This window comes from Cricetulus griseus, chromosome 6 (assembly GCF_003668045.3).
Source record: "Cricetulus griseus strain 17A/GY chromosome 6, alternate assembly CriGri-PICRH-1.0, whole genome shotgun sequence".
NCBI lineage: Eukaryota > Metazoa > Chordata > Mammalia > Rodentia > Cricetidae > Cricetulus > Cricetulus griseus.
In genome coordinates, this window is record NC_048599.1 from 51,999,754 (window position 1) to 52,267,570 (window position 267,817).

The window sequence follows — 267,817 nt, forward strand, 5'->3', positions numbered from 1 at the left end:
GAGTTAAATTTTCCTTTATCATTAGAGGTTCCCTAAGTTTTTAAACTTTTATTAATTTGAATTTTTTTTTTTTTTGGTCCTTCAGTAGCAGGCTTGTTGAGAAACTGGAAATCTCGAACCTACAGTCTCCTTTCCTTCTAGGACTGTAGAATTGATGACATCAGGGGGTCAGGAACACAGGTTCAGTGGGTCTCACTCTAAGTGGCTTGGGCAGGCTCCCAAGGTCTCAAATCCAGGTTTCTCCATGCATCTTACCAAACAGTCTGGCTGCCACTGACCTTGTTTTCTTCCTTCAAGAAAACATAAACATGCCCTCAACTCTATATTAGGACAAGACTGGGCCCTTTGGGCCCTTTCCATTGCCTGGTGCATGGATCTTTCCACTTGACTTGAGTGAAAGTCACCGGAGTTCCATCATACCAGAATCTGTCTGTGGGCATCCACATTTAAACAATTTAAAATAAAGAGTGCACGATTTAATGCATCATGTGGAAACAGGGGGCACAACTCCCCTCTCCTTATTTTTAGAAGTTGCGTTTTCAAGGAGCTATGAGCATGCTCCACAATTCCTTGTCCTTGAGGATTATAAGGATTGCCTATTTTGTGATCAATTTTCCATTGAGCACAAATTTGCTGAAATGCTTTACTAGTGTATCCAGATCCATTGTCTGTTTTTATCACTTTTGGAACTCCCATGTACACAAAATATTTTAAACAGTGAGTTATCATATGCTAAGTGGTTTGTGTAGTGGCCATTAAGAAGCCTGAATACATATCAATTGTCATGTGAACATATTTTAATTTCCCAAATTCTGCACTTTGAGTAATATCCACTTGCCATAAATGATTAGGAAGCAGTCCTCAAGGATTTACTCCTAAATTAGTCATAGGTAAATATTGTGGGCAAACATTGTTTGACAATTTGATGAGGAGTCTCTCTATTTCTTAGACTTTCATTATTTTAATGATGAAAGTTATGTTACTGCTGAGCTAGTTCTACCTGAGATAAAGCCATCTTTGTTAATCTTTGTTAATCTATCCGCTGACTTATTCCCTTCAGCCAGTGGGCTGGGAAGGTTTGAATGAGCTCTTGTATGACCCACAAAGCATGGTTACTTTCTTTGATGAATGACACTCTGAATTTGCTCAAACAATTATTTGAACTAATTCCAATGAATGGAACTGTCTCTATCACTTTAAGAGTTTTAAAAACATAATGACTATCAGTATACAAACTAAATGAATCATTCACTAGAAGCTGAAAAACTATTGCAACAGCTCATAACTCAAGTATCTGAGCTGAAGCTGGAGCTGTTTGTTCTACATATTCTTTGCCATCAATAACATAGGCTGCTCTTCTATTAGAAGAACCATCAGTAACAACTAAAATAGCATTTCTTTTACAGGATTACTCCTTAAAATTTTAGGGAATATAAACAGATGCATTAGTGCAAATTGTAATAGTCTATGAGCTAGAAGCTGATTATCAATTGTTCCCAAAAACTGAGCAAAAGCAATTGCCCACGAATCATTGTTTTGAAACAACCAATCAACTTTGTTGTTTGGTATAGGGAACATGTATTACACTTGGTTCCCTGCCAAAATATCTCCCAGATTCCATATGGCATCTCTGTACCATGCAAGCTACTGCTTCAAAATAAGGATTTAACACTTTGACTTGGAAAACAGGTAAGTGCAACCATAATAATGGTCCCCCTTGCCACAAGACAGAAGTTGGACTATGCTGTGTGGGAAGCACATAAGCCTCCCATGGTTTTGCATAGTCACTATAGCATATCTGCTGATGCTGGATTGCATTCTCCAGCTAGCTGTAGGAGAACTTGTCTTCCCTCTTTAGTTAGCTGACTTCACAAATTGGGTTCACTATCTCCTTCTAGGGTATCGCTTAAAGGTTTCAAATCACCAGTAGGTGCTTTTAAAAAAGGACATAACCATTGACTATTTTCCAATAACTTCTGAAAATCATTCAAAGATTGCAAGCTATCTTTTCTAATTTCTAATTTTTGAGACTTAATTTCTTTAGGATATAACATATGTCCCAATAACTTTTGAAAATTATTTAGAGTTTGCAAGTAGTCTTTTCTTATGCAACCTGTAAAGCTTTCATTAACTGACACGGTCTCATTTGCATCATCACAGACACCTTTCTAGGCAGGGCCTAACAAGGCCACAATTCTCTGAGGCTTTTCCTCCATAACTTCTCTCAAATCATGCATTTACTTCCATTCTATATATTTTATTTTTAAACCATATGTAGGGAGACACTGTAGCCACGCCTCATATGAGCTAGCTACAGGTGTGCTTGACTACGCCTGTCAGGGCATGGTCAGGGGAGGTTTAGGATAACACGTAGGGAGCCCTCTCTCTGGCCTCCCTAGCCTGCTGCCTCTGGGCATGCTCTGGCTTGTGCTTGGCTGGTATTACTTGAATAAAGATATCCTAACCTGTAACTTCTCATTATAACCCTACATAAAGATAAGAGAATTTCTGTATCCTCTCCTGTGCTAAACTCTATCCATACAGATTCCTTGGCTCTCAGGCCTTGCCGGCTTTTGCCATTTTCCCACCTAGCAGCTCTGAGGGCCAGCTGTGGGAGGCACAGATTGCCAACCCTTTTCTGTTTAAGACACTGACTTGATGCCCCCTTTAACTATATCCATAGCAATTCAAGTATGTCCTTTTGTTAGGATTCCCGAATTCACAATCACATTTCACACACGCATGTGGCTACACCACACAGCATATGCATACATCTTTCAGTCCTCCTTTTCCCTAGATTATGATTAGTTTGTTGAAATGAAACTTCTTTAACTGAAATCTCTTGTAGAACAGCAGCTATAACTAACCCTTGAGTTTATGAGCATCCAAAATCTGACCAAGTTTAAACTCATCGATGTCATCTTTTCTTTTCTATAAGATCCTAAAACAGTTTCTGACTTGCTGCATTAATTAGCATTTTCCATACACTTGGTTGCACATCGGCCACGGCAGCAGCTCTCAATGCTGTGGGCTTCTAGGCATGGGCTTCCTGTCAGGGACTAGGCAGGCACTCTGGAGGCCTACTCTGGCCTTTGCCTTCTGGGCCTGGACTGGCCTGCTGCAGGTCATCTGTGGCTGGAGCTGCTTGAAAAGTCAAAGGCCACCATTGTAGTAACTCTGAGTTCTTGGCACCTGAAGGTCCTGCTGACCTAGCACATATGTGGGGCTGAACCTTTGCTTCCCCAAGGCCCGGAGCAGCTCTGAGACATCTGTGGTGGTGACTTCTGCGAGGGGGAAGGATCCTTACAAAACTTTCAAATTCTAAAAATTCCTATATTTGCTTCAGCTCTCCTGGCTTTACTCCAGCTCTCCTGGCTATTAAAATATACCCAAGTAAATATACAATCATCTGACAATAATTTTCTGTCTCATATCTCCAATTTTATACATTTTTACTCTCAAGGTTAACTCACTCACTTCTTCATCATCTGGCTAATATTTCTCTGTTTCCCATCTGCAATTACACACATTTTCACTTTAAGGTTAACTCACCACACTTCACTTCTTTGTCATCTGACTAATATTTTCCTGTTTCATATCTGCAATTATATACATTTTTACTCCTGACTCACTGCACTTCACTTCTTCTTTTCCAAGCTCTCTCTTCACACTTGTACGCCTTTGGTGTCTGTTCCTTTTTGGTGTCCATCACTTCAGTATGCACCCCCCTCCCCAGTTCTCAGCCCCGTGTTGGTTACCCTATGTTGTGGACTGGTGTTTGTGGGGCTGTAGTTGGGACCAGTTGATCAGCCCGGAGTCTGCTCCTGAGTGGGGGAGTATGGATGAGGGAAAGGCTAGCTATAGACATTAAAGGAAAGACAGAAACATAGGATAGTGTCAGGAGGGCAGATTCAGTCCATACTGAATGCCTTTACTTTATTCATTCACCAGTCTTATGTATTCAACCAAAGGTGGGGATGATGACAGAAGCCTTCTATTATGTATAAGGGGCAAATAACAATTACTTCCCTTAATCCTGAAGGTACTCTAGCTGCACATATTACTTGGCCTTCAGGCACTTCATAGCTGCATGTATGACCTAGCCTTCAGGGTGAGAGTAAACCTGCCTGGGCACAAGTCTATTGTTATTTGGATAGCAGCCCTTCACCACCGAGGAATGGACCTCTATATATAGTCCCGGACAGCTCAGCCTTGTTTAGGGCTGCCTTATGCACAGTAGCTAGAGAAAGGAAACAATCTGTATGCCCCCCAGCACGTGACTGGACAGTGAAAATGTGGTTTACACACACACACACACACACACACACACACACACACACACACACACACACCGGAATCCTATTCAGTTCTAAAGAAAAATGAAATCATGAAATTTTCAGGTAGATGGAAAGACCTAGAAAAGATGGTATTGACCCAGAATGACAAACAGCACTTGTCCCCTCTCATCTGTGGTTCCTCGATCGAAATCCTCAGATATGAATACAACATGGATTAATCACAGAAACCAGGAATGTACAAAGGGAGCATGTGTAATAGCAGAATACAGGTCATATGAAGGAGGAAATGGCAAAACGGGAAGCAGGCACCAATTCGGGGTGGGAGGGAGGTCTCTATAGAAGGAGAAGGGAAGAGAGGCAAATTTTACACCAAGGCTGTTTGATAAAGCCTCAAGGCTTTATCATATATATCATATATATATATATATATATATATATATATGATATATATGATATATATATATATATGATATATATATATGTGAAGTTATGCTACTAGGGCTGACAATGTACACTGCAAGAACTATAGACTAAGAAAACCCCCAGTACCTTCTTTAAGTGGTGGTCAGTAGCACAAATGACTCCCCAAACAATTAGATGATTAGTGAGGCCTCCCAGGGGTTGAGAGCTGGTCCCTAATGCTGAAGCCAGTACACACTTAGGACACATATGATTTGATCTGGATCTGTGGCCTAGTTTCCATAGTACTGGAAAGTACTGTACAAGCTGCCAAGGGAAGGGGACAATAGGTAGTCCTATCATTACTCAGCTGTGATGACATCTATGAACAATGACAATAACCAGCATGACAAGATACGCACAAAGGTGCAATAAGTGGCACTCAAATGTTGGTGGCAACCAGTAGCCGTCTAATTGGACTTTAAACCCATTCAACAGGAGGGAACTCATGCCTGGTACTGGAAACCTAGCCAGCTTCCGGGGGCAAATGAGGTCATGGATCTTAAAAGAGAATCTAGTGCCACCAGTTTACTAGGCCAGCATAATTCCTAACTATGTTCTAAATCTTTCCCTTATACCACATATAAGTGTAGCTACCATCTACCACCAAATGCAGACACCACAGAAAACCACAACTGGACACAAGACAGGTATAATGGTTTGTGGGAACCCAGCACCAGTGGAAACAACATCTCCTGCCCCTATGGTTCCTGGAACTCGGAGGAAGAGGCAGTGGAAAGAGGGTAAGAGCCAAAATACCAGGAAGCCTGCTGTGAGACGCTCTCTCTTAGAAATGGCTGCATAAATAAGAGCAGACATTGGTTATATCAGTGGGCATGCAATGTGGAAGGGAGAAAAGCTCACAGGGTTCCACCCCTAGGCAAAGAACTACAGACAATAATTGCTAAGAGAAGGAGAATTAGCTTCTCCCTGGGGTGAGCCCCACAGGGGGTTACCAAATACAAGATGGTCAGTCCTGAAAGCATATCCACACAAGCAACAAACTCGGACTTACTTACACATTTTTGAATATGTATTTGTATATGCAAAATATATACATGCATATGTATATATAACCATAGTACTCAAAAAGAGGCTGTCCATTTGAGAGCGAGGGAAAGGGCACAGAAAGGGTTGAAAAGAGGGGGCATGGGAGGTACTGGAGGGAGTCAAGGGAAGGGGGAAGTGGTGCAATTCTATTTGATTAAAACATGCTACTGTTACTATATGTTAAAGTAATTCTATCTTTTGCCTGTCTTTGTACACTATGCACCCTTTTCCTGAAAATCACCAATCCCATTAGTTTCTATTTAAACTTCTTGTACTTTCTTTTGCAAAAATAAGTACTTAAGCACATTTTATTATTTTTCTCACTTTCATTTTGTTGTGCAAAAAATATTTTGCTTCTGGCCGGGCGTTGGTGGCGCACGCCTTTAATCCCAGCACTCGGGAGGCAGAGGCAGGCGGATCTCTGTGAGTTCAAGACCAGTCTGGTCTCCAGAGCGAGTGCCAGGATAGGCTCCAAAGCTACACAGAGAAACCCTGTCTCGAAAAAAAAAAAATTGCTTCTGAATTTCTCTTACATGTGTTTCTGTTTGTTTGTTTGTTTGTTTTCCCCCAGGATAGAGTTTCTCTGTGTAGCCCTGGCTGTCCTGGAACTCACCCTGTAGACCAGGCTGCCCTCGAATTCATAGATCCACCTGCTTCTGCCCCTGTCTCCCGACTGCTGGGATTCAAGGTGTGCGCTACCATGGCCTGGTCTCATTTGTGTTTCTAACAACCAGTTTTTGGCTATAGAAAAATTTTGTTTGTTAGTTTTTTTGGTGAAGGAACAGGGTTCCAAATTTCAAAGAAACCTCCAATGACTAATAAAATATTTTCTTTTTTCTTTCTTTTTTTTTTTTTTCGAGACAGGGTTTCTCTGTGTAGCTTTGGAACCTACCCTGGCACTCGCTCTGGAGACCAGGCTGGCCTCGAACTCACTGAGATCCGCCTGCCTCTGCCTCCCGAGTGCTGGGATTAAAGGCGTGTGCACCAACCCCCGGCACTATTTCCCATTTTTGTTTTACATGTGTTAGAGCAAAAAGGAGAAAAAAAGAATAAAAGAGAAAAAAAGGTAGCAATGATGCAGGTAGAGAGGGTGGAAAACATTAACCTTTAGCTGCATTTATTTTTATTTTCCACTAGATGGCAGTAACACTCTGGGGATACCGTGGTCTACTTGAAAATATGAACTATGTAGCATTCTTGGGACAGTGTTCCTCCCAGGCAGAAATCTTGCAAAAACACATACTTTTCAAGTAGTAAAGATTTAACTGTAAATTCTTTTAATTCTTCAGTAAAATTATCGTGAAAAAAGACTGCTTGTGAACCAATTTATTATTGATTTATGACTTGATAGCCTCTCACATCAGGTAAGGCGCCACCAACAGCAAAAGTTACTGAATTAGATTCGTCAAGACTTTTTTTTAAATATTAAGATCTCAGTTAAAGTATTTTATCTTATTTTTACTTCATCTCTGATCCTTATATTAAAAACTAGGAAAAAAATAAGACCCCCTCCCCCAATTAAACAAGTTCGTTCCGGCTGAAATTACAATCTTGCCACCCTTTCAGGAGTGATAGAAGAAACATCACACTTCTGACTGACTATGTAGGTCTCCCTCTTGTTACTGTCCTTTGTGAGCAGCTGGCTGCAGGCGCCAAGGGCTTTTCATGTGCACGCCAACCTCAGCATCAAGCAGGACCCAGAATTCACTCTGTCTCACCCACAGCCTTTCTGAGGGTCTGGAGAGCAGCCTACCGCGTACAAACTGCATGACAACCTCAGGTCCCTTGCTCTTCATCCTGCTCTTTTGTGCTCTGCCTTGTGTCTCCGGCCATTCCTGAGTTCCCTGGGGTAGGATGGGGCATTTCAGCCTGAAGATATGTCACCACAGTTTCAAGAAATGGCTTAAGACAAGGCACACTATTTATTAGCATGATGTAACATGGAACCAACTCTTTCCACAGGTGTGGAGGTGGAGCAGTCTGATGCTATGAGAGCCGTCAAAGAAGGCTGCTAGGAATGAGCTGGTTTTGAAAGTGTTACTGACAGGAGTAGCAGGTGAGGCTGTGGTTGGAAAAGGCAGACACTGTGAATAGGAAGAAAGACGTAAAACAACTCATGTAACTGCAAGTCATATTATCATTTACAAGTAAGCTATACTCCCCCATAAACTAAAAAAAGTAAGACTCAGTTATGAATGCAAAAGCCTATCTCACTCATTGAGTTATTCAAGGGCATCCACATCTCTCCTCTTCTATATCAGCCTAGAGCATTTCTATTCCTTGAAATGAATTAAAATGTCACGCTGATGTTCCTGGCTATTCATTCCTTCTCTGATCTGACAGCCACATTGTTTCTAGGACTGCCTTCTCTTAATGAGAAGGCTGGTCTTGATAAGGCCTTCCATTGTGGCATTTCATGGTTTTTATACGTCCATGTATTCCTAAGAAAGTGTGTGTAATCCCATTTACATCTATGTAAATTTTGTTCTCCTTTTTCAGATATGCAAGGTGGTCCACAATGTCCATCTGCTTTTGTCAGGGTTTCCACCTACTTAAGTCAAATGGACAGAGACTACTTATAGCACTATGGTTAAATCTGCTGTTCCATGGATCAGGAGTGCAGAATGTTCCCCTCCCCATTTCTGTTCACTCAGGGAACCCTGGGGTGTGCATAGGATGTCCTTTTGTCTTTGCGGTAGCTGTTTTCTTTTTGTTTTAATCATTTTTTTTATTTGAATTACAAACAAGATTGAATTACATGACAATCCCAGTTCCCTTCTCTCTCCCTTCCTCCCCTACCACCCCCCAACTAAAACCCTACCTATCACATATCCTTTCTTCTAATCTACACCTGACTCAACCTTTCTGCTCCCTCATGACCTCTGCATCCTTCCTCTTCTTTCCTTCTCATTCTCGTAGCTCCCTCCCCCCTCTTTCCACGCTCTCTATTTGCTCAGGGGATCATGACCCTTTCCCCTTTTCCAGGGGACAATGTTTGTCTCTTTTAAGGTCTTCCTTGTTTACTAGTTTCTCTGGCAGTGTGGACTGTAGGCTGCTAATCCTTTACTCTGTCTAAAAACCACATATGAGTGAGTACATATCATGTTTATTTTTTTGTGTATGGTAGCTGTTTTCAAGGATGACCTCTGGGAATCTCTGATGCTTCGGACCCACACCATGTGACATTCCCACACTGAATCAGAGCTGACATTGACACCAGAACTGCTATGGTGGGGGCAAAGATGTGTCCCAGCTGGGGATCGCTCACTTTGGGAGGAGCCAGTGTCTAAAGCAGCCTTATGGAGGGGCTCACTTAGAGAAAATCTGAGGTTCCCATTCAACAGTCAGCAACACTTTGCCAAGCATAGGGATGATCACTCAAGAGGTGAACCTTCACATTTAGGGCCAAGTATCTGTCACTCTCTGCATATTGTCCAGTTGTGTGTCTCTATGTTGATTACCATCTACTTTGAGAAGCTTCTCTGATGAGGGTTGAACAAGGCATGAACCTATGGGTATAGCAACATGTCATTTGGAGTAATTTTATTTCTATGTTCCTTTAGCAGTAAAATAATAGTACTAGGCTTTCCCCTGGCCCGTGACCTATCTAGTCTCAGGTTCTTGGTTGCTTTAGCAGTGTCAGGCGTGGGTTTCAGCTCATGGAGTGGACCTTTGCTGAGTGGAAACTTGCTAGTTGTCATTGCTATTGCTCTAGTTACCCACCTGGATCTGCCCAGTATCCACCAGCCTCAGTGTGTTTGTCTGCTTGCTCATTGACTCCCATTGTACTGCATTCAAACTCCCCACGTGACATAAGAGGAAAAAAACCTTACTTGAATTTTCTTAGTCACCCATGTCTCATTTTCCTTTGAGGCTTTTAAAATTTGAACTTTATATGTGTAGGTGTCTTGTCTGTGTGTCTGTCTGTGCACCACATGCATGCCTAACGCCTGCAGAGGCCAGAAGAGGGTATTGAATATCCTGGGACTGGAGTTACAGGTGTTGTAAGCTGCCATGTGAGTACTGGGAGTTGAACTCAGGTCTTCTGGAAGAGCATGTCTTGTTCTTAACTGCTGAGCCATCTCTTCAACTGCCCCCTTGAGGGTTTTATTAAATGATCTGGAGCAATTGTCTCCAGTGCCAATTTTTTCTCTCTCTCTCATTTTTTTTTTTTTTTGAGAAAGGTTCCTTGTAGCCCAGACTTTACTTGAACTTACTGCCTGGTGAGGGTAGCTTCGAATTTCTGCTCCTCCTGCCTTTACCTCCTATGTGCTAGCTTTCAAGGATGTACTCCATGCCTGGTTTCTCTCTTATCTTCGTAGTGCTCTCCTCATTCCCTTCCTTCCAAATTTCCTATCAGTACTCACTGAAGCTTCTTCCCTGTCCCCTCCCCTCCCATTCTTCTGGTTGTTTTTCTTGTCATTCTTTACAAAGGACCTGCTTGGCTCTCACTTTCTGCTGTCCTCATTTGATTTACCACAGCTCAGTGAGGAATTACTTCCAACTGCCAATTGTCCAATTCAAAGACCACCTGGACATTTCAATTTAAATATTTTTACTAATAATTTTAGTATCAATCTGCTGTTGATAGAAATGAAACACAACAGATCCCTAATAAACAATTTGGAAAGCATTAATAGACAGCAAAACCCACTAACATCAGAGCTAGGTGGTACATGAAAGAGCCTCAAAAGTAAAACAAAACACAGCAAAACTGGTGGTTTGAAAAAAAAAATAGCTCCCATAAGGAGTGGCACTCTTAGGAGATGTGGCCTCGTTGGAGGAATTATGTCATTGTGGGGGTGGACTTTGAGGTCTCATATGTCCAAGCTGCATCCAGTGTCACAGACTCCTTCTGTTGCCTTCAGATCAAGATGTAGAACTCTGAGCTTCTTCTCCAACACCACATCTGCCAGCACTATGATGAAAATGGACTGATCCTCTGAAACTTGAAGCCAGCCCCAATGAAATGTTTTCCTTTATAAGCGTTGCCATGGACATGGTGTCTCTTTACAGCAATAGAAACCCTAATTCAGAAGTTGGTATCAGGGACTGGAGTATTTCTGTGATTGCTGGATCATGCTTTTGTTTGGAGGAATGTAAATTTTGAAACTTTGGATTAGAAAAGCAGTTGAATCGACCTGACAATCCAGGCAATGGTGGAGAGGATAACCTAAGAGCCCTTCCCTTAAAATGAGATTGATGACTACTCTTTTTGCCATCCTAGAGCCCTCATCCAGTGGCTGATGGAAGCAGAGACAGACATCCACAGATATACACTGAGCTGAAATCTGGAATTTACTTGAAGAGAGGGAGGAATGAAGATTGAAGGGGTCTGCACCAGGTTGGAGAAACCCACAGAAACAGTTGGCCTGAACAAGGGAGAGTGCATCGACCCCAGATGCTGTCTGGGAGGCCAGTACAAGACTGATCCAGACCCCTGAACATGGATGTCAATAAGGAGGCCCCTGCACTCCAGGGAGCCTCTGGTGGTGGATTAGTATTTATCCCTGGTGTAAGAAGGGCCCAACCCACGTGAAGGGATACACTTTGGCCCTGGACACATGGGGAAGGATACAGGCCCAGCACTAGAAGATTTGGTGGACTTTGCAGAGCCCCCGTTTAGGGCCCTACCTTGCCTGGGGAGTGGTGGGTGGATGGGGTGGGGGGTAGGTTGGGGTGGGGGAGGAGGATGGAGTGAGGGGAGGGAGAGGGAGAAGGGATTGACATGTGAAACAAGCTTGTTCCCTAACTTGAACTAATAAAAAAAAAAAAAAAGAAAAGCAGTTGAATGCTTTAAGTGGGGCTTAATGGGCCATAAGCATGGAAGCATGGAAGACAGTGGTGTTCAGGGTGACTTGAACTGTGGGAGACTGATTCAAAAGGTTTCAGAGGATAAGAATTTGCCTAAAGATTGTTCTTGTGATATTTTGATGAAAAATGTGGCTGCTTTTTGTTCTTTTCCTAGACAAGTGAAAAGCTTTGGATTAATTCTATTGGCAGAGGAAATCTCAAAACAGCCTAGTATAGACTCTGTCATATGGTTATTAGTGGTCATACTTATACAGATATATAATGACAAGGAGCAAGCTAATAAAGGAAAAAATACAAAATGTACAATTTGAGGAGGAAAAGGGTACCAGGAAGCAGAATAGAGCTAAATCCTAAGTTCAAGGAGATAAGCTAATGGAATAAAGGGAGTGGTGACCTCAGGGCAAAACCCCATCCAGTTAAGATTCCATCTTGTGAAAGGGAATTAAAGAATATCCTAGGTTCAGGCATGGTTACACACACCTTTAATCCAGCACTCAGGGGGCAGAGGCAGGCAGATCTCTGGATTTGAGGCCAGCCAGGTCTACAGAGCGAGTTTCAGGACAGCCAAGCTTAGGCAGAAAAAGAAACCATCAACAACAGAAAGTTGAGAAGATTGAAAAAGGGGGGGCATATTCCAGCCCCAGTAAGCAGCAGAACTTGGCAGCTTTGGTCACATGGTTCTGGAGTTAAGCATAGAGGAATGAAGCTATGGAATTTGCCTCCATGACTAAGGAAAACTGCTGAGGTCAGGCATGTATCAGGGGTGTCCCGGAATGGAAGCCTAGAGAGTCCATTGGATGAAAATGTGAAGTAGAAGCCTAGATTGCCTTGGAGATGCCAAAATATTGAAGATGCCAGTGCCATAGGATGCCTTCCAAGAAAAACTGCTTACAGGGAGTGAAACCAGTTCAACAGAGAGAAGTGTGTTGCAGTCAAGAAAGCTGAAAAAAGTTGGAGATCAAAGAGCGTTTTGACATCAGACATGGAGATACAGAGTTTGGAGTTTGCCTAGCTGGTTTTTGGTCTTGCTTTGGTCTAGTATTTCGTCGCTATACTCCCATCCCTATGTTTTTGAATGATAATGTATATCCTGTGCCATTCATTATATGTTGGAAGTATGTGATCTGCTTTTTTATTTTATAGGGGATTACAATTAAAAGTTTTGTTCAGTCCGTAAAATGTTCTTTGCTTAAATAAGCTCCAATGAATTCAGTTTGTCTACATGACAAAAAAAAAAAAAAAAAAAAAAAAAAAAAAGTTGCTGTGGTCATGGTGCATCTTCACAGCAACAGAAACACTAAGACAAAAGCAAAAATCAACCTCAAGCACAAAATAAGGTGAATGGTAAAAGAAAGACAGCTCATGGGGGGAAAGAAAAGGCCACAATCTCACAACAGTGGTTGGACAACCCAGTCCCTGTCAGGTGGAAGCAGGAAGATTACTGGGAATTTCAGGCCAGAAACAAAACAAAAACAAAAAATCAAAACTAAACAAACAAAACCCATAACATGGGTGTGGTAGTATGCCTCTGTAATCTCAGTGTCCCAGAGATCAAGGCAGGGAGGGATTAGGAGTTCCAGGTCATCCTCAGCCACCCTGAGTTGAAGGCCAGTTTGGGCTACATGAAACCTCACAGACAAAGGATAAAAGAAAACTCCTGCTCAGCAGACAGATTATGGAGTCAGACCTGTGTAGATTTAGAGACCTTCTGTTATTAGGTAATTGTCTGCTATGCCATTTCTGCCTTAGTCCAGGTAGAGACTAGAGTCTCCACAAGGCTCCAGGAGCAGTGGGGAGCCGGATAGTGGCAGGAGGGCAGGGACTCGGGGAGGCTCCATCTGATTTTGGGCTCAGGCAGAGTAACAGCAGCTATGCTTTCTGAGTGGTGAAAACTCCTGGGAGTTAGTGGGAAGTGCCCGCCTCTCCAATCTTACTTCTGGGGGTGGCAGAACTGATATTGATAGGGCTCGGGGTTGAGTGGGGTCAAGTAGGGCTGGGGGTTACTTGGACAAGCTTCTGATCCTGCTTGTGCCTGTGCCTGAGGCACCAAGTCTCTGCTTGCTTCTCCTTCAGGCTGAGTCTTGTATGACTCTGGGTTGGCAGAGGGCATCTTGAGACATTTGTCTAATTCTGGGTGCTGCTTCCAGCTGGGCTCGTGGTCAGGGAGACCCAGGATTCAGGAGTCTGAGTTTGATCCCTGGGACCCCGTGATAGGAGAAAACCCACTCCTGCAAATTGTCTTCCAGTGTCCACAAACACTCTGAAATGGGTGTTTTTATATTCTTCAAATCACACCTTTTGCCTTCCCAAGGAATTTCCTCTTTCTAAGTAGCGAAACCAAGTCGACACTTTCTAAGCTAAATTCTTCCTGCGCATTTCATTCACTTTGTGAGAAACTTCTTGGTCTGCCTTCTTGGCAGGCGACGCTCTGGCATCAAAGCACAGACTTTGATCTTAGACACTGGTTCAAATCACAGTGCAAACTCCTCTCAAGGCGTGTTACATCCAGTAAGCTATTTAACTTTGATTTTTTTTCTCATCATTAGAGGAGGCTTTACAGGGTTAGTGAACATCTTGGGTCTTTGGCATGAAGAATCCAGTACAGTTTGGATGTAGTACTGACGAAGCCTGGCTCTACAAGGGTACTGTTACTGCTGTGGCTGTGTCAGGCTCAGCTGAAGTGGTGTACCAAGGAAGTAAGCAAGCTCTCTGCACAGATCCAGTATAAGATAGATCATATCCACAAAAAAAGTGACCCAGAATAGGGGGCATCTCTGAGTATTCTGATCAATTGCCATTTATCTGCATCACTGGAGTCCTGTCTCCTAAAAAGGAACTTGAGATTTTTGATTGGTTCCTAGGAGCTCACTGTCTGAGGGAGGTTGATGGATTCTTTCAGCTCATGGGGTTTACATCATAAGATTTTTATGTCACATACAGAGGTAAGCAATAAATTGCCTATTTTAAGGGGGCTATGACACCCAAGATAATTTGGGTCTGGATTGGTAACATTTCAACTCTCTAGGATTGCTGAAGTATGTTTAATAAATCTTGAATATTTAATACAGGAATGGCTCCCCCTCCCCCGACCCCTCCCGCACTGGAGATCTTTACAGTTCTCTCTGTTGACTAAATATTACATTTTGTGCATGTCGCAAATTTTGTCTCATGTCCTCTGGCATTAGGAAGGTTATTCCTAGTTACAGGTGAGGCTGAGTATCTAGGAAATCAGTATTCACAAGAGAGAAATGGTTGGTAAAACCACTGAGGAAAAAAATCCCTGGATCATGTAAAATCTGTTTGTCACCATGATCCAGATCTGAGTTTGTTTTTGTTCTCTGCATTTGACATAATATTTACATATGACATAATAGGAGTGTCATACCTGGAGTTGAAATAATCAAGAAACAGTATGGATGAAGCCTGCTTGATCATGGTGGACGATCTTTTTGATGTGTGTAAGATTAATGTCTCTTTATTCCAGAATACACCAAGTTAAAACACAGGCCAGAGCTAGGTTATAGAACCCAGCCAGCGCGGCCAGAACAAAGGGGAGAGCCAGGGTCCCCACGTGCAGCCCCTTAAGAAGCTCCCTTACGTCACCCCGGCTTTCCTTCACCACGCCCTTCTGGGCGAGTCCCCGGATCCACCTGGTACCTGCCCCAGGACTATTGGGCGGGGCTAGGGTGACTCCTACAGATGTGTTCTTGGATTTGGTTTGCCAGTATTTTATTGACTATTTTTGCATCAATATTCATAAGAGAATTTGGGTCTGTAATTCTCTTTCTTTGCTGAGCCTTTACATGGTTTGGGTATCAGAGTAACTGTAGCCTCATGAAATGAGTTGGACAATGTCCCTTCTGTTTCCATTTAGTAGAATAACTTAAGGCATGTTGATGTGAACTCTTCTTTGAAAGTCTGGTAGAATTCTTCTCTAAAACTAACTGGCTCTGGGCTTTTTTTTTTTTTTTTGGTTGGGAGACTTTTAATAACTGCTTATATTTCATTAGAGGGTTATAGGTCTATTTGAATAATTTATCTAATATTGATTTAACTTTGGTCAGTGTCATCTATCAAGGAAATTATCCATTTCTTTTAAATTTTCCAATTTGAGTGGAGAACTGCTTTTTAAATTATGTCCTTATGATTCCCTGGATTTCCTCAGTGTCTGTTGTTATGATCCACTTTTCATTTCTGATTTTGCTAATTTGGATAATTTTTTTAGTTAGTTTTGAGTTTTTTAGTAGTTTGGATAAGGTTTGTCTATCTTGTTGATTTTCTCAATGAACCAACTCTTTGTTTGATTGATTCTTTGTATTGTTCTCTTTGTTTCTATTTTATTGATTTCAGCTCTCACTTTATTTCTGACCATCTACTCCTCTTGGACATGTTAGCTTCTTTTTGTTCTAGTGCTTTTAGGTGTGACTGTTAGTATGAGATTGGCTTATTATTATTATTATTATTATTATTATTATTATTATTTTAATGTAGGCACCTAGTGCTATAAACTCCCTCTTATCACTGCTTTCATCGTGTCCCATAAGTTTGGATTTGCTGTGCATTCATTTTCATTGAATTCTAGAAAGTCTTTAATTTCTTTCTTTATTTCCATTTTTAAAATTCAGTGTAGAGTTGTCAACCGTTGTTACTGTTGTTGATGTAAGCTGTACCATATCAGACCACATAATCCATGGTGGTCTGATAGGTTACAGGGAGTTATTCCAATTTTGTAGTATCTGCTGAGACTTGCTGTGCCCAAGCATGTGATAAATCTTGGAGAAAGATCCACCAGGTCCTGAGAAGAAGATATATTTTTTGGTGTTTGGGTGAAATGTTCTGTGAATATCTGTTAGTTCCATTTGGTTTATAATGTCTGTTAGCTTCAGTATTTCTCTGTTTAGTTTTTGTCTGGATGACCTGTCTATTATTGAGAGTGGCTTATTGAAGTCTCCCACTATCCATATGTGAGGGTCAATATGTTGTTTAAGCTGTTGTAGTATTTCTTTTACAAAAGTAGTGACCTTGTGTTTGGGGCATAGATGTTAAAAATTGAAACATCATCTTCATGGATTTTTCCTTTGATGAGTATGTAGTGTCTTTTCCCATCTCTTTTGATTAGTTTCAGTTTGAAGTCTGTTTTGTTAGATATTAAAATGGCTATACAAGATTTCATCTTAGGTTCACTTGCTTGGAATACCTTTTCCCAATTTTTGCCCCAAGGTAATATTTATCTTTGATGCTGAGGTGTGTTTCTTGGATGCAGCAGAAGGATTAATTCTGTTTTCAAATCCACACTGTGTCTTTTGATTGGGGAATTGAAACCATTGATACTGAAAAATATCAATGACCAGTGATTGTTGATTCCTGTTATTTCCTTCTAGTACCTTATGTAGGGCTGGATTTGTAGATAGATTTTTGTTTGAATTTGACTTTGTCATGGAATATTTTGTTTTCTCCATCTATAGTGATTGAAAGTTTTGCTGGACACAGTATTGTGGAAGGAAATTTCTGTCCTGCCTGGTGCCACAGCTGTTTAGTCCCAAATAAACATGCAAAGGCTAATATTAATCATAAATTATAACTATAAAGCTCAGGCTTCTTATTGCCTAGCTATAGCTATCTCTTAATTATTAACTCATTTCTATTAATCTATATATCTCCACGTGGTCCTGGCTTACCAGAGAATGCCCAGGTGTCTTATCTTCCTGGTAGCTACATGTCTTCATCACAACTCCCTCTCTGAGTTCCTCTTGCCGGAATTCTCCTAGTCTGGTAGCCCCACCTATACTTCCTGAAGGGCTACATCCTGTCCATTGGCTGAAACAGCTTTACTCATCAACCGATAAGAGAAACATATATTCACAGCATACAGGACTGTTGGGAGCCAAATCTCAGGACTTGACATGAGATCCTAGGCCATACTTGGCAGGCCACATAGTTAGCCTTTACATAGCAGCTCCTTAGAACCTCAGATCAAGAAAAGAAACAACTTGATCCAGTCCTCCACCCACAGGCTCAGTCACCTAGGCAACCCCTTCCTGGACCTCTTACTCATGAACTCTTTACCCTGTCAAACATCCTCTTTGTGGCTTCCTAATATCCTGCCTATACTAACACCTGGTGCAAAAACAACCCATTCTGGCCCTCCCCATATCCTGATTATATAAGCTAGCCTGAGAAAAGTAAAGTTTGCCACTTGATCAGAATCCTGTCTTGTCCTTCTTTCTTCGTCTTTTGTCCCCATTCCCTATCCCTGAATTTCTTGCCCCAGGTTGATGTCCTGCGGGTCAGGACACAGGACAGCAACATCACAGTAGTCTGGGCTGACATCTGTGGTCTCTTAGGGTCTGTAGTACACCTGTCCAGGACCTTCTGGCTTTTAAAGTCTCCATTGAGAAGTCAGGTGTAATTCTAATATGTCTGCCTTTATATGTTCTCTTGCGGCTTTTAATATTCTTTATTTGTTTTGTATGTTTAGTGTTTTGATTATTATGTCATGAGAAGACTTTCTTTTCTTTAATCTATTTGGAGTTCTATAAGCTTCTTGTACCTTTATAGGCATCTCCTCCTTTAGGTTAGGAAAATTTTCTTCTATGATTTTGTTGAATATGTTTTCTGAGCCTTTGAAGTGGGATTCTTCTCCTCCTTCTATTCTTATTATTCTTAGGTTTGGTCTTTTCATAGTTTCCAAGAGTTCCTGGATGTTTTGTGTCAGTAAATTTTAGATTTTAATCATTTTAATTTTTTAGATTTAACATGTTCTTTGACTGACATATCTGTTTCTTCTATCATATCTTCAATGCCCGAGAGTGTCTCCTCCATCTCCTGTATTCTGTTGGTGAAGCTTGCCTCTGTAGTTCCTGTTATAATTCCTAAATTTTCCATTTCCAGAACTCCCTCACTTTGTGTTTTCTTTATTTTTTTATTTTTTATTTTTTTTATTAGTTCTACTTAGGGAACAAGCTTATTTCAAGTCCCTTCCCCTTCTCCCTCTCCTCACCCCCCCCTCCTCCCCCACCCCCAGTCTACCCCCCACCCCATCCACCCACCACTCCCCAGGCAGGGTAGGGCCCTCAACAGGGGCTCTGCAAAGTCCACCAAGTCTTCCTATGCTGGTCCTGGGCCCTTCCCCATGTATCCAGGGCCAGAGTGTAACCCTTCATATGGGATGGGCTCTCAAAGTCCCTTCTTGCACCAGGGGAAAATACTAATCGACCACCAGAGGCTCCCTGGAGTGCAGAGGCCTCCTTATTGACATCCATGTTCAGGGGTCTGGATCAGTCTTGTACTGGCCTCCCGGACAGCGTGTGTTTTCTTTATTGCTTCTATTTTTATTTTTCAAATCTTAACAGTTTTGTTTGTTTCCTCTGTTTTTTCTTGGCTTTATTTAAGGGACTTATTCATTTTTCTCCAATTATTTGTTTGTGCTTTCCTGGATTTCTTTAAGGGATTTTTTCGTTTCCTCTTTAAGGACTATCATCTTCATATAGTTGGTTTTAAGGTCTTTTTCTTGTGCTTCAGCTATGTTGAAATATTCAGGACCTGCTGAGGTAGGGTAGCTGGGCTCCAGTGGAGACGTATTGTCCTGGCTGCTATTGATTGTGATTTTATACTGGCATCTAGGCCTCTGGGTTGAGAAGATTATAAGTCTAGGTTCTGACTTCTGGGTTTTTCTTTACTGGGTAGGTATTTTATTCCTTGGATTCTGTTTCCAGAGAGTTTAATTGCTGTGTGTTGCCTGTTTTACTGATCTGCCGGGCTGGTATGTTCCTAGGGAGTGTCTGTTGGTGTTGGAGTCTGGATGCAGGGATGGGTGGGGGGTTGTCAGGAGGGGATATTTGACAGAATCCACAGGAGAAATGGATGGGGGGGAGGGAGGGAGGGAGACTGTACGTGGTGTTCTGTTGTAGCACTAGGAAGGAGTCCGAGGTATTAATTCTGGGGGAATAGAGAGAGTGGGGGAAGGTCTGTGAGCAGCCTATCTGGTATTCTGGCAGGAGTGGCCTGTGGTTGAACAGGGGGTGTACACCAGAGGCAGGGGCAGTTATACAGCAATGAGTTAGCAGGGGAGGGAGGCCAGGAGGAGATGATCTATGTGATCCACAGGAGATAGGGGTAGGAAGGCTGCAGCTTGGGTTCCATTGTACTGCTAGAGAGGAGCATGAGTGATTGGGTCTTCAGGAATACAGAGAGTTTAAACGTTTTAAATTAAGTCAAAGAGGGCTCAATGCTAATGTGAAAGAACTGTGTGACAAATACTGAAACTGGATGCATCTGTTTCCGACATGAATCAGTATCTCATAGAGTCATTCTGATACACCAGCTGTGCATCTGTGACTCAGGGAACACTGAGGAAATGGGGGCAGAAAGTATGTAGGAGCCAGAAGACAAGGAAGTCTGCTGTGAAACAGTTTCTCCTAGAAATGGCTGCATAAACGAGACCAGAACAATTGTAATATCAGTGGGCATGCAATGTGGAAGGGGTAAAATTTCATGGGGTAGAGAACACTGGCAATTATTGACAGCTGGGAAAAGCACAATTTGCCTTTCCCAAGGGTGAGCCTTCTTATTGATTGCCCAATGCAGAGTAGTCAGCCTTGAAGCCATATACATATAAACAATGAAAATGGACTCAGCAGGATGTGTGTGTGTGTGTGTGTATTTGTGCACACACACACACACATATAAATGACAGAAAGAGTGAATAAGGAAGTGTTTGTGGGATGACTGATGCTAAACCACTACTATAGGATGTAAGCTCAACAGTCGACAAATGAGATTTCATGACAACACTTTCTGCACAGCAAAGGAAACTGTCCATAGAGTGAATTTTTGACAGCTGTACATCTGACAGAGGTTCAGTGTCTAGACTATACAAAGAACTAAAACAAAACCTAAACACCAAGAAAACAAACCAATTAAAAAAAAAAAAAAACGGGCAATGGACTAAACCAGAAGTTCCCAAAAGAAGACAAATGCCCAGTAAACACTTTAAAGCATTCAACATTCTTAGGTATTGGGGAAATACAGATTAAAATTACCCTAAGAACCAATCTTATCCCTGTCAGGATGGTTATCATCAAGAATATTAATAATGGAGTTCAGGAGAGATGGCTTAGTGGCTAATAGCACTGGTTGTTCTTCCAGAGGACCCAGGTTCAACTCCCAGCAACACATGGTGGCTTACAGACCCCTGTAAATTCAGTTCCAGGGTATCTGATACCCTCTTCTGACCTACTTGGGTGTGAGCATGTGGTACACAATACACATATGCAGGAGGAACATCCGTACACATGAAATAAAATAAGATAGACTAGAAAACCAATAGCAACAAAGGCTGGCACAGATGTGGGGAAAGGTGAACCTTGTTCTGTTGGTGGGAGCATAAATTGGTACAACCACTTTGGAAATAAATATAGAGGCTTCTCAAAAAACTAAAAATTAAACTACCATATGACTTAGCTATATCACTCCTGGGCACATACCCAAAGGATTCTATGCTCCATGACAGGGATACCTGCACTTTCATGTTTATTGCTGACCTATTCAGGATAGCTAGGGAATAGAGGCAGTCTAGATACCCAACAACTGATGAATAATGATAAAGATTTTATATTTATATGTGTGTATACCCCCCACACAATATGCCTAATGGAATACTACTCAGCTGTAAAGAAATATGAAATTTTCAGGGAAATGGATGGATGGAATTGGAAAAAATGTTCTAAGTGAAGAAACTCAGGTCCAAAAGGATAAACAACACTGTTCTCTCTCTCATACATGGATTCTGCGGTGTCCTCTGTACATATCATAAAAGATGAGACATCTGGTCATTTTAAGAAATGAGAGGCAGGCTTAGTGCCTCATGACTTTAATCTATGCACCTGGGAGGCAGAGGCAGGCAGATCTCTGTGAGTTGGAGGCCAGCCTGGTCTATAGAGCGAGTTCCAGGACAGCCAGGACTGTGTAGAGAGATCCTATTTTAAAAAGACAGAAACAAAATAAACAAACACGGAGAGAAGAGAGGAGATGAATTCATTTCGACTTACCAGTGAATTAAGCACCACTCACTAATAAAGGGAGCATTAAGGGTACAGTATCTTTGTTTTAGAAAAATCCAAGCTATATGTAAGGTACATTTGTTCTGGTTAGGTTTTGTTCCTCTCTGACCCACCTTTTCATCCTTCTCCTTGGCATTTAAAGGCACATAGAAAGCTTGTGGCCAGTGCTCAGAATGTGAGGTTTCTGTAGCTCGTTCCTACCTTTAGTCCTCACTGTGATAGCAAGTTCATGGAGAGCCAGGAGCTTTGAAAGCTTTGAAAGATCCAAAAATTACATGACAGTACTGTGCATGTGTCTTAATTACCATTCTATTGCTATGAAGAGACAATGTGGCCAAAGAAATTATTATAAAAGAAGGCATTGGTTTAGGATCTTCCTTACAGAGTTAGAGGGTTAGCTCATTATCATCCTGGCAGGGAGCATGGTAGCAAGCAGGCAGGCATGGTGCTGGGGAAGTAGCTGAGGGTTCACTCACATCTGACCCAAAAATTACAGGTGGAGAGGGAGCCTGGCTGGGTGTGGCATGGCTTTTAAAACCATAAAGCCCACCCCAGTGACACACCTACTCCAGTAAGGCCACACCTCCTAATCATTTCCAAACAGGTCCACTAACTGGGGTCCAAGCATCAAACATATGAGCCTCTGGGGGTCATTCTCCTTCAGACCACCACAGTATGTGAAGCATGGGAATGAATCAAATCCTGAGGTAAGAGCAGGGAGGGTGGTCCTGTTTACCTGCATTCCAGGATGGAGCAGGCATTACCCGACTCGTCAATGGGATCGGGGTCCAACAGCTGCTACTCCTCTGCACTGAAATGCCATACTTGCATCAATAATTAGGAAGAAGAAACTCCACATTCAAGGCTGGATTAAATAAAAATGGCTCCACCTTGTACTGAAAACGAAGTCTGAGGATGACGGAGTTTAATTTTAGAGCGATATGGCTTTATTAGTGAGAGTTTAGCGCTCCATTAGAGGCTCTTTGAAGCTATATCGGCATTCCTTTAACGGTCAGAAAGCTTACTGATCAGAGAGGGGGATGCCTTTCTTTCTGGGGCTCTGCCCCAAGGGCACTGGGATTTAGTAACAGTTTTATGTATGTCAGGTTTCAATTATGGAACCTAAGCAAATATGTCCAGGAGGCTGTAGACTTCAGTTTCTCGCTTAGTGGAAACCATCTGTTCATCGTGCTTCCCGGTAAAGCGCCTGCTAGAATTCTTACACTTGGATTTCCGGTTTGCCCCCTTCCTGCTTTGAATCTCAAAGGATGTCTAGTTGCCTAATGTGCCTGTGAAAGGTCAGTTGCAGCAGGATTTCCCAAAATTTTCCCCCTCAGATCCCTTTACATCTGAGAAATTTTACAGATCTTTGGGCTTGCTGGCATATACACAAATCAAACATTCACTGATGCAAGGTTTAATTTAAAACCATTCTTTCATATATATATATATAATTTTACCACTTATTAAATATGAAAGAAAGCTTAATACTGTATGAATTATTTTATATTGCCATGATAAAACACCATGACCAAGGCAACTAGAGAAGAGTTTGAGTTTGCAGTTTCAGAGGGCTGGAGTCCGGAATAGTAGAGTGAAGACATAACTCACCTTCAGTGACACACTTCCTCCAACAGAGCCACACCTCCCAAACACCCCAAACAACACCATCAATTGGGGACCAAATATTCACATGCTCTAGAGTAGGGGGGCGTTTCTCTTACATACACATTGACATTTACTTTTATACAAAAAATTAAGGCTTGCTGGATTCATGGCTGGTCGAGTGTTAAGAACAAGGGACTGTTGAGTTCTTACCATCAAACAGCATCTTCACATCCTCTCCTTTGGGGCTCACGGAAAAGAGAGTGGAGTGAATGCAAGAGCCAGATGACAGGGAGGAGGACAGCTTCACACCCACACTCCCACCTGGTTAAACCCAGTATTGGATTCTGATCACAACCCAAATCAGAACAAGGCATGAAAGTGGCATGGCATCCCAGTAGGGAGAAGGGTAAGCTGGAGGCAGTGGGAGGAGGGTTAGAGAGGGTGAGGGATGACTGTGACTAGAATGTATTATATCCATGTATGAAATTGTCTGAGTAAATTAATAACAAAAGACTAAAACTTGGCTTGCATTCTTGATTTGTAGAACAATTTAGATATTTTAGGAGCTGATTAATATTTTTAGTTTTATAATTTTTTTTTGCTGGAAATACTGTCTCAAATAAATATGTAATACAAAATGACAAAATTATCTTTATGGCCACATTAGAAATTGTTGGGCATTTTGCCCTCATCCTAAGTAAAAATTCATTGATTTTTTTATGAATCTCAACAGAATTTGTTAAGCACTTACTATTTATTGTATGTGTATGTTATATATGAATGAGTGCTCCAACGCCTTGGCACACATGTGGAGGTCAGGTATGTATGTGTGGATGAGTGCTTCAATGCCATGACACACAGGTGAGGTCAGAGATCAGCTTGCAGGAATTTATTTCTCTCCTTTCACCATGCAGGATTTAGGGATTGGGCTCAGATTGCCAGGCATGGCAGCCAGCCCCATTTCAGAGGGGTAATCATAAATCATGGTGTTTAGTCACTACGTCATGCTGCAGACATAGTACAGGAACAGGAAGCTGAGACGTGACACATCCATTCACACCCAGGAAACAGAGGGAGCAAACTGGAACTAGGGTGAGACTATCAATTCTCAACAGCTGTCCTGTGACATAATTCCTCCTTCTAAATGCTTCACACCTTCTCCAAACAGGCCACCACACAGGGACTAAGAGGAGCCCACAGTGGACTTTCTCATTCAAACCACCCAATCCTCCTTGATCAACTTACGTGATGAAAACTTGTCAATAAATATTTAAAGTAGATGAACTTGAGAATGTTTAGAAATGAATGGCATGTTCTGCCTACACTCCAAAAGGTGAGTACAGGTTTCAAATCTCAGCCAACAAAGGATTAAAATATTGGTGCTATGATGTTTTTAAATCTGGTGCCTTCTAGAAGCTTGGCAACAGACATAGATCCTGTCTCCTCCAGAGCCTCTAAAGGAATTAGCTTGATGGATACCTGGATTTGGGCTTCCATCTTCAAAACTGTGAAAGAATAAATCCCTGTTATTTAAAATCACCTAGTTTACACCTGTGTGGGCTGACAAATACCTGTATCTCAGTGTTCAGAAAGCAAAGGCGGGAGGATTTTAAGTTTGAGGCCAGCCTGGCTATAAAGTGAGAGACTGTCTCAAAACCCACCTTGTTTGTGATACTTTGCTAAGGCATTTCTATGACATATGTTGGAATGAATTTGACTCTTCAAGGTATTGGCAACAACAACAAAAAGAGACGGTGTCTTAGGGTTTCTATTACAGTGAGGAAACACTATGATCAAAAAGCAAGTTGGAGAGGAAAGCGTTTATTTGGCTTACACTTCCACATTGTAGTCTATCATTGGAGGAAGTTAGAACAGGAACTCAAGTAGGGCAGGAACCTGGAGGCAGGAGCTAATGCAGAGGCCATGGAGGGGTGCTGTTTACTGGCTTGCTTCACATGGCTTGCTCAGCCTGTGTCTTATTGAACCCAGGACCACCAGCCCAGGGATGGTACCACCCACTATGGGCTGGGCCCTCCTGCATTGATCACTAATTGAAAAAAATGCCTTCCAGCTGGATCTCATGGAGGCATTTCCTCAACTGAGGCTCCTTCCTCTCTGATGACTCTAGCTTGTGTCAAGTTGACACACATAGCAGTATAGACAGCTTTCAGTGGTGGAGGTGGGTATAACCAGGGGTATACTTTATTTGTGTTGTTGCTTGTATGCCCTTAAAAATGTAATGGCTTACCTCTGCACCAGATTGGTTTTTTTCTGGCTAGCCTGTATATCCTGAAGGGTGATTAGGCAAAGAAGGAATCCATGGCTAACTCTAAATAGCCGGTTTCCTCATCATGGTCTTCTAGCCCATATAGGGTCCTCTGACCATTAATCTTTCCCAGGCACTGGGTGAGCTTTCCCCTTGTGCTCTTCTCCAGGAAGGCACTCTATAGGACTTGTATGGCTCTAACAGTGGCGGAGGGGCAGCAGGAGCCTGAGATCCTAGGGTTTCTTTTCCACAGGAACTCTAATTCACCTTGATCTGGGGGTGGGCCTCACTGTCATCAATTCATGCCACCATCATCAGCTGCCACCCTCCTGTCACGTGCTCCTAGCCCAGCTGCCTTCGAGACTGAGGGACAAGGAAACCCTCTAGAGCTGAAAGAGGTCACTGGCCCCAAATTTCCCAGGTGCCTCCACATGTTTCTAGATATTTCTTTAGTGTCCCTTAGCTTAAAAGTTAGGAAAAAGCAGGACAGTGGTGTCTGTCTCTATGGTTCCCCTCTCTCTGGCACCTGGTGTGACTTCATTTTCTTCTCTTTATTTCTAGGGTGCTAGTCATGCCCCTTCTCCATAACAGATTTGGATCCAATGAGAAACATTAGCTTATCACTATGTGAAGATATGAAGTAGCACCTTCCTTATGCAAATACACACTTAGAGGAATGCTCTGCAGAGTAACTTCATCGTCCACACAGCCATCAAGTCCGGGTTTTGAGAGGGGAGGATACTCTACTCAGTGGTAGCTCAGCATCAGTGGGGCTGGGTGCAGAACCAGAACAATGGTTTGTCCTTGTTTGTCTGGAAATGTATTTTCAAACCCAGTCTTCCTGGAGTCTGCTCCTCTCTGTTCCAAGTGGGTACCTCCAAGGGCAGGATGATGCAGGAACTGACTTCAACAGCCCCATTTTCCCACTGCCATTCTATGCTTTGGCCTCTCGCTTCAGTGCAATCTTTTATTGTTGAGGGATTGCTTTCCTTATAAACAAAGATCAAGTACAAGCCATTGCAAGTTACCCAGGAAAGAAAGTAACTGGAATGTTCTATGAACAAGGCAATACTTTTGGTCTGTGAGACACCGTTGCTCCTGGATCCCTGCCTGGTCTCTGATCCAAAGTACCTAGTTATCACCTTCACTGAAATGCTGTTGAACAGACATACACATGTCGGACATCCACAGTCATGAGTGGGGCAGGGTGCACATTTGCAACTCACTCTAGCCATTTGGAATGGAAGGCCAGGAGGCAGCTGAGGACCACTGTTTTCTGAGATACATGGTGTGTAGCAGAGAGGAGTAAATAAGAACTCTCCATGGTCATTTCTTTTTCTTGGACTGTTACTTGTGAAACTAACAGGATCCTTCTTGTCATAGTTTGAATTTAAAGTGGCCACCAAAGCCTGTCATTGGGGGCTATATCACATTTTAGACCATTTCCCGTTTCTCTGCTTTCTGGATACCAGGCTATTAAGTTTTTTTCTAGTTCGTGGTCCAACTAACGTGATATTTTGTTTTACCATAGGCCCAGAAAGCAGTGCTAGCCACCTGGAGACCTCAGAAACAGCGAGCTAAAAGAAATCTTCCTTCTTGTAAGTTGTCCTGTCAGGTATTTTAAAACAGTAACTCCAACATACTCTTTGGTTGCCGACTCACCTTTCAGAATTCGGTTTCAAATGTTCTGCTGAGGTTTTCCCTGATGGCTCTCCACACCTACATAGAAAGATATTCTTTCTTATCTGACACCTTTGAAGTCTGTGCTGCTATTAAGTTTTTACCACATGGTGACACGGAGTGTAGATAACTCACTTGTCTTCTACTCGGAAGGACACAGACCAGTATTGTTACTGTTGGCTCTTCCATGCCGTGCAGAGTTGTTGATATATTCTAGAATTTTTGTGCCTTCCCAGTGAGAAATCATTCCTTATGCTTAGAGATCAATGACGGAAAAAGCTCTTTAATATAGCACATGTCTGGCTCTGGTTAATGCCCAAAGAAGAGCTGTTACTGTATCTTATTGGATCACCATGGTTTAAAGTTTGAATTCAACAACACTAATTGCAGAAAGCCCATAAACTCATAGAAATTGAACAATACCCAACTGAATCGCCGCTGGGTCAAGGAAGAAATAAAGACAGAAATTAAAGACTTTCTAAAATTCAATGAAAATGACTGCACAACATACCCAAACTTATGGGACACAAAGAAAGCAGTGCAAATTAACAAAATCAGAAATGAAAAGGGGGACATAACAACACAGAGGAAATCCAGAGAACCATCAGGTCATACTTCTAAAACTTGTACTCCACAAAATTGGAAAATTTAAAAGAAATGGACAATTTCTGGATAACTACCACATACCAAAATTAAATCAAGACTAGATAACAAATTAAATAGACCTATAACCCCTATGGTAATAGAAACAGTCATCAAAAGTCTCCCAACCAAAAAGAGCCCAGGGCCAGATGGTTTCAGTGCAGAATTCTACCAGAACTTCAAAGAAGAGCTAATACCAATTCTCTTCAAATTGTTCCACACAATAGAAACAGAAGGAACATTTCCAAACTCTTTTTATGAGGTCACAATTACCCTGATACCCAAACCACGCAAAAACACAACTAAGATAGAGAATTACAGACCAATCTTTCATGAACATTGATGCAAAAATACTCAATAAAATACTGGCAAATCAAATCCAAGAACACATCAGAAAAATTGTCCACTATGACCAAGCAGGCTTCATCCTAAAGGTGTAGGGATGGTTTAACATACGAAAATCAATCAATGTAATCTACCATATAAACAAGAAAAAACCCCACATGATCATCTCATTAGATGCTGAAAAAGCCTTTGACAAAATCCAACACCCATTATTTATAAAGGTCTTAGAGAGAGCAGTGATACAAGGAAAATACCTAAACATAATAAAGGCAGTATACAGCAAGCCAATAGCCAACATCAAAGTAAATGGAGAAAAACTCAAAGCAATCTCACTGAAATCAGGAACAAGACAAGGCTGTCCACTCTCTCCATATCTATTTAATATAGTACTCCATATCTATTTAATATAGAGCAATAAGACAACAAAGGAGATTAAGGGGACACAAATTGGAAAAGAAGAAGTCAAACTCACTATTTGCTGATGATTTATATAATAGTATACATAAATAACCCCAAAATTCTACCAGTGAACTCCTACAATTGGTAAGCACCTTCAGCAATGTAGCAGGATACAAGATTAACTAAAAAAATCAGCAGTCCTCCTATATATAGATGATAAACAGGCTGAGAAAGAAACCAGAGAAATAACACCCTTTACAATAGCCACAAATAATATAAAATGTCTTGTGGGTAACTCAAACCAAACCAATGAAAGACATGTAAGACAAGAACTTTGTGTCTTTGAAGAAAGAGTTTGAAGAAGACATCAGAAAATGGAAAGATCTCCCATGCTCTAGGTAGGATTAACATAGTAAAAATGGCAATCTTACAAAAAGCAATCAACAGATTCAAAGCAATACTGATCAAAATCCCAGCAAAATTCTTCACAGACCTTGAAAGGACAATACTCAACTTCATATGGAAAAAGAGAAAACCCAGGATAGCCAAAAACAATCCTGTACAATAAAGGAATTTCTGGAGGCATTACCATACCTGACTTCAAACTCTACTATAGAACTGCATTAATTAAGACATCTATCTTGGTATTGGCATAACAATAGACAGATGGACCAATGGATTCAAATTGAAGACCTTTATATTAACCCTCACACCTATGAAAACTTGATTTTTTAAATGGGTTTGAAAGTATAAATCAACAAACTATGAATAAATATGCTAGATTCTGTATTTGGTTAGCAGCAGTTTGCACATTATTAAGTGTGAAATGATTATGACCTGGTAAAGTTTTAATAAATCATAACTTGTCTGAATAAGACATCCTATTTCAGCACAAGATTCCACATATTCTTGTGAACACCCAATTTTTGACAAAGAAGCTAAAATTACAAAATGGGAAAAAAGAAAGCAACTTCAACAAATGGTGCTGGCATAACTGGATGTCGACATGTAGGTGAATGCAAATAGATCCGTATCTATCTTCATGCACAAACTCAAGTCCAAATGGATCAAGGACCTCAACATAAATACATCCACATTGAACTGCATAGAAGAGAAAGTGGGAAATGCTCTTGAACTCATTGGTACAGGTGACCACTTCTTAAATATAACACCAATAACAAAGGCACTGAGAGCAACGATTAATAAATGGGACCTCCTGAAACTGAGAAGCTTCTGTAAAGCAAAGGACATGGTCAACAAGGACAGAGACAAACCAGCTCCCTACAGGATGGGTAAAGATCTTCAGTAACCCCACATCTGACAGAGGGCTAACTTCCAAAATATACAAAGAACCCAAGAAATTAGGTACAAAACTACCAAATAATTCAATTAAAAATTGGATACAGATCTAAACAGAAAGTTTGCAAACAGAAGAATCTCAAATGGCTGAAAGACACTTAAGGAAATGCTCAACATCCTTAGTCAGCAGGGAAATGCAAATCAAAACAATTCTGAGATACCGTCTTATACTGATCAGAATGACTAAGATCAAAAACACTGATGACAGCTTGTACTGGAGAGGAGATGGAGTAAGAGGACACTCCTCCATTGCTGGTGTGAATGCAAACTTGTACAGCTACTGTGGAAATCAGTATGGTGGTTTCTCAGAAAATTAGGAATCAGTCTATCTCAAGACCCTGCAATAGTACTTTTGGGCATATACCCAAAGGATGCACACTCACACCATAAGGACATTTGATCAACTATGTTAATAGTAGCATTATTTATCATAGCTAGAACTTGAAAACAACCTAGACGTCCCTCAGCCAAAGAATGGATAAAGAAAATGTGGTATGTTTACACAATCGAGTACTACTCATGGGTAAGAATCAATGACATCTTTAAATTTTCAGGCAAACAGATGGAACAAGGGGGGAAAAAAACATCCTTAGTGAGGTAACACAGATCCAGAAAAGACAAACATAATATGTACTCACTCATAAGTGAATTTAGACATAAAGCAAAGGACAACCAGACTACAGGCCACAACCCCAGAGAACCTAGGTAACAAAGAGGACCCAGAGAGAGACATACATGGATGCGCCTAGGAAGGGAAAAAAGACAAATCTGCTAAGTAAATTGGGAGTGTGGGGGACACGGGGGAGAGTGGAAGGGCAGAAGGGAAGAGGGAAGGGGAGTGGGGGGGGGAAATGTATAGCTCAATAAAAAATGCTAAAAACATTTTATGTTTTTTGGTATTAAAAACCATATGGTTATTTGTGACTTCAAAGATTTGATGGCCCTATTTCTGAATGAGATGGTGAGTTGATTTCAGTTCAAGGAAGTAGATATGGTAGGACAGGAAAATGAGTGGTGAGGGGATGGAGATGGGATGGGGTGGAGGTGGGTGGAGAAGAGCGGGTGGGGTCTGTGAGCAGCGTCTCCTGGAGTGCAGGAAGAAAATAACGAAACATCTGTTTATTCCATTAATCCCACTTTTCCTTCCTTCCTTCCCTCCCTCCCTTCCTCTCTCCCTTCCTCTTCCTTTCCCTCCCTCCTTTTCTTTCTCCCTCTCCCATCTCTCCCCTTCTGCTCCCTCTTTCTTTCAATCTTTCCCCTCTAAGGTCTTGTTATGAGAGCCCTGCTGGCCCTGAGCTCACAGGCCTTTCTTTTCAGTCTCCTGAGTGCTGGGTGGGGTTACAGGCGTATACTTTCACTCCTGGCTGATCCCATCCTGTTGTTGGTACATATGGAGAAGATGAAAAAGGGCAGCCATGGGGATTTCGGTCTGAGAGGGCAGGGAAGGCAGGCGGTGGGATCAGGGTGTAAAAACACTGGCGCTGTGGAATAGATTATGGCACAGACACCTTCCTTCTCTTCTGATAAAGCTGATGTAGCAGCCACTGAGAAGGTTCTGGGGACTGTAGACACTGAGTTGTATTAGTAACAAGCGCGAGAGAGGTGCTGGATAATGTATGACATTTTCTTATTCAGTTCACTGCACATGAAATTTTCATAACTCATTGTTTAATTCATTTTTTACTATTTTAAGGTGCATTTAATATCAGTTTAATAGTAAACTGCTTGAAAAAAGTCCCATTGTTCTCAGTTTAACCACTAAGGCGATGAGGCTTAAGAGGGTCATATAGTTTGTATGGCAGCATTGTTTACACCTCATTTACTCTCCTCCTTTTGTGCCCAGGCCTGCTGCTGATTTCCTTGTCTCTTCTGGTAACTGTAATTACTGAATTTACACTACTGGGCCAGCATAGTGGGTTTATAAATGATACAGAGGCTTTGCTCAATCTTCTTTTCATTGTAAAGAGATTGCTTCTTTCCTTGAGTTGTTCCTGCCCCTCTGTGGCATGGAAGGGACAACCACGGGTCTTATTTCCAGGAGTCTATAGTTTTGGGATGTGTAGGAGGGAGGGACCATAAGTTTTGTCTCTCTGGCTTGCTGTGGAAACTGGGGAGCCTGGGTTGATGGTATTACAGGACAGTGGAGTTGAAGCACAAAGGATCGCTGGTTATGGAGACATGATTAAGTATACTTGGTTCCTGTGTTTAACTGGCAAATCTAATGCAACTTGTGGGAAACTTGAATGTTTTAAGGTATGTTGAAAAGGAGCTATGGCCTCCCCCTTTAAAAATATTCAGAGCAATAAGGTCTGAAGACATCACATATTTCACACATAGAAATTGGAGGAATCAAGATGGGGCTGACTTGGTAGCCTCCTCCCTGAGGACTGGCTCTCATAGTTGACAAAGATGCTGTGCAAGATGCCAAAGGAGAAAAGCAATAAATAGTCCTACCTAACTGTAAAGCCTAGGAACTATAAGAATGGACCAGCATGACAGTATACTCAATGGTACAGCAGGGGCACTTGTGTATTGGACACAGACAACAGCTATCTAATTGACTTAAGGACCACTCAGCAGGAGGGAGTTCATACCTGGTACTGTAAATCTGGCTAACTACCCATGATTGGTGAGATCATGACCCTCCAGGAGAACCTACTGATACCACATTCCAAAACCAGCATCATTCTCTACTGCATTCTAAAAATGTATCCTTATATCCACAACAAGTGTAGCTCTTGTCAAAAAACACTTTCTTCTTTTTTTTCAGATGAGCACCACCACAGAAATCCACAACTGGTCAAAATGCAGAGAACTGAATGTGGGGTGCCCAACCCCAATTGAGACATCTACAATGTAATCATTACACCTAAAGTCAAGGGGACACTGCAGAAGAAGGGGTAGAAGGGGTAAGAGCCAGAGGACTAGGACATCTACAGCAAGACTGTCTTCTACTCATGACAGGGAACCTGCAGCCTTGAAATTTCAACAGTATGGCTGCCTAAACCAGACCTGCACAATGACAGCAATAGTTGGCATGCCAGTCTGGATGGGAAAAATCTCACAGTACCCCACCCCTAGATAAAGAGCTACCAACAATTAATGGCTGATGAGAGACGAAGATTCTGTCTTCTCCAGGGACAAGTTCCCTGATAGGTTATCTAGTCCCAAGTGGTCAGTCCTAAATACAAACACACATGAGCAATACTAAATACACACACACACACACACACACACACACACACACACACACACACACGTAACAATAATAATCAATAATAATTAAGGAAGACGAGATCGTGAACTTGAGAAAGAGTTGGGAGAGGGAGGGGTGAAAATGATGCAATACAGTACTCATGATGCAATTTACAAAATTATGTAAAAAAAAAAGATAGTCACAAGCTATCCATTATGGTGGCGCACACTTTTAATCCCAGCACTCAGGAAGTAGAGGTAGGTGGATCTCTGTGAGCTGGAGGGCTATATGGTGGGAAAAGAAACCCTGAAATATTGTTTTCATTTAATTCTACTTAATAAACCAGAATCCCTCAAAAATGATTCCAAACTGAAAAACTAAGGTCTCATTCTATGAAACAGACGAAAAGGTTAATGCTGGCATCTTGTCCTCTGCCCTGAAATTCAGGATGTTGGGAAAGAAGCGTTGCCCTGTGCCTCAGATGTTGCTGGTGCACGCTTTGCTTTCATCCCTGAGAGAGTCAACTCCCTTTGTGACAAGTTAACCCCGCTGCTGGTTCTTGAATCTCTGGGAAACAGGTGGGAACTCAGGGGTGCTTGCTTATCTTCCTGAGACAAGCAAGCAGATAGGTAGCTAGCTGGCATGTATGGATCACACCCACCTTGAGGCACTGATTGCCACAGAGGAAGCCATCCTCCAGTTGCTGCCTCTTGGGAGTCCCCTTTTGTTTTAACCAGTTCTGCCTGGCTGTGGTAGGCAGGAGATGCTGCAGGAGGAGATGCTCCTCAGAGCTCATACTCTTTCTCGTACTTGCCTCCCCCCCTTCCCCAGCAGTGGGGATGCTGCTCTCTTGAAGTGACAAAGTGACAACATCCTTTCTTGAAGACTGTTGATTTGGTTGCTACCCAGAAGCTTCCGGTTGTGGTATTGGTAAGCGGTCAAAAAAATTTTTTTTTTCTTTCTGTGAGTTGAGCTTTTCTAGGATGCCCCCAGAGAGTCAGTTTGTTTTCTCTAAGTACTGGAGCTTTCAGTCTATCCCTGCTTTTGCATTGGTGTGCTCACCTAGTGGGTACCTAGTTGATCTATCTGCATGGCTGGGAAAACCCTTCCTTAGGGGAGAAGGTTAGTCCCAGCTTGAGGTGAGTAGGTGGGGATCTCTTCGTGATTAAGATCAAGTGGAGTTTTGCTCTGGGCTACTTGAGACTTTCTTTCAGATTCCTGTTTTGCTGTTTTTGTCGGTGTGCTTGAGGTTTAAGAACATATTGTGTTATTTGTCTTGTCCTAAAAACAATTTTGGGGGCAATTAGTTGTGGATAGAAGATAGGACATTCTCTTTTCTTTGTGACTGAAATTTCGGATTTTTATTCTGTGAGGATCACATCTAGTGTCGGACAGGAGCAGCATAAAGAACTTCTTGGCTTTGGAGTGTTCGCTAGCAGGTTTCTTCTGCACAGCTTGAGGTCCCATTTACTCTATGATTAATTCGTGCTTCAGAAGTATGTTCGCACTGGCCTGTGTTTCTGAGGATCGAGGGACAGATTAACAGCACTAGAATCTGTCTGAGGAGAAAAATGGATCCTTTAGCTGTTTTGTTCACAGACACGAGAGCATTTCAGGTCTCAGGTTAGCAGCGAGCTGTTTGAAGAAGAAAGAAGCTGGCGAGAAAAGTTGACTGGGGATTGAAATATTTTAAGCACAGGATGAGGAAATAGGAGGGTTCATGTGGGGTACAAACGCCTGTGCCGGTGAGCCCGCCTTTCTGTCAGACGCGGTTGCATGCCAGTCTCCACTGGAGATGAGAACTCAGAGAGATTTTGAGCGGCCTTATTTACTAATGTGTTTCATATTGTTTGATATTGTATGAATAAATCTTTAAAAATGGAACACGTAATATTTTGTGCCTTGAGAGACTGCGTGTGTGTGTGCTTGAGCACACAAGTGTTTTTGTTCATGAACAGTCACACAAGTTTTCATTAGTAGATAATTGATATTTGAAGTAAAACATTTCTCCTTTTCCCTCCCTCCCTCCCTCCCTGGCACTGGGGGTCCTTGAGCTGACAGCCAAGGTTGACTATAGCTTGATGGCCAGGTCTCCTTTCTATGGGCGAGAGGATCTATGAGACTTTTGCTTCTAAGCCCTGGGAGCCTTGGGCCTGAGGGAGACAAGAGACAGCGAGTAAGGATGATGGGAGGCAGTGAGAAGAAAGGGCTTGTCTTTCACCCATCCTCCTAGTTTTCCAGCTTCAGGCCTTCTGCAGGCAGATTTTCAAGTTTCACCTAAGCACACAGCTGGGATGCACACCACCTAAGGAGCAATAGGAAGAAATCCTAGGGAGACAAGTAGAGGAAACTGAGAGATTTGAAAGAAGAGGGGCTGGGGTGGGGTGGGGAATGGGGAGGAAAGGAGTGGGCTGGAGAGGAGTAAGTGGGAGGGGAGCAATTTGGGGCAGGAACTTCCGGTTAACAATACACTAGCTGGAGAAGGAGGCCTTTATGGTATCCAAGTTCCCAGACTCAGAGGTTAAATCTTAGGAATTCAGCGGCCTAAAGTGACTCGTTCCATTTCTCTAGGTTGGTCAGACCAAGTCTTACAGAGACTCACCCTGGCTCTGTAGTCACATAATAGGAAAAGCAAGAGTTTCAGACATCAGAGGACAGGCTTCTAAACGCCTGTCTCCTGGCCCCAAACAGCCTGGCAGCCTACAGCCGGAAAAGACCTTTGTCTTGTGGGCTTTGGACAGCACTTTAATAGGACACCAGAAGCAGACCAACAGTTCAGGACTTGCAAGATACACAGAGCCGGGCGTTGGTGGTGCACGCCTTTAATCCCAGCACTTGGGAGGCAGAAGCAAGTGGATCTTTGTGAGTTCGAGGCCAGCCTGGTCTACAGAGTGAGTTCCAGGACAGCCTCCAAAACAATACAGAGAAACCCTGTCTCGGGGAAAAAAAGGATACACAGCAAGAATGGCAATTTATTAGTTTAAAACGTGTAATACAATCATCGGGAGGAGCAGATGTTCACTTTAGCATGACTGGTGTGTTCTTTCCCTGTAGGCAGGCTTCTGTGGGAAAGCAATTTATTACCAGCAGGTTGCTTGGTGAGTGTGGAATTGGAGCAGGGGGAATTGTCTGTAATAACCTAATTGCTGAATGGACGCCCATCATTAGGAGGAATTTCCAGTTTAATCCTTAGCTTAAAGCATGGATTTACACCTGTACTCCGGTGTGCCCATTTTTACCTTGAGGGGAGACCTCCTTTTTCCAACAGCAATATGGACAAGGAACCCTCCTTCCATACGGATGCCTTCCTGGGTGTCTTGTTTAGTCATCATTTTAGTTAAGAAGTTCTTACCTCGGTATCAGTTGGCCATCTCCCTTTGATTTCTTTATTTGTGACCAAGATTCAAAACTGGAACTTGAAATAGAAAGAAAAGGATTAGAGGTACAGCTCAGGGCTAAAAAAAAAGCATGTATGTCAAAGAAAGAAAATATTCTTGGAAGTGAAACTTGGAGTTTTTTTTTTTTAAATATGCTTACTTAATTTTTAAATGAATATACATATACATGTTACCTTTCTTCTCTATTTTCTTTCTTCTCTTTCACTCACATATATACATATACATATAAATATATGTATATATTTACCTACTGATATCAATCTTCCATCTACTATCTCTCTATCTCCTATTATCTGTTTGAGTTAGCTGTCTCAATTCATCTTCTATCTACCTACCTATCTCTATCAATCATCTATTTATCAACCATCTACTTATCTACTGATATCTATTGGGGTATTTATACTAATCTTCTATCTATCTATTGTCTATTCCTCTATAAATCATTTCTATGGTTCTAGGACTTCTGCAGGAGGGAACCTTTGTATGAGATGAAGCCAAGGGTAAGATATGCTCTATCCCACAGTAAAATACATGTTATTTCTATGATTTACGGTAGTTTTAAAGAGGGGAACATATTTACGTGACTCTCATTTACTCCAGTGGTTTATAAGTAGCTGGATTTCAGAATTTCAAGTTCCTACTTCTAGGACTAGAGTTTACTTCTGACAAACTTCTGTCACCTGGTTGTGTTTACTGTATTCCCTCAAACCTCCAGTGATCCCAAGTTCAACAGAAGATGACGTTTCTTTACTCTGACACCCTCTGAGTTGGAACAAGTGCTGTATAGGGCATTTTGGAGGGTTGATGACTGTACAAGAATAAAAAACAAAAAAAGCCTAGGGCTGGCTTGGCAGTTCAGTGTATAAAGCGCTTGCTGTGTAAACAAGTCCTCAGAACTCACAGAAAGCCTGGGGTGGTGGCATGTACATGTCGTTCCAGTGTTCCTATGGGAAGACAGGGCATGAAGGCAGAAGACTCTGTGACACTGCAGGCAGCTAGCATGGTTGATGCAGTGGTGGGTAAGAGTCCCTGCACCAGTCAAGATGGAAGGCCAGGACCAGCATCCAGACGATGTCCTTTGATGTCCACAGGTGCACCATGCTACATTCACAGTCATGTGCATAAACACACACACACACACACACACACACACACACACACACACACACCTCAAACATATACATACTACAAAAAGAGAATGAAGGTATTTCATCTCTCTTGCTGGCCTCCATCCTTCTATACCCCGCTATCTCCTGAACACCTTTAACCCAGACAAGGAAGAGCATTTACGGATGAGCATATTTTGGTGAGGAATAGGAAGAGTGTTATAGGCATTTTAATACAGTATTGAGGGAAATCTTATTTCTTTCAAGTTTGACAGAAATCTGCTGAAGTGGACTCAATCTTCCATAAAATATGCCTGCATGACCATTGATTGTTACAAGGAAAAAACTGGATTGATGGAGATGGGGGCTTTAAAGTGAATTCTTTCTTTTCTCATTATATTGTTTTGGAGATTAGAAAGCCTTTGAGTAAGACTGCTATTGAGAAAAAAGTTTCTAGCAATCATACAGCAATGATGATGTTATACTCTGAGTTACAGAGTGGAGAGTATTTCTATAAAAGTAAGAATGTTTAAAGTTAAAATGGATTCATTCAATATCTTCAAAATAAATGGCTCCAAAGACACTTTAGGAGGTGGTAGTGATAAGTTGAAAGTGAAAACATAAGAGTGGTATGAAATAAAGGAATTCTAGGAGTGACAGGGCATTCTTTCAAACCTTATCCTCTGGGAGCTTTTGGAAATGAGAAGAATTTGCAGAAAGATCTGTAATAAGAGAAGAGAAAAGTTACATGGCTATTTTACCATAGTTTCTTTTATAGTGCACAAATGCATTTAGCTTCATCTTTAACACTGGTTATCAGTTAGTGCCATTCTCTCAGCCCTGTCTAACAAACCAATAAGGGATTCGTCCTGTGAAAACAGAACATGCTGATTTATTCCCCAGAGAGAATTTTCATGTCTTAACAAGTTGGCTTAGACTTGTTGATTAGCCTCTCTCTTCTGGCCAGATGGGGCCACCAGAATTACCAGATGCCATCCTGATAGGCTTCATGTGTTCTCCCTGATAACACCATTTAATCTCTGCTCTGATCCCTTTTGGGTGACTCTCTTGCGAAACAAAGAAGTGACAATGAAAAGGTTGTATATGGTAGAAATACCTGTAATCCCAGCAACCAGAAAGCTGAGGCAGGTGGACTGCTGTGAGTTTGAAGCTAGCCTGAGATATATAGCAAGTGACAGGTCTTCAGTCTCTGTATCAAAATAGATCAATAGATAAATAAATAAGTAAATTAGGAAGCAAGAAGGGAGTCCTTCCTGTGTGAGGACTGCTTTCGTCTTATTTTTCCACAGGGAAGGCTTACATAAAAAATATCCTTTGTGTCCTATTGGAAACGGTGGAGACAGTCATTGCCTTCAGTTGTGTACCAACAATGGGACCACCAGGCTGTAACAGTGCCAAACATGTGACTACACAGATGCCCCTGGTTAAAATCAGAGAGTCACAAAACAAAAAAGAGGCACGGCTATGAGAAAGAGGGGAGGAGGGGAGGAGGGAAAGGGGCAGGAAGGGAGGATGGCAGGGATGAGAAGGAGATAAGGGAAATTTGCGGGTGAGAGTCAACCAAATGTTCTACACACATTTATGCTGTTGTCAAAGAACAAATTTAGCCAATAAGAATATTCGTCCCATGAATCATCTTTTAGCTTCAGTGCCCCATTTCATCCTCCAACATCTGGCCACTTCTCACGTCTTTCTCCTGCTCTTCAGTTTGCCTTAACACCAAATGCTTGTTCTTAAGTGTTCTTCCTTAACTGCATTAAGGGTGTTTAGGAGATGGTGGTGTATAGAAGGACAGGGACCAGAGAGAGAGCTAAAATACCCCTAAAACTTCAGGAACCCCCAAACAGGCATGGCAGATTGAAGCTGTTCTGGCACTTGAGTCTTAGAAAGGATAACCACTAAAAGAGGAGGGTCTTCTAGCACCTGTGTGTCCAGGCTTCCTTTCCTAGGGAAACAGAAGTCATCATTCACTCATAGTCAATAAACACATGGAGGAGCACTGTGAGCCAGGCATGTGTCAGATGCCAGGGACACAACCATGGACCAGATGAGGAGGTTCCTGTCCTACTCGAGTTTGTAAAGTAATGAGAAGACTGATAAGGTAGACAAATACAGTCTAGAGTGCCATCTGAGATGAACAGTACCAGGTTTTGTGGAACGCGTAGGAAGTGGCCTCATCTCTGATTTCAGAGGGTCACTGAAGGAAGTGTCATATGAGTTGATATGACTTGAAGAGGGTGGGGCTGTGGTTACATGGCTTTAAATACAGGTAAGAGGATTGGTAAAGGTCTCAAAATGGAAAAAAGGCTAAACTGAGTATTTCTGAAGTTCAGACACAAGGAGTGAAAAGAGGTGTGGGTGCAGTTAAGGAGGGAAAGAGAAACCAGGTAAGAAACATGGGTAGAGACCAGGTCTCCACTGTCATGTTAAATTTTCTTCCCTAAGGCTAAAGTGAGGTGTTCTGGGTTTCTTAGCAGGGTCATGACATGACATGACATGATACCATTCCCCCTTTGATGAAGTTGTCTGTAGTTTTGATGTGAACTCCAGCCTATATAGCTTCCCAAGTCTGGACCAAGGCAGACCTTTGAGGATAAGCACAGATGAAGAACTGTCTGTGGTCAGCCAAAATGTCCTAGGTGTCCCCCACTGCCTAGACAGGGATGTGGGTAGGGAGTGGGCAGTCTTGTAGCTGGTGGCATGGAAGGTGTACGGGAGGGAATGGGGGAGTTTCTGATGGGTTATATTTGAGAATTACTCCTGCTTCTGGTAGCACAAGGCAGCAATTACCAGCCTTCCCTCTTAGACTCATCAGTTTTATAGTCTGGGCATCAGGAAGTCTAGATTCCTACTGTCAGTGCCTCTTTTTGTCAGGCACGCCCAAGGTTGGTAACAGGAAGACAAATTGATGGTTTCCGGTGTTTTGGACACTGAGGGATCCATATTATCACAGTGGGTGTTGGTGAACTTCCTTCTAAATGTCTTTTCTTGTAACTGCTAAGCCAAATGCACTGTCCTTCCCCTTATTTGGTGTCTGGGTGGCTGACCACACAAAACTTCTTTAAGTATACTTAGAACCCCTGCACTTACCTTCCCTAGGCAGACACGTCATCTTTCTTTATAACCAAAAGAATGCCACGAATTTCATAAGTCTGCTTGCTCTGCCATGTGCTTGCAAACCTGCCTGTGCTCATTTCCATAGGTTATGATGGTTGTGTGTAATCTGTTTGTGCATTTTCTGTGGTAAAAGGATAATAATGGTATTATTTTAGTGTTTTGGGTAACAACCAGGAGAAGGTCATATGTATGAATAAGTGAGTGGAAAATTTTGGATTGTGTTTAGTTGCAGCCTGGTCAATGATTCCCTGTTATATGTAGCTCCCTCATTCAGGAGCACGTACCTGCTCAGGCTGTGTGGAGGGATTATCAAGCACATTCCAGGGAAAGGCAGATTCTTGCACAGCCCCAGGAGATTCCAATTGCTAATGTTTGGGATGAATTAGAAGAGTTGATTCTAATTTAACATCAAATCCGGCGCATATATATGCTTTCCCGGGGTAGCCATAAAGTCTTTATTGGGAAGTTCAAAGTTTCATTATGATATATTATATTCGAGTCTGAGAAAAACCGACACTAAGGCAAATTAACGGGAATGAGGAAATGCCATGGACTTTGGTGGTGTCACAGATGACACTGGAGCCTTCAGGATTAAGACCCAAGGAAAGATCCAGGGTGAACCATCCATTTTCATGGGCAACTTCAGTGAAGCAGAGAGGGTCATGCAGCTCTGTGATTGGACAGAAAAGGTCTGAGCCACTGAAAGATGATGCAGTGGAGGATGCTGTGTGTTCAGATTCTTCTTAGCTTTTATTTGTGATATTTCTTCCTTTAGGCTGTGGGAGTAGACCCTTTAGGGAATAGGGCAGTGGGGGGTCTTATGATCTTTAGTTAAAAATATGTCAGAGGATTTCTTCACAGACAGTTCTATATAGAAATGTGATTATAGGTGTTTAGTAACAGTATGACTGAGTTTGAGGGGAAGTGGCTAGATTTGAGGGGAAGTGGCTCTGGGTGCTGTGACCTGCTCTAGGGAGGAGGAATCCTAACATCTGATTCTTTTGGGGATGTGTGAGAGAGAACATGGGGGATGAGAGCAGAGAGGGCAGAAGGAGGGCACAGAGAAGCACTGCTCTCAAAGCCTTCACTTTGAAATATGGTTTTCTGGACCACAATATACTTATAATACAAGCATACTTTTTATGGCAAAGAATTATGATTATCTGGTTAGATGTAGACATGTTAAACTAAACTTATTGTTCTTTATTATACCAGCAGCCTGCCATTTAAATTTGTGTAGGAAGACAGTTGAAGAGAGTGAATGTAAAGATATTGAGCATCTTTCAAATACTAAGGTGTGTTTTTCTTTCTCTCTCTCCCTCCCCCCACCCTGTCTCTCTTAAAATGTAGGTCAGCATTCGTGCAGTGGTGAAAACCCAGGGGGATGATGCTCTTCAATAAGAAGAAGCTGCCTGGTAAGCTTTGAGTTTTCAGATAACAAAACAATAGGAACTGTAGTCTTATTTTACATTGGAGGCTTGGTTTATTCAGAACACACACACATCAGTTTTAAGTTCAAAAAACGTCAACAGTTGTGTATATCCATGTAACTCCTGAGGGCACATGAAACAAAATACAGAAGTTTCTATTATATCATCAAGTCCCTTGTGTTGCTGTTGTCACCCTTTTGGACTCCCCAGCAGCCTTTGGATCTCTGTCAGTTTACTATTCCCTATTTTAAGGTAAATAGAAACACAATCACCCAGCACATATTCTTATATCATGAGTCTTTTGCTTAGTGTGAAAGTTTCACTGTATATCTGTGTGGTTGTTTCTATTTGTGGTTTGTCATTTTTCATTTCAAAGCAGTGTTTTATTGCAAGAATACACAAATACTTAAAACTGAGTCCGTACAAGACAAATGAGCTTGGCCAAGGTATCAGGAAACACACTTTTTTGGTATGTATTTTTATTTTCATAATCAGTCTCCTGAAAATAGGCTGAGAATAGTTTTTCTACACTCAATATTTAGTATCAGAAGTACTTTTGGGGTTTAGACTTGGTCCTGTTTTTTAGTTTTTTAGATTTTGAAATATTTGCATAGACCTTTTCCAGTTGAGTACTCCTATTCTGGAAATGCAAAATCTGAGATTCTCCAAAAATCTGAAACTTTTAAATATCATGTTAGTGCTCAAACAGTTTGAGGTTTTAGAGCCTTTTTGTGCTTTAGAATTTCAGGCTGGGATGCTCAACTTGCAACAGTAATGGCATTCCAGGTTCAGAGAGAGTCCTGGTCAGGGTTCTGTGGTTGTGAAGAGACACTATGACCACAGTGACTTTTTAAAAAAATATTAATTAACTAATTATGTATAAAGTGTTCTGCCCAGGTCAGAAGAGGGCACCAGATCTCATTACAGATGGTTGTGAGCCACCATGTGGTTACTGGAAATTGAACTCAGAACCTCTGGAAGAGCAGCCAGTGCTCTTAACTGCTGAGCCATCTCTCTAGCCCCCCACAGAGGCTTTTATAAAGGAAAGTATTTAAGTGGGGCTGGCCTCAGAGGTTGAGTCCAGGGAGCATGGTGGCACACAGGCAGACATGGGAAGCGATGAAGGAGATGAGAGTTCCGCATCCAGATCCTCAGGCAGCAGGGAAGAGAGAGCCACTGGGTCTGCCTTGGGCTTTTGAAGCCTCAAAGCCTACTCTCCGAGAAACACTTCCTCCAACAAGGCCACACCTCCTGACCCTTCTCAAGTAGTGCCATTTCCTGATTACTAAGCATTCATATACACGAGTCTGTGGGGGCCATTCTTACTGAAAGCACCACAGAGAGTATTAATTTTTCATTTCATCTCTAGTCAGTCATTAACTACTATGTAGTTTTTATTTCAGTGGACATTCTACATCTTATTACTAAGATTTTCTTTATTTTTGACCCTAGTTTTTAAAGATAAAAGGTTGAATTTGAGTTTATTCAATGCTCTCTCTTTCTTTTTGACAACAGCTCTGGCAGGTGCTTGGATTCGGCATCTGTAATTATCTCATGATGCATCAGTTCCCTTGTAGGACACATTGCAATGTTCAGCCTCACAATGTGCTGAATTCTGTCTCAGTGTAGTGTCTCTCTGAAGGCTTTATTCATGCCCTCTGTAGGGGGATTTGTTGATATTCCCATTGCCAATACAAGACTCTAGAATTCTTCCCATCTCTTTTCATTGTCATATGAAAGTCTTTATTACAAATTGTTGGTACAAACTTTATAGTAAAAACATAAGGTCAACTAGCTGGAATGTGGCTGCTTCCAACAAGACCTGGTGTTGCAAGTCTTTGTTATGTTAAGACTATATTCCAAGATCCGGGCCTAATTCTATTAATAGTTGAAGCAATTTCTATGTACACATGAATGTAGACATGAAAAAGTGGGCAAAATTTTATAAATTAAAGTGAGGAGGAAGAAGAAAAAAAAGAGTGCAATGGAGGGGGGAAATGCATCCCGATCAGGGGTTTCCTGTTGAGATGCAGTTGAATTTGATGAAAGAGGCCTATACCTGCTCTTTCTGTTCTTGAACCCGGCATAAATCAGCTTGTAGTTTCCTAGCATCTTTGCAAAGTACCAGTCGCCATCTCCTTATTCTCAGACTCACTGCCAAACCCTTGGCATTAGTTAGGCATCATCTTCCTCTGGCTTTGCTTCCTTATTTGTAAAATGGGGCCTGGAATAGCATGTACTTTTGTGGATTATAGCATATTTTCTTGAGAATTCCTGAAATAATATCTGTGAAATATTTTAGGTTGTATCTAGCTTATGACAAATCCTCAATAAACATCAACTTTTGTCATTACTGTTATAGTAGACCTTAAGTATCCAGCAATGAATCTATTCAAATAGAAAATAAAATGTCAGGGGCTTATCTAAAATTTTTATTTGTAATTTATAATAATCAGTCCAGGAATACCAGAGGGATAAATTTGCTGTGATGCTATAGTAGCCATAGAGGAAATAAAGCTTCCAATAAGTTGAATTTTCCAACTTTCTGGACCTGGTGAACATATTTATATTGTCTTATCAATGAGGAAAACAAACCCCAAACCCTTTAGCATTTGTTTGAATTCTTGAACTTCATTTCCAAGCTCTTTTGTGAGGACACACGCATGAACGCACACACAATATTGTGGGAAGATTTTTCTCTCTTTACTTTTCTGTTTAAATATCAATAAACCCCAGAAGCTGCAGATGAACAGGAGGCAGGGTGCATTTCTCAGTTGGATCAGGCTGTGTTCTTGGAGTCAGATCAGAAAGTCTGGAGCTGGGCTCATTGCTTTAAAGCTCTCCCATTCATTGTCCTCCTCCATCTTCAGTGATTGCTCTGGCTTCCAACTGGCCAGATTTTGGTGAATGAAAGAAAGAAAATTAAGGAAGGGAAAGGCTTAAGCTATTGATTTAGTTCAAGGGTGTATTCTGAAACATTTGACCCCTCAGCAGAAAAATTAATAACAAACTTACACCCTAAGTGATACTTCATGTTTGGAGACATTCTTTCACATTTGGAGGTATTCCAAACTTACTTAAGATTATCAGCCTCAGCCATCAAGGTTTCACACACGGACCCCAAGTTGTTTGTGGTGTGTCATTGTCTAATGACTTTGGGACCATACAGCTAAGTGTCTGAATGCTGTCTTCAAAACCACATTGAACAAAGGAAAAATTGCAGTATAGGCAATTGAAGGACAATTGTGTTTATCAATTCTGTGCAAACTCATGGGTCCTAGGGTCACCTTCTACTTCTCCCTTTTGCTATCGGCTTGGATACAGAGTTTCTGCTTTCATTAAGTAGTGAACAACACTTAAGTGGTTAAGATCCGCTCACAGACAAACTGACTAAACAAAGAGGCATACGTGACTTGTTCTCTTTTCCTGACTGAAGTGAGAGATATCGAATTTGTAATTTATTGTGTACCATGATGGAAAAGATCCCAGACTAGGAAGAAGTAAGCATTGCCTTCAAGAACCTGGAGCAGAGTTGATGATCATTCACTAATTTTCACTGGAAATATCCAGAAAACTACTTCAAGACTCTCTTGGGGAAGTAATACAAACATTTGGATGTTTAGTTTTTTTTTTTTTAAAGATTTTTTGCATGCATTTTATATTGTTTGAGAATTTCATACATGCATATAAATCTCATAATTTTTCTCTGTTTAAAAAGTGCTTCCAACACATTTTCTCATTAAATGATTACCATGCAAAGTGGTGATACTTTCCTGAGAAGTCACTGTTGAGGAGAGGCTTTCAGCTGAAGTGCTTCTGTGGCAGCTGTGGGAATTAGCCCTTGCCTCAGCATCCCTCCCCTTCACATCTGAAGGCTTTTCTAACTTTCATTTTACAAGACCTGAAATCTTGTGTACAGGAAATAGCATCTTAAGTGTAGTATTGCGGTTAAATATTCTTAGCAAATAATGTTTTAGAAGTCCCTTTCCCCTTCTTTACGTTTGTGTCTTAAGTGATTGGACAATGCTTTTGGATATATTGAATGTGTATTGTCCCACTGCCACTTCCAAACATAGTGAAATAGTTTCTGTTTTTCTTCTTGGCTTTTTGAGACAGGGCTTCTTTGTGTAGCCCCGGCTGTCCTGAAACTCACTCTGTAGATCAGGCTGGCCTTCGACTCACAAAGATCCTCTTGCCTCTGCCTCCCAAGTGCTGGAAATAAATGCATGTGCCATCACTGCCCAACAGTTTTTTTTTTTTTTAACTAAAAGTGGACTTAGTAAATCAATAGCCCCACCAGATAACTACTTTTTGGGGAGTGGGGTATGATTGTCGACTATAAGCTGGTCATCCCTAGACAAGGTTAAATGCACTATTATTGTCATTGTTCGAAGGGACCATTTCCTATCCTTATTGGTCACCGTGGAGAATGTGGCAAGCACAGGGCACAGACACAGGTGTTCTTTCAGCACGTCATTACTAATCTACTTGTTTGAAGGAATCATTAAATATTGTTGACCTTGCAAACAGGGGAGTGAAGGCTACTTTTCTTTCTTTTTTTTGTTTTTAAAGATTTATTTTTATTATACACATACTCCACAAATACAATAATAAATAAAAACTTAAAAAACAATAGACATTCAGTTTCTTTATAGAACCCAGGGCTCACCTTGAGCAGGTGTGTAGGTCATGTCTTTGGTTGGTTATCCCCCCTGCTTCTGTATCTTCTATATTCCATATCGCTGTTGAATTTTAAGTAGTTATTATTATTTTTGCTGTAAAATATTAAGTGATAGGCATGGAGATGAACTTTTATGGATACATGCAAGTCCATTTTACTGAATTCTGATTGGAATCTGGTGGAACTTTTTCTTTTAAGACTGACATCTTTTTTTTTTTTTTTTTTTTGTTCTCGAGAGAGGGTTTCTCTGTATAGCAGCCCTGGCTGCTCTGGAACTCACTTTTTAGACCAGGCTAGCCTTGAACTCACAGAGATCTGACTGCCTCTGCCTCCTGAGTGTTGGGTTTAAAGGTGTGTGCTACCACTGAAAAGACTGGAATCTTCCTCTGGAGTAGAGAGACTCCTTCTATGCGTTTGATCATTTCCTTCTGTTTACTGTCTATATTCCCTTCTTGGTTTTCATTTTTATAATTTTTTTTTACCTGAGAATTTTGATATACATTTAAATCAAGGTTTTTCAAATTTATCTGTTCTGGTTCATCTATTTAGTGTATATTCCAGGGGGCTGGAGAGATGGCTCAACATTAAGAGCCCCAACTGCTCTTTCAGGACCTGGGTTTGATTCCCCACACCCACCTGGTGGCTCACAACTGTAACTCCAGTTCTAGAGGACCTGATGACCAATTCTGGCCCCTACAAGCTTCCATTCAGGCAGCACATAAACTCACACATCCATGAGTGTGCACATGCGCATGAACACACACACACACACACACACACACACACACACACACACACACACCAATGTTTTATTTTTTTCCAGAAACTTTCTCATTTTCATTGTTATATAACTTGCTCTTGTTTCACTGATATCATGTATTCCTGCAGATATTTAAGGCACTAATTAGAATTAATAAGAAGAACCAGCCCATTCACCCACCTGTCTTAGCATTGTCTCTTGCCCTTGGATCATGCTTTTGAAGTGGTAATATAATTTATCATTTAAACCTAGTTCCTTTTCCAGCTCCAAGACACCTTTGAGAATGAAAAAGGACCTTGACAACTACTTTGTAAAAATAATGTGTGTGAGATGGCTCTATCACTCTGTATATAAGACACTTTCACTCTCTATAAATAATGTATGTGAGATGGCTCCATCACTCTGTCTATAAGAGACACTATTATTCTTTGACTTCTGACCCTGAGACTTTGCCCTGGGCCTCCACGGGATGACTACTATTCTAACTTGATTGATTAGAGTTTCTCCTATCTTCTCTTTCTAGCCATACTGACTCCTTTTTCCTTCTAGTTTCTTCTCTAAGCGTCCTTCAAATCAGCGGCCTTCCCACAGCCATATTTTTCTTCTTCTGCACATGTTTTCTGTAACTCCAGTAAGGCATAAGAAGCCAGCCCAGCAGAAGGCATCTGTTTGCCATCTTAAGCTGGAAGTTCCTTTATATCTTTCTTAACATGTGCTGACTTACTCTCCTTGGAGCCAGAAAAACTCAGCAATTAATTATAGAGGTGTAGGGTGCTTCTGTAGATCATATACCCTATGGTGACCTATTGCTGGAGTTTCTTGTCCTGCCTTGCCCACTTTAGAGCCAAATAAACACCTGGATACTATATTAGTTACAAAACTGTTGGTTGATGTCTGGGACTTCTTATTGGATAGCTCTGTCTTTTTTTTGTTGTTTTTTTGTTTTTTTTGAGACAGGGTTTCTCTGTGTAGCTTTGGAGCCTATCCTGGCACTCTCTCTAGAGACCAGGCTGGCCTCGAACTCACAGAGATCCGCCTGCCTCTGTCTCCCGAGTGCTGGGATTAAAGGCGTGTGCCACCAATGCCGGCTTGCTAGCTCTGTCTTAATTATTAACCCATTTCTATAAATCTATGTATTTCCACATGGTCTTGGCTTACTGGAGAATTCCCGGACCTGTAACTCCTTTGCCAGCTTCATGATGTCCCCCTGCCACGACTCTCTCTACCTTCCTTTTCCAGGATTCTCCTTATCTGCTAGTCCTGCCTATCTTCCTGCCTCTATTATTCATCAACCAATAAGAGAAACATATATACAGAAGGACATCCCCCATCAGTGACCACACCCTTTCATTACTGAAATCATCCCTGGAAAGAGCTCAGGAAACAGGAAACAGGCTTAAATCATTGCATCTTGGAGAAGACTTTCTCAATGGGAATTCTTAGAGGGAATTTGTGTCTGTCCTCTTCTAGGATGTGACTCTCCCACTGTACACTGTAGCAACAGATGGAAGGAAGCTAAGTTTTGCAAAGATAATTCAGGCCTAGTGTAGCCAAACTAAGAGCAGAGAATTGTAAAGATTTAGAGTCAAAACCAGTGTGTTTTAGAGTTTTATAAAAAGATAACAAAATCATCTACTAGAATTAACAAAAAGTTGGTTAATAAAGACAATAATCACTAAAAATGAAGACATGAAGATTAGGACTTAATCTTAAGAATTTAGAAGCAAAAGAGGGTGTCCTAGATCTAATCAGGTGCTATGGGGGCAAGAGCAACATTTGATCATTTAGGGAGAGCTGGTGGTGATCTATTAGAATATAGTTATGGAGGTCATCAATATGGCTCAGCCAATAATAAAGATGCTAGTCACACAAACCTGGTAGCCTGAGTTTGATCCCTGAGTCCATGTAAAGGTAGGAGGGGAGGGGAGATTAGACTGCCCAAAGCTGCCTTCCAACCTTCACACTTGTGCTATGGCAATGCAGCTGTCTCCCACACCATGCATCCTCACACAGAATGATAATAAGATTTCAAACAATTTAGAATGTGGCTATCTGTAGTTCTAGGTGGATGATTCCTTCTTGGTTTGTAGGGTAAAGGTTCTGGTGTTGGAATAAGTACAATTTGTGCACAACCACAAATTTATGCCCGTGGAATGCTCTACACAAATGTGTAATTCGAAAATGACAGTTCTCTGAATGTGCAAAATCTAAGTCCAGGATGATTAACATTTAAATTAGTGTATCTTATTTTTTATTTGGAGCTAAAATTAGTTGATAAGTCTATTGCAGCTTGTTGATGAGCCAGGTTAACTCTTGCCATTTGGAAAACGTCCTTTGACTACCCTCACAGTAATACCCACTACTCTTTTTGACAGAAGTTTTTTTTTTTTTTTTTTTTTTTTATTAGTTTTGGTTAAGGTAGTGATACACAAGTCACCTTGCTATTTTAAGCCTCACTGTCCAAGAAACATTTTGAGTTTTGACTTTTTTTTGTTGTGGGACACTCAAGAAAAAGAAATGGTTAGGCTTTTAGAGCTAGGAATGAAGAGTTTCTTTCAGGTGATTGGTTGGTTGGAAGGCTGCTTTCTGATGGTATCCATGGTGGGAAGGCACACTCCGTGGTTGTGAGCTTATCCCACTAGTCCAGCTTGTTCTTATCAGCAGCTAGATGACTCATGCTGGACTGCAGGAAAAAAAAATCATAGGAAATCAGCTTTCCAGGCAAGAAGTGAGCCATGGAGGTGGATGTCAGACAAATGATTCACCCTACAAGTGGTAGGAATGAAAATGCAACCCAAAACAATTAGCAGCAATCTTCAGGGTGACCTTCAGACTGAGGAGCAGTGTCTTGGTGCTTTTGTCAGTGTCCTATTGCTGTGAAGAGACATAATGACCTTCTCAACTCTTATGAAAGAAAGCCTTTGATTAAGGCTTAGAGTTTCAGAGGTTTAGTCCATTAGCATCATGGTGGGGAGCATGGTGGGGCAGGCAGACATGGCGCTGGAGAGTAGTGGAGAGTTCTACATCCAGATCTGAATGAAGGCAGAGAGAGACACTGGGCCTGACTTGAGCATTTGAAACCCAAAGTCCATCCTCAGTGATACACTTCCTCCAACAAGGCCACACCTCCTAATCCCTGTCAAGTAGAGCCACCCCCTGATGCTTCAGCATTCAAACATATGAGCCTATGGGGGCCATTCTTATTCAAACTACCACAAGTTGGGTGAGCTTTAGCAGAACTTTGGGGAAAAAGTTTTTACAACTTTTACATGTGATGCCTGACATTTTCTTCCTCTCCGGCACTCTCAACTTGTTTCGTTTCTCGAAAGCACTCTTCTTCTCTGTCCTCTTCCTTAAGAACATGTCTGTCACTGCTTGCCTACTCTCATTTTTCAACTCTGTCCTTCTTTTGGAGAACTGTGAGTCAGTTCTTGAGAAATCAAGGGGCCCTCAAGCCAGACGGATAAGTCGTTTACCACGCAAGTCCACTATTGACCTTTGGCAACTACTCAGCTGACTGTCCCCACAGCTTTCAGTATTTGATCTCAAGCCCTTAATATTATTGCAGCAGCTTCCCAGTAAACACGAGACAGGGGCATGTCACCATACTACAGAAGATGCATGACCAGTTTTCCTGGGCACCATCTTTTCTTTGACAATTTTAATTTCTGCATTGCCACAAAATTTGGCCTCAGAAGAGATTAACTCACTGGCTATGTCTATTGAGGGCTTTTAATCATGTGATGTGCCTTTTAGAAATGCCACCTTTTGGTCTGTGGCTGTAAAGCATAAGGTCAGTGACTTAAATGACCAATTCTATATGCTTTTTATTTGCCTGTGTTGTATTTTGTGCTTTTTTATGTGAAAAAAATCATTTTCAAGATAAGTTTGGCTTTTAGTGGGTCTTTCTCTTTTGGAAATGGCATGAAGTTAAAGAGTAAGGGTGGAGCTGAATGATGTACAAACTAGAGAAATACAATGTTTTATTTTAAGGATTTCATAAAAAAGATAATAAAAATACATAGCTTTTCATTTTGAGACTTTCTTTTAACTTTTTAAGATGTGTGTGTGTGGTGTGTACAAGCACATGAATTCTTGTGAGTGTGTGCATTCTTGTGTAGGCACTAAATGCCACAGTACCGATGAAGAGGTCAAAGAACAATTAGACGTTGGTCTTCTTTTTCACCCTGTTCGAGGCAGGATCTCTGCTGACTTTTGTCTGTGTAAACCAGGCGAGCCAGCCTAAGAGCGTCCAGGGATTCTGTGTCTCCATCTCTATACCAGTAGGAGTTTAGGGATTATAGATGCCTATGCTGTGTGTCTACCTTTCATATGTGTTTGGGAATTCAAATTCAGGCCCTGCTGATTTTGAAGGTCCTTTTACCTGATAAATTGTTTCCACAGTCCCACTTGGAACTTTCCAACTGGTGTTCCAATGTTCAGGTTGGACAGAAACTAACACCCTTCAATTTCAAAGAAAAGAACTCAAAATCAAAGTAACCTCAGTGTCGTTACTTTAACAAGTTATGTTCCTGTGGGTTTGACGTTGAATTCCATATCTTGTTTTTCTTTCTTTTAGAAGTAGAGCGGGTGGTGAAAGCCAATGACCGAGACTACAATGAGAAATTCCAGTATGCGGTGAGTGACCACATGCTACAGTGTGTTGCGGGAGGGACTTCACTCAGGGCTAGCAGAGGGATTCACTCTTTTGTAGAACCTCATGATGATGAAAATCTTTCCTTGTTGGCTCATCTTAAAAGCATGGTACCATGTGCTCTCACACACTTTTCTCTTCTGCTCTAACAGCTTGGTGGGCGTGGGAAGATGGCAAAATCTATTCTTCCTCAAGAATTCATGCTTAGTTCACTTTGGTGTCCTTTTAGGTAGTGTAATCTGCTGGAAAATATGAAAATGGGCTAGTAAAGTATCAATTGATGTGAAAGTGAGGGTAGCGGCTGATGATGAGGGTAGGTAGTGATTGATGGGATGAACTGGGGTTTTTCTCTAAGAATTTTTTTTGGGGGGGGAAATGTTGGAAAGCATATGCTGGATGAGGTTCCTAAGTGCTGAATGACTCTGTTCACAAAGTGAATAGTGACAACCATTACTTTAAATGTCCACACAGGCATTGCCTAGTGAGGGAGAGTTTTGGTCAATGAACACTTCAGTATTTTATTCCTATTGGTGGGTCATTGGCAGAGTATATAGATGCATGCATCAACTCTGCAACTCCATGCTACTGAACACTTAGCAGGGGCACCCGGCAGCTCTTCTTTTATTCTGTATGTTAGTCACATAGACTTGTAATCATAATAGTGACTTTTTGTGTATGTTTCCACACAAGGAGTCTGGATTTTGTTTCTGTGCCTCGTTTCTCATTGTGAAACAATGTATTGAAACTCTTACTTTAGTTATGAATCTTGTAATCGTGATTTAGGCAACTTTGTCTTTGAAAGAAGGGATTGTTCTTTCAAGATGATGGGCATAGTTCTTAGAATGGAAGAGAAGGGTTACCTCAGGTAATGAATGCCACTCTATGGAGTGTCAGTTTTGGGGGTTCCTATGAGGTATGGATGGGGTATGCTTATTGGCCACAGTGGTGGTAAGAAGATTCAGAGAAACTCGTTAGTCTTGTAAACCACTTACAGAAGATAGCATGTTCAATAATGAACAATGTGAGACACTGAGCGTATAGAAGTTTCTGATAAACTGCAGGTGATGCAATTGTGGGGAAGGGAGGGTGTCACATGACAAGAGCACATCGGCTGTGGGAGTGGAGCTTCCCTCCAAGGTGAGCCAATCTGAAAGAACACCAACTCCTTGAGGTACTTCTCAGCTTCCTGTTCCATGCAAGGCACCAGCAAGGGCAGGACATTTTCCTTCAGCCTCCCTGAGGATTGTGGTAGACACACAGTTAACAGGGGGAGCAATAAAGGCAACAATGGTAACAATGACAGTTTAAACTCGTGGTGCTTACCAAATGCAAGTTATTGTTGTAGGCATAATACTAAACTATCATACTGACATATGTGATCTTCCGACACTAAGTACTTTCATTACCCTGTTTTATGTAAGAAGACATTGAGGCATGGGATAGTTCATCTAAGTGACTTTCACAGACTTACACAGTTAGATAAGACCCGTCAATCCTGTTGCATGTTAGGCCATTGGCAGGTACTTCAGTCTCCCAGAACACCCATCCAGATGAAAGAAATGGGGCTATGCCTAGTAACCCATCACAATTGAACAATTCAAGGGCAGGAAGGCTGAGATTCTACACATTGGCTCATTTCCACAGTCTCTCAGATTTTATGATAACTTGTCATTCTTTTGAACGCTCTCAGAAAACAAACAAAAATAAATACAACAAAACAAAACAAAATCAACCCTTCTCCCCAACTAAACAGGCCCCCATCTCCTCCTCTCCCTTTGAGTCCCCTGGCACACTGGTAAGATGTTTTATTTTGTTGAAAAGTAGAGTTAACTGTTTTCTTTTCTTTTCTTTTTTTTTTTTTTGAGACAGGGTCTCATAATGTTAACACTGGCAAGTTAAAATATTTGTTTTGGGGAGGCTCTGGGAATTGAAATTGGGTCCATGATTGCACTCAGTATGGCCACAACCCGATGTGCGAGATTTTTATACTCTAAAGACAAAGGAAGATAGAAAACAAGGCTTGTTGACATTTTAGATCTGTACACGTGATTGGGGTAGAAAAATCATCTACAGCTCAGATAAATGGTGCAAAGCCACAGGCGTTAAGTCTGCCTTGGCAAGCTTTTCTCATCAAAGGTTGAAGGACAATATAGCAATATAGCAAGAACTTTTGTTCACTAACAAACTGTAAACTATAAAGCACATAGGAATACTTAACCCAGAAATTGAAAGTAACTATAAGCACCTTTGAGTTAGGGGGTTTAGAATATAAACAAAATGATTAATAATTCTAACTTTGATTAATCAGTAAATTAGATATGATATTGTGAGAACAGAAATGTGGGGAATGTAAGAATCATGTGAGGAGTTTCAGATTGCCAAGAAACACAGGGTTAGAGAGTGAGTGGATAAAGCAGGCAAAGGCACTTGCTGCCAGGCCTGACAGCCTGAATTGCTCCCCCGGGATTCACGTGGTGGAAGAGAGAATTGATTTCTGTAAATTATCTTCTGACTTCCACATGTGCATATGCCCCTCTCTCCACAAATAAATAAGTAAAATAAAAATTTAAATATGGCAATGTTAAAAATGTTCAAATGTGTAAGTTAATCTAAACAGCCCAAAACTTAAAGTGGATGGTAGAAATAATGAAAGCACTTGTAGTTGTATTAAACTGTGATGTTGGGGGCTGGAGAGATAGATGACTCTGTGGTTAAGAGCATTTGCTACTATTCCAGAGGACACGAGTTTAGGCCCCAGCACCCATACACAGCTCACCAGAGCCTGTAAATCCTGCTCTAGGATAAGTGCCACCAGAAGCTTCTACATATGAGGTGCGCGCATGCACACACACACAAACACACAATGAATAATAAAAAATAAAGTGTTGTGGTATTTAATGTACTTTTTAAAATGTTATTTTTATTAAAACATAACTTGTGTGCAATATGGTGTTCTCATTATGTAAATAGTACATCATGATCTAATCAGTATAATTAACATACCTACCATCTTAAATTTTCTCATTTCTTTACTGGACCACTGTCATCCTCTGTGTGTGACTTAGTCGGTGCACCTCTCCAAGTCCACATGCTGTGCCTGTGTTTCTCTGGGACCAATTGTGAATAGATAAATGATTCACTGTACTTTTTTTAATAGAGATAAAAATGATTTTCTAGGTTCAGTATTCCTAGTGTGCCTGCTCTCTATCTAGCAATGCGTATGTTGTTTTGCTTTAGATACCTTTCAAAGAATATTTGAGACAGTGTCCAAATGGAATGCAAAGCTCAAAGGCATTAAGAACATGTGAGGAAACTAGTATTGGTGGGGTGTTTTTAAACACGTGGAAGGGACTGTCTGCTTACACAAGCAGTGTGTTCCGGGCCACTGGGATAAAGATCCTGTTTCTCATTGTCAAGGAGCACATGCAATCTATGCAGGAAGAGAAGACCAGCATACTAGAATAAACCCAATAGTGAGAACGAAAAGGAGATGCTAAATTACAGTTGTGTTACATGGCTTATAATGTCAGGGAGGGGAGAACTCAATGTTAGTGAAGAGTTTGGAGGAAGTTTTGATAGAGGCAATGGGAAATGGTCCCAGACTTGTGTGCTTATTTTGACTGACAGTGTTGGGAAGGATGGTGCTGAGCAAGGGTCAAGTGTGCCAAGTGAAATCCCTGTGGTTCAGGTAGGTGAGATGTAGTTGCTTGAAGCAGAGTGTGATGCTGGGCATGGGATGCATTCCTATCATCCGAGCCTTCTAGGGCTGAGGCAGAATTGCTGCAAATGCAAGGGTAGCCCCTGTGGTTTGCATGTGAGGTGACAGGCTCATAGGAACTGGGGAGACACAAAATAAAATGGGACTGTGTTTGGCCTACATATTAAATGTACTGAATGACGACCCAAATGGAAGTGCCAGGTTAGTACTGAACAGAAACTGGGTGTGGCAAGAATTGTAGATTTAGTGATGTTAACATGGGAGGAGATGTGTGAATTGAAGGCAAGTGGAAGCAGTTGGGATTGATGGCTGGCCGCGGTGAGGGGCAGACACTTGTAGCTGATGAGACCGCAGAGAGGACAGAGAGGGGAAGGGGAGCAATGGGGAGAACAGAGCAGAGTAAGATACAAGTTGGGGGAAGGGAGCGTCTCCGGGAATGGGTGGCTAATCCATTCTAATAGTGGATGCAAGGGGACTGAGAGCCATGGAGAACACTGTTGATCCTAAGTATCTTTTAGACCTTGAGAAAGTGATTTTAAAATTTCCCCCTTTTTACAATCCATTAGGCTATGCATAACACGTAAAATGTTATTTCCAAATTATAATGCCTTACTTTCAAACTCATCAATGATGTTAGTTAGCCCATACTTTATATTGCCCAGACATAGATTATCACCCTCTAAGTATAGCAACTTCACCTACATGATAGGAATGTAGGGAACTTTGTATGAATAATTGGCCAGAAATTAAACATTGAGGTGCAACTTTACAGGATTGAATGCTCCGATTACTATATAACCCAGCATGTGTAGTGTTAACAAATGTTAGCAACATTACAATGAATACAAAGTCTTACCTAGTTCCATATGCACAGGAAAGTCACAGGTCTGAAGCATGATGTGATAAGATCCAAGAAATCCTGCTGGTCAACACAACACGGCAAGCCTGTAGTTTCAGTACTAAACACAAACTTGGTTGCATTGGTAAAGATCTTGAAGGCATACATGCAAAATTCACATTCTTCCAATTAATTGGCAAATCTCTCAAAGCACACACAATCATGTAGACCAGTGGTTCCCAACCTTCCTAATTGCTGTGACCCTCATGCTGTGGTGACCCCCAACTGTTGCTACTTCATAACTGTAATTTTGCTGTTGTTATGAAACATAATGTAAATACCCGTGTTTTGCGATAGTCTTTGGTAACTCCTATGTAAATGTCATTCAATTCTTCAGAGGGGTCTCTACCCATAGGTTGCCACTGACATAGAGGCTTATGGTCTAACTGAACCTTGTGACCTGCATCAAGACTGGCTGATAGAACCTGACCAGCATAGTTTGGTCACATCTACTCTTTTTTTTTTTTGAGAGTTTAAAAACACTTTATTTATTAAAGTTAAACATACAAAACTGAAATTAGCACACACCCAAAAAGTGTCTTCTTCCAATAATAGGAAGACCCTTTTTCTATCCATGTTTTTGGCTTAAACTCAACTTGGAATAGCTGTGGTGCTCACTTAGGCCAACAAATGCTGGCAACTTGATCTAGTTAATAAAAATTACAAACTCAGCTACATGAACATAATATACAGGGAAATTATGGGCAGATTAATGCACAAGAAATACAGAAAAAATTTAATTGTGAAACATTTAGTACTCTTGGTCACATCTACTCTTATGATTAGCAATTATATTTGGATTCTACTTGCTCAAGACTGTCTCAGCCCCTGTAATGTGTCATGTGTAAAGAGAATGTCTGACTCCTCCCACTACTGATAGCCGTTGGGCAATTGTGCTGAGGCACTGTAATGAATTGAGATGCTGTAGTGGGACCTGCTCTCCCTGGATCTGTGTTGTGTGGGGAGGCAGACGTCAGGCTGTGTTAACCATGCATCACCTTTTTTGTAAGGTAATATATTTTTTTCTTTTTTGATTATCTTTTTTTTTTTTTACTTTAGAGGCACTCATATTTACATTTTTTACTTAAGTTACTTTCTTTTTCTGTATAAGTGACAATATAGAATGGCTAGTGGCACCACTGTGGTTAAATAAATTTAAATAATTTAAATAAATTTCTGTCTCCTAAAAGATAACAGGAGACAGAAAAGCTTTATTCTGGCTCATGGTTTTAGAAATCTCAAATGTGAAATAATATACAATTGGCATTAGGAGAATTAAGACAGGAGATCCTGATGGAGCTCTGTTATAATTTGGCTATTTCAGGGTGTATTTCTGTAAGACTTAACCAATGAACAGATGTAAGAGGAAGAAAAGGAACTGCCCCAGTGAAGAGAACCACAATCCAGTTTCCTTTGTAGTCAGTATCTTATGAAATAGGCCCATAAATCATCTTGTGGACCAAGCAGGGCAACATTAGTAAAAATGTCGAAGCTAACGGAAAACCACTGTCTCCAACTGTCACCCAGTGCCTTTTTTAATCACATTTTTTTAGTTTTATTTATCAGCCCAAACAATATGGTTCTATAATCAGATTGCTAAAATCACAGTAACTGTCATATCTTACGTTTTGTAGGTTGAAGATTGATCAATTTTTTCATGCCAAAATATGGTATCTAATTCATGTCCAGTTATGAAACCAATGCTCAGATTTTTGTTGTATTTTTCATGTGGCTATATTTGTTCTTTTTTGAAAGATAAAAGTTGTAGACATTTATGTTAAATATTTTGAAATATGTTTAAATTGTGGAATGGTTAAATCAAGTTAATTAACATATACCTTGCTTAATATACTTACCATTTTGTGGTGAGAACACTAAAAATATACTTTAAGAAGTTGCTATTGGCCAGGTGGTGGAGGCACACTCCTTTAATCCCAGCACTGGGGAGGCAGAGGCAGGTGGATCTCTGTGAGTTCGAGGTCAGCCTGGTCTACAAAGCTACACAGAGAAACCCTGTCTTGAGAAATAAAAAAAGTTGTTATTGTTTTTGTTTTGTGAGACAATGCCTTACTGTATAGCTCAGGTTGGCCTGAAACTCACAGCAATCCTCTTGCCTCAGCTTTCTAGTACTGAGATTATAGATGTGAGTCTTCCCTCCCCAAGTATAATCTGCTTTCATAGATAAAATAAGCTACTTAGGAATTAAAGTTAAATTTCAATTCTTTACAAATGGGCTGGTATGCAGCTATTTGTACGTTTCTGTGTCTTTGTGTGGCAATGACACAGTAGTTGGAAGGGTATGTGTGGAGCATCCTAAGAATGTTCTGGCTTGATTAATGGGAAGTTCTTTGAGGAAATAAGTTTGTACAGAAATAATTGACATGTCTGGGCTGGTGATTTGAATCTCTAGCGGCTGATACCCTAGACCAGATGTCTCCAGGGCCCTGACTGCTCTGGTTTCATGTATGCCTTCCTGGTTGTGAATTAGTTGTGAGTCCAGCTGTATCTGTCTAGGTGCTATGTAGAAGGGGTGACATCATTCCATGCCAATTATCTCAAAGCACTTGGAAGTGAGACATTTTTTGGTTTTTAGTTATGTGTATTTGTGTGTGTGCGTAGGTACACATGGATGCAAGTGCCTGCAGAGGCTAGAAGACGTTATTGGATCACCAGGGGCTGGAGTTATAGGTGTTGTGAGCTGCCCTGCACAGGTCCTGGGAACCAAGCTCAGGTCCTCTGTAAGAACAGTACACTATCATAATTGCTGAGCCATCTCTCCAGCCCCAGAAGGTTGTTTTGTATGAAAGGAAAAACCTAACTGGATTCTCTAGTACTGTCGGGTGAACTTATGTTCATTGTAAAAGCTTAGTGTGGAATTGTTTTTAAAACCTTCCAGCTAACTCTCCCTACAGAATTCTAATTATATGTCCAATTGTGTTTCTAACCTTCGGAGAAGAGGAAGTCACTGCCCCCAAAACACTTTGCTGCCTTTGGATAATGTATTTAATTTCTGTACACATTTACTGAGCTCACTGCCAGGCTTTATAGTAACAAGTACATCGCAGATGTTGACTGTGTTTCCTGCCACGCTTCCTACTTCTCCATCTCTCACAACCTTTCATGTTAGTTGCCTTCCTTCTCTGAATAGTGTCACTTCTACTTTTATGACATATATGTGGATGATTTTATATGTCTATATAAAATGTTGGATGCACAAATGATAGAGAATATAACACATAATGTTTGTTTGAGTCTGTCTTAATTCATATAATAATTCATGTAATAACTTCCAGTTACATTCATTTTCTTGGAAACAACTTAAGTTCTTTTGAGACAAGGTCTCACTAGGTAGCTTTGGCTGGCCTAGAACTCATTATGTAGATTAGGCTGGTCTAGCACTCACTATGTAGACCAGACTAACCTAGAACTCACTATGTAGATTAGCTTGACCTAGAAGTTATTATGGACCAGGTAAGCTTAGAATTCACTATGTAGATTAGGCTGGTCTTGAACTTGTAGCCGTCCTCCTGTCTCTGATTACAGGTGTGTGTCACCACACCTAGCAGGATAGATTCATTACTTTCTATTAACCGAGACAAATTGATATTCATTTGCTTTATTATTATCTCTTCTCTATTTTCAGATACCAATTTTGCTTTTTGTTTAACAGAGCAAATATTTCTCCTATTTCACATGGCACCCCTTCTGATACTTGTGAATGAATGCTCAGACCTGAGCTCTAGAATAATGACCTGGAATTCTATTTCCTCTTAAAGTTTCTGCTTTTCTGTAACTGCTTCTGGTGGGATGTTTCAGAGTCAAACCACAGTATTTTAGACACAATTTGATTAGCTTGATGTAGAAGAGAAAGCATCATTGCAATGAAAGTATTCATGAACGAGAGAGAGAGAGAGAGAGAGAGAGAGAGAGAGAGAGAGAGAGAGAGAGAAGAGAGAGAGAGGGACTGTCGACAGTGACCCCAACTTCTATTGCTAGTGACAAGAATTGACTGTGTCATTAATTTCCTTTGCTATTGTGTCATATACAGATTTACTGAGCATACATTCTGTGTCTCTATCAATATCTAAACTAATGGACCAATTGAATCAGCAACTCTGTAGGTGGACTAGGTGTTTTAATAAGCTCCCCAGGATTCTAATTGTCAATCAGGGTGAGAGATCACTAGTTTAGGACTCAGGAGATGGATTAATGGGTAAGGTGCTTACCACACACACACGAGGAATGGAGTTCAGATCAAAGTACTCATATAAATGATGGGCACACATAATGGCTTGCCCGTAATCCCATTGTTTGGGAGTTAGGGACAGGATATCCATGGAGCATTCTGGCTAGCTAGACTAGCCAAATTGGTGATCTCTGGGTTCAAGTGAGAGATCTTAACTCACTATGTAAGAGCTGGGGAGCAATGGAGGAAGATACCAAACGTCAACCTCCAGCCTCTGCATCACAGACATATTTGTACGCATGTTTGTTCACACACATGCACCAACACATATATGAACAGCTATACATATATGCATGCTTATCATGCATATATACACAAACAGATATTACTGATCTAAGTTAGGATTAACAACATGGAGCCCAACAGTGTTAAGACAGCTATGTGCTTCTGACCAGTAGATATCGCCTTTCAGAATGCTCATGGCCCATTATTCAGTTCATCTTGTTTACAAATTTTAATTTCTAAGTTTACTGACTATGTCAACATCCTGGTATTTGTGTAATTAGATTGTATTATTTTTCTTGTTGTAGTAAGAAGAAAAGTTTTTAGAAAATAAACATTATTAAGGTGGTTCTGATGTGTGGGTTTATAATCCCAGCCACTCAGGAGGGTGAGACAGAGGGTTCCAAGTAGAAGTCAAGACTGAGATTTCCCTCAGAAGCATGGTGCTTGCACTGGCCACCACTCCATACTGACAAGTTTTTTAAAAAGCAGAGCTGAGTTCAGAGACCTCTATTTTTCACCTCTCCACCCCCTTCAATGCATTGTCTAATGGCAGTGTCTTTGGTGATCCTTAGTGTGAATGACACAGAGTGTAATCTATTGTGCCCACAAAATGTCTCCAGGGTCTATTCTCCTAAACACAGCAACCTCTCTGGATTCTTCCTCTTGAAAACCAATATACTTACATGTGCATGTGTGTGAGTGAGTGTGTGTGTGTGTGTGTGTGTGTGTGTGTGTGTGTGTGTGTGTGTGTGTGTGAACTTCACTTTCTAAATCTTACCACAGTTAGAGAAAGTTGGGTGAAAGACAGAGAAGGGGATACAAAGGAAGCAAGATGAGGTGGGAAAGGTCTGACAATGGCGGCTGATAGCCCCTTGTTTGTTCATTCATTCAGAAGGCAGTAGCACAGATTTAGTTGGTTTTGTCCTGAAGTAGTTTTGTGCACTGGTTGTTGTTCTTAGCTGGCCTCCCAGTGATACTTGGCTTGATGGTCAGCTTTTAATTTTTGAGACAGTTTCTCTGTGCAGCCCTGGTCTATTGCTCTGTAGATCAAGCTGGCCTTGAACTCACAGAAATATGCCTGTCGCTGCTTGCCTAGTACTGGGATTAAAAGCAGGTGCCACCATGCCCAGCTTGGATAGTAAGCTATTAAATAAACCAACTCCCATGGTTCCTTGCTCTGGAGCCTGGCATGTGGACTTGCTCCTGTGGCAGCTGCCGTCCTGCAAATTGGCAGTGTCTTACAGTATTTTATTACACTGATGATTCCACAGGAGCTGGAGGAACGCTGCTGGTCTGCTCAGCACTCACTCACCCCAGGTTCCTACTGCATCTCTCACTGAATCTCTCTGTCAGCTCCCGCTGAAGATGGTGTGCTGTTTCCATCATGTCCTTAAGGAGTCTCACTGTCTGTCCTGAAGCAAGATTAGGGCAGTGTTTATTTAACGAAGCCCATCTTGTCTAACCTCAAAATGTGGTGAAAATTCATTTAACCTTCTGTGCATTTTGTGGTCACAAAGTATTGAAGAATGACTTTTTATTTATAAATTGTTATTATTTTAATGATACGAAGATACCTTACAGTCTTCTGACCCCTACCCATCACCAACGTAGAGACTTTTCTGTTCTCGCTGCTGAGCCAGCCCTCTGTTCCTCCCCTCTCAGAACCTCATTCCCAGACAAAACCCATCCAACAAAGCTACAAAGGCAGGTGTTGTGATTTTGTGTGGATTTGGATTTATTGTTCAATCCTGCCTGTGAAGGGGCTGTAGACTGGAAAGACTGGGACTGTTGCAGGAGCCAAGAGCTGGAGAGGAGCTGCAGTGGAGCAGGGACTTCCTTCTGCTCCCCAGCTGCAACCTTTGGGGGTACAGGCTGCATTATTTACCCTGATGTAAGAAGAGTCCTAGGAAGGGCTTTACTCAGAAAATTCTTTATGTGTGCCCTTCTGTGTTAGCCAGACTCTTCTACCATGTCTTTGTTATTGTCATAAACTCCGAGGTCCTGAAGTTTGGCTCATGCCCCAGACTGCACAGTAGTGTGAGCATGATCTGTTTAGTTCTGCTAAACAAGGAACTTCTATGAAGGCTCTAAAACCTCCCCGTAGTTAGGGAAGTGAGCCTGATCCAATAGCTTTAACATCAGCTCAAAGTCATGCCTACTTTGCTCCTAGAGGGCTCTGATGCTCTGAGATGGGTTGTGGGACTAGAAGAGGCTGGATGTGTACTATAAGAAGGAGGCACAGACACACTGTGGCAAAGCAGAAGCGAGAGCTGCACAGAGCCCTGGTGGTGCTCCCAGAGAGCACTGTCCAAGTACAGTCTCTTTATATTCTCAAACCTCACCCCTTTATAACTTGGCAGAAATGTTAAGTCTCTTTTCAAGTGTCACAAAAGAGAAGTTAACATTACATTTAGAATGCTCTAAAATGTCCAAGTACCTAAACATCCTAAACAAACAAATAAAAAAGTAGTGTGATTAAATTAACCTCGGAGGAGAATTTAATTTGTTCCCCTGGTAATTGTTCAAATCAGTCCTTTGTAGATTCATCATTATTTGTAGGATTTTGCTAGTTCTAGAACAGTCTTTCAGGTGTTGAAACAATAAACTGAGGCCCGAAGGTGGAGAAGAGAAGACAGCTCTGATGGCTGCCTGGAAGATTTGCTTCAGAAGAGACCAAGGCTCAGGTTCTTTTCTCGGCCCTGCCTCTGAGGTTAGATGGGAAATGAGCTCCAAGAGCAGCTTGGTGACACACTCTGAGTCAGGCTGAAAGTGACTGCTCAGGCTGATTGAATTAACGTGAACCTTTCGCTGTACCATAAGGATCAGAGGCTCCTTTCCCAAGAGGGAACCTGGGGATTCTCCATTTGTGATGCACCTGCACCAACAGCATTTTTAACTCCGGACTCTATGAAACATGACTTTTGGCGGCAGTCCTCAAAATTGCCCTCAGCCTCCAGTGTCCTCATTTATAAGATGGTGTGGAGACATATATGGCTCCTGGAGGTTCTGAGGACTGTGGACTGTGCTTGGCATGTGGAAGGTGACAACACCTGTTGGCTTCGGGGGGAACTGTCACCCCGAGAGCCACATGTCTCCCACCCCGGCCATGCTCATTTCCTTTGTTTATAACAGTGTTTGTTCAGTCATTCTCAAAGTGAACACAGCCCTACTTGTGAAAGGAAAGAGAAGATGTGAGTAAATTCATACACATACATATGTGTGTTTTCACTGTAGATATAGTATGTGTGAATGCATACACACACACACACATGTATACATGTGTATACATCTATAAATACTTATATACATATTGTCCTTACCATAGAGACAAATCTGCAGTGAATGTAAACATTTGTCTACAGTAAAAAAGTCTATATTAAGCATTAGTTATTTCAATTAAGTTTTTAGTTAAACTATACCTAAAAGATTGATTTTTACTTTTAGCTAACACAGGGATTCTTTCTGAAACCTATGGGGGTGGGGATGGGCACCCTGGCATCAGGTGCTCTGTAGTCTCATCGGGGTAGTTTTTCAAATTACACACAGGTTTTTTATTAATTCTTTGAGAATTCCATACATTTTTTTTTCCCGATTGTATTCACCTCCCACTCCTAGCTCCTCCTGGCTTTGGCCCTACCACCCCACCCTTCCCAACTTCATGTCCTCTTTCTTTCCCCATCAGGGTCATCTAGAGGTTGTGTTAACTAGGAAAGTCATGTCACAAGGCTTCCTAGGGGGAAGCCTGGTGCTTCTGCTCTGTCACCTACCATTTGCTTTGCCACTTACTGCTTGCCACTTTCTTAAATAATGTCACCATTTACAAGTTTGTTTTCTGTTTATTCCTGCCTTGCTCCTCCACAGCTAAAATGTGTGTATAGACTTTTGTCTGTCCATATGTACAGTCCTGGCTCAATGGCATGGCGCCTGACAGATAGGGAGCCCTTTGCACACTGGAGCTGAATGAATGTGACTGTTTGGGGTAGTATGCCCTCTGACCTTTTGCACATAGCTGGGATCCCGGCTGGGGAGAATGCTGAGATATTGCTGGTAGCCACCATCAGTAGCCTCCTCTCCATACAGCCTGCTCTGCAGCGTCCACTGGTGTGTGCTCATCTCCATTTCTCCCAATTCAGAGCCCCATGGAATTCCTCCAGGCAACATTTGGCTCATATGGAGGAGCCTGGTATCATAGAGGCAGGTACCAGACATGACTTGCTGCCCATGCACCCCACACATACATTTTTGGGGGAAGCTTTGCATAAACGTGGGTGTTTCACACATTTCCTGAATGGTGCAAATGCCTTCCGGCCACTTCCTCTTTTACGCAAGCAGTCTGTGGGCACAGCTTCTCTTTGGTTTTAATTAGATGGTTTGGAGATGCCCTTTCCCTTAGCAGGATTGTTTGTCTCCCTGGAATCTAGATGGTATTGTAACAGCGCTACACACGAGTATTCCTGTAGCAAGAAAAGGCAGACGTTTATACGGTTGTCATGACACAAAAGTCTCCTCACATGACTGAAGAAGCCTCGACAGTGGAAACCGTGGAACGCTTGCAAAAGTTTTTGGGGTTTGACTTGTGGGATTCACACAAGCAAGAAGTGCCCCCAGACAGCTCTAAGCTCATGGAAGGTTTACCTTCTGTGACGTAGTGTGGTATGCAAGAGTAGAGAAAAAGTCATGCTAGTTCGTGGAACAAGAATGGGCCTCCAATGTGTTATTAATGCTGTGCCTGGTGTTTGTTTGGGAGTAAAAACAGAAAAAAACCTCAAAATGACTCAGGAACAGATAGATGTGAACAGAACATATAGTTAAAAAGCAAGTAAGAGATTGTGGGGTCTCAGGAAATGCCTGTTCTAATTTACCTCTCCTTTTTTCCCATTCTTTTATTTAGCTCATAAATAAAGTCATGTACAATTACGATACATAATACAGTGTGTTCACAATGGCATGGCTAAATTAAACCAATTAAAATGTTATATCACATATATTCATCATTTTTGTTTTGAGAATACTTAAAGTATATTATCTCACTTTTAAAATATAGCATATTGCTGTCAACCATATTTATCATGCTCTCAGTAAACCTCAAGACGTCACAGAGTCCATGCCTCTTGTCCCATTGCAGTTTTATATCCTTAAACCAATCATTTCCCCATTGTTAAAAGACACACATTGAAGCCTAATAGCCACAATTCTGTTCTCTGTTCCCATAAGTTCATCATTTTTAGGTTACACATAAAATTGAAATTGTGTGACATTTGTCTTCCAGTGTGTCACTTATTTTTTTTTTTTTTGGCAAGCATGTACTTTACTACTTACTAAAGATGAAATCAAATTTGAATGCACAGGCGAGCACTCACTGAAACACCTTGGATTCATCACATATTTGAGTTTCAATTAGCTTAAATATTTATATTTATATTTATATTTATATTTATATTTATATTAAAAGACCAATAATGGCAATATGTTATGCATCAATAGCAGCAACAGCTTTTTCAGGTTCTGCAATCATTTGAACAAAATGGTAGAGATATCCAGGACACTCCATTTAAAAAAAAATGAAAAACAAAAACAAAACAAAAAACAAACAACAAGAACAACAACAAAAAAGTAAAAAAAACAAAATCCCAGAAAACAGCACAGTTCTGTTACTCTTGTGGTACTTGGAACCATTTTTTTTTAAATTAGCTTCTCAATCATCATCTGGGAGGAAACCATTCTGAGCAACATCATTAAAAACAACTCTGATAAAGCATGGTCACTACTATGTATCATAAAGCAGGTCCACATATGAGTGAGTACATATCATGTTTGTCTTTTTGTGATTGGGTTACCTCGCTCAGAATGGTTTCTTCTAGTTCCATCCATTTTCCTGCAAATTTCAAGATTCCATTGTTTTTTTCTGCTGAGTAGTACTCCATTGTGTAAATGTACCACAATTTCTCTATTGTTGAGGGGCATCTTGGCTGCTTCCAGTTTCTGGCTATTAAAATAATGCTGCTATGAACATGGTTGAACATATGTCCTTGTTATATGGATGTGCTTCTTTTGGGTATATGCCTTGGAGTGGAATTGCTGGATCTTGTGGTAGACTCATTCCCATTTTCTTGAGTAGTTACCATACTGATTTCCACAGTGGTTGCACGAGTTGGCATTCCCACCAGCAGCGGAGGAGTGTTTCTCTTTCTCCGCATCCTCTCCAGCATAAATTGTCCTTAGTATTTTTGATTTTAGCCATTCTGACAGGAGTAAGATGGTATCTCAGAGTTGTTTTGATTTGCATTTCCCTGATGACTAAGGATGTTGAACACTTTCTCATGTGTCTTTCAGCCATTTTAGATTCCTCTATTGAGAATTGTCTATTTAGTTCTGTACCCCACTTTTTAATTGGATTGTTTGGTGTTTTCGAGAATAGCTTCCTGAGTTCTTAGTATATTTTGGAGATCAGCCCTATGTCAGATGTGGGGTTGGTGAATATCTTTTCCCAGTCTGTGGGCTGTCATTTTGTCTTGCTGACTATGTCCTTTGCCTTACAGAAGCTACTCAGTTTCAGGAGGTCCCATTTATTAATTGTTGATCTCAGTGTCAGTGTTACTGGTGTTATGTTGAGGAAGCAGTCCTGTACCAATTAATTCAAGGGTATTTCCCACTTTATCTTCTAGTGGGTTCAGTGTGGCTGGGTTTATGTTGAGGTCTTTGATCCATTTTGACTTAAGTTTTGTGCAGGGCGAAAGGCTTGGGTCTATCTGTAGTCTTCTACATGTTTGCATCCAGTTATGCCAGCACCATTTGTTGAAGATGTTCTTTGTTCCAGCATATAAATTTGGATTGTTTGTCAGAAATCAGGTGTTCATAGGTGTGTGGGTTAATATCAGGGTTTTCAATTCTATTCCATTGGTCTACTTGTCTATTTTTGTGCCAATACCAAGCTGTTTTCAGGACTATAGCTCTGTAATACAGCTTAAAGTTAGGGATGGTGATGCCTCCAGAAGTTCCTCTATTGTACAGGGTTGTTTTGGCTATCCTGGGTCTTTTGTTTCTCCATATAAAGTTGAGAATTGTTTTTTCAAGGTCAGTGAAGAATTGTGTTGGGATTTTGATGGGGATTGCATTGAATCTGTAGATTGCTTTTGGTAAGATTGCCATTTTTACTATGTTGATCGTGCCTATCCATGAGCATGGAAGATCTTTCCATTTTTGGGTATCTTCTTTAATTTTTTCTTTAGAGGCTCAAAATTCTTACGGTATAGGTCTTTCACTTTTTTGGTTAGTGTTACTCCAAGGTATTTTATGTTGTTTGTGGCAATTGCAAAGGGTGATGCTTCTCTGATTTCTTTCTCCACCAATGTGTCATCTGTATATAGTAGGGTACAGATTTTTTTGAGTTAATCTTGTATCCTGCCACTTTGCTGAAGGTGTTTATCAGCTGTAGGAGTTCCCTTGTTGAGTTTTTCGGGTCACTTATGTAGACTATCATATCATCTGCAAATAGTGAGAGTTTGACTTCTTTCTTTCCAAATTGTATTCCCTTAATCTCCTTTTGTTGTCTTATTGCTCTAGCTAGAACTTTCAGGACAATATTGAAGAGGTATGGAGAGAGTGGACAGCCTTGCCTTGTTCCTGATTTTAGAGGAATTGCATTGAGTTTCTCACCATTTAATTTGATGTTGGCTGTTGGCTTGCTCTATATTGCTTTTATTATGTTGAGGTATGTTTCTGTTATCCCTGATTTCTCCAAGACCTTTATCATGAAGGGGTGTTGGATTTTGTCAAAGGCTTTTTCAGCATCTAGTGAGATGATCATGTGATTTTTTCCTCAGTCTGTTTATATGGTGGATTACATTGATGGATTTTCGTATGTTTAACCATCCTTGCATCCCTGGGATGAAGCCTACTTGATCCGGATGGATGATTTCTCTGATGTGTTCTTGGATTCGATTTGCCAATGTTTTATTGAGAATTTTTGCATCATTGTTCATGAGGCATATTGGTCTGTAGTTCTCTTTCTTAGTTGTGTCTTTGTGTGGCTTGGGTATCAAGGTTATTGTGGCCTCATAAAAAGAGTTTGGTAATGACCCTTCTGCTTCTATTTTGTGGAATACTTTGAGGAGAATTGGTATTAGCTTAACTTTGAATTTCTTGTAGAATTCTGCACTGAAGCCATCTGGCCCTGGGCTTTTTTTGGTTGGGAGACTTCTAATGACTGCTTCAATTTCATTAGAGATTATAGGTCTATTTAAATCGCTTATCTGTTCTTGATTTAATTTTGGTAAGTGAAATCTGTCCAGAAAATTGTCCATTTCCTTTAGATTTTCAAATTTTGAGGAATATAGGTTTTCATAGTATGACCTGATGATTCTCTGGATTTCCTCTGTGTCTGTTGTTATATGCCCTTTTCATTCCTGATTTTATTAATTTGCATGTTTACTCTTTGTTGTTTGGTAAGTTTGGATAAAGGTTTGTCTATCTTGTTGATTTTCTCGAAGAACCAACTTTTTGTTATATTGATTCTTTGAATTGTTCTCCTAGTTTCCATTTTATTGATTTCAGCCCTCAATTTGATTATTTCCTGGAGTCTGCTCCTCCGGGGTATATTGGCTTATTTGTTTTCTAAAGCTTTCAGTTGTGCTGTTAATTCTCTAGTGTGATTATTCTCCTGTTTCTTCATATGGGCATTTAGCGCTATGAACTTTCCTCTTAGCACTGCTTTCAGAGTATCCCATAGGTTTGGGTATATTGTGTCTTCATTCTCATTGAATTCTAGGAAATCTTTAATTTCTTTTTTTATTTCTTCCTGGACCCATGAATTGTGCAATTGGGTGTTATTTAATTTCCATGAGTTTGTAGGTTTTCTGTAGTTTGTGTTGTTGTTGAATTCTAATTTTAAAGCATGGTGGTCTGATAAGACACAGGGGGTTATTTCAAGTTTTTTGTATCTGTTGAGGTTTGCTATGTTGCCAAGTATGTGGTCGATTTTAGAGAAGGTTCCATGTGGTGCTGAGAAGAAGGTAAATTGTTTTGTGTTTGGGTAGTATATTCTATAGATATCTGTTAAGTCCAATTGCGCCATAACTTCTATTAGATCTTTTGTTTCTTTATTAAGTTTCTGTCTGGTGTTTCTGTCCAGTGGTGAGAGTGGGGTGTTGATATCTCCCACTATAAGTGTGTGTGGTTTTATGTGTGATTTGAGTTTTAGTAATGTTTTTTTACAAATGTGGATGCCTTTGTATTTGGGTGTAAATGTTCAGAATTGAGACTTCATCCTGATGGATTTCTCCTGTGATGAGTAGGAAATGACCTTCTTCATCTCTTTTGACTGATTTTAGTTTAAAGTCCAATTTATTGGATATTAGGATTGCTACCCCCGCTTGTTTCTTGGGTCCATTTGATTGGAAGATCTTTCCCCAACCTTTAATTCTTAGGTACCGTCTGTCTTTGAGGTTGAGGTGAGTTTCTTGTATGCAGCAGATGGAAAGATTCTGTCTTCTTATCCATTCTGCTAATCTGTGTCTTTTTATAGGGGAGTTGAGACCATTAATGTTGATGGAGATTAATGACCATTGATTATTGTTCATTCATGTTTGTTTTTGATTTGTTGATGGTGGTGAGATTATGTGTGTGATTCTGTCCCTTTTTCCTTTTGGCTGTTGGTAAGTTGGGATTATCTATTGCCTATGTTTTTCTGGTTGTAGTTAACTTACCTGGGTTGGAGTTTTCCTTCCAATACTTTCTGTAGGGCTGGATTGGTGGATATGTATTGTTTGAATCTGGTTTTGTCATGGAATATCTTGTTTTCTCCATCTATAATGATTGAAAGCTTTGCTGGGTATAGTAGGCTGGCATCCATGGTCTCTTAGTGTAGGTAGAATATCTATCCAGGATCTTCTGGCTTTCAGAGTTTCTCAGGAAAATCAGGTGTGATACTGATAGGTTTGCCTTTATATGTTACTTGACCTTTTTCCTTTGCTGCTCTTAATATTTTCTCTTTGTTGTGTATGTTTGGTGTTTTGATTATTATGTGGTGAGGTGACCTTTTTTTTTGGTTCAGTCTATTTGGTGTTCTGTAGGCTTCTTGTATTTTCATTTGTATGTCTTTCTTTAGGTTGGGAAAGTTTTCTTCTATGATTTTGTTGAATATGTTTTCTGTACCTTTGAGTTGGATTTCTTCACCTTCTTCTATACCTATTATTCTTAGGTTTGGTCTTTTCATGGTATCCCATAGTTCCTGGATATATTGTGATAGGGATTTGTTGGACTTAAGACTTTCTTTGGTTGATGAGTCTATTTCTGCTAGTGCGTCTTCAACCCCTGAGATTCTCTCTTCCATCTCTTGTATTCTGTTGGTTATGCTTACATCTGTAGTTCCTGATCTTTTCTATTTCCAGCATTCCCTCAGATTGTGCTTTCTTCATTGTCTCTATTTCAGTTTTTAGTTCTTGAACTGTTTCCTTGAGAGATTGATATTGATTGACTTGAAAATTGATATCTTGTATTTTTTGGTTAGTTTTTTCTTCCATTTCTTTAAGGGATTTTCTCATGTCCTCTTTGAGATCCTCTATCATTTTCCTGAAGATGTTTTTAAGGTCATTCTCTTCTGGTTCATCTGCATTGTGATGTTCAGATCTTACTGGTGTATGGTTCCTAGTCTCCGGTGGTGTCATATTGGGTTTTCTGTTGTTGGATGTGTTTTTACCTTGTCCTCTTCTCATCCTTTCTTCTGGTGGGTGTAGCAAGAGTTTCTTGTTCTCCTGGTGGGTGTGGGACCAAGGTTCTCTTCTGATAGATGCAAACAGATCCAATACTCTGATGTCGGTCCTCTTCTCGTGAATGGAGGTGTCACTGTTCCCCGGGTGTCAGCAGTGTTCCGGCGTGCAGGGTCCTAGTCCGGCAGATGGAGGCCGAGCTACCGCTGGGTGTTCGGAGTTCGGAACCGCCGCCGAACTGGTCTGGCACGCAGGTCGCTTTCGTCAGGTGACTCTCCTCTCTCCTTCTTTTTAGATTTTATTCATATACTTTTTTTTTTCTGTGAGGTTCCATAATAGGCTTCAAATTCAGGATGTACCTCAGGTTGACCTGGAACCTCCCACCTTTCTGCTTCCATCCCCTGAGTACTGAGATTGTAGCGTGTGTCGTCACACTCACTGCTGAGAAGGTAGCGTGTGTCGTCACACTCACTGTGAGAATGTAGCGTGTGTTGTCACACTCACTGTGAGAATGTAGTGTGTGTTATCACTCACATCGCTTTTTTAATTTTATACACCCTAGCCTTCTGTCTTAAGTGTATATTTTATTCATGGCAGGCTCAGGATTCAAACAGTGGATCTCAGGGTTACTTTCTTCTAGGTTGGACTGCAATAGGTAAGAAAAAGTCTCTTCATATTTCGGATTTGACATAGGTCATGTGCCATTTTCTCATCTCAGAATTGTGATTAGGAAGACAGGCTGTGCGATTGGTTTAAGTGAATCTGAGCTTGATCCTGGAGTTGTAGGATGGGAATTGAACCCATTGTGATGGAGCACTGTTAGTAGAGGTGGTTGAGATAATAGTCGAATTCTGCTGTTTGCAGGGTTGGATTTGGAACATAGAAATCAGATATATGTGTGTGTTTGTATATATATATGTATATATATGTGTGTGTATACTTGCATGTATATATAAACAACATTGTACAATATTATACAATATATATACACAACATATATTATACTACATATTATATATTCATATATATATATATATACATATATATATATATATATATATACATATATAGAGGTGAGACATCACATATTAGTTTTTATTTCTGCCTGAGGTGGTCCTTCAGGTGTCTGTTAGCAATGTGCTGTGGGCATTTGGGTTGAAGCCTTATGTATGGGTGTGGCCACCGAGGGACTTCTCTTCCCCTTTGGTACTGCATTGGAAGTGTCTGAGATAGCCCTGGTCCATCATAAGCAATGAAGAGCAGCAGACTCAGGTTAGATGAGTAGCAGGAACAGGAAATAAACTATTGGTGAGTGAAGTCACAGACAGTGGAGTTGTCATAGTGACAGATTGTCCTGCCTCGTAGTCACGAATCCCCTTGCAATTATTTCAGGATTTGCTCATGGAATCTCATAATTATATAAATCTTTTGAATTAGGAAAATAATTTTAATTTGAGGCCTCATCTCCATATTAATCCTGTCTGAGAAATCTTTCCAGGGAAATCCAGAGGAAAGTCCCCAAACACTCTGGTGTCACTTTAACAGTGCTTGCTGTTTTTTGTTGGCTTTGTGTGTGTTCAGCAACACAGTTCTGAAGCACGTGAGAACCTCATTGTCAAAGTTTACTGGCATTTTATTTGGTGGCCTGTCTCTGAAGACCTTTCCACTTCGGCTTTGTATCTCTTCTAGAACAGTCAGTACTGAACATATGAAGGCTTTTGGCCACTGCCGCTCCTGTCTGGAAAGCTGAAATCAGGATCTAGTTATCCACTCTGTTGGTCTTCATTGCTGGTTGTCAGGGGCTAGTGGAATTGCTCTCAAAGGGAATTGTAAGGGAATACAAGGAAGTTGTAATTGCACACCACGCCAGCAATAATCAGGACTGTAACTAAGGCACAGATGAGGAGGAAAGAGGTAGACATACTGTTTCCTTTGGTAAGAAGGTAGCAGAGGGCTGGGGATGAGGAGTGGAGGCAAATGAAGGCTGCAGGACAAGGGCCAACTGCTTGCACTGGACTGTAACAGCAGCACAATGATGACAGGGTGGGCTCCAGGTGTTGAGTCCCTATCTGGCATTGCCACCCGTGAGCTATGGAACCTTGTATAAATTACTCTAAAAGTACTCATTTCACAAGAATGTTCTGAGGATAAATCAAGTTACAAAATGTCAAGTTCTTAGAACAGTATTCACAGTAAGGGCTTGGTAAATATTAGCCATACTGCTGCCGCTACCACCACCACCATTATTCATTGTTATTTTCTCTACCACCGACTTGGTCAAACCTCTCATCATCTCTTAGTTGCATAACTCAAAGTCCTCAGCAAGAACTCCTTTCAGAGGTATTTTTGTGTCACCTTCAATTTCTTCCCCTTCCAGTGATCTTTTAAAATCTTGTCAAATTACCTTTTCCACTTAAAATCTTTTGGTAATTTCTCCTTTGTTCTCCTCACTGTTGCCTTCCAAGTGGAAGGCTCCCTATTGGTATACCATTTACCTGTCCAACTCCTTACTCTCTGCCAAATGAGAAATGGAGTCATTTACCTAAGCTTGGAAGGATAACTGGCTTCAGTACCCTGCCCCTCCCACCTCCCTTTAGAGCAAGTTTCCTATAGAGAGATAGTTTTTGCTCATTCATGGGCAGGCTCTGTCCTATTGTGTGGAAGGCCTAGCATGGCTCAGCTTCACCTGTGATGGTGTGTTTCGTCATTAGAGCTAATTAACTAGCTGACTAATGTAGCAGGCTTTCTTTCTTTTTTTTTAAATGCCAAGATAAGAAACAATTTATTATAGAGAAAAGAACAATTTCTCATCCAAAATACAGAAATCTGTACAACTTTGCCACAACCAATATACATGAACTATACAAACTTACACCAGTTCATAATTTACCAAATAAAAGATGACTAACAAAGTTCACAAAATAGATGCTATTTTGTGGAAATGACTTTTCCCCAATTAAATACAAGGAAAATTATAAACCAGACCTCCACTTTCTAAAAATAAGAAGTTTAGTCAGTCTTAGAAAACTACAAGCTAGCAAATGTACAGAGAGTTGGTTGGTGCTAACAACCACAGTTGAGACAGTATCTTTTTTAAGGGTCTTTTAAAAGCCTGTGGCCATGGCAGGGTTTGGTCACTTGCTACTTTCAAAGCCAAAAACACAATACAAGGTCTGACCATTTTCATGTGTACTAGTTTGTCTTTATGTACATTTATACATGTAAGTGCTAGGTAAAATTTCCAGTACTACCATGCTTAAAACATTGAGCTTCCCTATTGAGCTGCCAAAAAAGTTACTGATAACTTTCAAGTGTAATAGTGCAAATTCCCCTTCGAGATGGATTGCAGAGGAGGGTTCTTCGAAATACAGGTTTTTCCTTAAATCGGCTGATGTGACAAATTGGGTATAAGGTCTGGGAGAAACTGAAACCACTCTGTGACTTCACTCCCTAGCAAATAAAATGACCCTTTACTTGGACTCACAGGCTATTTAAATCACTGAAAGGTACTGTCCAAACTATGGCACTGTTACTTAAAAAAAATTATTACCACTGTCTTGTGCCAGGTCTTCATAGCTGTAACATGGTTTAAATTCCATAATCCATCCCCAAGAGGAGCCCACCCAAAGCAAAAGATCAAATTTATCCATCCATTATAAGATGATCCATCCATAGACTATATCTCAACTTGATACAGTCATCATATTGTATTTTTTGGAAGGGCTTGTTCTGCTCAAGAGAAGTTCCTCCTTACAATTGATTCTTCTGTCTACCATTTGCATGTCGGTGCTGTTGTTTGGAGTGTTTCTTTTGGGCCACCAACCAGATCCCAAAAGCATGATATTGAGACTTATTATTAGTTATGAATGCTCAGCCTTATTTTGTGCTTGTTTCTTGCTAGCTCTTATAACTTAACCAGTTTCTCTTCATCTATGTTTTGCCTCAGGATTTTAAACCTTTCTTTATGTATATTTTAATCTGTATCTGGCTGGCGGCTGCCTGACTGGCTGGCCTGAGTGTCTTTCTTTCTCCCTCATTCTTACCTCTTTTGTTCTCTCTCAAGCCTAGATTCTTCCTCCTACTTATTCTTTCTGCTTGTCAGCCCCGCCTTCCCTCTACTGTCCAACTATTGGAAGTTAAGTTTCTTATTAGACCAATCAGATGCCTTAGGCAGGCAAAGCAACACATCTTTATATAATTATACAAATGCAGCATAAACAAATGTAACATATCTTTGCCTAGTTAAAGTAATATTCCACAACAGACTAATGAGCTAAAGCCATGGCCTACAGCTTTGCTGTTACTAGCGTCAAAGAGGTCATGTTGATTCCCCAGGTAGCCTTTTCCTCTTCCTTTCTGATGGAATGTTTCTAGTGGTCCATGGTAGAAAAGTAGCTGTAGGAGGACAATGGTGAAGACTTTTCAGTGCTGTGTTAGGAAGTGAGCTGCACCAGAATTTGTGCCCAGTAGGATGACTCAATAATATGACTACATAAATATGTCTGATTGAAGGTCTGAATATCCTTTTGGTTAGGACAATAGGAATGGAAGCATGTTTCCTCTTGGACTGAAAAACAAAAGTAAAGATGTGTTCAGAGTGTATCCACGAAGGGTGGCCTCCTTTGCCCCCGTCTAAGCCGTGCAGATTTCACCATCTGTGATTATGTTATAGCTGTGCCCATGGAATGATACAACCATTACTGTATGTAAAGCTGAACACAGCGGAGAAAATGGCCACAGGTTCTGGTTGGCATCATCACCTTATCCCACAGAACTGGCTCTTCACTTGTGCAGAATCCAGGCTTGGAGAGTTTCTTGAAAACTTTTGCTACTCTTTGACTGTCTTTTCAGCATCATGCAAACCTAACCTCTGCATTAGTAACTTAGATGAAAAATACAAAACAATCAAGGATGAGACTTTCTTTCTTGTAGTGCTGGGGTTTGATCCTGGGGTCTTACATACATAAGAAAAGCACTCTGCCCCTGAGATACATTCCCAGCCCTGGGAGATGTTTGACTAATTGATCTTTTCTCCTTGACTTTCCTCTCCCCTATTATTTTCTCCACATTTCCTGTTCAGGAAAACATCATGATTGACAATTGCAAGGCCTCCCTGCTCAGCCCGACTACTGCAAAAGCCAGTCACTTCATTGTACAGTGCTCTGTGGTTCAGCAGATGGGGTAACATGGCATCTCTCTTGTAAGCTCTCAAAAAGCTCACCCCTGTAGCATGGAGCTGACACCTTAATTCCTGGTAAAGTTTGATGATTGAATTTTCTTGAGATGGAACCACACACACAGAGAGACACACAGACAAACACAGACACACACAGACACAGACAGACAGACAGACAGACAGACAGATACACACACACACACACACACACACACACACACACACACACACACACACACACACACACACTCTTATCCTGGCTGATGAGATGCTCATATCTGACAATCTGAGTTTTATCCCTGGGGTCCATGTGGTGGAAGGAGAGAACCGGTTCCTCTAAGTTGTTCTCTGACCTCCACATGCTGACTTTGGTGTGCACGCCCCCACAGAGTAGTAAAAAGTAAAACGCTTTAACAAATTATTAATTTTAAACATTTGACTAAAATATAATTACATCATTTCCTCCCTTCTCTTCCCTCCAACTTCTTCTATATCCTGCCATCCTACTCTCTTTTGAACTCATGGCCTCTTATTCTTGAATTAGTATTGTTGCATGTATATTTAATATTTAATTTATATTTAATTATATTAATATTTATATTTAATTATATTATAGTATATTTAATAACTATATAATGCAACCTGCTGAGTCTGCCTACTGTTTCTTAGATATTTTTTAAAGGGCTGACTACTTGAATAACCATGTAGGTCATCTTTGAGGAAGACTAATTCTCCCTCTCTTGGCAGTTTTTAATTGCCTTTGGTCTTCATCTAGGGTTGGGTCCCTGTGTGATTTCTGTCATCCACATTGTCATTGTTCAGGTCATTTCAAAGCAGCCACAGTGTTGAGATTTCGTGGGTGCAGCTTCCCTGTGGTATTTAGAAGACACAATCTCACAGAATACTTGCTGTTCCTCTGGTTTTTACAATGTTTCCTTGATGCTCTCTGAGCTTTAGGTGCAGGCATTGTGTATTGTTGATATACCCACGGGGACTGGCACAACACAGTTAGTTGTTCTCCCCATTTTGAGCAGTCATGCTTTTCTGTAATGGTCTCTATCTGCTATGAAAAAAAGTCTCTTTGATGAGAGGTGAGAGCTACACTTATCTGTGGATGTAAGGGTAAGTATTTAGAATGCAGTTAGAAATTGTTTAAACTGGTTTAGGAAAGTGACTCTGGTGTCTATGCTCTTACTAGCCAGCGGTGGATGTCTAGGTTTACATTACCAGGCATGATTTCCCTCTTGTTCAGTGAGCCTTAAGACCAAGTAAACAGCTCTCGATTACAGCTAAGGTATCAGTCACAGTTGCACTTTTAGAGATCCCTTACCATATTATCATTATTGTGATTCATAGGCATAATAGCTTATTCAGGACTATTGAATGCTTTCCCTACTTGGCAGCTTGCATGACACCTTCCAGTACCGTGAAAGCTAATCTTCAGGGAGAAGACTTTCTGATGAGATCAAATTTGAGTCCTCCAAGTTTTGTGTCCAAAGTGCATGATGTCTTCAGCGTTAGGGACTTACCTTCAACTTCTGGGAGGCAACCAAGGCAGCAGCAATAACCTCTATTGTTTTAGAAATCTCTTGGACTCCACTGACTGACAACTTGAAAGGAGATTTCTCAGTCTGTTGCTGGGGATTTGGTTAGATAATCTATGGATCTTGGGGGAGGCATTATCAATACCAACTGGTATAACTTCATTTAAACTATATACATATACATACATATATATATATGTTTGTATGTATTATATGTAATTAGGTATATATAAAATAATGATTCCTTATGGCCTTTTCAAACATCTTTAGTGTTATTTATATACAGACACAATGAATGCTATCCAGCTGTAAAGAAAAATTAAATCACAATTTTTTTCTGGTAAATTGATGGAAATTGGAAATATTATATTGAGTGAGGTAACCCAGATCCAGAAAGAGAAGTGCCGCATCATGTCTCCTCTGCATTTCCTGGCTCCACAGTAGGCACTGTGTCTTAACAGATGTAGAGAAGTTGGGATGGATTCTGAAGAGGGTGGCCAGCTATAAAATGTCATGCAGTAGCTGTGGGATTTGGGATTGTGGATCAGAGACAGGTGTGGTGTGTTCCATGAGAAGCATTCAAGTATTGGAATGCTCTCACCAGGAAAAACCTTGGACTTGGTGTTAGTGACAGAGGGCCACACCTTGGCATAGAGCAAGAGATCACCGTGAGAAAAAATTACATTTTTTATAATAAAGATTGTTTCCAGCCATTCCATTCTGAACTAAGAACAGGGTACTCTTAAGCAATCCCAGAATATTTCCAGACATAGAAATCCTTTGTCCTCCCCCCCGGCCCCCCCCACTCCCCTGCTGCCTGTGGCAGGTCAGAGAGCCGACCCCTCCTTCTTACCAGCTTCAGCATCCCAGAAGGCTGGCCCTGCACCTCGCTTAGGCAGCACAGTAGAGCTGACGTTGTTGACAGGGGCATGAGTGAGTTGACCCGGAGAACATGAGTATAAGAGATCCGACCCAATCCCCCACTGCCTGTGACGGTCGAGAGAGCTGGCCCTGAGGTCATAAGAGTGGGAGAGTTGTCTCTGACCCTCACCAGATGCAGCACTAGGAGAGTGGCCCCTGCACTTCGCCTATTCAATTGAGTAGAGCTGGCCCTGGTGGAGTAGGTGTGGGTGAACCAGTCTAGAGGGCATGAAAGCAAGAGAGCCAGTTGCCTCTTGCTCATTACTATGTAGCATGAACTAGTAGGAACAATGCTGGAGAGCTCCCTCTGGTGGTGAGGATTGGGGAGAGTTGGTGGGCTGATCAACCCTGCAGCTACCCAAGCCCAGAAACAAGGAATCCATCCCATCTATGTATCATCTACTGGAACACGGGAAGGGGCAGGTCCTGCAGATGCAAAGCTGCAGGATCTCCACGACACAGGACAACAATAGGATATCCAAGAGGAGTCCTAGTGAGGTCCAGTATGGATGATGCGACAGAAACCAGAGGCCTCAAAGCAGACCAATGAACACTTGCAAGTAAAAATGTGTGGATTAACGGGTCTACTGTGTGACTCACTGTGTCACACTACAGCTTTCATGATTAGATTTTTCTTTTTTCTGTTAATTTTTACTTTATTTTATTTTGGGTGGGAGCAGGTTACAAGGGCAGAGGGTTGATACAAAGGGACGGGAGATAAACGACTTGGAGATCTGAGGTGTGTACAATACAAAGAATAAGTTAAAAAAGGAGTCCCTTGACAATTTCCTAAAGGGGTCATACTTTGGGGAGGTAGACCAGATTGATCATTATTCAAATACCTTCAATTTGAGCTCAGGGATATGCAAGCAAGACAGTGGGTACTCTTGCAATATCTACCTAAGAGTGCATGGCAGGAGAAAAATCTCAGAATCCAACCTGAGTGTGATAAGCCATGACCACATGGGTGATATGGCACTGAGGCATTTTGCCTAGAATTTGGATAATGTTGTCTTGGCAGACGTGAAGGTCTTGGCTACACGGAGCTTAGGACTTCCTAGATAACTTAACTGCTCTATCTTGCTGTGGCATAACCTGTGCTAGGCTTTGTATGTGTAAGAGTTGTAATGGGCAATGAATGCCTTGATACAAACTAACATGACACTCTCTCTTTTTCAGGACAATCGTATCTATACGTCTAAGTACAATATTCTCACATTCTTGCCAATTAACTTATTTGAGCAGTTCCAAAGAGTGGCGAATGCCTATTTCCTTTTCCTCCTGATACTGCAGGTAATGTTTAAGCTGTATTTCTTCATTGTCTATTTTATTTATACAATTCTAAAACATAAGTTACTTAGTAAACATTTGTGATTGCAGAGGACCACTCATTAGATTGTAAATGTTATTACTGCTTTTTGTCTTAAAAATAAAGGAGGACTAAGAACAGGTAAAACAAAAATAGTGCATTTATTTTAGCTTAAACGCCTAGGTCATTTTAATATGCACCTTTATTTGAACGATATGAGAGTCTCAACTTTATTTGAATCATAGAGCCATCTAATAATCGCTACTCATAGCCTTCTTGTGTTCCTTATCATTCTCTTACATTGACAGCATGGGCCTTCTATCTATGATTAAAAAGTTGTGGAACTTAACCTGGCAAATTTCCCTTTAGTCCAAGAACAGTCGCATATTGTGTGCATTCTTAAAATAAATGATGTATAATATATGTTATTTCACCGTGACTATTTTTTACAGTTTGAGAGGTAAATTCATTGTTAATAGTCTTCCCCCATTTAACTAAAATTGGGCCTAAATGAAATGTCAACTTTCATTGCTATTTTGGGAAAGAAAAAAGGTATGTATCAATAGTTCATATCAGCCAGTGACTTATTTAGCTTTTTTTGGATGATTTAATTAGATCAGATTGGTAGATCTAGGTGAGGCTGTGTGCTATTTGTAAAAGCTACAAAGATGGCTCATCTATGAGAGATCTAGATGAACAGTGTCGAGTGTGATATTGAGTTGAATAACTTTGTGTGTTAGTCTTTTGAGTATAAGTGCCAGAGATCTATTAGCTTCAGCAGATGATAAATATATTCCAAGATATATCTTCTTTCATGTGTGACTGGATTCACAGACAGTAGCCCCTGGGGTGGACATGGCTTCTCTGTCTCTGTTTTCTTCCATATTGTCAGGTCCTACCTGTCTGGTATTCCTGCCAGCATCACAGCTTGCCAGCTTCAAGCTTTCCAATTCCTGTGAAGGAAGGAGAGAGAGGGAGAGAGGGAGAGAAAGAGGGAAGAAGGGGAGAGAGAGAAAGAGAGAGAGAGAATATCACTTTTCTGTTGGTATTAGTTCCCCCAAGCAGTCCTTGTTGCTCAAGATGTGGTGCAGTTATTGTTGTGAGGATGTGGAAAAACCTGTGTCAGAATGGAGTCAGTTCACTACAAGTAAAAGAACTGAAATTAGACGGTCACAAAGCTCCCTAAGGGAAAAAAAAATATAGTTGTAAATAACTGGATCCTTACTGTGCAAAAAAACCAAACCAAACCAAACCAAACCAAACCAAACCAAACAAAAACACAAAAAGAAAACAAACAAAAGCTCCAAACAAAACCAAAACCAACCGCTTCAAACCAAACCTGACCAAACCAGATCAGATAACACCAACCAACCAAAAGGACCCGATGAACGAACACACTGCTATTCACGAAGGGACTGAGACCTCCCCTCCCCATGGTCATTTGCTTTTGGATTCTTGATGTGACCCTTCACACCATTCTAGAATTTTGAATTTATTTCTCTAATGGCACTCTTACTTACAGTCTTAGGCTTTTGTTCATGCAATTTTATATTTGGGACATTTCGGATGGCTTGACTCAGTTTATTTATTGGTAAACATCTGGGAGCCAAGGAAGTGAGATGATGTATAAAGCCACAGATTAACAAGAGTGGAGAAATAGTAGGGTTTTCTGCTACCTACCCAATGTCTCTGTTGCATCTCTAAGGACCTTTTGACTGTTGGCTTTCTTATTGTGTCTCTTAGTTTTATTTTATTTGAATTAACATAATAATATACAAATCTGGGCTGGATAGATGGCTCAGAGGTTAAGAGCACTGACTGCTCTTCCAGAGGTCCTGAGTTCAATTCCCAGCAACCACATGGTGGCTCACAACCATCCATTATGAGATCTGGTGCCCTTTTCTGGTGTGCAGATATACATGGAAGCAGAATGTTGTATGCATAATAAATAAAATCTTAAAAATAATATACAAATCTATGTGATATAGGGTGAGAATTCAGATTATGCACACAATGTACAACCATCAAGTTAGGGTAGTTAGCTTTCTGTATCCTTAGGCATTGGTCAGTTATTCTCTCTCTTTAATATTTATTTATTTATTTATTTATTTAATGTGCATTGGTGTTTTGACTGCATGTATGTTTGTTGGGTCCTCTGAAACTGGAGTTGTAGGAGGTTGTGAACTGCCATGTGGGTGCTGGAAATTCAACCTAGGTTCTCTGGAAGAGCAGCCAGTGCTATTAACTGATACGTCTCCCCTCTAGTCCCTTAAACTCCTGTCTTTTGGTTGCTTATTGGTCCTACAGTCACCTTGTGTGTTGTAGGACACTGGAGCTTGTGTCTATTACTTAACCCTCAGGGAGTTTTTTGAAGTTTAAAAATTGCAGAGTCTATTATGTAAAATTGATTTCGTTTTGAATTATTTATGGGACTTGATTCCTCCCTACCTCAGTCTCCACTAGACCCTACCCTGCCTGACAGTCCTGGAGCAGATCCCAAGTGAATGTGATTGGATTTGAAAAAACAGAAAAAACCCCACTTGTCTAAGAGGGTCACACTACATTTGTCTTAGGCAGTAGCAGCAGAGACAAGGGCGCAAAGGAACACTGTGGGAGTCAAGGGACCTAGGACCATATTTCAGCAGTGCGTGTTCTTGCTAGGGGTTTCAGTGCCCCAGGCACTTCAGCTGTAGAATTGGGATAGGAAAATAAAGACATGATAATAGCTCTTCAGATTTTTCCTGACACCGGGTCACCATTCATAATGTATTCTGGTGTGCACGGTAGAGGGCGTTGTTATTTATGTGGATATGGAATCCGTGGGTTTGTACAAAATGTTCTAGCATAGAAACTAATTTTCGGAGCATTCAATTATTATGATGGAAATAACTGGTTAGCTTTCGAAAGACTGGGGATCAAAGGCTGTTTGGCAAGTGCTGTTAAGAGGAGTTGGTAACTTATTAAAAACATAGATGAGAAGCTGAGATATTGGTGATGCATGACAACCCAGAGAAAGATGTTTGTCTGTGAAGGAGCTCAATGAGCCCGCTTCTCAGTTAGCTTTAAGTTTTTATTTCATTTTTTGTCAGGCAGTCTGAAATCAGCAGGAAGGTATGTCTCTGTATGTTTTGTGGTCGAATGCATATAATTGGATCATTTTACCAAGTTTACTTTTGTACAAATAGCTGCACATAAACTAATTTATTTCTACAAGTGTTTTGCAATTAATAGGCAAAGGTTGGGGCATGTCTTTCTTAATTTAAAATGTCTTAAGCTGCGGAAAATGCTTGTTTCAGCTCATTCCAGAAATCTCTTCCCTGACATGGTTCACCACCATCGTGCCTCTGGTCCTGGTGATCTCCATGACAGCTGTCAAGGATGCTACTGATGACTATGTGGGTATTCACATCTACGAATGCTCGTCTCAAACAGGAAGTGGGAACCTAGTCAGTGCTGCTGAAGGGTGGTCAAGCATGAAGCAGAGGGGAAGATTTATAATTACCAAGTCGAGTTATGTGATGTTTCTTCAAAGTTGTTGCGTGTAGAACTTTAAATAAGTTCACAATTTGGTATGAGTCACTTAAAATTGCACACATACATATGGATAATGCACTTCGCTTAAGGTGGTATGTTTCTGTCTCCTAATAAAGTGCCTGGCATATTTCAATGTGTACAACGATACTATAGTATCTGAGGTTGAAAAAGAGAAGACCCAACAGCAGTATAATGTGGTGTATGTGTGGATGTGTGTATGTACACACACATCATTTTGAAATACAAAAGGAAAAGCTCTCACTCTTATAATTTATGAGATTAAAGTTTCATGTCCCTGAAAGCACCCCTATTCATCTGTGGGTGTGCACTAATATGCTGAGATGACTTTGTGTGCACGTGAGAGAAATAGGAACTGGTTCCCGGTTGAAGTTTTCAAAACCTGTGCATGGTTGTCTCTGGACTATGAGGTAGACATGCTGCCTTCCTAGAAGCAATTAGAAATGTGTAAGGACTAATATTTGTGGGTCTAGCATGAAGTATGTGTGCACGCATGCACGCACGCGCGCGCACACACACACACACACACACACACACACGCACACACACGCACACGCACACACACTCACACATGCACACATGATTTCCATGGTGATGTGTGTGCCAGGGTGAGATGCAGGGAGATGAGTGTTGATTAGTTGTGCATAGACTCTGCTCAAAGTAAGTATGAGCTGTGTTCATATTGGATAGACAGCCACATTGTCCAAACAGATGAACTCAGAATATGTCCAGTGTTGCGGTTAGGATTGACAAAGTATGACTTAAGATGCTCTTTCCTAAATTTTGACTTTTCAGTTTCGCCACAAGAGTGACAATCAAGTGAACAACCGGCAGTCTGAAGTGCTCATTAACAGCAAGTAAGAAACTCATTCTTTGGGCTTTTATTAGACTTTCCGGGGGCTTCAAGCAGGTTTTAATAATTGGTGGCTTCTTATTTTAATTAAGGGTGTATTTCTGCCCTTCTTTAATTTATTGGAAATTAATTCTTCGGGAGTTTATTCTGTAGAGCACAGACATACATATCTTTGATATTGTAGTAACAAGTAAGTAGAGCTGATAGGATTTTATACACCTCACACAGAGGAATTTAGAACAAAATATCTATTTTCTTTATTTAATTCTGTGTATTAATAAATACCATCTGTAGAAATAGTAGTAGCATCAGTAGTGATTTCAAACATGAATATTTCTACCCAAACAACTGTGAAAACACTAGAAAATTGAGAGGGAAATCTTCAAGCTCCCTTCTAATGTTTCTTTTTATTTTACTTGTCTTTGTGTGGGCCACTTTTCATATCTTTTAAATTCCACCTTTCATTTCTTTTAAATTTTTAATGAATTTCCTGAATTAGCTTACACAGTAGTAGATTTCTTTTTTCCCAGACGTGTAGCCTTTGCTTGATTCTCCATCTTCCCTTCCCTCCTTTTCCTGCTGTACACATTCACTCCCAGCTTTTTCCTATTCCAGTTGCTTCATTGTCTTCTCCGACTCCCTCCTTTAAAACTCCTCTATTTTTCAGTCTCATGAGTTCCTTTCTAGTTTTGTGGACTCTACCAGAATTTATTCCCATTTGGATACATGTGTTTAACATTTAGAGGCTAGGATCCACAGATGAGAGCGAATATACAGATTTGTCTTAACCATTGAGCCTGGGTTACTTTGCTTAATGGAATATCTCACTGAGAAGTGGCTCAGTGGGTAAGAACATTTGCAGTTCTTCCAGAAGACAAGAGTTAGATTCCCAGAATTCACAACTGGCAATTCACAATTGCCTGCAATTTTATCTCTAAGGGGATCAAATACATCTGACCTCTGACATTTGAGGACACATGCACTCATATGCATATATAGGTATATTTAAGAATAATAAAATGACTATGAAAAAAAGGTATTTTCAGGGCTGGAGAAATGGCTCAGTGTTTAAGAGCACTTGTTGCAGAGGACCTAGGTTCAATTTCCGGCACCTATATGGTGTCTCACAACTGTCTGTAACTCCCATTCCAAGGGATCCAATATCCTCTGCCTGTATCAGGTACATACATATATGTACAGACATATATGTGAGCAAAACACTCTCACACACAGAATAAAATAAATATAAAAAAACAAAGAAAATGCTTTCCATTCTCAATCATCTTTCTGCAAATTACACAATTCTATTTTTTTCTTCTGGGCTAAATGTAACTTCATTGTGTATACTTACACACTGTATTGGTTCATTGATCTTCTGGTGGACATCTAGGCTGATTCCATTTCTTAGTTATTGTGAGGATAGCATTAATAAACATAGATGTACCTATCTCTGTGGAAGCACATAGAGACCTTGGGTGTATGCCTGAATGACAACTGCATTCTATTGGAGCTCTATTGTCAGACTTTTCCAAAGCCACCATATGATTTCCACAGTGACTGCACTAATTTGCACCCCTACCAACAGTGAGCAAGGATTCTCTAAGCCTATGTCCTCACCAGCATGTTGTCATTTATCTTCTCGATGATGGCCATTCTGACTGGGGTGAGATGTAATCTCAAAGTAGTTTTAATTTGCTTTATTCTGATGGCTAGAGTGTTTCCTAGTCATTTCAATTATTCTTTTATAAGTATTTCCTCAGATTGTTGGCCCATTGATTCATTGTCAGGGTGTTTTTGGCATTTAATTTATTCAATCATTTATATATTTTCAATATTAACCATATGCAGCCTTCATTATATTGAGCTTTCTTCTGCCTACTCCTGGTTTCATCAGAACTTTTTTCCCTTCGGTATTTTGAGACAGGGTTTCTCTGTGTAACAGCTCTGGCTGTCCTGGAACTCACTCTATTGACCAGGCTGGCCTCAAACTCACAGAGCTCTGCCTGTCTCTGCCTCCTGAGTTCTGGGATTAAAATGTCTACTAATGTGGTATATGTTTATTGATTTTCTATATTGAACCCATCTTGTATCCTTGGGGTAAAATCATCTTGCTTGTGATAAACAATCTTCTTAATGTGACTTTGAATTCAGTTGGAAAGCATTTGATTGAGGATTATGTCCATAGGGAGATTGGTTAAAATTTTTTTCTTTGTCTGGTTTTGGCATCAGAGTTATAATGGCATCATAGGATGAGTTTGGTAGTGTCACCTCACCAAGTAATAATGGTGTGATAGGATGAGTTTGGTAGTGTTCCTTCCCTATTTTATAGAAAAGTTTGAGAAATGTTAGTATTAAATCTTCCTTGAAAAAATTGTAGAATTCATCAGTAAAACCATCCACCCTTATCTATGGTGACAATTTTGTGCAAGTCTTGTGCAGATAAAAACATGAGTGCAATGGTTGTGTCCCCTTCAGAAGACATCTTTTTACTACACATCTTCCTATTTCCCAGCTCTGATATTCTTTCTCCTCTCTATAACAAGAAGTCTTTACACCAGCTGTCCAAGTACTGCCCAAGTTCTGCCTGCTGTGACAGGGCCCCAAATAATACACAGGGACTTATATTAGGTACAATGCTGCTGGCCAAAGATTAGGATTTCTTATATGCTTGCTCTGTCTTAAGTATCAATCATAGCCATAATCTATATATTTATAAAGAGTTATCTGATCGAGGATGCTGGCAGCATGCATCCTCTCTTGTGGAGCTCACATGGCGGCTCCAGAGAAGAGAGAAAGAGGAAGAGGAAGAGAATGATTTCCTGCTTGTCCCTGCTTATATTGAGTCTGTCTGCTATGCCACTTCCTGCCTGGATCACAAGACTTTACTACATTTCCCAGAATCCTCCTTGACTCCTAGTCCCACCTAACTTGCTGCCTGGGCTGAACAGTGCTTTATTCAACAACCAATAAGATAAACATACACAGAATGACTTGCCCGATCACCTCTCCCCTTCTATAATGTTTTCTGATAGGCTCTTACATTTTCTGGTTGAGGACCTGCAACAACAACAAACCCAAACATCATTAGATTTAGCCTGTCTGAAGCTGATACACATTATGTCTGTGTCTATCGTCTAAGTGGAAGAATGGGACTCTTGATCCCATGGGAGAATTGATGCACCCTACACTGAGTTACACAGTCATCTTTCTTTGATTGGAATGGAGACTTTCAGTTTACACAAGGGAGAAGACAATCTAAGTACTTTTACCTCCAGCCACCTAGATTACATGTATGTTATGGTCACACCACTGGGGTCATGAATGATTGCACTATGGTCATACCATTGTGATCACATATAATTACACTGTGTTCATACCATTGTGATCACATATGATTACATTATGGTTACAATGTAAAAAGATCTTGCAAATTTGAAAGGAAAACTTGAGAAGAATCATATTTTACAAAAGCAACATCAACGAGACATACTTTCATGGACTTAATGAATTCAAATAATGAATTGCATTTTTAAAAAGTCCTGACTTGGTCATTTCTTGGGCAGTTTCTGTTTTTCAGTTTTGCAGGATCTGCTTGTCAAAGGGCTGACTTCTGTCTGCAAGCTGTAAAGTTGTTATAGTTATTAGAATAATTTTCCATCATATCCAATGACTATGCTGCATAGATAGGATTTTTAAGGGTTGAATTTGTAAAGGGCAACTATTTTCTCAGATGAGGTGTATCTTGATATAATAGAGAGTTGAAACACTTTCCAATCTCTACACATGGAGTTTTCAGTAACAGCCCTATTTTCTTTTAAGGGTTATGTAACACAGAGACCTGCTAAAGCTCCTTCAAAGAGCTACTCACACAGTTGCCTGAGAGAGTGCGGTAGAGACCCCAGCTTTTGTATAGGGGGCCCACATCACACACCCCTCAGCAAACAATATGAGATCCCAGCTTTTTCTCCCTCAAAATGTCCTCTGGTCTTTTACTTTCCTGCCCCTTTCCTGTTGGAGTTCAGTCTGGCTGGCCCATTGTCTTTTCTCAGCATATGGTGATCATGTGTGCCCCCCCTTTGTCACTCAGTATGGCTTGAGTCTTTCTTGGCTCCAATTGGATCCCATTGCTGGTGTAACCAGTGCTCTTATTAGGGTGACATGGGAGTTAAACTTACAACAGTCCTATGTAATCCTTAAAATTTGGTACATTTCCTCTTTATAAAAAATGATAGACTGAGGTTCAGAATTCCCTTTGAAAACCCAAATCTGAACTCCAAAGACCTTGGGGATATAAGAATATTAACTTTAGAGATGTGCTTTGCTTTCAATCTGTGCTCAAAGACTGTCTATACCAAAGCAATGTTCTGGCAGTTTTTGACTGACAGCTCACCCCCATCAGGGTTTCTTCACTAAAGTGTTCTACTATTGGCTCATTCAGTTCCCTGAAATACTCTTAATGGGTTCTTTTCCTCTATGAACTTTAAATTAGCACGTGGCCCGTCTATTATACATAGAAACTTTAGAAAATTAAAAGTATAAATAAAATATAGAAGCTCTTCTTGATCTTGCTTCCTAGGTTCATGGGAACTACATACAGTTCATTCATATTTTATGCATCTGTTGCCCTTTCTGTTGCCTTTGTTTTTGCTGTTTCTGTTCTATTCCACTGTGCAATGTTCTTTTCAGATGCAGTTGCAATTATACTATATTCTACTGTCCTGGCAGCCGATCTACCTCCCACCAGCAGAGCCCACCGGTTTGGTATTATTTGGAATAAATTCTTTTTTTTTGCAGATATAATTAAGATGCCGAGATAAGGAGATCCTGGATCAGGGTGTGTCCTGGACTGAATCACAAGTGTCTTGGGATAGAGAAAAGAGCTCAATGTGCAGCTGGAGGCCCCACAGGAAGGAACTCATGGGCTAGTTAGAAGGAACACCAGAAGCTAGCAGGGAAAGCAGACAGAGTCCCCCCCCCCCCATTCTCCTGAGGGATTCCATTCTTGCTGACACCTTGCTTTTGGATTTCAAGTTTCTGGAATAGAGAGAATAATAGTCTTCTCCTGTAAGCTGTATATTCAGGGTGATTTGTTACCACAGTCCAGAGGATGCCTAAGGCAGGCTAGTGACTTCTAAATTACACCTAAAGACAAAAGAAGCTTGGATACACCCTGGCTGAGAAAATGACTGGTGGGTGCAACTGACCAGTTACCGCAATAAGGGAGCACGAGGAGGACAGAGGAAAAGTGAGCCGAACGCTGTTGGAGGAATGAAACTAACTCTAAACAATGGAGGAAAAAAGGCGCATCATGGCAGACGCACAAAACCGCCGGGCAGGGCTGGCTCTAGTCGCTGCTATGGAGGGCGGAGATGGTCCTCAGTGCCCAGTACAGACCTTGCCCTCCTAGCGAGACTTTCTGAATTGTCTGTCTGGCTGACAGTTTGTAGTCATCCTAGGCCCCATCTTGTGTCCTTGTCCCTCCCAGGAGTGTGTGTGTTGAGATTGGCTTTCCCTTCACACTGCTAAATTTAAGGCTTCATTTCAAATCAAACGCTCTTCTGGCTGGCTGCCTGAGGAGTCGCATGTGGAACGTTGAGACCGGCAGGGGAATAAGGCCCTTGCTTCTGGAGAGGGCGTCTGGAAACCATATGAACTGTAAATAGTTTTAGAATATAAAAAAATATTGCTTTCTGCCAAAAGAACTGATTTTCCCCCTTTCTAGACTTAGTTATTAAGTGTCTGTTGGAAATTACTGGCCCCAATCGATAGCACAATCTGTTTACTGTCTCTCTCAGCATCAGTTGAGGGGTATGGGCTCTGCAACACTTGAGCTAGGGTCTGGGATCTCGGAGCCAGGACAAATTTCTAGGTGCGTGATTTCAGAAGGAAACTTGTTTTCTTCCACAAAACATTTCCTGATGAAATTTTAATAAAACAAATAGTATAATATGTGTCTAAACATAGAAGAATAAGCCGGACATGCTCCCTCCGTATGCCACAGATACCCAGGGTCTGCTCTGCTTCTGGCCCCTAGGGATAGCTCAGCACACATCCTATTTTCTTGGGTGGCCTTTCTGCTTTTACACCTGACCCTCATTACCGATGGAGATTTCAAAACAAAACAAAACAAAACAAAACAAAACAAAAACTTATCTTTCCTTGTGCATTAATTCGTGTGGCTAAGGGACCACCACTCTTTCTGCACCCAGACTGGCAGGGACCCCTTTCCTACTGTTTTGAGGGTTAACTACTGATCCTCCATTATTCTCTTTCTTCTTCCTCCTTCTCTGTACTTGCAGTGTATCTCCTTTTGTGTCCCCCGCTGTTGATGGCGTTCATTTCCAGGAAGTTTATGTCAATTCATTCTCCTGGCTGGACTATAATGAATGTAGCTTTCTGACAGCATCATCATGACTTTTGAGTGCTAGCTTTTAAAATCTGGGTCAATCTGTTAAGAATGGAGATCTGTCTTGCGAACGTGATTTCTAGTGATGATGTTTTTCAACATATTTATTATCTATTATTTATTTATTTTTCTGTGACTTGCCTATCTATACTCATTATTTAATATTGGCCTGCATTTCTCTGTGCTCTGTTAGGGGATATATTTTAAATATTCTCTTCTAAAAACATTCCTCCAGTAGGAAACAGTATTGTATCCTAGGGCATTAGCTAAGGGTTCCTGTAGGCTTGAGCGTTGCGAGCGTCGCTTCTCCAAGCCGGATGAGGCACTGCTGACTTCCACATTCCTCCTTATTTTTTTCTCACAAAATAGCGCGGATCAAGTACATTCCTATTTTAAAACTGTCCCACCCACTCCTTCCAGAGTGGCCTCTGGCTAGTCTAGTTTTCCTAGCCACCCCTCCAGCCACACCAGAACATTGGCCTTTTCAAAACTCCTGTGCATTCTTTCCTTCTAGCTCTTCCCATCTACTTTTGTGCTTCCATGGCAACTGCAAATGCTGCCATAGCACACAGCACATCATTCTAGAAGTCAGGCCTCTCCAGCACTCTTTCTTGTCAGCTTCTTCAGAACTGACTGACACCATGCTGGGTTTCTCCCTTGCTTAGTTCAGGCTTGGCTGATAGTAGGTGTTCTGTATTTGTGGAATTCAGTAGAACACACTCACTTTTTCAGCTAGCAAGGTGCATTCAAGACAAAGATCATTCTGGAGACTGAAGACTGAAGGGCATGAGCTATAGGAGACGCAGCTGGACTCTTTGAGCATGTGAAATGTAAATCTGAAGTATGTTCTTTATAGAAAAAAGAACAATGCTTTTATTTTCCAATCTGGTGTATTTTATGTTGTTATCATCCACGGTGTCCCTCACTTCTTGCTATTCTTTGTGCTATCTCTCTTACACTGTCTTAGGGTCTTGCCAGTAAGAATAGTCATATGAAACTGTTTCTTACCTTTATTCCAGAGCTAACTGGCTAAATAAGTACACAGTATGAGTGATTACATGCACAGCTACTCCACAGGAATTTCTATTTAGCAAATATCTCCCAAACTCACCGCATGCCAGGTGCACTTCTACATGTCAAGGATACTGAAACAAACAAGCATCCAGACACAGCCTTAGCCTTCTTTCCAATGGAAAAGACAGTCATTTAAATAAACAATGATTTCAGTTTCCCAATGTTTCAGTGGATGGTTCCACACCCACGCACACGTAGTCAGCACCAACTGGACTCAAGGGATTAGTTACTGGGGTTGGATGTCCTGGGTGGGGGATGGAGGCAGGTAGTTAGTGAGGGCAGATATGGTAACCACTTGACTGAAGTAAGATTTTGTTCCAAAGGGAGACAGTTATGGGAAGATCATAGATAAATCATCACAAGCATAAAAACCCAAGACTGGAAATGGTCTGGGTGATGATAAGGTCCATCAATGCTGGGCTACTGTGATGAAGTGGAGTTTCGAGGGGCTAACAAAAGCCAGCTACTATTTTTATATTTTAGACAGGGTCTCATTCTTTAGGCCAGGCTGTTATTAAGCTCACTGTGTAGCCTAGGCTGGACTCCAACTTGTGGTTAGCCTCCTGCTTCAGTATTCTAAGTGGTTGGATTACAGACACAGGCAACAGTGCTTAGCTGAGAGCCAATTCTTAAAGAAATTCTAACTTCAGTTTCATGTTACATATCATGAAAGGCCATGGAGGCTTTTAACAGGAAAATTGTAGTAATAACATGGAAATTTTTCTGGTTACTGCATAGATACTGGACAGTAAAGGAAGACAAGTTATGTCCATATGAGATGGCAATGTCATAAACTTTGGTTGCATCAGGGAAGGCCATAGCATAACTAGGATTGTTATCTATCTATCTATCTATCTATCTATCTATCTATCTATCTATCTCCTATTGATATATCTTAAAAATCTACCAATCATCTATTTATGTATATATAATTTACATACCAATCAATCAGTTTATCAATTATCTATCATCTATCTTTCTATCTATCATCTATCTGTCATCACATATTTTTTGTTGGATTTTCAAACACATAGGCACACAAATAAAACAGTAAAATGAATCTGTATCTGTATATTACCTCCTGATTGCTGTCAACAACTTCTTGGTATTTTTTTGTGTTCATCCTCACATTTTGGGTTTTTTTCATGATTTAATTATGTATGCATGCATGTGTATGTATGAGTATATGTGTGTGTGTGTGTGTGTGTGTGTGTGTGTGTGTGTGTGTGTGTGTGTGTGCATATGGGAGCCAGAAGAGGTTGTTGGATCCCTCGGTGCTGTAGTTACAGACATTTACCGGACACACACCTTTTTATGTATGCATTGGGAGTAAAACTCAGGCCTAATGATTTTGTGGCAAGTGCTCTTAACTGGAGTCACCTTTGCAGTCCCTCTTCTAGAGTGACAAAAGACATGAGGAAATATAGATAAAAGGCAGAAGGGTTTATTTTAGCTCATAGTCAGTTGACTCCATTGATTTTGGATCTGTAGTCAGGCTTAGAAAACTAAGATGGGGTATATGCAGGAAGAGATTGCTCCCTTCATCTTTGTCAGGAAGCAAAATGGAGGTAATGGTTTTGGGTCTGGATCCTAATGGCCTCCTCAAGATTCTCCACCAGGGACCTAACTTATTCTTATTAGACTCCATGCATTAGAAGTTTCCTTGCTTCTCAGCAGCACCACAGGCTGTGACCAACTCTAACAAATGGGTCTTTGGTGGGTATTTCTAAACTATGGTAGATTGGCTAGCAAGTAAAACAAAGTCACTTGAACCTATTGATCTGGATATAAAGCAGAGAGAGTAAAAAAGAAGGGAAATCAACTGGAATGAATAAAATAAACTATGAGGACTGGCCATAGACTCAAAACTATCACTAGAAAGCTGTGATTGGACTGGTGGAGACAAATCCCTAATGGGAGAAAATAAAGTCAGCTAGCTAGCATGTACAGTGAGCTCAGATGGCTCCTTTCAGTGACTTTACATAAAAATCAATTTGCTACCTTTATGATGAAGTGCCTAAAATAATAAAAATAGCCACGGCACTTCAGATGCATGCGTTACTTTACGGTTTGAAAATACTTTTATGAATTTGCCTCATTTGAGGGTTACAAATGTCACTGTAGATGAGTGCTTAAGTGTGTGCTGGGTTTATGCAACTTTGAAAACCTCAATCTAACAGACACTGTGAAAGGCGGATAGGAGCCAATTCACACAGTCATGGATGCAAATTCCAGGTTTAGTAAAATTCTTGAGCAAAGTCACATGGTTGATTGTTGGAAAAGTGTATGCTTTGTGAGCCTACAACATGCACCCTTTTTAGTATTTTACATGGTTTCTATCATAAGCAGGATCCAGTATTTTATCCTTGGAGTACAAAAATAAATAATAATAAAAACAAACAACTCTAGCTTCTAATCCCTTTCGGACAGAATTTTGTATTTTTTAAGTATCAAGGTTGCTATCTTCAGCAGAAAGAGCCCTTTAGTAAAAATTTCTAGTTTTTGTTTAAATGATCCACTATGACTTTTTTGCCTATACATTGGAAACATGAGCTTCAAGACTCTGTGTCTCCTCATAACAGAGGTGCCGGGGATATAAAACGGATGTTCTGATGGACGGATGTATTATCTAGTGATCATGAACAGTGTGATTTATCCTGGTGCCGAGAGAAATGTGAATGATGTAACGGTTGAAGCCTCAGGGAGAGGGATATTTCACTTACGACCATAAGTAAATCCTGATTGAAGTCACGGTTCTGAGAAGACAAGTCTAGAGGGATCAGCATAATAAAGTCCAGGCATATAGTTTTCTGATGAGCTCACTGAACATGAGGGAAAGCTTGGAATATCTTGAGGACTGAAAGTTAATATATCCTTTATTAGACAATCCCTCAGCTCTATCAATTTTCTCGCTGGACTACTGATGACAAATGCATGGCTAACACTCTAATAGTGAAGTCATTTTTCTGAAGTGCAGGTGCTCATCATTGGGGATTGGAAGAATATTCATGCATTCCAAGTATTAGAGGGCAAAGGTGGTTTACATGCGTCCATTTAAGAACCAAATTTATATTTTCCACTATTTTCTAGATTATTTGATGAATATAGTTTGTATCTAATGCTCCTTGTAGCCCTGACACTCAGCATAGTGTCTAGCTTACAGTGATGACTCTGGCCATATTAGGGTAGTCTTGAACTCATTAGTGGAGGATGACATCACATGTCAGTGGGTGGTCAACTACTCAAGAATTTTACCCATATATTATCCTGTTTCTGAGGAACTCAAGATGATAAACACCACAATTTATTTTAAAGTGAGTTAAAACTTTTCCCCTAGAAACTGTTTAGAACCAAAAATGCCTGCAGATCTAATAAGCAACAAGACTGATAATCTCTTGGGGTTACTTTCAGTTAGACTTTGTATTAAGAAATTAGGGGTGCTGTTTCTAGAAACATTAGGTTCTCAGAGTAGAGCAAATCATGTCAAACCATGGAAAGGTGCTTTTTATCATCTCTGCTGGCATGTCCCATTCCTTCACTTAATTTAATTAAGGTTACATATAATCTGCTTCAGTAGACATCTGCTTGTGTGAAAGCTTTCAAAAAATTATGAGGAAATGTAACACACTTCCTTTATCCTGGAATTACAACATTTGGAGTTCTTTCCTGAGAGATGTGTCAATCAAATCTTGCCTACCGATCTCTGTGGATGTGCTGTCACAGGATTCTGACTGAATATCTCTGCTTTCTCTGTGGTCAGTCTAGAGCATTTCCCTCGCTGCTAATACATGCAAGCAGATGCAATAATCTTCCTTTGAAATGATTTTGAATCCCTTATGGCCTCATTCTGGATTAACTGTCTATTACCTGATCCTCCTAAGAATTTATGGAAGTTAGAGGGGCTCTGAAAAGATTGATTCAGAGAAGGTCCTTTCATATAACATTCGGCAGGTTTATTGTTCAGGCAAAAACTAGTAAGTGAAGGGATCTCATTGTTTCCAAAAGGGAAAGCTCAATACTGTCTGAATGTTTCTGCCTCTGAATAGTACACTACAGGGCTCACATGAATCAGGCAGGGCTGGTCAGTCACTCTTCTTAGCAAATTGTTAGACTGTCTGTGCTATAGCACCACAGAGTTTATAATATCTGCTTCTCCTTCCCTCTCTCCTTGGTAAAACCAGCAAGAAAACTCCTTCAGTTGCCAACCACAGCCCTCCCTGTGCAATTACTGCCACTGCTTGGGCATTTTTGCTAAGAAGAAGGGACAAAAAGGAGGGAGACATCTAAATTCTTCAAAAAAAGTAGATTGCAAAGATATCAGCATTTTGTTCATTCTCAGAGTAATGAGATCCTGCTCATTAGTATATTTATTAGTCCTGTGTGTGAGGGGGCAAACAGTCCTCTTCACTCTAGAGTGTCTTTGACAGTGCTGGGGTAGAAAAGAACCAGAACCTTCTGCTGTCTACTGAGCATCTATCTTAGGACCAGGACTGCATGCTAACTTTGGATCAGCTGCTGTTGAATACCAGGGTTGTGCACCATCACCCTGCTCAAATTGATTCAGCTCCTTAGGACTCATTCTCTTTTTAAGCAGGTAGGATGTACTTACTACAGAAAGTAAAGTAAGATGAGCAAAAAAATGCAGTTTTATTAATGGTATGAGTTTCATAGCCAGACAAAGTTGGGTTCTGGTTGAAGCTTTAACACCTGCATGTAACCTAGAGAAAGCTTTCATGGGGCTGGAGAGATGGTCCAGGGGTTAAGAACATTGACTGCTCTTCTAGAGGACCTGGGTTCAATGTCCTGCACATTTATGGTGGCTCACAACTGTAACTCCAGTTCTAGGGGATCCAATCCATTTCTCTGGCCTCCTTGGGCATTGTATACATGTGGTTCGAAGATACACATGCATCCTGAACACCTATGCGCATAAACAAAGAGGAAGGTTTCATTATTTTTTTTTGTACCAAATTGACCTGTAAATGTTAATTTATGTAATTCTGGCAACTGAGTACACATGGAAATGAAACCTTCCACTCCTTCTGGTTTCCTAAGTTTCTTTTCACCAGTGGTGACTACTCAAGCATTTCTGGAATTCTTTCTGGAGGCTTTCAAGAAATGGGTGTGGGCTAGTTTTCATTAACTTGATACAAACTAGTGTCACCTGAGAAGAGGGAACTGCAGTTGAAGAATTGCCTTCATCAGACTGGCATGTGGGCAAGTCTGCGGGGTCCTTTTCTTGATTAATGATTGATGAGGGAGGGCCCATCCCATTGTGGGTGGTGACACTTCTAGACAGGGGGTCTTGGGTTATATAAGAAAGCAGGCTGAGCAAGCCATTGGGGGCTAGCCAGTAGCAGCACTCCTCCATAGTCTGTACTTTTGGTTGCTGCCTTGACTTCTCTTAGCGATGGGCTGTGACTTTCCTTCCCAAGTTGTTTTTGGTCATGGTGTTTATCACAGCAATAGAATCAAACAAGAACAGCATGTTAAAATATATATGTAAACAACGATCACCATGGCAGATAACCCTAAGGGTGCAAGAGTGGACACATACTTTGGCAGTAGCTAACATCTCTCTAGTTGGACATAAGGCCCATTCAATAAGAGGGAAGTCATACCTGCGACTGGAAACCTAGCCAACTACCCAGTGCTAGTGAAGTCATGAATCTTACAGGAGAACCTACAGCCACCACTTTGTTAAACTATCACAACCTCTAACTACACTCTAAATATTTGTCATTCTATTCAAAGGTAAGTGCGGTCTTTGTCCCTCATCAACTTTGCAACAAATGGAGACCATTACAGAAAACCACAACAAGTCAAAATACACAGTTTGTGGAGCCTAGTGCCAATGGAACATCTACAATACCACTCACACACCCAAGGATTAGGGAACCCCAAAGAAGGGGGTGGGTGGGTGGGAAGATTGTAAGAGCCAGAAGATCAGGGAGTTTGCTGGGAGATTGTGTCTACTATAGAATGTCAGAAGCTACACCCATAAGGTCTCACCAACACGACTCCCTAAATAGGAGCTCAATAAAGATAGCATCAATAGACATGCTACTAATGACAGGGGAATGTTCACAAGGCTTCAACCCTACATGAAGAACTATAGGCTACTAAGGAATGCTGAGACTAGGAGAAATAGTCTTCTCTAGGGAAGAGTACATTAATTGGTTATCCAAAATCAAGTGGTCAGTTCTGAAAACACAATACAAGTAACATAAGACTGAGCAGAGTGTATTTAGGAATCTATCTATCTATCTATCTATCTATCTATCTATATCTATATATATATATGTATGTATGTAACAACAATTAATGAAAACAGATCAAAAGAAGGAAGAGGAGATGGTGTAATTATATTACAATCTCAAAAAATAAAAGAAAATGTAAAAAAAAAACAAAAACTTGTGTGAGAATACTCTTGTCTCAACATGTGGACCTTACCGTGCACACACAGGCTTCTGACATACTCTTCTTTTAACTAACAATGCAACTTAGACCCATTTTGTCATCACATTTACACCTATCATCTTCTTTTGGTTACACCATTCTTTGGAATCTGCCTGTAACAATACTTAATTCTGCTGAACACGTGTGATGTATGATTAAGTAATTAAACCACAGCACGTTAGTAGTTTCCAACTGAGTTCTGTAAATAATGCTGTACCGGATCATCTTTGTATACTCATGTTTAAGCTCTCATATAATCAGCTCTTTAAAGTGGGATGCCTATATCAAAGTACGTGGGCATCTGAATTTTAAACAGATACTTCAAATAGAGTAAATATCCCAACTTTTCTGAATCCCAGGGTCTCATAAATCCAAGTTGAAGCAGGACCTAACTCATGGGTTGTCATGAGGATTAATGAAGACAAGATAACTGTTAATAGTGCTGCTACATGAAACAAGGCTAAATGTAAAATGATTAACATTCCAATTCCAGACTAATAGAAATAACATTTAGCGTCCAACATCCCAAGTATCACAGAGTGTGCTTATGTGTAAAATAATTTGTTGTATCTGAAACTCAAGTGAGGGTAGAACGTGGAAGTAGGAGGTGTAGAATTTAAAAACGAAATTTAGCACAATCCTAGCTTCTCCTCAAAACAGACACTTTCAATAGAGACTGCAGAACATGGCAGTAGTGGTGCAGTTTCCATAAGCTACACAAGATGTCCTTCTCTACGCCATCACTTCATATCTCCAGTAGACAGTCCCCGGAGGAATGTCACTGATGCTGCAAGGAAGGAGTCCCCAGGAGAAATAAACAGCAATACTCTGTACTTAAAGAGGTTTATAAGGCTTCCTCCATTCTCCTAGTGTCACTGGGCCAAAGAGTACAGCAAAGCATGGCACTGAAAAAAATGATCAAATTTTGGCTAGAGACAAAAATGCTACAGCTGAGAAACTTCCAGAACAACATGTACTTGGACCCGAATTAAAGAACAATCCTTTGAACTCTTGAGCCAAATGACCCATCAGGGTTGATAGTGTGAGGCGAATTTCACAGTGGTGTAAATATTTACATCTATTTCCAGCCTAGAAAGCAAGGAGTTGGGCTAGTTTTGAAAATCTGCATAATGGGGTTCACCTGATGTACTGGGGACTCCTGCCTTGCAGGGTCCCACCCTGTTCCAACAGTCTTTGCTTCTAAGAAGCAGGCTGAGAAAGAGCAGTTTGGAAAGCAAAGCTGCTTTACATTTCAAGGAGTTTGTTTTGGAAGGAAGGCGGGGTCAGTGTCTCAGTATCTAGCTGCAGGTGGCCTGTTTCTTCAAGGCCTGTCTAGCTTTGGACAACCCTGACTTGCTTGTCACCCAAGGCTAGATCCAATGAACACAACTGCTTTTCCTTACAAGCCCTTTGTGAACTTGGTGAAGAGTGGGCATGGGACTTCATTACATACATAGGCTTCAAGGAAAGCTAGCAGCTAATTCATCTCTGTTCTGAGCTGCCTCTAGTCCTAGGCTGATAGAATGCCACCAAAGCCACCTCTCTACAGCAGCACTGTGGCTACTGTGTAGGCATCTTCATTTGGTCTTTCAGGCATTCTTTTATCACCCATCTTTCTTGTCCTTTCTAAAACTGTAACTTTCCCTTTTATTTGCATTTTACCCATTACCCTGGACTATTCCCCTTTGCTGCTATCTTCTCATTTCCTTTTTGTCTCTCGTTAAATGGCTTCTGAGACAATGGGAGTGCTGTTCCTGTACTCACTAGTTGAGAGCTAGAGATGAATATACATAGATGGATTTTCTGCGAGATCATGGAGGTTGCATAAAAGTGGCATCCAGCTGGCATCATGGCATGGTCTCACAGACCCTTAGCCAAGAATTTTGAGCTTTGTCTTGGTTACTCACTGGTATAGCTACAGACTAATTATTTTACCTCTCTGACACCCACATTGCTCATTGATTATGAATGAGTCCTTTGAATTTCCCATTTTAGCAATGTCTGGTCTGGTTCTTGTATGATACTATGTGCATATGGCTACAACCTTTGACTATACTTTTCATTTTTCCCCATTGTTGAACGAAATATTCTGTTCTTTCCTCAGACTGCAGAATGAAAAATGGATGAATGTTAAAGTTGGAGACATCATTAAGTTAGAAAATAACCAATTTGTTGCTGTGAGTATTCACTATTGTATGACTCAGATTAGAATAACACACATTGAAGTACTTACTTGTGCAAATTTAGTAAATCTGCAATAATTTAGAGTCCCCAAGGAAGGATTGCCATTATACATTAGTGCAAATTCTCAAATATAAATAATTTAAAAAAATCATTTTCAATGACATTGTGACTTGCTTAATGCCGAGGGGCTCTCTCCCTATTTATTTGTTCCCTTAAGGAAACTTACACAAATGCAGAACTATTTCAATCAATATGTGAATTATTTATGTAAATAAGAGTTTAAAAATGCTCCCGAGTACCCTAAAATAGTGTGCTTTCTACACTTTGAATGCTATTTCTTAATATTGCAATTGCTGTTCTTAAGCTGCAACAAAGTAAACACGCTAAAGAAAATTCATGTTATAATTCTACATTGATAAAAGGTGAGTTAGTGAAGATTTTGAACATCAAATGTATCATAACTTTTATTTGCAGGAAACCAGTGTTTAATTTCCTAAGTAAAAGTCAGTTACCTCACTAAAGGTAGACAACTGCAGTTAAAGTCAAATTTAAGGTGAGAAAAATGGTACAGATCAGAAACTAATAATTCAAATTATTATAGAGATTGTATCAAATATGTATTAGACCACTTATGAAAATATGAAAATTTTTGTGTTGTATGCAAATTTCTGAGTCAAACTGTATTCTTTATTAAAGTTGTGATTTTTTTGTTTGTTTTGTTTTTCGAAGCAGGGTTTCTCTGTGTAGTTTTGAAACCTGTCCTGGAACTCACTCTGCAGACCAGGCTGGCCCAGAACTCACAGAGATCCGCCTGCCTCTGCCTCCTGAGTGCTGGGATTAAAGGTGTGCGCCGCCACCACCCAGCTAAAGTTGCAATCTTATTTTTTTTTAAAGATTTTATTTATTTATTATGTATACAGCATTCTGCTTCCATGTATATCTGCACACCAGAAGAGGGCACCATATCTCATAACGGATGGTTGTGAGCCACCATGTGGTTGCTGAGAATTGAACTCAGGACCTCTGGAAGAGCAGTTGGTGCTCTTAAACCTCTGAGCCATCTCTCCAGCCCTAAAGTTGCAATCTTTTATGACGGAATAATTTGGCGCTAAAATCTCTTTAAAAGAACAACAACCCAGTTGAGAGTGCTGGACACTCTCAGTCTTCTATTGTTGCACTTTCTGTGCCTGCAGAGTGCAGAGGAGCATGCACAGAGGAGCTTCCCAGTGGACAAGTCATTAGCAGATGAGCTTGTACTTCTAAGTGGCTTATTCTCTGGCAATCTTAAGGTTTGGAAAATAGCTGGGACCCCAAACAAAAATAAGCAAGATGTTGTCAGGACAGCCAAAACAGAGGTCTCAAACTCTGTGCCCTATGGCTTGGACCTCTCAAACACAGGATAGTCTGCTAGGGTCTAAATAAAATTGATTTACTTTTATTTCATGTGACTTAAATGACATGTCTGGCTTATTTTCCACTCAGTAAATATTGGGAACATAAAACTAGGAGGTGACACCTAGGTTGAGGTGACACCTCAACCTCCCCCTCTATAGGTGGGGTTGAGGTAGATAATTAAAAGAACTAGCTGGGAGCCAAGTCTCTGTTTACTGTTGCAGTGCCTCCCATGAAATGGGTCCCAGGAGGCAAGCATAAAAATGTATGTTGAATTTTAATTACTCTATATTCAAGTGCCTACATATGACCTATGGTCATATGTATTTACCCTGCCCCTGGTAAAGTACCAGCAAGACTCTTTGGTCCACAGTCCCAAAGCCCAGTCTCTGTGTTATCAGCAAAGAAGATAACACTTTAAAAAATTTCCATTCTGCTCCACTTGACTGTTTGGTTAAAAGAGAAGAAGAGGACCTCTCAGATTCCCCAAACACCACAGCACCTCATAACCAAGTCACTTCACTCAAGGTTTGTTCATGTGTAGCTATTCCACACCTATGAGTAGTTTCAGAAGTGAGCAAAGTTTTTATAGATGGAATGCCTGCTGGGGGTGCTAATGTCTGGGGAGTGGTATTCACAGTTCCCTAGAAAAGACCCACTTAGGGCTTTTCATTCTGGAGTAGACCTTAGGAAGCCTGCTTATGAAGCTAATGACCACAGTGGCTAAGACTATGCCACATAGTCTTCTATGCTTGTTTCTTGCTAGCTCTTATAACTTATATTAACCTGTTTTTCTTCATCTACATATTGCCTGGGGGCTTATTAACCTTTCTTTCATTTTGTATGTCTTACTCCAAGTCTGATTGGGTGGCAGCTGCTTGGCTGGCTGGCCCTGGTCGTCTCCCTCTCTTTTTACCTCATTCTCTCTTCTCTTGTTCTTATTCTCCCTTCTCCCTTCTCTTCTCTCCTCCTACTTATTCCCTCTGCCTGGCAGCCTGGCTTAGTCCTCTACTGTCTAGCTATTGGGCATTCAGCTTTTTATTAGATCAATCGGATGCGTTAGGCAGGCAAGGAGAAACAGCAACACATCGTTACATAATTAAACAAATGCAGTAAAAACAAATGTAATACATCTTTGCCCAGTTAAACAAATATTCCACCACAGGATGCATGTGTTCACATATGTATATGCAGGCACATGTGGTTGTGCAACTGGTGTGCTGGCCAGAGGAGACACTGAGTGTCCTCTTGTGTTCTTTGTTTTATTCACTCGAGACAAGGTCTTTCATCGGACCCAGAGCTTGCCATCTTTCAGCTGGACTGGGGATGTGCAAGTCTCAGTGGTCTGTTGCTCTGGGGTGGCAGAGGTAGGTGGCCATACCTGGCTTGTGGGTGCTAGAGATCTGAACTCAGGTCTTTATGCTTTTGAAGCATAAAGGTAGGCAGACTTTTTGTGTCCCACCAGTTGGCTCCCAAATAACCACACAGAGACTTAATATTAATAATAAATGCTCAGCTGATAGCTTAGGCCTGTTACTAACTAGCTCTTACAGCTTAAATTAACCCATGTTTCTTACCTAAGTTCTACCACATGGCTCATGGCTTATTACCTCATTTTTTACACGTTCTGCTTCCTTCACATCTGGCTCAAGACTCCTCAGACTTTACCCTTCTTCCCAGTGTCCTCCTAGTCTGACTTTCCTGCCCAATCTCTTCCTGCCAGTTAGCTCTTTATACAACCAATGAGAGTATACATATTTACAGTAATACCTATGTACAAAGATTTCTTCACAGTAGGGCCATATCCTCAGATCCTTTTCTTATTTTCAATGAATTTTTTAATTGAAAAATTTTATTGCTAAAACTAAACAAAGTGATATTCAATGATTTTCAACATGTGCTAACTGGATATGAAATTTAAAGTTTGAATTAAAACATTACCTATAGTCACACACACCACCACTGCCTGTTTTAATTGTGAGCTTTTTAAAATTCATGATGTGTATTTATAAATTTTGTGTTTTGCACTGAAAGCAAAGACACTGTGCACGACAGTAAAGATAATGTACATGTTGGTAAAGATGAAGAACTCTACAGTTTAGAAAATCCTGGGAGCTCTTGAAGTAGTGGGTGCTCACGCTGGTTCCACAAATACATCTTTTCCTCTGCCATGGAACTGGTATCCCAATGATCGCCAAGATGTTCTGAACACCAACAAACAAAGCAGACATCCCAAACAAAGTGAGACATTTTTGTTTCTCATGGTTGTCATCCCAGTGCCCAGCAGCCACCAGAGATGAGTGTTTCTCTCGTTTGATCAGGGGCTCTAACTTTGCTTCTAGTCCCCTAACTTGAGCATTTTCAAGGATGGTGCTAAGACTATAGCTTCTGGTTCTTCAATTGGGCATGGTAGGACTTATGACTTCTGATGGCCACTGACTGCACATGAGTTAATGTAGTTCACTGCTGGATATAGGGGATGCCCTTCTCCCTTCACTGCTGGGTGAGATAAGACTTACTCAAGCTCTTTGTCCAGATATCAAGAGTGGAATTATTCCCTCAGGGAGTTTCAGAGAGAATGAAGTGATTCAGTTTTGAGAATGTTTTATAAGTTCTTAAAGAATTTCATGGCTGTGGGTTGATATTCTCTGATATTTTCTTCTTTAACTCAACAAACCCTTATGCCAAATGAACGCTGTAGACACTGTCTTTGGCTCTAAGGACTCAAAGATATCCAGTGGATTATTCTTGAGTTTTCTCTGGTGGGAATACGGCCTTTAGATTCTGTTAGGTACTTGGGTTTTTCTCTTGCCCATGGAAGCTGGGGAAAGATGTTTGTGCTGGGAAATGCTGCTTCATTTGTGGGAGTCATTGTTGAGTCCTTGTACCAATAACTGGTGAAAGAAGACTAATAAAGATGGAGGTTTCTATCCCGCCAGGTCCTGCTGCCCTTCAGTCCCAAATAAGTACACAGAGACATATTAATTATTAAACTATTGGCTGATGGCTGGGGCTTCTTACTGGCTAGCTGTCTTAACTATTAACCCATTTCTATTAATCTATGTATTGTCATGAGGCTGTGATTTACCAGTAATCTGGCATGTTACTCTGTTGGCAGAATCTTTCTGCCTCCTCACTCCTTCCTCTCATAGCCCCACCTATCCTTCCTGCCTGACTATTGACCAAACAGTATTTTATTCATCAACCAATAAGAGAAACATATATGCAGAAGGCCGTCCCGCATCAGACTAGGAGTTAGTGGAAGTTTGGCTTGGTCCAACTAGGCATTTGGACAATAACACTTTTGCTTCCTGTTCTATATTTCTGCCCTGCCCTCACCACGTGTTGCTCACACTACCAGCCCACCACCTCTGACCAAAGGGTGGCCAGGAACTGGCAAGGTTCTTGCTACAATTCTCTTGGTTTTTCCTTTTCACTATTATTGCTGAGTGCCCTAGAAAGACCGACTGGGTGCCTATGACTTCTACAGTGTACTCTGCTGTATGCTGTCAATCCCTTCCCTCCACCACCCTCCTTAATGATAACTGGAGAAACCTCTAAGGGAGCATTAGGGAAGAGTGAATGAACAAGGAGAGGAAGGCCAGAGACAGCACACGCACAGATGACAATAGAGGGTACAGGAAGAGGCAGGAAAGTTGGTATCCAGGGAGACAGAGTAGGAACAATGAGGCAGGGAGGCTTAAGGGAGGTTTAGAGGTGTGTTTCAGTCTCTGGAAAGTAGGGTAACTGCTGGTTGAGAAAATTGCCACTAGGTGGCGGTGGTTCCTTGGTCGCATGTTCTGAGAACTGCTCCTTGTTTACCACAAACACAGCTGAATTCAATATTGAACAGTAACATTGTATCATCATCTATACAGAGATTTGAAGCAAAGCATCACCAGGTACCAAGGGCATCTTTATCTATGTATTGTAAAGATTTCTAATTATATGTGGTTACAATTAGGGAATTTTAGATTTTGTTTAAAATTATTCTTTTATCCTTTTATCCTCAAAGAGTATTTTTTGCTGTCATGCCTTCTGCTAGAACATTTCGAAACTTAGATGTGTGACTCTGGATCAAGATGAACTTGCCCCTCAGCCTGTATGTTTCCTTTTTAGGTCAGGATAAGGTAAACTTTGATTCCAGAGGGGCTTACAGTTGGACACACTCTCTGTGTGTGTGTTTCCATGGAACACACTGAGGGGTTCCTAAGCAATTTCTGCCTTGACTGACTTCTGTGGTGATTCCTTCAGAGCAGGGGAGGAGCTACCATGATTGCAAACAAATTTGTTCCTCTAGAAGCTGTCGCAGGCACTTAATCATCATTTTCTCCACTCTAATTTTAGTTGATAATGTAAATAATCTAGACAATTAAATGAGTAGATGGATTTTGAACTTAACATCTAACACTTGAAGATAAAGCAATTGTAATGTTTTTCAAAATAAAAGAAGATTTTTAGAGACTTGGACTGTTAATATTCAGACATAGAAAATCATGAAGCTAAAGTTTCTTAATAAGTTGCTAAAACTTCGGTCAGCCAATTCTCTTTAGATGAATCCTTCAGAATTATATTTACTTTAAAATAAAAATTTAAATTCGAGGAAAAAGCAGTTCCCCAACCTTCCAGAATTCTAATACTGAAATGTGACATCTTTTCTAAAGCACAGTGGACTGTGGAGTAGAGGTGCAAGCTGTATGTTGTCCGAGAGCTCCAGCCCGCCGCTGTGTGGTGTCCGAGCATTCCATCTGCGTTTTCTAGTCCACCCTCTGTGCTCTTTGCTTGGCCTCACTTTCTTTCCTCTTTCCCAGGTCTTTCTGTTTTCCATCATTTCCTCATCTCTACCTTTTACTTCCTCGCTGCTCTTGTTTGCTTTTATTTCTTCTTTTCTCTGGTTTCCTTCCTGTTTTATCTGCTCCTTCTTCACCTCCGTTGTTTCTGCCCTGCTTTGAACTGCTCATCTGCCAGCACATAAGGAGTGTTAATTAGCTTATGTATTGGAAAGAGATGTCTGCTTTTCATTAGAAATTATTAAATCCAGACAAATAGAATTTGTATATGACTTTCAAAAGCAGCAATGTAAATCACTAGTGATTTGCATGTTGCCTGGAGCCCCGTTTGCACGTCTAGGAGGCATGGCAGCAGGGGCAAAGAGTGGGAGGGCCTGCCTCCCTCCTCACAGTTGCTGAGGCTCTGTGGCTGCCTGCCGAGGGTGATGCAGGATGAAGTAGTTGCAATAGTCCTGATTCTTAAGTGTCTCTCTTGTCATGGTTTCTCAACCAGGCCGACTTGCTGCTCCTGTCCAGTAGTGAGCCACACGGTCTCTGCTATGTTGAAACAGCTGAGCTGGATGGGTAAGTACTAAATCAGGGAAGCTGGTAGGCTGCTGCCGTGGAACCTGGATGTCTTCAGAAGACAGACAAATCTTATTCTTTAGTTTCTTGTGAAACATAGAAATCTAAGCTGTGAAGTCCCTTGTTAATTCCTTGGCAGTCGTTTTGAAGCAGTTTTTCTCTTGAATTTATTTGGAAAACACCAACTTTTCCCTTTAGTATAGCGTCTTCCAAAAAATGCTCTGTTAGACATGTGAACATGAATAATCTCACACTAGGACCATTCAGTGAGGTTCCTTTTAGGGTTTTTGTTTGTTTTAATTTCATTTTCTAAGGAAAATGAGAGGGTGGGAATCAAGGTTCCTGAGAAGAAAGACTGGGATAGTTTTAAAAGGCAAAGACACAGAGAGGCAAGAGACATGAGTACGATGCAGTTTTGATGCTGGCTCTGAGAGTTCAGCTACTGACCACTTAGTGGTTACGTTTGAGAGATTCCGTTGTCTGACTGACGCCACTGACCGCTCACTTTGTATGGGTACTATCTCTGTGTATGTGCAAGACTCAGGTGATGTGTTATAGAATACTGATGTAGGTATTGGATGAGACCGACTGCAGAACACGAAGCCAAGGCTCAGACAACCAGGCGGCTTGCCAGACAGCAGAGGCACACCACTTTAGCCAATGTCTTTCAAGTCTTTGCCATGTTGAGATACTGGAGCAGTGCAGCCTGTGTAACCAGGAGGGCAGGTTCAGACCCAGCTAAAGTGGTGTGAAGAGGAGAATAGGTGGCATTGAAGTCATTCATGCACCAAAAGAGAACAAATTTCAAATCAATTGTCCACTCCATCTCAAGAATCTAGAAAACAGCAAAATAAACCCCAAATTAAGAGCAAAACCCAACAAACTATAGGACAAAATGAAACAATGGGACACAGTTGGTTCTCTGAAAGCATCAATTAGTCCACAAACCTCAGTCAAGGCTAACAAAGAGCAAGGAGAGAAGACACAGCTTAGTGATATCCTTAGCAAATGGGGAATTGACAACACATCCTGAAAATGGCAGCTGGATCATGAAGACATACTACAAACAGCTGTACACACATACATTTGACAACTTAGATGAAGTGGACCTGTCCTCAAAAGCCATACCATGCACTCACTATGAAATAGAAAACTTGGATAGCCTTATAAGTAATAAGGAAATAGAATTCAAATGTAAGGAATAAAACTATAAGAAATTAAGGCAAAAACACAGGAGAAAGACTTGAATTTTGGCTAGTCAAAGAATTGTTAGATTGGACATAAGAGTTATTACAGGGAGTGGGGACTTAGCTCAGTGTTAGAGCACTCCTTTAAATAGCACAAGGCCCTGGGCTGGTTTCTCCAGGGAGAAAGTGGGTAGAGACAGAGCGCGCGCGCGCGCGCGTGCGCGAGCACACACACACACACACACACACACACACACACACACACACACACAGGGGGGGGCGGGGGGGGAGACTTCACCTGAATTATCTTGAATATATACAAATGCTTTAAGACTTACAAACAAGCAGCCCTGGTTAGAAAACAGGCAAATGACGTTAGTAGACACTTGGGTAAAGAGATCACACAAGTAGTGAACAAGCACATGGAAAAGTGTGCAACATCATTAGTGACATAAAAGTTAATGCCACAATGCTGTTACACAGGCCTGTAAGAATGGCTAACATCAGCACTGTTCTAAAGCTGGCAAGGGTTTGGAGGATCAGAACCCCTTCACCTTACAGGAGGGAGCACAAAGTTCAATACTCATTTTGGGAAAATGATTTGCCAGTTTCTTAAAAACTAAACATAAAATTACCTCATAACTCAGCAATTTCAAACCGGACTTTTATTCATAAGCGATAGATGAAATAAATTCAATGAAAACTTGCATTTTATAACCTCTATAGCAAATGCACATGCATTTCTTACATCAGAAAAGAAACAATTTGGATATCTTCCAAGTGAATGGTTGAAACAAATCAAGGCATAGTGGAATACTGCTCAGTAACTAAAAGGAACAACATATTAACAGGTACAATGACTGGGCTGAGTCTTCAGATCTGTGCCAAGCAAAACCAGCTAGTCCTAAAGGTCACATGGTTTCATGGAAAACAGAATGAAGAGGGAGTTTGCTGAAGAGGGAGTGAGGGAAGTTTTCGAGGAAGCTGGTGTGGCACTCCCTTTACCACAGTATAGGAGTGGTGGCCATATGGTCACCTCTGGCCTTTAGCAGTAGAGTGCTATGTAATATTTCATGAGAAGAGCAGCTCTCTGTGATCTGCCCAGCATGTTGGTTGTGCCATTGAACACCCAAGAGTTGCTTGGATTGACACTCCAAAATGGGGAAAAGAAAGCTGCATTTTTTTCCCCATTAAAATTTCAGCTACTGTAAAAGTGGCCATGGCTATCTTTTGCAAACCAAACTCCACAGATAGCAGATGCTGGAGTGATACTGGCCTCCTTTTGGCAACGGTGTTTCTAGTTCCAATGTGTTTTATAACTCATATAGGATGTGTGAGTAGGTTCGGAGGAGACCATATTTCTTCCCTTCTGTGTTCTTTTGAATGCAAATGCAAAGCAGATCTCTGTGTTGTTACACAGATGTGCTGTGGGTGGAATGCCAGAGCAGAATCCTGAGACGCCAGTTGCTTTGCTGAGATGGTGTGCAGGGTGTGAGCGACATTGAAAGCCAGGTTCTGTGTATCTCCACTGTTAGGATTTGTGTGTTGCCCCCACACAAAACTTTAGTAAGAGGCTGTTGGATTGTTATGTACAAAAGTTCATGTCTTGTCTTTCATGTAACAGGGAAACAAACCTAAAAGTTCGTCAAGCACTACCTGTCACCTCAGAACTTGGAGCAGATATTAGCAGTCTTGCAAAGTTTGACGGTAAGTGCTTTGAATAGACAAAAAAAGCCAGAAGGTAGGGTAACAGCTAATTATCTGAGATTCCATTCCATTTCTTTTTTTGTTTTTTTTTTCTCCTTACTTACTGTTGGGAGAACATAAAATTCTGCAGACATTAATGACTGTCATTTGTGCTCAAGCTAAAGGCAAGTATGGCATTATTAAGCCACCACCTAGCTTATCCTCATGTCTTCTTTTGTGGATCTTATTCCCTTCTACCCACCATGCCCTTCTTTTGGTAGCCTTTTGCTCCCTGGAGCTTTGCACAGATTTTCTGAAGGTGAGCAGGTTGGCATTTTAGCTCTAGCCCTAGGTCTAGCTTTTCATCCAATGACTCTGTAACAAAACCAGCACTTAGATGACGACTCATGAAGACAGGCCTCTCGCCACACATGCTTCTGTATTTTGCATAGTGCATACTGTTTTGAAATGAATAGGTGTTCAATGAGAGTCTCCAAGTTACAGTCAGCCATCAGTTGCCTTAAATTTTTGAATATGATTTCATCATCATCATCATCATCATCATCATCATCATCATCATCATATTCAACCCAGACCTTGCTTCTACATGTTCCTGGCTGCATTTTGTGCTAATATTATTTTCTTAAGATCCATGGAAACACCCACCGTAGATAGCTGTATTTTATTGTTCCATGACCACAAAGGAATTCCTTTAAAAGCAAAGGAAAAGAGACACTAATTGTAGTTTTATGTGTCATGCTAAGGAGGTTTAGTCTTTGCTGCCACCTCTCAATAGTCTTTTGCATCACTCACTTGCAAGTTTGGTTTTGGATATTATTATTTCCATGTAGGTTGGTTTGATTTATCAAAGAGTCTTATGAACTTAAGTCTATCCTTCGGAAATGTTTTCTTTGGAGTTTACTGAGAGATAATGAAGATAAAGGGTCTTGGCAATGCCCCCTGAGTTAAAGGCCAGGCAAGTTTATAGTGTGAATCTTCTCCAGCACACATTTCAGAATATATATGGTCTGTGCTTGGCATTTGCTTATAAATTCTGCCTGGATTATGTTAATATTTTAATCTCTCTTAAATTACTGTTGTTGTAATAAATGTTTATAGAAAAATATTCTTCCAAATTAAGATTTAATTTAGAGGAGTAGCCAGGAAACTTTGAATAGCCCAAGAAATATTTTGATTAGATTAAAACAAATTACAAATTTTCTAACCAAGTAATTTTTTTCAATGAAATGTTACTGTTATGTGAATCCAAGAAAAGTAAATTGTATTCACAAATCAAAATACTTCTAAAAATACTGTGTTGACTATTTATAGAGCTCTAAAAGGGCAACTTAAATATAATTTACCATTATTCACTTCTTCCATGGCAGAATTGTACCTTTGTATGTCTGTCAGCCTATAACGAGGTATAAATCTAAGAATTTTAGTTTTTTTTAACCATCAGAAGGTATAAATGATTGTTTTAACTATTTCCTACCTTTACATAAATTTTGATATAGGTAGCCTAGACTACCATGCTGTTACCAAATCTCAGTGTTGTGAATACAGTAAAAGTCTTTTCCTGCTCATGTCAGTTCTGATGTGGGCAGGGTAGATGGCCCCATTTTGTAGCCATTGAACTTGGACTAAGGGTGAAGGCGAGGTGGAGAAGCAGTACCTTTTATTTTCTCTTTTCCTCTTATATTTCATGAACCCCAATGTTACTGTGAACAATATTAGGAAGTGACAAATGTGGCTATTTGTTGAGCGGTGCCTGACATGACCACCATGACTGCCATGTCTGCCACATCTAACCCTGGCACCTTAGGATTTTTGAAGAGAAAATGACCTCTCCTCAGGTCAGAGACCACACCTCTACATCACTCTGGGACTTCAGTTTCCAGTGTTGCAGGACCCACATGGAGCTCCTGTCTCCTCAAGCCATATCTCCTCTTTCCATTAGCATCCTAACCCTGCTGTCTCAGGATCTGTGCAGAGTTCCTGCCAACTACTCAGGTCAGAGACCATATCCCTGTTGCCTCTTGAACCCCAACCCTACTACCTTCAGGCCCAGTCCTTCTATCCAGGCACCCCCGCTCTGCTAACTCAAGCAAGTGCCTGTTGCTGAGGTCAGCAGTCTTGGTATAACTTAGCCTAGCTAGGATCACCTCAGCTACCCACATTCAGATCAGGACTGAGTAACTTCAATTGAACTTAAAACTTCAACTAGCTGATCCAGAACAAGCCAAGCCCCAGAAACAGCAAGCAGAAACGTAAACATCCACTCAACCCAGGTGCATCAGAAACCCATACCAAAAGCTACAGCTGATGAAAGATGTGGAAGCCAAAAAACCAAGACTAGAATGGGGAGACAGCTCAATGTATAGAGTTCTTGCTGCACAAATATGACTGGGGGTTCGATCCTTAGAACCCACATAAAACCCAGATGGGAGTGGTGGCCCACCTTAATCCCAGCTTGTGGAACCAGAGACAAGGAATTCTGGGAGAAAGCTGGCCATCGAGATTAATTGAAATAGTGAGCTCTGGCTTCAGAAGGGACTCTGCCTAAACAGTACAGAAGTTGGAGCAATCTCTGTCCTTCACACTCATGCACCTGTACAAACATGAGCACACATACACTCACGCACAGTAAACATACATGGTCCCAAATGAAAGCTGTCTAGACAAAACTCCAGAAAATTGCAAAGAAAATATGTTCTAAGAATTCACAGAGGGCATGGATAAATTCTTATAGAAATTTAAAGAAGACTACTAAAGTGCTGAATGAATACCAAAAAGCATACGAACAGATGCTGGGATTAGCATGTCAATTCAGGCTATGAGAATAAAATTCAAAGAAGAGATAGAATTGCTGAAAAAAAAAACCCAATGTGAAATTAAGCTGGAAATGAAGAATTCCACAAATGAAAGAGAGTGTAGTAGGAAGGTTCACTAACGCATCCCAAGGACAGGAGAACATCAGGCCCGAAGGACAGAGAATTGATTATCCAAACAAAGAAAATGAATTTCTTAGCCAGGGAGCACCCAGAAGTCTCCCAAACAACACTCTTGGTTGCCAACCAGAACCAGATAGCAAAACCTTAGTGCTGAAGACACCTCATAGATTTGTTTATAGAGCATAGAAAACTGTAGCTGGAATGGCAGGTGTTGGAAAATTGGGCATGTAGTTAAACTGTCTCCTGAATGTTTGTTTAAGCCTATATACTAGTGCAACCCTCAGCCTCTTCTAGCAGTGGGTGACTGTCAAAGCTGGGAGTCAACTGACCAAAGTTCTGAGGATAAGTGACAATTGAGTGCTCAGCCCCAGACAGGATGTCTGTGTCAAATTCTAAGAGCATTGCTGAAGAGAGGAGGAGAGACTGGGGACGCGTGCTGTGAAACACTTTCTTTTGGAAATGACCTGGCTGTTGCAAACATAAATAGACACCTGTACAAGATCTGTAGGTGTGCAGAAAAGGAAAACATCAATGTGGAGGGTGGTAATAAGAAAGAAGGGGTCAGGAGGAGTATTAGAGGGATAAGAGAGGACAATGGGGTGTGAGCAGAATCACAGTTCCTTGCGTGCTGGTATACAATGACCAACATTAAAACATTGATATAAAAGAACAATCAATACATTTCAGGTTTCTTCTAGTGGCTAGAAAGGTTTCCCCATATGTCATGGGAATCAAAACCCCATGTTCCATCTTTCAGTTTACATTAATGATGTTAGTATTATCTATTTTTTCTTCCATTTTTTTTAAAAATTTAAATTAGAAACAAGATTGTTTTACATGCCAATCTCAGTTCCCTCTTCTTCCCCTCCTCCCCTGCCGCCCACTAACACCCTACCTATCCCATCCCCTTTCTGCTCCCCAGGGAGGGTGAGGCCTTCCATGGGGGGCATCTTCAGAATCTGTTGTATCTTTTGGGATAGGGCCTAGGCCCTCCCCCATGTGTCTAGGCTGAGAGAGTATCCCTCTATGTGAAATGGGCTCCCAAAGTCCACACCTATGCTAGGGATAAGTACTGATCTATTACAAGGGGCCCCATAGATTTCTGAGTCCTCCTCACTGACACTCATATTCATGGGGTCTAGATCAGTTCCATGCTGGTTTCCCAGTAATCAGTCTGGGGGCCAAGAGCTCCCCCTTGTTCAGGTCAGCTGTTCCTGTGGGTTTCACCAGCCTGCTCTTGACCCCTTTGCTCATTACTCCTCCCTCTCTGCATCTGGATTTCATTTCAGTTCAGTGTTTAGCTGTGGGTGTCTGCTTCTACTTCCATCAGCTGCTGGATGAAGGCTCTAGCATGGTATATAAATCAGTCTTCAATCTCATTATCAGGGGAGGGTAATGGGAGAATTACCAATACATAGTCAGGTAAAAATATAAGGGTATTCATTAGGGAGATGCCTTACTTACAGAACAACCTAGCCAGCCTGCAGTGCATGGAGTAAGTACAGCAAGCCGATGATGAAAAGGAAGAAGGGGCTTCCACGTGCATGCCCCTCATTCTTAAACCTTCCCCGCATCACCCTGACCACGCCCTCGCAGGTGTGGTCAGGCACACCTGTAGCCAGCCCCAAGTAGGTATGGTTACAGTGTCCCCTACAGGAGGGCATTTAAGGTAGCCTCTCTTAGGTTGCTTAGATTGCTAGTTGGAGTCATCCTTGTAGATCTCTGGACATTTCCCTAATGCCTGATTTCTCTTTAAACCTATAATGGCTCCTTCTATTATGGTATCTCTTATCTTGCTCTCCTCTACTCTTCCCCTGACTCAACTTTCCTGCTCCCTCATGTCCTTCTCACCCCTCCTCTTCTCTCCTCATTCTCCTAGCTTCCTCTTCCCTCCCCCATGGTCCCAATTTTCTGAGGAGCTCTTGTCCCTTTCCCCTTCTCTGGGGGACCATGTATATCTCTCTTAGAGTACTCTTTGTTTCCTACTTCTCTGGCGGTATGGATTGTAGGCTGGTAATCCTTTGCTTTATGTCTAAAATCCATATATGAGTGAGTACATACTATGTTTGCCTTTTTTGTGACTGGGTTACATTGCTCAGAATGGTTTCTTCTAGTTCCATCCATTTACCTTCGAATTTCAAGATTCCATTTTTTTTCTTTTTCTGCTTTGTACTCCATTGTATAAATATACCACATTTTCTTTATCCATTCTTCAGTTGAGGGGCATCTAGGTTGCTTCCAGTTCTAGCTATTAAAGATAATGCTGATACTAACATAGTTGAACAGATGTCCTTTGTTGTATGAATGTGCATCCTTTGGGTATATTCGTAAGAGTGGAATTGGTGGATCTTGAGGTTCCCATTTTCTGAAGAAATCGCCATACTGATATCCAAAGTGGCTGTACAAGTTGGTACTCCCACCAGCAGTGGAGGAGTATTCCCCTTTCTCCACATCCTCTCCAGCATAAACTGTCATTGGTGTTTTTGTTTTAGTCATTCTGACAGGAGTAAGATGGTATCTGAGAGTTGTTTTGATTTTCATTTCCTTGATGGCTAAGGATGTTGAGCACTTACTTATGTGCTCAGCCATTTTGTATTCCTCTATTGAGAATTCTCTAGTTCTGTACCCCACTTTTTAATTGGGTTATTTGGTGTTTTGGAGACGCGCTTCTTGAGTTCTTTGTAAATTTTGGAGATCAGCCCTGTCAGATGTGGAGCTGGTGAATATCTTTTCCCATTCTGTGGGCTGCCGTTTTGTCTTGCTGACTGTGTCCTTTGCCTTACAGAAGCTTCTCAGTTTCAGGAGGTCCCATTTATTGTCGATCTCTGTTTCTGTGCTACTGGTGTTTTGTTCAGGAAGCAGTATCCTGTATCAGGGATAACAGGAACATACCTGAACATAATAAAAACAATATACAGAAAACCAACAGTCAACATCAAAATCAGGAACAAGACCAGGCTGTCCACGTCTCCATATCTCTTCAATATGGTACTTGAAATTCTAGCTGGAGCATTAAAGACAACAAAAGGAGATCAAGGGGGTACAAATTGGAAAGGAAGAAGTCAAACTTCCAATGTTTGTAGATGATATGATAGTTTACATAAGTGACCTGAAAAACTCTACCAGGGAGCTCCTACAACTGATAAACACCTTCAGCAAAGTGGCAGGTTACAAGATTAACTAAAAAAATCAGTCACCCTACTATATACAGACTATAAATGGGCTGAGAAAGAAATCAGAGAAACATCACCCTTTACAATAGCCACAAACAACATAAAATATCTTGGGGTAACACTAACCAAACAAGTGAAAGACTTGTATAGCAAGAACTTCGAGTCTTTAAAGAAAATAATTAAAGAAGATACCAGAAAATGGAAAGATCTCCCATGCTCTTGGATAGGTAGGATCAACATAGTAAAAATGGCAATCTTGCCAAAAGCAATCTACAATTCAATGCAATCCCCATCAAAACACTGATCGGCACAATTTTTCACAGACCTTGAAAGAACAATACTCAACTTTATACGGAAAAACAAAAACCCAGGATAGCCAAAACAACAAAGGAACTTCTGGAGGCGTCACCATCCCTGACTTCAAGCTCTATTATAGAGCCATAGTCCTGAAAACAGCTTGGTATTGGCATAAAAATAGACAGACAGACCAATGGAATGGAATTGAAAACCCTGATATTAACTCACACACCTATGGTGAACACCTGATTTTTGATGAAGAAGCTAAAGTTATACAATGGAATAAAGAAGGCATCTTCAATAAATGGTGCTGGCATAAGTGGATGCTGGCATGTAGAAGACTGCAGATAGATCCATGTCTATTGCCATGCACAAAACTTAAGTCCAAATGGATCAAAGACCTCAACATAAATCCAGCCACAGTGAACTGAAGAGAAAGTGGGAAGTACTCTTGAATGAATTAGTATTACCTATTTTTGGAAATTTCCTGACCAGCTTTGGGAAGTTGAAACAGACAAGACCCATATATGAGGCAGGTCCTTATTTATGCTGTGCTACATACATAATACACACTTACATATAAATTACATAATAAATACTACATACATACATACATACACACATACATACATCTTCCAAAGTGTCAGAAAACTCAAATCCCAACCTCTGTTCTTGGGGAAGCTCCCACTGAAGGCTTCAAGTCCAGAACTTCAAACCAACCTGCCACCAGAGCTGAGGTGTGCTGGGCTTCAGGATGCTTTGGACAGTTCCTTTCTACACTTTTACATCAATATCCATGAGCAGAGTCCTTAAACACAGCAGAAGTTCATGTCCATTCATTCATTCTTTTGTTCATTTATTCCTTCGGCAAGTGTGTATTTCCTACAGTGCTAAAGAGTGTGGAGACAGTGGTTAATAGGACCCTGGCCTTGCCTTCACAGTAGAGAAGACAGACTTGCGCTAGGGTCTTCCCAAATAAGCCTTTAGCTGGGTGACTGCTAATGTTCTCAGGTCCTAAACATGTTGATATACAGAAAGCACTCACTGTATATTGTATCAAATACATACAGCATTTAATGCATTTCTGAGTCTGGCATATGTGTATGTGTGAAAGGGTGTGTGTGTGTGTGTGTGTGTGTGTGTGTGTGTGTGTGTGTGTGTGTGTGTGTATGTTTGTATATACATTGGGAATTTTTCTTTATTTCTTTCATTTTTTTTGAGACAGAGTCTTTTACTGAACCTGGAGCCTGCCAATTGGGTAGGCTGGCAGGTCAACGAACCCCAGGTGTTGGTCTCTACTTCTCTGTTTTTTTTTTTTTTGGTTCTTTTCAAGACAGGGTTTCTCTGTGGCTTTGGAGGCTGTCTTGGAGCTAGCTCTTGTAGACCAGGCTGGTCTAGAACTCACAGAGATCTACCTGCCTCTGCCTCCTGAATGCTGGGATTAAAGGCGTGCTCCACCAACGTTGGTTTCTACTTCTCAGTACAGGGATTATACAGTCACATGATACCATGCTTTTTTTTTTTTTTTCACTTGGGTGCCAGATATCCTAACTCAGACCCACATTCTTTATTTTTATTTCTATTTTTATGTGCATTGTTGTTTGACCTGCATGTCTTTGTGAAGGTGTTGGATCCACTGGAACTTGAGTTACAGACAATTGTGAGCTGCCATGTGGGTGCTGGGAATTAACCTGGGCCCTCTGGAAGAGCAGTCAATGCTCTTAACTGCTGAGCCATTTCTCCAGCCCCCAGATCCGTATTCTCTTGCAGTAAGTGCATTAACCTTTGAGCCATCTCTGAAGCTCCATCTGTATAGTCTCTGAAGGAAAAAATATCACCAGCTCCTATTTGTCAATAGGGAACCTGAGACCCAGGTTAATAGAATGGTCCCTAAGTCACGTGGCTGTTAAGCAGAGGAGTCAGAATACAAACCAAAGATTGATGGAAAACCCTGTCCTAAGAACAGAGGGCTGTGTATCACAGCCTAGCTTCTGAGAGGATGCAAAATGTTTCAAAGTAAGGTAAGCTGAAAAGAACAAAACTAATTATAAGAAATCAAGGCCATTCAAGATGATGTCATCACATTTCAAAAAAAATATCAAAGTTCTCAGCAATTTAGAACTCCATCAGGATTAAGAATTTAGAAGCAATGTCCAAACAGACTAGTCTACTAGAGACAGGAACAGTTTCACTAGGCGAATCTGTTTATCAGAAAAGTTCCCACACAAATAAATATTTTTTTCTATTTCAAATGTCTGAAAAATCAATATGTAGTTAAAACTTACAAGAAAAATAACTTGATAAAATAATATTTTTATAGATTTTATTTAAGTTAGAAACTCTTATTTTACATATCAATCCCAGTTTCTTCTCCCTCCCATCCTCCCATGCTGCCAACTTTCCCATCCCACCCCCATCCACTACCTAGGAAGGGTGAGGCTTTCTGTGGGGGATCATCAAAAATATGTCAAATCATTTGGGGCAGGGCCTAGGGCCTCCCCTGTGTATCTAGGATAAGAGAATATCCCTCCATGGGAAATGGTCTCCCAAAGTCCATTTCTGTACTAGGGATACATCTTGGTTCCACTTCCAGAGGCCCCATAGACTGCCCAGAATCAAACAACATTTATACCTGGAAATATTTGTCAATCACACATTTGTAAACCAGACATTTTTATGTCTTGGGGAAATCACCTAATATACATGTGTTTAAGAATCTTTTGTATATTGTTACTGACTGGACTGTGGTCTGTGTTTTGCAATGAGTGACACGTTTACATATTCTGTGTGACTGTTAATACCCGTCTGAACCAGAGAAGGATTGACTCTTTAGTTAGGAATCTTTGTGTATTTTGTGGTCTTTTCCTGAAGAATAGCATGTGTGTAATTAAAACAAAGAAAAATGACCTCTCTTCTTGGCTAAAATTAGTAAGTAAGTAAGTAAGTAAGTAAGTAGTTAACCTACTAACTTACTAAGTAAATGGGATTTGTTAGCACCTTGCAAACAGAATTTACCAGATAATTCTTCCACTCAAATGGATGGAAAGCACAGTCCAACACAGCACAACTGATACATGGGATTCCATGAAAGGATATGAAGAATAATTTCTGTTTGACTTGTGATGCTAATATGGTCATTGTGGTGGTAATGTTGGGTGGCTTCTGGCTTACTATTAAGAAAGTTGTGCTGGGGCTTGGTTTCCAAGAACTCAAATAGAGTCCCTTGGCTCTAGAAATTATGAAGATGGCTTTCTTTCTTTCTTTCTTTCTTTCTTTCTTTCTTTCTTTTTTTCTTTCTTTCTTTCTCCCTTTCTTCTTTTGTTTTTTCAAGGCAGAGTTTCTCTGTGTAGCTTTGGAGCCTGTCCTGGAACTCACTCTGTAGATATGGCTGGCCTTAAACTCATAGAGATCCACCTCTCTCTCTCTCTCTCTCTCTCTCTCTCTCTCTCTCTCTCTCTCTGCTTTCTAAGGAAAGAGATAGTCATCTCAGTAGTTATCACAGCAGTAGTTGGGCAATAGCCTGCCTAAACATCAAGAAGTTCTTGGCTAGTGAAATTCTCAACCAACAATGATGGCACCTTGTCCAATGCCAAGCCTGTCCTATGAAGAGTTGCAGTGTGGACAATAAAAAATATCACTAATAATATGCAGAAAAAGTAAAGCTAATTAGTTTTTGGAAAATCATGGGATATTGTTCTAATAATTTTCACTCATAAAGTACATATTTCCTCCTTCAGTAAATAGTTGAAGAAACTTATCAAATTGTTAGTTACACAATAATCCAGCAGGCTGAATTGAGAATTTTAAAATGCTAAGGAATGTTCAAAATGAGAACTTGCAGCTTTTGCTTGGAATAGATATTTCTCTATCATTATACAATGAATGAATTACTAAGTGTTTTCATGTCTTTTCTCTTCAGAGGGGGAAGCGAGATTAACTACCTTGATTATGTTTACACTCGATCACTGAGATGACCTCCCCCGCCCCCACAAGTTGTATCATTTCCAACTAAAGATGACCATGTGAGAAATGATTCTATTTTCCACAAATTGTTTTCTTATCCTTTCCTGCCGCTTATCATCACTTCCTCTAATGGGATTAGAAAGAAGAAAGCAAGGTTCCAAGAGAGCCTCTCTTGGTTCTTATGCTTTGTGGGTGGGAAATATTTTTGCTTATTTTTGATGTGCTTTAAGGTGCCTGCCTGTTTTCATCATTCTATTTGTCTTCTATTACAGTTAGGTCATACCAAGATTTGGTATTTAAGTCCCCATTTTCATGATTCCTGTCAAAATATACCTACCTTTTCATTTATTATAGATTTGCTGTAATACCTATGTTATCTCCCAACCTCTTTCCTTTTCAAAGAAAACTATGTGTTTGAGTGTTTTACCTGCATGTATATAGGAGTCCCATATATACACCTGGCACCCTTAGATGTAGAAGAAGCCATCAGAAACTGGAGTTATAGCTGCTGTGAGAGTGTGGGGAACAGGAACATGTGTCTTCTGCTAGAGCAGCAAGTGCGCAAGTGCTCTTAGCCATGGACACATCTGTCCAGCCCCCCCCCCCCAGCCCAGTCCCTTTCTTGAAACCATTTTCCCCAACTATCTCTATAACAAATATTTTTATGATTTTATTTTGTAGGCAGTATGGTAAGTTGTGGGAATACATAGAGATGAGTGCAGTGTTTTCCACAAAGGAAACTGGTAGTCCATTTGGAAAGAGTAGAAGAGAAATGGGAACATTCGTGTTTTATGCCAATGGAACTGAGAAAGGGGAAAGAGCATTTTTATCAGTTAAAAAAATACTTTGGCTTTGTTCCCAATGTTTTGTTGTGATGGAATCCTGTGTTTAGTATTTGGAGCCCTGTGGCCACACTCTTAGGAAGTTGTGATGAGGCTTCCTTGGTCTCCAGGAGCTCATATAGAACTTGGCCCTATAGTCCCTGACAGAAAGGCACCATCAATATGAGGCCAGATGAGGCCACATGTTCTTGCTGGGCACAGTGAGCCAAAATGTTCAAGGTTGAATTTACCTCCTTGTCAAAATTTGTTAATGACAATGAAAATGATCAAACAAACCGCTTTTTATATTGTTATTGGCAAGGAACCATGTGCCATGTTGTTTTTGCCCAAATCACATTGTTTTTGAACACTGGCCAAATATGAAGTTTGGGAAATTGAGTATTAGGTGAGGAAACTGGAATAAATTTTAAGGGCTTCTGCCAGCCTGTTATTTGTGCAGGTTTTGCTGGTGAGATCCACTCAATTCAAGGTTATGTGAAACTCAGAAATGAAAATTATTGGTCAAGGAAAAGATGATCACAAAATCTGAGAATTTAGAAAAAGCTCTGGGACCACAATGCAGTTTTTCTAAAGAACTTGAGCCAGTTGGAACTTATTTTAATTTACTTTTAAATAAACAAATAAGATAGAATGAAAACTAATTGCAATTTAGTTACTTGGTCTAAGAAACAACCTTACGGGTTGTTTGCCTCAGTGAAGCCTAGGCTAGCAGCTCTCCTTTAGCACTGGCTGCCTGGGAAGGCCCACAGAGTGACCAAATGGAGGCCTTGCCTTTTCTAATTAGGAAATGGTAAGGAGTGGGTAAAGAAGGTGCCATTTTTGACTTTGAAATATGACCAGCCTGACTGGTCAGGAGTCATCAGGCTGCTTGATTCACAGTTGCAGCTGAGGCTACAGTTTGAAAAGGAAACCAGTATTCTAGGAAGGGAAGAAACCCTTGCAAGAAATCTCTTCAGCATCAGAAGGTGACTTAGAGAGAGGATGGGCCCCCATCTACTATGCTTTAGATCTTAAATGTTAGATCTTCATGTCCACCTCCGTGTTACTATGTGGCGGTAGAGCTTTAAGACTCATGACCTAGGGGGATCAAGTCATTAGTGGTGTGCCCTTGAAGAGGACTGTAGGAGAAGCGAATCGATTTTCACAACTCCTACTATAATGTGCGACCAGAGACTCAAAATATTTGGACTAATTGATTTTGAACAGAAATCTCCAAAGCTATGAACCAAACCACATTTTATTTATTTGGTCTCAGGCATTCAGTACAGCAATAAAAAGCTGACCAAGATAGCACTGTATAGAATTGATTTAGCTGGTCCCCTTACCCAATGCTGAAGGTTGACTCCTCCCCCTTTTATTTTTCCAAATTGCCATTTTCACTTCTGTTTTTAAAATGCGCTTTTGCTGCTTCTAAGACAGTAAACTTTCAGGATGCTAGCTGCTCTTACTTCTGATTCTAACCTGGGCTCAGCTGCTCGCACCCACCCTCCCCTTTTATCTTCTCGTCTCTCTTCCTTTCTTTACTTTCCCCAGCACTGTTTTCTCATGTTTTTGTACTCATTACTTCTAAAAATGCAGCTATTTGTCTGTGGTGCAAATGTATATGAGTTCAATAGTTACATCCTGTGAAGTGTCCATAAAAATAATTTCTATTTTTTTCCATCTAGAAACCTACCCTGACTGTGTATGCTCTGTTTGAAATAATGGAATGAATCAATTTCATATGAGCATGCCCTTACTTGGAAGTAAAAACAAACCCAAACACCAAAGACTAGAAACTTTTTCTGGCTAGTTGGAGCAAGTTATGTGCTGCCTTTAAGAGTCCACAGAACTCTGGTGTTAGTGAAGGGCAGGGGAGGAGGGGAGGGAGAGGGAACTGGGATTGACATGTAAAACAAGCTTGTTTCTAATTTAATAAAAAATGGAGAAAAAAATAAGGCCATGGATGAATTTCTAGGAAATCCTAATAATTGACACCTTTAATTCATCATCTCACTTTATCCATAGAATAGGTGTAAATTATTTCAAATAATTGAAAATTTTCAGAATGAGTCTTTGTCATGATGATGAAATGATGAAATATGAAAATATTAGTAATAGGAAATACACTATAATTAATATCTTATTGATATTTCCTACTAGTAATATTTTCCAAGCACTAGAGATTATCAGCCTACTTTAAAATTCTTTCAGTAAAAGTTATTACTACCATGTATTGCTTTATCATAAGCCTTTATTATAACATATATTTTTTATCTGATTCACTTAATATTTGTGTCATCCTGTTATTTGTTCCATGTTTTAAATAAAGGTTTCTGGAAAGTTTTAAAAAAATACAGTCACATGGTTAAAAAAATAAAAAGAGTCCACAGAAGTCCGAATCAAATCAAGATAAGAGGCATACATAGGGTACCTGAAAGGAATCTCAACACATGGGGCAAACAAGGCTCAGGTTTCTTTGGGGTGTGGTATACTAGGATCCCAAGTCCTTCCTGTGACTATAGAAAACTGATAACTTTTGCTGTGGAACCAAAACTGTGACATCTAAACTCATTCGGCAGTTTACAGTAAGTAAAATGAAAAAAAATATGGACATTCATCATTTTATACTTGTAAAAAGTCATTTTAATATAGCCTAAGAGCAAAAATAGGTAATTTGAAATATTTTTAAGGGAAAAATATTGTGGGCTCTTGTGGGCTCTGTTCTTATTGGTTGGAATGGACAATCCTGCTTAGAAATATTTGATGGATTTCCATTTCTTCGTGTTGCAGTTTACTATTTCCCAGCACAAATCCCGCATGTGTAACCGCGCACATTCTAAAAGAAGGGCAATGCATTGCACACCAGCAGTCGGATGCTGAAGTAGTGCTGTGGGCTTCTGAAGTGAGTTTGCAATGAGTCTAAAGAGGCTTGCTTCTTTTCCAGGGATTGTCATCTGTGAGGCACCTAACAACAAATTAGAAAAGTTCTCTGGAGTCCTCTCTTGGAAGGACAGCAAGCACACTCTCAGCAATCAGAAGATAATCCTGAGAGGCTGTGTCCTGAGGAACACTCGCTGGTGCTTTGGAATGGTTCTTTTTGCAGGTACAGTGTATAAGCCATGGCCATCTCTGCCCTATCCCTTCCTACAGTCCCTTCACTGTAGTTCACAGTTCTTTATGGATGTGGACATGCACAGTTTTTTATTGAATTCCAAGTGCAGTTTCCTGAGTTCACCCCAGAGTGTGGTACCCCTAGAGGAGACAGCAGTGCTCTGAGTATAATCCACATGGCCCCAGTGTGTGGTAACCACTGAGAGCTTGAATTCATTCTTAAGGATGCTGAATCCTTCAATATCTGGTGCTGTTTACACATCACTGCTCAGATTTTTTCTCTTTAGCCCCATCACATGCATCTGTTAGTCTATGTAAAACCTGCCCTTAAAACCAAAGATGGATATGAAAGAGGACCCTCCCTCATACTGCAGCTCACACTGTTTGTCATTAGGAAAGGTCAGGAGGCTCTTTTGAGAAAGCCTTATTGGAGAGTAACCATTCTATTTGTCACCAGGGCAGATGGGTCTGAAGGCTGTGCTTGATGGGACTAGGAAGGATAGACAGATAGGTGGATGGAGGGATGGGGAGATGGAAGGATGGATGGAAAATGGTGCCTTTTTTCATCTTTCTTTTTGTTTGTTCCTCACATTCAATATATCAGACACCTGTTTCCTTCTTCTACTCCGACCAGCCCCTCCCCCAGATCCACTGCTCCTCCATTTCCCTTCAGGAAAGAGCAGGCCTCGCAGGGGTATCAACAGAACATGGTATTACAAGATGCAGTGAAACTAAGCACAGACACTTTTATCAAGGCTCTGCCAGGGAACCCAGTGGGAGGAAAAAGTTCCCAAGAGCAGGCAAAAGAGTTAAAGACACCCCCAACACCCATTGTTAGGAGTCCAGCAAAACCCCAAGCTAAACAACCATAGCATGTATGTGGAGGATCTGCAATTTCTGCTTCACAGCTCTGTGAGCTTCCTGCCCCAGCCTTGCTTAGTTGATTCTGTGGGTTGTGTTCTTCCGGTGGCCTTGACCCCTCTTGCTCCTACAATCCTTCCTCCCCTCCTCTGTGGGGTTCCCTAATCCCAGCCTAAAGTTTATCTGTGGATCTCTGCATCTGCTCCTGTCAGCTGCCAGAGGAAGCCTCTCCGATGGTGACTGGGCTAGGCACCGACCTTTGAGTATAGCAGAACATCATTAGGAATCATTTCATTGATTCCTCCCCTCCCCCCAAGTCGTATTTGGTTCTACCCTAGATCTCTGGACCATCCAGCTTCTGGTTCCAGGCCATACAGGCAATGTCCAGCATGGGCTTCCTTTTGTAGCATGGGCCTCAAGTTAGATCAGTCACTGGTTGGCCAGTCCCACAAGCTCTGAGCCACCATTGACCTAGCACATTTGGCAGGAAAGACAGGCTGTGGGTTGTGGGTCTTGAGGCTGGGTTGATGTCTCAGTCCCACCCTAGCCTGGTTACAAAAGATGGCTGACTCAGGCTCCATGGTCCTCCATGATTCAGAGTCCTCACTAGGTCACCCCCATGAATTCCAGGAGTTTCCACTGCACTAAGTTTCCATATCATCCCTTATGTACCCACTTATTCCAGGAGTCTTTCCCCATACCCTCTCCTTCCATCCCTCCTCCTGATTGTACCTCTCCTTTTTCCATCCCCAACTGCCCCCATTTCCTCCACAAAATCTATTTCCACTTCCCAGGAGACCCATGTGTCCTAGTGGAGCTCTCTTTCTTACTTAGCCTCACTGGGTTATGGATTGTAGCACAGTTGTCCTTTATTTTACTGCTAATATCCACTTATAAGTGAGTACATATCATGGTTGTCTTTCTGGGTTTGGTTTGCCTCATTCAGGGTGATTTTTTTTCTAGTTACATTCATTTGTCAGCAAATTTCATGATGTCTTTTTTTTTAAATAGCTGAGTAATACTCCATTGTGTAAATGTACCACATTTTCTTTATCCATTCTTCAGTTGAGGGACATCTAGGCTATTTCCAGTTTTTGGCTATTGTGAATAAAGCCTCTATGAACACAGTTGAGCAAGCATCCCTGTGGTAGGATGGGGGGTCTTTTGCCTACCCAACAGTTTTGCTTTTTTTTTTTTAATCTCTGTGAGTCTGAGTTAGCATTCTCCTTCTTGGGAACAATAGCACAAGTTGACAAGCTACCCAGATTGTACTCATGGCTTCATTTTCTAGCCCTTGATTTTAAAAATCCTGTTTATTGTGACACCAAATTAAGATGTATTTTGTGTCTGCTGATTATATGTGTAATTGAAATTGGATTATTTTTCTTAGTTGACTTTCCTTAACAACAACAAATGCTCATTAAAGGCTCAATGTGTTCCAAAGCCAGGAAAATCCTTCAGCTGTGGGTGTGAGCATTATTTTATTCTCAGGGCATTGCCATATTTAGATACCCAGAAACCTCTAAATGAAACAGAATTAGGCTTTTGCCTGTGGCTGAACCTAGTTTCATGTTTCTTTCATCAGATTTTTTTTTTTTTTATTAGTGAGGAAGGTCTAAGGTTATTTATGTCATGTTTCCATCTTTCTTGCAGAGAAAAAGCCAAGCTTACCCATATATTTCTTTTACTTTAAGCTACAAGTATGGAGAGTTCAAAATGGTCTCCCCATCTGAAGGTCTCCTATAAATGGTCTCTTGTTTTGATCCCTGTAATCACTGAAGTGGAGATGCCTCATCCCAGAGATGCGCTGTCATTCAAAAATTCATTACATTTGTACAATCTTGTTCAGAATGACTAGTTCGAGGTTCTAGCTCAACTGAGTCACATTATGTGTGATGAGACAGCTATTGAGAGCCACACCTGAGAGCCCTTGGGGGGTCAAGGTTTTCATAAAAATGTTTCTGCGGGAAAGCCCTTTTATGTGACTGGAAGGAGGTCAGTTGAATAGAGGTCCACAGACTAGGGATGAGGCAGATCAGGCAGAGAATCCTTGCTCTGAGACTTCTAGGTCTTCCCCCTGTGGAGCACAGGGTAATAATGAGCAAGCTAGAGTACATCTCTCAGGTCCAATGGATGATGTGTAGATGATGTGTATGGAAGAGGATACTTGTTGATAATTTTTCCATTTTTTTTTTTTGTTTTTTTGAGACAGGGTTTGTTTCTCTGCGGCTTTTTGGAGGCTGTCCTGGAACTAGCTCTTGTAGACCAGGCTGGTCTTGCACTCGCACCTTCCTCTGCCTCCTGAGTGCTGGGATTAAAGGCATGCACCACCACTGCCCAGCCCACCTACTTCTCATTTCTTTTATCAACAATTCAGAGCACACTGACATCCCTATGGGCTGAGCTGGGAAAACAGAACATTCTTTGTATTTTGGTGGAGGAGAAAAGGAGCTCTCTGTTCTTCTGCGTTGTGTCTCAGATGTTCACTTTTAGAGGGTATTTGTCAGGAAGACATTTGTAAAGTGGACAGTGTTTATGTTGACTTTAGTTAAGAGAAAGCTTAACTAGAATACTGGCAAGCAGATGAGTTCAGGGTTGTTTTTGTCCATGTCAGGTTGAATAGATGGGTATCCTGAGACAGGGATCTAAGCCTTGAGACATTTGATTAGGAATCAAGTTCTAGACAGTTCTTAGATCTTGTGAAAACTGAATCCAAAATGAACTATTAGCTCGTCTTTTTATATTTAAATGCCACTTATATATCCTGTTTAGGATGTGCGAAATGGAGTTCAGAGGCTTGGTTTATTTGAGAAATCTGTCACTCATGAGGTTAACATACATGGACACCTCATCATGCTCCCCTGCTACTGGCTTTCCTTTGTGTTCAAGAGTGGAACAAAGCTTGTTCCTGAGAGAAGGGACCATACTCACTCAATGAGTCTGTAGTGCTCAGTGCCATCTTGGTTTGTGTGCTGGATGCCACTCATTTGCCCTTAGAGGTCTTAGCTCATCAACTTCCAACCTTCTCTTTGCCTTGCCGGCTGGTATATGCGGTTCATATTCACAACTTTTCTTAATTTTTGGCTTTTGTCTAGGTGAGCTCGGAAAGAAACAAAAAGGAGAAAAATGATTAAATTCTAGGTATTTATTTACCAACTCTACATTCCTATGTAGTTATTTCAGACTGGTTGGGTCCTTCAACATAAAGTCAACCTTGTTGTAAAGGCTGTAAACCTAGAGCCCCCATATTTAAGATCCAGTAATATGCCTTCTCCACCTTAGGTGGAGAAACAGTTGGATTGCTACTAAGACCCCTTGTTGTCTTAATCTTTTGCTTCCAATATGCCCCATCCACACTTTATAGAATTTCTACATAAACTTTTCTGTAATTATCCTTTTTTGATGCAAAACAAAGAATCTTTTATTGTTATTGTTTAATGAGCTAACCCTATTAGCTCAGGCCTTTCATCAATTCACCGATGCAATACACCGGTCTGGCTGTAGAAAGACCCAGGGGAACTATGAGGCAGGGAATATATCAGGTAGCATATGGGGAGTGTCTATGGGTAGCAACAGTTTCAGGATTGGTGTGCTTCTGGGCTTGGAAGACCTGTCCTGTGTTGATTGGTCAACTGGTTGTTATGGCCTATAGGCCCTCCCAGGATGGTTGCTATATGCTCAGCATGTCACTGTTGTACACTTATATGTAAAGCTCACCTAGAGCCTTAAAGCACAGCCCCCACCAGTTAACTTCTGATTGATTCCTTGCCATGAGGGTATCTGACCCCCTAGTGAGTAGGACAGGAGGGGCAAGGTTAGGCAAGCACATGTTAACCTGTCAAGGCTGTTAAAACAGGGGGCTGGTCCCTTCATTCCCCCCTTCTTGGAGTACTGATGTCAGGACTCAATCCTGAGTCCTGCCTGTTAGGGATTCAAAGGGGTGGTAACAGGTCCTGCCATTAGCTGACTGATTTTTCTGAGGGAGTGACATTTGCATCTGTTATCATGTTGTCCCCTATGTAAGGGAGTTTCCTTTTGACTTAGCATCTCAACCAGGGAAAAGGGGCAATGTATTCTTTCCTGTGTTACTTCCTGCTGACTTTGGGATGCAGTTAGGGACTCAAGAAGTCTGAAATGCTAGTCAAAAGCAAAAAGTGAATCAGAAGCAGCTGGTTGGCAGACGCTGTTGAAGTTACAGGGGGTGCCTACATCGGCTGGACTGGTTCACATCCACAGCAAGTCCAGGGCTTGTCATATTTAGGAGCAGGCTGTTGTCAGCAACTGATGCTCAGATGCATCTGCCAGAGGTGGAAACCTGTTTAAGACATGTTTAAACTGGGAACAGAAGTGTTACGATAAATCTTTCCACCAAAAGCCGCCTGAGCCCCACCGCCACGTGTGAGCTTTAGGACAGCCGCCTGCCCGAGTTAGGCCCAAATGAATACACAGAGAGACTTGTATTAGTTACAATGCTGCTTGGCCAATGACTAGGATTCTCATCTGTTAGCTCAGTCTCAATTATCACACATCTATATATTTTATAGGACTTATCTTATCCGACGCCTTATTGGCGTCCCTCCTAGCTGGTGGATCACATCGTGCCGCTGAAGCGGGAGCCGAGGGGAAAAGAGGGCCCTTCCTGTTTCTCTTACGCTTAAATATGAGTCGCCTTGCTATGTCACTTCCTGCCTGGATCAGCACTTCTCCACTACATTTCCCAGAATCCTCTTTGACTCCTACTTCCGTCTAACTTGCTGTCTCATTGGCTAAACAATATTTTAGTCAATAATCAATAAGATAAACATACACAGTAGTACATTCCCCATCACAGAAGTTAAAACTTATGTATTTAATTGGAACTCTTAGGCATATAGCTTTAGTGATCAGGAAGGGTGGGAGTTCCAAGACCAGGGGAGAAAATCCCATCCTTAGGAACAGGCAGGTGGGATAACATAGGCTGTACTCATCTGGAGTCATTTTGACCTGTGAGAAGTAGATCCAAGCTTTATGACTTTTGATTGTCTGAAGCCTATGTGAACTTTATTATACAAAAGGACAGAACAGTTTTAGACATATTAGCATTATCAATCTGTATGGAAATCCACATTGCAGAAAAAGCAGGTATTTGGGTATCTATCAAATAGCAGGAAGATTCATACCTTTGAGTCCTAGTAAAAACTACAGATTTGGGCTAGAACTGTGTACATTTTTCTTCTGTCTAGAGAGCCAGGTATGGATTGGACAGAGGTGCCTTTGGCCTGATAAAAAAAAACCCTTTTAGTTTATACTTAGATGACAACCAAAATAAACCTAAAAACCTTGAGCTTGTGACTGAATAGTCACTGCTCTATCAGCTTGTCAGAACTTTATTGATTAATGTTAAGACTATGAACATTAGCATAATAAGAAAGAGACAAACCTGGAACATGTTTTATTTTTTGAATGTCTCAACTCACTCTATTTGTTATCACTTAAGCCTTTTTATCCTGAGACCTTCATAACTTTAATTCATTCACCTTACATTGCCATCACATAGATAAACCCTAAAATACCTGTTCTTGAAATATGTTTTGTGACAGATCTGAACTTTTATATCTTTAAAACTTTTATGCTCTTACACCCTAAGATCCTTATTGAGGAGCCATATTAAGACTTGATATTTATGTATCTAAAATGAGCTACCAAGCTGACTATAGTTTTGTGGATTTGGCTGCCTGATGCTGTCAAGCTGACAGCATCAATGCTTTCATAAATCTGAGAAGGATCAATTTTATATAGTTTCTGAATCTATTAAAAAGGCACAGGTACCAGTCCATATACAGTTAGTCTCTAGTAGCGTTGGAGGCAGAAGTACCAAAGAACAGCATCAATCTTTGCCAGGCCTATAAGGTGAAAGTTTTCTTTCTCTCCGTGGAAAAGGGACAAGGGAAATACTGACCTTATTTTGTCTAGGCAAAGGGGGTGCAATCAATTTTCCAGTGTCCAGCAGTTTTGTCCACAGTCTGGGCCAGGTCTTGGTAGCGGGTGTTGCATTTGAGCATCTCACTCACTGGTCAGAGTCGTCATAATCCAGGTGCAGAAACTAAGGTGCCTCATAATGTTCTTTGGAGACTTTGGGTCACTGTCAAGGTCTGGCAGTCTGTCTGCCCTGACACTCTGCTCGCCACATGCATGGGGCAGGGGGAAGTGGCAGGGGAAGGCTGGGCAGCCAGAATAGACCCTTGACCTCTATAATTATCCTTATTCAGTGATTCCTGTTAGGATTCTGAATGAGCTAGAGTATGAAATATACATTGTCTTAATGTCTCACATAGTTTACAAGTAACTTAGAAAAAAGAGCTTTAAAGTTAGATATGCCAAGATTCAAGTTCTGCCTCTAGGCTTACAGAATGAGAAGTCTCAGGAAAGTTAAATTCTTGCCTTGTAAGAGTTTATTTATTGCTTTGTAAGCATTGGCTTATGAGTAATCCTTCTCCAGGGATGAGCCCCCTGACAGGTTATTCAATTTCAACTGGTCTGCCTTAAACACATATACATATGATTGATACTAATGGACTCAACAAATTTTATATATATATACATATATGTATATATATAAATGATAATTAAGGAAGAAGACACAATGAATTTGAGAGAAAGTGGCAAGGGACATAGGAGTTGGGGCAGAGAGGAGAAATGGAAATGATGTAAATACACAATATGCTTACAGGAAATTCTCAAAATAAAAGTACACGTGCACATTGCCCAAATTTAACAATATTAAATTTATTGTAAGTTTAATTATTTACTGAATGCCAAGTACAGGCTAGGTGCTCTTCATTGCCCAGGTTGAGGATTGATTGATTAGGGATTAAATGTAAGGAGAAGCCAAATGTCTTCCTTTTACTCATGTAGTTGTAAGTCTTGTAAGATAGAAATTATTTGATACTGTTAATGTGCTACTCCCAGATAATATGACGGTGATTATATAACCTCAAAGAGAGGTGAGTGCTGCTTAAAAGACCATGTGTTCACAATAGAATTAGAAGGGAAGAAGGTGACTAGACCTTGACTTTGGGAAGGCTTTTCTGAGCTGAGATTTATAGACTAATACAAACAAAAATGGAGATGTAGGGAAGTCGAAGGAAGTAGAGAGTCTAAGGATGGCAAGCCATGGGCCAAGGCTGGATAAGTGAGGCCCAGAACCTTCAGAGTTCTGATGGGGAGCAGACAGCACAGGAGGTGTGACTCATGGGGATGGAGAAGCTGGACTCTGCAGACATTGTGGTTTGTGTGTAAAAGTTTGGTCTTTATCCCAGGAGCTTGGGGGAAACCATCAAGAATGTTTAAGAGGCAGAATATATATTGAACATTTTAAATAAATCTATGGGAAGAATGGACTTTGGCTTATAGTATATATAACTTTTGTAAATGGACAGTAGGTCCTTAAATGAGTCCACAATTGAGGTGTGAGATGCAGGGACATATTGATTAGTACTCAGGACAGAGCAGATTCAGGGAGGCAAAGGTATTAGGCATTTTTAAAATTAAAACTTTTTTAAAAAAGAATTTGTAAATAAAAAAATCACATGCCAAAATTAACCAGACCGAAAGTCAATAAAACTACTTCTGTGTGGTTAGAAAAGCCACTTTGAAGCTGTGGAGCCTGGTAATAAGGCTTTTGCAGTTAGGAGATGATGGTATTTTAGAGCAATATAGGGACTGTGGAAATGGACATGGTGGAATGTCAGAAGCTTCTTAGAAAGTTGAATCTAGCTTTACTGAACCGATTTAAAGGTGGGGATGAGCCTTGTTATCAATGATGATTCTTTTTTGTTATTGTTATATTCTGTGTTCAAGGAATCATTTCAATTTTCCTGTATTTGTGAAGATTTGCTTTGAGTCCTAATTGATGATTATTTTAGAGACTAGTCTATGGGTTGCTGAGAAAGCATGGATTCTGCACTGTTGAGATGGAATAGTCTGTAGACATTTGTTAAGTTCATTTGATCTATGATGCCATCTAATTCATCATTCCTCTATTTATTTTTTGTTGTGAGCCTAGCCTTTAACAGCTGAGCCATCTCTCCAGCCCTGTTTATATTTTGTCAGGATGGTCTGTCAGTTGTTAAGAGCAGGAAATTAAGCTCACCTATTACTATTGGGCTGAGTTTAATCCGTAACTCTACATGTAGGGGTTTTTGTTTAATGTAATTGTATGTTTTGTGTTCAGAACATGTATGTCTAAAATGATAATATTCTCTTTTTGGGTTTTCCCCTTAATCAATATAAAATGACTTTATCTTTTCTCACTAGTTTGGATTTGAAGTTTATTTTGCCAGACATTAGAAAACCTTGTTTTATAGGTTCCTTTTGACTGGAATATATTTCCCATCCTTGACTTTAACCCTAAAGTAGTTTCTGTCTTTTGTGGTAGGTTTGTTTCTGAAAGGCAGAAAACAGATGATTCCTACTTTTTGAGCCAGTCTATTAGTCTGTGCCTTTTGATTGGGAGAATTTATAACATTCAGAGTTATTATTGAAAGGTATGTATTGATTCCTGCCATTAGATTGATTTTGTTTCAAAGTTGTTTCTTTCTCTCTCTCTCTCTCTCTTTTTTTTACAGGTCCTGACACTAAACTAATGCAGAACAGTGGTAAGACAAAGTTTAAAAGGACGAGCATTGACAGACTGATGAATACCCTAGTCATATGGGTAAGTCTCTGACAGGTTGATGAGTACTCTTGTGCTGTGGATGAGCCATTAGGAGGCTGGCAAGTATTCTAGTAGTCTGGGTGAGTTAATGTCAGGTTGAGTAGTAGTCTAGTACTCTGGGAGAGTCACTGGCAAGTTTATGGGTGCTCTGGTACTGTGGATGTGTCACTGTGATTGAATTAAGCAATGCCACTAGTCATTGCTATCTTAATATATTTAATTTGCTTTACTGAAACTTATATTTGGCTATTTTATATTTAGGGCTCAGTTTACTCACTCTATTTTGTAGATTAAAATAAATTATCAGCAAGTAGTAGGATTTAAGGCTTTTGTCTTCAAGGATTTGTGTTTGGAAAACTAAATCATTTTTCCCTTTAAATGTTGTCTATTAAATTTATTTAGTTGATAGAAAATGGAGACACGCAGGGACATTGCTCCCCTTACCATTCCTGACATGAACACTCCCCCTTGGTATATGGCTACTTTTGGTCTTCTTGCATTTTTAGCATTACTGAGGTATAAAACTAAATCATTTTTGAGATAAGTAAAATCTTATCTTTGCTCAAATCCTCTTTACATAGCTGTGGCTTCACTGGTGTGTGATCTGTGCACCTACAAAGAGCTCTATTTTCATAAAAGCCAGGTGTATGGCTTACTGATTTACTGTTGCTGTTTAGAAATTCTGATAATTTTTAAACAAGGAGACTTGTGTTTTTGTTTTTCGTTGAACCCTGCCAACTTTGGAGCTGACTTTTCTCAGGAAGCCTTTGCTTTCGAAGTCATAGCTGTCCTTCCTCATGGAAGCACCTAGATCTCATTAGTTCATAATTATCTTTCCCCAGTGAGGCTTGGCTTTTCTTTTCTCAGTTTTACTCCAAACATGCACTTCTTACATTCTATTCCTTTACCAGCTAAGTTGGTTTTTATCTCACATTGTTGATCTGATTATTTTCTGAGTTGTGTCCTATGGATTTGTCTATTTATGAGACATTTAAGCTACTTTAATTTTGAAATGTGAGGACAACAACATTGAAGCATGTACCTCATCACAGACTTTCCAGGAGTCTTAAAGAATCTAAGCTCAAATATACTTGCCTAATTGATATATAATGTAATAGTTTGACTCTGAATAGGAGGAGAAGGAAGTGAACATTGGTTGGCTACATTACAGTAATTACAGATGAACAAAACAGATGTAAACTGGGGCCTTCTAGGGCACTGAGGGCACACCATCTTCTGGGTTTCAAACATTGAAGCAAGTGATTTGTCACAGAGTAAGGATGTGACAGGGGTCAATCTACAGCATAGCTTAATTTTTTTGTTTTTAATCTATGGATAATTGTATCTGCCTCAGAGAGAGTTGGTGGGAGAATTAAGTAAGAAAATGTAGTCAGATATTTAGCCATATGAATTTTATTCACATGCTTAATTGTAAGTAAGGAAAGGTTTATGTAACTTTGTTTTCAAATGACAATTTCTTATGGAAAATTAACTTGTAGTTAGATTGTGTTGATTTGACTATTTTAGGGTGCATGTTAATCTTAACACTTAAGACTTAATCTTAATCTTAAGACTTCTATAATTCTTGTTTCAGATTTTTGGATTTCTGGTATGCCTGGGAATTATTCTTGCAGTAGGAAATTCAATCTGGGAAAGTGAATTTGGAGGCCAGTTCAGAACTTTCCTCTTCTGGGGCGAAGGCGAGAAGAGTTCCTTGTTCTCAGGCTTCTTAACTTTCTGGTCATATGTTATCATCCTCAACACACTTGTGCCCATTTCCTTATACGTGAGGTGAGACGAGAGTTTATACTACAGTGAAATCGTTTCATCATTCACCCTATGTATGATCTGCTATATGTGTTAGGAATGAGGTGACTTAGCTCTTCAATTCTGTTTAACCTGGACTTTTTTTTTTTTCTGAATCACAATACATTTTATTTTCTCCTTGGTGAGTAAGGTTTCTTAGGGATGCATTTCTTTGGAACATGTAAACTCTGCTACAAGCTTATGTAATCTGATCAATAAAAGTGAGCTTGTCTAAGGTAAGAAAAAGGAAACCTGGGATATTTTGAGATGTGGCCTCCCTGTCATTGTTCTGTCTCAGGTACCAGGATGCAGGTACTGTTCTACCATTCACTAGATCTGTAATGTTGGGAAAATTATCTTATTATTGGTAGCCATTATAAATACAGAAAGGACTCAAAGTAAGGTAGGTGGTAGTGCCCGGCCATTGTTAGGTAAGTATGGTTCATCTTTCCCACTATCCTGATCTACAGTTTATAGATTTAGTCCCACAGAGTGATATTAAAATAGTCTGTCATTGTCTGTATCTGCCTTCGTATTTCTCATGTGTGTATTCTCTTTTTCCCTCTCTGTGAGTGTATGTTTGCTCTCTGTGTATGTGTTCTTTCTTCAAACATATGTACGTTTTCTTCTCCGCTTCTCTCTCTCCATTCTCCATCCGTGTATCTGTGTAAATGAGTGTGTTCAATAAGGCTTAGATAAGTCTACCTGAGACATTTTCTATCCCAATTCTTCCAAGACTGAGGCAGATAGTCTCAGAGATCCTGGAGCCAAGATAGGACTTGTTGTTTGTCACTCCTTGCCATCAGTACTTTAACAACATACAAAGCCACCAGCTCTGAATCTCCACTAATTATGACTAACTTCTCTTTTCTCTTTCCAAAATCCGAGTTTCAATAAAACAAGGGAAGCTAATGAACAAAATCCACTCTTGTTTTGGATAGAGGTCACAAAATTGAAATGTCACGTTATGGGAAATTGACTTGAAGTAGAGGCATGTGGCCACAACACCACAAATTACTCTGGGCCTTCTGGAGCTGTGGGTAGCCTGGGTTCTGTGTGATCCATATTCTATTGGCTTATCTTCGATACCAAGAACCTCTTATGCTTGAACCCCATTATAAAGCCTGCAGTAAATGCTGCTCTTGGTCAGAAAAGCTATGATAAGCTTTTTAGCTTTCCTTTTATGTCCTAAAAACCAATGTGACAGAGGTGGATCATCTGCACATGTGCACAATGGCTCACATCTTCACACGCACAGTGTATATGTCCTTGTGGAGGACACACAACTCTTTGTACCTTCTTTTTTGTATGGCTCTGATGTTTTTCATTTAATGTTTTGAAAGATTTCTTTTTTCAAAAACAAAAAACAAAAAACAAAAAACCACGGCTAGATTCTCAGGTTAGCATTCCTCTTACTTTTAGTGTGTAGTTGGTTGTTAACAACAATAACAACAAAACAACAACAACAAAAACACATTTATAATATCAGAAGCCAAGGTTTTGGTCTTGGCATTCCCAAAAGTACTTGGTTTCCTTTTGTCTTATGCTTGTCAAACATGTATTGCTCTATAAAATGAAGGCATTAAGAATAATTGATTTCTGAATTCCTTTCTATTCAAATAATAGCACCCACCTTTAGATGCCATTATATATGTATGCATTCACATATATTTGATGTTGGCACAACAGTTAGTTGCTTTCACTTCTTTCATTACTTTCTTCTGCATCACTTTTTATGATTTCAAAACCACTCCCCAGTGCTCTATAATATAACATGAATATGAGGCCTTGCCACATTCCATAGACGGCTTTGTTTCCTTTTTAATGTTTTGCATAAGGAGTTTCACATGCTTTGTCTCATTTGTATGTCCCCCAAATCTTCTCAAATAGCTCTTGCTGAAATGGGGAGTTGATTGGTTCAGGATTACATAGCTAATTATACAGTCAGAATGAAGTTCTAAATTCTCATGGCTGACACTTGCACCTTGTTTTCTCTCTGTCCCTGGGACTGGTGAAAATGAAAAGCTGAGGTTTTTCTCTCTATGAGTAACTGTGATCTCAACCTGAGGGAAAAGTGTTCCAAGAAATTTCAGGTTGTATGGTCCTAAATGCTTACACACTATCATCTAGGAACAAACAACTGCCAGGTGTTTCTGTGATGAGGGCTGAAGGCCTTCCACGAAAGCCACCATTAAGTTTTTGGATAGGTACAATACGTAAACTAATGCCATATGGCAAGAGCTCACGATTCACTTTGAACAGTTAACAGTTCCAGGTGAGTAAAGACATTTATTTTGATAAGATATTTCCATGCTGTCAGTGTGTTTATGCATTGTTAGGCCTAGCCATAGGGCCTCTCTCTCTCTCTCTCTCTCTCTCTCTCTCTCTCTCTCTCTCTCTCTCTCTCTCTCTCTGTGTGTGTGTGTGTGTGTGTGTGTGTGTGTGTGTCTGTCTGTCTATAAAGGAAAGGGCTGTATGTTATACTGTCACCCTCCTAAACCCTGTTTTCCTGAGCAAAAAGGAGACCCATCATTTCTACTGGCTATTTTAAGGCCCTGGAATTTGAGGAAATTTGGCTTGGACTGCAGCATGGGAGACTCAAAGGCTGCTTGCTATGTTCATTTTATTTTGAGTTTACAGGGAGCTACCAAGTTTGCAGACAATTTTGCCAAGTGACCCTCCTTTCAGGGGTAACACATCTTTCAGGACCTCAGGGGATGTTCAGGACTCAACCTTACATGTATGTTTTCTCCATACATAGCTATAATAAAGTTTGTTTACAAATCGGGCACAGTAAGAGATTAACGATAGTGAACAAATATGAAAATCATATAGTATAATAAAAGTTATATTAGCTGGGCAGTGGTGGTGCACGCCTTTAATCCCAGGGCTTGGGAGGCAGAGGCAGGCAGATCTTTGAGTTCAAGGTCAGCTTGGTCTATAGAATGAGTTCCAGGCACCCAGGGCTACACAGAGAAACTATGTCTCAAAAAACCAAAATCAGCCCCCCAAAAGTTATGCTAACATGGTTTTCCTTTTTCAAAGTATTACATTTTTTAATTTTTCTTCTGTTTTTATTTGTCAAGACAAGTTTTTCTGTGTAGCTTTGTAGACCAGGACTGGCCTCAAACTCACAGAGATCCACCTGCCTCTGCCTCCCGAGTGTTGGTATTAAAGGCATATGCCACCACCGCTGACTTGTTTTTGATTTTTTGAGACAGAGTTTCTCTGTGTAACAGCTCTGGGTGTCTTAGAACTTGCTCTGTAGACCAGGCAAGCTTTGAACTCCACCTGCCTCTGCCTCCTGAGCTCTGGGATTAAAGTTGGGCACCACCACCGCTCAGCTTACATTTTTCTATTATGAACCTGTAGGATAAAGTCTGGTGAATGACTTAGACATTGTGGTAGTGTCACTTGGACACAGACACTGCAGTGCCATACTAGTAGATCTGGTAGCTAAGATGGCTGAAGTATGCTGTGTGGATATATCAGACAAGGTTCCTTCACACCTCAAGTGTGGCAGAGTCATACGAGAAGGATGGTGTGACATTTCATCTACTCTGGGCAGTGCACAGTTTAAAGCAAAAATTATTTGTTTTGGAATTTTCTAATATTTTTGATACAGTTAATTGTGTGTAACTGAAACTATGGGAGGTGAAACTCCAATAAAGGGAAATTATTGCATAATTCATTGTGAAGGCCAGGTTTGCACTAACTGTACCAGATGCTGGAATTCTGATCAGGACTCAGGCTAATTTGTGTGTGTGTGTGTGTGTGTGTGTGTGTGTGTGTGTGTGTGTGTGTGTGTGTGAGAGAGAGAGAGAGAGAGAGAGAGAGAGAGAGAGAGAGAGAGAGAGAGAGAGAGACTTTCAGGCTTTCCTTTAGGTCAGTAATAATTTAAAAACTTATCCTATCAATAAAAATCCATAATGTCCAGAAATAAATGTATTAAGCTATGTTGTGGAACTATATAAAAAGAAAGCAAAGCTGAATAAAATCACCATATGTTATCAATAGAAGTACTTTCAAAAATGGAATTCCTGGGAAAATATCTTTTTCATTGAAGTTGCACTTAGTTTTATGAAATATGGTTCTTTCAAAACAATGGACAATTTAACACAAACCTAAGAAAAACCCCTCATAAAGTTTCTAAGAAGACTGATACCTCACATTGTCATAATCTTTTGGGCCTCCCACTTGGCATTATAGATGACAGACATTTGGACTAAGACCCTTGGCCACAGACTTTCCCTTTATCTTCAGTAAGGATTTGTTTACTCTGAGATGCAGATGTAGTTTCAAATTAACATATCATACAATACTCTCCACTGGGTTTTTTAATATAGAGGACCACAGGCCATTGCCTGAGGTTTCCTGTTGAAGTAGTCATTTTGCCTTATGATGCTTGTAAAGAAATCACTTGGACACTAAGGTTTATGAGTAGATTCTCAGCTGAGGCTTTTCTGAAGATCACTAGGAATGGGGACAGAGTGCTTACATGTTTTGATTTTGAAACTCTTGAGGTTTTGACAAAGCTTTGTGTGCTCAGATGTTAATGGAATCAACCTTCCTTCCTTCCTTCCTTCCTTCCTTCCTTCCTTCCTTCCTTCCTTCTTCTTCCCTCCCTCCCTCCCTCCCTCCCTCCCTCCCTTCCCCTTTTTCATCCCTTTTTCCTTTATTATCTTAATGAACCACAGTGTGGAAGTAATTCGTCTAGGACACAGTTATTTTATAAACTGGGATCGGAAGATGTATTACGCTGCAAAAGCAATGCCTGCTGAAGCCCGGACAACCACACTCAATGAGGAGCTGGGCCAGATTGAATATATTTTCTCTGACAAAACAGGAACTCTCACTCAAAACATCATGACTTTTAAAAAATGTTCCATTAATGGGAGAGTCTATGGTAAGAAAATAGTTTCTTCCTCTTAACGATACCGGATAAGTAAATAGACAACATCATTAAAAAATAATACCCTGTTACCCAAACCATCATGCCTTTTTAATTAAGCATGGCTATGATGCATGACAGGTAATGAACACCCATGATCTAGTTGTTTCTCACACTTAGAGCAATTTGATGAAACTTAGGATCTGTTTCCATTCATGGGTAGAGACAAAGTTCCCTTTGATACTCTGTTACGCGGTTTTGCTCTGTAGTGCTGCAGAGGCCAAATTCTCTGGAAGGATGAGTTCTAGGCAGCATGATTTATCTTGTTAAGCCAATGTCTTATGCTTCCTCCCGTGTTTGCCATGGGACCAATGTGTTTTCGATGATTTAGTATTTATTTCCTGAAGTACACACTTTCCTGGGGACCTTCACTGCTGAGTTCCCTGATGCATTCTTCTGTATGGATACATAGTCTGTATTTGGGTTTTCAAGCATCCCTTTTATACCTGGCCCTTCTCAACACAGTATTGGCTAGCTAACAGACAATTCCCTTTGTAGAGAACATGGGGCCCAATGGGAGCATCACAGTGTCCTCCTTGATCTCTTACCATGGAAGGCAGACATTTTGGGAAGAAAAGGATTTCCAAGAGAGGATAGATTTTCTTTGTCTCCTAAAGGGAAGGAAACTTCACACATGCCTAGTAAATAGCATAGAACCATTACTTAAAATGTATGGACTTTATTTTCAGAGACATTGTAAAAATTCTGCCTTGACCTAAATAGTAGTGTAAGTAAGACTATTTTAGAATGTTAGATGATATTATGGTCTGGGGATCCTTTTGCTTCATATTATCACAGTAGTATAATTTCTGAGAAGCAGTCTGAAGGTATTAGACATGTGGACCAATAACCATTGGTAGAAATATTTATAGCAGGCTACTTTTAGAAACAACTTCTTGACATTTTCAAGTAGAGATCTCAATATCTTTGTCAATGTCCATATTTTAGAAATCCCATGAAAGTTTGAAATTTCCCTCATACTATACATGAAGGAATGGGTTAAGTATTCTCTTTCATCCCTGATTTATATGCATTAAAATAGATAATGTATTTATGCCCTTCAAACATATTCCTCCTTGCACACTCCCAGCCTGTTCAGAATTGCCTCTTTTGGGTACAGCTTAATCTTGTTTTGAATCATAGATCTGGGCTTTGGGAAATTTTAGCTTTTTATTCTGACCGATTGTTTTAGTTTACTATTGCTGTGATGAAACACCATGACCAAAGCAACTTAGGGAGAAGAGGGCTTATTTGGCTTACATTCCCACATCACTGTTCATCATCAAAAGTAGTCAGTGTAGGAACTGAAACAGGGCAGGATCCTAGAGGCAGGAGGTAATACAGAGGCCACAGAAAGGTGCAGTTTACTGGCTTGCTTCACATGGCTTGCTCAGCCTGCTTTCTTTTAGAATCCAGGACCACCAGCTTAGGGATGGCACCACCCACAATGGATTGGGTCTTCCCACATCAATCACTAACTTTAAAATTGCCCCACAGCCTGATCTTATGGAGACATTTTCTCAATTGAGGCTCCCTCCTCTCTGATAACTCTAGCTTGTGTCAAGTTGACATAAAACTAGCCAGGACACCCATCTATATCTTGTTTTTGTACTCAGAACTATTGCCCTCTTAGACTGTTAATTTTTCTTTTGACCTGCAATGGTATATCTTTGGGGGACCATTTAGGGATTATATATATTATATAACATTATATAATATATATTACACACACACATATATATATACACATATATATGTGTAAATATATATTGTATATGTATACAATATTGTATATGTATATACATATATATTTGTATGCAATAGCAATGAATGGAAATAGAAATAGAAAGCCATCAATTCTAGTAGAGAAAGAAGGGGTATAATATAAGAGTGTTTGGAGAGAGGAAAGGGAAGAGATAAATGATGTAATTATATAATAATCTCCCCAAATATAAAAAACCCAATATATAAACACAAATAAAACAAAATACTAAGTTTATTTTCTAAAGTTAAATATCTAAAACTAGTTACAATTTTACTTACTATTTACTTTCAATGTTTTAACAGGTGAAGTACTAGATGACCTGGGCCAGAAGAAAGAAATAACTAAGGTATAGAAGATATACATTTCATTTTATGTTTTAATTTTAAACTGCATATGCTTTTAAAGTAGGGCACATTCATAAAGGCCAGATTTATATTATCCATCATGATACATGTAAAGTATAATATACAAAGAAATAGATTCACATGGTTCAAAATTTCTTCTAATCCAGATACCTTGGTCACACAGTTTCCAAATCTTTAGAGCTTGCCAAAAATGTGCTTCACTGTTCATAAACATGTGGTGGTCGAATATACATTTTCTTCCCAGCCTCAGAAACCTTAACAGATCAATTTTAAGTGCTTATTATTCTCAATTGTTGAATGATATCCTGATATATTTATGTCCTACAATATATGTGATGAAACACTAGTGGGGGGTTAAAATGTTTCTTATAGCTTGATAGTAAAGAAAACTCAGAGGAAATCTGGATAAGTATGTTATTTCATAATGTTGGAGTATCCTGTGGAATGCATTTCAAGAAATGGAATTACTACATAAAAATGTGTGGATACCTGTAGCTTGATAAATATTAGTTACATTTTAATAAGATAAAAAAAGAGACAACTAATCCCTTTTAAGGACACACTGTCAATGATCAAAGTCATTCCCACCAGGATTGCCTCCTCTTCAAACTCATAGCACTGCCTAACATGACCCCTCTGAACTCCAAATGTTCATACATGGACTTTTCAAGGACATTCAACATTTATTACATTCAAGATGTAACAGATGCTTACATGAAAAAGCTAGTATAATGCAAACATCTGATACATGGTAGTGATTATTAAATTGTGTTTGGGTAGGGAAATAATAAAGATTTATATTAGGGATATGTAATTACAAAATATTTAAAGCAGCAAGTTTGGCTTAGTTTTGACTTAGCCACTTCCTGTATAGCTGGCCTTGACAATTCAGATTCTCATCTGTAAAATGGGAAAGTAGTGTTTATTCCAGATGCTTGGTAGGATCTCTATGTGCCATAATTCATAAAGGCTGTTAGTCTGTTTTCTGGCCCACATCAATAATATTTATTTTATCCAGTATTATTCATTTTAGAATAAAGCTGGTTTGAGGAAGAAAGAGCCTACACCTGGCTGTAATTTTACCTCAGGCGTTGACAAACTGTATCTTGGAATGGAAAATTTCTCTCAGCATTGTTTCTCTTTTGAAAAGTACTTATAATAGCATCTGTTCTTTTCAAGTTCAGAATCAAATGCCAAACTGTAATACAAATGTCAGTAGTAAACTTAGGGCAGAATGGTTAGAATTTTACAAGTTTTGGGTTGCAGAAAAATAATGTGTTGTATTCGTCACTTTACTTTGTAATGTTTAGTGAGATTTAAGAATGTGCCTACCAATAGAACACATTGCTGTATTTGTAATATCAAATGTTAATTTGCAAGTAAGCAAATGTTAATTCACAAGTACTAATAGTTCAAAAAGGGCTATAACAAGACATATACTATTTCAGGTCAGATAACTGCTCTCAAAATGAATTTAGTCAGGTCAGGACTTCCCACCAATTTAGGTGTCAAAGGGTACAAGTGGAGTTCTTGAAAGCAAATGTCAGGGGCTGCATATGAATTCATCTTCCTGTTCAAATGGATGGAAAAATGCATGTCCCATGGCATGACTGAAGATGACATTGTGAGTGCCTTGACCTTTGCCACCAGCTGATTATCACTTCTTGTAACACTCAGGCTTTGCTTAGTATGCTACTGAGCTGAAGACATATAAATGTGGTCTTGTCCCGAGTCACATGAAAGATGTCATTAAAGGCTTTGGTCCTGGGAGTCAAGGCTATGCAATTGGTAATGCCCCCAAGTTTCAGGGCCCCACATTGAGGAGCCATATGTTGGGGCCCCACATTGAGGGGGCTATCTGTCAGGAACTAACATTGCGCAAAATCTGCCCTGACACCCAAGCAAGCCAAGGCACATAATTGCCATGCCAGACATGCAGACTGTTCTAGTTGACCCAGGCTTATTGAATGTGGTTACCACAGGCTCTGGGGCTCTTTGTTGTCAGTACTGTGGACATGGATATGATGGACCCCTAACCTCTGTCTCTTAGGTTTGGAGGAACCTTTGCCAAGTGTCTCAGTGTTACCAAGTATCATTACCCTTAGAGATAGTAGGGGCAGAGCTGCTTATAGAAAGATGGAACTACTCAGTTCTCCCTGCCATTCCCTTTTCCTTGACCTCTTGCAAGTTATTTTGATGTGTAGACAGGGTCAAGACAACCAATTAGAGGTCCTGTGATCCTATAGGGCCTGATGCCAAGGAGTGATGAGTGAGCTCAGTGCTGCTTCAAGCTCCAGCCCCAGACATCAGTTTTTGGCCTCTGCTAAATTGTCTTGTAGGTGATCCCAGCAATATAGTGGTAGAGGGGTGTGTGTCCAGGTAGTTGTACTTCAACATCCCTGTGAGATGCACAGGGAGCCAAAGAAAAGGAAGACTAGCTACAGTCTGCAGCTTGACTGTTAACTGGATAGCATTAAATAGCGTACATATGATTTCATCTTTGGAGGGGACACTTAACTTTGGTTGCAAGGTGGAAGGCATGTGTTATCAGCCCGGATATGGAAATACACTGGGGAAGTGGAGGGCCAAAGTAATTGAATGCTAGTGTCCTCATAGTGAGAAGTTGAGAGCTGCCATCTGTTTGTGAAGGGAAATGGACATTTTTATCATTTATAAGACTGTCATAAAGCTTCCAAAATTACAATGTAATTGTCCTAAAGATGGGGGCTGACCACATGAAATCAACAAAAGGCCAAAAGATGGAGATCAGGTTAGAGTTCTCAAATGGATGAAAGTATGTGATGAATCTCCTAAGGATATGAGAACGAACACCCTACTCACCCCAGATAGGGAACTGATGACAGACCAAAGTAACAATATCACCATTATTAGGGTATGAGTATTTATAGGAAAATGGGTGAGGGGCTACTTACAGGAGCAGAATATTTTACACAGCTGCATCACCAGAACCCAGCTTACAGTGGTGACAGCTCACAAAACCCGGAAACTTGTCCAACCTACAGGCAGCTCATCAGGTTGGAGTGTGTCCTTTTCAGGAGGCTCAGTTGGTCTGAGTCTCTCCCAGGCAGCCTGGCTGGTCTCTGCCTTTTCCAGGCAGTGTTTCTGGTCTGAGGGTATCCTTCATGGCTTATAAACATCTATACTGCCTGTGGAAGGAGGGGTCTGTTGAATCTGTTTGGTTTCAGGAACTTCCTGAAGATATTCTGAGTTGTCTATTCACTGAGTTTAAGGATCTTCCTTGCAGGATGGAATGTTTCACCTCCTTTTTAAAATTCTGTGTCTTAATGAACTTCCCTCTAAGATGGAAAGCCTTACTCTGCTACACAGCAGTGTAAGAATGTATACTAGAGATTTTCTATTTTTCAAACAATCTGGGCTGAATTAATGGTTGTAGATTCTTTTTAATTAGGTAATTACAATCCCATGAAAACTATAAAGGTCAAAAATGAAAAGACAGCAATGGATTACTGTTGGAAAAGTTTGGCTTGGTGGTGATGTTCTCTTACAGAAAAAGGAGGGTGTGGACTTCTCAGGCAAATCCCAACCAGAAAGAACACTGCATTTCCGTGACCACAGTCTGATGGAATCCATTGAGCTGGGGGACCCCAAAGTGCATGAATTCCTTCGCTTACTTGCTCTCTGCCATACTGTAATGTCAGAGGAGGATAGTGCAGGTAAGTAAATGTGTTTGAATAGTGAGCCTTTTTAAAAAGCAAAACACAGATAAGCACTGCTATTAAAATGCAAGGATTCCCTCAACTGAAGAATGGATGGAGAAAATGTGGTACATTTACACAATGGAATCTCAAAGTTCATAGGCAAATGGCTGGAACTAGAAGAAAACATCCTGAGTGAGGTAGCCCAGTCACAAAAAGACAAAAATGTATGTACTCACTCATATATGGATTTTAGACATAGAGCAAAGGAATACCAGCCTACAATCCACACTGCTAGAGAAGCTAGTATACAAGGAGGACCCTAAGAGAGACAAGCATGGTCCCCCAGAGAAGGGGAAAGGGACATGATCTCCTGAGCTATTTGAGAGCATGGGAGGAAGGGGAGAGGGAGCTAGAAGAAAGAGAGGAGGAGAACAGGAGGGGAGAGGAAGACATGAGAGAGCAGGAAGATTTAGTCAGGGGAAGAATTGATGAGAGCAAGATAAGAGATACCACAATAGAGGGGGCCATTATAGGTTTAAAGAGAATTCTGGCACTAAGGGAAATGTCCAGAGATCTATGAGTTTGACCCCAACTAACAATCTAAGCAGTGGCTGAGAGGCTACCTAAAATGCCCTTCTCTGATAATAAGGATGACTACCTTATATGCCATCCTACTGCCTTCATCCAGTAGCTGATGGAAGCAGAGGCAGACACCCACAGCTAAACACTGAGCTGAACTCTGGAATCCAGTTGCAGAGAGGGAGGAGTCATGAGCAAAGGGGTCAGAACCAGACTGGAGAAACCCACAGGGACAGTTGACCTGAACAAGGGGTTGCTCATGGACACCAGACTGATAGCTGGGAAACCAGCATAGGACTGTTCCAGACACCCTGAGCGAGGATGTCAGTTTGGAGATCTGGGCAATCTATGGGACCTCTGGTAGTGGATCAGTATTTATCCCTAGTACACAAATGGACTTTGGGAACCCTCTCCACATGGAGGGACACTCTCTCAACCTATACACACTGGGGAGGGTCTAGGCCCTGCTCCAAATGATAAGACAGACTTTGAAGATCCCCATGGAAGGCCTTGCCCTCCCTGGGAGCAGAAAGGGATTGGGATGGGGGTGAGGGGACAGGGGAGGAGAGGAGGGAGAGGAAACTGGTATTAACATGTAAAAGAAGCTTGTTTCTAATAAAAACAAAAGTAAAAAAAAATAAAATGCAAGGATTTCTGAACTAAAGAAAGAATATTCCAGACAACGTTTTCTTGTCACCAGCTTTTTTTATTTGTTTATATCCCGAATGCCTCTCATAAACAAGGAAATAGTTTTTAACTTTTTATTAGTTTTGTTTAAGTGTGTAGGTGTCTTACCGGCATGTGTGTCTGTATAGCACTTGTGCGCAGTGCCCATGGAGGCCAGAAGAGGGCGTCTGATCACGTAGGACTGGAGTTACAGATCTGATCACGTAGGACTGGAGTTACAGACAGGTGTGAGCTGCTATGTGGGTGCTGGGAATTGAACCTGGGTTGTCTGAAAGAGCAGCCAGCATTCTTAACTGCTGAGTCACCATTCAAGTCCCCATAAATACTTTAAAGAAAAAGATACAGTACCAATGGAAAGCTAAAGATACAAATATATCCCTCAACCGGGATGAAATGCTTCTTATGATTGAGCACCACATTTGGCCATGAAACTGCTAGTACCCAGAACAAATAGGGAGATACAGTTGAGTCACCACACATGGAGTAAGATGACCATATAATGGGGATAAATCACATCAAAACACTGCAGTCATGCTGATCAAGGCCTCTTATATGCTACATGATTGTTTGGAGCTCAGGGTTCATAAAATGCAACAAACCAGCTGGCTTCCTTTCATTTTGATGCTGGGAGGCAATCGATGATGCCAGAGAATCAACTTCTTCCTTCCAAGTTTAACAGTCTCACCTTTGCGGTTTGTTTCTTTTTGTTATCAAGTATTAAGTTAAAATTACTACCCAAGGAAGTAATAAGTGCTGGATTAACCCATTCTTTAAATTTTAATTGCTTTGAAGATTCACATAATTATATTTATGGCTTTAATTGATCTTTATAATATTAACACCACAAGAAATTATTATATTCCCTTCTGGGAATTGCCTTAAGGAAGTCTCTTTTATTTCTGCCTTTTGAGTTTATTTCATTTCCCAAACCCTATTTCATTTTAATAGCAATCTGTTTTCCATTAATGTTATGATACTCTTTAGATCTCATTGAGGATATTAATTATACTTAATTTGAAATTTGCTTTTGTTTCGTCCAGTATGCTATATTTTATTGAGTGTGTTCTCTCTGTCTTTCTCTGTCTTTGTCTCTCTCTTGGTTTCTGTCTCTTTCCCTCCCTCTCTTCCCCTCCTTCCCTCCTTGTGCATCTAACTTTCATGTTGTTCTCAAATGTTTGGTGATTTCTGGTTGTCTGTTCCTCTTTGTGTGAGAGAATCCTTGCTTGGTGACTGCTTTTTATTACAGTATTCTGTAGTTCAAGATTGTACGGATGAAGCAGATTGTGTAAACTGGCCTTCTGGATGTGGGGTCCTCTGTTCTGGGAGTCATGCCACCTATGTTGCTGTCTTGCTTTTCCAGGGCTGGCACAAGGATTCTGCTAGGGATCTTATTAGAGATAGAAATGTATATAGGTTCCCTTTCTCATTTCCCCTCCTAGTCTATGGTAGTCTGACACTACTGCACTCACTCACCTCTGGCCTTGGGTCCCAGACTCAGATCTTGACCCTTTTTTGAGGTGGCCTGAACACAGGGTAGAAAAATAATTTTAAGGATGCATCCTGGGGAGAAGTATTGCTTCAGCCTGTCATACAGGGCAAACTGGCTGGAGAGGGAGCACAGTGGCCCAGTGGTGCTGATTGAAGTTCTTTAAGTAGTTTTACTAATGAGGCCTCCAAGATTCTGTTCCCATTTGTTGACTGAGTTTGGAGACTATTGGTGCTTTTTCTTACCTCTACCTCCATTTTCTTCTGCAAACGTTTTGATCTATGATTATTTTCCCTCTATCTTCATTTCTTTATTGATCAATTTGACATTTTATCTTTCTGATAGTTCTCATATTTGTAGATTCATTTTCAATTCTAGCATTATTAAAAATTTACATTGTGCTACAGTTCAAAGCGTTGAAGTGCCCAGATCTTCAAAGTACATGCACGAATGCACATGAATAAACATTGAAGTTTGATGTGATCTGACAGTTTCAAATATCCGTAGAATCACTGCCTGGATCAAGGCTTAAATCTCTTCCATCAATGCATCGAGGTTTCTCCTGGCCTTTCCATTCAGTTTCTATAAACTCCAGCCACCCAAGCTCTGTTGTGACTTCTATCACTAAAGATGAGTTTGCCATTCTTGTCCTCCATATAAGCAGAACTGTACAGTATACACTGAGTGTCATGTTCTGTCATCAGTTACTAATTCCTTTTTTTTTTATTAAAGTAGCACTCCCCTGTGTGAACATTCCACAACCTTTTCCAGTACTCTTTTAATATATGGTTAGATTATTCCAGCGTTTGTGAGTAAAGTTGCCACAGAGACTTTTTTTTTATGTCTTTTAAAATTATTTGTTTAAAAAAATGGAAGGAGATTGTATGAACTTTGTGTGTCTCTGTGTATGTTGGTAGCCTGCAAAGTTTCAGAAAATCATGTTAGATTTAATAGCTTGTAATTATAAAAGGACAAAATAAAATCTAATTGAGTATTATTTGTACAGAAAAATTTGGAGGGAGGATGTCTAAATACTTAGGAATGGAAATTTCCAGCTCATCATATATGGATATGTTTAAACTTCTAAGAAACTGTTCAACTGTTTTTTTAAAATATTAATGTATCCTTTTATATCTCCACTGTGCATGAATGAGAGTGCTAGCAGTCTGCACTCCCCACTCAACCTTCCCTGTGATTACTCTTACATTTTAGCTCTTGTTATGGCTGGTTAATGTCTCATGCCACTTAGAAGGATTTCTGAAGAGACAAGAGTTAGAAACATGAATGATTACAATGGTTTCTACCTCTTGTCTCAAGACACTGATTACCACTGATCCAGTAATGACTTCAGGAAATGTGAACTATTCTGTATAAATGTCACTGATAGAGAAGAAGAGAGTTCAAGTCTAACATTGTTTTAATACTTCAAATTCAGCTTGTGGTAGAGGACATGGCCAAAAGTGTGTTGCATTTGTTTCCTGGGGAAGATACTTGGAGAGGCTGTGGTTTTTGATCTCTACCAGTTTCAGAACAAGAGAGTGGGAAATCCAAGTAGGAAAATGGTTTTTGCTTTTTCAAGATAAGGTTTCTTTGTTATTTTGTCTTTGCCCTACCTTTATTTTCTAGACTCTTCTTTTTTTGTCTTTTCATAGTTTTAGTCCTTTTAAATCTTGCTACTTTGGAAATAATGTACCTTTATTATTTAGTGGTTAATATTGGGATTTTAATGTAACAAACTCACGAAAGCATGAGGCATCTTCTGAGTAAAATAAAGATCCTTCAGTGGTTATCAACCCTGTCCTGGCACATGGGATATTCCTATCATAGTCTACATTCCTTTAAAAACTCACTGGTGCTGTTTTTACAACTATAGTAAATACTTGTGTGGTTCATTCATATAGTTATCTATTTTATATTCTGTAACATTTGTTTCTTCTTTAATCTATAAGTGATATTTTTCTATCTATGTTTTTTTTTTACATATTTCTACCTACTAGTGGTAAATTTATGGCTTACCTATTGCTGGTAAACTATGAGAGATTCTGAAGTAACTATTTTATGGTTCCTTTTTCTCCTTTGATTTTTTGAAACAGAGTCTTGCTATGTATCCCTGTAAATGTTGGTATTTACTGTGTAGCTCAGGCTGTCCTCAAACTCATGGAAATCTTCCTGCCTTAGCCTCTTTGCTGATTCACTGTTGGACTTGCTCATAACTGTATATTCAAGAATATATGCAGAGAAGTAGGGTTTTATTTTTCACAAGGAATCATAGTATGCCTACTAATAGAAAACCCAATTATTAACAATTTATCCTGAGCACTATAAACAGTAAATATGGATCTACCTGTACTTGCATCTTCTAATTCATTTTTTCAAACATGATGTATTTTTTTGTAAATGACATTTTAAGGTATTTTTAGTCTTTCTGCATGTTTCATTCTTTCTCTTTCCTCTTAGTTCCACCCCCAGCAATACGCTATTGAGCAACAAGTCTTTAACATCTCGATTTGATCCTTTATGCTTTGGTGGATTTTATATATTTGCTCTCATAAAATGGCCTTAGCAAAGGAAAGGCCAGAATATCTGTTTCCTCACTTCTTGTTTGATTTCTTTAATGACCATATCATCTCTTTCAGCCATAGGTCCTATCAGTATAAAAATGAAAATAATTATTTAAATAATCATTTCTTCCAAAGGCATACTTTGAGGATCACATGAGTTAATATATTACAATGTTTTAGTTAGAACCTCTAATCACTGAAAGTGAGAGCTATGATCAATGACCAAGAGACTTTTATCACAGTGGAGAGACAGACTTACAATCAGACACTTTGCTGCAGGATAGGAAGGGCTGCATGGTAGTATGAATGGAGACTTGGGGTATCCCAGGACTTTGTATGGTTGATGAGTGGACATTATCTAAAGATAGGGAAGTATTTAGAGTTGATGCCAGAATTGGGTATTAAAGAATGCATTGGGATTAGCATTGCAATTATGAACCTAAGTCATTGGCTTCAACATTGAATATGCTTCTCTCTTTTCATTTTAGGACAACTGGTTTACCAGGTTCAGTCACCTGATGAAGGAGCTCTAGTTACTGCTGCTAGAAATTTTGGGTTCATTTTTAAGTCTCGGACTCCAGAGACAATAACAGTCGAAGAACTGGGAACACCTGTTACTTATCAGTTACTTGCCTTTTTGGATTTCAGCAACATCAGGAAAAGGATGTCTGTCATAGGTATGTTTGTTACCTGAGATTATCATTGATCTTTTGATGTTTCTGTAATTGTGTTGGTGCTTTTCAAGGCTAACAACTCTCAGCTATAAGCTACATTTTTGTGACTTTATGAACTCTGGCGGTCTTCAACCTAACCTCAGAAGTGTAATAATTTGTGAATAAATCTCAACAAGAGCTTATTCCATGCCCAACATTATTCTGAATTCTCTACCCGAAGTAACTGCTTTGTCACAACAACCCTAATAAAGTACATGTTATTATTTTTATGCCCATTGTGTAGATAGTCAAATTGAGACACAGAAAAGTTGAGCAACATTCCTGTCTGAGTCCACAAAGCTTAATGCTGCCACAACTGCTGTGGGTACATATGTAGTGGAGTCAAATCTAGAAGTCTTATTGGAGAGCTGCTCAGCTCTGGTTCAGGAGAATTTCCGAGTGGTGTAACTTGTTCTGGTTGTTGTGGACCTCACTGGCCATTCTCATACCACTTATCATTTCTGTTCAGCATATGGCTGTTCTCACAGCATTCATTATTTCTATTACTCCATTGCTGGAGATGATGACTGGAGATGATGGCCTTTAGTACCACATCACGTGAATCCAAGCTTTTCTAGCACAGTGCTAAACCTCAGCACCATGCCAGTGTCCTTAGACTAGTGTGTATTCCTTTCCCAGGCCTCTTACATCTCCAAGCAGGCTTTTTGAATAAATCTTTAAAAATTATTCTTTTTCCTTAGTTCTTTGAGAATTTCATATAATGTGCTTTGATCACCTTTCCTCTCCCTCCTCTCAGATCAATGTCCCCCTTCCCTACCCACCCAACTCCTTCCTCTTTTTTCTATTTAACCTATCAAGTTCAATTTGTGCTGCCCAGATATTCTTGAATGTGTGGCCTTCCACTGGAGTGTGGGCACTTTCCAGGGTCTACACTCTTAAAACTGATTCTTCCTCTCCCAGAAGAACTATTTCAAGTAGTTCCTTGGCTAGGAGACTTAGTGTCCACTCCTTCCCCATTCCATGTTGGGATTTGTCTGCCTTGTGCTTGCATAGGTCTTCTGCATGCTGTCACAACTGCCATCAGTTCATATATGCTGCTGCGCAGTATGTTCAGAAGATATTATTTATTTTTTTAGTCATCCTCTCTTTGAGTCAGACTCTTTCTGCTCCCTCTTCCATAGTGATGCCTGAGCCTTGGGACAAGGAATATGATATAGAGTCCCATTTAGGGCTGAACATCCTAAAGTCTCTCATTCTCTGTATACTGACCAGTTATGGTTCTCTATGCTACTCATCATCTATTGAAGACAGAAGCTTCTCTGGTGAGGGTTATTGCAACAGTATATTATCCTCACACAGGACACAAGAAACTAAACTAAAAGATTTTAAGTCATTTGTTTGAGAGTGTCACATAGCACAACTTGTTTTTCAAATTAAGTTTTATTTAAATTAAAAACAGTTTTATTTTACATACCAATCCCAGTTCCCTCTCCCTCCTGCCCTCCCATTCCCCCCACCATTTCCCTATCTCACCCCCTATCCACTCCTCAGGGAGGGTGAGACCTCCCATGGGGGGATCATCAAAGTCTGTCACATCATTTGGGGCAGGACCTAGGCCCTCCCCCCGTGTATCTAGGCTGAGAAAGTATCCCCCCATAGGGAATGGGCTCCCAAAACCCATTCATGCACTAGGGATAAATACTGGTTCCATTGCCAGAGGCCCCATAGATTGCCCAGGTTCCCCAATTGGCACCCACATTCAGGTGGCCTGGTTCGGTCTTACGTTGGTTCTCCAGATGTAGACTGGGATCTGTAAGCTCCCACTTGCTCAGGTCAGCTGTTTCTGTGGGTTTCCCCAGCATGGTCTTGACCTCTTTGCTCATCACTCCTCCTCTCTACAAACGAATTCCAGGAGTTCATCTCAGTGCTTAGCTGTGGGTCTCTGCTTCTGCTTCCATCAGCTACTGTACGGAGGCTCTAGGATGGCATTTAAGATAGTCATCAATCTCGTTATAGGGGAAAGGCATTTAAGGTAGCCTCTCCACTATTGCTTAGATTCTTAGTTGGGGTCATCCTTGTGGATCCCTGGAGATTCACCTAGTACCGGATTTCTCATTAAGCCCATAACGGCTTCCTCTAGTAAGATATCTTTTTCCTTGCTCTCCTTCTCTGTTCTTCCCCCAACTAGACTTTCCTGATCCCTCATGTTCTCCTCCCCCCTCCACTTCTCTCCTCCACCTTCTCCTTCCTCCCCCCTCCTCCCCCTGCTTCCAATTTACTCAGGAGATTTTGTCCTTTCCCCCTTCTCCAGGGGTGTGTGTCTCTCTTAGGGTCCTTCTTGTTTCCTAGCCTCTCTGGAGGTGTGGATTGTAGGCTGTTAATCCTTTGCTCTATGTCTAATATCCATATATGAATGAGTACATACCATGTTTTTCTTTCTGTGTCTGCGTTACTTCACTCAAGATGGTTTCTTCTAGTTCCATCCATTTGCCTGCAAATTTCAAGATGTCATTGTTTTTTACTGATGAGCAGTACTCCATTGTGTAAATTGTCACATTTCTTTATCCATTCTTCAGTTGAGGGACATCTAGGCTGCTTCCAGGTTCTGGCTATTACAAATAATGCCACTATGAACATGGTTGAACAGATGTCCTTGTGGTATGAATGCGCATCCTTTGTGAGCTTCCAGAGGCATCACCATCCCTGACTTCAAGCTCTACTATAGAGCTATAGTAATTAAAATAACTTGGTATTGACACAAAGCAGACAGGTGGGCCAATGGCATCGTATTGAAGACACTGATATTAATCCATACACCTATGAATACCTGATTTTTCACAAAGAAGCTAAAATTATACAATGGGAGAAAAAGCATCTTCAACAAATGGTGCTGGCATAACTGGATGCTGACATGTATAAGATTGCACATAGATCCATATCTATCACCATGTACAAAACTTAAGTTCAAATGGATCAAAGACCTCAACATAAATCCAGTCACAATGAACCTCTTAGAAGAGAAAGTGGGAAGTACCCTTGAACGTATTGGCACAGGAGACTACTTTTTTTTAACATAACACCACTAGCACAGATCCTGAGATAGACAATTAGTAAATGGGATCTTTTGAAACTGAGAAGCTTCTGTAAGGTAAAGAACACAGTCAACAAGACATAATAATGGCAGTGTACAGAATGGGAAAAGATCTTCACCAACCCCACATCTGACAGAGGGCTGATCTTCAAATTCTACAAAGAACCCAAGAAACTAGGCATCAAACCACCAAATAATCCAATTAAAAAGTAGGGTACAGATTTAAATAAAGAATTCTCAAAGAGGAATCTCAAATGGCCGAAAGGCTCTTAAGAAATTGCTCAACATCCTTAGCTATCAGGGAAATGCAAATCAAAACAACCCTGAGATACCATCTTGCACCTGTCAGAATGGCTAAAATAAAAAACACAATGACAATTTATGCTGGAGAGGATGTGGAGAAAGAGGAACACTCCTCCACCGCTTATGGGAATGCAAACTTGTACAGCCACTTTGGAAATCAATATGGTGGTTTCTCAGGAAAATGGGAATCAGTCTACCTCAAGATCCAGCAATTCCATTCTTAAGCATATACACAACTTGTTACACAGCCAGTCAGATTCAGAGAAAATAATCAAATCTGGGATTGTCTTTCCTAAAGTTTGGCCATGGGACATAGCTCGATGGTAAAGTGCTTATTGGGGACACAGAGCCCCTGTGTTCAACCCCTGAAAAACAAAAAGACTGCTCCTCAGATAAAGGCTATTCCTCTTGACTGCTTGATAGTTCACTTGTTTTTGATACTTCCATATTTTTTAACTACTAGGATAATGGTTCCCAGCATTTAGCTTCCATTAGAGTAAGTTGAAAAGCTATTAAAGCACAGATCACTTGGCTTTGGCCACTGGTGTGGGACTTTGTTCATTGAAGGCGGAGTCTCCAGGTTTGCACCTCTGATGAGTTCCTAGGTGATGCTGATGGTACACCGCGGGGGACTGCAGATGGAGAAACAAGGCCCTAGACTATCATCCCCACATTGTTAGCCATTATTTTTCATGGGAATATTTGAGATATTTCTCAAGCCTGTCTCCTGCTTTGTTACTCTCTAAATTCAGAGTTTCTCTAGAATCCTGTCAACATATTCCTCAATTTTCCTTCCCAAATGCATCCTAGATTTATTAGTAAAACTAGTGTCTACTAACCCACATTTTCCCCTTAAAGTTCTATTGTCTTTTCCTTTCAGTTACCAGTATCATTGCTTCATTTAGGGGTCTTGTCATTGCTTACTTGAATTATTGCAGTGTCTTCAAAACTGTCCCCATTAAAATAATTACCTCTATGCTGGCAATATGCTACTCTTTCTAAACCATAGACTGATTATATCATCACTAAAAAATGTTGGGTTCCCAGTATTCACAGGGCAATGCTTCTAGTGTGACTTGCAACTTACTTTTCTCTAATTTCTAAACTGTGTACTCAAGTGTCATCACACCTCAGTATTCCTGAGATGTATTGTCTACTTTTATACTCTGTGTACATGTTTTTGATGCATATATAGAACAACCCTTTCTCCTAATTCCTTTTTGCTGCAAACTCCTTCTCATGTGATAATATCCAATTTAAATGTCATTTGTTCTTCTTATTTTCCAAGTAACTGTTACCTAGAATGTTTTGTTTAATACAGCAGTGAGATTCTGTCTCTTGGGACTCATGGTTATAGCAGCAGCATATAGGCTGGGTGCTACCTGAGGTCAGGTAGCCTTATCTTCATAATGGCCAGGTCCAACCACCAGACTGGTACATAATCTCTACAAATATTCATTGAATGAAATTCTGTCTAATACTTTGTGACTTCAGAACATCTTGCCATTGTAGTAAATGAATTCCTACTATGGAAAATGTGTATATCCACAATGGTAGGGTTTGGGGTCTTCACTGGAGTATAGTATGGAGAGATTGTTCTGAGGCTACTCATTTTAATTTTTTAAAATGATAATAGGCCACAGGCAGTTTCCACTCACTAAGAAACACATAGGCTATTCTAGGTGTTGGCTTAGCACTGCATCAGCAGGAGCTATCCTCTATTTACAACCCCAGGGGAGATGTCAGTGGTCCTCAGTAGGCTCAGCATGGATTTCATTTTGCTCTGAGGGTGTTGACAAAAACCTAAGATTGTTATATGGGGAGAAGTTTGGCTTTTGCTCAGTATCGGTCACCATTACAGGCTGTAGGGAATTCTCAGCCTAACCGCAGACATCAGATGTCTGCCTTAATGGATCCCACATGGGGAAGGGCAATGCTCAGCGTAGAGTGAGGCTGGCAGGCTTCATTCTGGCTGCTTGGTTTTCACTGGGGGGGGGATTCAAGAGGGATTGTCCTAGAACAGAAACCTCTATTTGATTCTAGGCAGGAAGCAAAGCCAGCCTCCTGATTGTCATGTGGCTTGTTCTATGGGGACAAAACCCTAGTGAGGGCTCACACACTGCTGTGGTCTCTCCCTCAGTGTCCCATGCCATTTCTTCCCTTTCTTCCTCTTTTGCTTCCTTCTTCATTTTCTGCCTTATTGTTTGTTTTGGGGTCTGTCATTCATCAACTTATTAATGTATAGTTTCAATACCAGCATGTTTAGCTTTCAATTGGGGACAAGAGCTCCTATTAAAGTCAGTGCTATTTAAATAAAAATTGTTTTCTATAGTATTTTGTCAAAGGCTATAAAATGTACTGATTAACAAATATGAATCTCATGATACTGTTATGGAAGAACCCATTTCACCAATTCAGTACATTAAGTTGTAGAGATAAGAACAAACAAACAAGCAAACAAATAACAACAAAATGATTGAATAGAGGCATGTGGCAGATAACCATTAAAGGATAAATTACATTGACTCTCAAAATCTGATGTGAGTTGAAGAATTCTCAGGTGTAAACGTTGAATGAGTCTAATAAACAGCTAGGTGTGCTGCTCACCATAATTCCAGCACGTAGGAAGTCTAAGGGCAGCCTGGGATATACAGTGAGACCTTGTCTCCACCCTCCTCAAATCACCAAACTGTTATAAACAGATTGTAACTACTAAAGAAAAGCAAGTGCTTTATTATCCATGATAAGCACATGGTATTCTAGATTTCTCCTGGCTTGAGAAGATACATAACCCTATGGGACTCTCTCAGCCCAGGGTCTTGCCATGGCTTTCTGTTTTAAGACCCTTGGCTAGCTTTCCTAGCTGCATGACATGGTACAATTTTTCTTATGCCTTGGCTTGAATTGCCTACATTGGGGAAAAAAGTGCTCAGACACCTACCCCTCTCTAGACTGTTTCCCACCGTTACCTTATTCCCATTAAATGAATAGTAAAGTATATTTATGTTCTCCTGTTATGAGGCATTCTATTTTTAGAGAACACTTCAAGTGGAAAGCATGAAATGATCTTTATGATTTAATTGATAAAGCTTTTGAAGATGTGTGCTCAGACTACGGAGTCAAGTTGTGACCCAGGTAGTTGTCTCACATTGTTGGATCTCCTAGGAAGAAATATATAACCTCATGGTCCATCCGTCTGTCCATCTGTCCATCCATCCATCCATCCATCCATCCATCCATCCATCCATCCAGTCATTCAGATTAATTGCCTGAATCTAGAGAACAAGGGAAAACAACCCTACAAATAATGACTTCCAGTGGAAGAAGGGCGGAAGCTTTGTTTCAGTTCTGTGAAGTATGTTTGCAGTTATGATTGACCCAAGAACAAACCTCTGAAATGAATGAGCTTTCCCATGCACCAAAGGGCAGAAAAGAGCAGCAGAGCAAGGACCAATGACTGATGTGCACCCAACACCCTGAGGAACTAGGAGTTATTAGAACAGGTAGGGAGTTAGGCAGACAGGCAGGGAAGGGCCGTGACTAAGTTCTAAAGATAGCAGCTTTTCCCTTACTCTTCTGACCTGAGACAAAAGGCTGGGAGTTTAAAACAAAGGCCCGGTGGGCTTTCTGTTTCACCAATATGGTTCCCTTTCTGTTGGATCACAAAGGAGGGATTAGATCAGGTTCACCAAGTCCGGGTCCCCATGTTTGCCCAGACTGGCTAGCCATAAAGTAGGGGAGGAAGAACTCCCAAAGATACTTAATACCCCTGGCCCTAGAAAAGAGAATGAATTTTGGGTTCTGGAGTCTGCTTTCAAGGTTTTCCATTTGTGTGCTTTGTGCTCTCTCTCTCTCTCTCTCTCCCTCTCTCTCTCTCTCACTGTATGTATGTGTGTGCATATGTGCATATGTATGTGTGTGCATATGTGCATATGTATGTGTGTGTATGTTTGTGCATGTGTGTGTATGTATGTGTGCATGTGTATATGTATGTATGTGTGTGTATGTATGTGTGCATGTGTGTATGTATGCATGTGTGTACATATGTATATGTGTGTGTATGTATTTATATATGTGTATGGGCATGTGTGTATATGTGTGTATGTGTGTATATGTATGCATGTATGTATGTGTGTATTATGCATGTGTGAATGTGTGTATGTGTGTGCATATGTGTGTGTATGTGTGTATGTATGCATGTGTGTATGTATGTGTGTGTGCATGTGTGTATGTATGTGTGTGTGCATGTGTGTATGTATGTATGTGTGTGTGTGTGTGTATTCTTGCCTCTAATAAGTGTGTGTATTCTTGCCTCTTTCTTCACTGCTTGATTTTGTCAGCTCTCTGTGCGATTTTTGCTGCCTTTTACTTCTTGAAATGGCAGAGGAAATGCACAGTATCAAGACCCCTAGATGGCAACAACTGGAGTGGCTAGAATTCCATGTGGAAATGTGTTGGTATGATGCTGATGTTTATTTGAATAGAAGATCTTGAATTCTACACCAAGAGCTTTCAAGTAAAGCTCTTAATTCTCTTTAATACACATGTCTTGATTTAAGGCTTTTAGCTGTTTTGCAATAGAGAGCTTGGTAGGTCATGTATAAGAGTATAAAAATTCTTGCTTCTGAATTTGGGCATCAAAAACTTCCAGTAGAAGGAATATTTTTAAATTAATTGAACAGGAATAAAGCCCACTAACTTAGGTAGTGATTGTCTAGCCAATGGCCCTGAATACTTTCTTTGTTCTTGGCTGAAACCTTATGCCCATTTCCAGATGGGCTAGCTGGGAGAGTCTAGTTTTCACAGATTTCAGTGATATAACCTGCTTTTCCAAACTCTTTTTTTTTTTTTTCAGTTCGAAACCCAGAAGGACAGATAAAACTTTATTCCAAAGGAGCAGACACTATTTTGTTTGAGAAACTCCATCCTTCCAACAAAGACCTGCTGTCTTTGACATCAGACCATCTCAATGTAAGTGCCCCATGGTAAAGTCAGCAAGGAGCCCTTTGCCATCCCCTATGATACTTGTTAATGAATATCAGCAAATGAGCTGACTTCTAAAATAGAAAGCAGCTGGGAGCCATGCCACAGAGGGCAGTGCCAGGGAGCATCTGGGAACTGTCTGCCTCTCAGAGTTTTCAGCACAGGTGGATTAGCACAGGATGGCTGCGAGAGCCAGGGTCAGTCAGGGCCACCACTTTCTGGCTGTGTTTAGATGGTAAGAGAAAGTCTCTAGAGACAATCAGCTTTGCCCTGTGAGGCTTCTTTCACTCCTGCTACAAAGTGTGAGGCCCTTATGTGTTCTGGGTGTCAACCCACACACCCTAGGACTAGTGTGTTATTTCTTTCAGAAATTTTCTGAAGGGCATAGAGGTGATCTTTGTACTTTCATTCCCCTCTCAAGGGTAAGGTCTATGAAATTATAGGGGCGCAGTGGACATAAACCTGTTGTCCACCTGTCACGCTAAAATTTTATTTGAGTTTCTGGTTGAGTCCTGTGAACTTTGCAGGAAATAGTTTAAAATTCTCATTGTATTAGTTTTTCTTTCTCCACTGAAGATGTGTGTTCCTTTTTCAGGTGATCTTTTTATTTTAAAACATCCCCTCAATTCTTCTAAAAGCAAATAAAATGTAAATATTCTGACTGACTTTAAGTTTAAAGTGATTGTTTAGTAATAATTGTTACAAACATAGCTGTTTTTTCCTTTTTAATAGAGCATTCTTGATTTCCTTTTAATGTTTTCCAGAGACTGACATGGTCTTTTAGTTTTCTTAATTAAAGCAATATTGGAGCAATAACTATATGATTTTTGTCATTACCCAAACACTAAGGCTCTAGACATTTTCCTTTCATATTAAAGTTTAATTTGGTCTTTTCATTTTCCTTAGCAGTCGAATTGTTTTTAGGATAGATCAATTGGACCTGCCCTTCCCTTCACTCACGTTCAGCATTTCTGTTTCTACATTGTATGCTTGTAAATTTGTACTTAATCATTGATTTTTGGATAGTTTAACGATAGGAAAAGGCCTTGCTCAAATGACCATTTCGGATTAAATGTGTGTTTCATAACTAATTAGATGACTTAAGGCATCTGTCCCCTTTTCTAGTGTCCTCTTAGAGTTGATTCACTGTTGTGTGGAACAGAGAGGGAGGCATTGGTAATGCCCAGTGGGGTTGCCAGTTAAAGGCAAAGACGCGTCTGTGTGAATTGAGAAGACAAAGGATGGTTTTAAGGCTGTAACTAGATTTTCAGATCAGAAGGGGATGTGGTGATGTTCTTGGGAGATAGGGCTTGTAAATGTGCATGAAATGTCCCAGATACTACCAACTGCCTGGGTGATGAATTCAGTTAATGTTTCCTGTGGTCTTGCTGGGCTAAAGCACATCTTTGCACCACCCACCAGCTTTTCTTTTTACTCAGTAGGGTGAATCATGATTTAGCACATGTCTGATTACAATACTCTATCTTCACTATACAGAAAAATGATAGAGAAACATGCTTGGTGACCAGCAATGCCCAAAGGAGCAGAAATGGCTATTAAAATGCTTTGCTCGCAGTTTGGAAGCCCATAAAATGACCACTGGAGGCAGAAGTGACGTATGAGGTTTTCAACATTGCCCCCAAACTCAATCTACTTATGTTTCTAGCTAATGTGGCTGTGTGAGACACACCACAGCCACCAATCTCCGACCCTCCACGCCTGTTAGAAGGATAAATTACCAGAAGAATCGTAGGAGATTGTCAGTTTATTTGGCTTGTATGTCTGGGTCCATCATTGGATATGACAAGGCAGGAATTCAAGGCAAGAACCACAACAAGAAACCATTTATTTTTACATAGCCCAGAACTACCTGCCTGGGATGGTCCTGCCCACAGTGGACTAGGCCTTCCTGCATCAGTTAATCAAGACAACACCCCATAGACATATCCAAAAGCCAATCTGATCTGGGCAATTCCTCAGCTAAGTTTTTTCTTTTAGATGACTCTAGGTTGTGTCAGATGGACAATTAACATAAACTTAGGAAAAGTAACATAAACTTCCCAATATTTGATTAATCATTAGAATTAACTCCGTGAAATACAATTTCTAACAAATAATGAGTGTTTGAGCTGGTCTGAATTGATGATGATTTCTTCAAGACTTCAAAGAAGTTTTTTTTTTTTTTATTAAACATGAAAATGAAATGTAGTAAAGAAGAAAAACATTTCACAGAGGGTCTAGAATGAAAGAGACCCAAGACAGCCCTCAAAGTTTACATGTGTAGTATCTTTTTCCTTTCTCTTCCTGTTCCTCCAAAGGTTATTATCATAACCATAAGTAGCACAGCAGACTTCTCTTACTCAGCTATTTGGCATCTACTTATTCATCAGTTATTGCTTCTAGTTTCTGTTATGGAAATTTTCAAGTAGATACAAAAGTAGGACTCATTGAATTTTCATCAAGGATGCTTTATTGGGGCTTGGGTGAGGAAAACTGGTTGAGAGGCTGATACAGTCTATAGAGGGCTTCCTCTGTTTGCCTGGAGAGCTGTGGCTTCTCCAAGGGCTTCTCCTCATCACTGGGAGTTAGGGCTGTGACTTATGGACAGGAATGCTTCCTATAGGCAAAGGTTAGACACTGATGCAGTTATTTCCAACAGATCTTCCACACCCTTCCTTTCTTCCCAATTAGAACACTTCAATAGGCATTTTCAGGAGCTTTTAGGGGAAAGCTAGTGCCCCTGCTGGTCAAACAACATAGGCATGAACAAAAAAACACAACCATTCTTTCCTGTACCTGAGGAGATATGGAGTTAGAGTCAGAATGGCCACACAGTGCTCTTGGGACAAAATGGATGTGAGCGAACCTCTCCACATGTTGTGGGGACTTTTGCTGTATTTATTGTTGTCTACCTGTTCCTAAGATTACAATTACATCTTCTCTTACAGGAATTTGCAAGTGCAGGCCTTCGAACCTTGGCAATTGCTTATAGAGACCTTGATGACAAGTACTTTAAAATGTGGCAGGAGATGCTTGAAGATGCAAAAGCTGCCACCACTGAGAGGGATGAACGGATATCTGGGCTGTATGAAGAAATCGAAAGAGATTTGATGGTATAAGTTTGGAAGTGTGATGCTGTATGCTTAAGCCATTGGCTAAATCGTCTTTTAATAGCAGATGGCTCTCTTTCAATGGTGAATCTAGATTTATATGCTGACTTTGAGCTTACTATGTGTGGACCCAGTGAATCTAGTGGACTGGCTATTTGTCAGCCAATAACTTATGCAATGGAAATCCTCCCAAACTAAAGGAGAGTAGACATCTTATTTATCAACTCCAGTTATCATTGATGCAGCATATTCATTTCCTCTCTCTGCTTTGTGATCTGCATTTTTAGTGTAGAGACAAATGATGTGGAGAGCAGGGCTGTAGCTCTGAATTTCTCCAGGCCAGGAGACTCTGATGACTACCCAGAGTGGGGTCTGTTTTGGAAGTCACTCTTCTCAGAGACTCTGGTGACCAAGGAGCTTGGTAGCTGGGAATCGTAGGAAGCATGTCTCATCACTGGGGTGAAAACTGAAAAACTTTACTTTTTATTAGATCAACTGCTGACTTCTTAATTCATAGAGTAGCACAACCTTTTGTCTCCTCAGTTTCTTGACTATGAGGTGAGGGCTTCTTCTTTGGGCCTCTCCTTTGCTGCTGAAAGTGGAGAAGCAGCTAGGGACTTCTTAAATCATTAGAGGTGGAGTAGCCTCTGTCCATTTATGCCAGCATGTTCTCTCAACATCCCATCTCCCTCATGTAAATTCTACCTCCCTGGGTTTCTGTTATTAAGTAGGCTAGACTTGTATACTTCCTTTTGGGTTTCTACCAGATTGATCGATTTATATACATAATATGATGCTTACTCATACCCACATTTTATAAGTTGTCTTCATTTTCCGTTCCTTTCTTTAAACTCTGCCTGAAAGCTATGGATGTTACATGTGTTCTTTGTATGTACTAACATGTTATTCTTTACTCTCCAATGAAGCTACTAGGTGCCACTGCTGTAGAAGATAAGTTACAAGAAGGTGTTATTGAAACAATTACGACTCTATCACTAGCCAATATTAAGATCTGGATTCTAACAGGAGATAAACAAGGTAATTTGGAAATGGGTGACAATGCTGTTTGAAGAGGGAGAATTAATTCTTTGAAAAAAGTTGTTAATCAGCAACTTTAAGTACTTCAACATTTTGCTAGTTTTCTACATAGGAAAAAGTTGAAATGCAAAAAGAAAGTTTTTTTTTAAATATGAATTTATTATTTAAAACTAACAAAAATACCTTCCATAGTATATTCTCTGGTCAGCAGAGTTTCTGTACAGTTGCCACTCTTACAGAGAAATGGTCTTAACATGCTTTTCATATGAGCATTGTTCTGTTTGTACCAAAGGGAGACACTGGAGACCTTACATTGTCCTTTAGTTTCCTGATGCCAGGGAGATGTGGAAAATCTTCTAGAAGAACTCAGGGTGTTGAGTAATCTCCTGAGAGTCTAGGGACAACAGATGTTTCTCAGCTGTTTCTGGTCATGTTACTGTATCTTAGCATCTATTGCAGCTGTACCAATGCACCTGGCTGAATTCCAGGATTGTCTGTGCAAACTGAACTACTTTTAGGAATGAGCAGACACTAAGTGAGTGTTGTTCTGTTTTAAAATTTAATTTTATTTATTCTTTTGTTTTTACATCTCAATTGAAGTGTAATCCCTACAGCTGCTCTATCCACTCCTCTGCCACTGATTCTCTTTAGATACAGTGAGCCTCCCATGGATATCAGCCAGCCATGGTATATCTAGTTGCAGTGTCACTAGGCAACTCCTCTTCCATTAAGTCCGGATGAGGCAATCAGTTGGAGGAAAGGACCCCCAAAGCAGGCAATATAGTCAGAGTCAGCTCCTGATCTCACTGTTAGAGTCTCACACAATGACCAAGTTACTCATCTGTGACATGTATGCAGAGGGCCTAGATCAGCCCCATGAAGGCTCCCTGGTTATTGGTTCAGTGTCTGTGAGTCCCTATGAACCCAAGTTAGTTGGTTCTGTGGATTTTGTTGTGGTGCCCTTGACCATACTGGGTTCTGCAATCCTCCCCCACCTTCACAGGATTCTCCGAGCTCTGCCTAATGTTTGGCTGTAAGTCTCTGCATCTGTTTGCATCACTTGCTGGATGAAGCCTCTCTGATGACAGTTGGGATAGGCACCAATCTGTAACATAGCAGAGCATCATTAGGAACCCTTCATTGACTTTTTTGCCATTCATGTTTGATTCTATCCTAGGGCTCTGGGCTATCCTGCATCTGGGTCCTGGCCCTCAGGGGGTGAGCTCCCTCTCAGGGTATGGGTCTCCAGCTGGGCCAGTCATTATTTAGTCACTCCTGAAATTTTTGCATCACCTTTCCCCAGCACACTTTGTATGCAGGACAAATTGTAGGTCAAAGGGTTTGTGGCTGGGTTGGTGTCCCAATCCCTCCATTGGAAGTCTTGCCTAATTAGAGGAGATGGCTGGTTCAGGCTCCAGATCCACTATTGCTAGGAGTCTTAGCCAGGGTCACCCTCACAGATTCCTGGGAGATTCCATTGCACTAGGTTTCTAGCTCATCCCAGAGATGCCCACCACCCCCCTCCCCATTCCAGTTGTCTCTCCCGGTACTCTTTCCCTCCATCCTCCCTCAACCTAATCCCTCCTGTTACTACCCCTTTACCCCCTTACGTGCCCCTCCCCTTCCACTGGCAGTGTCCATTCTATTTCCCCATTCACAGTGATATTCATGTGTCCCCTGCCCTCTTGAAACCTCCTTGTAACCAAGTTTCTCTGGGTCTGTGGATTGTAGCTTGGTTCTCCGTTACTTTATGGCTAACATCCACTTATGAGTGAGTACATACCATGTTTATCTTTCTGGGTCTGGGTTACCTCACTCAGGATGATCTTTTCTTTTCTTTTCTTTTTTTTCTTTTTTTGGTTATTCAAGACAGGGTTTCTCTGTGTAGCTTTGGAGCCTATCCTGGCACTCACTCTGGAGACCAGGCTGGCCTCGAACTCACAGAGATCCGCCTGCCTCTGCCTCCCGAGTGCTGGGATTAAAGGCGTGTGCTACCAACGCCCAGCAGGATGATCTTTTCTAGTTCTATCCATTTTCCTGCAAATTTCCTGATGCCATTTGTTTTTAACAGATGAGTAGTACTCCATTGTGTAAGTTACCACATTTTCTTTATCCATAATTCAGCTGAGCGTCATCTAGGTTGTTTCCAGGTTCTGGCTGTCATGAATAATGCTTCTATGAACATAGTTGAGCAAATTTCCTTGTGGTGTAGTGGGGCGTCCTTTGGGTATATACTCAGAAGTGGTATAGCTTTGTCTTGAGGTAAATGGATTTATGATTTCTTAAGAAACCACCATATTGATTTTCAAAGTGGCTGTACAAGTTTGCACTCCTACCAGGTGTGGAGGAGTGTTCCCCTTGCTCCACATCCTCTCTAGCATGAGTTGTCACTTGTGTTTTTGATCTTAACCATTTTGACAGGTGTAAGATGGAATCTCGGTGTCATTTTGATTAGCATTTACCTGATGGCTAAGGATGTTGGACATTTCTTTAAATGATACAAGGCCATTAGAGATTCCTCTGTTGAGAATTCTCCATTTAGATCTGTACCTCGTTTTTTTTTTTTAGTTGGTTTATTTGGTTTGTCAATGTCTAGTTTCTTGAGTTCTTTATATATTTTGTATATTAGCCCTCTTCAAATGTGGGGTTGGTGAAGATCTTTTCCCATTCTGTGGGCTTCTGTTTTATCCTTTTGACAGTGTCCTTTGCCTTACAGAAGCTTGTCAGTTTCTTGAGGTTCCACTTGTTAATTGTCAATCTTGGTGCCTGTGCGATTGGTGTTCTGTTCAGGAAGCTGTGTCCTGTACCAATGTGTTCAGGGCTATTCACCACTTTTCCTTCAATCAGGTTCAGTGTATCTGGTTTTGTATTGAGGTCTTTGATCCACTTGGAATTGAGTTTTGTGCAGGGTGATAGATATGGATCTATTTCCATTCTTCTACATGCTGACATCCAGTTATACCAGCACCATTTGTTGAAGATGCTTTCTTTTTTCAGTTATATAATTTTTGGCTTCTTTTTCAAATATCAAGTGTCTATAAGTGTGTGGATTTATGTCTGGGTCTTCAATTCAATTCCATTGACCCACCTGTCTGCTTTTATGCCAATAAAATTTGATTTATTTTTTATTACTATTGCTTTATAGTAGAGCTTGAAATCAGGGATAGTGGTACCCCAGAAGTTCTTTTATTGTACAGATTGTTTTAGCAATCCTGGATGTTTTATTTTCCCATATGAAGTTGAGTATTGTTCTTCTAAGATCTGTAAGGAATTGTGATGGAATTTTGATGGGAATTGCATTAAATCTATAGATTGCTTTCAGTAAAATAGCCATTTTTTTTACTATGTTAATCCTACTGGATCCATGAGCATGGGAGATCTGATATCTTCTTCAAAGATATCAAAGATTGTTTTCTTTAAATACTTGAATTTCTTGTCATACAGGTCTTTCATTTGCTCGGTTAGAGTTACCCCAAGATATTTTATATTATTTGTGGCTATTGTCAAGGGTGTTGGTTCCTGGTTTCTTTCTAAGCCCATTTATCATTGTATATAGGAGGATTTTTTTGAGTTAATTTTGTGTTTAGATACTTCACTGAAGGTATTTATCAGCTGTAGGAATTCCATGGTAGAATTTTTGGGGCTGCTTATATATATCATATTATCTGTCAATAGTGATACTTTGACTACTTTCTTTCCAATTTGTATTCCCTTTATTTCCTTCTGTTGTTGTATTGTTCTAGCTAAAACTTCAAGTATGAAGTATTATATTGAATAGGTATGGAGAGCGTGGGCAGCTTCATCTTGTCCCTGATTTTAGTTGAATTGCTTTAAGTTTCTCTCCATTTAATTTGATAGTGGCTATCAGTTTGCTATATATTGCCTTTGTTAGCTTTAGGTATGTCCCTTTTGTTTCTGATCACTCCAAGACTTTTAACCTGAAATGGTGTTGGATTTTGTCAAAGGCTTTTTCAGCATCTAGTGAGATATTCATGTGTTTTTCTTTCAGTTTGTTTATATGGTAGATTACATTGACAGATTTTCGTATGTTGAAACATTTCTGTATCTCTGGGATGAAGCCTACTTTATCATGGTGGATGATCTTGGTGTGTTCTTAGATTTGGTTTGCAAGTATTTTATTGAGTATTTTTGCATCTATATTCATGAGGGAAATTGGTCTGTTACCTTCTTTTTTTATTGAATCTTTATGTAGTTTGGGTATCAGGGTGACTGTGGCCTCATAAAAAGAATTTGATAATGTTCCTTCTGTTTCTATTTTGTGGAATAATTTGAGGAGTATTAGCTCTTCTTTGAAGTTCTGGTAGAATTCTGCCCTAAAGCCATTCAGCCCTGGGCTTTTTTTGCTTGGGAGACTTTTTAATGATTTCTTCTGTTTCCTTGGGGTTTACAGGTCTATTTAAATTACTTACCTGATTGTGATTTAATTTTGGTAAGTACTATCTTTTGAGGAAATTGTCAATTTCTTTTAGATTTTCCAATTTTGTGGAGTACGGGTTTTTGAAGTATGACCTAATGATTCTTTGGATTTCCTCAGTGTCTGTTGTTACATCTCCCTTTTCATTTCTGATTTTGTTAAATTTCATGCTTCTAAGGTTTTTGAATAAGGGTGTATCTATCTTGTTGATTTTCTCAAAGTACCAACTCTTTGTTTCATTGATTCTTTGTATTGTTCTCTTTGTTTCTGTTTTATTGATTTCAGCACGGAGTTTGATTACTTCCTGTCATCTACCTCTCTTGGGTGTGTCTGCTTCTTTTTGTTCAATAGCTTTCAGATGTGCTATTAGGTCTCTAGTATGAGAATTCTCTAATTTCTTCATGCATTTTTTCCTTTAAAGAGTATGAAATGTCCTCCAACTCTTTGAGTAATTTTGATTTGAAGTCTATTTTGTAAGATATTAGGATAGCTACACCAGCCTGGTTGTTATGTCCATTTGATTTAAAAATCTTTTTCTAATCCTTTAATTTGGGGTAATGTCTATCTTTGATGTTGGGGTATGTTTTTTGTATGCAACAGAAAGGTGGATCCCTGTTTTGGTATCTATTCTGTTAGCCTGCGTCTTATTGGTGAATCCTTTCATATTGAGAGTTAATGATCAGTGATTGTTAATTCCTGTTGTTTTGTTGTTCTTGTTGCTGTTGGTTGCATGTGCCTGATTCGAGTGTGTTTTTTTTCTTTGGATTTTGCTGGTATGAGATTATCTATTGCCTATGTTTTTGTGTTTGTAGTTAACTTCCTTGGGTTGGAGTTTTCCTTCTAATACATTCTGTAGGGCTGGATTTGTGGATTCATATTGTTTAAATCTGGCTTTGACATGAAATATCTTGTTTTCTTCATCTATGGTGATTGAAAGTTTTGGTGAGTATAGTAGCCTGGGCTGACATCCATGGTCTCTTAGAGTCTGAAAGACATCTTTCCAGACCCTTCTGGCTTTTAGAGTCTCTATTGAGAAGTCCAGTGTAATTCTAATATGTCTGCCTTTATATGTTACTGGCCTTTTCCCCTTGCAGATTTTAATATTATTTCTTTGTTTTGTATGTTTAGTGTTTTGATTATCATGTGGTGAGGAGACCTTCTTTTCTGATCCAGTCTATTTGGTGCTCTGTAAGCTTCTTGAACCTTTAAAGGCATGTGCTTCTTTAGGTTAGGGAAATTTTCTTCTATGATTTTGTTAAATATTTTTTTTTGTGCTGGGTTTCTTCTTCTTCTATTCCTATTATTCTTAGGTTTGTTCTTTTCATGGTGTACCAGATTTCCTGGATGTTTTGTGTTAGGTGTTTTTAGATTTAACATTTTCTTTGACTAATGAATCAATTTCTTCTATTGTATCTTTAATGCCTAAGATTCTTTCTTCCATCTCTTGTATTCTGCTGGTTATGCTTACATCTGTAGTTCCTGTTCCCTTACCCAGATTTTCCATTTCCTGAATTCCTCCAGTTTGTGTTTTCTTTATCACTTCTATTTTGATTTTCATGTCATGAATAGTTTTCTTCACCTGTTTTCTTTTTCTTGGAATTCTCTGAGGGATCTGATGATCTCTCATTTTTTTTTGTTGTTGTTGTCTTTTCCTCAGTTTCTTTAAGGGAATTTTTTATTTCCTTTCTAGGGACCTCTATCATCTTCATAAAGTTTTGTAAGGTAATTTTCTAAGGCTTTGACTGCACTGGAATATTCAGGTCTTACCGTTGTAGGCTAGCTGGGCTCTGGTAGTGTCATATTACCCTGGCTGTTGTTGCTTGTATTTTCACACTGTCATTTAGTCATCTGGGTTTGGGATGATTATTTCTAGTCCTTAGTTTCTGAGTTTGTCTTTGTTTGATGGATGTTTTGTTGCTTGGTTTCTGTTTCCTCTTTGGTTTTCTAGTCTTTGTGACCTGGATTTTTGGTGGCTGGTGTGATCAATCTCTGGTCTAGTTGGGAGTCTCTGTCTAAGTTGGGTGTTGGCCTTGTGGTGGTCGCTTGCCTTTTGGGGCAGCAAGGGGACTCTGTTCTTTGGATGGTGTGACCTGCACCTGAGCAGCTGGAGTCTAAGCAAGCTGGTACAGCTTGTGCCTGTTCTGACTGGTATGGTCTGTCCCTGAGTGGCAGAAGTCCACTGGGTTTGTGCCCTGGGGCCAGCAGTTGTAATATGGGCCAGAGGTCCCAGGGCTTAGAATCCAAGGAGTGGGTTTTCTGACAGGTGGGTCACTCACCAGTTTTGACTGTTGGGGTTGAAGTTGAGGGCAGTGCCCAGCAGAGGGGATGGCAAGCATTTGGGATGACCTGGGCAGGGGAAAGGACAAAATTGAGTGTTATTTTCTTAAAAAAGAAAAATAGCTTAATAAGTTTTTAATCTGTTGCTAATAATGAAATATTAAAATTTTGTGCTTGATCATTAGGAAACAGAAAATATTCAGCAAACTAGCATGTACCTATTTTCAAGGCTATATCTATTTTGTTAGGTACCTTATTCAGCTTTTAGGGGCTTTTAGATAAGATAAATCATTTCTTTATATAACTGCATATATACAGGTAAATTCCTATTATCTACCTGTCTGTCTGTCTCTTTGCTACTGATTCAGCCTAAGGTCTCATACATGCTGGGCAACACTCTTCCACTCAGCTGCATAGCCCATCCTTTCCTTTTTGAGACAGGATCTCACTAGATTGTTCAGGCTGGCCTTTGCCTCCCATATAGCTAGGATTACAGACCTGTGCCAACTGGTCTATCACTCTGTTTTTCTACCTAAATTATTGATTACAAAATTAAACAGTAGAAAGCTGAAGCCTGAGGTACTCATTGGATCCTTATTCTATGAGACTTAGTGCAGCTGATGTGTCTCTATGGGTCAGCTATTCAATTATTACAGGCACATATGGATTTATCATTATTCATCTGATTTCTTTGCTTTATATAAAAAATATACTGAGATTTCATTATTTGTTTTTTTGCTTTTTGTCTTTTTGTTTTTGCTTTAGGTCAAGACCAACAATTTTGTAGAACTAGCCAGTGTTTCATGATTCTGTACTTTTAGAATAAAATGATTATGAAATTAGAACAGAGATTTCTGTCTACTCCTCCAGGTCTCTGGCACAGCAGTTCTGGGTGGCTTGTGTAATGATTATTAAATTCCATTTTTTTTCATCTAGTGGGAAAAGTATAAAAATTTTCATGCATTTGCCTTCCATTATAAACCTATCACATTACTATTAGATGTTAGCCAATTTAGTATTTTGGCCCTCAAATAAAGTTATTTGCAGTTTCTGATAAAATGTTTTGTTTTGTCTTCATTGTACCTCAGAATCTTAGGATATCTAAATGAGTATTGATTTGGGACTCTAAAGGTGGTTTTGAAATGCTATGGATTTATAGATGTTCCTGATCCTTCAAGGGCTTAGTGAGGGGTGACTGGTTCTGGGTCTCAGGTGTTCGGCCTCTCTCCCAGTCAGTTGTGTTGTATAAAGCTTTGTGTCTTTGCTAACCTCAATGGGTCTGATAGGCTCTGGGGAATACAGCCACAGCTTCAAAACTTCCTGGAAAATGTAACAGAGGTGATCTTTCTCCGTACCAGAAACTGCCATCAATATTGGTTATGCCTGCAATGTGCTGACTGACGCCATGGACGCCGTGTTTGTGGTAACGGGGAACACGGCTGTGGAAGTGCGAGACGAGCTCCGGTATGTGTTGAAAGACAGGGAGAATTTAAATGTGGGAAGGAGAGGGGCTCCCGGGCATTTGGGAAGGCAGGAGTATGTGTCCAGAAGTCCCCAGTGATTTTTTTTCATGTAGGTGTTCCTGCAACTTCCTTAAGTCTCATTCGTGCTAGTCACAAAAGCCAGGATAAAGGTGACATTGGCAACGAATCATTCATTGTCACTGGGACTCCAATATTTCTTAAGTGTTTTAAAAAAAGAATCTCAAGTCATGTATGTTGTTCTTTAAAACTGGTTGTTGGCAAAAACCTGGAAGATATTAAGTGATGATGAATAGCAATGTCACTGAAGGTGCATTTTAAAAAAACACCAGTTCCCTGGCTTCCCTCCATCTTTGCGTCAGGTTTCTGGGGTATGGAGTATTGGAATTAGTATTTAGGATACTGCAGTTTGTGATAAGGTAGCTTTGGAAAACACAGTAGGAGATGTTGTATGGTCAGAAGAGTGAACACTCATCTGGGGCTGCTGAGCACTACATATGAGAAGTTAACACTTTGCTGTTTGTACAGCTGCCACCCAGAGCTAGGAAGTACAAGGGTGCTGGCTGGCACTGGACATGCGATCACATAGATATTAGTTTTGGAGAACTAATACTTCTTGACATTATCTGTTCACTATATTTATTTTCTGTCACTTCATTTGGAAAAAAATTAAAAACCTGCATAATGGAATACAAAATAGTCAATAAAAATGATTTTGCTTTTATTGGCTTTGCAAGATGGGTGAACATATCTAAGTGAAATTTGAGATTATAAAATATACATAGAATGATAGAGTTTGAAAACACACATACACACACACACTACTACACATCTAACTACCTATCAAGCCCTGGAAAATATATGCTAGAGTTCTAAGCAATAGCATCAGGCGACGAGCTTATTTTCTTCTTTTTGGTTATGTTATCAGAAGTTGTATTTATGCAAAGCTTTACAATTGATAAAAACTAAAAACATGTTTATTTTTTAATTTGAAGAAAAATATTCAAAGGAAAATATTTACAGGTAGGTGTAGCATCTCACAACCCATGAGACTATGTTGCTCAGCTAGGCATTTGCTTTCTGTGGAAACTGAGGGGAAAGAGTTACCTAAGGAGAGCTATTGTGTGGAGACCCCCACTATATTCCTATAGCTTTGGGATAAAATATTAAAATCATAAGTTTGTGCCATTTCATGTTATTATGTTATGTTTTTAAATTCAATAAAGTTCATGCAAAAAAAAATATGTCAAAAGATCAGGACCAGAGGGATAGTAGTCACTGCAGGGAGATTACCTAAAGGCTTGTAGTTAAACCTGTTAAACGTGTTTAGATTTTGTCAACACGGATGTATAATTTTTAAGCTACACAGCATGTATACAGCTTGTTTAGTGTCATCAGTACCATTTTGGACACTTGGAATCCCCATCGATATTGCTTCCATTGACATTTTATTGTTGGCAGTGTCCCTGCAGATCTCCAGTTAAGCCCTGCCAGTGTTTCTGAGGTTATTTCATGTTAACGGTGCATGCATCTTCTGCTCTGAAGAAAACAGAGAATGCCTCGTTGTTGGGTCAGACAAGAAAACTCATTCAGTGTTTCATTTCTGTAGCACTGCTCACATGCATTGTCAAAGGAAACATTCATTAAACTGTGACTCTACTGCCTCTGAGTAACCCACTGATGCACCGGGACTCCATACTCCCCCGTTAACCAGTAGAAATTTGAATCATTAGTACTTTTTGCAAATGCAAATGGATCCTGGAGCAGGTAGGTAGGATTAGTTGTGTGATGTAGGCTGATTATAAGATATTAGGCAGTCAGGAGTCCTTTCATGGAGCAGAATGTAACACTGGCCATAACAGCATTTAGACCAAACAAGAGGCATCTTGTTTTGACTTCCCAGGTTCTAGTCTCCCAGGTAAAGTGTTTTAGTAGATCAAGTTTCTTCTCATAAATTGTAAAATTCTAGAACACTACATTTTGAGTTCTGGCACATTCTGCTACAGTTGTCTAGGGTTTCAAAAGTGTTGCCCGTTTTCAGCGGTTCATGGCCTTGTCTAGGCCAATTCCCAATTTTTGATAATGGATCACTGTCTTCAAAGATCTTTGGGGCAGTGAGGGATGGTAATCCTGAAGCTTGCACTAAAAACTTCATTCTTTCTCCCTCCCTCCACTGTTGGTAGGGTAGGGTCTTGCTGTCTCTAATTGCCCTCTGTCATTGTATCGTATTCCATCCTAGAGATAGCCTGTGGCTGCCTATAAGAGTAAAGCCATTTATTGTGGTAACCAACAGCTAGGAATTTGAAGTCCTGGGTTTTCCATGGACTAATCAAGTGGCCAAAAGTGAGCTAGCTAGTCTGTCAGAGGCAGATCCAAGTGCCCAGGAAATAAGCAAGCACAAAACACTGGCCTTTGAATCAAAGTCCAAATTCTTTTCCTTTAAGCACAATGTCATAATTTAAACCTATTTCCTAACAGATATTTTTAATTCTTGCACCTAGAGTGGCAGAAAAGGACTCACAATATGGCCTGTTTCTTCCCCCTTTCTTCTTTGTAGGTTAAATGCATGCCTGAGTACAGGCCTCACACTGCTACACTGTGCCTCCAATGGTATGGGCTGTGAATGCTATAGTCAACTCAACTCCTAATGTGTCTCTGCATTCCAACAGTGTACTAAACTGGCCCTCATTACAAAGCCTAGGAGGCACAGACATTCTTTTGTTTTAGTGTCTGTTTGTACCCTGAGGTTAAACAGTATGGGTGATGCCTACACAATGTACAGATTATCTTTGTTGAAAGCTATCACGGGCAGCTTCCCATCCTCTTAATGAATTGCTTCAGCTTGTATTTGGAGAACTGAGCTCCAGGAAGTAAAAGAAATGACAGCCATGAATACCCCGACCCAGGTCTGACAGTGAGAACATCCAGTCTGGCAGGGAGTGAAGGCCTGGGAGGAGAGAGCATTAGGAATTTTAGTGGAGCATAAAAGTTGTCCCCTTTTCGGCCCAGAAAAGGGCTTATGTGACATGTTAGGAAGACATTGTTGGGTAAAACTCCTAAGTAAATAGAATTTCAGCCAGTATGTTCATGAACTTCACCCTCCTTTGGAATGTTTTTATTCTCCAAGGGGGAACAGGTTGAGTCATTGACACAGCAAATGGGAACTTCACAAAACAGGAAATCCTGGAGATGATTTTTTTTTCATAAACACCTTCTCAAAACCCAGTTTATGGTATCTGCAGCACCGTCATAGAAATGCTCAGGCCCAATTTCATTTTTCCCCATACATCACATGGTACTGTCAATTTTCATGGCTATGGTGATCGCTCCTTGGGTTGCTAATCTACTGTGGAAACACAAACCTTGTGCTTGCCACCGTCATCCTTCATACCTGTTCTGTCTCCTTCCCCACCGTGCATTTCCCACACAGCCCTCCAATTTTACACAGGACTTTTAAGTGAAGGTGCGATTTTGGTCCTGGACAGCAGAAGGCAATGTTGAGCCAGGAAACCAAGGTGGCTTGAGGGCTTCTGGGTTTCTTTTGTAGTTTGTATGTAAATTCTTAGTGATGCATGTTTAAATAACTCAAAAGCTTGAAGGCAAAATGTTTGTTTTAATATGGTCATTCTCTCCTATCAGAGGAACTTCAGTATAAACCTATTTTAATAAATGTTTTCCACACTGGGTGGGGCTTTAGGGAGACAGTTCATTTTGCCATAAGTCAAAACATCTACTAATTTATCCCTTCCTGTTTTATTTTGACATTCATCTATACATGAAGTTGTACATTCAATGCAGTGGCTGGCTTGGGCACCCTTGTGCAGGGGACATCTGCTGGTATTCCTATGATGGAAGCCCCTGTGGTTATGCCAATAGAACTGTTATTTATAACCACGTCACCCACAGGTCTTCTGGGAGGGATTTCTCTTCCTTTAGAGACATCATCACATTTTTGAAAAGAACAGTAAAATTACACTTCGAAGGATACTATGTCATCAAATAAGTTTTCTCTTAAATGGGAGACAAGAGTGAGATGTGTGCAGGACTCCTGTGTCTCTATTGCTGATTAGGTCTAGAGCATTGCAAGGAATTTCCATTGCAAATGGAAATCCTCATGCTTTGGTGTTTGTAGTTTCTTGTAACATTGTATGTCGAATTGATGATCATGCACACTCCACACACACACACACACACACACACACACACACACACACACACATATACAGGGCAGGGGAGGAGAGAGGAAAGTTGAGAAAAGGAGAGGGGAGGGAGGGAGGGAGGGGGAACACTCTGTGATGACAAGGTGTCACTCATTGTCTTTAGCAAATTTAAAATCATTGCATGCCAGACAGTAGTTCTCCAGCCTTTATACACCAAAGCTACCAAGATCCCTTTGTTAAAACCAGCTTTCAGGTAGTTTAAAATGTTTGAGATGATTCTGTTTTCATCATTCTTAGCTGTCTATTTCCTGTGTGTCACCCCCCACACCACAGTTTCTTGACATATACTGCTGTTTGTCCATCTGCTTGCTTGGTAGACCTAATTTTTGGGCCTTAGTCTGTCTGAGTAGTGATGGAGTGAATTAACTTCTAGGCAGTCTTTTTGTGCGGTTACATAGATTAGCTCTGTGTACTGTGTTATGCCTTTTTAATTTTCCTATTCTTTAAGGAAAGCAAAGGAAATTTTGTTTGGACAAAACACGAGTTTTTCCAGTGGACATGTAGTTTATGAAAGCAAGCAGCAGTTGGAGTTGGACTTGGGTGCAGACGAAGCTGTAACAGGAGAATATGCCTTAGTCATAAACGGCCACAGTTTGGTGAGTTTGCCTGAGGCTCTTGTCCTTTCTTTTCCTTTACCCCAATAATTACCTCTTTTGTGCTGTCATAATGAGAACCCCTTTTGTGTTTTTCAAACAAATGACACTACAAGAAATAGGGCGTGCACAGGATATCCTGTTTACAAAAGGGAATACTTCTAGGGTGCATTTCATGCATTGTTTGAATGATCACACTGGATGTGAGGAACTGGAGAAAACAATTCACAGGGAATCCATGAATTTTGCCTAAACAGTCACTTAGGAGAATTGTTTAAGTGCTTTTGTAAGGAGGGATGTCACAGCTCAGTGTCACTTAATTGAAATAATTCAACTGGATGGAAGGGTTTCAGTTACTGCGCTTGCTAATGTTTGTGATTTGCGAGTCATAACCTGACCTTCATAGAATTACCACGCCAAATTATTGCCATTAAGACACCTCTGGTGGTTTTTCTAAATAGCAACATTCTACAGCAAAGCCAAACAATTTGATTTGATTAGGAAATCTGGTTCTTGTCATAATGGAATAAACTTGCATTGTACTTTTTACGCAGTTCAGGTTCCAAGCCCAGAATGAAACTCAAATGGCTCCTCTGAGTCTCTAATTAGAATACAAAAGCCCCGACTTCAGTCTAGCGAAATTATCATTTCTATGTACAAAGAACTTAATCTCACATCTTTCTTTGGCTTTGATGCTCATTTTTCACTTTGGAGTTTGGAAAATGAACGTTTGTTCTTGAAGACAGTTTCTCAGTGGACAAAAGAAGCTGGGTATGAATCTATTAGACCCTCCCTTGTGACCATCTGCCTGTTAGCTCCCAGTGCTCTAAGCTCTATCCAGCTGGATCCCAGACACAGCGATGTGTTGCCTTCCACACCATGGAAAGTTACAGAGCTCAGCTGCAGGCCAAGCTCAGTCGAAAGTTGGTCCAGATGACATGAACTTTTCCCTTGCACAGATGAACACCAACTGAAAGTCATGTCTGTCTGCCGAGTCTGGAGCTGAATGGCCCAGCCAGCGCAGTTGGACAGGATCCCTAATGGGTTATGCTTTGACTGTCCTTTGGGCTTGAGGAAGCCAGCTTGTGGGGGTGGGCTCTCAAGTGGTAATCACCTGCACGGTCTTTCTCTCTGTTGAAACAAAGAGCTAAGATAGATGCTCTTCAGGAGCCCTGTTTGATAAGGACTCACTCAGGGTTTCTCAAATATCTTTTACTTAAAACTAGATTCCTGTTTCCTTTGACCGGGTCTACTATAAAGTGCAAACTGAGCTGTTCCTAGGATGGAAGTTGCTCAGCTAGTTGGAGAGAATTGAGCTCTCTTTCTCAGTAGTTTCTCAGAGTACAGAAAAGCTTTTGGTATGTGGAGCAAGGATATTAAGGGTTGGGGAACCTCGGCTGACGCACAGGTTGCCTGTCACCCTATTGTTTAGGCTTCTGATTTCAACCACAGCACTTTTTTAGGGCCAGCCTCCCATCATGTCCTTTTCATCTTGCCTGCACATGGGCGTTCACAAACCGTAACAGTACAAAAATATATAAAGGAGGCTGGAAGCCTCAAATGTAGAAATCACCATGGTGATTTACAGTTCACATGAAACTATTGAGATGTGGGTGGGCTCTATCTGTTGCTTGTGCTGATTTTAGTGGTTCCCAGAATTTTCCCAACACCTGTTATAGCTGTAGCTCTGTTAAGATAGCATGGTAACAGTCAAAGAGGCACACTGAGGGCATGTCTCTTAATTTTATGTTAAATTTCCTTGGAATTTACTGATGGCTCAATATTCATGCCTTTATTTTTGTTATTGCTTTTGTGACTCTGAATTAACCAGACAATGAAATGGCTCTGAAATTAAGCCAGTTAAGAACCAAGGCATTTGCCTTGACAATTGTCATACATTCTGATGCTGTTCATTTCTGTTTGTTTTGATAATACAGGCCCATGCTCTAGAGAGTGATGTCGAGAATGATCTTTTGGAACTCGCCTGTATGTGTAAGACTGTGGTTTGCTGCAGAGTCACCCCACTCCAGAAAGCCCAAGTAGTAGAGCTGGTCAAAAAGCACAGAAATGCTGTAACCTTGGCCATCGGCGATGGGGCCAATGATGTCAGCATGATAAAAAGTAAGAGGGTATTTTCTCAATGAGGCACACTCCATTCATGGAGTCCCATTTAAGCATGTAGTAATATGTCATAGAAATTATGCATTAATTTAACTTTACCGTGGTTCTTCCATAAATGATACTTTCTGGGCCCAACGCTTCTAAAATTATTAGCATCCCTGCGATACTTTTCTTCAGTTAAATCACTTGTGTATTTCTTGCTTTCTATTGTTTGAGGATGAGGGAAACACCAGCCAGGGCAGGTGAAAGTAGCCAGGGCTGCATTCCTAGCAGCTGGGTTGATCCATCTTAGTTATTTTACTAGTGTAAAATGCAAATTTCCCAACTTTTCCTAGTCCAGTTTTCTCTTATGTAAAACTAGGATCGATACTTAACTATGTGGCTAATTCATGATAGATGTGGAAAACTATAATAATTATTGTAGCTATACAGTTGCAATAAATGACTGACATAAAAGAGGAATAAGTTCCTTAAAAGTACTACACTTTTCTTTGGCAATGAAAGTTCCTCTTTTCCCTCCTAGGTGCTCACATTGGCATTGGCATCAGTGGCCAGGAAGGACTGCAAGCAGTCTTAGCCAGTGACTATGCTTTGGCTCAGTTTAGATATCTCCAACGGCTGCTTCTTGTTCATGGAAGGTGGTCCTATTACAGAATGTGCAAGTTTTTATGCTATTTCTTCTACAAGAACTTTGCCTTCACCCTTGTGCATTTCTGGTTTGCCTTCTTCTGTGGTTTCTCAGCACAGGTGAGTAAAAAGCACCTTGAGTCTCCTCCCACAAATGATACCCACTTTTCTTCATGCTATTTAACTAATAACGAAAAGACACTTCTATATGCCTGGCCTAGGAGAGTATATTCATTAGATGATTAAATGCTGATAAGCTTTGAATCCAACTCACATAAAAGTATATTCATAACTGGAACTTTTCTTATTTATAGAATAACTAATTACTACTTATCACATATCTTTTAGCCTTTATTGCAATGTTTTGGTATGATAACAGTTAAACTCAGTGAAGAGAATTTAGAATATATGCTTAACCTTTAGAAATTTCACACATGCCTGTAATATGTTTGATCATACTACACCCCCTTCACCCCAACTCCTTCTAGATACATTTCAACTCCATCTCCCCCAATTTTATGTCTTAAAAAAACTACAACTTGCCAAGTCCAACTTGTGCTGCCCATAAACTCATGGGCATGGGGCCATTCACTGGCACATGGTTAACTTACCAGGGGCAGTCTTATTAAAGAGAACTGAGTTTTCCTGCACTATCAGCCATCTGTGATTAAAAGCTCCTCAGCCAGGTTGGTGGATCATGAACACCTCTCCCATGCATGCTGGAATGGCGACTGGCATGATCTTTGCAGGTCTTGTGCAGGCAACCATAGTCACTGTGTGCTCATGAGTGTAGAGGGGATTGCTCTTTCATCTCACTGGCATCTTCCTCCCTCTGGCTCTTCCAATCTTTCTGCTCCTTCTTCCCCAGTGATCCCTTGGGGAGATGGGTGTAATATAGATGCCTCATTCATGGCCCCATACTCCACAGACACTGTGCACTCTGATCAGTTGTGAGTTTGTGTTTAAGCATCAGCCACTGCACAAAGAAACTTCTTTGGTGTGATCTAAAGTCTGTACTAATTGATGGGCATAGAGCTGTAGATCTAGAGGGCAATGGGATATTTGACATCGAGAAGAAGCAGTTGATGCTCTGACATCAGAGCTGTTTTGATATCATCCTACCAGCTAAAGTTCATTTACAGGTGATGTTGATATCGTGTAAGTAGTTAGCAAATTCATACACAGTATTCTATTTTATATCTACATGCAGACGACGGTTAAGCTTTAAAAAGAATTTATTTTAAAGTTCTTGGCTATTTCACTATGGATATGATGTATTTTATTCATTGATATGTTGCATTACTCTTCCTCACCCCTCCTCTTGCTTTCCTTGACACCTTTCTTCTCAATAAGGTGTTCTCCTACTTTCATGGAGAACGGATGAGTATATTAAGTGAGGTGATCCAAACTCAGAAAGACAAATGCTTTTAAATTTTTGTATATTTTTAATTAATGTACAAAGTGGTAGATATTCCTTATGCTTTTTTCATACATCCTGAATTGTGACGATGCCCAGCCTGCTTTCCTTGCTGTCCTTGTCCTGTCCCTCCATTCTTGCATGACTCATCCTCTCCCAGGACTCCCCCCTGACTCTTGCATCTCACACACGTGCTCTCCTATCCTATCCTCCCGACTGTGGCCCTATGCACATGGACCCCAGTGCTATAAGGGAGTAGCTATCTTGTGTCTTATTCTCAAGGTATATTTATTTTCAAGAAAGTTTTTTTTTAATTCATATTAGAAATTCCAGTGACTAACGGTTTGTGGTTCAGGTTTTCTGGAGAAATATTTTTGTCCCTCCTTTTAGCTATTGTGTTTCCTTGAAGTTTCTTTCTGTATGGAAACGAGTTCTCCTTTACGTTCCTGCTGAACCTTTGGTTTGTTGCTGTCCTAGCTTCCATGGAGATGCTTGATTCTCTTTTGGTCTAATGTTGGCCTTTATGATGGTGTATCTTAAAGTCAAGGTTGTTCAGGGACCATGGATATTGATATTATTACTTCAGCACATATCCATGGTACCTATTTCTCCTCTTACTCCATGCATAGTGTCATAAAGCAGATGTCATCACAGAACCTTCCTTGGGATGTTCTGGAATAGATATCTCTAGAGTAACATTTTCAAAACCTGATATTGTACTGCTATTAAGCCTAGGTCTGGTGATTTGATAGAAAGTGTGCAGAGCAAAATATGATGCTGAGAATGCTGTTTCCGTGGAAACCATTTGTTTGTTCCTTTCTTCATTAACACTAGTTCAAAGAATAGCCCCATTTTATACAGTAACATTGTGATTTACATTTCAACACTGCAAAGCTTTTCCCCATGCTTTTCACTGTGTTCTTTAGATTATAAAAATATTTGTACCTAAACATATCTTGACTCTATGACTGTGATTATGGCCTTTTGTATTTTTCTTATTGAAACATAATTTGTTTTCAGAGACTGCTCTGCTCTGATTTATGCTCTTAAAGAATTTTATTTTTCTTTATAATATTTGGAACTATTGTTTTATTATAAATTATTTAACTATTCTGATTCTATGGACATTTAGATGTTATCATTTTCCTCTTCTAGTTCAAGTCACCCAATATCACAAACTGCTAGTGGATGCTTGCTTGCCATGTTGGGAAGAAAAGATAAAATAATGAATATGATATTAGAACTTTTCTCATTTGGAAATAGATATCCTACTAAGTCTAAATAGGAAGATTATAAGTGAAGATAATACAGGATCTCAGGGAAGAGGAAAAGTATGAGAAGCTGTGATCACTCCAGGGCTTTTTTAGCGTGCAAGGGAGGACATGGCTTTTCAGATTCAAGTGGAAATCTGAGTGCCTAATAGTCTGGCCACTTCAGGGATGCCTGGTCTGGTTCATGCAGAGGTGTGGAACTGCCACATAAGACTAAGAAATTCCTCCTGTCATATGCATTGCAAGTGGCCTGCCACTGAATTCTCCTAATTGTTTTCAAATCTTTGAGAAAATTTAGTACAGTGTTTTTAGAATTTCTATATTAAATTTGTGATAATCTTTTTATACTTATGTATTTTTTATTCTTGTTTTTGATTTATTTTTTGAGAATGTAATACATGAGTACTGAATTTGCATTATTTCCATCGCTTACTCTCTACGAAACAACTTCTATGTCCCTCCAACTTCCTCTCAGATTCATGGTTTCTTATTTGTTTATTTATTGTTACACACACACACACACACACACACACACACACACACACACACACACACACACAGTGTTGCTCCTATGTGTATTGATAATAGCTGACCACTTGGGATTGAACAGCCTATCAGTGTCTCATCCCTGGCAAAGATTGATTTTCCATCTCCCTGAAGCCATTAATTGCTTGCAGCTTTTCATCCTAGGATGTGACCTTGTGAGATTTCCCTTGTCCATGTTGACATGTCAGCTGGTGTTGTCATTGTGCTGGTCTCATTGTGTTGAGACTTCATATTGTTGAGATTTTGTGGGTGTAGCTCCTTGTCATGTATACAAGACAGTGTGTCCCATGGGAGATGTCCTTACATCTTACAATTTTTCCACCCCCTCTTCTCTATGTTTCCTGAGCCTTAGGTGCAGTGGTTTTGCTGCAGATATATCAATTGTGGTTGGGAACCACATGATCAGTTGCTATCTGCATATAAACTAGCTGTGGGTTTCTGTAATGGTCTCCACTGCTGCAAAAATAAAATTCTTTGGTGAGGGGTGAAAGCTACACTTATCTGGGTATAAGGCTATATATTCAAAATGCATTTGGTCATTACTGGTTTAGTAAACTGGGACTAGCAGCTTTCCTCTAGGGTCTATTGCCTCTTCAGCCATGGGGAGTTGGTTATCTTTACAGTACGAGGCATGGATTCCCTCCTATTGAGCAGACCTTAGGTCCAATTAGATGGTCATTAGTTACTCCCAATGTAAGTACCAATGTTGTGTCCTTTGTATATCTTGCCGTCCTGGCTATTGTTGTGGCTTATTGACTCCACAGCTGGGTAGGACTATTGGTTGCTTTCCTCCCCTGACAGCTCATTCAGAAGATACCATGAAAGCTAGTACTCAGGGAGGAGGCTTCAAGGTCACTTCCAATTTGATTCCTTCAAGCCCTGTGTCTGAAGTGTGTCTCTAGCAATAGGGTCTTACCTCCAAGTTCTGGAAGGTAACCAAGGTTAATGGCAATTTCCTATGTCATTTTTGAAATCTCTCTGACTCCCCTGACCTACAGCTGAAGGGGAGGTATCCCATGCCTGGCATTGGCTTTCTGTTAGATTCTATTTAATATAAACTCTTACAGAAATACTTTCCAAAGTTGGCAGAACACAGAAAGGGGATTTTTCTCAATGCTATTGTGTGGAGCAAGAACCCTGTTCTACAGCTTGCATTTAACCACTCTAAAGATAGAAGCTGGAGTCCCCTAACCCCACAGCCTTGTGTGTGGTCTCTGTTTAAGGGGTACTGAGAACTAGCTGTGAGGGTCACTGGGAGGTAGGGGATGTCTCTTCTCCCTGTTTTTTTTTTTTTTTTTTCACTTGAAGGGCTTGACTAGTACCAGGTTTGTAACATGTTTTGGCTTCCTTTCTGAGTCCTCTTCCTCTAAGGACATTATGTTATAATGAGGCAGATTCAATGAAAACTTGTCTGGAAGAGACGCTGATCAGTGTACGGAGCTTGAGAATTTATGAATGGGAGACATTCTTGCCTCCATTGAAACCATCTAGGCGGCTTTGGCCTCCAAAGCCATGTGCTAGCTGTGGAGGTTTCCTCAGCTCCTAAAACCATCTGTCCTTAGAAGAGAGCTGGCTATTTGAGGTCTCTTACTCCCTGCCAGTGTTCACCTAAGTGGCTTTTCTGTGCAGTCCTGGCAGGAGTAAGGTTTAGACACGTTCTCCCATGTCCTTGAATGTTTGCTCACTTACCAGCAATGAGCTTAGGTCTAGTTTAGGGCAGGTGCTCTGTTGGCCTCTAGGGACACTGCAATGAAATGGAAGGTGGTAGTTCCCACTGACAGAGAACCTACCGTCTGGGAATGATTTTATGTTTATAAATAGGAAACGGATGTTAAGTCACTCCATTGTCACATTTCTCTTATTTGTTCAACCAACTGTTTTTGATTATTTTTTTCATAAAATATATTTTGATATTTTCCCCTCCCGTAACTTCTCTCAGATCCCACCTCCCCATCTACCCAACTTCATGTTCTTTTTCCTCTCCAAAACCAAACAAAACAACTCCTTCCAGAAAAAAAATGAAAAACTCCAAAACATAATAAGACAAAAATGCTCCCCCCAAAAAACCCAGGATGAAATAAAAGCCCCATAACAAACAAACATGGTGTGTTGGCCAACTATTCCTGGGCATGGAGCCTGCCCTGGATTGTAGTTGATATACCCAGTGACACTCCATTGGAGAAAATGGATTTTTCCTTTCCCAGTAGGTATAAATTGCAAATAGCATCTTGCAGGGTTGGGACATTATGTCCACTTCTCCTTTTCAGTATTGGGACTTTTGTTTGGCTTGAACCTGTACAAGACTCATGCCTGTTGCCACAGTCTCTTACAGTTCATATGTGCCAGTCCAGTTGTGTCTGGAAGGCACTATTTCTTTGAAGACACCCACCAGCTATGACTCTTACTATCTTTCTACCTCCTCATCTACTTAGAGCCCTGAGCCTTGAAAGGAGGGGTTAGATGAAAATATTCCATTCCCCTCTTCTGCAAGAAGAAGCTTCTCTGATAAGTGTTGAGTGATGAGCTGATCTATGGATATAGCAGTATGTAACTACGAGTCATTTTATTATTCTCTTCCCTTAGCAGAATGATAATAGTAGGTTTTATCCTAGTCCATGACCTATTCAATTCTGAAGTTCTTGGCCTCTTTAGCTGTGTCAGGTATGGGTACCAGATCATGGAATGGGCCATAAATACAGTTTTTAAAAGTGGTTGGTTATTCCCCTAATATTCATGCCACTATCACACCACACCAGTGGGTTGTTTTTATAGGTTGCAGATTTTGTAGCTAGGTGATATTAATGATTCCTTTCTCCATCAGTGGCAATGCAGAGTACCTTCCAGCACTGTGAATACTAGTCAGTAGGGGTGAGGCTTTTAGTTGGGCACCATCTTGGCTTCTTGTTCAATTATATATAATGTTGTCTTCAGCAATACCTTACCATCAGGTTGTGAAGAACAACCCAAAGCCTTGATAATAGCCTGTAATGTTTGGGAGTGGACCATGGTACTTTTTTGAACAATGACTAAACAGGATGTAAACTCTTCCTGGAACTTGGTGCATGATATATTTTTCTCCCTTATATGGTAATGCCATTTAAATTCCTTTCATATATGTATATGTTTTAGGAAGCTTGTCTTAGTCACTGTTCTATTGCTCTGAAGAGATACCATGACACGGCAGCTCTTATAAAGGAGATCATTTCATTGGGGCTTGCTTACAGTTTCAGAGGTTTAGTTTACTATCAGCATGGTGGGAAGCATGGCAGCACACAGGCAGACATGGTGCTAGAGAAGGAATTGAGAGTTCTACATTTGGATCTGCAGGCAGCAGGAAGAGAATTCCACTGGGCCTGGCTAGGGCCCTTGAAACTGTAAATACCACCCCAAGTGACACACTTTCTCCAGCAAGATCACACCTACTGATCCCTCTCAAGTAGTAACAGTCCCTAATGACCAAGCATTCAAATATATGAACCAAGGGGGCCATTCCTATTCAAACCACTACAATGTTTCTACAGTAATAGGTTCCATGTGGGTTATTCATAAGGCCTTTAGTGTTAGCTGTCACTCCCCATATCCCCTCTTTTACCCTTCTCTCCCATCTCTCCTATTTAAGCATCCTCTTCTAGTTTCCCCTTTATCTCTCTAAAACACTATATTCCATTTTTCCTTCTTTGAAAGACCTTTTCCTGACCCTTGGCCCCTTACTAGATCCTTAAGCTCTGTGTTTATTCAGATTGTAGCAAACATATTGAAAGTTTAAGTACTAACATTTAAATATAAAATATTTAAAGAATTTAGTGTGTGTGTGTGTCTGTCTGTCTGTCTGTCTGTCTGTCTGTCTGTGGGGAGGGACCATGCACCATGGAGCACAGATGCAGGTAAGAAGACAATGAGTCTGTTCTCTGCCTTCACCACGATGGTTTTGGAATCAAACTCAGGTTGAGGGGCAAGCATCATTCCCTGCTGAGCCATCTTGATGGCACCTAAAGTGCATGTCTTGTTCAAAGTAGAACTTTTGCTCTGGCAGAGAGTTTAGAGGTAGGGAATGTAAACCTTTATTTTATGAAGGAAGAACTGGATTCCCTCAAGAGCTGGCATCAGTGGTGTGCATGGTCAGGAGTGCAGCTCTCTCATCTTTCACTCTCTGTCTTCTCTACTCGACCAAGCTTCCCCAGGTGAACTGCCTGCCTTCTAGAATCATCTAGACCCTCTAATTGACCTTATGTCAACAACTACCCCAACTGAACTGCCGCTGAGGGGGCAAATAAACATAACCTGTCCTGTCGAGATTTCCTGCTGAATTTCTAGTCCAGCAGAGTTTGGAGGGTTGGATCATGGGTCTTTCTGCAGGGCATGCCTTACACTGACCAACGGTTGCAGCATGCTTGATTTTCCTCGAGGTGTCTCTCTCTCTCTCTCTCTCTCTCTCTCTCTCTCTCTCTCTCTGTGTGTGTGTGTGTGTGTGTGTGTGTTTAATATCTGCAACTTATTTTAAAAGCACTCAGTCCTTTGGGAGCATTAATAAAGATCACTTGTTCCCTTCAAAAATTGCTAAGGCCCAGTTTAGGAGATTCACATGTGAAAAACCATGTAAGTGTTGGCACGGGGTATTTGAGATGATATTATTTGATGACAATTTATCATTGTCAGGGAGATACAGAGATGTATATCTTTAAAAAATCCATGAAATATGGAAGCAATTATCTTGTCAAGGCTGGAAAAGTTTTGTCAAATAATACAACCAAATATACAGTGAAATTTTGGAAAGTGATGGGAAAGAGTGAGACTAACATTGAGGCCAATGGTGTCATGGGTTTTGATACCTGAAACCTGTTTCCACAAGGCAGGGGAGTTCCTCTGTCTTTGCCTTCCAGATGTGTCCTGTGGAAACCCTGAGCCAGGCTGATGTTTAGGCTTGGCCCTTCTACCTGGTCCTACTAGTGAGTCCCTGCTAATTATTCAGACCAACAACAAAAGAACTAAATCAGAACACCTCCTATAAATTTCCCAGTGTGTTTTCTTTAACAGAAAAATGATTTTAAGAGCTGGAAGAAGTTATACAGCTTTTCTCTGTCTGCAACACACAGCAAAAACAGGGCTATACACTTCCAAAGAGCTGTCTTATGCTGTTGTTTCCTTCCTTCCTTCCTTCCTTCCTTCCTTCCTTCCTTCCTTCCTTCCTTCCTTCCTTCTTTCCTTCTTTCCTTCCTTTCTTTTGCAGTGCTAGTGGCTGGTGCTCAAACCCAGAGCAGTGTTCATACTAGGCAAGCATTGTGTCCCCAAACCAAAACGTCTTATGATAGTTTGTACTCACCACATGCTGGACTTTGAGTTAGGTTCTTGGGCTCCTGGGCTGACAGGTTGATATGGTGGGGCTTGGAACCAGTATGGAAGCAATTACAGGTCAATGTTATGAAGCACCACGATGTGGTGAGTCACGGTACTAACAAGTCGCCTGGAATCCAGCCCTGGAATGAGCCTGTTGGAGAAGGCTGCTGTGGCTTTTCTGCTTTTGGATGCCCTTGGCGTCCAGACTGCTTCAAGCTGGTGCCTATTACCTGGGAATGTGGATCCTAAGGCAATGGTGTAGTTCACTACAAGGGATGGGTGTGGGCTAGCTCGGAAAGGCACCCTAAAAGACTTGCTACCTACACCAAGTTCATTCCTCAGGGTCAATTAAAACTGAGCAAGCTGGAGTGAGAGGACAGGCACCCCAGGTGAGGTTCTGCAGGAAAAGGGACGGGGAGTGAATACGGTTGGGTAGGGGTACAGCCATTGAACAGGATGACATCATGAATTTGAGGAACAATTTGGTGATGAGGGCTATTGAGAGAGGGAGGAATCTCCAACTTCCTCTTCCCAAATGACTCTAGCTTGTGTCAAGTTGACAGAAAACTAACCACCACAGATACACAGAGAATGAAAGAAAATTCCTCCCTGTTGTATGAGAGTTTTCCTGGGGAGACACAGCACTCGTGTTCACTCACCCAAGAAATGGAACCCACAATGGATCAAAGTAGCAATTACAGTAGCAATGTCCATCTTGGTGAACCAATGAGTTTTCATTAGAGTTGCTAACAGGAGTTACAGGATCAGAAATGACACAAGGACAGCTGCATCACCTCAAGGACACAGTGACCCTCGTGTCACCCCTGAGCATACTGAACAGCATGCAGGCAGCATGAATGGTCTAGGTCTCTCTTCTCCACTCAGCTGGTCAGTCTCCTCCTGCAGCTGTGGCTATTTCCTCCTTTTATAATCCGGGGGGGTAGGGTGAGCTTCCAGAATCTTCCAAGTTTATGCTTTTTCATGCATGTAACCTTTTGTTTATCTCTTGAGTTTCATGTACCTCTTCGCCCCTCCTGGAGAGAATGTTTCCATTGCTAGGAAACTGCCTCATATTTCCTCACTAATTTACCAGCCCGTTGTCCATTCCATTTGTCCTTCAGATCTAGTTGAGGACACTAATGCTCCTCTGGTGCCTTTCTCTCACCACAGGATCTAATCATGCTGAAAATGTCTCCAAGGCCAATAACCAGCATTGCCAGTGTCTGTTAGTCAAGTTAAACTGCGCTCCACCGAGTCCTGTTGGTTGGGATTTATCAATGGACGAATAGCTTCCACTTGTCTTTTTCTTTAACAGTCTATCCTCGTGTCAAAAGTAAATGATAATGCTAAGACTCCGCCTACTTCAAATTCAGATTTAACATCCAAAGACTAGAATATTTTCTCTTCAAGATGCTGTACTTCAGCAGGACACAGTGAAAGGGTCATCTTCCTTACGTAACGACGTACAACCCACCTTACCATCTCCGGCTCATTTGAATCTAAAGTTCTCTAATGCTTTAGCACTTCTTTTTTCAGAATATATTCAAACTCTGGTAGATTGACCCAGGGCCTTCTGTCTTCTATCAGGATCACTGTTAAAGACTCAGCTTGTTCTCAGTTTAGCATCAATCCTCCAGTGCTTCCCGCCAGTTAACCACACTGTAACCTTGTCTTTAGGGCCTTATTTATTTATTTATTTGTTTGTTTGTTTGTTTGTTTGTTTGTTTATTGAGACAGTATTTTGTTATGTTCCCTCAGTTGATCTCAAACTTGGTCTCCCCCCACCCCTGCCTCAGCCCCCAAGTGCTGGCTTTGTAAAGGGTCATCACTATGCCTGGCAACTCCGCCTTAGCTTTTGATGTCTGTTGTCCCCCCTTATTGGTAACTCCGAGCCATTCAATGGAAGGTGAGCTCTTTGCTGAGCATATGGATGATTTTTTGCCTAGGGTATGCTTCACCAGATCTTCCTGGATCATAGGAGTGTGCCTGTGCTAGAAATCTGCTCATTCAGTCCCTCCCTCCCTCCCTCCCTCCCTCCCTCCCTTCCTCCCTTCCTCCCTTTCTTCCTCCATGTCCCTTCTCAGTGAGGTCATCTTCAATCACCTTGATACCTCACTCACTCACTCACTCACTCACTTCCTTCTTCAAACTTTGACCTCTTATTGTGTCTTCCTTTACAATACAAATTTCTTGATAAATTCCTGTGTGAGTGACCATGTTGAATTATTACTATACAGAACCTAGTATTTGTTGTATATCAATTTCTGAATACATATTAAATTATAAATGAATGAATGCCATGAAGGTGGTAGAAGAGTCATTGGTTAGGAGCCAGAGATTTGTATTTTAATGTTTACATATTCCTATAATAAGAGACTCTTGAAGATTTTCTCTCTGCCTCTCTGGTCATCAACAAAATGGGCATGTAATTTCTGTTCTACTAGTGGGGCTTATCCAAAGATTTTCTTTGTTTGGTTTTTGGAAACAGGATCTTTTCTAGGCCAGGTTTACCTCAAACTCACTATGTAGTTGAGGGTGACCTAGAATTGCCAGTCCCCAGCTTCCACCTTCTGGGTGCTGTGACTGACTGTAAGCCCATGTCTCTGTCTCTGGCTTCTATAATGCTGAAGATCAAATCCAGGGCACCATGTATGCTATGCAAGCATTCCACAGACTGAGATGCTCTGCCAACTCCTTATGCAAAGCTGTCTTAGACACCCTACCCTGGGCATATGAGAAGATGATTTACTGTCTTGCTTACATCTAGTGCAATGATCCTGGGACTTGTGGTCCCTTTGCTATAAGCCAATCCCACGAAAAGGTCTGAATATAGCGTAGGGGTAACAGGCTCTCCTTTCTGTGTTTCTTTGGGAATACTTTAGTGGATTCTTGGTGTATCACTTAGATCATGCATTTGAACTTGTGATAAGCTACTGAAAACTTGGAGAGTAGAATAGTAACCACTGCAAGAGTCTGGTGTCACACATATGTCTGGTGTTGTGTGTTGATTTGGTGTTCTGCACACATGAGTTCATCTCACCCCCCCACTGATACACAGTGAGGAGGATATGATGTCTCTTCAGAGATGAGGTAGAGTTGAGCATGGTGATGCATGCCTATAATCCCAGTCCATAGAGTCAGAGGCAGGAGGATAGCTTCAAGTTTGAGGCCAGCTGGGTTATCTAGTGACTAAGGCCCCTCCTAAAAACAATGAGAAACAAGTCAAGCAGAAACAAAAGACCTAGAGAAGCCAACACACCAAAAATCCAGCAACCACCAAAAGAGGCAGAACATGGAAAGAGCTCTTTGCCCTGACTCTGAGTTACTTAGCCTTGATAATGACTTTTTTACTCTGTGGATGGCATTTCTCATGCATGTGTTCCTTTTTTGTTTCAGACTGTTTATGACCAGTGGTTCATCACCCTTTTTAACATCGTTTACACATCACTACCTGTTTTAGCCATGGGGATTTTTGACCAGGTACGTGTTTTTAAATATATATATATATATATATATATATATATATATATATATATATGTTGCTTACTTTCTCTGTTGAGTCTTTTGGCTATTACTATCTAGCTTTTGAGTGGAAGGCTGATTCATGGGATGATCCCTAGGAATACAGTTTTCAAAAGAAGTGTCCACATGGGTAACAAGTCTTTCCGGGACCCCTCCCCGGCCTGCTGCTTCTCCAAAACGATTCTCCATCCAAGTTTGCCTTATCTGTTCTTAGGGATTCACATCTCGCAATATTGATGTAAGGTTCTGAGAAGTCATGCATGAATTCCTTTCTTTCATTTAAGTCCAGATTGTCTCAAATTTCTGTGATTGTATCTTTTTAAAAATATAGTATTTTAAATTAAATTTTTGAGACTTTCATAAACACATACAATGTATTATGATCATACTCACTGTTACCAACTCCTGCTCCTAAGTCTTCCCGGATCTACCCCAACACCCTCACTTCCCCACATTTTTTATCTCTTTTAATCATCCAAAGTGTCCAGTTTATGCACCCTATGTTTACATGGATCATGGTTGACCTACCAGAGGCCATATTCTTAAAAAAAATGACTGTCCCTCCCCTAGTAGTTATCAACTGCCATCATGAGCACCTCTCCTATCTAGGATGGAAGAGTGATTGGATTGATCTTGTACAGATCTTGTACAGGAAACCACAGCCACTGTGAGTTCATGAGTGCAGGGGCTATGCCATGTCCAAAAGTTGTCCATCCCCCTCCAGCCCTGACCTCTGGCTCTTGTATTATTTCTACCCCTCTTTGTGATGTTCACTGAGCTTTAGAGTGAGGGCATGCAATACAGATATCCCATTATGGCTGAGCACATTATAGATATTATTCTTTGTGCTTTGACCAGTTGAGTTTCTGTAGTAAACACCATCCATTTCACAAAGAAGCCTCTCATGAGGACTGGGAGCTGCATTAATCCATGGGTCAAGAAAGACATATTTAGAGGTCAATTGGATATTGTGTCCATTTATCAAAATAAAAGTAGTATGCTCACCCTTGGGGCTTGTGAGCATACTTGCCATGGGCTGTTAGACAGATTTACTGTATCAAACATGAGTTGTTTCCTGTGGCACAGGTTACTTTTATGACATAGGTGCTCCTGTTGCACACATTGATGTATCTTGCCAGGCTGACTGTTATTGTAGCTTAAAGGTTTCACAGCTGGATAAAACTTTTGATGACTTTTCTCCTTTGGTGCCCTGCATAGCACCTTCTGGAAATGTGAGAGCTAGCCTGCAGTGATGAACACAGTCAGGTGTGTGTCTTTGTGGTAGGATATAGGGTCCTTTGGATATATGCCCAAGATCCCATGGTAGATCTATTTGTAGCTTTCTGCAGTACCTCTCCACTGATTTCCATAGTGGTTGCACATGTTTGTGCTCCCACCAACAGTGAATTAGGGTTTCTGCTCCCCACATCCTCACCAGCATTTGCTACCACTTGTTTTCTCAATAGTAGCCACTGTAGTTGAGGTGATATGGAGTCTCAGAGTAGTTTTAATTTGCATTGTGGACTTACCTCTTGGGCTTCCATTTTTTTTTTATTAGTTCAAGTTAGGGAACAAGCTTGTTTCACATGTAAGTCCCTTCTCCCTCTCCCTCCCCTCACCCCCATCCCTCCTCCCCCACCCCCAACCTACCCCCCACCCCATCCACCCACCACTCCCCAGGCAGGGTAGGGCCCTCAACGGGGGCTCTGCAAAGTCCACCAGGGCCAGAGTGTAACCCTTCACGTGGGATGGGCTCTCAAAGTCCCTTCTTGCACCAGGGAAAAATACTAATCCACCACCAGAGGCTCCCTGGAGTGCAGAGGCCTCCTTATTGACATCCATGTTCAGGGGTCTGGATCAGTCTTGTACTGGCCTCCCAGACAGCATCTGGGGTCGATGTGCTCTCCCTTGTTCAGGCCAACTGTTCCTGTGGGTTTCTCCAACCTGGTACAGACCCCTTCGTTCTTCATTCCTCCCTCTCTTCAAGTAAATTCCAGATTTCAGCTCAGTGTATATCTGTGGATGTCTGTCTCTGCTTCCATCAGCCACTAGATGAGGACTCTAGGATAGCATAAAGAGAAGTCATCAATCTCATTTTAGGGGAAGGGCTTTTAGGTTATCCTCTCCACCATTGCCTGGATTGTCAGATCGTGTCACCCTTGTAGGTCTCTGGAGATCTCCCTAGTTCCAGATCTCTTCTCAGACCTATAGTGGCTCCCTCTGATATGTATCTCTCATCCTGCTCTCTCTCCTCTATTCTTCCCCCAACTCAATATTTCTGCTCCTTCATTTCCTCTCCTCTACTCCTCTTCTCTTGCTCTTATTGTGGTAGCTCCCTCTCCCCTACCCTCATGCTCCCAATTAGCTCAGGAGTTCATGCCACTTCCCATTCCTGGGGACCATTTATCCCTTAGAGTCCTTCATGTTTCCTAGTTTCTTTGGTGAAAAGGATTATAGGCTGGTAATCCTTTGCTCTATTTCTAAAATTCATATATGAGTGAGTACATACCATGTTTGCCTTTTTGTGACTGGGTTACCTCACTCAGGATGGTTTCTTCTAGTTCCATCCATTTTGGGCTTCCATTTTATTTCACTGATTAATGTGCTTGGTTTTTGTGCCAACACCATGCTGTTTTAACACCATGGCTCTGTAGTTTACGTTAAAATGAGGAGTGGTGATGTTTCTAGCAGTGTCTTTATTGTTCCAGATGGTCCTAGCTATCTTGAAGTCATTTGTGCTTCCATGTTAATTGTAATGTTTTCAGTTTCTGTGAAGAATTGCATTAGAATTTTGATGGGGCTGCCTTGAATCTTTAGTTTGCTTTGGCAGGATGGCCATTTTCACAATATTAAGTCTGCTGGTTCATAAGTATGAAAGGTCTGTCTATCTTCTGTGTCTTCTTCAGTTTCTTTCTTTGGTGTTTTACAGGTTCCCATTGTACAGGTCTTTCACTTTGTTATGCCACTATATTCCTATTTTTTTCTTTTTTTTCCATTAAATATTAGAGCACAGATTCTCTAGCTTTCTCCACCCCAATCAGGTCACGACGACCCTACAGTCTGTCAAATAGTTGACAAGACATTTCTGTGACTCTTAGAGCACACACACTTGCCAGGAAAAAAGCCCAGCTTTGCTCCTTTGCTGCCCAAGACAAAGGAAACTTTAAACTACAACGTCTGCCTCTCAAATAATGGGGGATGGAAATTCCTGCCATTCCTTGAGAGTCTAGAGGAGTAAAAGAAAATGTCATTTGTTCAGAAGACTTAATGGCTTCTCTTTTAGCTTCCCATCATGCTAGACATGGTGGCTGAATGAGGACATGACCACTCCAAGGTATGGTTGAGGGGATGGATTTTATTGTAGACATGAGGGAGAGAACAGCCAGAGGCACATGAAAGAGTCCAGGATGAACTGAGCCATGATAATGGGGGTGAGGGGCAGTGAGAGAGGAAGGGAAAGAGAGAGAGGAAAAGAGAGAGGCCAAGTGGACCAAGAGAGTGCATGGCCAAAGGCAAGTTTATATAGGAATGAGGAACTGTGGGAAGGGAAGCAAAGCCCTTGGGCTGGAGATTTTAAGGTAGGAGCAAGGTGAGAAGCTCTGGGAGGAGCCACAGGTACTGAGTTAACCTTGTTCTGGGTTTCTTTGGGACCTGTCAGTGGCTATATGTCCTAATGCTCCACACTTCAAGCTCTGCCATTTCCTCTCCCTGCATAGTTAACAAGGCTCTCTCTTCTAACAAACCTTATTCTGGAGGATTCTTCCCCTCAGGCCCATCTAGGAAAGGTGAATACACACAACCCCTCAGTTATGGAGAGAAAAGATCACAGACTTTTTTTAGTGTTTGAATGTGTGAGACAGGAGAATGGGGAGAAATCAATTATAAGAATTATAAGATTGGTGCTTCATGGCCTGCTCTGGTTAGGAGCGTACATCCTGGCAAAGAAGGAAGTCTGGCTGCCTGTGGGGAAGTAGAAGCCTAGCCAGTAGAGTTTCCATGGCACAATTAAAGTGTATTACTTTTAAAATGTTTTTTTTGAAGTATTTTTGAGACCAGATTTTCTCCAATCTGTTATTAGACCTGTTTACTAGACTTCGTTTTCTGGCCCAGAGGTATCTATTGCACAATGCACGTCTTCACACTGTGAGGTCACCCCCTTCTCCCATTCTTTCTACTTTGTAGCTGGTTCTGAGTCTCCTGTCCATATGTACAAAGGGCATTTGCACAAAGTACTGAACTTCAAAAGACCTTAGATGTAAAGGATTAAGCACAGGCTCTTCCAAGTGCTGGTGTTTACAAGTGTTTCTTTTCTTGGTGCTTTGTAGCTGCCCACAATGTGGAATCAAATAGTAAAAATAAAGCAGTTCTGGGAAAAAAAAAACAACAAAAAAACCCAAAAACAGTTATTGTGCAATTTGAAAAAAAGCAAAGCAAAACAGAATGAAACACAATAAGCCTCCTTATTGCCGTCTGTTCCTCTCCTTTCTTGGTTTGTCGGTGTTGGCCCTTACTTAAACTGATGGCAGAGTCATGCATGCTGGCTACAGAAGGCCACAGGATCATGTCTGATGTCACTCATTTTGTGAAAAGAAGCAAGCCCTGGGGGTTCTAGTCACTAACCGACCAGCCGATAAGTGGTGGAACTAAGCTCATCACAAGCTTACTTGAGTTTGGGCTGCTACATTTTAACCATCATTGTTATTTATTATCACCGTTGTTTTATCAATGTTTTGTGTTAGCATAGGTTATTGACTACTTAATTCTGGGCAAGGACTCTGCAGAAACATCTCTTAGTCATGCCAGTGGTTTTCTGTGTGGGAGGTATTACTGCTTGCATTTCTGCCGATGAAGAAACCAAGACTTGGGTTAAGTAACAAGACTACACACTGCCAAAACCTGTTACCAGGCCTTCAGCTGATTCCTGTGTGGTTTCAAAGTCTGTGACTATAACTATACCAGTCACCACACTAGAAGAAAGTACACTCATTTCCGACAGTTTCTTCAGGGAGGACTTCTTAAAGAGAACTTGCCAGGTTTCATGGAGCAGTTTGGGCCATTCTACAAGGATGAAGGGGAATTAGACTTCCCCTAGAATTTACCATCCATGGCTGCTCCTTCTCTACCTGTGGTCTTCAGTTTTTTTGATTTGTTTTTCAAGATAGAGTTTCTTTGTGTAGTCTTGGCTGTCCTGGAGCTAGCTCTGTGCACCAGGATGGTCTCCAATTTACAGAGATACATCTGCCTCTGCCTCCTGAGTTCTGCGATTAAAAGAATGCACCACCATCACCTGACTGGGCTTCTGTTTTTGTCCCATCTTCTATGATGACAATCCTTTGGTCCTGACACTTGGTTTTGATTCTCACAGTGTGGTTGTTGGCATCACTTTGCAGCTAGCCAGGAATGCAGAATCTGTTTCCTAGATTTATATGTCCATTAAGTTTTAGAGAAATCAGTTAGGTTTTTTCTAGAACTTAGTGGCTGATAAATATGGATTTTCCTATCCTGTCTGGTTCTGTTGTCCTCATCCCTTGGCATTTACTACTGAATTCTCACCAGGTAAAACACCAGATCCTAACTGTTTAGTCTCAGCCCCCTACCCACTTTGAACACCACATGGGATTCCCCCTTTTCTCATTGTTCCTGTCCATCTCATTCACAAATTTCCAATTCTGACTCCACAGCTCCCTGCAAATTATGTTAGCAATTTACTTCTGGTCCATTGCTATACATAATATGCTGGAATCCTGGAGCTTGAATCCTTCCAAGATGGCAGTAGCCACAGCAGCCTGTGGAGGATATAGCAAGGGCTCATTTGTAATCTGGTAGGGAGGTCCTTCTGGGAATAAAAACAAGATAGGGTCTTGTTCTAGCCCAGTGAGTAGTAGGTAACAGGGCATACAATGACCTTGGCTATTTCTGGGGATAGGGAATATATGGCCTTCTTGTCTCTTCTCTGAAATTATGCTCTGTTCACAGGATGTGAGTGACCAGAACAGTATGGACTGTCCTCAGCTCTATGAACCTGGACAACTGAATCTACTTTTTAACAAGCGTAGATTTTTCATCTGTGTGGCACATGGAATCTACACTTCACTAGCCCTTTTCTTCATTCCCTATGGGTCCTTTTACAACTTGGCTGGAGAAGACGGGCAACACATTGCTGACTATCAGTCCTTTGCAGTTACCATGGCCACATCTTTGGTCATTGTTGTCAGTGTACAGGTAATCCTTTTCTTTAAAGCGCCTCTGCCTTAGTGTGATATGTTTACATATGTTGAAGTTCACTGTTACGATAAATCTTTCTGCCAAAAGCCGCCTGAGCCCCACCGCCAGGTGTGAGCTTTACGCCAGCTGCCTGCCCTAGTTAGACCCAAATGAATACACAGAAACTTGTATTAGGTACAATGCTGCTTGGCCAATGACTAGGATTCTCATCTACTAGCTCAGTCTTAATTATCATAAACCTATATATTTTATAAGACTTATCTTACTGGACACCTTATTGGCGTCCCTCCTTGCCGGTGGATCACATTGTGCCACTGGAGCAGGAGCAGAGGGGAAAAGAGGGACCCTTCCTGTTTCTCCTTCTTTAAATATGAGTTTCCTTGCTATGTCACTTCCTGCCTGGATCACCACTTATCTACTACATTTCCCAGAATCCTCTTTGACTCCTAGTCCTAACTTGCTGTCTCATTGGCCAAACAGTATTTTATTCAATAATCAGTAAGATAAACATACGCAGTACATTCCCCATCAGTTCACTGTCAAGGTGTCAGGTAGGGAATAACTCTTAAGAGAGTACAAGGGATTCTTTTTGTTTGTGTGGAGGCATATGCATTTGTGTGTAGGTGCACTCACCTTTGTCCATGCACAAGCAGACCAGAGCCTGATATCGTATGTTGTCCCCAGTCACTTCTCTACCTTATTTTTGGGGACATGGCATCTCACCAAACCTGGAGCTCACCATTTTAGCTAGACTGGCTATTGGCTGAGCCCCTGCAACCTGCCATCTCTGCCCACCCAGCACTGAAGATACAGGCATGTGTTTCCATGCCTGGGGTTTTACATGGGTGTTAGGGATAAACTCAGATCCTTCTGAAAGTACAGCAATTGCTTCATACTCTGGGCCATTGCTCCAGCTCCAGGATTTTCTTTTTTTTAATTTTTATTTTGTTTTATTAGTTCAAATTAGGACCAAGCTTGCTTCAGATGTCAATCCCTTCTCCCTTTCCCTTCCCTCCCCCCCAACATCCCACCTGCCCCTAGTCATCCCCCCCTCCACTCCCCAGGCAGGGTAAGGCCCTCAAAAGAGGCTCCCCAAAGTCTACCACATCACAGGATTTTCTTTTTAATTGCACATTTTGAAATGAAATCAATAATCTTTAATAAATAATAAGATGTGGTAAATTTAGCATTAGGAGTTTATAACCTTCATGTTTGTATAAAGATAACAATCGCATATTTAGGTTGGGTGTTGTATATACAGTGAAATAATTAAGGCTTTCGAGGTATAGCTCAGTGATAGAGTGATTGTCTAGTGTGCTCAATGCCATGGGTTCAAGGCCCAGACTGAAAAAACTAGTGTAACAGAGCGATACATACCTGTTATCCCAGAACTAAGAGGTGTAGCAGGAGGACTGCTCAAGGCCAGACTACAGTGTGAGACCCTGCCTCAAAATAAAAAGTTGTACCACTATTCCCTTCTTATGTTTGGAGAAGAAGCATTTCCAAGAATAACAAAAGTTTCCTATAATTTCAGACTTAATAAGCCCCAGGTTCTAAAGTGAGAACTAGAACTTGTTTTGTAAGACATTTAAAAAAAATCACTCAAGAGGCTCAGTGCTCTATTCAAATGGCATATTAAGGAGACATCCTGACAGGGGAGTTCTTGGTGTTCTGAGCTGTGATCCAGTTTGTTTTCTGATGCAACTGAGTTAGATTTCACATAAACTTCTGGTCCATTAATACCTGCAGCACCAGACTGATGTGATGAGTGATACAACCTCTGTGCTATTTTATTTTTGTTGTTGTTGTTATTGAGCAAAGTGTTAAGAATCAGATGATCTCTTTGTCACAAGTTACAGTCATACATGACCATTTCTTGAATATTGAGTAAATGAGGGAGATGATAAAAGGAAATTTTCTCTCTTCTGATCCTATCATAAAAAGAGTTTGTCAGGGTGTGTCCAACCACTAGAAAAGAATAATTAAAACTAACTTGATTTTCCAGATTATATCTACAGTCTTCAGACACATCTATGGCCAGTTTTCAAAAGGCCTGAGACACAGTTCCCCATGCTGAGCCTAGGACAACAACAGATTCAGCCATGGGCTGTGGTCTCTCACGAGGTTCAGAAGTCTTCAAAAACAAGGCCCTGCAGGGGAGCCCCACACAGAAGTATGGCCATAAGTGCATGTAGAGTAAACTTGGAATGAGCAGAAAAGTACGGAGAAAATTAAAATTTATCCACAGCCCCACACTGTTGTTAACATGGCAAAAATAGTAGAAATCAATTTTGTGTGATTTTATAACTGTGTTTCCCACTTATCTTTGTCTCATGGGTATGCTTCTTTTTTCCTTTCTTTCCATATTTTATTTAAATTAGAAACAAGATTATTTTACATGTCAATCCCAATTCCCTCTGCCTCTTCTTCTCCCCTGCCCCCCCAATTAACACCCTACCTATCCCATACCCTGTCTGCTCCCTGGGGAGGGTGAGGCCTTCCATAGGGGAGCTTCAGAGTCTGTCATGTCCTTTGGGCCTAGGCCCACCCCCTTGTGTCTAGGCTCAGGGAATATCCCTCTATGTGGAATGGGCTCCCAAAGTCTATCCCTATGCTAGGGATAACTACTGATCTACTACAAAAGGCCCCATAGATTTCTGAGGTTTCCTCACTGACACCCATGTTCATGGGGTCTGGATCAGTCCCATGCTGGTTTTCCAGCTATCAGTCTGGGGACAAAAAGCTCTCCCTTATTCAGGTCAGCTGTTTCTGTGGGTTTCACCAGCCTGGTCTGGACCCCTTTGCTAATCACTCGTCCTTCTCTGCAACTGGATTCCAGTTCAGTTCAGTGATAAGTTGTGGGTGTCGGCTTCTACTTCCACCAGCTGCTGGATGAGGGCTATTAGGTGGCATATAAGTCAGTCATCAATCTCATTATCAGGGGATGGCATTTAAGGTAGCCTCTCCTCTGTTGCTTAGATTGTTAGTTGGTATCATCTTTGTAGATCTACAGACATTTCCTTAGTGCCTGATTTCTTTTTAAACCTAAGATGGTTCCCTGTATTATGGTATCTCTTATCTTGCTCTCCTCTGTTCTTCCCCCAACTCAAACTTCCTGCTCCCTCATGTCCTCCTCACCCCTCCTCTTCTTCCCTTCTCATTCTCCTAGCTCCCTCTCCCCTCCCCTCATGCTCCCAATTTGCTCAGGAGATCTTGCCTTTTCCCCTTCTCCGGGGGAACATGTCTGTCTTTCTTAGAGTCTTCCTAGTTTCCTAGCTTCTCTGGCGGTGTGGATTGTGGGCTGGTAATCCTTTGCTCTATGTCTAAAATCCATATATGAGTGAGTAAATACTCTGTTTGTCTTTTTGTGACTGGGTTACCTTGCTCAGAATGGTTTCTTCTAGTTCCATCCATTTGCTTTCGAATTTCAAGATTCCATTGTTTTTTTCCGCTGAGTAGTACTCCATTGTGTAAATGTACCACATTTTCTCTATCCATTCTTCAGTTGAGGGGCATCTAGGTTGCTTCCAGGTTAATGAGTATATATCTTGTTTTAGGATTATTCTCTGAAATGTCCTTTTCATGGCTACAATGCTTGAGCATATGAACATATCAACCAGGATACTATTAGATTGCTTCTATTTTCACTGTGAAAAACCGCAGCACAGTGGCAAACCTTCATATGCCAAATTCTCAATGTTTCTTGATTGCCTTAAAGTACACTATTTATTGGCATTTAATTTGTTTGCTTGTTTGAGACAGGGTCTCACTGTCTGGCCTGGAACTCACAATATAGACCTGGATGGCCTCAAACTCACAGAGATCTACCTGTCTCTGTCTCTCATGTTCTGGAATTAAAGGTGTGTACCACCATGCTCAGCCAGGTTGTATTCTTAAAGAGGGAATTCTAGGCCTAAGGATATATGAAAGTTTGATGTTCTTTTTAACTCATTGAAAAACATCTTCCCAATAGATTCCTTTTATCCAATGAGTGTAAAATACCCTTTTCAGCCAGGCCTACACAGGCAAGAGATCAACATTGTGAATTAATTCACAATGTTAAGTTCACAGCCTCTGGCTTCCTGGGAAATAATTGATATACATTGAAAAGTCTTTATTAAGTTCATGACTTAAACAAGAATAATTATTTTTTTTCTTTTGAAATAAATATAGATTTGCAGAAGAGTTGACCTTGTAGTGACAATACCTGTGTCTGCTCAACCTGACTTGTTAGGAACACACAGCCATGACAGTGCCTATGGAAATTAGGAGAAATTAACACGGATACAGTATAGTTACCTAAACTACAGGTGTGGCTAACCCTTCCCTAGCTTTTCTGTTAATAACTTTTCTCTATTCCAGCATCCAACAGGGTACCTCGCTGGCATGTCACCATAGTCTCTGAACTTGGCTCCTTCTTCATCTGTAATAACTTTGAAGAATAGTGGTCAGATAGTTTGTAAAATGTTCTGCAGTTTGCATTGTGTGTGAGGAGATAGGCTGTGGACTTCCAGAGAGAATCAGAGAGAGTTGTTTTGTTCTTCATGTTTCTTCTCTTAGAGCGCAGCCGCTCTGTACCCTGGAGCATCGTGTATATGCATCACATTCTCATTGTCTATCTGTCAGTTGATGGATAGCTAGGACGATTCCATTTCCAGCCTGACATGTTGTGTTATAGCATGCAGGGTCCAAGCACTGTGTAAGGCCATTGTCTCACCTAGCAATTTACATAGTACCTTCTGGCACTATGTAAACTAGCCAGCATGGAGGAAGTTTCCCAGTCAGTAAGAAATTGGTTTCTATATGTTCTGCAACCAAAGCATGTGGTGTTTTCAGCAGTAGGGTCCTACCTTACAGTAATGATGGACAACCAAGAGCAATGGTGATAGATAGCCTGTATTGTTTGGGAGGTGAGCTCAAAACAACAATAGGGAATATTCCATGCATGAAACTGAGATTTTTTGTTTGATAATTCATGTCTTTTGGGAACACTGTACCTTCATTCAAACTCCTTTTTATTTAAAATGCCCCCTTCTCCTTTATACCACATGTGTTCCCGTCTTCCTTTCATAAACAGTTTCTGGCTTTTTGATCTCTATGGACATCCTAAGTAAAACATACAAATTTAAAAATGCAAAGCTAGGATTCACATATGAAAAAGAGCAAACAATGCTTGTCTTTCTGGGTCTGGATTCTCATCAAATACAATATTTTCCAGTTATGTCCATTTTCCTACAAACTTTATAATTTCATTTTTCTTTATAAATGAATTAAATTGTGTCTTGTATATGTACCACATTTTCATTATCCATTTATCAGTTGATTGGCATCTAGGCTATTTCCATGCCCTAGCAATTGTGAATAGAGTAGCAATGGTCATAGAAGTACAGGTATACAGAGTCCTTTGGATGTCTGCCCAGGTGTAGTACAGCTGGATCAAAAAGCCTTAAGCTTTCTTGCATAACTACCACACTGATTTTCATGGTAGCTACACCAGTTTGCACTCCTACAAACACTAAATAAGGGCTTCCCTTTGCTTTCTTGACATTATCCATTTTACCATTTTAAACGGGGTGAGATGGAATCTCTAAGTAGTTTTAATTATCACCAAACATTTTACACTCATGTTCTAGATCTTTATTTATCCACCTCGGATGAAACATATTTGGGAATGTTTGTTTTGTTTTCTGTCTCTTAAGCTTTTTTCTTTTTATTGAAATAGGTATTTTTTCTCATATAATATATCCCGATTATGGTTTCCCTTCCTTCTATTCCTCCTACTTTCTCCCCACCATCTGGGTTCCCAACCCTCTGGCTCCACTCCTTTTCCATCTCTCATTAAGAAACAAACAGGCTTCTAAGAGATAATAGAAATCTTTTGATAGCAATTTAGAAAATCATTCTATTGTCTTATTTCTCATAAAAATAAAACCCTTAACATCCCACTTTCTAAGGCTGTTTCGACCTTGGCAGATGCAGTTGCCTCTATACCTAAGTTCTAGACACTAGTTTAGCACAAGTCTGTCTCCTGTGTGTGCAGAAGTGGATGTGTGAGCCATTGACCTGGTGATCTCAGAGCAGTTCTGGGGGCAAGCTTCTGTTTACAGTGACTCCTCTTTCGCATTTGACTGTATTTGCAGATAGCCTTGGACACCAGTTACTGGACTGTAGTTAATCATGTCTTCATCTGGGGCAGTGTTGCGACCTATTTCTTCATTTTACTGATCATGCACAGTAGAAGTGTCTTTGGAATCTTCCCACAACAGTTTCCCTTTGTTGGTAAGTGACCCTACCTGTCATGAGGACCTGTGTCATACTGAAAGTTGTTTGTCTTTGTAACTTATTTTTTTGTATGTGTATTGTGTGGGGCTAGAAATGGCCAGCAAAAAAAAAATATTTTTTCCTGGAATTGATTCATGTACCCGAAGCCTTCCAGATTTGAAAGGGGTTCCAAGAGACTTCCAAATGCAACTTAAAGGCTCAAAAAGCCCAGATGCACAATTGTCTGTGCCCTAGAAAACAAGGGCATACCATGTACATTGGGACAACTATACAGCCTGTGAAAAGTTCATTTGATATATAGAGAAAAGAGGAAGAAATACCCAATTCTCCTTATATCAGGTTACCACCAGCCTATCTATCAAAGTTCCCCTATAGACATTATCTGCTTTTAGATAAAAGGGAAATGTTGCATACACTATAGACCTCTGTAGATTTCTGAACATCTGTCCAGAAGTGGCCAGAAGAGATGGCTGAATAGATAATCAGACTTCAAACACTGTCTTCATCACTTAACAAATTGTGTGATGTTGAATGCATTTTCTTTCCTTTCCATGATTTAAAATTTATTTATGAACTGGTTATTGATTGTCCCCATTTCCAATAGAAAGAACTGAAGATCAAATGAGTTACTACATATAAAGCATGAGGATGTATTCTGGTTAAATAAATATTAACTCTGATGATAGTGTTTGTCTTAGGGTTTCTATTGCACCATGACCAAAAACAACTTGGGGGCCAGTAAACGGTTTATTTCATCTTACATGTGCTGATCACACAGTCCATCATAAAGAGAGGTCAGGGATGAGCTCAAGGCAGGAGCCTGAACACAGGAGGAGCTGATTCAGAGCTCATGGAGGAACACAATTTATTGGCTTGAGTTCCATGGCTTGTTCAATCTGATTTTCCCTTCCTTCCTTTTCCTTCCTTCCTTCCTTCCTTCCTTCCTTCCTTCCTTCCTTCCTTCCTTCCTTCCTTCCTTCCTTCCCTTCCTTCCTTCCTTCCTTCCTTTCTTTTCTTTCTTTCTTTCTTTCTTTCTTTCTTTCTTCCTTTCTCTCTCTTTTTTCCTTCCTTTATTCCTTCCCTTTTTCCTTCCTTTCTTGTTTTCAAGACAGGGTTTCTCTGTGTAACAGCCCTGACTGTCCTGGAACTCTCTTTGTAGACCAGGATGGCCTTGAATTCACGGAGATCCACCTGTCTCTGTCTCCCAAGTGCTGGGATTAAAAAGGTATGCGCCACTGTGTCTGGTTCAATCTGATTTTTATAGCACCCAGGATGACTAGCCCAGAGGTGGTACCACTCACAATGGCCTGGGACCTTCCACATCAATCATTAATTTAGAAAATGTACAGACTTGCCTTCAGGTCTGATGAAGGCACTTTGTCAACTGAGAGGCCTTCTTCCCAAATGACTCTAGCTTATGCCATGTAGACATAAAACTAGCCAGAACAATATCATTATTCAAGAAATTGTGACTTGATGATTATGTTTGGGGGCATTGTGGGAGAATTTGAGTACCACTGAACCCCTAAAGTCCCGAGGTTGCATTATCCATTAAAGAGGACATATCCAGTGTTCCTGTGTTAAGGGTCATGCTTCAGAAAGACTCTGGAGAGATCACTTCCTCATACATAAGAACTATTAATGCACTTTCCAAGAAGTTTGGAATTCTCTAGTGCAGTTGAGTAAGTTAGGAACAGAGATTTTTGGAGTTCACCTCAATAAACTAGAAAGGAATGATGCACAAGTCTTGTGAGCTCAGGCAGCACAGCACTTGGAATCCATTCTCTGATTATCCCAGCCTAGAAAACAACTCTCCCAAGACTGATCTTGTGAGATCAAGTGTCACAGGATCACTTCTGAAGTGGGCCTCCTCACTGATGCTGGGGTTCCATTTCAGCGTTGGACACTGTTCTTCAGCTTGGTCCCTTCTCACAAGTACACTAACTTCTTCAGATCCTAGCAGGCTTGCTCAATATACCACGTTAATTCTTTGTTTACTGAAAGATTCCAATCATGTAGAGACATGTTGGTTAGCCATGAGAACAAGCCAGTGAGGAAAGGAAGACTCGAACTGTTCTTAAGTTCACTGTCTTTACTTTCATGTTACCAGATCTGAACTTGTAGTGCATCCTAAAGACCACTCTGTCATGTAAAATGGGACTGCTTCTCCTGGAGAATGGAGTTGGTGTGTGGACTAATCCATTTTAGTTAAGCACATGCCATCCCATGAATTAATTGTGGAAATCCAATGAAAGTTTACAAAAGTTAGATCAACATTGGGATTTTCAAAAGAAAAAAAAAGCTTTTTCCTTAGTAACTAGCAGCAAGGGGGTGTGGTTTTAATGGGGAGCTTGTTTTTTACAGCGTTGCCTATAGGTAATGAGCATCAAGGAGCTCAAAAAGACATCTAATTGATTGGATCAAGTTTGTTTTTGACCTTGGCTGACGGCAACTGGGGTCAGCTGCTCTCTGGTAGATAGATTTACTCTCTGAAGCCAGAAGAAGCAGGCATACCAATCAGTAGCCAAGCTCTCATACCCAAAGCCCATTGGAATGGTGGTAACATGGGCATACTGGGGTGAAGACCCAGCTGATTGAAGGTGGCATGGTAAATGCCTGGAAAATGAACTTGGACAGGGATGGTATCTTCCCATGGAGTCTGCCTGCCCACTCCTTGCTGCCTCGATTAGACAAACAACAAATATATGAAGAATGAGTATAAAGTTTGGAAGCTGGCTTCAGGATTGGCAGTGAGTTCCTCTGGCCTGCCATCTCTTATGTTGCGTAGCTGCATCAGTGGTCATGGGGAACTCTTTTCATCAACCCAGGAGCCTCCAGGATCTCCTTAGATCGTTAGCTTATAACCGAGGAAGCATCAAAGACATAGCAAGTTCCTTTTGAGGCAGCTTTTCTGGGCTGTTGTCTACAATTTCAAAGGTTAGCCTTGTGCTTCATACAGTGTATCCCAGTGACATAGACAATCAGTGAGGCTATTGTTTGAGAATGGGCCCAAATTCCAATAATTAATCAGAAACTCTAATCTGGTCATGGATTGTGAGGTTGAAGGAAGGAATTGAGCCAAGCTGGATGGAGCCTGGAAGAAAGGATGCCTGATCACGATAGCACCAGGGTTTCCCTAGGGTTTTATAATAGCAATAAAGATTTTTAAAATTTTATAGATTTATCAATTTAATTTATAATCACTACCTATAATTGTAAATTAATTTATGTAATTATAAAGATTTTATAACAATTCAGTGCTTTATGTCTATGTTTCTCTAATGGTAGGAAATGCATGGCACTCCCTGAGCCAGAAATTCGTCTGGCTTGTTGTTCTCTTGATATCAGTGGCTTCAGTCATGCCGGTGGTAACATTCAGATTTCTGAAGATGTGTTTATACCCAAGCCTAAGTGATCAGGTATGTTGCCATACTGTGAGCACTTGACAGATGGTTGGTGGCTCTCGTGAATGGTGTCCTTCTCTGTCTGAAAAGATGCACAGGGAATGACTCATGAAGTTCCCATAGGTTCACGGCACAATAGATGGTACTCTCACCTGCACACACTAGTGTACTAGTCCTGAATACCGGTGAGGAGAGGTGTATTAGGCTAAGTGTGGTCATGGAGTGATGAATTATAAGGATTTTTACCCATGACTCTGGAAAAGAAGTTCACTGGGATAATTTTGGAGTATTTCTTTAATAGAAGGGCAAGCTATAGGGAAAGTTAAGGGCACCACGCAAGAAATCCGAACAAGTCATATTCAGGGGTCTCATCGTTTGGGTGGAAATAGAATATCAGCTTTGGAAATAAGTGAGCGATGTTACCTGTTGAGCAGATTTTACAAAGGAATAGCAGCATGACGAGTGGACTGGGAATACAAAGCTAGAAGAAGAACAGAAAGAACATGGTATAGAAAGTAGCCAAGACCAGAAATTAGAATAGATCTCAGTGGCTCATGGGTAAAAGACTACAAATAAAGCAATACTGGGCTAGGATGTGACTCAGGACAGAGAGAAGAGGAGGAAGGGGAGACATGTTGCTATCATCCCACAAGGAAAGATAACATATCTCTGGAAGGAGTAGGGCCTGATCAGTGATGTTGAGGGCTCCAACATGGCCTTTTCTTACTGTGATGTCCCTTACATTCTGGGGGCAAAGTATGAAGTGATTGACGGAGTCTTTTTGTCTGTCCTTTCATGTTGGTTCTGAACTGCATCCAACCCAGAAATTGATGGACAGTTTGAAGATGCTTATTTTTCTTGTGTTAAAGATGATTTTCATGATTTGCTTACAAAGTGTCTTTAGACCTGAAAGTTAAAATCAAATACTTATGCAAAACTTCTGGTCATTTTCTCTACTCACCTATGCAGGGAGAGGGAAGATATGTTGGAAACCCACCCGAATGATGTTAGTTCTTAAAACTTTTTTTGAAACTTCATATGAGCCCTGCATCTAGATCATTCTTTCCCCCTCTTCCAATTCTGTATGTACTCCCCTTCCAGAATTCATAATTTCTTCTTCTGTTATTGTGCTGAGTCTGTTTACTGTTGCCTGTCCATACATGTGTAGACACTGTGCATACATGTCTAGGGATGACGACTTGAGACTGGACAACCCATACTGAAGCTTGTCCCTGGAGAGAACAGATTCTTCCTTTCCCAGTAGCCACTGACCATCTGTAGCTCTTCATCTGGGATATGACTTTGTAAAATTTGCAGACAAGTTTAATTCTTGCCCCTCATCGAGGAAGCTTCTCTGCAGCAGGCAGAGACTACTGCAGAGAGCCACACTTGTCAAAATGCAGAGACTAAGTTTGAAGCAACATCTGCAACACAGCCCCACACCTAAGGCTCAGGAAACACTGCCAAAGAGGGGCAGAAAGAGCTAGAGGTGAAGACAGAGTTTCTTTCCAGGCAGATCCTGCAGCCATTTAGTCCCAAGTAAACACACAGAAGCTTATAATAATTATAAACTGTTTGGTCGATGGCTTAGGCTTCTTATTGGCTATTTCTTTCTTAATTATTAACCCATTTCTATTAAACTATGTATTGCCATGAGGCTGTGACTTACCTGTAATTCTCTGACATGCTACTCCTTCAGCAGCTTCATGGCTCTCTATCTCTGTCTTCCTCTTGTCAGCATTCTTAGTCTGGTAGCCCAGCCTATACTTCCTGCCTGGCTACTGACCAATCAGCATTTATTCACCAACCAATAAGAGAAACATATATTCACAGCATGCAGAAGGACATCTCCCATCATAGAGGAACACATTCTTGCTGCTAGAAAGTGCCCTGATACCTGACAGAGTAAATCCACCCATCAACTTGCAACAATATGTTTACTTCTTTAAAAGTCCACACAATCCACCCATCCATGTTCTTGCATCACACATACACATGTTCACACACATAAGAGTACACACACACACACACACACACACACACACACACACGCACGCACGCACGCACGCACGCACGCACGCACACAACCAAAAACCGAATATATAAAAACCCCGAAAATCTCATGATAAGTTGACCTTCTATAAGAGGGGAAATTCTGACTCCAATTTTGCAAATTCTCTCTGAATACAGTTATTAGTAACTGCAGAATCCAGACAGACTCTAAAAGAGAAAAGGGGGAAAGACTATGGCTATTGGGACTTTAGACATCATATTTCTGTACAAAAGTTTGCTCAAGTCCCTGGGCTTCGTTCTAAGCACTGCTATTTAAGCAAAGCAAAAACCTCCTGGAAATTCACCATAAGGCCAACGAAATGGAGACAGTAATGAAATTCATTGAAATATTTCTCATTTACATGAGAATTTCTTGATAGGAATAAAGAAACTGATTAGTGTCTAGTGTGATCTTTGGGTAGAGAATGTCATGGCTTTTACGCTTGAAGTTTCCTTTTGTAGAGAAGGTAAATATTTTCTTGTAGCAGATACTCAGGTAAATTTACTCAGTGGTTGAATGGAGTCTAATGCTTGGGTTCATCATCTCACTGTGGCTCTCCTCCTCCCCAGATCCGCCGGTGGCAGAAGGCTCAGAGAAAGGAAAGGCCCATACGAAACCGTAGGCCTCAGTCCCGCAGCTCAAGCTCCAGAAGATCTGGGTACGCGTTTGCTCACCAAGAGGGCTATGGAGAGCTCATCACATCTGGAAAAAATATGCGAGCTGAAAGTCCAGCCCCAACATCAGGGCTGGAAAAGATGCTTTATAATAACACGAGCTGGATTGAAAATTTATGTAAGAAAACCACAGACGTGGTGAGCTTTAATCACGATAAGACAGCGAAACTGTGAGTCAAGATGGACTTGAACCACAAGGCTTTCTTTTCGCTTCATCTGGGGCTGAGCTTCAGCTGCTCAGGGGCCAAGAGCAGGGCAGATCACCTTGCTTAACTTAAATCTGTGACCTCCAGCTGCCAATGCCTGTTACATACTAGTGTGTTCTGCAGGAAACGGGGCCAGATGGACATCATCCAGTTTGTGATTCTGTGGACCAAGCCCTCCCTCATGGGGCAAGCACAGAGTTTTATTAACTTAAACACCAGTTGATCTGAACTTTGAATCTTATTTATGGAAAAAAGCTTGTAAATTAGCATCTACACTGGATGGGTCCTGGGTATGTAAAGGGTACATTCCAGTGGTGTGTCTGAACCAGAAAACCCATGTCTACAGATACACCATGTATGTGAAGAGCTAGCTGCCTTCCCCAAATGCAACTGCAGAATTTAAAGCATGCAGTATGGTGCTCTCACATTGAGAGTCAGTCTACTTCTAGTTGTGACTTCTATTTGCCAATCTATCCCAGACAACAAACCATTACATGCCTAAAGAATACATAAAATATGCCTGTGGGATTCCCTGTTTTACAAACCAGTCCAGGGACAAAAGAGACTGAATATCTTTGCAGAGGGGCTGCTAATGTGGCCAGGTTTATTCAGAAAGTGTTCTATCTGTTCTATGTAAGGATAAATACTAGTAAGTCTCCTAATGTTTCAGTGACTTGTATGACAACATCAGTAGCAATCTTCTGCACATTATACAAACTATGGAAAGAACCATCAGGGTGGAGGAACACCACACTTTGTTGATAGTGTTCCATACAGTCCAAGGCAAAGGCTGCCGGCAGACCCCATTTTATAAACATGAGAATCCAAAGGAAGTGAGTTAATAGAAAAATCGATACTTTTATTATTTACTCAGGTTAAGGTCATGGAGACTCGATTCCTTTTTAGTGCCCAACTGTTGTATTTATAACTCAAACATCTAATGTAGATGATTTTTAAAATTGACATTACAGCCCAATTTGGGGATCTCTGGGTGAGCCACAATTTTCTTTCCTTTAAAAGGCTCTGTGTTGAAATTGCTGCTCTGCCACCTCTCACCTCTGTGATGGGCAGGTAATGTGCTGATGTGCCCTTCCTGAGACTCAGTTTCCTCATCTACAAAAAAACGAGGATGTACTACCTACCTCATGTGGTTGATGACCATCAAGCACAAGTTCTCAAACCATTAGAAACCCAATTCTCATATGAATGTGTGAGTTAGGTTTCAGCTAACTCATCAGAACAGCAGAGCAATGGGAAGAGACCGTAGGACCTGGCCTGTCAGTCATGAGTGGGATGACCTCAAGGAAATGAGGTTGCAAAGTATGATAGGAAGCAAGTAAAACTATACCAAAGCCCGGGGAGTAGATTTATCTGCAAGGAAATGAAATAAAGCATCGGTCTTACTAGTTTTCCAAAGTCAGCCTTTAGTTTTCTAGGCTCTTTCCTCTGGTCCCTACTCAATTGCCCATCAAACAAAACTGCTTTCTACAAAGAACTTGCTAATCCTTATGTGGCCTTGCTGGATGGTGGGCTAAGGTGATATTAATAGGTCGGTGTCCCATGCTCAATTAGTCTTTGTTTCTAAGGGTAATTTTTTCTGAATGGTACTTACTGAGACAATCTGTATGCAGGAGCCTAATACCTAGAGCCTAAACCAATAGCAAATGTTATCCCTTTTTCTTATACATATCTATGTTACATAAATTAAGATTTTCATGTCAAATGATCAGCTTAGTGTGCTTGCTTATGTTTTATAGCAATTTTGGAAACTTTCAGTAAACATTTTGCCACTCTTGGTGCTCAGTGTTTTGTTTCTTCATTATTGGGAACTCCCTGGGAAAAATTTTGTTTCATTGTTCTATTTCTCTCCCTTGTGTTTTTCTCTCCCTTCCTCCCGTCCTCCTTTCCCTCCTCTCCTCTTCTCAGTCCTTACCCTTTCTTCCTCTTTTAGATGCTTGGGGAAAATGCACATCCTTTTTAGCATTAGAGTCAAGAATTGGATGAACCAACTGGATTCACCTATAATATAGAAATGGTCATTTTGGCAAGTTCAGTTCAAATTTTTTTTGTGTGTGTTTTTTTTTCAAGACAGAGTTTCTTTGTATTGCTTTGGAAGATGTCCTGGAACTCACTCTGTAGACCAGGCTGGCCTTGAACTCACAGAGATCCACCTGCCTCTGCCCCCTTCCTAGTGCTGGGATTAAAGGTGTGGGCCACCAACACCTGGCAGAATCAGTTCAAATTTTAAAAGGCCATTTATAAGCAGGTAGTTCAGAGGATTGTGGGAGAAACTTTTTATTAGTTTACTTTGGTCCTATGCAAATCAAGTAAACTTACACAGCTCACAGGAAGATACTGAACCATATGGAATAATTTTGAACCTGAGGATGAAAGTTTGTGGGGCTGGTGGTGATATAAGTAAAATAAATAAAATTTCAATTTTACATAAATGTGAGAGATTATTTAGGAAGTCTCCCTTTTAAAAATGTAATTAGACCTTAAGTTGTGCTGATCTTGACTTTCAAAACCTCAGGCCAAGTTTGAAATATTACAGGCAGGGGCTACTTGCATTTCCCTGAGTAGGTGTGCAATCTTTGATGCTTTCAGGGACAAACACAGAGAGAGGAAAGGTGAGAGAGATGACAGATGACGGAACAAGTAAAGGGAGAAAGAATGCAGAAAGGAAAAGCCACAAGGTGGGAGGAGGGATAAGCATTCTTGGTTCTATGTCTCTTGAGATGATATGATTCTGCAAAGCTAATATAATCTGTCTCTTGAAGGAAAAGAACCCATGGATCAGAGGTTTGAATAACAAAATTTCTTTACATCCTGTGTGTGCTCATGAAACAAACAAACAAACAAACAAAAACTTTTTGGAACAAAGCCGGGAATTCTGGCTTCTCCTATCAGCAATGCCTTGGCTTGTGTGGCTAAGGCTTGAAGCTGACTGCGGTGGGGCTTTGCATCTCCATCCATCACCTGGGAATCTGGGAAGGTTGGTCTCCAAGGCCCTTTCTCATTTGCCCAATCTGTGACCTGCTCTGGTCCTCTGCACTGCTCTGTGCAATTGGCTTTGATTGTTAAGAGCAAGGGGAGGAAAAAGAGGAAGGGGGGGGGCAAGGGGAATCAAACTGGATGCTCTCTTGAGGACTGGCCTATTTCTCTTTTTTTAATTTAAATTAGAAACAAGCTTGTTTTACATGTAAATCCCAGTTCCTTCTCCCTCCCCTCCCCCCCAACCCCCTGTCCCATCCCCTTTCTGCTCCTCAGGGAGGGTGAGGCCTTCCATGGGGATCTTCAAAATCTGTCATATCATTTGGAGCAGGGCCTACAACCCCCTACACTCCCCGAGAGAGCATCCCTCTATGTGGAGTGGGCTCCCAAAGTTCATTCATGTACTAGAGATAAATACTGATACACTGCCAGAGGCCCCATAGATTAACCAGACCTCCAAACTGACCTCATTCAGGGGTCTGGAACAGTTCTATGCTGGTTTCCCAGCTATTAGTCTGGGGTCCATGAGCTCCCCTTTGTTCAGGTCAGCTGTTTCTGTGGGTTTCTCCAGAGACAGGCCTATCTCTTGTACTGTTTGTGTTCATCTAGAGTCCCTGTCTTGGGGGTCCTGACAGAGGCACTTCTCCCAGGTTTTGCTGGAGACATATCCCTCTCACCTTCCTTTTCTTGCTACTATTTTAATATCAAACATATGCAGATCAGAAGGTTAGATCCTCCCACCAAGTGAGGGAAAGGTCATTTAAATGTATCTCTGCTTTGTCTGGAGTCAGGTTGAAAAACTGTGCCCAATTGACATTCTTCATGGTCATGGAGCATTGGGCAGTTTGTGCATGACTTCAGACTGTATTTTCTGGACCATACAGACTGTAGTGTTCAGCACATTCATGCTCAGCCTGTTTTTTTTTTTTTTTCAAATTAAGGCATGGTGAGATGAAGTGCCGAATTTTGATATTTTACAGAAAGGTCTGCTCTCCAGTCAGACACAAGATCAAACACACAAGAGAAACAGACATGTCTTAAATAATTAAAAAAATCATTAGAAAAGATAAATCAGAAAGCCTTACTATTTTATCAAGTAAGTTGCATCACTCTGTAAGTACCTGATCAAAATCCCTAAGACTGACTAAATTGGTAATATTGTTAACTATGTCTTGAAATGATTTTGTATCAATAAATAGAGGATTAAGGAAGACTCTAGAAGTGGTGACTTGCAGACTTTAATGGGCTTTTGTAGGACATGAGTAAGATAACCATGAAGAACTGTGATTTCCAGTTTTGTACTAACATCTGGTATTAGAGGTCTGCAGTTCACCCTACTGCATCATATCCTGATTCCTCACAAGGAAATCACAGACTTTTGCAATTCGCTAAGCTAAGCCTTCTGTGGAGCTGTCGGGAAGCCAGCAATACATTGCCCTTGTATTTCAAAGTGCTCCTTGTGACAGACTTGGAGCTGGCTGGGGGAATCTCTGGGTTTACAGTTACAACTTAACCAGTAAAGGGACTTATCTGTCCTGAAATTTCAAAACTCCCTGGAAGATCTATCCTAAAATTGATGCAAAATGTAAACCAGCTTTGAGATGCAGGCATAAATGCCCAGAGTTCAAAAAACCAACGGGTTGGTTAGACGTCTCTGGATATCTCAATTTGGTCTCTATAAATCTCAAAGACAAGTTCAAATTTGTAATGAATTGCAGCTCTGGAAACATGCATAAACATCTTATTGGGGCAGCAGGTAGGGTGAAAAGGGCCAAGGAAAACATCCTGATCCTGACTTGGGAACAGGGATTAAAATCCCACCAATCACTGAAGTTCCTGAGCACAAAACCCCACCAATCCCTCAGCATGAAATTCCACCAATCTCTGAGCTCTCTGAGCACTAAATCCCACCAATCCCTGAGCGCAAAAATCCACCAGTCCTAAGCCACCCTGGAAAGCTCTGCCTCCCTCCCCCTCTCCCCTCACCGTCATCTAGGAACTCCATATAAGCACTGTAACTGTTCAGTTTGCTGATGTCTCAGCCTCGAGACAGCCACCCTTCTGGATTCTTCCCTACCAATAAATCTCTTGATTGAGGTTTTGGTGACAACCTTCTTTTGCAGGAACTGAGCAGAATGGAGCAGAACTGTAAGAACTGTTTCCCTGGGGAAACCTTCCCCTAGCCCCTAGCTGAGCAGAGCTATGACACTTTTGCTAGGGAAACCCCAGTGGGGATGGGGGTGGGGGCACAGAACCTTTCCCTGGAGCAGAGCTGTAAGCTGCTATACTTACAGTGACTTTGTGGTATTCCTTGATTCCTTGGCTCCCAACTGCCAGGATACCTTTCTATGTGAGGTGCAAAGCTTACACATCAAACATGTGGTTAACTTAATTTGGAACTAAAATAATAATCAATTTGGTTGTTCTCACCTTGTCACATGTTTTCCCATACTCCCTGTGTTCAAGGCAAACATTAATGGTGAAGTTTGGTGGTTTCATTCTGGCTCCTGTTCTGGTCATCTCTGTGTAGTAAGCCGAGTTGCATAGGTATTTAAACACAACACAGAACATAAACCATGGGCAGAATTTAAATTTGCACAATGAGAACTGATGAAAGGCACCAAGATCAAAATGAAAGTTCAATTCAATGGAAATAGTTAAATATACAGAAATATGCAAAAAGAATTCTATAACATTTTTATTGCTACTGATTAGTAGAGGAAGTACTGCTTTGGGGAGCCAACCAGAGATGACTGCTCTGTTACAGTTTAGAGACAATTGAAAGTTTTTATTCCTGCTAGCTGATACTACACTCAAGTTTTCAGAGCCAGAGCATGGGATTTTCGGAGGCAAAAACCACATCCTGGCATCTTGCATGGCAGCTGCAGCGGAGGTCCACAGAAGCAAGCAGTTTAACAGAAACTGGGGTAGGTGGTGAGCTGGAGGGGGTTCTGTACAAGCCGGCAGTTTCACAGAAGCTAATGTAAGCCAATGGCTGGAGGGGCTTTCAAACAAGCAAGCAGTTTAACAGAAGCTACAATCAATAACCTGGGGCATTCTGACCTTGGGCTCCTAGAATAGAGCTGGGTAATTTTCCATGGGATTCTCCATCAAGGAGGTAAAATTCTAGCCCACCCTGAAATGACCTCAGCCAGAATACAGATGGAAGAACCTTTGCACTGTCTTGCCCTGTCACAATACAATAGGAAGTAAATTTGAATAGCAATTCTCAATAGAAAATAATTGGTGATTTGAAATATCTCACAAATATAGTCAGATGCTAATCTCATCAATCAGAGGCTTTTAGGTTTTAAGTATAGGATAGAAAACATTAAATGAAATTAATTACAGAGTAATTCTGTTATTAAAAGCAATCTTTTCCCTCATATAGGCCCCTGCCTGATTTCCTGAAGTCTACACTCCCTCACTCCCACATAGATACATATACACAAAAGATTAGGAGCTCAGATCCCTACATGAGAGAGAACATGTGCTGTTTGCCTTTCTGAGCCTGGGTGACATCACTTAATATAATACTTTCCAGCTCTGTCAATTTTTCCGCAAACTACATAATTTTATTTTTCCTCACAGCAGAATAAAATTCCATTGTGTGTAGGTACCACATTTCCATTCTCCACTAATCTGTAGATGAATGCCTTGCTGTTGTTAAGAGAGCAGCAATAGGACAGGGATGAGCAAGGATCTCTTTTTGCTTTGATGAACTGAGGTCTTTTGTAGCCCCAAATGAATTTTAAAATCATTTGTTCTATGACCGTCAAGATGAAACTCATATTGTGATGGAGATTGCTTTGAATCAGTAGGTTGCTTTTGTAAGATGGCATAACCACAGTATCTTAGAGTATTCTTCCTGTAAAAGAGGATTCCCATCTTTAATTGCTTTCTGCAGTGTTTCAAGTTTTTATTGTAGAAGTTGTTCACTTCCTTGATTAGATTTATTCCAAGGTATTTTTGAATGAGATTATTTCTCCAATTTCTTTCTCAGTATGTTTGTCATGGGTATATAAGGAGGCTATTGATTTTTTTTGTTCATTAATATGATATCCTACCATTTTGCTGAAAGTTTATCAGTTCTAAATGCTTTTTTTTTAGTGGAGTCTTTGAACTCTCATATATGGAATCTTATCATCTGCAAATGATCTCTGGCTTTTCCCTTTTCTATTTGTATCTGGTCCTACATAAATTAGAGTGGAGAAATTAGACACCTTTGCTTTTGGTGGGAAGGACATTTTCAAAATATTAATTCTACTCACATCATGGGATGTCTTTCCATGTTCATCTGTCTTTATTTTTTTCTTTAATTAAAAAAAATTCATTGTAGAAGCTGTTCAGTTGAAGGAGGTGGTTTAAATGCTATAGTGAATTTCTCTAAGGCTATTGTGAATGGGATTGTTTCTTGAATTTCTCCTTCAGTATATTTGCCATTGATTTATAAGAAGACTGATTTTGTGTCCTACCACTTTGATGAGAATATTTATCAATTCTAGGGTTTTTAAAAAGTGGATTCTTTAGGATATATATATATATATATATATATATATATATATATATATGGTAAAGACATATTGATTGAAAATCAGGATGTTTTGACTTCTTCTTTTCCCTATTTTTATAGCTTTTATTCCCTTATGTTTTATTGCTTTCATTATTACCCCAAATAATATATTGGGAAGGAGTGGTGGAGAATAGATACCTTTGTCTTGTTCCTGATGTTAGTGAAAATGCTTCAAGGTTTGTTTTTCAGTTTAGCACAATGTTGGCTATAGGTTTGATGTATTGAGATGTTTTCTCTACATCCCTATCTTCTTGAGGACTTTTCTAATGAAAGGAAGATGGATTTTGTTAAAGCCTTTTCTACACCATTTGAGATGATCCTATGATTTTTGTTCTTGAGTCCATATATGTGATGACTTCTGTTTACTGTTTTATGTATATTGAAGCACCCCTACATCTCTAGAATGAAGTCAACTTGATCATGAAAAATGATTTTTATATTTTTTTTGTGTTTGGTATTTTATTGAGAAATTTTACATCATGAGTCTATAATCTTCTTTCTGGTTTTGATAAGAAGTTAATATTGGCTTTATATAAAGAGTCTAGAAGTTTTCCTTCCTTCTCTGCTTTTATTAAAAAATAACCTGAAAAGTAGTGTTGTTAGTTTAAAGTTCTGGTAGAATTCTGTGGTGACTCTGTCTGGAGCCAAGCAGTTTTGAATTGGGAGGGATTTAATTATTTCTATTTTGTTGTTAGTTGCAGACCTGTTTAAATTGTTGTCTAACCTTGGTTTAACTTTTGTAGTTCATATTTATGTAGAAGTTAATTTATTCCTTTTATATTTTACAATTGATTAGAACATAGCTTTTTAAGGCATGACCAGTCTCTTCAGCAACAGAAAAAAAAAAAAAGGCATGACCTGGTGCCTGGTGGTTTTTTGGGTTTCATTGTTATCTATAATAATGTAATGTGTTTCCATTTCCATTTCCTTCTCCAATTTTATTAATTTGCATTTAATTTTCTTAATTTCTCCCTGGTTTTTATTAAATTGACAGAGGGCTTATTGAGTTTGTTTATATTGCCAGAACCAACTTTAGTTTCATTGATTTTAATTATATATTGAATTTCTGTCCTGATTATCATTATTTTTTTTCAATCTACTGCTTGGGGGCTTGTTTGTTACCATTTCATGTCCTGGGGTTTTTATTGCTGTGATAAAAGTACTGTGACCAAAATAACTTGTGTAGGAAGGGGTGTATTCAGCTTACAACTCTCAATCACACTCCATCATCCAGGGAAGTCAGGACAGGAACTCAAGACAGGAACCTGAAGGCAGGAACTGATGAAGAGCCCATGGAGAAATGTTGCTTACTGGCTTGCTCACTGGCCAATCTGGAGGAGGCATTTTCTTAATTGAGGTTCTCTTTTCCAAATGACTCTGGCCTATGTCAAACTCACATACAAACTAATTAATACTTTTTGGCAATGTCTTAAGGTGTATATTTTAGCTGTTTGATATCTCCTTAATTATTAAATGTCTCTATTTAAAGCTATAAACTTCTGCCTTAAGACTTCCTTTACTTTATCATATTGATTTTGGTGTATTCATTTTGTTTAACTCTATGATATTTTTGTTTTCCTCTTCTTTTTCTTTAGTGACCCATTAATAGTTCAATAGTGTGTAATTTAATCTCTATGGGTTTGCATATTTCCTATAGTTTCTCTTGCCATTGATTTCTAGCTTTATTCCATTATGGTCAGATAAAATACAAGTAGTTATTTGGATTTTCCTGTAGTTGTGACACTTGTTTTGTGTTTCAGTATGTGATCTGTCTGAAGTTCTACTGGATCCTGAGAAATATGTATATTTTGTGGTGTTTGTGTGAACTGTTCTGTAAATGTCTGCTTGATATATGATGATGTAATTTCCAGTATTTCTCTGTTGATTTTGGTCTGGATGATAAGTTTAATGGTGAGAGTAGGATATTGAAGTCACACACAAGTACTGTGTGGAAGTTAATCTGTGACTTTGTATTTACAACTACTTTAATTTTACTTGTAGTTATGTGTGTGTACCTAAGTGCTTGGTGTGTAAGAAACTGAGGTGTCAGAAGAGTCGTTGGATCTCTTGAAACTGGAGTAAAGGTGGTTGTGAGCTGCCATATGGGTTCTGATAACCAAATCTTTAGGTCTTCTTGATCACCAAGTCATCTCTCCAGCCATGGGTTTGCCCTTGTTCAGTGCATATATGTTTAGAGTTGTGATATCCACTTCTGAGATGACTGGGACAGGATTATGACGTGATGGCTTGTCCTCTTTCATACCAACCCATAGTCTTCTGATCACCTGCATCCCCTTCCAATTCTGAGCTGGCCTCAGTCATCATCTGTGACTCCCTTTTAAAATTGGTCTCAAGTGATGAACCTGCTCTCTGTCAGGGGATCCTGTACTTTTTACTCAATATAGGTATCACCTTAGAATAAACAGTCATCTGTATCCATTCTCTCCTCAGTTCTCCCAGTGGTACTGTGTTTGTAATGCAGGGTATCAGGCAGCTTGACTGATTAGCTCCAGTGCTGAGGAACTCCTCCTTCTCTTGGCCTGAAGTGCTTCCTTACCAGCACAATGAACTCCCTGCTTCTGCCTATGAGAAAAGATAATAAGTCTTGATTTTATTGATTTCCTGTAATTTTTAAAGTAGTCTGTGCTAAGTTGGAAGAGTTCCCAACCTCAAAAATACTCTAATCTTTCTTAGAAATCCCAGCATGATCTGGGAGGGAATTTCTTAAGGCTAACAAGCTATGGAAATAGAGAAACCAAGGAAAAGATGGTGGTTGAAGAATAGTTTCAAAATCTAAAAAAGCTGAAATTCACTCTTTTACTCTCTACTCTCTCTGTGCTTCTGCTTTTCTCTCTCTTCTCCCACCTACACACTCTCTCTGCCTCTCTATGGCGACTGGCCATGGCGGTCAGCCATTACCCCTGTTCCTCTTCTCTTTTAGTGTCCCTTCTCTACCAGGCCTTATAATAAACTAGTTAATATGAAAAAAAGCTGAAATTCAAATAGGAAAGGAATATAGTGTACAATCCTCAGTGTTCTTGGCATAAAAGAGCTCATGAACAAGTGCCATCAACAACAACAATGACATAAATGAAACCAAAACCAAAACAAAACAACAACCCCCCCCCCGACGTTTTGGCATGTTTAGGCAAGAGGAAGGGCTTGAGGATCGTGGGAACTTTTGTTTTTGTATGATCATGAGAAGTTTGTAAAACAGGGCATCATTTGTGAGAGAGTCATGAAGAAAATTGAATTGTAGGAAGGAAATGAAAGGAAATCCACACTACTCCTGGGAAAAAGAAGGAGAGAAGGCAGGCTGTGGCTGTCACTTGGAAGGTGCTTAACTCACCTGAAAGACTGTCTGGCAAAAATACCTTTTCCAAGCCTGTTTACCCACCTGGAAAAGCGGGGCTTGATGAACAGTTCTTGATAGAGTAAGTGTTGTGACATTAGACATTCAGTTCTAACAACCCAACCAGGTTAATACCATCATTTCCCCCATTTAAAGACAAACCCTTTACAGGTTAAGTTACCTTCTCAGAGACACACAATAGAGGCTCTGGGCTTCAGATCTTGACATGTGATTTTCTTCTTAACATGTACTCTCAAACTAATACAACTTGAGTGCATGGGCTCAGCCATTTTAGTTTCCTGTGGATTAGTCTGGGGGCACAATATGCACATGTCTCTTGAAGGCTCTCATTTTTAAACTATTTTTTGATCATCAAATGTTCTACAGCTGTTCTCATATTTTTCCACACTTTTTTTCAACTTTTCAATGTTGCAGGTCTTTCTCATTGGGCTTCCTTTTGGGACCACCAGCTCCCCAATAATGACATGGAGAGTTATTATTGATTATGAAAGCACAGCCTTAGCTTAGGGCTTGTTCCACTAGCTCTTATAACTTAAATTAACCCATTTTACATTAATCTATGTTCTGTCACGCAGCTCTTTACTGCTCCTTCATTTTGTACATCTGACTCCCTCCATATCTCGCTGGCTAATCTGTCTCTCTTCATCCCAGTATTCCTATTTCTGCCTGGAAATCCCACTTATTCTCTCCTGCCTAGCTATTGGCTATTTAGCTATTTTTTAAATCAATTGGGTGTCATAGGCAAGCAAGGTAAAACAGTGACACATCTTTACACAGTGCTATTAAATACCCCACAACATTTCAACTCATGATTTAGCATAAGAAAAAAATAGATTATTTTCTTCAAACATTATTGTATATGGTTCCATTCCTGAAGGAGAAATACAGGTCTTACTTTGGGACAACATTGTCATTGGGCATTGTCACAAAGCACCACAATAACCATCTTATTTTATTATTTATTATTGATAATCTTTTACTGTACCCAACATATAAATTAAGCTTCATCATAGATATTTGTGCTAGATAGTATTATGTCAACTTTACACAAGCTAAACTCACCTTAGAGATGGAAACCTCAATTAAGAAAATGTCTCCCTAAGATCGGGCTGTAGGCAAGCCTGTAAGGCACTTTCTTAATTAACAACTTATGGGGAAGGGCCCAGCCCGTTGTGGATGGGGCCATTCCTGAGCTGGTGGTCCTGCGTACTATAAGAAAGCAGACTGAGCAAAATATGAAAAGCAAGGTAGTAAGCAGCACCCCTGTATGACATCTGCTCCTGCCTTCAGATTCCTTCAATGATAAACAGTGATGTGGAAATGTAAACAAAATAACCATTTCATCCCCAGCTTGTTTTTTGGTTCTAGTGTTTCATCTCAGCAATAAAAACCCTAAGTAAGACAATATGCTTGACAGGAGTAAGATGATATCTCAGAATTGTATTGATTTCCCTTATGGCTAAGGATGTTGAACACTTTCTTATGTGTCTTTCAGCCATTTTAGATTACTCTATTGAGAATTTTCTATTTAGTTATGTACCCCACTTTTTAATTGGATTGTTTGGTGTTTTGGAGACTAGCTTCTTAAGTTCTGTGTATATTTTGGAAATCAGCCCTCTGTCAGATGTGGAGTTGTTGAATATCTTTTCCCAGTCTATGGGCTGCTGTATGTCTTGTCTGTGTCCTTTGCCTTACAGAAGCTTCTCAGTTTCAGGAGGTCCCATTTATCAATTGTTGACTTCATTGTCTGTGCTACTGGTGTAATGTTCAGGAAGTGGTCTCCTGTACCGATTAATTCAAGGGTATTTCCCACTTTGTCTTCTAATAGGTTCAGTGTGGCTGGATTTATGTTGAGGTCTTTGATCCATTTTGAATTAAATTTTGTGCATGGCAATAGACATGGATCTATCTGCACTCTACTACATGCCAGCATCCAGTTTTGCCAGCACCATTTGTTGAAGATGCTTTCTTTATTCCATCGTATAAATTTAGCTTCTTTGTCAAAAATCAGGTGTTTGTAGGTGTGTGGGTTAATATCAGGGCTTTCAACTCTACCTGCCTATTTTTGTTTTCAGGACTATAGTTCTGTAATAGACCTTAAAGTCAGGGATGGTGATGTATCCAATGGCAAAAAAAAAAAAAAAAAAAAACACCAATGAGAGTTTCTGCTAGATAGGATGTGGAGAAAGGGGAACACTCCTCCATTGCTGGTGGGAGTGCCAACTTGTTCAGCCACTTTGGAAATCAGTATAGCTGTTCCTCAGGAAAATGGGAATCAGTCTACCACAAGATCCAGCAATTCCTCTTCTTAGGCATATACCCAAAAGATGCACGTTCATACAACAAAGACATTTGTTCAATGATGTCCATAGCAGCACTACTTGTAATAGCCAGAAACTGGAGGCATCCTAGATGCCCCTCACCTGAAGATAGAGAAAATGTAGTATATTTACATAATGGAGTACTACTCAGCAGAAAAAAACAATGGAATCTTGAAATTCTCGGGCAAATAGATGGAACTAGAAAGAACCATTCGGAGAGAGGTAACCCAGTCATAAAAAAACAAACATGGTATGTACTCACTCATATGTGAATTTTAGACAGAGAGCAAAGGATTACCACCCTACAATCCATATCACCAGAGAAGCTAGTAAACAAGGAGGACCCTAAGAGAGACATACATGGTGCCCTGGAGAAGGGGAAAGGGACAAGATCTCTGAGGTAATTGGGAGCATGGGGGGAGGGAGCTAGGAGAATGAGAAGGGGAGAAAAGGAGGGGTGAGGAGGACATGAGAGAGCAGAAAGGTTGAGTCGGGGGAATAATAGAAGAAAACAAGAAAAGAGATACCATAATAGAGGGAGCCAGTATAGGTTTAAAGAGAAATCAGACACTAAAGAAATGTCTGGAGATCTACAAAGATGACACCAACTAACAATCTAAGCAACAGAGGAGAGGCTACCTTAAATGCCCTCCCCTGATAATGAGATTGATGGCTGACTTATATGCCATCCTATAGCCTTCATTCTGGAGCTGGTGGAAGTCAAAGCAGATGTTTTTTTCTGGATTCAAGTAATTTATATTTTAAAAATCAGCTTGCTAGATTTCAGTAAAATGGAAGAGAATCTGTATCCAGCTTTAATATCAGTTTTTCACCTCTGACATTTTCTGCTTTTTAATGTAGATCTGTAGTCCTGGCCATCATCATTTGCGTTATCAGGAGAGTTTCTTATGAAATTCCATCTGCTTCAAGTCTTCTCTCAGTTTGCTAAATGGTTTCATTAGATCAGTGAATTTTGGGGGACAGTCTCTTATTAACAAATTATTTATTGTAGATATTTCCTTAAATACTGAGCTACTCAGATTTTGTACATCATTTGGTTCTTCCAAATGATTTTTTATCAAAAATAAATTTTTCATAAAAGTTTAAAAAGAAGACAATATGCTTGTACTGGAAAGTAACAATAGGCTTGGCATTACATATAATTCATGTATTTACTGGGTATTAGAACATATGCCTCAAAGATAAGAGAGGTCCATGATATAATTCTCTTGGTTACTAAAGCAATCTTAATCCAGACCAGCCAGAGCAGGAAGACTCAAAACTTGAGAGTTTGGTACTGGAGTTTTAAAGGTCAATGGTTATTGGCTTTCTGTTTTTTGTGCAGATTATTAGTAGACAAATGCCCTATTTCTCTTCTCCCCCAAGATGCTAGACTGTGTTTAAAATGTGAATGTAGGAGATTTGAATGGATGCATAGTTTTCCAAAAAGCTGATTTCAATACTGATGATCCATTTTACCACAGGGAAGACTCCCAAGTATGCCTATTATGTCAAGAAATCAGCTTCACTAGCTTGAATGTTGCAAATTATTTTCTACAGAATTTCTCCACATTCTTTTATCCTGCTTAATCTAACCATTATTTTAACTTGTCACTGCTCCTTTTCCCCTACCTTATTTCACTATACAATCAAAACAGAAATGTGGGCATGTTTAGCAAGTGGCAAAGATATTCTATGTTTCCCTTGGAATTATTTGAATAAGAACAGCATCTTCAAGCAAGAACCCCTGTGCCCTTGTAGTCAGATGTGTGCTGATTAGAAGTTAAGGTCGGGCATTGGTGGCGCACACCTTTAATCTTAGCACTCGGGAGGCAGAGGCAGGCAGATATCTGTGAGTTCAAGGCCAGCCTGGTTTACAGAGCTAGTGCCAGGACAGGCTCCAAAACTGCACAGAGAGACCCTGTCTTGAAATACAAAACAAAACAAACAAAAAACAAACAAACAAACAAAAAAAGAAGTTCATGTGCTGAACGAATTGGTACAGGAGACTGCTTCTTGAACATAACACCAGAAGCACAGACACTGAGATTGACAATTAATAAAAGGGACCTCCTGAAACTGAGAAGCTTCTGTAAGGCAAAGGGCACAGTCAGCAAGACAAAACGGCAGACCACAGAATGGGAAAAATTCTTCACCAACCTCATATCTGACAGAAGGCCGATTTTCAAAATATTAAGAGAACTCAAGAAGCTAGTCTCTAAAACACTAAATAATCCAGTTAAAAAGTGGGGTATAGAACTAAATAGAGAATTCTCAATAGAGGAGTCTAAAATGACTGAAAGACACATAAGAAAGTGCTCAAAATCCTGAGCCATCAGGGAATTGCAAATCAAAACAACTCTGAGATACCATCTTATTCCTGTCAGGATGGCTAAAATAAAAAAATACCAAAGACACATTCATACAACAAGGACATCTGTTCAACTATGTTTATAACAGCATTATTTGAAATATCCAGAACCTGGAAGCAACCTAGATGCCCCTCACCTGAAGAATGGATAAAGAAAATGTGGTACATTTACACAATGGAATACTACTCAGCAGAAAAAGCAATGGAATCTTGAAATTCACAGGCAAATGGATGGAACTAGAAGAAACCATTCTGGAGTGAGGTAACCCAGTCACAAAAAGACAAACATGGTATGTACTCACTCATATATAGATTTTAGACAGTGAGCAAAGGATTACCAGCCTACAATCCATACCACCAGAGAAGCTAGGAAACAAGGAGGACCCTAAGAGAGACATACATGATCCCTGGGAGAAGGGCAAAGAGACAAGATCTCCTGAGCTAATTGGGAGCATGGGGGAGAGGAGAGGGAGTTAGAAAGAGAAGAGGAGAAGAGGAGGGGAGAGGAAGACATAGAGGAGAGAAAAAAAAGAGATACCATAATAGAGGGAGCCATTATAGGTTTAAAGAGAAATCTGGCACCAGGGAAATTCTACAAGGATGATCCCAACTAACAATCTAAACAATAGTAGCGAGGCTACCTTAAATGCCCTTCTATGATAATGAGATTGATGTCTACCTTATATGCCATTCCAGAGCCTTTGTCCAGTAGCTGATGGAAGGGGAAGCAGACACCCACAGCTAAACACTGAGCTGAACTCTGGAATCCAGTTGCAGAGGGGGAGGAGTGATGAGCAAATGGGTCAAGACCAGGCTGGAGAAACCCACAGAAGAAGCTGACCTGAACAAAGGGGAGCTACTGGACCCCAGACTGATAGCTGGGAAACCAGCATAGGACTGACCCAGACTCCTGAATGTGAGTGTCAGGAGGCCTGGGCAATCTATGGGGCCTCTGGTAGTGGATCATTATTTATTCCTAGTTTACAAATGGACTTTGGGAGCCCATTCCACATAGAGGGATATTCTCTCAGCCTAGACACACAGCCTAGACACACACAAAGTCTGTCATATCATTGTTCCATATGATATGACAGACTTTGAAGATCCCCATGGAAGGCCTCACCCTCCCCAGGGAGCAGAAAGGGGGTGGGATAGGGAATTGGTGGGAGGCAGGGGAGGAGGGGAAGGAGAGGGAACTTGGATTACCATGTAAAACAAACTTGTTTCTAATTTAAATAAAGAAGAAAAAAGGCAAGAAGAAGAAGAAGAAGAAGAAGAAGAAGAAGAAGAAGAAGAAGAAGAAGAAGAAGAAGAAGAAAAGAAGTAGTTAAGGTGTATTGCCAAGCTTTTTCTCTGCTTCTGGCCCCCTTTGAGTATTACCTCTGTAATTACACCTGTTACATGTGTACTAATTACAGATTTACAAGCCTATGCTATCCTTTAGAGAGGGAAGTCCTATAGGAAAGAGCCAATGTCTCATTTGCCTTTGGATTTTCAGTGTTTTGCATAGTTTCTGGCATAAAATTTATTGCCAAAATACTTGCTAAATGAAGGAATGATCATGATTCAGGCTTATTGTTGAAACAAGAGGCATTGACGTGGTCTTTCTGGCAATGTTCGACTTGGAAAACCCATATGCAAATTAACCAAGGATGTTGAAATATTTTGTGCTGACCACATCCTGAGGACAAATTCTATAGTTTTGTTGATCTAATCATCCTGGGTATATAACTGTCATGGGGGAAAACCCCACAGCAGTAACTGAGGCCTTAAAAATGCATCACTGACCAAACTACATGCATAGGAGGCCTACTTCACCATGTGTGTGAAAGGTCTATTTTAAATGTTTCAGCCCTGGGGGGTTTAAGCCTTTTTCCCCCTTTAAGAATAATGAAGTATTTTTCTTTGGGCATGACTTTCATATTTTCCTGAGCCATGGTCGACTTCATTGTTTATATTTTAGCCTTGTTATTCTATGCACTCAGGCTGCTGTAAGTCTTTTTTTGAATACTTTGGGAAATGAGCTGGGGGTATGGCTAGATAAGAGACAGTGCTGTGTCATGAGACTGGAGGCTCTGAGGGAAAGTGTGTAGAACTTATCTCCTTTCCCACTGGTATCTGTCACTCCATCTATGGTCACAGACATGTCACCCGATTCACTAATGCTTTTGCTTTTGCTAATTCATATGCAAAGTTGGGAGTCATTCCTTTAAAGATGTAATTCCAGGACAGCTAGAGCTGTTACACTGGGAAACCCTGTCTTGAAAAACAAAAGAGAGAGAGAGAGAGAAAAAAACCCTGTGGCTGTATCTTTCCTTGACTTGCCCCCCCTCCCCCAGTAACTTGGTTGTGGCACTAAAAAGAACCCACAGCCAGGCCTATTCAACTGTTCTAACTCCCACAGAATGGCTGAGTTCTGTATTAAAGAACTGTCAGACCAGGTTGGGTCATTACAAAGTAGTAGATTCGTGAAAAGTTCAACGAATGAAGCAGCAGGATGCATATCTGAGACCAGTGGGATGAATAGGAGCAGCATCAGGATTTAGGGATCAGGAAGGAACAGAGCCAGTGGAAATGATCGTGCAGTTTGGCTCAGGAAGACTTCGTAAGTCCATTAATAGGGTATTGGATCTTGAACAATTTACTTATTATTTTTCTGGACATCATTCCCTGACTTGCTGACTAGAGTGAATAGTGGGGCTAGTTATAGTAACAGTAATAGTAACAGTAACAGTTAATAGTAATAGTAATTGTGAGCTTCATTCCAGAGATGCACAGATAGGTCACATAAACTGACTCAAGGACAGAAGCCACATGGTCATCTCAATAAATGCAGAAAAGGCCTTTGATAAAACCCAACATCCATTTATGATAAAAGTCCTGAAGAGGCAAAGAATGGAGAAAACGTATTTCAACACAATAAGAGCTATAGATGACAGACCTATAGCCAACATCATGATAGATGGAAAAACATTTGAAACTTCCTCCCTAAGATTGGAACAAAATGAGTATCCAGTTACCCCACTCTTATTCAATGTAGTATTTGAAGACTTAGAAATAGCATTAAGACAAGAGAAGAAAATACAAGAGATGTAAATAGGGAAGGATTCCTATTGCAGATGACATGGTAAAAGACTTCACAAAACAAACAAACAAAAAGAAACAGAAAAACAAACAAAAAAACCAACTCCTGGAATGCTAGGCATGGTGATGCACATCCTTAATCCAAAAACCCAGGAAGCAAGGCAGGTGGAGCTCTAAGAGTTTGAGGTCAGCCAGGGATATTTCAACAACAAAAAGTGGCAGGATACAACATTAGCATATACAAATCAGTAGCCTTCCTATACGTCAATGGCAGACATACCAAGAACCCAGAGAAACAATCCCATTCCCAATAGTCTCAATGACAGAAGTAGCAGTAGCAGTAACAGCAGCAGTCGCAGCAATAAAGCTCTATAGACTCCAAAGCTTAGAATAACCTAATCAAAGTAAAGATGTGGTGATATTTTGTTTATGATCTAACAAATGAAGCTTGCCTGAAGACCAGAGTGCAAAATTAGTCACACTAGTCAGCTATACAGGCGAGGCAGTGGTGGCACACACCTTTAATCCCAGCAGCCACACTAACTAGCCCTAGAGCCTGGGAAGTGGTGGTACATGCCTTCAATACCAGCACTAGACAGGGATATAAGATGGGAGGAGACAGGGGTTAGTCTGCAGTTATGCTGAGGGCAGGATCATCTCTTTTGGTCTGAGTCTTGGTAAAGGTAAGAGCTCTCTAGTGGTTGGGTGCTTTGCTTTTCTGATCTCCAGCTGGAACCCCAATATCTGTCTCTGGGTTTTTATTATTTGTGCTACCAAAGATCTCTACAGTGAAACACTTTAAAACAGGCACTAGGGAAATATCTGGAGATCTACAAAGATGACACCAGCTAACAATCTAAGCAACGGAGGAGAGGCTTCCTTAAATGCCCTCCCGTGATTATGAGATTACTTATATGCCATCCTATAGCCTTCATCCAGCAGCTGGTGGAAGTAGAATCAGACACCCACAACTAATCACTGAACTGAACTGGAACCCAGATGCAGAGAAGGACGAGTGAAGAGCACAGGGGTCCAGACAAGGCTGGTGAAACCCACAGAAACAGCTGACCTGAACATCTGGGAACTCTTGCTCCCCAGACTGATAGCTGGAATACCAGCATGGAACTGATCCAGATCCCAGGAACATGGGTTTCTGTGAGGAAACCTCAGAAATCTACGGGACCTCTTGTATAAGTTCAGTACTTATCCCTAGCATAGGTGTGGACTTTGGGAGCACATCCCATATAGAGGAACACTCCCTGAGCCAAGACACATGGTGGGGGGGGGTTGGCCCTATCCCAAAGGATACAATAGACACTGATGACACCCTATGGAAGGTCTCACCATCCAGGGGGAGCAGAAAGGATATGTGATAGGTAGGGTTTTAGTTGATGGGGGGGTAGGGGAGGACGGTTGAGAGAAGGGAACTGGGATTGCCATGTAAAACAATCCTGTTTCTAATTCAAATTTAAAAAGTTGGAAAAAAACACTAAAGAAGAAGTTGAAGGTGACTGTAGAAGATGGAAAGACCTCCCACTCTTATCAGTTGGAAGAATCAGTATTTTAAAAGTGGCCATTCTACTGAACCCACAGGTTCAATGCAGTAAAAATTCCAGTGCCATTATATTTATAGAAACAGAAAAAAACCATAGCAATCTCGAAATGTATATAGAAGCATACACAAAAAACAAAGATAGCTGGATAAATCCTGAGTAGACAGAATACCACTGGAGTGAGTATCATTCTTGATTTCAAGGTTTATTATAGAGCCATACTAGTAAAAACATATGTCACAACAATAGATGGATCAATGAAACAGAAGAGTCAGGGCTAGAGAGAAGGCTCAATAGTCAAGAACATTTACTGTTCTTGCAAAGGATGAATGGTCAGTTCTTAGCATCCACATTAGGTAGCAAACAATTTCCTGTCACTCCAAGTGTTAGGATTCAGTGTCCCTTTCCAGTTGTAGAGGATAAACACACACACACACACACACACACACACACACACACACACACACACACACACAATCACACATGCATAATCAGTCTATCAGTTTAAGAAGTGATGATGGGTCTGAGGAATGGGAGAGAGCAGAGGGTGAGGGGAAGAGTTAACCAAAACTAAGGGTGAAAGAAAAAGTCTTGTTGAAATCCAATAGAGAAGGCATGACCATTATGAAGGTAACCAATTGTTTTCTTACTGGATTAGAGGCCTGACCCACAGGAGGGAACTCATACCTTGTGTTGTATGTCTGATCAAAATACTTCAGCCAGGGATGTCATGGGCCTTAGGAGAGAATATATTATTGCTGTTTTGAAAAATAGACATGAGGTCATATTACCTTTCTATCCATAGCTTAGAACTGATCTCAGCCTTCATCAGAGAACTTCTTATGGCAGTGTACAGATTAATATAGAGGGTTAGAGCTGGCCAAAGTACAAAGATTCAGTGACTATGGAGTGCTGAGTCCTAAGCAGGACATCTGTATCACTCCCAGAGGCGGTCATGGCTCAGGAATTATGGAAGAGGAGATGGGAAAACAATGAAAGAACCAGTCTCTTGAGGGTGACACTCCTGTCACACTTATGAACTCACTGTATCTGTGGTTACCTGTGCAAGATATGCACAAGACTGGCCTGGCACCATTTCCTCTTTCATGGTTGAGGGGTTCAGGAGACCACGCCACTCACTGTAGGACTATGGAGTATCATCTCTGATGATGAGCCGGAGAAAAACCCACCCCAAATCGATTGCCTATAAGCCACTCTAATTAAGTTCAGTGGGTCAAAAAATATCAAAGCAGGAGGGGCTGCTTGTGAAAAGAAATGTTTCAATGGAGAGAAAGGGTAATGAGAAAGGGAACAGTGTGAAAAGACCAAAATTCAGTACATTCATGTATGAAACTGTCAGAGGAAAAAAAGTTTACAAAGTAGTGTATCCGAAGTAGATGTTGTCACATTGAGACATTTTAGCTACCACAATTTTACACAGGCATAACTTAGTTTCTGTAGTTGGCTTAAGTAAACCCTCACCTCCAGTCATCACAGGCAGTTGCTATATAGCACTTGGTAATGGTCATAAGTACATCATTAGTTTATGTATTTGACACTTTTGCAGCTTCAAGTATCTCATGTTGACCAAGATGTTTGCTTTTTCAAGAAACCATGTTGAGGGACTGGCCTGGACCATCTATTGTTGTGAACCCTTATACCTGGGGTTTTTGTAAGTTTGTATATAAAGCTGCTCCACAATAAAGGTGAGAGACATTCTCTCAGAAAGAAAAAAAAGAAGTAGATGTTATAATTTAAAAAAGTATTTGCTTTGATTGCAAAGGGTAATTAGTATTTGAGAGGCAGGACTTGACATTTGTAAGATAAATATGGGGGGATTTTGGAAGCAATACGTGGGAAGATAAGTCAGAGTGGCTGGCACACAGCATAAGCTGAGTAAGTAGATGCCTTCTCTTCACTATTGCTACAACATCACTACAGAAACCATTTATAATCAGTGCCAAATTGCTTAGATCCTTCGGACAGTGTAGATCTCAGAGAACAAGTGTGTGAGCCAGCTGCACTTGGGGTCTGGTGAAAGGTCTGGAGGAGGTCCTGGTAGAGGGAGGCCTGAAAACGTGTATGAACTTTACGTGGGTGGAAGAACAGTAGTGTTTATCCAAGTTAGTTAACCTGCTGGCCACAGACAGGGTAGTCCTATCAGGACCACATTTATATTCTAGAATGGTGGTTATTTACATATCTGTCTGCCTCCATGTGAGCATGGGGAAGGACACATATTATTTAAACTATATGCTTAAAGTACTGGCTCTTTGCTCCATGAATAACTGGCATAGACTTATTTTTATTAATTAATTAACTAATTAATTCTATGTGTCTTTTACATCGAGTATCTTCATCCCATTTATTTTCCCATCCCTCTGCATCCATCCTTCTCTCCTGAAGACTCCCCAAATAAAACAAAAAATAAGAGGAAAAAAATAAATTAAAAAGGGAAATACTAAAAAACTCTTGTCGTGGAATCAGTAGTGTGACGCAGTGAGTCACATCGTAAACCCCTCTGTCCGTATGTATCTTGTCATTGGTTTGGTTCAAGGCCTCTGATTTCTACTACACTATTGAACATGGGCCCTTATTAAGGCCCCTCCTGGATATCCTGTTGTTGCTCTGTGTTGTGGAGATCCTACAGCTTTGGATCTACAGATCAGGTCCCTTCACATATTCCAGCAGACCATAGATGGGGTGGATGATGGGGCAGGCCAATTCATAACCTTGGGTCTGGGCCTAGGCTGTAGGGTTGGTCTGCTAGATGTGAAATGGGCACAATTCTCCCTTGCAACATCTGGGCTGGCTTACCTACACCTGCACTCTTATGACTACAGAACCTGCTCTCCTACCCACCTCAGGCATTGATGGGCAGGACAGAGGGCATCACCCCCCACCCCATACTCCACAAGACAGATGAGAAGTGGGAAGAGCTCTCCCATGCTCACGACTTGGGGGCTGGCTCACTCACACCTGTGCTAGCAGGTTTGGCTTGATCATGCTGCCCTGGTTAGGTGCAAGGCTTACTCTCCCTATAGCATAGAAATAGAATTCTTAAGAATGCCCATCCTGTGGTCTCAAGCCAGTCCAGCTAAACTGGATTGTAGTTGCAGGGTATGAAGAAGCTTGGGTACTGCTGAATTTAACAGTCTATGCTCATTCATGAATCTAGGGTAAGAAGTGTTGTGCTAAACTTCAGTCACCCTTGAGTAAGTACATGTTCAAAGGTTTAGGTAGTTGCATGGCATGTACTATTCTAGAAGGCACACTGAGCTGTATTTGGGTCTAGAATTTGAGTAGGTTATAGTTCAGTTAATCAGGCTCTTTAGCCTCCCATGGCTGTGTGTACTCTGATGGAAGGGGGCTGTACCCTACATCTCTTTAAAGCTGTATGTTTGAGATTTGGCACAACAGAAACTGCTTCATCTCTACTTTGGAGAACCAAGGATAGTGGAGTTGTGTGGGAACTCTTCTTGCTTCCCATCTCCACACTCTCCTGTCTTGCTCATGAAAGACCTGCCCAGGAGTATATCAGAGGATCTCATAAGAGACATTTGGAAAGTGTCCTCTCCTGCAGAAAAGCCATGGCATCATCATTCTGTGTTTATCTGAATGCTAATGAATGAAATGTGCCTGTTTTATTAGAAGCATATTATGGGAGGAGGCTAGGGTGTCTCCCTGTACCTGGCAGCAGAAAACAGAGTTGTCAATCCAACCTTACCTATTCCTGTAGCTGAGCCAGACAAGGCCCCAGATGCTTTCCATACATTAACCGTTGTCAAGTCTCCACAGACATGGTACAGATTGAACCTCACATACTGATTTGGGACAAGGTAACTCAAACCACATGCCTGGAGGGGAATCAAGGCAAATATGGTTCTCCAGGAGGCGAAATATAAACAAGTGGCAACTCCCCATCTGAGCGAGGGATTAAGAAAGCAAGCCAGGAATTAGTCCAGCTCATAAAGTAATCACCAATGCTAGTCCTTAAAATTACCTCCAAGTTAAAAGGGCTACCTGTGTTCTGTTTATTCTTTTCAATTCTTTAACAAACAACCAAGAGAACTAGAGTATACAAGTGCAGAATTGCCTTTGGGGATGTAGCTTTTCAGTCTGAGCTTAGGGCCAACAAGTGAAAATAAGACAGTTCCTGTGCCCAGTCCTTGAGCTCCTTCCTGGGCTCTGAAACTGACTTCAAAGAGACACAATGGATGTCAGGTACCTACGTGGGCTTGACGCATGCGCATGAATGTCTTTGAGAGTGTCATTAACCAGTGGAAAGTGTCTGCTATGCTGAGGGAAAGGTGTCCTGCACAAAGTCAGACTCTCCAGGTCCTCTAGAAAACTATTTCTGAGGAGTTGGCTTTTTAGATGATTTGTAAATAATAACTTTTGTGATCTATCCAAACCAAGCTTTGGCTCTGCATGATGCTACATAAAGAACTCAGAGCACAGCCTCACCCCTCCAATCTCAGCTAGTTGCTACGAAGGTAATGCCAGCGTCTAACACTCGGCGCCAAGCTGAGCTCACCATCTGTGAAGCTCGGTGGTGATCTCAGCAAAGAATCTTTGTAAGGATCATGTATTAGAATAGGTTCATTAATAAGCTCCAAAATCAGTGTCTAAATTCCCCATTACCTCCTCTTCTAGTTCTGCTTGCCTTAAGCAAGCTAATAAATTTATTTTCCCTCTGCCCAGCTGTGGGTGTGTGTGGTTTGTAAAAGGGTAATAATAATAGGACCCAACTTATAGGGTTGTTTTGAATATTAAAGGAGTCAGTGCTTGTAAGGATCCTGGAATCTTAGCTGGTACAGAGAGAGGACTCAATAAAAGAGAGAGTTCACATTTGCTATGCATTACAGCTCGGAGGCAGTGGCTGGCATACCACACACGTCAATGACTGCTGGCTATTATGACTTCTCAGGCTATTATCCACTTAGCTGAGGGAAGGATGTCTGTCCAAATCTCTTATTTCCTCACTCTTGACCTCCTGGTATGATTCAGACATAAGTCCCCTGAGGTTGTCATTTGGTTCTGAGGGGGAGAGAAGGAAGAGCTATGAGGATAAATGAGGAGGGCAAAGATGTTAGGCTAGCAGTTCAGACCCCATGGGGTGCTCAGCCCAGGACATCTGACCTTTCCACAAAGAAGAGAAACCACAGCAGCTCTCACTTTCCCTGGACTCCCACTGAGTCATCCTAAGTCATTCCCTTGGCTGCCAATCCATGGGGAAAGATGTTTGAAACATAGCTAGAATCACAAACTGATTAGACCAGAATGTTCTGATGTGGTTAACTGGACAAAGAGGATGTGGAAGTCCTGGCTTCCAGAGGCCTTTATTCACCTCTGGTATTTGAAGAGGCTGGGTACAAGTGTCTAAGACAAATATTATCTCTGGGGCCAGAAGGAAAGGAAGCTAGATAGTCCCAGTTTGGCTCCTATGCATGATTGCTATTTTTTCTTTTCTCAAGTCAGCCTGTGCCTTATAGCTCTGGACAAATACTTGTGGTGTGCATTCTTCATTCTGTAAACATCAACTGGCCACTGTGTATCAGCATAGTGCTGGGTTATATACCTTCAAAGAGGATATGAAATCTTAAGTAATTACCATGTAATATTTAAAGCCTGTAACGTAAGTGCCATCAAATCTGTGTGCCTAACAAATGGGGAAGTCATAAAAGGCTTCTTGGAGGACATGATGCTGGAATAAAATTGCCATTCTCAGAGAGTGACCACTGAGTTATAACTCCACCCACTCTTACTCTACTCTTGGGAAGATTTCTCACTCATTCTGGGTCTTGTTTCTTCCTTCTGAAAAATGAAGACAATCATACCATTTTAATGGATTCTGTTCGTGGACTGATCAAGGTAACAGAGGTAGAATACTATGGCAATATGCCAAGAGCGTAGTTAACAAATGGTGGCCATTTTTGTTGGTGGAAGTCTGCATATGCCTAAACATTCCACATGTATGTCTTGCCAGGTTTGTGCACATTTGGGATTTATTATTTAAGTTTGCATCTCATAGACGACTACATCTGAGCCCAGAATCCCATAACCATGTTTCAAAAGAGTTCCTTTGTTTCCTGGAACTCATTGGCATCCTGAATATTCAGAAGTGAGTTTAAGATGGATCTCCAAGCATGGCTGAGGACATCTGAGCATGCACACTCCTGAGAGAAGGCCTTCCTTGAGAAGCTCACACACTGTCTCTTCTGTATATGCTTCCTAGACTTACAAGTTTAGGTTCTGGGTCCATTTTCACTACCTGGCTCCATCCTAGAGCTAGAGGGAAGAGGAGAGAGAGTAAGCTGTGCAGTCATCTTTGAGTTCACAGTATTGTGTTTCTGGGAGAAAGTCTAGACTACTTTGGATTACAAGCTTCTGTGTGATGAATGACCTCTCATCAAGTTGTTCACAAGGTGCTTGCTGAGGGTAATGTATAGAAGGCATGTGTCAAATGTGTTTTCCATCATCTGTCATTTCCATGTAAAATGGTCAAGATGGCTCAATCACCACCCAAAGAGAACAGCACAGATTTCTATATAACTGTCCTTAGTCCTCTCTACCAGTTTCATGGGACTTTTCTCTCCTCTCCTTTTTATGAGTTCTTTTTTGTCTCCTAGCTGTGCTGGCTAGTTTTATGTCAGCTTGACACAAGCTATAGTCATCTGAGGGGAGGGAGCTTCAGTTGAGAAAATACCTTTGTAAGATTGGGCTGCTGGCAAGCCTATAGAACATTTATAAGGCATTTTCTTAATTAGTAATGTGAAAGGTCTCAGCCCATTGTGGGTGAGGCCATCGCTGGACTGGTGGAACCATTAAGACACTCCTGGGTCAGGTCAAAAGTCTTAGCCAGATAATAGAGCAAAGGTGGGATTTGGAGGATTCAGTACAAGTTTTCCACACCTGTTACAAAATCAAAGAGAATTCACAGCCATGCCTGTTGTTCCCTGGCTTCATATGGTTCCTGCCATACTCCAACCCTCACCATTTCCATGGCCATTCTACAGCCTTTTCTGAAAGTCAAGGAAAGTTAAAACTCATCAGTAGTCACTAGAGACTGATGTTCCCAAAGACAAGATTCTGATTTAGTTCATTTGGGCTGCTCTAGCAAAGTACAAAAAAAGGGGGGGGGTGTGACTTGCAAACAATCACAATTTATTTCACACAGCCTGAGAGATAGAGAAGTACAAGATCAAGATGTTATCAACCTTGGGCCTTCGATGAAGACCCTTTCCCTCATTCAGAGAAACTATTCATTGTATTCTCATATGGTGGAAAAGAATTGCTAGGTCTTTGAAACCTCTTATAAAGACACCATTTACAACACCAGCATCACCTCCAAAGGCTGAATCGCCAAGTGTTGTTTCCATAGGGGTTAGGATCCCCACATATGATTTCTGGGCACACACAAACTGTCTGCCAAACTCTGCTGATTAGGAGAAAAAGAATGCTTCCCCAAAGGGTCAAATCTATCACCTCGAGCATTAGAAAGCTCTTAGAAATCACAATCCCTCTGCCTTGATTTCTTCTTGCTGAACAAAATAATTGTCTGCATAAATCTTGATCTCCTAGTGATACTGTGGCTTCCCAGTGCTTTCAAGACTGAATCTGGTTCAGATGAAATTATGTGTATTATAGCATGTGGGAGAAGACTGTAAAAGAACATCAAAGAAGCAATTCTCAGTGCCTATAGGAAAGCTGCACTTTCTCTGCCAATTGATTCATTGGCTCTGTCCAAAGCACATGGATTAAGGTCTGGAAGATGAACCCTCAGATTGGAGCCTACATTCTGGCATCTTTGATGAGTTGGTAGCCTGCAGGTTTGGAGATCAAATTCATGGTTTTCTTTACCAATTGTGGAGGACTGGCAAGATCAAAGAGAAATGAACATTCTGGAGTAGCATTCCACAAGGTGCTTGAGCTAAAGAAAATCCATTTGTAGTTCTTGTGAAAGATTGGGATTAGGAGCTCAGTCACTGAGGAGCAGGCTATTCTCCCTCAGTGTGGAGCACACCCCTAATTCCTTCCTCTTCAGAATCCCTGGGTTCCTACAAGCCTTCTTCACCATCTCAAGCTCTTCAGGAAGGGCACGTGGTGAAGCACAGAGGTCAGCTTTGTCTCTGCATGTGTTCACACTGCAATTTGGAGCACCCAATACCACTTTCTGCTTTAGTTTTTTTCACTTGGAAGGGAAGAATAACACCTTCCTGCACACTTCACAGTGATTATGGAGAACGTATATTAACACTGTGGGTTAAAAACTACATCATAAAATGGCTTTCCCATCATTGCTACTTCACCAGTTTCTCACTCATTCCTTCAGTTGTCCAATGTTTACTAATATTATGTCTCCAGTGCCTATGATTGGCATGTAGGTATTTTATTCTCATTTGCTTTCATTCACCTTTGCTTTCTCATTCCCCATTCTTTTTCATGTATCTCCATTACTCATTGACCATTTGTCTTCTCTACCTGTCGTTCCATCTGTTTGATCTGCTGCCCTGATGAGTTTTGCTTTCAATTCCTGAAATTTGTCCTATGTCTACTTCATTTCAATTCAAGGCAATATCACCCCAAGTTGACCAGAGACGGATCCTTTTACTAAAGGACATTGGAGAACTGTCCCAACATCATGATACTGAGCTCATCTGAGGAATTAGAAAACTTACTGACTAGGACATTATGACTTCGTATTCTCTCCTAACTGATGGAAAGACCTACCTTAGCTATATTTGCTTGAAATGCAAGCTTAGTAAATAATAGTAGATAAGAACTATAGGAAATTTGTATCATGTAAATATTGTCCATTGAATTAAATAAAATAAACATGGGGGTATATATATTTAGAACCAAACATAATAAACAAGATTCCCAATATTATACAGCCAGAATGAACTGAAAGTTGGGTGTGCCAGACGCTAATGACTTGCCATAGGCATGATTTTCATCTATATTCTTACCTCTGAAATGGTTTTGTCATGGACCAGAGGGTGGTACCACCTTGTGTCACATGAGAGACAATGACCCCCTCAAGAACCCAGGGTGTAGAATTTTGTTCAGATGAATTTACTTTCTGTAGAACTGTGAACAGCAAAAGTGAACAAGCCCAAGCTACCATTAGTTTTCCAACTAGCATTGCCAGATTTATAAAAATATAGGTTATCTAGTTTAATTTGAACTTCACATAAAATAGGGAGTTATTTTAGTATAAGTATATTTAATTCATAATCTATTTAAAATATTTGTTATATACTTGAAATTAAAATTAAACTAGGCACCCTATATTTTATCTGTCAACTTTACTCAGATCCTCAAAGTGTTCTGCCTTTTCTGCTATGATGGTGTTTTGTTTTCCCCAGAAATACATCATAAAACATGGTCTTCTAACTATGGTTACAAATCGTGAACTATAACAGAATAATGATACATTTGACTACATAAAAATTAAAGAGCCAGAGGTAACAAGAACAACTATAAAAGCAGGTGAGGTGTGACCCCTACCCTTGAGAAGTAGAGACAGGAGGTTCATAAGATCAAGGTCACCTTTGGATTTCACTCAAAAGTTGAGGAATGTAAGATGAGAGAAGTCAAGAAAGCCAGGCATGGTGGCACACACCTTCAATTCCATCAGCTGGGAGGTGGAGGCAGGCAAAGTGTGGGTTTTAGGCTAGCCTTGTCTGTATAGGGAGTTCCAGGATGGTCATCTATATAGTTACACTCTACCTACCTACCCACACATGTCTGTCTGTCTGTCTGTCTGTCTGTCTGTCTGTCTGTCTGTCAGTCTGTCTCATACAAAAGGAGCACATCTTGGTTCACAGAACAATCTCAAATCATCCCTCCTCACTTTAAGCTAGACTCATCAAAATAAAGGGCAAGTGCTATAATGTTCATTACAGTTGCACAGTCTTGTATCACCTACTGACACAACAGCTGGCTTCTTTAAAAGTACTGATTAAGGAGCAGTGAGGTGGCTCAGTTAGTAGAAGTGCTTTCTGTTCAAGCCTAACAGATTATCTGAGTTTGATCCAGAATCCAGAATCCAGAATCCATGGTGGAAGGAAGGCACCAACCTCTGAAAGTTGTCCTCCGACATTCTCTCTCTCTCTCTCTCTCTCTCTCTCTCTCTCTCTCTCTCTCTCTCTGTCTATCAATAAAATTTTAAAAATGGTGACTATTCCAGGCTTGGTGGTGGTGCACACCTGTACCCCTGGGGTAGGAGAAGGCGAAGGATCAGGAGTCAAGGAAGCCTAGACTATATGCAGGGTTAGGTAGGGGTCAGTCTGAGCAGCATGAGACCCTACCTCAGAGAACAAAAACAGAGTGTAATTAGTTTAGCCTTTATAATCCTAGCACTTGGGAGACTGAGGCAGGAGGATTTAGAATTCCAGGCCAAACTGAATAACAGGAAGCTATGCCTCAAAACAAAACAGAACAAGATGGGATGAAACAAAACGAAACAGCTGATATAGGCTGCCCAGTTTCTATTCACAGCTCTCAGATTAGAGTCCTTGGCAGTGGATCAGGGAGTCTGCCTGGTAATTCTTCATTTGTGTAATCCCAACTATACACAATCACCAAGTTAAATTTCCTTTCCAAAAGAGCCCTACAGTATCCTCCATGTTCATCAAACTTTAATGAGTCCTTTGGATTTCATATCAGAATGCAGTTTCTGGTACAAGGCAGCCTATGGTGAGGCTTGATAATTTGCATACTCTCAAGCTTCTAGTAGATGCTGTTGGCTTCTTAGGTAGTGAGGCTTTGTGTAATATCGAAGGCCACACAATTGGTGAAATTATTTGGGACGGTGGTGATAGGATCAAAGTAGGGAAAATGCATGGATGGCTATTCCAAAGATTTGCTTGGCTAGAGTGCAGCCTCAGTTGACACCTGGTGTGACATTAGGTTCTTATGAGAGTAAAGACATAACTTTGGGGCAAACTTGGTTAAGTTTCTCACCCTGTCATGTCCTACTCATGTGGTATTTGGTGAGTTAAGCTTTCAGAGCCTTACGTTCTTAATTAGAGACCAGAGTCCATGGATATTCACCTCAGAGTGTTGCTGTGAATGTTAAATGTGAGTTCATATATCAAACTCCCAGCCCAGTATTGGGCCCCCCCTGGGTTTTCTGGGAACTCTTCCTAAACTTTACTTAGATCCCTGCCGATCTGTTGCACCTCCCATCACCTGGAGGGCTGCAGGCTCTTTACATGAGAACACTTGACTTTCTTGGCAACCACAGGGTGATTTATCACAAGGCTGTTCTCCCAGATTGGGAAGGTTGGCAGTCTCCCTGCCAGAGACAGATGGGGGAGTTTGATTCTAGCTGCTGTCAGTTGTGTGCACTGGATACATTTATAAGGCTTTCCACACTTTCCTGGCATCCTCCTTAGTCTACACCAAAGGCAGCCCACTGCACACCATGTGAACACATGCTGGCTTCCATTACAGCTTCATGTTTTCTCCTTCCCCTTTCATTACTCAGTTCTGTGCGGTTGTGGTCAGCATGCCACTTGGCTTCTCATGCCAATCTTTGTAAATTTTTTTGACAAGAATTCCTGTCATTCCTTCCCCCTCAAAATAACCCAGTAGTCAAGACATGAGTTGCAGTGCCATCTGCATAATAGATGACTTTTCAGCTCTTCATGGTAACTTGAACATGGTATCAATAAAGCTTTATTTATCAGTAGCAATGTGCCTAGCAACATCCCAGATGCCCTAGGAAAGCTGTAAGCAGGTTGTTGATCAAGCTACAGGAAACATGAAGAGGGTTTTCCTTTTCCTTTAGGGCTATAGTATTCAACCTTAGCTTAGAATAACTTGTGAAAACTTAAAAGATTACTGATGTTTATGCCTCAGTCTTGATTCTTGGATTTCCCCCAAGATGGCAGGAAAGAATTGACTCCCAAGAGTTGTCCTCTGGCCTCTACACATGCTTTGTGCATGTGCAAACAAGTTTAAAATTTTAAATGAAACAGTCCCATCAAATTTCCTGGGACAGATAGCTGAAAAAAGCATGAGTAATGCTTTTTCTCTTGTGTGTTAGCACTCACTCTTCTTTCTACTACTTCGTTGCTGCCTCAATTCAGACTCTCCTGTTAGGGGATTGGTCACTGGTCAATATGCATCTCTTCTTTAAATTGTGTAAATATTAAAAACAATTCTCTCACTTCCATATTGACAGACTTGGGTAATGTTAATAAGGAAAGACCTATGGTGCCAATGAGAAGATCAGGTCCTCCTGGTTTGGCGACCAAATACACATGCTTGACACATAGTAAGATGACTGTCAAGAGAAATTGTATACATTGAGTAAGTCAGTGTGTCCCTGAAAAGTTGTGATACTCAGAATTCCTAGGAGATAACCTGGATCAGAGAAAGACAGTAGCATCTTTCCTTCTGTGTTGAGATCATCCTGCACTCTCTAGGAAGTTGCACAGATCTTTGTATGGAGACAGAATCACCTGTTGATTTGCATAAATGCAGGAGTTAGATGGAAGATGGAAATGGAAATGTGGCTAACCTCTATATTGCTTTGGAGTCTTTATGTATGAATTGTTTTTCACTTGACAAGTACTTTTAAAAAGTCTCTGTTACCTTTGTTGTGGTGGGGGTGGTAGTGGGGAGATGTAGTTAACATTTCATCCAGAGTTCTTTTGGCATATGGAATTGAGCTATACTAAACATGGAAATACAGTGCCCTCTCTGTACTTCATTAGGGATTCTAACATTTATGTGTTATGGTCCTGACTCAAACCAGTGCAGTGGTCAATGAAAAGATAGTGGTGAAAGAGCATCTACTGACTCATGAATTAGCATGAGGCAGAATTGAAATTAGCAAGGGATGGTCCAGGTGGGTTCCATGGCCATTCAGGCTGCATAGACACCATTCATTTCAATCACTGGTCATTCTAATAGTCGTTTGATTGGATTCCAATATACAATTTTCGGCTATTCTTTTAGTATAGCATTTGCATCCGTGTGGATACAAAGAGACAACGTATCTCTATTAACCTTTCAAGTATATTGCAGAAAATTTGATCACATTGTGCAAAGATGTATCTCTGTCCTTCCTCACCTACATTAGGCACCTTCTGATTGGTTTGATAAAGAGAGGAACAGCCAATAGATAGCCTGGAGAGGATAGGCAGGAGTTCCAGGCAGAAATACAAACTCTAGGAAAGAATCTGAGTTGGGGATCTGGCAGCAAGATGCAGAGAAAGTCAGACATGCTGTACTGAGGAGATGTAACAAGCCATGTGGCAGAACATAGATTAGTATAACATAGGTTAATTTAAGTGTTAAGAGATAGTTGGGAACAAGCCTAAGCTAAGGCCAAGCTTTCATAATTAAGAAGTCTCCGTGTCATTATTTGGGAGCTGGGGGTCCAAAGGAAGACCAGTAACACAAGTAGAACTGTTACAATTATTTAAACCATTCTAAGGTCCTGGAGTTAACAAACGAGCTAAACTCTAGAGGGCTCTAGAGGGTTGAATGACTCTCAAGCAATCCTACACATTATTCAGTAGCAATCTCAATTCCAATTGAGATGGAAGAATCATTTTTCCTGTGTACCCCTGCTTGTGACCTGGGCCCACTGTAAATACTCATTAGTGACACCCTCTGTTGCTGTTTGTCCACTCTCTACTGCTTTCCATTATTCTCACTGAGCAACTTTTTTTTTTAAAGGATCAGTTTTCAAAGAACAATTTTAGTTCACAACAAAATTAAGAGAAAGATGTACATGTTTCTCATATACCACCTTTTCTCTGAAATAGCCTCCATGTTAGCAATATATCCTCCTAGAATGGCACATTTATTTCTTTTTTTAAAATGGACAAAAACTACTCAACAGTTATTAATCAAAACTGTACTTAGGATGTGCTGTTAGTTTTATACAAATTCAAACAAGTGTGTACTGATGTATATTTACCATTATAATTTAATGAGGTGTATTTCTACTGATCTAAAATTCTGTGTTCTTCCTATTTATCATTTGCTCTACCTCCAGGTCCTGGAGGATTATTTATTGTAAAAAGAGTAATAGAAGATGGGGGAAAAGGAGAAACATTTCATTAGTGTCATGTAGTAGTTAATAGTGTAGGCTGTAGAGTCAGACACCCCAGTCAATTCCTGGATTTGCCATTCACACTACCTTTTGAAAATTTCTTGGACAGTACATACCCAACTCTTAACAGTGTCAAACTGTACATGGAAAACTAAGAATTGTCAGGAGGTATTTTCACTTTTCCTATATGGATTTTTAAAAAACAGTGTGTCTTACAGGCATATCTAACTTGTGTCCAGGGGCCATGCACCCCAGCAGAGCTATGGATGTGGCACAATACAAATTCATAAAGCTACATAAAATATTATGAGGTTGCTTTTGTAACCTGATTGCACCATTCTCAGCCTTGAACTTTGTAGATGGCAACAGTGCATTGCTGAGTCTGAAGGCTCACATGCCTGCAAGTGGCCTTGTATGATTAAAGATGGATTCTAATAATTAAGAGACAGCTAAGACAAAGGTCCAGTTACTAATTCATTGAGTAGAAGTACAACAATTTACTTAGCCATTGACCTGTGTTTGGCAGCTCCATCAGACTCTAGTCCTTTATATTACAGGTCTTTATACACTGTGGCTTCTTTTTCTCCATTTGATTTATTTCTTTAGGATAAATTCCAAGAGTGGGATTACTGGTTCAAACAGTACAAATATTGTTCTGGCTTGTGACATATTTTTCCATATGGCTTTCCAAAAATTGAGCCTTGTTTCCCTCACACACATACAGGGAGGTCTCCTACTTTCTTCTTACCTGTTTTCTGTTGGCATCTTCTAGTTCTCGAGAGGATGCACTTTTCTCTTCAGCTTCAGATATGGTTTAGAATGAGTGTCCTAGAGACAGGCCTGTTAAACCTTCCCACTGGTGGCCCTTCTTTAATGTGTCCTTGGCTATATAGGCTTATATAATAGGTGAACATTTACTGATAGTAGATAAAAATTCACTTACAACAATTCATTGGTTTACATATATTTCTAGCATTTATTAAAGATGAAAACAAATTTGCATATGAGTAAAATGGATGTATTTGTTTTTACATAAAAAATCAAATCTTGGCTGAAAGTATGAAACTGCCATACCCGGTGCATTTTGGATGATTCTCTAATATTTCAAATGTTTCTTCGCATAAATGCACAATATGAAAGGGAAGAATAGTATGGCTATGTCCATTTCAGAAATTGCTAGAAATTCTACCCTAGCTGTAAGTCTAAATTCATTGAAAATTTTATGGTAAAATTGAGTCAGCAGGGGCTCAGTGGTAAGAGCACTGGCTGCTCTTCCAGAAGACTCAGGTTCAATTCCCAGGACTCACATGGTGACTCAAACATACATGCAGGCAAACACTCATACATATAAAAATAAATACATATTAATAAGAATCTCAAGTCAATCAAACAGCAATTAAAATATTTATTACATTTATTTATGCACCTACATATTTATTTGTGTGTCTGAACCATGCACATGACATAGTGCATGTGTGTAGATCAGAGATATGTTGCAGGTGTTGGTTTTCTTCTCCCAGCTTGTGGGTCCCTGGGATCAGACCCCGGTTTTATACTTGGTACAGGTACCTTTACCCACCCAGCCATCCTGCTGGCCCTCAAACAGCAATTTTAAGATCAAACATTCTAACACACTACGGTCCAAAGATAAATTAATATGTGTTGAGGAATGGTAGTAGGGAAATTGTTTTCCAGTATTTAACTGTTATGTTTTCATAAGAGCAGAAGACTGTTGGTGCTGGGTGGAGAGAGAACAGAGTTAGTGCCGAGTGCTCATGATGAAGTCATGCATGCAACATGGGCTCATGCTTAGACCAGTTACACATTGGATTTTGGATTAGTTTTTGGTTGCTGCATATCTAGATACCATCTACTGCTGTCAAAATTTTCTTGATCCTCACATTTAGTTATGAAACCCCAATTTAAGGAACTATGACTTAAAAGGACTTTTCTACTCTGGCTAGAATATGTATGTCCCTGTGAGACAGGTCTGATTAACAATCCCATTTTACAGACGAGAAAATGAGGCTCATAGAGGCCAAGTTAACTGCTGGTGGTGCCCAAAGTGTCTTCATATTCTCTCCATATCTAGCCGTGGTTCCCTCAGAGTTGCCTTGAAGCCAAATAACTCTTGATAACTCCAAGAATCTGCTTCTATCACAACCGTTTCTACCAATCTAAACTCATTGTACAGATCCACAGATATGCCATCATTGTCTATCTGCCTGTCTTCTCTTAGCCTAGTTCTCTGGTTACCAACTTAAAATACTCAGTTTTCATTCCTGTCTATTTCTTCTTTAATATGAAAGGAGAGACCATCAGTGCTCACCCATGGCTGGATAGTAGAAGCTTGAATGAACGGAAGCGAAGACTGAAGCTCATTCCAGGAGTGTGGATTCAGCTGATCTGTGGTGGAGTTTTGGTTCTGGGGATTTCTTTTTCAAAGTTCATTGGAACTTTGGAGGAGGCTCTAACTCAGATGATTCTTAATATCTTCCTGGGTTTATAGAACAGTGTTTCTTTTTCTATCTTTTTCATCTTTCTTTCCTTCCCTCTCTCCCTCTCTCCATGACAGTACCATTGGCCACACCCTCCACTTGCAGTCATGTCCCCATCTGCCTCAACTATAATTTTTTTCTGGCCTGTGCTTTTCTTTATTTTTACCATCATATCTCTCCCCTTGCTACTATGGCTGTTAGTAACATCCTTCATTGTAATCTTAAAGGGCTCTCCCGACCTGGAGACTGTGTACATCACAGCCTGTATCTATGAGGACCCTTCTGATCTACCTCACATCTCATCTGGTTCCTTCTAGTGGCTTTTCAATTTCCCATGGAAAGTAGAAAATGATTTCCATGTGTGGCTAGGTGCAGCTAGGCATGCTAGCAAAAGTCTGTTAATTCAAGCTCTCAGAGAGAGACATGGGAAAAGAGTGAGTTTGAAAGAAGCCTGAGCTTCTTTAGCAGACCCCCTGACTCAAAAATTAAAAAGCAAGGCCTGGGGATGTACTCAGTGGTTGAATGCTTGCCTGGCTTGCAAGGGACCTGGGTTTGATCCCAAGCACCACAAAAAAGAGGAAAACAAAACAAAAACACAGTTAAGAAAATGGATCTTTTAAGTCTAGACTGAAAGTCATTCTAAGCTTGCTTTCTTCATTTTTATAGTAAATATAAGTTAAAGGTCACATATGGCTAAATAATTGTAATACTTAGAGTGAATGTGCACTTGATGAAAAATGTATGTGTGTGAGAGAAAGCTAAAATGAGAGAGATTAATGACTGATGGGAGCACACAGGAGAGTACCTGATGTGTGATAAAAAGTAACTCAGGAATGGCATGCAACACCTCCTGGACATCATGAACTGCACAACCAAAAAGAAATGGGCAATTTCTCCCTATCCATTGTCACGTAAATATCTTTATATGACTGAATAGGGGGTGCCCACTACTTATAATGCTGTTGCATTGTCCAAATCTTTTCCAACAATCCTCTTTTAGAACTGCCTGCAGAGCCAACGCATGAGTCAGAAAGAAAATGGGCCCTGTTCCTCTACTCTCTGCCTGTTTTTACCAAAAAAGGCAATACCCACTTTCATTGCCTACAGTGTTCATTAGCTTTGGTGCCAAATGATCTTTAGTGATGGGCTGTCCTTTTCCCCAAGTTCATTCTACCCCGAGGATGAAGATGCTGCTACTAAGAATATTCATGAAACGTGTTATGGATTCATGAGGTAATTTCAGAATAAAAGTTTCCCAAAGCATACCCCAGCTTCAGAAAATTGCAGATGCTGAGTGTAGGGTATTATCTACAAGCAGGGGATCTTAATTTAAAGTTCATGAGAGTTGGGTACAGACTTTTACCTTGTGTATTTTTCTTATTAGAGAGTCTGTAGCGTTATTATTTTCAAAGGCATTTATAGCAAAGCAAGGATAACAACACCGTTTTAAAGTATTTGATATGTGTCCAGACTCTTGGAGAAAAGTGCTATATTGTTAAGAATAAATGTAATATTTAAGCTGAAGAAATGTGCCACATTACACATTGTAAGATATTAATATTCTTCTGTCTTTATAGCACATACCATTTTAGTCACAGAGTTGGGTTTAGAGGAAACTGCATTCCCTCAGCCGTTTCTGTCTTCCTCCATGCATGTACTCACAGAACAGCTGCTACAGCCCTGATAGACAGTGTGACCTTGGAGCAAACACTATTTTTTCTCTTTGAAGAAAGATGGATTGTCAGGATTGACGCCGTGACTTCTCGGCTAGAATTTTTGGTGACACATTCAAACATAGTGCGTTAACTAAAGCAAGTGACTCTGAACCTACTATTTGAAAGCACTAAGAAGCTGCCCTTCTCCCCTGGTCCCCAATTCAATTTTAGAATCATTGTTTTAAATGGTAAGAGTCCAAAGGAGAGTAATGTTATCATGATCAAAAGGGAAAAAGCAGAATCTGAAAACTGCAAGGATTATTCTTTTTAGCATTGTGGGTTTTTGCTTTGGGGGGGCATTTCTGTGCAGGGGTATGCTGGAAAACCAGTTCTTGGGGGTAGGGATTGAGGGTGGGGAACAAGCCTTGATTGTATTGCTTGCCTTCTGTGGGGTAAACACTCCCATCTGGCAAATTTCAAGTTACTGTTGTGAGAGAGCTAAACACATGTGGGAACAGATACACAGAATATGTTCTCATGGTCCAATGTGAGCTGGCCCTAGGATGCTGAATACCCAGTATACATGGAGGCTCTAGGGACAAGTTTCTGAAGGACATTTAGTTGACAGCACTACCCTGTGGAAGAAGCAAATTGAGTAGGAATGAATTAGAAATGAATTCTATTGAAGGCTAGTAAAAGAGATTAGAACACAGTTTAAAATGCAGTCCCCAAGCTCTTTGATAAAATTTACCTGTCTCTACCTAATCCAATAAGATTTTCTTTCATCTTTTTTCATCTTCAGTCACCTCAGCTCCCCATTTTTGTTTGCATTTCATTTTTGAGATCATAAAATAATGGCATTGCTTTCTTCCTTCCATCCAAATCATTCCATATACCCCTCCCCATTCTCCAAATTCATAGCTTTCTTTTTCACTAATGATTACTCTTTGTGTGTGTGTGTGTGTGTGTGTGTGTGTGTGTGTGTGTGTGTGTGTGTGTGTGTACGTATATGTTATGGAATATTAGTTTAACATGGGTTACATTTGCTTGTGCCGTGGAATATTTGTTTAATGATGCAAAGAAGTGCTGCATTCTTTTATGTTGCATTTGTGTAACTCTGTAAGGCTGTGTTTCTTTGTCTGCCTAAGACACCTGATAAAAAGCTGAATGGCCAATAGCTAGGAAGGAGAGAGAAATAGGAAGAATAAATAAATAGGAGAAATCTAGGGAAGAGCCAGGAGGACAGGAGGATACCGTGGGCCAGACACCCAGCCACACAGCCAAGTATGGAGTAAAAAGGAAAGAAAGGTATATAGAATAAAGGAAAGTAAAAAGCCCAGAGGCAAAACAAAGTTAAAGAGAAATGGAATAATTTAAGTTAGAAAAGCTGGCTAGAAACAAGCCAAGTTAAGGCTGGGCATTTCATAAGTAAGAGTAAGTCTCTGTGTATTTATTTGGGAGCTGAGCAGAGGGCCCCTAAAGAGTGTAAAAAAAACTACACATATATACTCCTAAATATAATCTGTTTTGTCCATATAATGTTACTGGTATGTATGTTTTCAGGGTTTTCTGTTTGGTACTGGACAACTAAGTGGTGTGTTCTTCCCTGAGGAAGATCCCCTTTCTTGCTCCCAGTTTTCTTCTGTTGACTATAGTTCTTTTGCAGGATGGAAGCCTTGCAGGGTTTTCTTCATCCAGTTTGTCATGTTAAATGGTCATCATTGATCAGCTCATGTTTTGGCATCGTGTTGGTGACTTTACAGGTATAGCTTATGACACTCCCAGGAGACACACTCTCAGAGAAAAACTCCCCAACCCTCTGGCTTTACAATCTCCCCATCCCCTCTTCTTCAATATTCCCTGAACCTTAGGTGCAGGGATGCTTTGTAGGTGTATTCATTTGGGACCAGGCTCCCAACCACGCATTTTGACTGGTTGTGGCTTTCTGTAGAGGTCTCTGTCTGGTGCAAAGAGAAGTTTCCTTGATGGGGTGGAGGGTGAAGACTATGCTTCTCTGTGGGTATAAGGAAAACATTAATAGATTGTTGTTAGACATTATGATGGTTTAATAATTAATGGTTGTAGATACTCCTCTGATAACCATGACTTCGCTAGTACTGAGTAGTTAGCCAGATTTCCAGGACCAGGCATATTTTCAGCATACTGAGCAGGTCTTAAGTTAGAACACTTTTGGTTACTGCCAAGGTAGGTGTGCCACTACTGTGCCCTTAAGGTTATTGTGTCATGTTGGTTGGTCATTGATACGGTTCGTGGGCATCACTGCTGAGTGGGACTTTTGTTGGCTCCCTCCTTTGGATGCTTGCATGGTGCCTCCTAGTACACTGAAAGCTAGTCCTCAGGGAGGAACATGCTGCATTTTAATTCTGTTTTCTTATGTTTAGGTTTTTTCATTCTTGTATAATCTAAATACTGACACTGTATCAGATGTATAGCTGGCAAAGACTTTTTCCTACTTTATGTGCTGTCTCTTGGCTTGAATGATGGTGTCCGTTGCTGTACTGAAGATTTTCAGTTTCAGGTAGTTTCACTTATCATTTTTTTGTCTTAATGCCTGTGCTACTAGAGTTCTGTTTAGAAAATCTTTTCTTGTGCCTATAAATTCCAGTGTATTCCCTACTTTCTCCTCTACCAGATTCTGTGTGTCTAAAATATTAATTCAAGGTCCTTTATTCATTTGGAGTTGAGTTAAAATGTTTTTAAGTATCTTCTTAGTTTTTTGGTAGTTCTAAGCTTTTAGAAATTCATTCATTTCTTTTAGATTTTACAATTTGGTGGAACATACTTTTTTTCAAATACGTCCTTGTGATTTTCTGGATTTCATTAGTGTGTTGCAATGTTTCCTTTTCATCTCTAATCTTATTAATTTGGGTCTTTTCTCTCTTGCTTTTGGTTAATTTGACTAAGGGTTTATCAATTTTGTTTATTTTTGAAAGAATAAACTCTTTTTCTTTTCATTAATTTAATTTTGTTGATTCTATTTCATCAATTTTTTCCCTGGTCTTAATCATCTCCCTGTTTTTTTTTTCAGTTTTGACTTTGGTTTGTTCTTGATTTTATAAGGCCTTGAGATACATCATTAAGCTATTTATTTATAATCTCTCTGATTTTGTAATATAGAAACTTAGAGCTATAAACCTCTCTCTTAAGATTGTCTTCATTGTGTTCCATAGGCTTTGCTATGCTGTGCTTTCATTTTCACTTAAGTCTAGGAACTTTTGAATTTCCTTCTTCATTTTTTCCATGCCCCAGATATTGTTCAATATTGTATTGTTTAGTTTGTATGAGCTTGGGTATTTTCTGTGTTTTTTCCTGCTGTTGATTTCTAGCTTTACATCACTATGGTCTTATGGAATGCTGGGAGTTTTTAACTTTTCTATATTTTGTGAGATTAGCTTTATGTACTAAGATAGTATCAGTTTTAGAGTATTTCCTATGGATTGTTGAGTGTTCTGCATTATTTGGGTTGACTCTTCTGAAGATGTCTGTTAAATCCATTTGCTTTATGGTGCTATTTACTTTCACTGTTTCTTCATTCAGTTTTTGTCTAGATGACTGTCTATTCGTGAGAGTTGAGTATTAAAGTCACCTAGTACTAATTGATTATGTTGGGATTAACCCATGTAAACCAAAGAGTGCTTGTTTTGTGAAAGTGAGTGTACCTGTTCCTAATATATATATATAATATATATATATATATATATATATATATTACATATATATGTATGTATGTATGTATATATAAATTCCTCTTGTGGCTTATTCCCTTAATCAGTGTGAAATGACCCTCTGTATCTTCTCTGACATGTGTTGATTTGACATCTATCTTGTGAGATACCATAAGAGCAATTCCTTCTTTTTGGAATCCTTCCTGTGGTATCTATTTATGGTGGGAAGTTCTTGAAGTATTATGAAGAGATTCTTAGTTTTTGATCCAATATGCTAGGCTGCATCTTTTGTTTGGAAAGATGAGACCATTGATACCCAGAGTTATTACTGAAATGCATTCATTAATTCGTGTTCTTTTGTTTGGTTTTGTAGTATTTGGTGTTTTCTTAATTTTCATTTGATTAACAAATGTCTTGGCTTCTTTTGTTATTTTTTTTGTAGCTTTGTGAACGTGTTTACTATTCTCTTTTATTTGAAATATATTTCCATTTAGTGTCCTCTCTAGGCCCATCTTAGTGCACATAAGTTGACTCACACTGCTTTTGTCATGGAACATTTTTCTCTCTCCTTTAATTGTGATTTGTTAGTTTTGGTAAGTCTAGTAGTTTGTGTTGGTTCTATGATCTTTCATGGCTTGAAGTACACACATTGCTCTAAGATCTGGATTTCTACATTAAGATATTATCTATTATTCTGATGAGTCTGAGTTGGGCCTTCTTTCTTGCAACTTTCAATAATTGTTTCTTTATTCTTGTATATTTAGTGTTTTGATGATAATATTGAGTAGGGAGTTTCTTTTTTGATTTATATATTTTTACTCTTTAATTACTACTCATATTTACATATCCACCCATTCCCTTGCCCTCCCATCCTTCCATGTTCCCCACCAACCCACCCCCAACTCCTCCCCAGGGATAGTGAGGCCCTCCACCAGGGACCTTCAAAGTCCGTCATATCATTTGGGGGAGGGCCTAGGCCCTCCTTGCTGTATCTGGGCTGCAATAGTATCCCTCCATAGGGAATGGGCTCCCAAAGTCCATTTGTGCTCTAGGGTTAAAGACTGGCTCCACTGTTAGAGGTCCCACAGACTGTCTTAGCCTCCTAGCTGGCACCCACATTCAGAGGGCTTGGTTCAGTCCAATACTGTTTCCGCAGCTTTATGCCTAGGGTCTCCATGCTATCAGTAGGTGAGGTCCACTGTTTCTGCAGGTTTCTCCAGCCCTGTCTTGGCTCCTTTTCTTATCCCTCCTCCCTCTCCACAACTGGATTCCAGAAGTATGGTTCAGTGATTAGCTGTGGGTGCCGAGTAGGGAGTTTCTTTTCTGGTCCTGTCTATTTGGTTCTGAATGCCTCTTATACCTGAATAGACAACTCTTTCCCTAGATGTGGTGAAATCTCTCCTATGATTATGATTATATTAAAAATAATGTCTATATATTTGTCATGGAATTCTTCTTCTCTGGTCATAAGTTGTATATTTGGCCTTTTAACAATGTCTCAGAGATTTTATACATTATATTCTTAGGCTTTCTTTTTTATTATTCATTCTCCCTCTTTTTATATTCTTCTTATTTGAATTAGAAACAAGATTGTTTTACATGTCAATCCCAGTTCCCTTCTCCCTCCTGTCCTCCCCTACCACTCCACCCCCATTAAAACCCTACCTATCACATATCCTTTCTGCTCCCCCTGGATGGTGAGGCCTTCCATAGTGTGTCATCAGAGTGTATCATATCTGTTGGGATAGGGCCTAGGCCCACCCCCATGTGTCTTGATTCAGGGAATATTCCTCTATGTGGAATGGGCTCCCAAAGTCCATACCAATGCTAGAGATAAGTACTGAACTACTAGAGGAGGTCTAGTAGATTTCCAAGGTTTCCTCAATGAAATCCATGTTCCTAGGGTCTGGATCAGTCCCATGCTGGTATCCCAGGTATCAGTCTGGGGAGGAAGAGTTCCCCGATGTTCAGGTCAGTTGTTTCTGTGGGTTTCACCAGCCTGGTCTGGAACCCTTTGCTCTTCACTTGTGCTTCTCTGCATCTGGATTCCAGTTCAGTTCAGTGATAAGTTGTGGGTGTCTGCTTCTACCTCCACTAGCTGCTGGATGAGGGTGGCACATAAGTCAGTCATCAATCTCATTATCAGGGGAGGGCATTTAAGGTAGCCTCTCCTCTGTTGCTTAGATTGTTAGCTGGTGTCACATTTGTAGATCTCCAGACATTTCTCTAGTGCCTGATTTCTCTGTAAACCTAAAATGTCTCCCTCTATTGTGGTATCTCCATTCTTGTTATCTTCTATTCTTCCCCTGACTCAACCTTTCTGCTCCCTCATGTCCTTTGCATCCCTCCTCTTCTTCCCTTCTCATTCTCCTAGCACCCTCCCCCTTCTTCCCGTGCTCTCAATTTGCTCAGGGGATCTTTACACTTTCCCCTTCTCTAGGGGACCATGTATGTCTCTCTTAGGGTCCTCCTTGTTTACTAGCTTCTCTGGCAGTGTGGATTGTAGGCTGGTAATCCTTTACTGTTTGTCTAAAATTCACATATGAGTGAGTACATATCATGTTTGTATTTTTTGTGATTGGGTTACCTCACTCAGAATGGTTTCTTCTAGTTCCATCCCTTTTCCTGCAAATTCCAAGATTCCATTTTTTTTGCCACTGAGTAGTACTCCATTGAGTAAATGTACCACATTTTCTCTATCCATTCTTCGGTTGAAGGGCATCTAGGCTGCTTCCAGTTTCTGGCTATTACAAATAGTGCTGCTATGAACATCGTTGAACAGATGTTCTTGTTGTATGAATGTGCTTCTTTTGGGTATATGCCTAAGAGTGGAATTGCTTGATCTTGTGGTAGACTGATTCCCATTTTCTTGAGGAGCCACCATACTGATTTCCAAAGTGGCTGTACAAGTTGGCACTCCCACCAACATTGTTCCCCTTTCTCCACATCTTCTCCAGCATAAATTTTCATTTGTGTTTTTGATTTTGGCCATTCTGACAGGAGTAAGATGGTATCTCAGAGTTGTTTTGATTTGCAGTTCCCTGATGGCTAAGGATGTTGAACACTTTCTTATGTGTCTTTCAGCCATTTTAGATTCCTCTATTGAGAATTGTCTATTTAATTCTGTACCCCACTTTTTAATTGGATAGTTTGGTGTTTTGGAGACTAGCTTCTTGAGTTCTTGTATATTTTGGAGATCAGTCCTCTGTCAGATGTGGGGTTGGTGAATATCTTTTCCCAGTCTGAGAAAACTTGTCTTGCTGACTGTGTCCTTTGTCTTACAGAAGCTTCTCAGTTTCAGGAGGTCTCATTTATCAATTGTTGATCTCAGGGTCTGTGCTACTGGTGTAATATTCAGGAAGCTGTCTCCTGTACCAATTAATTCAAGGGTATTTCCCACTTTGTCTTCTAATAGGGTTAGTATGGCTGGGTTTATGTTGAGGTCTTTGATCCATTTTGACTTAAGTTTTGTGCATGTCAATAGGCTTGGGTCTATCTGTAGTCTTCTACATGTCTGCAACAGTAATGCCAGCACCTTTTGTTGAAGATGTTCTCTTTGTTCCATCGTATAAATTTGGAATGGTTATCAAAAAATTGGGTGTTCATAGGTGTGTGGGTTAATATCAGGGTTTTCAACTCTATTCCATTGCTCTACCTGTCTCTTTTTATGCCAATAACAAGCTGTTTTGGGGATTATATCTCTGTAACAGAGCTTGAAGTCAGGGATGGTGATGCCTCCAAAAGTTCCTTTATTGTACAGAGTTGTTTCGGCTATCCTGGGCCTTTTGTTTCTCCATATAAAGTTGAGAATTGTTCTTTCAAGGTCTGGGAAGAATTTGTTGGGATTTTGATGGGGGATTGCATTGAATCTGTATATTGCTTTTGGCAAGATTGCCATTTTTAGTATGTTGAATGTACTACCTATCCAAGTGTATGGGAGATTGTTCCATTTTTCTGGTATCTTCTTTAATTTCTTTCTTTAGAGAGTCAAAATTTTTATGGTAAAGATCTTTCACTTTTTTGGTTACTGTTAACCCAAGGAATTTTATATTGTTTGTGGCAATTTTAAAGGATGATGTTTCTCTGATTTCATTCTCCACCAATATGTAATCAGTATATAGTAGGGCTACAGATTTTTTTGAGTAAATCTGGTATCCTGCCACTAGGGTGAAGGTGTTTATCAGCTGTAGGAGTTCCCTGGTAGAGTTTTTCGGGTCACTTATGTAGACTATCATATCCGCAAATAGTGAGAGTTTGACTTCTTCCTTTCCTATTGGTATTCCTTTGATCTCCTTTTGTTGTCTTATTGCTCTAGCTAGAACTTCAAGGACATTATTGAAGAGGTCTGGAGAGAGTGGACAGCCTTGTCTTGTCCCTCATTTTAGAGGAATTGGATTGAGTTTCTCTCCATTTATTTTGATGTTGGCTGTCAGCTTGCTGTATATTTCTTTTATTATGTTGAGGTATGTTCCTGTTATACCTGATTTCTCCAAGACCTTTATCATGAAGGGGTGTTGGATTTTGTCAAAGGCTTTTTCGGCATCTAGTGAGATGATCATGTGGGTTTTTTCCCTCAGTCTGTTTATATGGTGGATTACACTGATGGATTTTTGTATGTTGAACCATCCTTGCATCCCTGGGATGAAGCCTACTTGATCATGGTGGATGATTTCTCTGATGTGTTTTTGGATTCAATTTTATTGAAAAATTTTGCATCAATATTCATGAGGGATATTGGTCTGTGGTTCTCTTTCTTAGTTGTGTCTTTGTGTGGCTTGGGTACCAAGGTTATTGAAGCCTCATAAAAAGAGTTTGACAATGACTCTTCTCCTTCTATTGTGTGGAATACTTTGAGGAGAATTAGTATTAGCTGTTCCTTGAATTTGTGGTAGAATTCTGCACTGAAGCCATCTGGCCCTGGGATTTTTTTGTTGGGAGAATTCTGATGACTGATTCAATTTCATTAGGGGTCATATGTCTATTTAAGTTGCTTATATGTTCTTGATTTTATTTTTGTAAATGAAATCTGTCCAGAAGATTGTCCATTTCCTTTAGATTTTCAAATTTTGAGGAATATAGGTTTTCAAAGTATGACCTGATGATTCTCTGGATTTCCTCTGTGTCTGTTGTTCTGTCCCCCTTTTCATTTCTGATTTTATTAATTTGCGAGTTCACTCTCTGCTGTTTGGTAAGTTTGGATAAAGGTTTGTCTTGTTGATTTTCTCCAAGAACCAACTCTTTGTTATATTGATTTTTTGTATTTTTCTCTTAGTTTCCATTTTATTGATTTCAGCCTTTAATTTGATTATTTCCTGGCATTTGCTCCTCCTGGGTGTATTGGCTTTTTTGTGTTCTAAAGCTTTCAGTTGTGCTGTTAATTCTCTAGTGTGATTATTCTCCTGTTTCTTCATGTGGGCACTTAGCACTATGAAATCTCCTCTTAGCACTGCTTTCAAAGTGTCCCAAAGGTTTGGGTATGTTGTGTCCACATTCTCATTGAATTCTAGGAAATCTTTATTTTCTTTTTTTATTTCTTCCTGGACCGATGAATTGTGCAATTGGGTGTTACTTAATTTCCATGAGTTTGTAGATTTTCTTTAAATTTTGTTGTTTTTGAATTCTAACTTTAAAGCATGATGGTCTGATAAGATACAGGGGGTTATTTCAAATATTTTGTACCTCTTAAGGTTTGCTATGTTGCCACGTATGTGGTCGATTTTAGAGAAGGTTCCATGTGGCGCTGAGAAGAAGGTAAATTGTTTTGTATTTGGATGGAATGTTCTATAGATAATCTGTTAAGTCCAATTGCACCATAACTTCTATTAGTTCCTTTGTTTCTTTGTTAAGTTTCTGTCTGGTGTTTCTGTCCAGTGGTGAGAGTGGGATGTTGAAGTCTCCCACTATAAGTGTGTGTGGTTTTATGTGTGATTTGAGTTTTTGTAATGTTTCTTTTAGAAATGTGGATGCCTTTGTATTTGGGGCATAAATGTTCAGAATTGAGACTTCATCCTGATGGATTTTTTCCTGTGATGAGTAGGAAGTGACCTTCATCTCTTTTGATTGATTTTAGTTAAAGTCCAATTTGTTGGATATTAGGATTGCTACCCCCTGCCTGTTTCTAGGGTCCGTTTGATTGGAAAATCTTTCCCCAACTTTTAATTCATAGGTATTGTCTGTCTTTTAAGTTGAGGTGTGTTTCTTGTATGCAGCAGAAGGATGGATTCTGTCTTCATATCCATTCTGCTAATCTGTCTCTTTTTATATGGGAGTTAAGATTATTGATGTTGATGTATATCAATGACCATTGATTGTTCATTCTTGTTTGTTTTTGATTTGGTGATGGTGGAGAAATTATGTGTGGGATTCTATTCCTTTTTCCTTTTGGGTGTTGGTAAAGTGGGATTATCTTTTGCCTATATTTTTCTGGTTGTAGTTAACTTCCTTGGGTTGCAGTTTTCCTTCCAGAACTTTCTGTAGGGCTGGATTGGTGGATATGTATTTTTTTTAATCTGGTTTTGTCGTGGACTATCTTGTTTCCTCCATCTACATTGATTGAAAGCTTTTTTTGGGTATAGTAGTCTGGGCTGGCATCCATGGTCTCTTAGTGTAGGTAGAATATCTGTCCAGGACCTTTTGGCTTTCAGAGTTTCTATGGAAAAGTCAGGTGTAATTCTGATAGGTTTGCCTTTATAAGATACTTGACCTTTTTCCTTTGCTGCTTTTAATATTTTCTCTTTATTCTGTGTGTTTGATATTTTGATTATTATGTGGCAAGGAGACCTTTTTTTGGTTCAGTCTATTTGTTGTTCTGTAGGCTTCTTGTATTTTCATTGGCATGTGTTTCTTTCGGTTGGGAAAATTTTCTTCTATGATTTTGTTGAATATGTTTTCTGCACCTTCTTCTATACCTATTATTCTTGTGTTTGGTCTTTTCACGGTATCCCACCCATATTTCCTGGATAATTTGTGTTAGGGATTTGTTGGACTTAAGATTTTCTTTGGTTGATGAGTCTATTTCCACTAGTTTGTCTTCAACTCCTGAGATTCTCTCTTCCATCTCTTATATTCTGTTGGTTATGCTTACGTCTACAGTTACTGATCGTTTACCCAGCTTTTCTATTACCAGAATTCCCTCAGATTGTGCTTTCTGTATTTTTTCTATTTCAGTTTTTATGTCTTGAACTGTTTCCTTGAGAGATTTGTTGATATCTTGTATTTTTTGCTTTGTTTTTCTTCCATTTCTCTTTGAGGTCCTCTATCATTTTCATGAAGATGTTTTTAAGGTCATTCTCTTCTGCTTCATCTGCATTGTGATGTTCAAGTCTTGCTGGTGTATGGTTCCTAGTCTCTGGTGGTGTCATATTGGCTTTTCCATTGTTGAATGTGCTTTTACATTGTCCTCTTCTCATCCTTTCTTCTGGTGGGTGTAGCAGGAGTCTCTTCCTCTCCTGGTAGGTATGGGACCAAGTTTCCCTTCTGGTAGATGCAAACAGACCCAATACTCTGATGTCTGTCCTCCTCTCATGGATGGAGGCAGAACTCTTACAGTGGCCTCGGCAGTGTCCGGGTGTGTTGGGTCCTGCTGAGGAGTTCAAATCCCTTCTTAGGCTTTCTTGTAGACAGAAGTTTCTGTCCTGCCTGGTCCTGAAGCTGTTTAGTCCCAAATAAACACTCAGAGACTAATAGTAATTATAAACCATTTGGCTGATAGCCCAGGCTTCTTATTGGCTGGCTCTCTCTTAATTATTAACCCAGTTCTATTAAACTATGTATCTCCATGTGGTCTTGGCTTACCAAAGAATGCCTGGGCATCCTATTTTCACAGTAGCTACATGGCTTGACCATCTTAACCCTCTCTCTGCATTCCTTTTCCCAGCTTTCTCTTAGTTTGGTCACTGAGCGTATACTTTTTGCCTGGCTACATCCTGCCTGTCCATTGGCTGGAAACAGCTTTACTCATCAACCAATGAGAGAAGCATATGTTCACAGCATACAGAAGGACATCCCCCATCACTTTCTTTTAACTTGTCCTTAAGTTTAACTGATTTGATTCATCTACCTTGTCCTAAAGTCCTCCTTATGAGGTTATAAATTGTCTTAATGAATTTTTCACTTTTAGTATCATTTCAGTTTTGTTTTTATTCTGATTTCAATCTCTTTGTTGAATTCTCTTTTCATAGCCTTAATTGACTTCCTTATTTCATTCAGCTGATTATATTTTTCGTGGGAAAAATTTGTCTTTGAACTCATTCACACATTTGTTTTCATGTCCTCTAAAATATTTGAACATATTTAAAATTAATTTTAAATTGTAGTCCTTGACAATTAAATGCATCATTTTGCCTTAATTAAATATTGTCTAAGTCATTGTTGTTGACAGCTATTCTTATGGGACTGGAAGTTGGGATGGGGGCATTTTATCTTGTCTTTTCATGTTACTGGTGTCTTCTCATTGAGATTTTCCCATCTTCAATGGTCTGTTGAGCTATTCTGGAACACCTGAGTTGAGTGAACATTTGTTTCATTGCTTGGCATTTATATTGCTTCTTGGATTTTTTCTTGACTCAGTGTGGCTTAAAGTTCATTTAGAAAGACTTGATATTGACTCTTGGATGGAGTTATTGAAGATGATTTCAACTTGGTGGAGGATGGCATGCTCTCTGGCCTCATAAAAAGAGTGTTAGTGTGGTGAGGGGGGGTTTTATATCAGTGACAGTATTTCATATGCCATCTGATCATCAAAGCCAGGTTTTCTAAGGGGTTCTGGGACTGTGTGTCAAAGCTGGCATCTCACAACTGTTAACTTCATAAGCTACAGTGCATGTGGAACACCGTGTGTGTGTGTGTGTGTGTGTGTGTGTGTGTGTGTGTGTGTGTGTGTGTGTTTGTGTACAGCAAGTGTGGGGTGTGAACTGTGGGAAATGGGAGTGAAGCCGGGAGGTCCAGAGGCACATGTTCTGTTTGACTGGGGTGGCATACTGAATAGCCAAAATGTGTGCTAGAGGAAGAGGGTTCTAAGAGCTCTTAGTTGTCTGGATCAAGTGCAAGAAGGGCATAAGAGTGTGCATTGAAGACAGAGGATCTGTAGACCCTAAGCTTCATGCATCAGGATCTGGGAGGCAGAAGGATTTGCAAGAGGCTGAAGGTCCTGGGATTCCCTGCTTCCCTGTACTTACTGGGAGCTCAAGGTGCTTCAGAAGTGTGTGCCAGAGGCTAGGGACCCAGAGATCCCTAACCTGTTGGCACCGAGAGCAGAAATTAGTGCAGAAAGTGAGATTCTGGGGACCCTTAATCTGTAGGCACCAGGAATGGAAGGATGGGAGAAGTGGAAGCTGGAAGCTGGGGATCCAGGGACCCCTTAGCCATCTTTACAGGGAAAGAGGTCTAAGAATCATTGTAGAAAGACATCCTTCTATGGTTGAGACAACTCATGATTTTCTCTGTCTAGATGGGAATACAGACACGTGACATTAAAAGATTGCACCCAGAGATGTGGGGTCATGGAGAGAGTTATGAAGAAAGGGAGCAATGACAGGGAGTTTACCAGATGGTGGGCAGTGTTCCAAGAGAAGGTCATGTGTACATGATTTATACTTCAAGACTGTCTTTTAGAAGATAATGCCAAGAGGAACCAGAGCCACATGGGCCTTCTCTGTTGTTTCCTTGCCCAGAATCTGAAAGGGGAGATAAGGGTCAAGAGCTTCTCAGCTCAAGTTACATGAAATCATTTCTGATTTCTACTAATCTGGTTGTATGCAATATAAATCCTAAGCACAGTCAACAAAAATAACCACCAAACAAAACAGATGAATATCCATTACCCTCATCTTCCTCTTCCTCAATGTCTTTTCTAATAATACTGATCAATTCTTACCTACCAAATAGTCAAGTGTTCTAGGAAATTAAAAGTCATTCTGAGACACATGGGGCACTTAAATTTTTGAAAGACATTTTAATGCTTTTTTTGGGAGACAGGATTTCAAGTCTCATGTATCTTTGTCTGGTCTTAACAGGCTACGTGGCCAAGGACCATCTTGTATACCTAATCCTCTTACCTCCATCTCTTTGGGGAAGTCCCCATTTTCCTCTGTTCTCAACCCTACTATCATTCTCAGGTCATGTGCTCCTTGAAGAGAGGAATTCAGATGGGATAAGGCAATAGTCAAACAGTCAAGCCTTTAATCAGACCTATCACGGAAGCCAAAGTCATGCTTTGGACAAGAGTAGGCCAAGCTAAAACTCAATGGCCTTCACCTGCCAAGCCCGGGGTTCTATTTTTCTTCTTCCTCCTGTTGTCACCTCCAACGTGACTTCCCCAGAGTGGCCACTTTTATAAAAAGGGCAGTGTTCTTAGAAGCCCAAGTAAGATACAAGAATATATTTAGGGTTTAAGTATGTCTGAACTTGAAAAGTCCACTAGAGGAAATGGAAAAGCACTCTGCACTCTTTCCTGGAGAGGGTATATTGAAATTGCTAATAATCTGACCTAGCCAGAATGGTCCACTCTCACCTGTTGTCTTTACATCCTCTTTGGGGGGTCTTGACTGAGCTAGTCCAAGTAGAACCAACCACTGCCACCATTTTATATCTTGACTACCACCATTAACTTCAGACTCAGGACCTTGAGCTGAGCCATCTGTTTCTCTTATGTCCCATATTTGGGGGCCTATTGCTTGGTCCCTCCAGGAGATAACCACCTGCCTAATGTGATCATAGACATGTGTGATGATGATCTGTTTATATGATGCTGGGGGTGGAACCCAGGTTTTCACTCTGCCAATTGGTCCACATCCCCAGCCCTGAAAACATTTTAGTCTATAGCACATATTTTATAGCTATTTGAAGGTAACTGCAAAAAAATGTAGGCTCAAACTAAACTGGTGATTTCCCTTTTAAATCTATGCAATAGAAAATAACACACACACACACACACACACACAGGTGGGGAGGGAAAGGGAGAAAGAAAGGGAGAGAGGTAGGGGAGAGGAGGAGGGAAAGGAAGGAGAGTCTAAGAGCAAAGTCTCCAGTCAGACCATAACTGTGGAGACCACTGATTTTACAGAATGGGGTGATTTATATGATCTTGTTATTAACCCCAAGAATCTTATGCCATGTGGCAGCTGGAAGATTGCATTTAAATCGGAAAAGGAAGATTGTCACTTTTGTGACTTTTGTGGTGAAAGAACAATCCACCTTTAAATTCTGCATAATAGAAAAGATGGTACCTTCTGAAGAAGAATTAAATCCACAAAAGAATCAGTAAAAACAAATGTCTAATTTTTAAAATATTCCTACCAGAAAATGAGCAACAAAATATATTGCAGATCAAACACAGATGGGCAAGAAAGGAATTGCAACAGCAGATTGGCAGAGGAGCTAAGGACCTCTGTCCTGAAGGGAAGCCAGTACAAGGCAGAAGGGCCAATTTCTCTAAAGATTGGCCCTTAACTTTCTGTAATAATCAATAAAAGGAATGTTGGATTCCTACGTAGTGTAGTCTCTGGCTAGTGTGAGATCATCCGTGTGCCTTAGCAAAGGGGAAGAAATATGAGAAAGACAGGACCCTAGAGCCAGGGAGAGGTATAGTATCTAGTCAGTTCCCTTTCCTTATGGTCCAGGGTTGGACCAAAGCGGGGCAAGGATATTTTCCAACATAATAGGAGAGGATTAAACACCAGTCAGAGACTCTGTGTGAATTACAGTTGTTTATATTTTCATAAGGCTAAAATAAGTGTAGCTTGTTTCTCTTTCCTACCTCTGTGTGTGTGTGTGTGTGTGTGTGTGTGTGTGTGTGTGTGTGTGTGTGTGTGTGTGTGTGTTTCTGTAAATTTATCACTTTACACACAGTGGGGTTGTGTTTTTATATCTTACACATTTCTGCTTCCACCTATGTTTGTTCTGAGTCAGAGGCGGTATTATCGGCATGGATCAGAGTGGAGAGGACTTCCACTTACATCTCCAGGTTCTTGTGTCCCAGAACAAAGAATTGGACCAGATACACATGAATAGTCATGGAAATAGATACAGGTTATTAAGGAAGAGAAAAACATTCATGGGAGTGGAAATCAGAGAGCTGGGAAAGATAAGCAGTGGCACTGGCGGAAGCCATGAGCTTTCTGAGCATACCTGGGTCATTCCCATTCCTGAAGCTCCTATGCCTTCTACACTCGGAGATCATGAGTTTTTCTGGCAAAGGCTCTGTTCTGTTGCATGGGTGATTTTGAAATTTATTCCTTGCTCATCCCCTCCAATGTGTGACTTACAATCCTTAAGATTATGATTCCACCATTGACAGCAGAACCAGCGTATTCAAGCTTTCATCAGGAATAGGTATGTCAGGAATTGGGACCACTGAGGCTGGGACCACTGAGGCACCTGGGCTTGTAACTACCACTTGTCATTCCCCAGTGAGAAACAGCTATTGTGAGACTACTCTGTGTAGGGAGTCACCCTAGCCCCGCCCAATAGTCCTGGGGCAGGTACCAGGTGGATCCGGGGACTCGCCCAGAAGGGCGTGGTGAAGGAAAGCTGGGGTGACGTAAAGGAGCTTCTTAAGGGGCTGCACGTGGGGACCCTGACCCCTTTTGTTCTGGCCGCGCTGGCTGGGTTCTATAACCTAGCTCTGGCCTGTGTTTTACCTTGGTGTCTTCTGGAATAAAGAGACATTAATCTTACACGTGGCGCCCAACGTGGGGCACGAACCCACGACCCTGGGATTAAGAGTCCCATGCTCTACCGACTGAGCCAGCA

General features: G+C 40.5%; 1 protein-coding gene across 1 annotated transcript; it reads left to right on the top strand.

Annotated features, from left to right (window-relative positions):
• The first annotated feature begins 50,425 nt into the window (after positions 1 to 50,425).
• Atp8b4 (ATPase phospholipid transporting 8B4 (putative)) lies at positions 50,426 to 214,671 on the top strand. Its single transcript, XM_035447044.1, has 27 exons — positions 50,426 to 50,465; positions 52,270 to 52,328; positions 80,958 to 81,071; positions 84,384 to 84,482; positions 85,435 to 85,496; positions 101,536 to 101,608; positions 108,291 to 108,361; positions 111,173 to 111,255; positions 125,390 to 125,548; positions 135,024 to 135,112; positions 136,707 to 136,903; positions 141,616 to 141,824; positions 143,937 to 143,980; positions 147,529 to 147,694; positions 153,481 to 153,669; positions 161,916 to 162,031; positions 164,992 to 165,156; positions 166,080 to 166,191; positions 174,262 to 174,367; positions 179,053 to 179,200; positions 181,135 to 181,318; positions 181,842 to 182,065; positions 193,910 to 193,993; positions 200,012 to 200,257; positions 206,401 to 206,539; positions 209,831 to 209,961; positions 212,569 to 214,671. Exons 1-27 carry the CDS (start codon positions 50,426 to 50,428, stop codon positions 212,845 to 212,847), a joined length of 3,588 nt encoding a protein of 1,195 aa, XP_035302935.1. The 3' UTR covers positions 212,848 to 214,671.
• Positions 214,672 to 267,817: the final 53,146 nt, after the last annotated feature.

Coding starts and splice junctions, on each gene's coding strand:
- Atp8b4 (XM_035447044.1), top strand. CDS start 50,426: ATGGAGGTGGATGTCAGACAAATGATTCACCCTACAAGTG. Junction 85,497..101,535: donor GAAGTGCTCATTAACAGCAA/GTAAGAAACTCA, acceptor TTCTTTCCTCAG/ACTGCAGAATGAAAAATGGA. Junction 206,540..209,830: donor ACAACAGTTTCCCTTTGTTG/GTAAGTGACCCT, acceptor CTCTAATGGTAG/GAAATGCATGGCACTCCCTG.